At 43.8% G+C, this 288358-nt stretch overlaps 1 protein-coding gene across 5 annotated transcripts; it reads right to left on the bottom strand.

Moving 5' to 3' along the window:
• Positions 1 to 64166: 64166 nt before the first annotated feature.
• On the bottom strand, positions 64167 to 219979 carry SASH1 (SAM and SH3 domain containing 1). 5 transcript variants are annotated; one of them, XM_087817676.1, is made up of 20 exons: positions 219854 to 219979; positions 184712 to 184840; positions 147799 to 147849; positions 147625 to 147674; positions 129599 to 129639; positions 127837 to 127923; positions 125462 to 125574; positions 121110 to 121211; positions 99894 to 100026; positions 94666 to 95012; positions 88624 to 88698; positions 86616 to 86759; positions 83214 to 83349; positions 82250 to 82419; positions 81351 to 81560; positions 80419 to 80569; positions 75929 to 76042; positions 70916 to 72015; positions 69309 to 69440; positions 64167 to 67491 (listed from the first exon to the last, which is right to left on the bottom strand). In XM_087817676.1, exons 1-20 carry the CDS (start codon positions 219977 to 219979, stop codon positions 67228 to 67230), a joined length of 3675 nt encoding a protein of 1224 aa, XP_087673802.1. In that variant the 3' UTR covers positions 64167 to 67227. The 5 variants fall into 5 exon arrangements, with proteins under 5 accessions (XP_087673802.1, XP_087673803.1, XP_016079401.2 ...); XM_087817677.1 differs by lacking the exons at positions 147625 to 147674; positions 147799 to 147849 and having other exon boundaries at positions 219854 to 219936; XM_016223915.2 differs by lacking the exons at positions 121110 to 121211; positions 125462 to 125574; positions 127837 to 127923; ... (3 more) ...; positions 184712 to 184840; positions 219854 to 219979 and adding an exon at positions 104824 to 104850.
• Between the last annotated feature and the right edge of the window lie 68379 nt (positions 219980 to 288358).

Here is a 288358-nt window from a genome sequence, read left to right as displayed (position 1 = left end):
GGAACAGAAGTTAGCTTTTAACTTTTGGTGACGGAGGGAGGGTACAGAACCCCAGAAGAGCATGAGTGAGGGGCCACCTCTGGCAGCTGGCTCCTGGGCACTGAGTCCCTCGCCCTGCCATGGCACTAAAGCTGTGGAGGAACTTCCAAGGCCTATGAAGTCACAGACAACTGTAATATGAAGAGTGGCCAGGAAGGGCCACAGAGCAGCGGAATTTCCCAACTGTCCTTTGTTGTAAGACCTCAGAAGCCCTCAGAAGATCCTGGCTGTCAGTGTGGGAAGAGGGTGAGTAACAGAGAATTGAGTCCCAGTAGTGACTGCTAGTAACTTTCCTTCCAGAGTGAGATTGAATTTGATTTTTGGAAAAATAAAAGTTAATGATATATTTCATTTCCTAATACTTGGTACAGGAAGGTAGGCATCAATCACACAAAAAAGGAAATTCTCCAGGAATGGCACAAATAATTGAAGTGCATAAAACCAGTCCCAAATCTATTAACATTTTAAATTCAGCTCCTTGAGTTAGAATTGGAAACAAGGGTTGAAATGATGAATTCCGGTCTTAGTTCTATTCTCCTAATGGGTGTCCTAATGAGCCACGTGTTTAGGGAGGAAGGAAACCAAGGGTGAATGAAGCTTACAGGCAACAAGAAAGTCAGTTGGCCGACTGGCAAGCCCACATCTAAACTGCTGAGAGGAGGCTAATATTAAGATGTTGTAACGCCAGCTCTACTTATATTCAGACAGGGACTACTAGAGACAGTTTAGCCATAGCTCTACTATGAATGGGCTTTTAAAAAATCTTTGTTTTCTAAATAAAGATCCTTTTTTTAAAAAAAATTATCTTTATTGTTGAAAGTATTACAGATGTCTCCTTTTTTTCCCCATTGACCCCTTCTACCCCACCCCGAACCCCGCCACAGGCCTTCACCACACTATTGCCTGTGTCCATAGGTTTAACTGATGTTCTTTTAAATACTACTTGACACAAGACCTTTATAACTTTTCATTATCATAGAAGACAGAGTTTCTAACTATATGCAAAAGTAGCATGGTTTGTCATCAGGAAATAAACCATTCGTGTTCAGCAGAGACAAAGATTATAATTTTTGTAATAACGTTTTAGGAAAAGAGCTATGGACATATAGGTCACATGTCACTTTAGCAGCCAAGAAGGAAGAAAAAAAAAATCGATTAAGAAACAGGCTGCTCTTCCATGCCCACACAAAAGACTTCTACTTTGATGTTAGTGTGCTAAATATCGAAATAAAAATTTCTCCTTTTTAAAAAGAGATATTTGCTCAGTTTCAATAGGATTTCCCCCAAGTAAGAAATTATCCAAAATGAGGGTTCTCACTTTTGTTATGCTTCATCATTAACTAAGATTATTGTGCAGAAAATAATGATTGCAAAATTAAGTGGAAGGTTTAGTTCTTGAGAGAGATGCAGAGTTCTTAGTAGCTGGATGTGTTTGTAAATCATTTCTGAGAGATATTTTTTAAATAACCACTTGTTATTAAGTTATTTGCAAGAATGTAACACCATAATGCAGCCAAAAGTAATTAAAATATCTGGCTTGTGCCAGAGGGCCATTTCACCCACATTTTCAGTAATATCCATAATACGTAAGAACATAATAGGATGTCTACGGCCATACCACCCTGAATGCGCCCAATCTCGTCCGATCTCGGAAGCTAAGAAGGGTCGGGCCTGGTTAGTACTTGGATGGGAGAAAATAATAGGAGTATTGCTGGGGCTAAAAATGAGGCTTTTCCAAGCATTAGCTTAATGAATACTTTCTGTATCTGGCAGTGGGAACTATTTAGTTGGAAGAGTTTTCTGAGGAGGACTTTCACTGAGGATCCCTGACTCTGGCCAGGGCCACTCCTGAGAGCTGGCCTCTCCTGAGGCTCCTCTAAACCTGGGGCTGTTTCCACAGGGCTGCAGGGCTCCCTTCAGCGCTGGGCACGAGGAGGGGAGCCTGGGGCATGAAGCAGGGTGAGGGCCATTCAGTGGGCTGCGCTCTGCACCCTGCGGGGCCTTAGCGGAGGTTTATGTGGAAGTTGAAGATGAGCAGTCCAGCTTTGCTGACCCCATTTAGCTTCTGCCCTGTCAGCATAAAGCACAGTCCTCATTATCTAAGAATAATTGGTACCAGAAAAGAGCCACTTCAAAGTGAATCTGCACAAAATGAGAACCAACATTTAAGAGGAAATGGAAAATGTAAAAGTTTGACTAGGATCTTATCTTGGGGGGGGGGGGAGATCGATGGGGGGGAGGGGAACATCTGTAATACTTTGAATAATAAAGATAAAATATTTTTTAAATGAAGCTAAAATCATGAAAATTAGTTTTATATTACATTTAAAATTGTAGGCCATAATTACATCTATGTGATCATTCTTAGGATAAAGGAGGAATCGAGTATTGCTTGCTTGGGGTCAGAGGGGAGTGGGGGGTTGTAATTTTTTCCAACAGTTATCTGTTAGCACAAGGTGGCATGCAACCTAGAAAAGGGTCATTATTTTCTGCTAATATAGTCAAGCATTTCCTCATATTTTACAAGACCTGTTCTGAATCCTTTCATATTCCAGTCACTCTTTTTCAAAGTATCGTCATCCTTGTAAAATTCCTCTTCTTCAGTCGTCAAATCTTCTCACTCTGCCAGGTCTTTATTTGCCAGTGACTTTGTGAGAGAGTGGAGTGGTTCTTTAGCATTCTTTTCTTTATTTCTTTTTTTTCAAATTAAATTTATTGGGTGACACTGGTTAATAAAATTATATGGGTTTCAGGAGTACAATTCTATAATACATCATCTGTATATTGTATGGTATGTTTGCCACCCAAAGCCAAGTTTCTTTCCACCACCATTTATCCCCCCCTTTACCTTCTCCTACCTGCCTGAGCATTCTTTTCAATGACTTTATCAAATTCCACATATTTTGCAAGGTTAACTATTTTCTTTTGCATTCATTTGCCTTGTATTGTAGAATATTGATAAAATGAAACCATCATCAATATGGAGACAACCAAAGATTTTGAAACATGTTTAAAACTGAGTAGAAATTTTTTTATAAATGTGGTCAGTTTATTGATAAAAAATTTCAGGTGGTGACATTTTTTTGCAACCTCATTAGGGATTTAATAATAAGTATTTAGATCATGAGAATACCTCTGTGCAACGCAGAAGTTGAGATCAGTGAGGGTGAGTGGGAAAGGACCCAGAGCCATTGCTAACAGTTTCAAAAAACAAAACATATTTGCCCCTCTATTAAAAAGTAATTTATGAGTTTGGCTCTTTCAGGTTCTGCATAAATGAGAACACACAGTGTTTGTTTTCTTTATCTGACTTATTTCACTTAGCACAATGCCCTCAAGTTCCATCCGTGTTGTCAAAAACTGTGCCTCACTTTTTCCTCTACAAACAGGTAGTAATAGTGACTATTAATTAGAGTTGTTATAAAGATTAACTGAATTAATATTTGTAAAGCAACTTAAATAATGATGACATGTAGTAAGTGCACAAATAGTTTTTAAATAAATCCACAAATACACATAGAATACAGTCCTTTAACTGCTGAAGGAACTGCAGCCTCAAAACAACACAGAGGAAGGGATTTCTCACAGGGACTCCTGGCAGCTTCATATTAAACTGCATGAAATCCCTGGCAATTTCACTGAATTAGACCAAGTACCCAAGAAGTACTCAAATTTCACTTCAAAAATTAATAGAGTATTGTATGGGTTTTTTTTGTTATTGTTGTTTTGTTTTGATTTTTAGTGAAACAAATAAGCCACTTTCTAATCTATTTTGCAAGTGGGCTGTCTTACTCACTGAGGACAGAAGACAAATCAGGAGCTTCAGGCTTCTGATGGTCACCACAGATCACACCTGCCCTTGGAATCCAGTGTGTGTGGGGTGGGGAGGAGAGCGGGGGGAGTGGTGCACCAGCTCTTCCCATGTATGTTTCCACCAAAGAGCCACCTCTAGTTTTCAGCACCTGAGGACAGTGGCTGGTGGCAGGATCCTTTTTGCCCTGTGCATCCCCCGCATCTGGCACCCAACTCAGTCACTCCACAAGGTCCAGTGACAACCACTCAGAGAGAATTGGAAGCCAGTTGTCACAGGCAGTGGATGGATAGTGGTTCATCGTCATGAGTAATGCTGCAACAGCATCAAATGAGTGGTATTAGCGACCTGTAGAGAAGACAAGATCTATGTTGTTTTAGTCAGAAGCACCATAGCATTGTGAGTAATAACAGTCTTGCTCCTTTCTTCTCATGGTGCGAGACAGGAAACCAGCCTGGATGGAAAATTTGACAAGAAAGTATGAAAAGATTGTCCCTGGTCTGCACAGGAAGAGATGGTGTCTGGACACTACAAAGAATCTTCTGCTTGTACAGATTGGACCATAAACACTAGGTAAGTACTTCCACTCTACCCATGATTCTAAAGCTTCATTGATGATCTTTACTCGCTATGCCTTACATGGGACAATGAATTGTGAAACACATTTCTAATAAAATTGTTTACTTAGGCAGAGGGCCCATCAAAATATTTGCCCAGGACTCGCACACCTTGGGGACTGTCCTGGTTGAGGGTGCTGGGTTTGTAATTAGACTTCTGTTGTTCAAATCCCAGCTCCTTGACTCTGACCTGTGTGCTCCTGAGCAAATTACTTAATGTTTCTGTTTTTTAGTTTCCTCATGAGCAAAACAGGGGTGATATATCAAAGGTTGCTATAAGGATTAAATGACTTATTCTGTGTAAAGCCAGTACCTGGCCCATGATATGAACTCAATAAATACTATTTTTTTAATCACCTCTGATTATTTCCTGAAAATAAATTTCTAGAGGCAGAACTGCCAAGTCAAAGGCTGAATATTCATGAGGCTTTTGATGGTATCATGAAATAACTTTCCTGAAAGCTGGGTCATATCACTTTTAAAGCCTGTGATTTCAGCTCATCTTAAAGTGGCTTATTTAGAGCAGCTAAAATAAGAATGAAAAAGAAATTAAAAAGAGAGAAAAGAACCAAAGTTGAAAGGGACAAGGGAGGACAGAAGAAGAGATGTTTTTTTAAAAAAGAAAATACAAATAAAAATGAGAACCACCCTAGCATTTTAAGTGGTTTGTAACTACTAGTTCGTGTATACTGGCCCCTGTCGACTGGCGTCTGATGCTTAAGGGGGAGTTGACTTTGCTGCCCTCCTGTCTCCCTCAGCCCCCCAGGAACGAGCCTTTGAGAGTCGAGATATCACAACCAGATTCCGTAATATCTCCCTGGGAAGCACCACTGCCTCTCTAATAACTAAGAAGGAAAAGTATTTACTCAAAGTAACCCCAAGAGTAAAATCTTAGCCTGATGACAGTAAATTACATTCTACACCTTCAAGCTTTAAGTAAAATTCCAGGAAAAAAATTTTATTAAGAAGATTTCTTTTTCATTGCATATGCTAGTTACAGAATTTGTTGAGGCAATGAGTTTACCCTTTCTGTTCACAAAAGATCTCCAGGTTTCCTGTAACGCAAGAACTAAGGAGGGAGGGATGGTCACTGTAGCAAGAATCAGAGATAAAGGTGACTAAGTTTACAGGGCCTTAAACCACTTTCTGCAGCAGTAATGGGACTTGATTTATATAGTGCTTCATGCAATTCGTGCTAAGGGACAGCTGGAGTTTTTATATGTTGTTTTTTTATTTCTGGAAGAAAAACAGAACCAGAGCAAAGGACAACTCCTTTTAATGCTGCAGTTCCCACTCTCAGTCTATTCCAACCACACTCTTCTCATCTAAGATGCACCATTAGGATGAATTCAAGGTGTCCTAGAGAAATAGGGTACCTTCAGAGGGGATGCGACAATGAACAGCAATCTCTTTCAATCTCCTGCCCTCCTCTGCCCAACCTGCAAAATCATGGTGAGCAAGACACTCTAAATCACATAAATGGGCAGATATATACTGCCAGACTCTGTAACAGGAGGTGTTTTGAGCTTGCAAACATAACTTAATCCTTGACAATTGCTCTCTCTCTCTCTCTCTCATATCCACTTTTTTTAGGTAGTACGGATGTTCCTGTCTTCAAGTTGTGCAGTTTCTGGTGTAATTCTTGCTTTAGTGAGACAAGTGTCCACCTGCTAATGTGGATGCCCAGCCTCCACCAAGCCTCACTGGGCAGATTCCCCACACGAGTGCCACGTGTGCCTAGAATCATGTTAGGTCAGCTTGCAGATTATCACCTCTCTATCCACACTGAGGTCTGGGTCAGTAAAGAGGGCTAAAGTCACCCTATTACATTTCTTTAATTCTGAGTGTTTCCTGTTTCACTTCTCTCTCTATCCTGTCTGGACCTCTGGCAGTTAGGCCACAGCCCTGTCACAGGTGAGACCCCTCTTTCTTTGAAAAGAACAGACTCCATTTGGGATATGGAGAGAGAGAGAGAGGGAGAGAGGGAGAGAGAGAGAGACTTATTATAAAGAGTTATAGAGGCTGAGAAGTCCCATGCTCTGCAGTCTGCAAGCTGGAGACCCAGGAAAGCCAGAGGTATCATTCAACCTGAATTCGAAGGTCTGAGAACCTGGGAGCCAATGGTGTACATTCCAGTCTGGATCTGAAGGCCTGAGATCCTGGATCATAGAGGGCAAGAGAAGGCTGATGCTCCAGCCTAAGCGATTAGGCAAGAAAGACCAAATTCTCCCTTCCTCTGCCTTTTTGTTCTCTTCAGGCCTTCAATGGATTGGGTGGCGCCCACTCACACTGGAGAAAGCAAACTGTTTTCCTGAATCTGCTGTTTCAAATGGTAACTTCATCCGGGAACACCCTCACAGACACACCCAGAAATGATGTAAGCCAAATATCTGGGCACTCCGGGATCCAGTCAAGTTGGCACATAAAATTACTCTCGTAGAATGGGATAGCATGTCCCTGGACAGCTCTGTACAGGGAGCACCTCATGGCGTTTAGAGACACAGACATGAGGAAGGCAGAGGGAGGGAGTGAGCTAAGGCTCATTGAGTCAAGCCAACCCCTCGACTAAAAAGCAACTCAACTAACTGGAAGGCAACTAAATTTGCTCTGTTGCTCTCATCTAAGTGAGCATGGGTTGGTGGTTTCAGAGTATATCTGAATGGCTCTTTACTGAACTTATATTTTGCTAAATTTTATACTAAAGTTATAGGTTCGCTTTAACGTAACTGCTCATTTGTTTTCTGAGCTATTATAGGAAGCTTAATTATGGAGCCTAAAGGAATTCGAAACATCTCTCTGCAATTTACAAAAATCAACTTGTAATTCAAATTCTGAGAAATAATGTACACTTACATACACACACACACACACCCTACATAGGTGTGCATTATAAAATATAGAGTTATTCTATAGGGATCAACATTGGGATTTGGGATGCTGACTAATCCTGCACTTTCCCCCATCTGGGTTCTAACCACTGTGCTACATATGTAGGCGACAGACAGGAGGGCCCAGAGTGCCACAGAGCCAGGAGGGGAGCGTGGCTGCCTTCCCCTCCCCAGCAGGCTCTGGCTCACCTGGCCAGCCACAGGCACTGCAACTGAGAACCTCAGAAAGGAGCGGCCCCCCCGCTGCACTCACCACAAGGGAAGATGGAACAGGGTGGAAATAGAGACGTGGGCCTGCTTTCTTTTTTAATTAACTTTATTGGGGTGACATAAGATTGTTTAATGAGATTATATAGGGTTCAAGTACACATTTCTATGATACATGATCTGAATACTGCGCTGTGTGCTCGCCACCCACAGTGAAATCGTCTTCCAGCACCATATATTTGACCCCTCTACTACCCCCCACGCCTTCCCTCTGGTAACCACGTATCGTTGTCTGTGTCTATGAGTTTCAGTTTTACATCCCACATACGATGAAATCCTATGGGCCTTGGCTCCTCTGACTGATCTGCTTCGCTTAGCATGCTAGTCTCAAGGTCCACCCACGTTGTCCCACATGGTAGCATTTCATCTTCTGTTATGAGTCTGGTTCTGCTTCTGCACTGGTCACTTCACAGCTGGGCTTTCCCATGGCTCCCGGCGGGAAAGTCACTGCTTCCGAAGAGGAGCTGGGGCGAGGGTGCCGAGCTCCGCGGCTTCCTCATGCAGGGGCCGGGAGGCGGGGGACGCGTCAGCGCAGAGGGAGGAAGCCCCGATTGCACGCACTAAAGGCAGTCAAGGGAAGAAAGCGCCCTCCTTCAGGACAGATCATTGAGGCCAAGAGGCAAATTTTGTTTTTGATATTTTATGTAAACTACTGGAGAGTTGGCATAAGCTGTAGAGAGGTGTCCTTATAGCAATCATGGTACAATAAAACCATATATTTTTACATCTAGACTGAACCATTCACACACACACACACAAATAGGCAAAGTAATAGAAGAAAATGCACAAAAGCATCTCTGGGTGAATAAATTAAGTGTGGTTTTTATTATTGTTATTATTAATTATTTGCTTTACATACTTTTTCCTAAGGTTTCCAAAACATTACTTTTGTAATAAGAGAAAAAAAAATGTGTGTGTTTAAAGAGTGTACTCTGGAACTTCTGAACATAATCTGACCTAATACTTAAAAACGGGGGGAAAACCTATCACTGTCAACACATCACTGTCCTGGAAAAACCTTGGAGGCAGATGAGGAACTAGAAAGGGCGGGAAGGTTAATGCTAACAAGATTAAGCAAGAAGAGCCCTTGCTACCCAGAAATGAGGACTGAGCGTGGTCACATGTCCCCAAAGGACACATGCAAGTACATTCAAAGGCTGTGAGAGAAATGAAATGTGATGACAGCTGAATTAACGCTGATGGTTGACATTTGAGGATATTTACATGTTGGGCTTTGACAGCCAGTGGACTTTCCCAAAATATTCTTGTATTGTGATTGTTTACTTAACCTTTATTCTTTCTTGATAGACATTTTTAATTAAAAATTAGAAATATACATTTACGGTCTTATTTTTTTAAGGTATATTTTTATTATAAAATTAGAAAGAGAGAGAAAGAATAAGCTCACCCTAGTCCAAACACAACCACTGTTAATATTTGGGGGTAACTGCTTCGGTCAAGGGCATTGCCTTTCTGCACCAGCCCAAGGTCACGGCCACAGGCCTTATGTGGTGATGGCCAGAGAAAAGGCGAGAGCACAGGAGTTTAGAGATGAAAAACAGATTTTCTTCTGCAACTGCTGAAGAGTTTTCTGCCTTCAATTTAATATAACATTTGTGGCCAAGGGATAGTTGCTTGGTTAATTTTTCTGTGGCTGTTCCCATGGACAGGAACACAGCGTAGTGGGAAGACAGCGAGCTCGAGCTCAAGTCTCCGCCTGACCCTTAGTGACTCTGTGACCTTGAGAAGGTTACTTATACACTCTTAGCCTTGATTTGCTTCTGTGTAAGATGGAATTAATAATGCCTATTTTATGTGGCAATTGGGAGACTACTATAACACAGTAAAATGCCAGGCACATAGTACACCCACCTGTTTTTTAAGATTCTAAAAGAAATTTATTATCTCTGTACAATTTTCCCCATTTGTCTTTCCACTTTTACATTTTATGTTTCATTATGGCATTTTAAAGAAGTATGTTTCTGTATTTGGTACCTAGAGAAAGAATTGCTGTTCTTAACATGGTGTAGCTGCTCTTCACTAAGTTATTTGTTTTTGGTCATGGAAATCCCCTCTCTAAATTTCAGATCTGTGCAAATACAACCCCAAACATGTGGATTAGTAACTCTAGGTGTCAGAAAACAGGGGCCATTAAGCCAAGTTTCAGCTGCTCCTTCATTTCAAGAAAAGGAAGAGCATTACTAAATTACAATTTGAATATGACTTTTTCCCTAGATGTTAGCAAAATGGAGCTCCTCTTAGTAGTTGCTGGTAGAAAGAATATCACCTATGCTCTAATTTATATTTGTCTCTCCCTTTTAAATATGTCCTCAAAACTGAGTGATGAGTAAAGAGTATCAATAAACTATTGAGAAAATAAGGCCAGTAAATGAAATTTTATTTTCACCTGAGAGAGTTCATGTTATCAACTCATTCCAAATGTAAACCTCATATATGATGAGATCAGATGTCAGTTGTGAAGTCAATTATTTAGGTGTGGTAGAGCAATAAATGAAGTATCTGAACTTCGAAGAGCTATGGTAGCATGATTATTCAGAACCATTAGAAGACTCACTATTTGCCATTATTATCTTTATTCCTTAATTTTTAATTTTAATTTCTGAATTAAATGTGATACACACACAAACAGAATATTATTTGAATTTCTGAATTGCCTGTCACCAAGTCAAGTCCCAGGGGTCCTCAAAAACCAACCAAGATAGGATGCTTTTCTTAAGACCTAGGAGTGAGCAGTGGTCACTGAACACAAATGCTTAGTGCAGTAAAAGTTGCTTTGACCAAATTAAAATTGTGATGAAACTTTAGAGAAGTTAACCGTCATGACCTGTAATATATATACCCAGGCTTAAACCTGAACTATTCACAAATCCCAATGGTCACATACTTTCCTAGTATTTATTCAAAAGAGAGAAAATGTTAAAGTTCTTCTTTCCAGGAAGCATCACACGCCCTGCATGAGTTGATGGGAAGGGATGTTCGGCAATGTTACTGAAAAGGCAAGACCCCTGCAAGGCCGAGTCAGCAGCAGCGTGACGGCCACACTGGATGCTGACACGGGGCAGGCGGGTCTCATGTCTGGACCCAGCCATTGGCTGTAACGTTTCCACACAGATGCCTGTCCTCGGTAAGTAAAGTTTCTTGGTGTCCACGGTTTGCTTCTATAATTTTGAGGACTTCTTTTTTTAAAATTGATCATTATACTTTAATTTTATTAGAATGAAAAAGAACATTCCAATGCTATATGAAAATGATTCACCTTTAGAAGATCATTTCTACCATAATATGTCACACCAAATGACTTTTTCCAGTTTTATTGCGATATTATCAACATGTAACATATGTAAGTTTAAGGTGTACAAAGTGAGAATTTAATACAGGTATATATTGCAAATTGATTGTCACAATAAACTTAGTTATTAATCTTTCCATCAACTCATCTAATTACCAGTTTTTTGTGTGTGTGTGGCGATAACATTTAAGATCTACACTCTCAGTAATTTTCAAGTATATAATATAGTATTGTTAATTTTAGTCACCATGCTGTACATTAGCTCCCCAGAACTAACTCACCTGATAGCTAGGAGTTTCTACCCTTTGGTCAACATCTCCCCATTTCCCCTACCTCCCACCTCCTGGCAACTGCCATTCTACTCTTAGTTCCTATGACTTCGGCTTTTTTAGTTTGTACCTACAAGTGAGAACATAAGTATTTTTCTGACTTATCTCACTTAGCCTAATGCTCTTAAGACCCATTCATGTTGTCACACATAGCAGACTTCCTTCCTTTTGCTGGTTGAATAATATTCCATTTGTATGTGCATGTCACATTTTCTTAATCCATTCATCCATCAATGGACACTTAGATTGCTTCTGTGTCTTGGCTACTGTGAGTAAAGCTGCAGTGAGCATGGGACGCAGGCATCTCTTCAATGTTGTGTCTGGGCCTCTGACTGTTTGGATCCCTAAGGGAAGGAAAGACTGTCTTCCTCCTCCTAGGGTTCTTTGGGAGCTGAAGTGGTGGACTCCACAAAAGAGGCCCCAGTGCTGTTAGGAACTTAATCTTCGAGTTTAGAACATTATTGTTAATTGTCTCTCCAGGAACATCCTAGGTCTCTCTGGAGTTGGCAAAGCTTACCTAAATGATCGAGGGCCCTGCAGGGCCCTGCGATGACACTAAGTATCCCAACTGTCCATGACCCTTGAGGCTTTTCTCCAGAGATTCTCATCTGGAATATCTTCTCCCATAAGGCTAACTCATGAAGTAGGATGTGAATTCATTAATGACTTATGATGAACACGTCCTAAGGGATATGGTATAGGACAAAGAAGGGGAGGTCTGGAAATGTCTGGAACACAGCTGTTGTGGGCGGAGAAGACCCTGTATCAGCGAAAGGAAAGGGTGGTCTCCCCAGTGAAAAATTCCCTGTTTGTCAGGAGCATCTCTACCACCCCTATAATCGGTCTCACTCACAGATCATTCACTCCACACAGCCTTTCGGGATTCCTCCCTTTCCACACCTGAGCTAAGTTCCTTTAAGCCAGTGACAGTCTCCCGAGTGGCTGCCTTTTCCTCGTATCCTATAACTCTCTCCTATAAAGATGAATATGAGTTGAAATTTTATAAAGCTGCTGTAACATTTCTCTCTCACTCTCCTACTCCACATTTGCAGTGACACTTGGGTCATTTTTGTCTCAGCGTAATGCATGGTCTTGCCATCCATAATGCAGAGGCAACTATGAATGAGATGAGCATTAAGCACATTAATTTTCAATGCTATTAAGGCCATTGAGAATACTGGCAGGCCTGTTACTTCATTTTTCTACAGATGTCTTAGTAACAGTGCCCATGGTGATCTCCGGTCATGAAGACAATGTGAAGTCTTCCCAGGCAGAAGCTGCGATGGATGTGGACAGGAGGTGACGTTCACAGAGGCTGAATTGGATCATTAAAGTTAAATTATGCAGGCTCCAGTCTGCCAGATGGCATGGGTAAGCATGAGATGCTGCACAATGAAAGAGGACACTTTGCTGCCCACCTAGTTGTATACAGGTCATTAATTTGAAAATCAAAAAGAAAGAGAAATTGGGAATTTCTGTCTCGATCTATTTCTCTTCTTCCCTTTAGTGGGAGTGGTAGGAGCAAAATAACCTGAAGCTCTAGAAAATTGTAAACGCATCTTAAGTGTAAAGAAATGACTAGAAAGGTTTAAAGAAGCCAAAAGTAAAGAGCCTCTAATTAAAGGAGTCATTTCAGAGCAAGCCTTGGAAACACTTAGCATATTCTTTTAATTATTTATCCCAAGGATGGTATGAAAATAAACCTATCTACCTAATGGCAGAAGGCCAGGAGCTGGGCTGTGCATCATGTTTTCTTTAGTTCTTGGTGCTAGTGCTTCAGTTTCCTCCAATACCCTTGTTTGTTTCTCCCCATTGCTGCCTTTGGGATTCCCTAAGAGCTCCTTCTTAAATAGAGTCTGTGCCTTATAGCTCTCTTAGTTGTAATCCACCATGATTCTAATGGATCCCTGTTGATATTAAGATGTTGGGGAGGGGAAGCATTCCATCATCTCATGATTAAATCTCAGTCTTCTAGTGGGCCAAAGTCCCTGGGCTTTGACATTCGGAAGTGGTTTTTGGCCATTTTTTTTTCTTCCGTTATGTGATACAAGAAGGCTGGAGGGTCCTAGAGTTGTCAAACTGTCCTTTCTGGTAAAGTAGTTTGCCCTGGGTGATGGATCTTTGTCACGGATAACACTTTGTGTGTATTTCAAAATGCTTACTTTTCCTCTGGGCATAATTCAAAGGGTTACTTTTCTCCTCCGTCTTCCTGAAACAGGAACAGATTTTCCTCTGATCTTTATCAGGAGAAACTGGTAGGACCCCTGGAGGCAAACCCCACAAAAGCATAACCCACCACCACCACCACCAGTAAGACTAAACCTCCCCCCAGGAGTTTTTAATTCTCAAGCCAGTCCACACTCAGTCTCCAGCAATATGTCAAAATTATTATTTAAGGGTTCCTACTAGTTACTGACTCCAGCAGCTTCTACTCCCAGTAACTCGATCTTGGCTGTAATTTTCTTTATTTACCTATCTCTCGAGTCTTGTGGAAGCAGTTTGTCTTATAACTTCAATTCTCTGATGGGTCTAACAAAGGTCACTTATTTTCCATTTGTTTACCTTTTTTCTTGTTGTGAGAATGGGAGTGATGATATCATCTTAACTTAATTACCTCTGTAGAGACCCTATCTCCAAATATAGTCACATTCTGAAGTGCTAGGGGTTAGGACTTCAATATTTTGGGGGGCAAAGTAGCAGTGCTAGAAGCAGGGAGAGAAAGATCATTTTTTTAAATGCTCACAATATTTGAGGCGCTTTACATACATTATGTCATCCTCACTAAGTCTTATGAAGTAGGGGCTACTATTTCTGATTTATAGACAAGGAGAGTGTAAAGTTAAGTCATGCAGTTCGGAAGTGGTAGGGCCAAGATGAACATCTGGCTCTGTCTAGCTCCAGGTCCATGTTCAGTCCACCATATCACATTACTGATCTTTGCTTTATGTCCCAAACTCTTCACTCCTCTGTGTCCTGCCCCTTTTAGTCCTTCTACTGAGTGACTTGTCCTTTTGGTACCATTGCCCACTCCCCAGGCCAAATAATCAATCAATAGAAATAAAGGTGGCTTGTCATTAGAATGTATAACAGGCTCTTGTCCTAGAGTAACCCAAAGCCTAGGCCCTTCCTAACAGCCTCTAGATTAGGATACCTCAGTAACTAGAGCAGGGCATTTTCCAGGGCAGTTTCCTTGGATATATTGTCTCAGCTTGAGATGCTCCAGGCATCACTGAAAGCAATCCAGTGCTCAGGGGCCTGGAGCCATGGTCTGAGGCAGTCACTGTAGGAATGCTTGCTATCCCTAGGCCCTGTGGCCTAGAAATACCTCTTCTGAGTTGAACACATTCCTGGCAACTAGGACTCATGGCAAAATAATCCTGGACTACAGGCCTATCATAAGCCAAACACATTGTGAAACATTTGCATTGCTTCTTTTGAAACCCACAAATAGGAGGAGCCTGAATGTAGGCAGAGGAGACAGCTGTCTCAGGGATGATTTCAGGACACCCAGGAAAATGTACTTGGTTAGAGTACCAGATACTGCTTTTGTGTTTTGTGGGGCTCTTTTTCTTTTTAATGCCTAATTTTCCCACTCTATTATTGTGACATAAAATATTTTTATATTATTGGGCGATTAAATCATAGTCTATTTACAGTTCTCAGACTAAATGCAAGCAATTGCTCCCTTAGAATTCCCCCATTTGCAAATGAGTTGTGTTGATCTGCAAAGGGTCAGAGCTGTTTCCACCACCTGATTAGCACTGATGCTGACACAAAGCAAACAGGAGTCATTGGACTTCAGTCTTCAGCTCCATCACACACAAACACGTGCATTATTTCATATCTGTTTACACAGGCAGTCCTCCCAGTGGATCTGCTTCAACTTAAGGAGACATTCTCAGTGTTTCCACTAATGAGTAAATAATAGTCAATAAAACTTGGGTATTGGCCTCTGCACAGAATAAATTATAAATATAGACAGAAATCATTAGAACTGGAAGGGGACTTAAAGATCATTTATTTCAATCCCCTGATTTTGTTGCTGAGAAAACCCAAGCTTAGTAAAATTAAGAGGTTCATCCAAGGCTCTGCAATAAGTTAATGACAGAACTAGACATTAACTTCAAGTCCTGGCCTCTCCCTACAACACTGCTTTCTACTAAACCTAGAATATATGAAAGCTCATACATGTGCTGACTATAAATTATCTCCGCTTGCCTCCAAAATTGAATTTTTTTTAACCAATGCACTGTTTTTTAAGACGAAAAATAAGTCAGGAAAAACCTGTGTCTTAGTTTTTAGAGGCATTCAAGTAACTTCTGCTAGCTTCAAAAAGAGGAAATGTGATATTTAAAATAGCATACTAAAATATCACCAATTTCCTAAGTTTTGTTCCAACTTAGAGTAAATATTTTTAAACGTCTATGTGTAGTTCCTGTACATCTATGGTGTAGCTCTGCCTCTAAGTTGTCAGCTGAAAGAGAAAATACTGGGCAGTAAATGCAGTGCCAAAGTCAGGGTCATTTAGGGAAATGCCCTAAAATGTTCTGAAGGGACACTGTCAAGTATTACAGACCTAGAGTTAGATCTGCTTTGGTTCATGGGCTCACACTGACACAAATTGTGTTGCTGCTCTTCGACAAGAGTAATCTAACCTTCAGGGAGGCAGCATCATTCTTGGGAGCAGGTGCATATTAGGATGCAAAGGACTTTTCTCAAATCCTGCCATCTGGGGCCTTCCTCATGGCACCTGAAAATGAGGACTTAGCCCCTTGTACTTTAGCAATTAGTTTGGCTCCCCTACCCTACTGATCACACATACTGGCTAGTACCATCCTTCCCTATGTTCCTGTCCTCGCTCCCTTATTAAGATCGTAAAATGACCATTTTCAGGTACTTGTGCCCATTACAGGACCCAAGGCAGTGCTCTGCATGTGGTCCAGAAATATTTGTTGAATAAATAAATAAGTGCATGCTGCCTGAGATGAGAAATCATATCTGTTACAAACTAGTTGCAAAAGAAAATGCAACATATTTAATGTATTAAAGAATTTAAAAGATTAGTATGAAAGAAAATGATATAATAAGTGTGTATAAATAGCCATTATTCTTATTAATCATGCTTTTCTGCCCAACTGGTCAACATTTCTATTGTTTTTGTATCTTGGCTTATGTTAGTGAATATCATTGACACTGTAGATGTCTATAGCAATGCCTAAAGCTATCATGCTTCTAATGTGGCAAGAGAAACTGAAATAGTCCAAGTTTCTTAATTTACAGGTAGGGCAATCTAGGCCTTGTAATTGTATTTGATCAAGGTCAAAAAGCATTTATCGAAGACATCTACATCTGTGATAAATGTCAAATAGGGACTTAAAAACATACTTGTGAGCTATAAAAATGGAGGCAGCTGCCCACACCTCTGATTTTTTGTTTTGTTTTTTGGCCTCTATGCTAAATTAACTTTCAGAAAACAATACAAAATGCAACTGGAGAGGTTAAAGATCCTACATATATGTACCATTAGCCTAACTTTGTGAAGAATGTTCTAGTTTAGACTAAAAGGGCTTAAATATTGACACAGATTATCAAGCTTGGGGAAGAAGGAAACAGAAAGGGCTGGTCCTGGTATTTAATTCCTCATAATGTTGTCGATTTTTTTAAAACTAAAAAAATAAAAGAATGAACAGGCCATTGCAGGCAATGTTGATTATAAAAAGCTTATCACTTGGAAAAAATGAGTCTTAAAGAATTAAAATATACAAATTTTGAATGACTGAATAGTGAATGGATAAAAGACTTTTCTACATGCATATAAAACAGACTTTAATTTAATTATTTTAGTCACACTTTAAATGAAAAACACAGACATTCATATCTATTTTGTTAGGCGATAAAACACAATTAAGCTTTTGGTTTTAAAAACCTCGAACCCTGATTTCTTCATTAGTGCAGTTTTCATCACAGCTCACTAGCTTTCTATTCTCTCTCCCCACAGTGGGCCGCAGCTTCTCTATTTCTAGTAAATCTATTCATTTTCAGGCCCCTACTCTTCTCCGGGATGCCCGATAAAGCCTATTAATCCTTCAAGTCCAGCTCAAACGTCCTCTCCCCTGGGGAACCTCCCCTAATCCCCATGTAAACGTTACTCTTCCTTCATTGCACTGCCACAGATTTCTTACCCTCCTGGCTGGCTTTTACCTAGAGCCCAAGTCCCCTCCCTTATAAATTCCTCACCGGCTCCCATCGCTCTAAGCTCGGTCGTTACCCCAGATGTAAGTCCGGACTCTGGGCTTCCTCTCTCACCACCATCGCCCTCAACTGCTTTTTACCTTCTCTGTCCCTCTTTCTCAGATCCTTGTACTGTGCACTCCGGAAGCCACAGTGATGTAGCTTTGATGATATTTTGATTATGAATCAACAAAAGAAATCTTTTTCTTTTCAGAAAACACATGAAATATATGTTTTACAGAACAGTGTGCAATGCATTCTGTGTCTTCCATTCCTGTTTTAAAAACTGGTTGTGTGACAATTACATATCCACATACAAAAAATAAAGCTATACCCCTATCTTATACCATGCACAACATTTCATTCAGAATGAATCATAGACTTAAATATAACAGCGAAAACTATAACGCTTCTTGAAGAAAGCAGGCAAAAATCTTTGTGACCTTGGGTTGGGCAAAGAGTTGTTAGATAAACTACCAAAAGCAAAATCCATAAAGGAAAAATTGATAAATTGGATTCCATTAAAAACTTCTGTGCTTCTAAAGACACCATTAAGAAAATGAAAAGACAAGCCACAGACTGGAAAAAATATTTACTAATCTTATATCTGAAAAAGGAATATATCACAGACTCTCATAACTCAAGAATGAGAAGATAAACAGCCCAATTAAGGATGCACAGAAGAGTTGAAGATATATAAATGGTCAATAAGCAAATGAAAATATGCTCAACGACATTAGTCATTAGGGAAATTAGAAACCACAGTGAGATACTGCTACACACCCACGAGAAAAGTTATAATTAGAAAGACACACCACCAGCTGGAGAGTGTGGAGCAGCCGAAACACTCAGACATTGCTGCTGGGAGTGTAAAATGGTACAGCCATTTTGAAAAACAATTTAGCAGTTTCTAAAAGTAAAACCTAAGCTTTTCATATGACATAGCCAGTCTACTCCTAGAGATACATCCAAGAGAAATGAAGGCATGTCCACCCAAAAACTAACACACAAATGTTTATAGTAGCATTATTTATATTAGCCCCAAAATGGAAACAATCCAAATGTCCATCAACTGGTGAAGGGACCATTCAGCAACAAAAAAGGAACAAACTATTGCTACCTGCTCGGCATGATGACCCTCAAAAACACTATGCTAAGTGAAAGAAGCCAGACCCAAAAAACTATGTATTATGATTCCATTATGTGACGTTTCCAAGGCTGGCAAATAAAAGGAGACAAAGCAGATCAGTGGTTGCCTAGGGCTGGGGATGGAAACAGAGATGAACAACAAATGGCACAAGGAAACTTGCTATGATGTTGGAAATGTTCTAACTGGGCTGTGATGATGGCTTTATAACTATAAATTTACTAAAATTCATTGGATTATACACTTATAATAGGTGCATTTTATAGTATGTAAATTATACTTTATTAAAGCTGCTTTAAAATTTTTATTTTATTTTATATATATCTTTATTGATTTCAGAGAGAGGAAAGGAGAGGGAGAGAGAGACAGACAGAAACATCAATGATGAGAGTCACTGGGGATGGAGCCCGCAGCCCGGGCATGTGCCCTAACCGGGAATTGAACCCCGATCTCCTTGATCCTAGGTTGATGCTCAACCGCTGAGCCACGCCCAGCCGGGCAAAGCTGCTTTAACATTTTTAAATGATGCTGGTTAAAACTCACTAAGTTGATTACTTGGCCCATTACTGCGTCCCGATTGTAGAAAACATTGCCCTACTGTATGGTAAACCAACTCCTCTAGGTCCTCGAACTTCTCCACTTCTTTCCTTAACTGGAACCAGGGCATCCGGTTTATTGCCCAATGTCATGTCCAGATCTCCCCCAAAGAGGGACTTACACCCTGACAAGGGTTTTCCCCTCCTCTATTGCTTTAGATCGTCAGTGGCCAAGTTCTCTAATGATACTTCCTCAAACTGTTCCCTTCTCTCTGCTTCTACTTCTTTGTCTTAGTTCCGGCCACTATCACCTCTAGCCTTGATTATTAAAACATCCTCTGTTGAGTCCTTTGACTCGAATCTTGCCACTTTGCAACAGACAGGCCTTTCTCAAGCACAATCTTGTCATGCTAGCCCTTGTTTAAACATTTTAATGGCTTCTAGTGCCCACAGGATGAAGTAGTAAGTCCTAAACAAGGCAAGCAGAGTGCCTCGCTGACAACAAATGATCAGTAAAATTTGTTGAAAGAATGAATACGCCTCATGGCAGTGATTTTTTCTTTAATTGAATTATGTTTATTTGTATGTATGCCTGTCTCCCCTAGAAAATGAGCAGTCCTCTAGCACAGAGCTTTATGTGTTTATATTCATTTGTCGTCCCCAACACAGTGTACCCTACACTGTAGGAATCTGCGATGCATTTGTGAGTAAACAAATGGAGGGGGGCTTTTCAAAGAACTGTAGTAGGGACCCAAGTGTTTCTGGCTCCCCAGGAAGTCTTGGCTTTGGTTTAACCAGCAAAGCAAACAAGAGTCTCTTGGTACAATATGCAAACTCACCAAATGTTCTCTCTGCCTCCCTGGAATCTGCCTGAGGGCTCATCAGCCAGAGCTTTGACTTAGGAGCTGGGTTAGCTGGGTTCTGGACCCCAGTCAGCAGCCTCCCCCTGCCAGGCGCTCTTCCAGAGAAGGGGAAGGACACATCTGACATTTACATCAGAGACTGGAAGGATTCAATTCACGAGTGAGGCAACAGTTTTGATCTCCAATGCCTCTAGAAAGGCTTAGCACCTTTCATTATCAAGGCTGGCGAAGCGACAGATTTGTCCCGTGGACACAGCACAGGGAAGCTTCTCACTGTCCTGTCCTTTCCGCCGACTGGAGAATCGACTGGCAAAGTGCATCTCATGGCTCGGTGCCAGGACAGAGCTGGGCACCTTCCTGAACTGCTCGGCTGCCTGTGTCTAAAAGATCATATTAATGTGATTCTGAAAGCGCTGTTTCATTTTCCAGGAGAGTTGGCATGTTTCAGAAGAATGGATAACTTCCTTTTTTTACTAAAGCTCTTACTGGGGGGAAAAAAAATCACCAAGTTTGCATTCAGCCAAATTAAGTATATCCTCTGTTAGGGAAGGATAGGATTCTTATAAAGGACTCGACACGTGGGCCATCTTGACACTTAGCTTGGCCTTCAAAACTGGACTAAAGTAGATCGTGTTCTTCAGAAAGATAAAGCATACAGCAAAATAAGCCAGAACAAAAATCTTCATTAAACCGACTTTTCAGAAGGAACCAGTTTTAAGTATTAAATTACCATTTGGGTTATGTTTTTAAATATTTTAAGATATGTTCGTGGTTAAATTTCTCTGCACACCCTGTTCTACCTTCTCCTTGGTTTTGCTTCATTCTGGAAACTGTTCTCTCCCTGCTCTCCTCCTGGCCCACGGCTCTCTCCCTTCTGTGTGCTGTTTCCTCCAGGAGACCTGTCCCTAAAACTTGAACCATCACGTAATACTTTTCTGGAGAACTATTTATTGCATTTTAAGCAAAGGTTGTCAACTGAGGCAAGAGTTAGGGGGGAAGGAAGCACGGAAGAATCTTAAGTGTCATTTTAAAAGAAAGTTACAGTATATTTTGAAATAAAAGAAAAAACTATTAATACTAGTGTAAGGATATGAAAAAGAAATAATCATATTTTGGATATTATAAATAACATTTCAAGAAACAAAGGGGTGCATGTGTCTTCAAAAAAAAAAAAAAAAGAAGAAGAAACAATCTTCTCGAGAGAGCAGGAGCTACCTTTCTCGGGCCCGCCCTCTGTGTCAGAATCTCTAGGTGCAAGGCTTTTTTTTTTAATTGAGAAAACCTAACATGGAGTCTACGCCACAAAGTGTACCTAATAGGTAATACTTAACATGTGTAAAGTTCTTACAAGTTTACAAAGGGCTCATGCTCCATTTTTATTTGGTCCCTATTTTAGCTTCATAGGGGGATCAGAATTATCTCCATCTTAGGCAAAGAGAGCTGAGCGTCAGAGAAGTTAAACAACATCTGTAACGACACTTTAGTGGTAAGGGGGGACCCAGGCTGGGATCTGTATTTACTTTGCTTTCCTTTGTACTATGCCATTGAAGGGGATCAGAATATTCCACCCCCAAATATGCCACTTTGGGATGGCGATTATTCTAAGGTGAAGGCAACTGAGGAACAGCAGACAGGAGGAACTCTGCTCTCCTCCTTTCTGCCTAAAAACAAAGCATAAATTTCCCTTTGCAAAGGTGTCCTCCCGCCTTTCCCCCATGCTAGGAAGAGGAGATGACCCTTGTCACTGGAGAAAGCACTGACTTGAGTCTGTGTAACATCCTTGCAAACAACCTTCATCATTTGCACCTCCCGTAGTCTTACCTTCCCACAACTTACTGCCCTGGAAGCCCAAACCCCTTTACCTTGTTACTTCTCCACCATTTATCACCTTTCGTTAACATGGCACATAAGCTCCCAGGGCCAAGCCCTCTGGGGGGCTTTACTTCTTCTCTGTGAGGCCCCCCACGTGCATATGAAATAAACCCGCTCCTTTGTTAACCTGCCTTTTGTGAGTTTAACTCACAGCGCCCAGCTATACGGTTCGCCCAGGAGGGCACAGGGAAAGCGTTTCCTCCCTTAAACATGGCCTCTCACTTTCCATGGCTTGTGCCTCAAATGTCTTGAGATCTTTTCCTCCAGCCTTCCCATTGTGTCTAGTAGATGGATGGATGGATGGATTTATTACAAGAGGAATTTAAGTTTAACATCCAGCCATTGCAGGATTGAAACTAGAGGAATACATATTTTTGCTTCCCTCATACCTTGTTAATATTTGTTAAAGTAAGAAATACATAGAAACCCCGTATTCATGATTTGATACAGTTTGAAAGATTCAGGAGATGGATTTTCATCAAATCTGTTGGACATTATTGTTTAATTGTTCAATTATTGCCACTGAACATTATTGTTCATGATTTTCCATGAACACTCACTGTTCCTTGGAAATTATTTTTCTTCTCAATACACATTCGAGTATGCTTATTTGTACTTTAAATATACTTCTCGAATGAAAACTAACATGGTCTTGGATAAAGACATGAAAACAACTAGCCATCAGTTATTATTTTTTCACTTAAATATAGATTTCCTTTCTCTGTATGAAAGGGACAAGATGGGGCAAAGACTCTGGGCTAAGAATTATCTGACCCTTTGTGGGAAAGTGGGCTCCTGGGCAGTCCAGGGGCCTTCGAGGGGCTGTAGAAACAGCTGATTCACGCGGGGCCTTTGCCTCCAGATCACTATTTCACTGAATCTGGAGTATTCCAAGCTAATCTAAGTTCTTTGCTGAGGCCAAGCAAAGCGGGTCTCATCAGCTCTTGCTAATGAGGACAAAGTAAACAACGCTCGCCGTTAATCTTTGCCACGTTCCCGCATCGCCCTGGGAAACAGCACGTGCATAGCACACGATACGTGTTTGTTGACAGTTGGGAGCCAAGTACATTTTAAGATTTTTGAAAGTAAAATTTTTAAGTAAATAGTTTTTTCCATAAATTTCCAGCCCCATGAAGAATTTAAATACTTGATTATTGAGAGTCTGCTGTTTAACAGGAGCTTTCAAGTGCATTATTTTATCTTTGCTCAATTATTACAATAACTTTAGGCTGTTGCCACAACACCACACTATTTTTAACTACCACTGATTGACACAAAAAGGGCAGGCATATTTTTTTCAATGAAAAACATTTAAAAGAGCACCATAAGTTTTTTTATTGACTTATTTGACAAGAGTGCCACCAAGGAAAAAAATCAGAACCTCATGATTTTTTAAATATGAAAATTATCTTTATTAGAGCCATTAGTGCAAATAAAAATTGTCAAATTAAATCCTTTGTCCCTAAAGGGGATCTTCTATTTCAAATGTCCTACATTTATCGCATACCAGTTATTTTATCTCAGAGCTGGATGAATTGTAGGAATTGCACGCTAATTATTTTGAGCTTTGACAGATAAACTTATGCAAGTTCCCTAGTGCACAAGCCTCTAATTTTTCCTCTCTAAATATTTTAAAGACTTAACATTAATGTTTAGAAAGGTTTTTCAAATGTCATCTTTAAGTACTTTCTCCCCAAGGACTACTTTTTTTTTTTCTTTTTTTCACCAATTAACCAATCTAATGGCTTCTGGCCAAAATAAACTCTAGCAAAATTACACTTGTGTATTTACCATGATGCAGTTATTTAAACACTTGGATTCCAGGAAATGAAATTTTAAAACATGTTTAGGTAAATACTTTTTAACATTATCCAAGTGGGTCTGTTAACTTGATTTACAAAATTGTTAGCAATTTTTGATGTAAAACAAACTTTCATTTCAGCAGAAGGCTATTGCACCAGTGTCTTAAAAATAGCTCCTACAATTTTGCTTAGCCCTGGAGAAATTTTAAATTGGCCTTAATCATTAATATACAGCTATTTCGCAGGGCCATAGGCAGCATAACCGAACTCCAAACACTAAATTTGGGGTCAGGTCTCCTGAGTTTGAACAGGAACTTTAGTTGCAGCTGAGATTCTTTGGCATAACTGAGAAGTGATACCCATTTTACAGAACTGTTTCAAGCTTCAACTTGATAATCTACATGAAAACTCCTCATAAATAGACGTTCGAAAATTATTTGCTTTACTTAGGATGAGAGTATTCACAGTGGTGACTGAGCCAACGAAAGTCAGCTGTAGCAACTGGCAAAATAAGCCTGGAGCTCATTCTTTGCCTTTGCCCTTGTGTTGGGATTTCTGCTTTGCCTCAGAATAAATCAGAGCCTGTTTACCCCCGAGCAGCTGCTGCCCCCCCCTGCCAGCCGCTGGAGCCCCCCGTGTGCTGGCATAGCTGGGTGTTCAGTGGTCCTGCCTGTGGCTAACTCTTCTCACTCCCACTTCATTCTGGCTTTTTCTTACCTGCATTTTCAAATCACAGGTGAGCCTTGAATGAGAGCGTCAGAGGCACCAACCAATCCCATTAGTCGAAAATCTGCATCAATCACAGTCAAAATGATTTGTGACCCTACAGCGTGCCCTTCGCATCCATAAATTCAACCAACTGTGGATCAAATACAGTATTTTCCATGCAAGGTTGGGACTCTGCGACTGGGAATTCACAGTTGGGAATGCGAAAATACTGTTTTCCATCCTGGGTTGGTTGAATCACCTGATAAAAAACCCAGGGATGCAAAGGGCCAACTGTATTTATTGCGGGGGGGGGGGGGGGGGAATTCATGTAGAAATGTACAGTACAGCATAGGGAATGTAATTGATAATATTGTAATAACTATGCCTGGTATCAGATGGGTACTAGACGTATCGGGGTTATATAATGTTATAACTTATATGTTATATAATGTTTAATCACTACACTGTACACCTGAAACTAATATAATATTGCATGTCAACTGTAATTGAAACAATAAAAAAAATTTTTTTTAAAAATCCATGTATAAGTGGACCCACACAATTCACTCCCATGTTGTTCAAAGATCAACTGTAGTTCATTTATGTAAAAGTACTTCTTTTCCACGGCTTTTATAATTGATTCCCCTGGTAATATTTTTGTTGTGATTGCAAAAAAAAAAAAAAAATGGTACTGTAAGATAATCACTTATTAAATAATACACTTTAGTACCAAATCACATACCAAAAATAAAAAGGTGATACAATTATTTTTTCAACACCAAACACGTAGGCAGAAAGAAGGCAGCACACCACACCTGTGGCCATTTTCCCTCAGGCGCGTTTCTGAACTTCCTCTCTAGGCCTCTACGTCCCCTCTCCGTTTCAGGTGCTCTCAAACCTGCTGCAGAACTGACATTAAATTTGGAGCTGTGTGGGGAGTTCTGATTCTAAGCACCTCCAGAAACTAGGGCTGTCCCCAGCAACTTGCCCATCCTGAGTCCTGGGGAAGAGCTGGATGGTCCTAATTCTCCAAGGAATTCAGGTAGCTCTCAGCTGCCCTGGGGGGTGGTTCAAGGTTTCCTTCATCAGACTCCACAGGCAAATCAATAAGGTGGTCCCAAATCAATCGTATTGTTTTGATTCAGGTGGGCTGGGCACACTAGAATTACTATCAATAACCAAGACCCTAACTCAGATACAGGAGACAAGGCTCAGACCAGGCGGGGAGCCTAAGACCTGCCAATGGCAATTGTCCTGGGTGGGGTTTTTTTGCTGTTTGTTGGTTTTTGCTGGACAGCTGTGAGGTATTAGGAATTATGTGGCATGTGAGGGCTTATGAAGTAGAGAAAAGGGAAATGAGCTATGGAAATAAAGTGGTTAAAAATAAGATTGTGACACTTGATGGCAAAGGAAAGGGACAGCCATCTGCTCAGCAGATATGCAAGAAAGAAGATTCAATCCTCACTGTGAAAACCTCGTGAACAAGAGGAAAGCCCATGAATATAAGAAATGCGACAAGGTGCAAGCTGACAAGTGCAGAGTGGCCATAGCAGGGCCTCCAGGAGCAGAGCTGGCCTAAGGCCAGGCTTAACTCACTGGCAGGACCACGAGAGAAAGCTAAGGGTGCGCCTTCCCATCAAAGCTCACTGGGTGGCCCAGAAATAGAGCTACTGAAGCTAGCTCAGCTAGAGGAGACAGGAGGACACTGAGAAGTGTCCCAGAATTGAGGTTGCTAAACAAAATATAACCCTGCCTTCCAGGGCCTGAAAAGCCCCCTAAAATAGAATTGCCATTCGTCAGTGGTGGCGTGGCCCCATCTCACTTGTCTCTGCCTGCCTCTCCCATTCTCCTCCCTCATCAGGCTTCTTCCTCGGCTTTGACCTGGTCTCAGAAATGCTCACTCTAAGGCCCAGGTTTCTAGTACCTTCCTCCTTCAAAGCTCTCTTGGACAGAAATCTGTACAAAACAGTTCAAATTTTGAGGGGGGAAAAAATGGGAGAGCTCATTGTTCCAAACCAGGTAATACATGGCTGGCTCTCTGCTAGGGCTGCCTTTGGAGCTTTTTTCTGGCCAATGAGTGTGGTGTCGTATGGTACTTAGGGCTACCCCTAGAAGTTATGAATAGGACAGTCATCATGGAACAAGGCTCTAGAGAGTAAACCTAGGTGATGGTGAGATAAACGGCAGCACATAAACATGATAAGAGAAGGGCACATGCATTCATTCCATGAACACGTGTCAAGATCTTCATGTGCCAAGCGCCATGCCCATACTTCAAATTCAACCTCTAAAGAGCTTACCATCTTACTAAATTAATAAACTTACACACACCCATCTGCAAAAAAAAAATAGGATAGATGCTTTAATAGAGGTTTGAATCAATTGCCATGTGGAAACAGAAAAAGGGAATTAATTCTTCCCGGGAAGCTCAGAGAGATCTTCAAAGGGTTGATATTACTACTGGGTCTGGAAAAACTTACAAGATTTTTACAACAGATAAGTATAGAGGAGTCTTTTTTCAAAGCATTATGCTATTTGTTTCTCCTAAGAGTGCTGTGAGATATATTGAACAGATTATTTCTATTATATAAGTGAGAAAACAGAATCCTACAAAAGCTTAATTCATTGACCAGGACCACATACCCAATATGGGGTAAATCCCAGGCTAGGTCTGAAGTCTTCTGCTCCTAGTTCACTGCTTTTTCTATTTGTTAGGTTGTGTTATGTGGAGAGATGAAAGAATGGGCCTGTTCCATTGCCATTAGTAGCCCTTGTACTTTGATTTTTTTAAAATATGTTTCTATTGATTTTAGAGAGAGAGAGAAAAAAGCATCAGTTGACTGCCTCCCACACACAGCCTACTGGGAATCAAGCCCAAAACCTGGGCATTCCTGACTAGGAATTGAACTGGCGACCTTTTAGTGCACGGACGATGCTTAACCAACTGAGCCACACCAGCCAGGGCATGTACTATGATTTTAACCTGCCTTCCTAAGCTCAATCTCCATCACTTTCTTTGCAGAAACTCTTGTACTTAGAACATATATCTGTCCAAGTGTTGATGGGAAACTAATGACAACTCAAGTTGATTTAGGAAGAGTTTAATAAAGGGATTATTTACAGAGGTGTGAGTAGGATTTCAGGGAACCAACAGGGGACACTCTAGGATCCCAGAACTGGTAAGAGTAGGGATTCATCATCACCATTGTCACCACTAGGTGTGAAGGGCAAAATGGGAGTGGAGTTATCAGAACCAGAAAGGGTGGCATGGAAAAGCCACGTGGCAGGAACTGTGGCTTTCGCAGTAGGTCAGCCAACCCATCCAACCACAACTTCACTATCTTCCAGCCTTAGGACATCCACAGTGCCTTCCATTGGCCAAACCCCCTGGGAGTCAGAAGGCATGGAAACCCATAGATGAGATCCATACCAGGTCAGCTTGCCAGGGCAAGATCACGTCGGAGAAGGGCAGGCAGTGAGTCTGGGGAGGTGAACAAGAGCCACGCAGCACAGGGCATGAAGGGGGATATTCGGTGTGGGGGATGAGGCCTGGTTTTGGAGTTGTTTCACACTCCTTTCCCACTCACACACACCTCTGACATCACACACACCTCTGACGTCACACACACACCTGACATCACACACACACACACACACACACACACACACAGCATTTTCTTTTCTCCTTGCTTCTTGCTACTTCCTTTTGTATTTTGGAAACCTGACCACTCAAGTCACTGCCCTGGGTTTTCAGCCAGGAATTCGCTCCAGGCCAATGGAGCCAACTCTGTTTCATCTCAGTCTCTTGGTCACTGCAAGTCCTGAACTGAACTTGAGGATGTGTCCTGCCAAGGTAAAGGATGAGTTGCAAAGAAAGCGCTTCTATGACTCCGCGGTGTTCCAAACCCTGCTCTTTTCAAGGACCTTCTTGGTACAGTCAGGGCGACTGCTCTATGGGATCATTTTGAGGAAAAAGCTTGGAGATCCAGGCTGAAGGTTTTCCTAAACTCTGACCGGATGAGCCAGTGACTCTATTGTACCAGCTGCAGTCAGTCTGCTCTCTTGTGCACTCGGCAGAGGGCTAAGGTGGGCCAACCTGGATGTGACAGATGAGTGTGTCATCGCAGCCAAAAGAATGCTCTTGGAGGAGACTGGCTGGAACAATTCCTTTTTGTCTTTCTTTATGTAATCAGGGTGCCTGAAAGTTTATTTCTGTGCAGAAATAACTCCCTTTTTTTTTCACTAATGAATAAAGTTTGCCTGGATTTCCACTTTTGGAAAAGAAAAAAAAAATCACAGGCATGTAAATTCTAGTTTTAATCCTATCCAGTAACATTTTTCTTCTCAGGGCCTAGATAGGAAAGTCACTTTTACTGTAAGGTAGAAACGGGGCAGTTTAAAAGTGGTAAGAGGGTGGTAATATTTCTTTTATATCATGAAGATTAATTTTACAAAATCTGATGTTTTAACTCATAACTATGTGCTCATTATTAAAGTGAACAAAATCTTATACTCAGATGATACTAAAACTATGCATCTTAAATCAGAGCTCTCAGTTCATCAGTGAGCCCTCAGTTCTCAGTTCTCAGTTCATCAACAGGAAAGACGTTTCTAAGAATCGTTCGTTTGCAGTTTATTGTTGCGGGTCCCTGTCCTCCCCTGTTTGCTCATTGGGGCCCCGCAACGCCTCCAGCCAGTTTCTCAGTATCGGGAGGCTCCCCGCCCACATGGTCTCCATGACTTTGCCCAACCACTTCCATCTACTTTTTGTTTCCCTTTCACAAGCAGCCAGGAGTTCAGTTGTCCAGGGACTATTTTATCCTAAACCGATCACAAAGGAGTGCAGGGAGGGCTCCAGGTGGGTGCTGAGGTAGAAGGACAAACTTTCCACAACAGGACATTTTGCAGGAAGGGAGATTTTCAGGAGAAAGAAGGAAGTTAGTTTTTTGGAAATAAAATGTCTGTTCTTTTATCTTCCCCTATGCCTTGCCTTTTTAACTTCTTTTTTCTTGGATGAACTTTTGTAGAGCTGGGAAGAAATTTTTAGTAACTTTCTAATGTGTCAATTGGCAAAGCTAAAGGGCTTCATAAAATAATGGCTGTGCTCTAGTCCAGCAATTTTCAACCGGCGTGCCACAAGGATTTTTAAAACATGTGATATCTGGCTGTTTGGTCAGGGGCACTGACCTTTTTTCCCTTAGACTGTTAAATAAAAAAAAAATGACAACAGCCAACACAACAACAGCCGTCCAGTGTAAATGAATCAAAATTGTACCTTTTTTTATAGATTGGAAATCATTGTTTTCTGATATGCGGCAGAATTTGAGTGATTAGTTTATGTGTGCCATGAGATGAGAAAGGTTGACTATCGCTGCTCTAGTCTAATGATTTCTGGTATGTGAATGTATGAATGTCAGGTCAGATGTAGGCTAAGCCATGAACTGGGAAGTGTCTTCCTCTTCCATCTTCTCCCTAGGCTAGTATCTTGGGACATTTGTAATCCTGTCACTCCCAGCCAGCAGCATCCCATGGTCACAGCCTTTGCATTTTTGAACCCATCGAAACAACCAACGCACTTGACTTCAACTCCCTCAGTAGCCAGCCTGAGGAAGCTAACTAGCTCTTGTGGACGTGAGCAGAGAGCTAAGTGGTAGCATGTGACTAATTCCAGGTAATGCATTCACACTTAAACTGGGACGTCTTGGAGATACTGCTCAAATAGACAAAAATTATTCTAATAGTAAGAATTTGGAGACCTTTGGCACATGATTGGGCAATTGTGCCGTCAGTGGACAGTCCTTTGGGAAGCCTTCAACTCTTGCCATTTGGGCCTCAATGGTGCCCCTTTTGCATAGGGGTGAGCCGTCCAGTTTTACTGCAGGGCCACTGGATCTGGGGTCAGAAGCCTCCAGACTTCAGATTCAAATGCAGAAGTTTGTGGTGCTTCGGATTTGTTTGTTTGGTCCTTGGAACACACAGGCCAGACGGCACTCAGCAAGATCCGAGCTTAGTGGCACTGCTGCTTGATGACTAATGCAATTAGACGGCCCTGGTGCTGGCGCGGCCCCACAACAACAATCCCTAGTGTCAAATGCGCTGCCAGACGCATTGCTCAAACCCTTGGAAGTGCTCTCCAGTACACATACTTCATCGCTGTGGCCAGTTCGTGGAAAATGACATGGCACTTGTGTGGGCGGAAGGTTCCTGTCACTTTTTGGGGTCAATCGATCCCATTGTCACCTTTTAAAGTCCATAGTGTCCTGATTTCCTCTCTTGTGGGCTAGAGGTATCTAAGTATTAGAAATACGATGAATTTTGGAGATATAATAATTTTTTCCCAAATAGCTTAGATTTTTATAGAACGGGCCTGATTTCAAATATCCTGTCCCATTGCCTTTTAAAGTACATTCTGTACTCATTACATTGGGTGCCAATTTTTACTTTAAATGTAGGTTACAGCATTCCTTCTATTCAGTTTATTAAAGAACACAACTAATCTGCCCAAGAGGATCGTATGTATTGAGAAGGAAGTTAAGCCTTGTCACAAGCTAACTGAGCTCCAGCTCAGTTGAAGCCACATGTCCCAGGCAGGTCTCCAAGGGGCCACCAGGAGTTATTGGACCCTGAAGATCATCCCTGGATCCTAGGTTAACAATCTGCATTCTCACTGAACTGTGGGAAGAAGGGGTAGTTGGTCAGTTGTGGCCTTTTTACTTGAAAGGCATGATGTTTCCCAAACTAGCACATCTCCAGACCGTTGCTGTGCTTAGTCTGGCCAGGAGTTCACTGGCCAGTGGCTTCTGCTACAACTGTTGTGATTAAAACAACAGTTCAAGGCCCTCCATCATCTGATTACATTTTTGAATGGGAACCTAAACATGGTGCACACAGCTACCATCCTTTACCTGTAGGCCTGGAGAGAGGGAATGTTATTTACCTGTGGGGTGTGGAAGGCAGAAAATATTTTGACTTTCTGAATGCTTACAGTGCTATCAGCCAAGGGCACTGTCATCCAAAGATCGCAAATGCTCTGAAAAGTCAAGCAAACAAATGGACCTTCACATGTCGGGCTTTCTGTAATAATGTCCTTTGTGACTATGAAGAGTACCACAAAGTTATAAGGAGGCCTGAGACTAACTTGGTATAAATGGAAAGGGAAAGGAAGGAGAGATGGGAGCGATGTTGAAAAGGATCTATCACAGAGGAATAAAGGGGAAGACTGGATCACAGATTACTCCAAACCCAGCAGCGGTGTCCATGGTAATAAACCTAGTTCCATTGTTCCATTGAATTGAGGCAATATTCACGCCACTGACGGAGGGAAGACTTTAGAAGGGCCTCTGCTGGGAAAAGGAGATGAATTGGGTTTCGAATTCATGGATTGTGAAACTGTCTCTTAGATAATCAAAGTGGCACATGGATCTCAGTGGGAAGTCAGAAAAGAATTCCTGCAAGGATGTAATCCTGAAGCCAAGGTAGTTGCTGACGACTCCAAGGAAGTGAGCCTGCCCAGGGCAAAGCTTTACTGCTATTACTCCTTAAATCCGAGGACCAGTTATAGTCCACATGGGAGGTCTGCCCAGCACTGAGAGATGTTAGAATAACAGAGCTGTGTACATAGCCTATCATACTTGATCAAATGGCATTTTATTATCAAAACTCTGTGAGGGAGCCATTTTTAAAATGTATTAACTTCTGCTCAACTTAAAAAATAAGTTCTCAACATTAATGGGATATTTCCAACTCCCAGCCTGAAGCACTTTGTAAATCAACCATAAACATAAGTTATGTCTTTCACCATTTCTGTTTCTAATCTGATATAGATGATCACACTCAATTACCTTGCGAAGTTGCACAGTTGTTATTATCTTGATTCTTAAGTGAGAAAACCGAGGACCACAGAAACTTGGTAGCTTGATCCAGATCAAATGATGAGTGGCAGAAATAGAACTGTTAGCGAGGACGTTTGATGCCAGTGTGGCACTCTTTGAGCTAAGTGATGAGAGGTCATGTTCAACGGCAATGCAGAGAAGGTGGGACCTCTTCCAAAAAGCTGAATGAACAAATGCCTGCCCTGCTAGATCTCTGAAAATAATCCTCAAGGGAAGTGGACTGTTGACTTTCCTCCGCTTCCTACATCCCACTGTGTGTGTGCACATGCACACACATATACGCATGGCAAACCTCCCACAAAGGCCTGTCAAGGTCAGGAGGTGAATTATAGTCCATTATAGGTGCATAGGTGTGGGGTATATGTAAATTATGCTGCTAACATATTCATACTTAATAACCATAGGTGCCTCTCTATTTACAAACTTTGAACTCACAACTATCCATACAGATGAATGAAGTTACTTTTCAAAGCAAAAGCCCACCATCCCTGCTCTTCACCATGGTTGTGCCCAGACATTTTAGTCTCAACTAAAGTTTGTGAGTCTGTGGCCAATACATAAACTTAGGCAGGTAAAGGAAATGAATGAAGCGATACCAGGATAAAACAATAAAGAGTAATAACATTTGTGTTGGACCAGATAGTGTCTGACTCTGAAAACAGCCAAATCTCAGTTCTAGCTGATTGTTAGCATAAGAGTTTGGGGGCCCACTGTTGTAAGATTTTCAAGATGGTGTGAAAATTCACATGAAAATCTTGATTTTTATGTGAAATTTCCTGGCTTTTAAATTTTGCAGCGAATTCACATTTTATAAAAGTACTTTGCAGACCAGACACACCCACATCTGCAAGCCAGATTATTTTGTAATTTTTTAGTTAGTTTATTAATATTATTAACTCTGTCATGTCCAAAAAGTACAAAGCTTTTGGAAATTGATGAAAGTGATAAGAAGAGGGCCAAGAAAGTCTGAAATTGTGAACTAATATCATCAATATGCTCTCTGGAGAAATATAATTTTACACAGATATGAATACATTAACTGATTTAAAAGTATTGCTTTGGATTCATGAACAGATGGATCTACAAACAGCTTTTAAGGACCTTATGTGTTCATCAAGACAGAAGCATAAACAACAAATAGTTACCTTGTGAATCTTGTTTTAAAAAGGATTCTCCTAACATGATTATAACAGGAATACTGCTCTGTGACTCCAGGAAGGTTGAAAATCTCTGGGATTTTTAAAAAATTGCATTATACATGAGCTTTGAAGGCAAGGCTTGTTGAGAAACAACAGTTGACCACTGAACAAGAGAGGGGCTTCAGGAAAGACATTGTGGTGAAAAAACAACACGGGGTTTGGAACCAGAAGACTTGGACTTTAGCCTTAGCTCTGTTACTAACACTTACCTGAGCTTGGGCAAGTCTTAGGGCATTTATGTGGTTCCATTTCATTTTCTATAGAGTCAGAATTAATAATCACTTTGATCAAAAAAATCACTGTATTCATTATAATAATGTAATGTAGTTTATAAATTATAAAGCCTGAATAAAGGTTTAAAATACTACTATTAAAATGAGAATGCAGATGATGATGTGGGAGGGGAGATTAAATATATTAGATAAAGCACAGAAAGCAGGAACCATTTGTACTCTGTAAATGAATTTTCTCCGGGCTCTTTTGAGATTGAAAGAGAAACAGACTTGTCAGGGACCTTACTGTTAAAGGCTCTAATTCCAAAAAATGTGAGGACTGCTGCATCCCACTAAGGCAGTTCCAGCACAGCTCTCCGGAGCTGGGGCACTATGATCCTGGGTTGTGGTTTGTAGCCATTTGCCCTTACTTTTGTCATTACAATCATTTATGTCCCATTGAAAAGCTTGACTTGAGAATGGGATACATGGGGCTGCACACATGTGCATCATGACTTGAAATGCAGAAAGACACAAGAGGTAAGAGTAGAACAGCTCCTGTTCCCTTGAGAGAGGACCCAAAGCTCAGATGCATGTGGTAAGTGAGGGAATGGCAGGGAAGTAGATAAGATAGTGTCATCCTTCCACTGTTTTATATCAAATTGACATTTATATCAGTTTATACCATGTTATAACAAGCATCTGACAGCACATATGGCAAAATTTCCTTCCTTATTTATTTTTTTATTTAAAAAGATTTTAAGGAAGATTTCCACTCCAGCCATGACTGAATAGGTGGGACTAGACTTACGTTCCTACCATGAACAAGAAAACTAGACAAAATGTATAAAGGAACAGTTTGGAGATATTAGACAATAGGCAACACAGGACTATGGTCTCTGAGAGAATGACAGCAAATGAGGTGACTCCAGTGACCACCCTGGCTAACTGCTGGGGTGCTTGTCTGGACCAAGTATCATGAAGAGTATCCCAGGTAGAGTATGGCAATCCTACAGTATTTGAGGAGACAGAGGCGGAACTTTGACAGATTGAGTTGGCTGGAACTGCTGAGGCAGAGTGCTGCAGGGGGCTGGGGACAGTGCACAGAGAAAGAGTTTCGGCATACTTCAAAATGATAAAAATAAAACAAAACACACAGTAAATATAAATGGCCTAACTACCCCAAAATATATCATGCTAATATGACAAATAAATAAGAAAAAAACTTAAGCTAGATTTTGTATATTAATATTAGGCAAAATAGGTTTCACAGTAAAGAATATTACCAAAGATAAAGAGTTTTTTCCATAATGATAAAGGTTAACTAACCAACAGAACATGACAATTGTAAATGCTTATGCAGCTAAGATCTTCAAAATACATGGGACAAAACTGACAGAACTACAAGGAGATATAGACAACTACAATTATAATTGGACAGCTCAACACCCCTTTCTCAATAGCTGATTACACAAGTTGACATAAAATCGGTGAGGATATAGAGAGTTTAAACAACTCTATCAACCAAAGTGGCCTCATTGACATTTACAGAACACGCCACTGAACAGCAGCAGGACGAGAAGTCGGTCATTCTTCTCAGGTACACACGTAACATTTACCAAGACAGGCCACATTCTGGGTGCATAACACCCATCTCAAAAGGTACAACAGGGTCTAAGGCACACACAGTATGTTCTCTGACCAGAATTAAGTTAAAAATCCATAACAAAGTTATCTGAAAAAAATCTTCAAATATTTGAAAACTAACATACTTTTTAAAAAATATATCTTTATTGATTTCAGAGAGAAGAAGGGAGAGGGAGAGAGAGATAGAAACATCAATGATGAGAGAGTCATTAATCAGCTGCCTCCTGCACGCCCCTGACCAGGGATCAAGCCCGCAACCCGGGCATGTGCCCTGACCGGGAATTGAACCGTGATCTCCTGGTTCCTAGGTTGATGCTCAACCGCTGAGTCACACCTGGCTGGGCTCAGTAACACACTTTTAACTAACCCATGGGTCAAAGAAAAAGTCAAATGATAACTTAGAAAATATTTTGAACTGAGTGAAAGTGAAAACACAGCATTCCCATACTTGTGGGAGGCAACTAAAGCAGTACTAGGAACTATTAAAAAGAGATAATGGGAGATTATTATGAACTACTGTATACCAATAAATATATGCCAAAAAGTTATACAACTTAACAAATTTTTGAAATACAGAATTTACCACACAAAAAGAGATAGATAACCTGAATAGCCTTATATCTATTTTTAAATTTTAACTTGTACTTAAATACTTTTCCACGAAGAAAACTCCAGGCCCATATTCCCCAGGCCCAATGGGGAATTCTAGCAAACATTTATGAAAGAAAGAATATCAGTTCTACCCAACTCTTCCAAGAAATTGAAGAAGAGTGATTACTCCCCAATTCATTCTCTGAGGTCGACATTACTATGACAAAGACATTTCAAGAGAGAAAAAAATATCCACACACATGACCAACTCACTTTTGAAGGTGCTAAGGTAATTCAATGGAGAAAGACATAAACAAATAGTACTGAAAATCCAAGCGCCAAAAAAAAAAAAATCTGAAATCCAAGTGCAAAAACAAAACACAAAACAAGGAAGGAAAGAAAGAAGAAAGAGAGAGAGAGAGAGAGAGAGAGAGAGAGAGAGAGAGAGAGAGAGAGAGAGAGAGAGAGAGAGAGAGAGAGAGAAGAAAGAAAGAAAGAAAGAAAGAAAGAAAGAAAGAAAGAAAGAAAGAAAGAAAGAAAGAAAGAAAGAAAGAAAGAAAGAAAGAAAGAAAGGTCTCAACTCTTACTTCATACCACATACAAAAATATAAAAAGTAACTCAAATTGGGTCATAGTCCTAAGTGTGAAATGTAAAATTATATAACTTCCAGAGGAAAACAGGAGAAGATCCTTGTGACATTGGAATGGGCAAAGGTTTCTTATGACACGACAAGCATAAACCATAAAAGAGAAACAAAACTGGTGATTTTTACTATGTCAAAATTATAAACTTCTGCTCTTTGAAAGATACCTTAAAGAAAATGAAAAGAGAAGCAATAAACTAGGAGAAAATATTTGCAAACCATAACTCCCCAAAATGCCATTTTTGAGAGGTGTGCTTTGCAAATATCCAGAATATATAAAGAACCCTTACAACTCAGTAATAATAATACAAATAAAACAATTCCATAAAAAATGGGCAAAAGATTTAAACAGACAGTTCACTAAAGAGATAGTTAGAAAATAAGCACTTAAAAAGATACTCAATAATATTAGTCACTGGGGAAAGGCAAATTAAGACCACAGTGATACATCTATTGGAATGGCTAAAATTTTAGAATCTGACAGTACTAAGTGCTGATTAGGATGCAGAGCAAATGCAACTTCCATACATTACTGGTAAAAATAAAAAACTGTAGTCACCTTAGAGAATAGTTTTTTTAAAAGTCAGACATGTCATTTGACCCACCAATTCCATTCCGAGGTATTTACATAAGATAAATGAAAGTATATATCTACAGAAAGACATATATGCAACTATTTTTAGCAGCTTTAATTATAACTTCTCAAAACAGACGTTATTCAAACGTCCATCAGCAGATAAGGGGATCAACAAATTATGGTATATTTGTTCAATGAAATACTACTCAGCAATAAAAAGAAACAACTGATACCGCCAACATGGATAAATCTCAAAAACTTATCACTAAGTGAAAGAAACCAATCTGAAAAGGCTACATAATGTATGCATCCAATTATATGAGGAATTCTGGGAAAGATAGTCAGATCAATGATTGCCAGTAGCTGAAGGTGGAGGAGGGGATTGACTACAGAGGCACAAGGGAACTTTTTGGAATGATAGAAATAATATATATATAAAACACACACACATATATAACAGTTTATTTATTAAGGCAATAGTTCCTATAATCTCTCAGTGCAAAACCCCCTTTCCTATCATATTTATTGTGTTCAGCCTCTAGTATATGAATTTGAGAAGTGGGCTACTTAAAATTGGATTTAGAAAAAATGGTGGCAACAAACTGAGCTTTCAGGTGGGCATTCATTTCTTTCAGCATTAAGTTTTGATTTAACATACGTTACAAAGTGTTCCTCCCAATATTTCCTGTCCCCACCTGGCACCAAATATCATTATTGCAGTATTAGTGACTATATTCCCTGCGCTGTACTTTACAACTCTGACTATTTTGTAACTACCAAATTGTAGGGGTTTTTTTTTGTTTTTTTTAAATATGTCTTCATTGATTTCAGAGGGAGGGAGAGGGGGAGAGAGAGATAGAAACATCAGTGATGTAGCCCCCCACTGGGGATTGAGCCAGCAACCGGGGTATGTGCCCCGACCAGGAATCGAACCACATAGGTCGATGCTCAACCCCTGAGCCACACCGGCTGGGCTGTTGTTCTTAATCCCTTCACCTTTTCCACCCAGCCCCGGAGCCCCGCTTCCTTCTAACAACAGTCAGTCTGTTCTCAGTATCTGTGAGTCTGTTTCAATTTTGTTTGTTCATTTACTTTCTTCTTTAGATTCCAAAAATAAGTGAAATCATATGGTATTTATCAGAAATGGTCTATATTTTGATTGTGGTGATGATTATATACATTCGCCAAAACTTACTGACCTGTAGCACACCTTAAAAGGATACATTTTTCTGTCTATAAATCATATCTCAATAAGCCTAACTTTAACAAAAAGAAAATTAGAGAAGGACAACGCTTAATACCCGAAGTGACAGGTGCAATACAGGGAGCGGTGCAGGCTCATAAAGGTTCACAAGGTCGTTATCGTGGGACCTACGCTTTAATTCCCTCTCGTCTCACATTTGAACAAATCCAGAAGCTCCTACTAAAAACAAGGCTTCCGTTTAAACCCGATCATGGTAACTTAACCCATACGTAGCAATCCCACGCCCACAAATACCGCCCTGAAATGTCCGATCTGCCGATACCTTGCCTTCTCTCCCATCCCAGGGAATGAAATAGTTGAAAGGCTATACGAGAGAGAAAACCTTGAAAACAGACGCATGTTCTCTGCACCTAAAACAAAACACAACCATGCCACAGAGAGATGCCTCTGCGCACTCCCTGGCTGGGTTAAAACGTATTAGCCCGACAAGGCTTGTTGGGGCCAATGTGAAGCAACTGGTGCTCCCATGTATTGCTGGTGAGGCTGTAAACTGGCACAACAATGGTACTTCATGGCTCCCTTTATATGAAACCCTTCCTGGGAAATCCAACCTACAGTGACAGAAAGCACAGCAGTGGCTGCCCGGGGCTGGGTGTACGGAAGGGCGTCTGATTGCAACAGGGCACAAGGGAATTTTTGGTGCTGCTGAAATGCTCTTGATTGTAGTGGGTGAGCCACGGGTGAATACACTTGTCAAAACTTTAATTAAACTCTATACTTAAATGGATGTATTTTATTATATACAAATCATATCACAATAATGCTGTGTTTTTTGAAAAAGATTTTAGTGGTTTCTGTCTCCTGCAGTACAAAGGACTAGATATATATTTTTAACCCAGCCAATGAAAACAAAAATATGCGTTAATATTTAATGCTTTAATTATTTTAATTGTGAAATTGCTACTCTCAGCTAAGTCGCATAGTAATTATTGCTTCTTGTTTCCTAAGCATTTAAGAAATGCTTTTTTTTTTTTTGGCTTGAGTTTGTGGAAATAAACAAAGACCAAGCAAATAGGGAAAAGCAAAGGCTATTTATTCAGAGTTTGCTATAGCAAGAGAGTCCGCCGCCATCACTTGTGTTTTGGCAGAAGCTCAAAGGCAGGCAAAGGAATGGGAAAGCTTTGTGGTGAAAACAAAGGGAAGGCTTTAGGTGTGGTCTCCTGATTGGCTGAAGAAGCTACGGTGGGCTAAATGGAAGAGGGGGTGCATGTGATTGGTTGTGGAGTATATATTTGGCTTTCTTTGGTTGGTCCTAAATTAGAAGTGGGAACAAAAATTAGGGAAGCTTTTAGTTATTAAACAACTCCTGGTTGTTTGGGCTGATTGTCATAAGGGTGATTGGCTTCCTGGACCAGTTGCTGGAGACAGTGGGCTGACCCCCTACAAGTCTGGCCTATACATTAGCTGGCTGGTGCTATAGCTAACGGGTTGGTTTCCTGGGCTGATTGCTGCAGGTTATGGGGCAGAGTTCCATTTTTATATATGGTCTGTCCATTGTCCATTTGTATATTCAGTTTCTATAACCTTATCTTTAAGCCTCAAATCATCATCGAATAGCTAACTCTCTTCTCAGGTATTCTGTTCTTTAATCTTTATAACAAAAAACTACTGAGAAGATTTTAGTCTGTCTTCTTTAAATTGAGATATAATTTGTCATATACCACTGTGAAAGTTTAAGGTGTACAGTGTGTTAATTTGGTACATTTATATATTGCAAAATGATTGCCACCATAGCATCAGCTAACACCTCTATTCTATCACATAATTATTTTTTTGTGTGTGGTGAGACCAATTAAAATCTAGTCTCTTAGCAACTTTGAAGTTTATAATACAGCACTGTTGACTACAATCACTATGCTGTGCATTAGACCTCCAGATTTATTTATCTACTGGTTGCAAGTTTGTATCCTTAAACAACATCTCCCCAGCCCCTGGAAACCACCATTTTACTGAAGTGGTTCAGAACAGGCCTCCCCAAGATGTGCCACTTTGGTATGTGAATTATTTTAACTGAAGGCAATCAAGACCTAGCAGGCTCAAGAGAAACTTATACTTCTCCCTTAAAGAATTTGGATTAGGGGCCTTGCCCATAATAAGAGCTATTACCAGAAATAACTTTTTATGACCTATCTAAAGGGCAGGGTAAACTTCTAATTACTGAACATCTGCTCTTCTGGCTGCCCTGTGAATGACCTTCCTCTCCTCTGAAGCCTCAGATACCCTGCTTCACCCTTAGCTCAAAGCATCATCTGTTCCTCATTTTACCTTTCTGTCTCTGAACTTCTCTGATCCTCCTGTGTATGTGGAGTTCCCGTATGTACTGTACATAAGCAATTATATTTGGTAATTTTCTCTTGTTAACCTGTCTCATGTCAATTTAATTATTAGTCCAGCAGAAAGAACCTTGAAAGGTGGAGAAAATTTTCTTCCTCCCCCACACTGCTCTCTGTGTGTGCAAGTCTGGCTTTTTTATATTCCACATATAAGTGATAGCATACAGTATTTGTAGTCTAAGCTTGCGATCTAAGCTGGACACACCTGTGGTCCTCCCACCAACCTTCCCTGCTCTCCTGGAGATCCTCGCTTTCCCATGTTGCATCTCTCTCCTCCAGCTTCCATCCGCTTCTCTCTAGCTTCACTCTCCTGCTTGGGTGTTGCATGTTAACTTCTTGAGATAAGTCACATGGGAAATAAAATTTTGGAGATGTGGAAAACCAAAAACTCTCTTTAGCCTAACCTGACAAGTAAATTATAGATAGCTGAGATAGAGGCAGTAATTCTCTATTGGAAATTATTTTTCTTCAGAAAATTTTCCTTCTGAACTGCAAGGCACTGCTCCATCACCTTTTCACTTTCAATGTTGCTGTCATTCTGATTTCTAGCTCTTTTTTTCCCCAATACATATATATATTATTACAGATTTTATTTATTTATTATTTATTATAGATGTCCCCCAATCTCCTCCTTTAACCCCCTTTCCAGCCCCTGCCCCCCCCCCCAGGCCTTCACCACACGATTGTCTGTGTCCATTGGTTATGCATATAGGTATATAAGTTCTTTGGTTAATCTCTTCCCATCTATCCCCCACCAAGACTCTTCATTCTTTATATATCACTTGTTTTGTTTCTATCTGGAAACTTATGGGATCTTCTTTTTGTACCTAATATTCTAAAATTTCATAATGATGCGTCTTAGCATAGAAGCCTTCTGATTGATGGTGCTGGGCACTAAGTGGTCCCATTTAATCTGGTAGTTGTTGGAAATTTTTCTATAATTATTTGGTTGTTTCTTTCCTCCCTTCTATATTCTTTGTTCTATTTTTAGAAATCCTTTAATATTTGACTTCCAGGATTAGTTCTTTAATTTTCTTATATTTCTCTCTCTCTCTTTTTTGTTCATCTCTTGGTCTTTCTGTTCTATTTTCCATTAGATTTCTTCAAGTTTATCTTCCAACTATTTGGTTGAATTTTTCACTTCTGCTACTCAAACAATCAATGTTTTTAACCCTGTCTTCGCATCTAGATATTTGTGATATTGCCAATTCCTAAACATTTTGGGGGGTTTTACAACATAAATTTCGTTGCATATTGGTTTTCCTATAGCCGGGTTAAGAGATTAAACTTCTAGCCTACCAAGAGTCAGTTTCTGTTATTTTATCTGCTCTCCAGTTTCCAAAAGTTTATTATTGTCTTCACCCCTGTTCTCTGTCCTTGTGGTTTTAAGCGTTAACAAAAATATTTTTGCTAGCATTTTACTGGGGTTTTGGGACATAGTGAAAGTAAATATATGTGTTTACTCTTCATTCTTTATCAAAAGGTACTGACCAAAACAACCTTAATGTTTCCCTCAGCTCAATTAACCTTTACACAGGCTTCCTCCTGAATTCAGACCCTTGATCTCCCTTTGCTTAGAGCATTTACTCCAGAAAACTTGCCATCACAAACTTTTCCCCTGTCCTTTTATTAGTAAATCTCCTTGTAGACTCTCACCTCAACCAGGAATGTCTTTCTGGAGGACCTGGGAGTCATTTCTTTGAAATATAATCATTAAGAAAGACAGTGCCCCATATCCCAGTCTTTGTGGGAAGGAGGAGCCTCGTAGCAGACACAGATGTCCTAGTCTCATTGACCAACCTCCTCACTAATGGTTTCTAGTATTCGCTCACTAATTCACCCCAGTGTTTAAAAATTCTCCCCACCTTTTGTTTCAGCAGATTGAGTTCAGTGTCTCCCCCCTATTGCAATAGTCTTCAACAAAGTCTTCCTTGACTGTCTAACTCTGTTTGGTATGATTTTTCTTTTACACTATGTATGCATTTTAATTTTAAAAAATTATTTGGATCAGTAACTAATAAAAGTAGATATTTTATCTGAGAATATATCATAGTTTTAACACATCTACCAACTCGGTAAACATTTCTTGAGCACTGTGTCTTGTGCTAGTGTTATGCCAAGCACTAAAGATACCAAAAAAGAAAAAAGCAATAAATTCAGGAAAAGGGCACCACATCCAAAAACATCTATTATAATCATTGAGTTTGATTTGTTTACTTATAAATGAGACAAAGACTAGCTTTGTGACCTCAGGCAAATTCACTCTCTTCTCTGTGGCTCTGTCTTATTCTGAAAATAACAGTATTGGACTACATGGTTTATAAATTTCCTGTTTGACTCTCAAATTCTGAGAAGAGTTTGAAGTAATTCAACAACTTCTTTTGGCAATAAAATTACTAAAATGATTTCAAATTTTTTACTTTAGTCAGAATTTATTTAAATACGGTAACAGCTTATTTAAAATAGTGGTAGAATTGGAAAGGAATAATCCAGGAGTCAACTAAGCGCAGCTGAGTTCTCTGAGAGGTACTTACAAATCAATATTTGAGCCTTATCTGAAATCTTAACGATGTTTTTTTCTTTGCAGGACATAGTTTCAAGGTCCAAAAAGTATCTCTGGAGAGTATTACATTTTGGAGCTTGCTAAAAGTTCTATAAATACTCCAGCAAAGGAAAGAAAACAAGCCATCAGCAATCACAGTGACAGGGATTATTGAGCAGCTGAGCGCGCTGGACTCCTGTCAGGGTTATAAAGGCATCGGAGCATCGTTCAAAGGGACTTAAGTGCCCACTGTGTGCAGAGACCTGCGTCACCTCTCCGGGCTAACAAGTTCAAAAATGGATAATGGGAGACTCAGCTTTAGGGGTAGCTTGGCACAAGAAAATTCAAACACAGTGAAGATAACTGCCCTCCAACTCTTGGCTCGTTTAGCCCGCTAGTAGCAGTGGGCTGTGGCGAGCTAGAGGTAATCGTCAGTGGCGCGGAGCTGAGTGCGAGTCCTGCTTAGTCCCATTTCCCAGCTGTGTGACGTGGCCAGGTTTACTCAAAGCTCTGAGCCTCACAGACTTGAAGGAATTGGATGAAATGGATTATGTGACACACTCAGCACATTCACTGGCATATATAGAGTGTGCTCAGTATTAGCTGAATGTATTAATAGTAAGAGCTAATATTAGAGGTGGAGTTTAGTCTACCTTAGATGCATTATAAGGGATCAGAATATGACACCCCAAAAATGCCACATTGTCATAAGGGTTATTATGCACTGAAGACGCTTGAGAGGAACAGCAGATGCAGAAAGGGCTCTGTGACTCCCTCCTTTCTATATAAAACTTCCCCTGAAAAAGGTGCCCCTCCTGTAGCAGGAAGGGCAGAACGCTCTTAGCTACCAGCGGTTCTTAGCAGAGAGGTGGGGTCCATATGGCAAATCTTACTAAAACGGCCTTTATCTCCCATTAGTTTCCCCCATGTGTTTACCTCCCCACGGCTGGCCACTTCTGAAGCCTAAGTTCCTTTCCTTTGTCTTGTCACTTCTCCACAAATTCCTTATTCTTCAAGGTGCTACAAAGACTCCAGGTAGCAATCACCTCTTTGAGTTGCTTGTCACTGAGCAAAAATTAACAAATTGTTTTTCCCTTGTTGGTCTGACTTTCGTCAGTTTAATTTCCAGAGCCCCGTTCACAGAACCTAAGAGGGTGGAGGTTTTTCCTCCCCTGCAGTATACGCTATGTGTGCACATATGTGGTAACGGTGTCTATCCACAGGGGCATTGATCTCATCTAGTGATTCTGGAAGGCTTCAAAGAGGAGGTAAAAAGTCACAGAATTGCGCTGGCCAGTATGGCTCAGTTGGCTGGGCTTCATTCCATGCACTGAAGAGTCACTGGTTCGATTCCCGGATGGGGCACACGCCCAGGCTGCGGACTTGATCCCCAGTGCAGAGCATGCAGGAGGCAGCCGACCGATGTTACACCCTCACATCCATGTTTCTCTCTTCTCCCTCCTCTCTCTAAAAATCAATAAACTATTCTTTAAAAGAAAGTCACAGAATTGACTGCTTATTAGAATAGGGGGAACTGAGAAAGTTGAGGGGATTCTCAGGCAAGAGACGATGAATGTCCAAAGTTGTGTCTGAGACCTGGTCTTTCTCAAGTAGATTACCCGCCTGGGCCACAGACACAGAGAATTAGCTGAGTGACCATTTTCTCATTTCTTCCAAGGATGTTATTTATATACTATCACAGTAGATGCTTAGGAAGGAGGTTAATCCATTCGTTACACACGATGGATGCCTTAGGGCATTAGGGCCTAACTCAGGACGTAGACTTGATGTAGTCAGGTAGAAAGTGGTCCAGTGGCCTTTAGGGGTCATTTCCAAAAGAAGCACACCACAACATTCTATGCAGCTGTTTAAAAAAAACAAAAAAATATAAAAATAAAGAAAACGGGCTTGCGTATAACATGGAAATATATCCATGATTTATTGATGAATTCAAAAGGCAACATCTTAAATAGTAAACACAGAACACCCCATTTGTATCTTTTCAGAGTCCTATGTGCAAATACTCAAAAAGGAAGATTCTGGACGAATCTACAACAGAGAAGAGGTTGCCCTTAAAGAATGAGCTTTGAGCCCTGGCCGGGGTGGCTCGGTGGCTGGAGCATGTCCCACACACCATAAGGTGGCGGGTTCGATTCCCGGTCAGGGCACATACCCAGAGGAGCTGGTTCCGCCCCAGTCCAGGCAGGTGCAGCAGCCGGCCCATCGATGTTTCTCTTACATTGACGTTTCTCTCTCCCTCCCTCCCTCGCGCTCTCTCTGAAATCAATGGGGGAAAAACATCCTGGGCCGAGGGCAGAAATTAATAAACAAACAGGCGGCGAGGCGCGGCGAGGCTGCGGGTGGAGAGCGCCCTCTGCCGGCCGCGCGGGGAGTTAGGAAGAGGCCCGGCGGCCCCCGGCCCGCGGCTGAGCGCGGGGAGCGCGGCCAGGCCTCTTAGGCACCCGGGACTGCTCGGGGCCCCGTGGGTGGCCCCGGATGGCCTCATCCCGCAGCGTGAGGCCTTCTCCCGGAGCCGTTCACGGCCGAGCCGGAAGCTGTCCTGAAACTCACAGAGATGCGCCTAAATGCCGTCACCTAGGAACGAAGGCAGGTCCCCGCCGTGGAGGGCGGCGCGCTCCCACGCGTCGCGGGCGGGGAGAAAGGAGACCAGCAGGACTAAGCGCTTGTTGGAAAGCCGGCGCTGCAGGTGAATGAGACGCTGCGCAGGGCGGACTCACCCCGGGCGAGGGCCTGCCACCTGCAGGGACTGTCGAGTCGGGAGCCCGCAGCAACCACGCCCTGCGCTTTGCCCCCCGTTTGCTGACCCCCTTTATCTGTGAGTTGGCGGCACTGATGCCCTGGGACTCCGCAAACAACAGGAAGGGTGAAGGCAGCGTGGCGATGGTTTACCACGCGGATACTTTTCACCAGGAGAGTCACCCTCCTTTCCAGAGGCCCTGCCCCCTGCGCCCCCTGCAGCAATGGGCTCCCCCGGGCGGCGGGGCTCATCGGCCCGCACTCAGCTGCTCCCACAGCCCAGAGACTCAAGGGATTTTTTTTTTCTCGGTTGAATTTATGGCAGTTGGATTGAATTTAAAATACACTTGGAAAGATTACTGTTTCTATCCCTGCAGTAGGACAGCGATTGTAAGCCGCAGAATCCCCTGGGAAATGGGTGCCGCGCGCCTCCGCTCAGCTCCCCGACGGCTGTACGCGGTCCGAGCCGGGAAGCCCCGTTTCCCAAACCTCGGCCCCTGAACCTCAGGCGGACCGCCTGGGCCCCGCTTCAGGAGTGCCCATTGCTCCTGGCCAGTAACCCCGGGACTCGCGGGGGGGGGGGGGGGAGAAAGTTGAGAACCATGCACAAGTAAAACGGATGAGCTTTTTACGAAAAAAATAGTTTCACTTTTTAAATTATTCAGTATATTACCATATGATTTCACTTCTATATGGAATCTTAAAAAAACAAAACACACAAATGAACAAACGAAACAGAAACGAACTCAGATACAGAGAGCAAACTGATGGTTGCTGGGGGGGGGGAAGGAAAGGGGGCTTAAGCAGCACAGGCCTTCAGCTATGAAACATCACCAGATGTGGCCTAGGGCGCAGGGAACAGTCCCCATCATAGCAACTATGTACAGGGACAGACGGTTGCTAGACTCATGGTGGTGACGAATTTGTAAGGTATATAAATGCTAAATGTTGTACACCTGAAACTAATATAATATTGTATGTTACCTATAATTAAAAACATTTTTTTAAAGTGCATGATTGCAATCTGGCAAAGACATTAGTTTGTTGTATAAAAATATCTTGTGTCTGTTTCTGCAATATATGTTCATTTTTAAAACATTGATTTGGTAGTGGAGTTCCTGTTAGGAGAAGTAAAATGTTCTTGATGAAATGTGTTGGCTTCTATTAAAGGATGTCTTTCCTTCCAACAACAAATAAATAAATAACAAGACTATTCATTTATTTTAAATTATTATATATAATTATTTAAAATCATTAAATTTTATATAATTATTGAAATTAAATTGCAATTGTGTTATATTTTAATTTATATTTAACTTAAATTAACTTAAATTAACAATAAACTCTCATTAAACATATCAGTTTTATAATTATTTAAATTATTTAAATTATTTAAAATTATTAACAACAGAAGACACTTTAAAAGTATAAAAAGCAATAGATTTCTGTTATAAGAATATAGATATCATGTTGAGAAAGAAGGGCAACAAAGAATTAGAAGTGAGCTGGGAAAGAAAGACAAGGAGTCATGGGAGAGTTAAAAATATTGTTCACAGTCCTGGCCAGCGTGGCTCAGTTGGTTGGGTGTTGTCCGGTGCATGGAAAGGTTGGCGGTTCGATTCCCCAGTCAGGGCACTTGTCCGGGTTGCAGGCTCAATCCCCCCAGTCAGGGCACTTGCCCCGGTTGCAGGCTCAATCCCCCCAGTCAGGGCACTTGCCTGGGTTGCAGGCTCAATCCCCAGTAGAAGGCGTGCAGGAGGCAGCCAATAGGTGTTTTGCTCTCACATTGATGTTTTTCTTTCCTCTCCCTTTTTCTCTCTAAAAATCAATTTTAAAATCTTAAAAATTTTCTAACTGTTGACAGTTAGAAAACTTGACTCTTTTAAGCTCTTGAGGCTGCTGACCCTCTACGAAACTCTCAGCAAGCCCTCAAACCTCTCTCAGTCCCAGCTTCTGTGCCTATAAAACCGGAATCACACCACCAGCCCTATTTACCTTTATTTTACATGCTGTCAAAAGGCTTAATAGGATTTTTGTAACAACATTGGAAAGTACTATAAGATAGTAAGAAATGTATGATAATATCATTTTAATGATATAAATGAAAAGCAAAACAAGAGGAGAAAAGTAAGCGAGGGTGTCTAAAGAATGGGGGTCCTGGGTGGCCTGTTGGTCTGCCTGCCACAATGTGGCCAGCAGAGCAAATTTTCCCCTACTCTCTCTGCCTTTGGAAAGTCAAATTGTCTTTGCAAGCTCTTGAATGGTCCTGATTGGCCTTATTTCCAACTTCAAAGTTTGCATTGTAAATAAATGCTTGTTCTGACATGAATTTTGGAAAGTGTTAATTGTATAAAGAAATTCACTTGAGATTTACATTGGCCTGAACTATGAGTTTCTGCAACATTGAAAAATTGTTAATTTTTATCAGAGGTTGTTTTTCTCCCATTGTAAGTGCCTCAAAGTTAGGTTTGGGACCAGCATTTGTTAAATTATTCCAAGTCATTGTTTTTATAGCCTAAGTTTTGAGTTGAACTTCAGGATAGACAGTCTCCTTGACCCTGGGTTGCCCTGGTGCAATGACCCTCTCAAACAGATTTCATCTTGTCTCTTCAGTACCAATGCAATTCAACTCCTCATTGCAGCAAAGCAGCCCCTGACAATCTTGCCCCAGCCCCTTTTCCATCCAGTCCCCGGCCTCGCCCAGGATAGCCCAGGATGGCACAGCGCAGCAGGTCTAGAAAGCAAACAGTCCGGGTGTGTTGAGGATGGAGAGCACGGTGGGGCGGGGGTCTCCAGGAAGAAGCAATGAGAATAAAATGACACCCCATCTGGTAGGCTTGGGCTTTTTTTTTTTAATTCTCACCTAGGATATTTTTTCCATTGCTTTTCAGAGAGAGAGAGAGAAACCCAGATGTGAGAGAGACACATCGATTGGTTGCCTCCCGCACGAGCCCCGACCAGGGCCGGGATTGAGCCTGCAACTGAGCTACGTGCCCTTGGCAGGAAGTGAGCCCGGGACCCTTCAGTCCACGGGCTGGTGCTCTAACCACTGAGCCAAACCGGCCAGGGCAGGCTTGGGCATTTCTTTAAAAAGTCAATTGGTCTCTAAATAATCTGATGGAAAATGTTGTCTCAGTATACAGAAAGCAAAATAGTTATAGCTCCAGGAAAATAAAGCCTTTTGCAAGAATGAAAACATGGTAATAGTGGATTACTTGGGTTTTACAATGACTGTTATTTACAGGAACATACTAATGTAAGTACCTTTATTGACTTAGCTAACAATGGGACATAACTATTGGGAGGATGGCAAGAGAGGAAGTGGGGGAAGACCAAATCTTCATCTAGCCTAACAGAAAATCAATAAATAATATCCAATTTTTTAAAAAAATAACAATTCAGTAAATATACTATTTAGAACTCTAGAAGTAAATCCTTCCCCTCAGTATACCAATTACAGAGGTCTGTCTTCATGTTCCAGATGCTCAGCTTGGAAATTTCTACTTACCCTTCCAGGAAACTTTGTTTAACTAACAACCAATATCCCAAGACACAATATACACTTAGGTTAAGGTTGATTATTACAGATAATGGATGTGAATCTCTTTTGAGTCTTTCTTAAAATTTTTTAAATTTTTGGATCAATTTCTAATAAGATAGAATTAGATGATCCTTTTTACCTTATATTATAGAGTCAACAAAGAAATCACCCTGAGACCACATACTCCCTCTCTCCCTTACTGGTCATCCATAGTATTTGCCTTGTCAGTGCTCACTTGTCTATTCTGTGAGGATCATTTCAGTTAAATTGGGCGGTATAGCTTGAAAACTACTTCCACAGTCACATAGAAACAACAAGACCTTGGAAATTTTTCAGAGAACAAATAAATAAAGGGCATTGTCACACATTCACACACACTCACACACACCATTGCCATCTGGTGAACTCCTTGGGGTTCCAGATGACATGAAGCATCTGACATATGGACTTGATGATGTCAGTGATGGCTTACATATAACATTAGTCGCGGGTAATTATGTTGAATATAAAAGTTAAATAAAATAGAAGTTTTAACATTTTTACCTTTTATTCAAGTGAATTGCCTTTGATGCCTCACCTGAGGGTCCCAGGCAATGTCTTTAAAGGACTCACCTCAAGGCACTCACTTCTCAGCTCTCCTAAAATGTCCCTGAGGCAGGAGGGGGGAATGTGGGCCATGAGAGTCGCTAAAGGAAAGGGGAGCTTTGACCAGTGCAGTGCACACAAAACATTTCCCTGAGCGCTTTTGTTTCAGCCTAACATTTTATGCATATTTGGTCGTCTATTTAAGAGCATCCTACCCCCGCATGTTTTTGTCAAGCGTATTTGTGTCAGAGTCAGGTAAATCTGACTCAAAGTCCTAATCCAGGCAGAGGCCTGTGTTTGTCCTGTTGTTCAAGTACCTTATTTCTGAAGCACATTAGTTGGATAAAGGAGTAATGTTGACCTTGAATTTATCATTGAAGAAAGCCAGCTATTGACCAAAGTGTTCACTGAAATTCCCCCAGGAGGCTCTAACTTCCCAGAAATAATAATAAGAACTTCAAGCTTCCAGGTAATAACTTTGCAAAGCCACCCTTTTCATTACACAATAACCACGGGTCACCTTAAGCTTTGATGAGGGCAGCTGGCTGCTTATAATAACTCAGCAATTTTAAAAATGGGTAAAAAATATATAGTAAAGAGGGTGTGAATGAGACACACAGTGCCAGGTGTCAGTCTGTGGGGAGCAGCAAAGACGCTACTCAGATAATTTTTCATTTTAATTTTGCGCTGAGTTGGTATTATGTCGTTGCAGAAGCCACTATTTCAGAAGTATGTTGTTTATAGGATAAAGGTGCTAATGGGAATACAGACCTTGTCCTCAAGACATGGACATAAGTAATACAAGGCAGACGCTCAATACGTGTCATAAATGAAGCGTGGATCCAGGGCTAAGGGAGCTGAGCAGAAGGAGAGATTTCTTCTAACTTAGAGAAATGGGAGAGAAGATAGGTGTTGAAATCCTGAGGGACAAAGCATTGAAGCGGGTCCTGGGGGAGGAGACTGAGAAATCCAGAAATGGGCAGAAACATGCAACGAAGGGGTTAAAGCAATTGTTTTGAAAAGGATAGGCTATATTTGTTTTTTTTAATGGATAATTTAAATAGTCATTTATTTGTATACTTATAATCCATTTTAGTTCCTATAATTGACTACATGTGGTATGGTAGAAACATTTTTATATTCATCACAGTGGCAGTTTACTCTCCAAAGACATTTGTAGCCATAAATGTTGTAATTTTAAAGCATGATGTAGAAACTCAGAAATGCCGGTTGTTAGTTCATAAGAGTTCTACTTTGTACATATTGTTTGAATTAATCTTCTCTGTTATGGGAGGAAAGAAAATTAAATAGTACTAAATGGTTTATAACAAAAAACAGTTGTCCTTGCCTCACCCCTGCACCTCCCCTACCCTGGGCTCTGACCCTCAGAGAGCACTTCGAATTCTTTGTCTTGTTTGATAGTTATTTCTAGATCTCTAAATAAGATGCTCAGGTGAGGTTCTAAAACTCGGACATTATCTATTGATTTTCCGTAATGCTAGAGGAAAACACTGTTTCTGTATCCCACTTCCACTCTTGCCATTTTCCCCAATACTTATGCGGAATTTTTAGCGAGGTCAGTATGTTCGTGTAAATAACAGTCCTTGCAAAACCTAAGCAGTCTGTTATGCTCTTGTCTTTCTTGCAAAGTGTTCGATTTTCCTGGGCTTATAATTGCCTTGCCTGTTTTCCCCTTTTATAGTTTTCTACTTTTTGAAGGCTTAATTTTTCCCTGTATTTTTTTATTATGAAATTGATTAAGCAAGGAGGCTGAGGTGGCTCTAATGCCGCGGTAGCCTCTGTTAGCAAACCAAAATGTAAGCCTGTAAATGCCTCCACGTTGGGAAATCAAAATGCTAAGGCCAACCAGCCACAGACAGCCAACCGGGCTGCCAGCTCCGGCCAAGCGATGGCCCTGCTCTGCTTGTCGCTTTCTCTGCTTGTCTTTCCCTTGCCCGCGGGCAGAGCCTGCCTAACCGCCTCCGGTCTGGGCTGCCCCACTGGAATTCATTTTTGCTCAAATAAACTCCTAAAATGTTTAGTACACCTCGGGTTATCTTTTAACAGTATCGATAACTTTTTCAGCGTATCAGATGGCCTATCTTTTTATTATTTTCACTTTTTCCTGGAGACCTCCACCCACCTCCCACCTCGCACGGTCTGACCTGGTTGCCTTCTATGTCTGCCTGCGATGGTGAAGGTGGCGTAGAGGTTAATTTGTCCCCAGTGTCAGCCCTGGGAGAGCAACAAAGACCCAGTTAGAGAATCTTTCATTTCGATTTTGCACTGAGTTAATACCCTTAGATTGGTTGAACACTGAACACATGAATGCACCCTAGTTTTATACGTATTTATGCATTTCTGGGCAAGCCTGGGGAAATGGGGCGTCATCATATTTCCCTCGGGCACCATTAGGCCTCGGTAAGCCACTGACGATCATAATTTAGTGAGCTCAGCCAGTGATGCTCTTGTTCCTTTTGTGACACATTCCACTGTACACATCTTTGTAAGGGACCTATTTCAGTTGTAATGCCATTGAAACCAAGCTTATAAATAAACCTTCAAATCACTGTGCCACCAAGTGTAAATCCAGAGTTTCAGAAACGAAGTATACACAACCAGAGTGCTCTAGGAAAGCGGGCCTCAGCACACAGAACATACGCTAGTAGATACACCCAGTGAGTGTTTGTTGCATGACTAAGTGAGCAATGAAGGAATGAAGCCAGCATGTCCATTGATAAAGACCGTGGCCATCGTGGTTGGGCCGAGCACGGCCTTCCGGAGACCCCCGCAGGCATTTTCAGTGCGCAAGCAAATTGCTCAGCCTTCAGAATAAAAGAGCCACAACAACAAACACAACTGACTTTGAGTCTCAACACTGTCACTCGCCAACTGTGGTAACTCCCACCTCATAAGGCTGAGCAAACATTAAGGGTAAGGTGTGTGGGCAGTGCCCACTTGGGGGTCCCCAATGTGCCTCCTGCTCCAACAGGGTTTGGGCGGAACGGACCCGGGCCGCCCCTTCCTCCAGCCTCCCACCACCTCCAACCTCCTTTCCAGTCACCACCTTCGGAACCACCTCAGCCATCCTCGGCCTCCGAGACCAGCCAGCGCTGTTTTTCCACCTTAACTCCTCATTGCTGACCAACCACGAGCTCCCAGATTCATCAGAATCACGCCACCGAGGTGGAGGCTGCGGTCAACCGCCTGCCACCTGCATCTGCGGGGCCCCACACCTACCTCCGTCTGGGCTTCTGTTTCCACGAGCATGTCTTAAGGACTCAAACCCAGGCGATGGCCGCCTTCTCCTCCAGGACAGGCTGGGCTGGAGACTCCCCAGGATGAGTGGGGTAAGCTCAGGACTCCATGGAGGCCGCCGTGGCCTTGGAGAGGAGCCTGCGCCCGGCCTGTGGATCCGCAGGCCCCAGGTTCTGCCTGCGCAGCCCCTCAGCTCTGTGGTTTCCTGTGGAACCGCTTCCTGGCTGAGCAGGTGACATGCATCAAGAAGATGGGCGACACCTGGCCACCTCCGCAGCTGGCCGCCCTCAGGCTGGGCTGGGTGAGTGTCTCTTTGAAAGGCTCCCTTTCCAGCAGGACCAGGAGCCCTTGGAGCCCAGAGGCCTTCGAGGGGCCCCTCTGCATCCCCCTGGTGTCTGGCTTTCACCTGAGCCTCTTCCCAAAACCCCTAGCCAGCCTTTTAACCACCCTGGAGCCCTCTCCCATGCATTGGACAGAGTGGAAACAATACAGCTTTTTGCAACAAAAAAATAAAAATTAAAAAACGGTTAAAGCATCTGGCACACGTTCTGTTAGTTCCCTTTCCTCTCGCTCAGTTAGGTTCAGTGCGGAGAGAGTTGAAGAGAGAGAGTGGTTGAGAGAGCAAGGAGCAAGCTTCCAACAGGTCGAACTGTCCCACCAAATCCTCACTGTGAAGTCCTAACCCCCAGTCCCTCAGAATGTGACCTCACTTGGAAATAAAATCATCGTGGATATAATTAGTTGTTCTACATGTCTAGTGTCACATGAAAGAGGAAATTTGGACACCAGCATGAACACAGTGAGAAGGCCGTGTGCAGATGAAGTTAGAGACTGGGGGGATTCTTCCACGAGACAAGGAATAACAGTGGCTGCCAGTAAACCACCAGGAACGGGGAAGAGTCTCCCAGCCCTCAGCAGGAACCAACCCCTGTTGACGCTTTACTCTCAGACTTCCAGCCTCCAGGACTGCGAGACAATGCATTCTAAGGTCCTCGGTTTATGATGTGCACTTAGTTATGGCAGCCCCAGCAAACCCACGCAGGAGGCCCCCTCTCCGGGACTGGAATTCAGGCCTCACTGAGGAAGGTGTGGCCGCAGCCCAGAGGGTGAGAGACTGAGTCGTGTGCAGAACTGCCCCAGGTCAGAAGTGGTCTAAGTAACAGAAATGAGCCCCAGCCTCCCCCAGTCGGCAGCTGGGAGCCTTCTGCAGGTGCCAGTGGGCTGTGACTTGTGGGCAGGAAAGGGCAATCTGGAACTCACTAAGAATTGTGAGGTGCCGCTGAAGCTTGATGGGGGTGAGGACCAGTGGATGCCCCCATCCCCATGTCGCTGGTGTCCAGGCAGTAGGAGCAGCAAGAAAAGAATGGAAGCTTGCTGCCTGCTAGGAGCAGAAGCCCTTCCTCCTGCAGTGCTCCCTCTAGCGCCCTCTACTGGCATGTTTAGCATCATGCTGCTGCCAAGGAGAAAAGCTTGCAGTGCGCCCAGTTCCCTGGCAGAAAAAGCCACGAAAGGGAAAATTTAGAGTTAAGGGGCAATACATTGATAATTGGCACACACACACACCCTCAGTTAAATGTATTGAAACACTATAGAAAGGAGTATATTATTTTGAGAAGAAGAATCTGCTTCCTCCAAGGAAATGGTCAGAGGCTGATGGCTACATGGCAGAGCTGATCTCACAGGGATTCCTGATATTTTGGTGTCATGTGATATTTTGGCTGTCTAGTGATGCCTGGGTATTCTCCTCAAAATAATGTTTTGGAATGCATGATCTAAAATACATAAAAAACAAGGAAGCCAATTACATTGAAATACAGCAATAAAATTATCTCTTTAGAAACCAAGTTCATGCATGATATAGTGTGCTGGGTAATTTTGCGTGCCAATTTGACTAGGCCATGGGGTGCTCAGATATTTGGCTAAATATTATTTCTGAGTGTGTCATGAGGGTGTTTCCAGACAATATTAACACTTGAATCTACATTGTAAGGTGGATTGCCCTCCCTGATGGGCATCACTTGATCCCTTAAAGGCTTGACTAGAACAAAAGGGTAGAGGTAGGAAGCGTTCTCTCTGCCCCTGGCTTGAGCTGGTCAGTCTTCTCCTGACCTCCCTGGAACTTATATATTAGCCCCCCATTTCTGAGAACTACCCCACTAGCTCCAGCTTTCTTGGGTCTCCAGCTTGCAGATGGCAGGTCATGTGACTTCTCAGCCTCCAAAACCATGTGAACCCATTCCTCATAATAAAATACATATATATCACAGATACATCCTTATCAATGCATTAAAAAACAAGATCTACCAGTGAGTCTAATAGCTCCCTAATTTCTAAGTAGCAACGACTGGGAAAGACATGTGGGATATTTGTAACCGCTGTGAAGTGATGTGAACATACCAGTAGTTTGCGTCGGTGACAACGTTACCGATGGTCCTATTTATTACTAATGGTGCTGCCTACATTCATAATTAGAGAAAATGCTAAGTTTCAGTTGAGGCTACTGGGAGACTAAAAGGACCTGGTTCCTCCACTCGAGTTTGCGTTAGAACCCCTGGCAAGAGGTGAGGGCGGCGGCTGGGCTGACCTAGGCCTCTCTGTGCACAGGGAGGCGGTTTTGCAGCTCAGGCCAGGAAGACGAATCATGTCAACAGCAGCACCAGCCTACCCGACGCCCAAACAACAGGGGCTGTGCAGCTGGGGGCGCCCAGCCCCCCCGGAGGCCTCCACTGCCCCTCGCTTTGCCCCATCACAGTTGTCGCCTCCTGCACAGGGCAGCCTGCAAAACCCAGACCCACGTGGCCTTGTGAGCGAGGAAAGGGAAGTTCCCGGCCTCACAAGGCTCACTCACACGGGAACATAACGACACACTTCATAGTTTGGGGGGGGGGGGGGGGGTCACGTGGCTGTGCCTACGCCTCGGCCCAGTGAGTCAGAGAGGAAAGGCTCGTGTGTTCGCAGGGGTGGAGCCGGACCCACCGACCGCTGGCTGGTGGGGATCCAGACGGGGCGCCCCGCCCTCGAGGGGCCCGCAGCGCGCAGGCCCGAGATGCCTGGTCAGCACCCTGCTCCCCGGGCGTCTGGCGGGCGCTGCGGGGAGGCCTCCAGGTGACCCCTGCTGGTGTTTCCAGGAACGCTGGTGGGGGCCAGCCTCTGAGGTCTCGTCCTGTTTTCCTGCGTGGAAAAAAGGGAGAGGGAAGCTCCGGCTGGTAACCTGGGCACTGGCACGACTCGCCGCCTCCGTAGCGCTCAAGCGTCACCCGGGCCGGGCGCGGCCGTGGCAACGCAGGGGGCCCTGCCACGTCTCCTTTCCTCCCCTGCCCGGACTAAAAGGGAATTAACCGCCCGATTTGTACATTTCGGGAGCACTGTGGGCAAAGCCGGCCTTCCCGCAGGCTGCGCGAACCACGAGCCTAGGGGAAAACGGGGGCTTCCTGATTCGGGAGCATCATTCTTTCGCGCACCTTCTGAAGAGCCCCCCAAACGAACACTACACGTTTTCTCCACGTTTGGAGGGGAAAGTATCTGCAAGGACCATTCGAGTATGTGTAACCCCCTCCGCGCCGCAGCCCCACGAGCCCCCACCAGACGCTGCCCCGCGCGCAGCTCCCTCCAGCCGCACAGCCCTGGGGAGGAATTCAGAGGGCGCGACACCCGGAGGGGGCCCCCCGGCTCGGGGAGTCGGTCTCCACCCGCCCTGACAGCGCGGAGGGGCAGCTGGTGCCGCCCCGGGCAGCGCGGCTCCATGCATCCCGAGCCCGGGGCCAGCCAGGAAGAGCGCAAGTGCCAAAGTAAACGAGGCTCCTCCCCGGCGCGGTGCCAAAGCCCCGCGTTTACACCGCGGCTGCCAGGCCCTCGGAAGGCTCCTGGAAAGCTCCGCTGGGCGGGCGCAGGGAGCCCCACGCGTCCCTGCGCCCCGGGGGCGCGCACTCAGCCGTCCCCAGGAGGCCCGACGGACGCTGGGCTGTTCTGGACGGACCGCGCCATTCGGAGGCGGGGAGCGCCATCCGGACAGAGGGGGGCCCTCTTGTCAAAGGCCCCGGTCCCAGGTCTAGGACAACTTCTAATGTCTCGCCCTTTAGCTCCCTTCCTCCCAACACTACGAACCCCCACTGTCCCAGAAGCGGCCCTGGGAAGACTGCGCCTTGGCCCCAGGAGGGCTTCCTCGGAGCTCGCTGAGGACGGCGCTGGCCGCTGGGGAAAGGACTGACATTAACCGCAGAAGAGCTACGCCCAGGGACGGTGGGCGGTGCGGGCCTATCTTCTGACACGCGGTGATGGCCCAGGGGTGGCATCCCCAAGCGCTGTCCTACCCCCCCACCCCCCCACCCCCCCGCGCGTGAAAGCGGATTTGGTTAAGTTTTACTGGTCACCCAGCAATCAGTGTTGTCCGACGGTGGTGTGGCCGCAGGGCTCTGGGTCTGGCTGATTCCTTGGAGAGCCAGGGCGGCGCTGCTCTCCCTCCCGCCGCCGCGTTTCCTTTGGGGCCGGCGGCACCCACTGCGCTCCCTGGCCGTGCTGGGTGGCCGCTTTCCTACCTGGGGAATTCCTCCTCTGGCCTCCCGCCCTGCAGGCGGCAGGTTCGGCCTTCACTCCGGCACATCAGTGCTCTCTGGTGGCCACACGATGCAGCAGCTGCTCCCTCGGCAGACTGCTTCTGCGGGAAGCAGCCCTGGGAGACGCTGGCCTGCTCTGATTTCTTCTGAGCCAGGGATGCTGACGCGCTCCAGGGCAGCCTCGGCAGAGAGGGTCTGCCTCTTTAATCGTTTACTCTATCATTAGCCATCCCATTATGACCTCAGCAGCTCCGGTTACTTCTCTGGGTCTCTGTTCCTCACCTATAAACTGAGAGGATTAAAACAGATCATCTCTGGCTTTAACCTTCAGGATTCAAGGTCTTGTGTCATTCATTCAACAGGTACTAGGTGTCAGTCAAGTGTAGAGGTTCAGGCTCATCAGAGAGTGAACCTGTGCATTCCTGGACTTTAAATTGCAGCAGGAGACAGCTAATAAGCAGTAAACATAATAAAGAAAGTACATAGTATGTTAGAAGGTGATCGGTGGCATGGGAAAAACAGCTGGTATGGGAATGGGGAGTGGTGGCCAAGGGAAAGGGCGGGTGTGGTAGAGACAGGATAGGACTCTGAGTGGTCACCTTTGAGCAGAGACCTGTGAGAGGAGGGTGGGAGGGAGTTAGTCCTGCAGGTTTTCCAGGGAAGAGCACTCCAGGTAGGGGAAAACCAGTACAAAGACGGGACATGAGAGTCTGGCTCTATGTGAGGACCAATAAGAAAGCCGTGTGGCTGAATTAGAGCGATGGAAGGTTAGAAGGGGGAGGAGACCATATCAGAAATGGGGGACAATTACATAGAAGCTTGTAGACCATTGCAAAGATTTTGTCATTGACTCTGCAAGAAAGAAGCCATTGGAGGTGTTGTAGGGGGCGACAACGACATCTGGTGTTAGACCAGGGAGGTCAGACCGGACCTGAGTTCAGCAACCTTGGTACCTGAGTTCTGACTAGGAAAGAATTCAGAGCCAAGACTCAAACTATAAGTACATTTATCTAGAAAATCACAGAGGTAGAAGAAGTAATTCATAGAAGAAGTGGGCTGAGGAAACAAGTTGTAGAGGCAAAGGAAGGGCCCTTGGAGCTTGGGAGTGAGGAAGGTAATAGTAATGCTCCTGTGGGAGGGACAAGGGAAAGAGGAAGGCGCAGACGTGCTTCTGGGAAGGAGAGCACTCTGGGGCCTCCTTCCTATGGGTTTTAAGGGTGGAGATTTTAGGGGAAGTCCCAGGGGAAGATCTCTAGAGAATATTCAGCAGCTTTCCTGGTGTGTCCTTTCAGGGTCTAGGTCTCACCCATTGATTGGCCGGCCCAGGGCAGGGGGTCATTAGTCAATGCAGCTGGTCCTGAGGTCAGCCTTGCTGTTGCTGGTCTGCTTTTGCTGCTTTTCTGGGCCTGGAGCTGAAATACAACTGAGGCTTAGGTGTTATCTCTAGGGAGGAAAGACCAGGGGGTCCAAACCGCATGAGCAGCCATATGCTAGGGGAGGGAAGGTCATGCTGGGGACGAGGTCCCATGACACAACTGTCCTTTGCTAGACACCTGGGGCTTTCTGCCCTGGTGACCTTCTGTACCTGGCCCATCGTCCTTGCTCTGCTCATGTCTGTCTATCTGCCTACCACAGAGGGTTCTGAGCAGAGGAGCAGCACAATCTGCCTTATATTTTTACAGGGTCGTTGTTAGTCTGCTGGGATTGCCTTAATACAATACCATTGACAGAGTGGCTTAAAACAACACAAATTTATCTCCTCACAGTTCTGGAGACTGGAAAGTCCGAGATGATGGTCTGGCTGGGTTGGGTTTCTGGTGAGAACCCTCTTCCTGGCTTGCAGAGGACAGATTTCTCACTGTGTCCTCATATCAGGGAGAGAGAGGAAGCTCTGGTGTCTTTTCTTCTTCGAAAGGGCAGTAATCCCACCATGGGGGCTCCACCCTCATGACCTCATCTAATCCTAGTTACCTCCCAAAGTCCCACCTCCAAATATCATCATTACATTGGGAATTAACACCTTGACCTATGAGGGACACATCCAGCCCACATCAGAGTCACTCAGGCTGCTGTGTGAACCGGACAGCAAGGGGAGGGCACATGTCCCGGGGAGCACCGGGAGCAGGCGGCTTACAGGATAATCCAGGCGAGGGCTGGTGGCTGCGGCTTGGACCAGCGTGGGAGCGGTGGAGCGACTGACCAGCCTCTGGGTGTTGAGAGGAGAGACAACAGGATTTCTTGACAGATTGAATGTGGGCAAAGAACTCAAGGATGAGTAAGGGTTTTATTTGTGTTGCTTTGGTTTTGGTTAATCCTCACTCTAGGATATTTTTTCCATTGGTTTTTAGAGAGTGGAAGGGAGGGAAGGGAGGAGAGGGGGAGAGAGAGAGAAACATCAATGATCAAACCTGCAATTCAGGCAGAACCTGCAACCCAGGTACATGCCCAGGAATCAGCCCTTTGGTGCGCCAGCTGGCGCTCTAACCACTGAGCACACCAGCCAGGGTATGACTAAGGGTTTTGAACTGAGCAACTGGAAGTTGCCATTAATTGAGATGGGAGAGTGAGGTGGGTGGAGCCGGGGTTTAAGATCGAACATTCTGTTTGGGACGTGTTACCTTTAAGACGCCTGTTTGTGAAGAATTAGATGTGCAAAGCTCAGGGGTTTCAGGGGAGGGTTGTTGCAGATCATTATATACTATAGAGTGTGGGTTTTAGAGTCAGACAGACTTGTGTTCAAATCTCAGTCCTCTTACTTACTGGCTGTGTCTGCCTGGAAAAGTGCCTTCACACCCACTGGCCTTGCTGTTTAGCACATGCTTGTTCAGCAGCCCCATGCGTCAGGCACTGTTCTGGGAGCTGGGATCGCAGCAATAAGCAAAACAAAGTCCCTGTTCTCTCGGAGTTTTGATTTCAATAAAAGGCGGGTAAAATAAATGACTGCTGGGGTTGGCTGAATGGATGGAGCCATACATCGCCTCAAGCACGCAGCGTGGGGTCTTGTCCAGTAAACAGCTGATTCCACCACCCTCCCCTTGCTTTCTACCCATCGGAAGACAAAGAGTGTCACATGCTTGGAGGGCCGAGGGGCTGGAGGGCATTTTGAGTGGCAGCCTTCCATCTCCACAGCAACTACAGAACTGACTCCCTAGGAATAGAGTGCAGAATATTCTTACAGAAATCCCGGAATGATATGTTGCCTCCACAGCAAGCTGAGCCTCTGATTTGTGTTCTTTGGCTCTACTCCGGAGCTCAGATCCTGAACCCAGCACAGACACTAAATGAGATGATGCCGGAGGCGGCAAGGTTAGTTTAACGAGCAAGCACCGGGGACGGTATCTTAACATAGTTTGTCCTTGTAATAAGTGTATTCGTAGTTTTAAAAAAAATTACCTTCCTTCTTAAATGATAGATGTTTGAGATCCCTTCGTTACGCCAGGCGGGCTCCTCAAGGTGGGAAGGAAAGCCCAGGGAGGAGCTCGTCATGGGCGAGCAGAGGCCTGGATGGCAGCCTGAGGTTCCTGAGCATTCACAGGTGGCAGGGGCACATTCACCGATGGCAGGGGCACGGTGCCAGGCAGCAGCTGTAGAGGCAGGAGGGCAAGAGTGGGCGAGGGGGAAGCTCAGGAAGGGGAGCGAGGTAGGGATGGGCATGAGGAGGCCAAAAGTGGGGATGTGGGCCCTGGGTGTAGTGATCAAAATGCTGCTTCCATCGGGTGCATTCCGGGAGCAGTGGCCTGGGAGATGTACGGAGGAGGGAGTCGATGAGGGCAGGAAAAACGTTAAAGATGTTTGTCTGTGGCTCTTCCCATGAGCGGCCAGCAGAGACCTCTGAAAATGCTTCCCTATTCACTTGACCCAGAAAACCCCACCAAACCATGGAAATCAAGAGGTTCAAATCTTCCTGTTCACTTTAAGAACACTCGTGAAACTGCCCAGGCCATTGAGGGCGTGCATATCAGAAAAGCCACCAAGTAGTTGAAGGGTGTCACTTTACAGAAGCAGTGCGTGCCATTCCCTCCTTGCGGTGGTGGAGTCGGTAGGTGTGCCCAGGCCAAACAGTGGGGAGGGACGCAGGGTCAGTGGCCCAACAACAGTGCTGAATTTTTGCTGCACATAACTACCACCTCTGGCCTCTCCTCCCTTTAGATCAGGGATGGGGAACCTTTTTTCTGCCGAGGGCCATTTGGATATTTATAACATCATTCGCGGGCCATACAGAATTATCAACTTAAAAATTAGCCTACTAGCCCAGCCTGGCGTGGCTCAGCGGTTGAGCATCGACCTAGGATCCAGGAGATCAGGGTTTGATTCCTGGTCAGGGCACATGCCCGGGTTGCAGGATCGATCAATGACTCTCTCATCAGATGTTTCTCTCTCTCCCCTCCTCTCTCTGAAATCAATAAAGATATATTTTAATAAAAAAATTAGCCTGCTATATTTGGTCAAACATTTCATTGAATTTATTGAATTTTGAGTCCCCCCTGCTCCCCACCCCTGCTCTAATCAGCTTCTCCTCTGGTTTCTGAAGCCCTTTGCATTCGTCGCTCATACGGCTCCGACCACATCCATTACCTGAGTGTTGAGGAGGGATGGGATGGCGGTAAATTCTAGTCAGATTAGTCTTAGCTGCGGTGGCTCCCACGTTCTTACCCTGGCGTCCTTCCTTCCATACTGGACTCGAACATGGTTTGATAGGACTTCTCAGGAGCTTTACTGAAGTGAACCAGACAGAGGTGGTGCTCAATTCCTGTTCAGAGTGTCCTGGACAGCGCCAGAGAGGTGCTGTGTGAGGAACGGGAATGCTTCCAAATAGTGCTGCCCATGGTCCCGATGAGGTGTCCAGGCCTGCACCTGAGCATCCCTCCTCTCCTTTCACTCTCCCTCTCCCTCAGAAAGCGCTGTGTTTGCTCTGCGTGGGTCTTCACGGCTAAGAGTAAAGAAAGTCATTATTCCAAGGCTCCCAAATGAGTGTGTGGTTGGAATAAATGCAAGAATCCAGGCACACCTTCTTAGGAATCATATGAAGAAAGTAATTTGAGTTGAGCTATTGATTCTTAGGAGTCATCGAGATAAATCACGAGCTGATGTGAATAGTTAGTTCTGTAAAACAATGCAGCACTTCAGATAAATGCCTACTCTAAGAGCACATGAAATATCCCCACTGACAAAACAAATTGCGGGGGGGGGGGGGGGGAGTAAGACAATGATTTATAAATAAACCCTATACTGTAACGGTAACACTTCCTTTAATGAAATCCACCAATGGATTTAAATTATTCTATCAAAATTTAAAACATGCATAATTTTAACACAGCCATCCCACATGCTAAGTTTAAGGATATTCCTAAGAGCGTTCTTATAACAGCAGAAGCTTGTCCTTTCACAGGTACTGGTTAAGTGAGTTATCTGCATAATGGAATACTACACAGCCATTAAGAGAATGGAGGGGTATGGCAGGCAAGACCTCCAAGGCATACTGGATTTAAAAGCAGTGTGTAGTACTGTGCATAGGCCATCATTCCTGCAAAGAAAGACACATGCAGTTCTATTGCAAATACATGGAGCATTTCTAAGATAAGCAAACACTGGTAATAACTTACTTGTACTGAGACAAGTGGGTGACTAGGGAGGAGGCGGTGATTTTTTTTCTGTCTCAAGTGCGTGCAGTACCTACTGTTTTCTATTAAACACACTCCATCCTAATACAAAACATGTTTTTATGTCAATTGTGGTACATCCACGTTGAAAAGGATTTTTGTCAAGTCAATTAATTTCTAGACTATCCCAACCTAGATTTTATGTCAATGGAAAACTGGGGTTTTGTTAACTGTGTGATATTAAGCAAGTCAACCACCTGTGTGGCCTCAGAACTCATCCGAAAATGATGGGCTTAGACTACCAGTGACTTCCACCAATCTCTTTGTGGTTTAAGATGCTGTGATTATATGACTCGATTTTGCAATATTTGAAAAAGTTCCCAATAAACTGGCAAAGAGAATCAGTGCCTATCAGACAGTGAGCGGTACTGTGGCAAAAGTAACTGTATGCAGCTACTACTACTTTTACATTTTATTCTTAAACCACACTTTACAGGTTCCTTTCCATTTCTCTTCCATGTGTATCTGAAAGATCCAAGGAAGAAGAGGCATATGTTCAACTGAAGAAATTTATTTACTTTTTTTTTTCTAGGTACATAGATGACAATTATAGACAAGTTTTGATACATAGGAAAACCCTTCTGTCCTTTCTCTTTGCTAAATGAATCATCACAATAATTTTTACAATTTTTTAAAAACAATACACAGCTTTCTTGGGCTGAAGCAATCGCGAGTACATATTGGTACTGGTATATTACAGCTACTTACAATGTTTAAAAACAGCAATGGAGAAAAATAAGTTATTTAAATACTGATTTCATATACAGAAAGTGCAATGTTGTTAGTTGTTATATAACTTGCTTGACAGCTCCTTGCTTCATCAATTTAAAATCAAGGGAACTTGGACTCAGACTGCTAGGTTTATTTTTCTGAAAATAATACAGTACACACAGGCAGCGGTGACTTGGTGAGCTGACTCCCTTTGCTGAGTTATGAAAGCAAACTTTGCTATGTCAGGAACTGATTACCAATACACCAGTAATTTCCAACGTCGCCCACCCCCAGGTTTAGGACAGAGAAAAGGGCCCCAGGGTAAGGCAGCCATAAAAATCTATCTCCTACTCAGTTATTTGGGAATGTCAGTAGTGGTTGGGGCCGGCTGCATTTCCTCCTCGACAGCTTCAAAGTGAAAATTTACACAACGGATGTGTAGCTACCTGAGCCTAACTGCCTTTCCAGGTTTCTTTTGTGCTTTCCCAAGATGACAATTGCCACCATTTCCTCAACATCCTGTACCAAGTGCAACTGTTTAAACCTGGATATTGCTGACCTGACCACCTGTCTTCCAACACCCACAGGCGACCCCAAGCCACCTCAGTTAAGTGTAACACACAAACACCGAGGCTTTTCTAGGATCAAATTAAAAGTGTAAAGCAAAAGAAGACCCAACAAATACTAACGATAAAAAACAAAGGATTTTTAAAAGTACAATAAAATAAAAACCACCTCAGACCTTTCAAATCAGGAAGGCCTTCCCACCCACAATTACCCGTGGTCCCTGAATTTGACTTCTCTATGCAAAGGCAATGATTTCCAAAGACGAGTGACAAGAGTACGGTTTGGCATTCTCAAAAGCTCAAGCTCAGAAAATTCCCTTTTCTGGTGCCACGTTTACTTCAATAAATGTTACAGTGAGAGTGAAAACTTGGAAATTCACGCAAGATTTCTCCTCCCCCTTCGTTACCTGTTATGCATGACTTATGCGTGGTCTTTTTGCTTAAACTCCGAGCAGGGTCTCTCAAATGTCACGCTGAGGTTACTGCAAACACAGAAGAGAAGCCCACCTGACAGCCCTGTGTCGGCCACAGCACTGGACACGTTTCAGCAACGTGGTTATAGGAGAGTCCAGCAGCCGTGTTACTTCCCAAATGGGCTATGCTAACGGGACGTCACAACCTGAGGTGACAAAAATGGGCCATTTTTAAGTGTGCCATCGAAATTTGGCAGCTTTAGGTTTTTATTCTAGATTTCCACAACTTCTTCCCATGGCATCTTACAGAAAGTCTTACTGAAGAAATATATATTATTTTTTTAAATGCATACCAAAGAAAGACTACATATATCACCTGAGAACATCTTTTCCTCAGAAACACAGATCTAAGTATATAAAGCAAATGCTGAAATGGCTTTGTAATTAATGAAATCACTTTCCCCCCTGAGGGAAGTCATTTGTTTTAGTGAGTAGATGAAATATTACAGAACTTTTGATCAAAGCTTTGTGTTGACAGGGTTTCTATTGTAAATGATCACAGTCAACGCTTAGCATAGTGCTTGTGAAAGAACAAAAAAACAAAGTCATTTTGGAAAAATGGAAATCTTATTAGTTGTCTAAACTGCTTGCTGGGAAATCAGACACAAGACTAAAAGGGCAGAGTGTGCTGAAATCAGTTGGAAACAATTGAAAATATGCAAATACCTAATATATGGAGAATGTAGTTTGGCTCCAAAGTGAAGCTTTATTTGAATTAAAAGAATTATATAAATAAGAAAAGAAGGAAAACAGTATCTTAATGGTAAGACAGAAAAAAACTTTTAAACATCTCATCAACTACTTCCCTTTTTCAAAACATGTCTGAAATCTTCAGCCTTACAATGACTCTTTGCAGAGGTGTTCTGTTAGCTGACGGCTGAGTTTTGGGATGGACGTGGCCAGGAGTCCAAGCCAACACCATGGCACAGTGATCAACATGGTAACAACACTACACTGATTAAAATGAAAGGTAGTTATGTAAACACACACCCACACCCACTCACATATACACACATGGTATCTTTGTGAATTACAGATAGTTTACTAGATTTGTAGTTAGATACACACTCCTGCGAAATAAGCCATGTAGCATGAGATCATCAGAGAAGCCCATTTTTGCTGGAAACATCCCAGATATGTCAGATGGCAGTCTAAGCTGAAAGACTTGGAACTATGGTTACATGGTAGTGAATGCTAGTTAGATAACTGCTTAAAAGCTTATATTAAGGCAAATAAAAGCTGACTGCTAGAAAGCAATTATTAAAATGTCTCGTTTACCTAAAGGAGAAGAGGACTTTTTTTTTCTAGTGCAGACAGATTTTCTTACTTTTGAACCAATGAGGGTGTCAACCGTGTACAATCACTCCCGAGTCTGTTACTTTGGCCTAGCTAAGCCTGTCTGGTCCTCGGGGATCCTGCAGGGTGACAGACGGAAGGTCAAGGGCCCCATGAGAAATGGAACAGGCTGCCCCTCCCTCTACCCCCTCCCGGCACACCCAGACCGACCGGAGGCACAGCTTTTGTGGCAAGTTGGCATCTTGGTTCTACCATGTTCTGGAAATAAAAATAAGTGCTTGTCTTTTCTTTGGGGGTCAAAGAGAACCACCCCGATTTCCTCAAAGGGGCTTTTCTGGAGAAGAGAGGGTCATCGGGCCTGTGCCAAGGTTTCGAGCTCTGTCTGGCCACACACTGGGCCTTTCTTCTGGATCTGGTCTGCATGTCAGGGGAAAGAGAAATTGCATCAGCATCATAAGCACAGTGAAAGGGTGGCTCTTGTCCAGGGAGGTCCATCCCAGGCCTGGCTACACGGCCTCAGGGCCTGGTGGCAGTTTGAAGAGTCTGGCTGCAGACACGAGCTTGCTTATGTGTCTCTCCTCTGTGATGCCAGCGTCCTGAAGGCAAGTGTGGGACAGAGAAGGCACTTGGCCCAGTGTGCTGAAGCCTGCCTCTGTGAGGGCGCTGGTGTACATGGGCAAACCAATGGAAATCAGCCAATCCGACACAGATGAAACGCATCCGGGAGAGAGGGGCTTTCTGCAGATTTCTGTGAGTCCGCCGCTTGGAATCTGGATAAAGAAAGAAAACCATTTAGAGAGACTCTACACATGCCACTGGAAGGCTACTTCTTATAAGCCTAAAAGGAACACTACTATCACATTACGCCGCTGTACTAGCAGAAAGTGAAGATGCTATATGTCAAAAACCAAGTAGCATAAAGAATCCTTTCTCGATTTTTCAGTGGTGAGTCAAATTTTCGAGAAAGTGTCTGAGGTTCTAGAAGGTACGTGGAATTAGACCTAACCCAAATTATGTGTCCAACTTTCCACACTGTGAGCATTTATATTTCTGGCTATTTTGTCTCGTGGTGACATGCTCTTCAAGGAGAGATCCCAAAGATGACTGAAGAGGCAGGCCGTCCTGTGCGACAAGGTGAGAAGTAAAACACTCAATGGTTGCATGCTTATAAAGTAGATTTTCCACCATATTTTGAATCTACATTAAAACTAGAAGATTAAACATTTCATCACTATAAAGACCCTAAAATACAATAATAACAAGTATTGGCTAGGGCAGGGAAATGGTCATTTCTATTTGACTTTGGGAAGATCAAGTGCTATACCTTTCAAAAGGTAACTGACTACCACATGGGCACATCTCTGACAGGTGGTGCGGTCTCGATGAAGCAAATCCTTTCAAGTAACGTATCCTTAGAAATTAACCTCAGATGTCTACATAGGATTTATTAAGAGTGTTTTTCACTACATTACTGAAAATAAGAAAATTGGAAAAAACCTAAATGTTTCACCAATACAGATGGCTAACCTAGAACACATTCACCAACAAGAACACTTTGGAGTGTTGATAACACAAAAGAACTTTTAGTAAGAAGACTGGGTTCACGCTCTGACAACAGAAAACAATCAGGTTTCGAAACTGTGCATTTAAGTTCTTTGTATCAACAACACTCCAAAGTGTTCTCGCAGGTGAATGTGTTCTAGGTTAGCCATCTGTATTGGTGAAACATTCAGGACTTTTTTTCAATTTTTGAAATTTTCAATAATGTAGTGAAAAACTCTCTTAAAGCTCTGTAGACATCTGAGGTTAATTTCTGAGGATACATCACTTGAAAGGATTTGCTGCATGGAGACTGCACAAAGTCTCAGGGATGCACTTGCTAAGTGGAATAAGCCAGTCAGAGAAAGACAAGTATCACATGATCTTACTCATATGTGGAATCTAATGAACAAAAATGGCTGATGAACAAAATAGATCCAGAAACATGGAAGCATGGAACAGACTGATGAATCTCAGAGGGAAGGTGGGGGTAGGTGGGTGGGTGGGGGGAAGAGATTAATTAAAGAATTTATATGCACATATACATAACCCATGGACACAGACAATAGCATGGTGAAGGCCAGAGGGGACAGGGCTAGAATGGAGGGTGGTCAATGGGGGGAAAAAAGGGGACATCTGTGATACTTTGAACAATAAAGATAAATTTTAAAAACAAAACTGTGCATTTACTATTATTATATATAGAGAAATGACTGGATGGAGTTAACTTCTTTGCAGTGCTGGGAGTGTGGATAATTTCATTTTTTTCTTTGCAGGAGGCAGACAATCAATGACTCTCATCATTGATGTTTCTATCTCTCCTCCCGCCCTTCCTCTCTCTGAAATCAATAAAGATATATATTTTAAAAAAATAAATAAAATGACATTTTAAAACTCTGTAGGCTGAATATGCATTGCTTCCCTCCCAGGGGTCTTCTTTTGATAGTTATAATGAACCCCGGGCTACTTCGTGGATGCCAGTGTGCTCAGCATTAAGCTCTGTAACTAAATGGATTCAAAAAGCAGGGTGAGAGTAACGGCTGCTCACCGCCATGCGGTGCTGCTTGCGAAGCAGCTTCACCCGGATCTGGTCCATGTGGGCGGCCACATCCCTCTCGGGCTGATCGAGGTCTTCTGCGTATCTTTGCACCAGGGCTTCGGGAATCCCGCAGCGGCCGTGCTGCGAGGGGAAACAGAAATGTGTCAGATGTTGTGGCAAGGATCCCTCTTTCTCCAAGAACAGTGAACATAAAGCAGGTTAAGACATTTAGCTGCTGGAACATAGCACCAAAACTTTTCATTGGAAGTGAGTATGTATTCTCTATGGTCAGGATGTTTCAGAGGGAATACTTTTACATCTTTACATTTCAGGCAGTAATAAGCTCTATGAAAATGTTTTCAAACATAAAGCAGAATACTACCATCCTACATTGTGGGGGTGAATGCCCTCACCTCACTCTACCTGATCACTTTGCAAAATATTACTGAAGACTGTCTCCTGAACTGCAGGGGAGAAGGGCAAACTTCTGCTCTGCCGTGGTCTACTGCTGTGCCTCATCTATCAGGACGTATACCACAGGCCCCGGCCAGGTAGCTCAGTTGGTTAGAGCGTCGTCCTGATACACCAAGGTTGTGGGTTCAATCTCCAGTCAGGGCACATAGAAGAAGCAACCAATGAATTCATAAATAAGTGAAACAATAAATCAATGTTTCTCTCCACCCTCCCTTCCTCTCTCTCTAGAAAATCAATTAAAAAAAAGAAGAGAAAAAAAAGGCTTATAGTGCCCATATCACTAGGCCAGCATTTACTGCAGAGTCGAATTCTCACTACTTTCTTTTCAAAGGGGTTCATTCACTAGACATTAGGGAGAGGAGGATACTATTGTAAGGCATGATCACAACAATTTTATAACAAGGACTCCCAGGACTGCGTTATAACAGAGCTGGCATTTCCCTGAGCAAAGTCCAGTTACATCTATTCTCGTTTGTCTTCAGTCATTGTGGAATTGGTAGATCAAATCTTGATTTTTCTCAAATGAGAAATGAGTTTTCATTATAGATCTCAATGTTTTGGGTAAAATGGGATTTTCACATAATCCTTTCCCCGTTACGCATACAAGATAACGGTACAATACAATTATTACATCCAAATAGGGTTCTATAATTCTCAAAGTATGTTCACATTTATTTGCTCTTAATAATATCTATAAGAGGTAGCTATATAGGTTATTATTAATTCCACTTTACATATAGGAAAATGAAATGAGGATTTGTTAATATCTAAAAACATACATGTTAAGACAGGAAAACTGGAATTCAGGCCTATCCTGTCACCTAAACCAAGCCTTTCAGGAACCAGTTCTAGTACTGATTTACAGTTTTAACTGCAATGTACAGCTGCCAAAAATTAAAAACAAATAGGCAAAAGAAAAAAGGAAAAGAAAATCCAAGGCTGTATTTGCATTTCATCTGGACACTGTGCCCCCATTCATGCCATCACCAAGCAGCAGAGGCACCTGCTGTCAGCCACCCTGTACTTTGTCAGAATGGCCCCCACCTCCAGGCTGGCCTCCTGGGTCAGCTGGTGTTCCTTTCACCGGGCTGCCTGACTTATAAAAACAGAGGCCTGTGAAGTGCGGTCTGGGACTTTGATACCTTATCGGAATATGGCTCCTCAGTGAGATCAATGCCTTCAGCCCGTAACTTGTCTTCAGTGAGCATTTCCAGATCGACTCCCCGAGGGCAGGAGATCTTCCTGGTCAGAGGTCCACCCAGCCTCACCCCATGCTCCTGGAGGCTTGCACTCTCCCGCAGCTCTGAGAGCCAGGGTGGTGGCCTGGAGCTTGGTGGGCTGCCAGGCTCCTGCCTGGAGGGAGGCCCAGAAGCCAGAGGTGAGTGACAGTCACTAGGGCCACCGGAGCCACCCTTTTTCAGGGGCAGGCTCGGTGCGCTGGGACCAGGAGGACCGGGGTGGAGGCCATTGGCCAGGCGTTCTTTGCTCTTCTTAGCAGGAACAGGTGGAGGCTGCGTAGGATGTCTGGCTGGCGTTTGGGCCTCAGAGCCCCTCTGCTCACCTTCTTTGGTGCCTGGGGGCTGACATGTTCCTTCAAAATCGAGTCCTTTTCTGTGACCCTCAAGAGGAGTCCTTGTGAAACTGTGTCTAGGAGGTTGAGCATCATAGTTTTGGGGCAAACACAGAGGAGGTGACATGCCCTGGGAAGAGGCTGCGACTGAGCCACCCAGTTTCTTAGTAGTCGTTTTCTGAGGGTCAGAAAAGCTCTTGCTTTGGGTCAGTAGCAATGCATTGTCAGCGGCAGAATCTTGCTGGGGGCTGTGAACCTTGGTGACAGAGGAGGCTGTCTTTTGTGGCACTTCCGGTATCTGAGGGCAGGGCTCTGTTGCCGCGCTAGGCACATCCTTTTCATCATCAGGCTCTCCTTGAAGGTCATCCAGGGAATGGGATCGGGGCCACGTTTTCACAGGCTGGGGGCCCTCCAGGGTCTCACAGCTCCGGCAGATGGACACGGGGAGGCTTCTCCGGTTTTTATTCAAACCAGTCACACACGGCTGATCACAGCGCTTGAAGGTGTGAGGGGTCAGACCGCTGCCCAGCCTGCTCTCCTCCAGCTTCAGGGCGTCCACCGACTTCAGCAAAGGCAGGGTGGGGAAGTTGCCCAGCTGATTCCTGTTGAAAGACTTCAAGCTGGACTCGGTGGATGACTTGGCAGAGAGAAGGGCAGATTTCCGAGTCTTGCCTGTGAGACAAGGAAATGTGTTACAATCCCATCTTCAAAGGCAAATCAATCAAACTGATGTATAAAGGTGTGCTAACATAATTGAAATCTCCGACTCCTATATCCCATTGCTGAATTACATATACTAGGGGCAGAAAATCACCATTCATGACGTTGATTGATAATGGGATTACTGTGGTCTCATTTTTATTTTTAGGAAAAATTCTTAGTCTTACTAAATGTCTCATGGAGATCGAAATTAATGGAGTTATGTGCTAAGGAAATATGCTGTGTCAGGCAATAAAGCAAGTCTGGGCCTGAAGTCTGTTCCTAAGCTGCAATCAGTGTGGAAGGTTGATCGTCCACAGCCCATTCAGAAAACACACGGATGGGATTTCTGTCCAGTGAGCATAATTTCCTCAGGTCACAGTTGCAGAGGGGAGGTGGACTGAATTCTGGGGCAGGTTCTATAAACGTTGCGGCCCCATAAGGTTCACTACTACCTTTAAAATCACACCTTCCTCCAAGCCCTTCCCTCTTCGTGTTTTGTGTATAAAATAAATCAATCCTAGAAGCAGTTGGCCAACCTTGGGATAGATAAGTAAACAAGCTTAAGTGAGTATGTTGCTTGAGACAATCTATAAAATACTGACATGGTTCTAATTCCCTACAAAATAGCCCTGATTAAAATAAACTGTCAGACTAATAACTGAACCATCAACCAGACATAACCTATTCATCTGACAAGTGTTGACTGATATTAACCAATACTACTACTTGATACGACTCACTGAGAATTTACTAGCTATGGGTCAGGCACTGTGCTAAATGCTTAGTTTTTTTCCATCAATCTCTCGCTCTGTTACATTTTTTATTAATACCATGTTTGTTGTGTGCTTTGATCCTGGGCTGAGGGGAAGACCCCAGATGATAAAACATAGTCCAAGAGATCCTAGTACTTTAGGCCCACCAAAAAAAAGAAAAGAAAAATATTAAACCCACATTAGATCTGGAAGATACAAAGAAATGGCTGGCTCTCATCTCTGAAAAGCCACTATCTTGTAACTAAAGGTTTTCAGGGAACCCTTTACTACTGTTTTTAATCTTGCTGTAAGTGGGAGCTTGGGGGGCACAACAGGAAACCACAAAGCTACCCACGGAAGTACTGAGTTCACCTGAGCTCATTCCACTTAAGACTTCTATCGGAGACAAGTAATCTTCCTGAAATTTCTTATCAACTGCTTCCAAATGTTAGGACAGGGAAACAACAAACAAGCCATGCAACCCTCAAATTGCCCTCTCCCCCAGTAACTGCTATGGACTCAGGCACAGCGGAGACACTGAAGGTGCCACTGCACTGTAACCCTGATGGATGGGCCACGTGGTAAATTGTTTCCCTCATGGACCTAATAGTTCCCAACACTCAATGTTGGTTTTTATTGTGTAAAGAAAAGGACATCGGAGACACACAATTTAGGTTTTACAGCTGCAAATACCTTAGACGGAATTTATTCACCTCACACAGCAGTCAGGAGGAACGGGTACTGGAGGCTAACTATTAACTATAGACAAGGAAGGTGGAGAGGTCAGAAAGGGAAAGATCAGCACCGAGTTCGTGATGGTAACAGCATCATTCTTTTCCAGAAAATTGGAAATCAGTACTTTTCAAAGAAGGAGTATCTTTTTAAATGAAGCTTCATTTATAAAATAGATCAAAGCTGCCAGGGCAGCTCCAGGCAAAGCCCAGGCATGACTGAGCCCCTCTGTGGCTACCATCTCTCACATCACCCATGGTCCCCTGCCCCCACCCATGGTCCCCAAGGAATGCAGAACCCCATCATGAGTCACACTTAAAAACCAGGGCTCTGGGTGCATGTGCTCCCAAGCCAGAAGTTATTGCACAAGAAGCCCTGGCTCCTTTAAACACACTGTGTGTTTATTTCTCCCTTCACTGAAAATACTTTCCTAGTGAGAGCCAGAATAGAACTGTGCAGCCTGGTTTAATATTTGAATAAACAAAGGTGGGGAAGGTACCATGTTCTTAACTGTGAAGTGGACAAAGACAAAAATATGGGGGGGGGGGGGGGGGGAGTCAAATGCTTTTAGTTTGTTTGAACTGCAAACTTCTGGAAATTTTAGACCCTGTTGTATACCGTTATGTTGCTTTCCAAAATTAAATGCATGGTTGATCCTGTTGTCCCAAAATCTGTTTATTGATTGTCTTCCATGTGCATATAACTATGGAGGACATGTTATAAGTCACTGATTCTAAGAGGCCATCATTTGCAGTGGGTATGGGACTCAATGCTCCAACTAATGGCAAAAAAACACGTTCTCTGGTGACTCCCAGTAACTAGACCGTGGGCAGGGCTGGCCCAACGATGTAGTGTGGGGACCACAACTCTGAGCCCATAGTCATGCTCTCTGAAGGAGAAGGAAGGAAGCACCGTATGAGATGTGGGCAGTTGTGTTCTGTATGGCTGGTCAGAAATTTTGAGATTTTTGAAAAACAAAGTATAATATTTTAGGATGTAATCATATGCCCTTTATTTTCAGAGATCTAGCTTCCACAAAAAATGAAGCAATGAATGCTTGGATAAAGTCTGTCTTTTCACTTTATTTTGGTATTAGATATCTTCATACTGTAATCTTTGATAGACCACAGCCAGAATCTCTTTTCACTGAAGGAGCCACTCTAACTGTGCCCCCCAAGCTAACATGATTGCCTGCTTCACTGGCACGGTCTGAACACCGAGGGCTGCCCCCGCCTGGGCTATGTGTGAAAGAGAAACACTGAGGAGAGGGATGATGCTGCTGGAGGAACCAAACCTTCAGGCCCTGGCTTCCCATCATGTTCTCAGAGAGGCTCCTCAAAATCTTCATATTGAAATGAGAGGCCCATACATGACAGTCCCAAGCACTGAGATCTTCTTGCTCCAGAGTAAATAAGCAAACAAGTATGCAGAGGTCCTCCATGGTATGTACTTTCTCCTTACTTAAAAATAGGTCCTCTTATTTAATCTACCCTTGGTTTCTGAAAGTACTTATTATAACAATACAAACTACATCTCTTCTGGCTTAAAGTTCAATGAAGCCCAGACACCACTGGTTGACATATGATGACACCAAGGAGAGTATGGACTTGAAGATGCTTATGGTATTGGAAAGTAAGGTCTAAAATACTGAGGGCCTGTTACGAGCCAGGGTGGTGCCAGGTGAGATGGTCTAAAGGGAAAGAAAAACAGCTTCAGCTATTACATAACCTCTGAGCTTTGAAGTCTTTCTCTAAAAAATATGCCTTGAGTGATCATGGGCAATACATACGTTAAGCACCGAGTCCACTGCCCAATTCATATCCAATGTTGAATAAATACTAGATATTAACATATTATTGTTTTGTTTAAGTCTTACAACAATCTCAGAGAGAAACTCATCTTGCTATTTCAGAGCTAAGGGAGCTCAAAGACATGAAGTTAACTTGACCAAAGTCTTCAGCTCATAAATGTTCTATTCAGGGTTCAAACCCCAGGTCTCCTCACTTGAAATCCCACGGCTCTTTTCATGATCTACACTGGGTGTTAAGACTCTGAGAGCTTCAGGACAATGGAAAGTTGAGGGTCCCTTTCTCTGACACACAAGTTTAGTCTTGAACTCTCCATTTATATCCGAAGAGGTACGAAAGGATAACTGATGAGAGGACGGCTGTAGTCATTTCTCAAGAACATCAGTTGCCTAGGTTCTTGGGGGATATTCACTCTTCCTAAGGATCTTAATTAAGCACCAATAATCATGGAAAAATTCCTCCCTCTATTGCCAGTATTTCCCAAAGTCTCAGGCAGAGGAAGAAAGTCATTAGCCAAAGCACAGATGTCAAGAAATGACCCAAGCGGCTTGCACACAAAGATGCCTCCATGATTATCTGTAACGACATTACCATTTTCCAGGTTCTCACTGCTTTCGTAGCATCCTGAGTCTCGTGGGGAGCATCCGCTCAGGCCCTGGCTGTCAACAAGCAGCTTCTCCTGAGATCCTGACTGGTCACTGTTACCTGGAGAAGGTGAGCATAAAGCATGGAATCTTAAGTCAACCAAATCCCAGGTTTACCATCAGTTATCACCATGCATACCATACATGTTTAAGCCTTGGGCTTTTGGAAGAACATTTTTCTTTTCAAATAAAGTATCACAGGAAGATAAATTTGGAGACTGAGAGTGATAGTTGGAGTATGTCAATGCCCTTTAAGTTACCCAGAGGGTGACTCTGGCTTCAGACCATTCATGGAGAGAAAGCACTCAGAGCCTTGTGTCAATAGTGGGGGAAGAGAAACCACAGTCCTTTCTTAGGGATGGTCCCATGAAACAGAAGCAAAGAGTGAGCATGTCACTTTCACAAGGAGCTGTTGTTGTGTTTCAAGTTATTTGTCACATGCTTTCCAAATTTAAGAGCTACTATAAAAGTGTCAAATGAAGTATCGAATTTTATTACAATTTACAAACATTCTTTGGCCTTGGTGACACGGGCTGGCCATTGCATTATCTCAATGAAACAAGGCTGGCAGAAGGGAACAAAAACCCCTACACCCAGGAGGAGCCAGGGACAAATCCTTTTGTGTCTGTTGTTTGGATTCAGCTATAGGGCATTCTTTCCCTTTGCCTTCTCCCTTTGGGTTGGGTCAGCATTCCTGTTCAAAGGATAAGGCAGGGAAAGCTCAGGAAGCCCTCTAACAGGGACTCTGGGTAAATACTCTGCAGGCGGATGACTGAAAGCTGAAAGTCTGCATCCTAAAGAGAAGCAGATGTTTTGGGTGAGTGAAAGTCTGCCTGGAGCGGGTCCTGTGGGAAGTCCCGTGGGCCATCATCAGCCAGCAGTGTCACTCTGCACGCTGCACAATGAGGGCACGCGTGGCAGGACTTGGGATCGAGGTTACACAAAGAACATCTTTGTACTGTTATGCAGACTAAGTGCTTGGTCACATAACACAGAAACTAAGGAAACATTTCCTACATAAAATAACTAGTTGCATGATGAACAACTTTATTTTCCTTTTCACTTACCCTCCCCCCACCACATACACAAAGAAAAAAGAACTCAATAAACCTGAAATCTGATGCCTTTTCTCAGGTCATTAAGAAAATAAATCGTGGGAAGGCAGAGGGCTGCCATCCCACACATGGGTCAGCTGCTTCTATACCCACTCACCACTTCCTGTTTGTATTTCTCACATGGAAAGCATTTTATAACAGAAATCATAGCAGAAATCATGGCAGGGTAGGCCCTTAAATTAAGCCCCTAAATTGAGAAGTGCTATTTTTTAAATGATTAATGAAAAACTAATTGGAAGTACAAGACCAAACTCTACCCTCTCCCCCACACAAAAAAGTGGAACATTCTAGAGTGATGTTCTCATTGTGTAGCAGTGTCTGTGGATTTGGAGTGGCCTTTGTCCTATCCCAGCATGTTATTTAGGAAAATGATACTTACAAAATGAGGGCTTTGAGCTATCAGTTACAACCCAGGAAGAGGAATCAACATAGTTTGTCCTTGGCAAGACAGTTCAGTTACTGCTTCAGCTAAAACAATCCCCAAAGTGCTGACCAATGGGAATAAAACAGAACACTTGTCCCCTGCCACTGCATGAAGATGCAAACTATGTCTGCATCTCTGGGTACGCCAGCCTCATCAGACACAGCACGGCACCTGAAGTTATCACGGGGAGGGAAGGAGTCACTCGCACTGCCCAAAAACCAGTTCTATTTATAAAATCACAAGGCATATGTCAAAGGGCTGCTGTCACTTTCTTCCTAAGGGATTCAATCAGCAGCTACTTAGCAGAAACCTAACTATCAAGTTTAACAAAATTCCCGAAAACTAAAAGCCAGAGTTTCCCAGCAACTTGACCTCCTTCACCACAGAGAAAGAAGAGGTGGGGTACCCCTTACATGTGTAGTAGAATCAAGGTCATATCCTCTCCCTTACTATAATTAATATCAAGGTACAAAGAGGAAAGGTGAGCTAGAACCAGGAAAATTCTCACAGTCAAAGCAAGAGCGAGGACTGGGTTGTGGGGCTGAAACCCCATTGGGGCATGACCCGAACTTGGTCCTGAAGGGACTATGCTTAGGCTAGAGCTCTCTCCCATCCCCACCTCAACACACACACACACGTACACACACACAGGAGGAGGAAGAATATGCTAAGACATTGACAAGATAGTCAAATGTCAGATGGTTCTTGTGCACAAGGATATGCGCCATTTTCTGGAGAGTAGTTACCTCGGAAAGAAGAAAAAAGGAATGGAATTCTTGGATAGCAGGCCTTTCAATGGGCTTGTAACATTTATTTCTTTAAAAGAAAAGAATGGAAGCAAAAATGTTCACTTTAGTTCGATTTAGAAGGTATATATATGGATGTTTTATTTTTCTCTGTACTTTTCTGCATATTTGAAATAACTGCTCATTAAAATTCTTATAAAAAGTATTATCTCAGAGAAGTTTTCAACTAGGCAGACATAGGACAGTGGGTTTGGGATCAGTGTAAGCAACTGCTATCAGACAATGAGAGTCTTTTCCAAATGGAGCCCTGTAGGAAGGCCGTGGGTGCAACAAGACAGGCTGGTAGATGTGCTTCTTGCTCTTGTGGGAAGCAGAGCTAGAAAACTTGCAAGATCTCTAAGACCTCAGTAGATCGCAGAACCTGTCCAGTGTACAGGAATTTAGTTTGACATATATCTACTATATTCCTCTAAATGATTACTTAGAACACTTCTTAAACACAGAATTTAACTGCACTGAATGTAAAATCTTATCATCTGGACCCAAATCTTTGTCATAATAAGCACTGCTGAGACTTGAAAGCCTTTGTCTTAGAGCCAATAAAAGGAAGGGCTGCTTTACACACTAGGAATGCTGTGAACAATGGCACAGCATACATCTGAAATAGAATTTGAGAAGCAAAGGTCTCTCCTTGGACTTCTGAGTGAGCATCATGATGGGCAAAGATTCCCCCTTACAAAATACCTCCTGGTGCAAATCTCAGGATGGGATTCCAGGAAGGACACTGAGTCTGAGCCAATGAGATATAACACAGGCTCAGCAAAGACCCTGCCTTCTACTCCATCTTTAGCATTGCTCCACCTATGTTCTCACAGGAAACGTAATGGATGGGGTTTACAAACCAGCTGTCTCAGTGACTAAGGAAGAGCAAATGAGCTATTTTATAGAGCAGATGTAGTCCAGGAGACTCAACCTGAATTGTTATTAATATAGCTGGTTGGCCACACTAGGCACTGGGCCAGGCTCTTGAACACACAACCTGGCCACAGACCCCCAACACCAAGACACACTTCCAATACTGAAGAGACGTGGTTATAAACTACAAAACACTATTCCGTTCAAACCTACCCAAAGGCAGTGTGTTTGTCTAGGGTTCAGACATCTACTTGATGGAGTGTGGTCCCCTCTATCAGTTAATTTAGAGGGAGCACCTACTGAGCAGAACTGAGAGGAGACACGTGCTTCCCTGTCTCTGGGCCTGGTACCTTCAGTAATGTATAATTTTTCCACCCACCATTAACCATGGTTGGGTGTGTCTTAACAACAAAAATGCTACTAGCTGCTGACACCCCGAAGCAGAGAACTTGAAAGAAAATGCATTTGAATTCAGTAACTGGAAAGGATGCTCCCTTTGTGATGAACAACTTCAAAAATATTTTTGATGTCAGACTGAAGAATAAAGAGCAAGATAAGACTAGGTTAATGGAGCAAAGGACACAGTGTATTCAAACAGGCCCCATAAAAGCTGAGAGCCCACTGAATGCTGTTCACGGGCTGTAAAAATGAGCTATCATTTCCACCCAGCCTTTGGGACATGGAATTCTCTGCTCTACGTCTTCACTGCAGCCATTTCCTGCTTCTTTCATGGAAGCTAATGAATTTCATTTATTCATTAGCCAATCTATTCAGTAAGAAAATAACTCCTCATGTGCTTTGAGAAGTAATTAACCCTTGGCTGGGCAACATACTCCCCATGTGCCAGTCACTTTTGTGCCCAGGTATCCTAATGACCTGCTGAAGCCACATAGTTCCTAAAGTGACACCTACTGTGTTTCTTAAGAAAACTGTAACTCAATTCCCAGTCACTTACAGCAGCATTTTCCTCAATATTACCTAGAAACACACCAGAAAATACACCAGCAGTAAGGCTGTCTCTCACTCCCATGTGACCAGGAAGTTCTGCACTTGGAAACATATCTTGGTGCTATTTGATATAATATAAAACTGACCCTGGCTTTGGAAGGAGTAGGACCAAATGAGTGACTCCAGGGAACTATGCATGTGCTGGCTGCTCACAGGAGGCCGCTGGTGACTAATAATGTGGTGATCTGACAATGAACACTTCTGGGGGTGTGGGGACAGGAAAACTTACTGTCATACTCCTGCAGCAGCTCCACTGCTGTCAGGAGAACGGCTCTGTGTTCTGGGTCCCTGATATTTAACTCATCCAAGTCTTCCTCCTCCAGAAGCTTAAAGGTGTCCAGATCTTCATAGCCATTGAACAGGAAGGTGGGCATGTGTTCCTGTGAGGGAAAGAACACGAAGTGGGTCAGCAGGTCCAGCCATGTGATCCATGACCGACAACTAGCCTCAAACCCCTAAACTTCTTCTGCAGTCGTTTTTATGCTAATTGAAAGATTAGTATCACTTGTAAGCTCCCAGTCCTATGGCTTAGTAGGCAAGCGGGGCATTTCATTGATCACGGGTTAAGGAGATGTGCACCGCAGGCTGAAACACACTCCACTGGCTTGCATTTTAATTGTGCCCTTGCTCTGAGCTGATGCCTTTACCACCTCACAGTGCACAGTGGACAAAGCCATTTCATTTACAGAGCTACTGAAATTCAACTTGGAAAGGCCTGTGACTTCCCCAGAAACAAAACAGTTTTGCAAGGAGGAATAGAACCTACTACTGTAGTCCCATCCCACTGGATTTTGGGAGTGATATGGGACATGTGGGAAGAGTGAATCCTCAGGGCCTCTGTGGAGCCAAGGGAGCAGGCAGCCAGGGGTTTGTGCTTACTGCCCTTCCTGGTAGTAGCTCAAGACTCAGAGCTCTTTGAAAGCTGTTCTTGGGCGGCTAATTACAAATTTTGACCTGGGGCTTAACTAATACCCACAGTGGAGATCATGGGCAGTGTCAGAATACTGTTAACTATTTCTGTAGAATAATGGCTACTCATCCTAGTAATAGACCACCCTTGTTGGATGACATAAGACTACCCCCTACCCTTCCCTGGAAGTGTCCTCGCTTGCTTAGTTTAGAAGGAGAGGCAATGCGTAACCAGAACAGGATGGAACTGACTTTCAGGTTAATCCGATCCAGGAGATCCTCCACGGACTTGGGCTGGGGTGGTCTTCCTTTTCTCTTCCTTCTGGCAGGGCGCTTGGGCTTCTCCTCTTCCTCATTTAGCACATCCACGTAGATGAACTTGAAGGTGCCCACCTTGTTGTTCAACAGGCCCATCCAGGTGCCCATGGGTGGTTTGCTGATTATATCAATGATGTCTCCTTTCTGTGGCCCAGGGAACAAAGATCTTTCCATTAGGCACATTTCTAAGCATGAATCAGGAATCGATGAGATGTATTCATCATGCAGATGTGAAAACACTAAGAAGGCCAGAATCAAGGTTCCTTAGGAATGGAAGCTTGGGAGAGGGCCAGAGAGAACACTCCTGACTCCGCCAGTTCCAACAGGATGACGGGTCTCCTAGCGCTCATGGCTAGGTGGGAGGCACCTGGCTCTCTGAATGCCTTGCCATCATCCAGAGCTCCTACTGCTTAGAGAAACAATTTCTCCCGATCAAATGCCAGTGGCAATCCTCTCTCCGTAACTGCTTCCTACATTTTGTGGAGCTCCATCTGTCCCACATAAATACCACTGACCATACAGAGAAGGCAGTAAGGTTCCTTTAGCAGGAGAAAGCACAGAAACTGGAGGCTGGAAGGCAACAGGAATTCTAGAGGGAAGCTGAGGTCAGAGCTCAGGGCCAGGAGGATAAGGTGGTGAGGACTGGGGACTAACATAAGACATGCCTCTGTGCCAAATGCTGGCTGGTTCTGTTCTGTTTTTCACCACAGAGGCCAGCTTATTACGAAAGCCAAGACATCGGCCAGTATGCACCACTGGAGCCCAGCATTCAGCAGGAAAGGACACCTCTTAAAGAACCAAGAGCCCAGATCTAAGGCCAGGCAGAGACACACCTTGAGCTTGAGCGAGTCCGTGTCATAGGGACTGGGTGTGAAGTCGGTGTGCACCCTGGCGCGCCCACAGAAGGGGCCCCGGTAGGGGGGCTCCTCATCATCACCGTCTTCCGACTTCACGCTTTCCCTGTTGCTGGTGGAGGAATCGGTGGTGCTCACTGTCTGCCCACCTGCACAGGAAACACAGGAAGGAGGAGAAATACAGACGCCCTGCAGAGCAAAGCTGAAAGACACTGAAGGAACTGCAGACGGAGACACTAAGGGCAAAATTGTGAGCCTCAGCCATGTCAGGGCCAGCAGGACCCAGCTTTGAGTTGAGGAGGATCTGGTTTTCTGATTGTTACTCCTAACCAAGCCCCTAATTGCACAGGCAGGACTCCAGCAAGTTATCTTTATGATCTAGGAATGGAGGTGACATCACAAGTCTGGAATATTCATGACCTCTCATTGGTCAGGCATACCATTTTATCCCATTTTACTGATGAGGAAACAAACTCAGAAAGGTCACATAACTTGCCCAAGGCCAAATGCTTTTCAAGTGGTGGATTTAAACATGATCCCTTCCCCCATATCATTCTACCGCCCCCACCACTGGTCAGAGTGGTTGAACAGCAGATTATCAGTGACATTCAGAATTCTCCTCCGTTCCCCCATCTCTTACTTTGCTGGTCATCTTCATGACCTTGAAGAGTTGACTTATCTTCCCCCACTCTCCAGATCCTTCCTTTGAGATGCTTTCCATATCTCCTCAATCCAAATTCACCACCCCCTCCCCGCAAGCCACTGCTATACATCTACTAGACAAATAGGACTCTAGGTCCAGATATCTGCAGGTCTATCTGTCTAACAGCACTCTAAGGGTAGGAATGTGGGCTTCTTTATCTTTAAGTTGCCTGAAACTGATACCCAGTAGGTCTGATTTTGATCCCAAAGGAAATCATCTACAGTTACAAAGCAGACATACTCATTGAGCTCTGTCCGCTCAGAGAACTCCGCAGACTCTCTACAGAACCTCCGGCTTTGAGCTTGGGCTTGTCCATGTGTTCACTGTCAGGCTGGGAAGACGGAGGGGAGCCCGGCATTCCATCGAGGCCCATGTCCTGCAACAGATTTCAACAAAATTACGTTTCATCAGAGAGGACGACTGTTGTTTTGAATTCAAAGCAATTTAGCCCTCAACTAAGTCAATCCTATCAATCTTTGTACCCATATTTGATGCCATAGCGAATATTCTCCTCCTTTTTCATCTATATCCATGCTCTGTTTTAAAGTTGTAGCCTGAGTGACTATTAAGCAATTAAAAATCATTTTTCATGCTCAAATAGAAGTTCTTGAAATCCCTGAGAAACACCTATCTACCTCCTAGACAAAAATCCTTCGTTAAAGACTTAGAGACCCTTAGCATACTCAACAGTCCAGGAATGAAGCCAGACCTCAAATGCAGATCAAGCAGAGTCCACTAGCAATGTAGTATCTGAGAGCACTGACAGGGAGTATTTCATCTATTTGAAGGAAAACATTTATATTTAAAAAATGCATACTCCTTGTTTTTTAAAAAAGACCAGATTCTTATGCTTCTAGTTAGACAAATTAATGAAACTGGCTAATGAAATACCAGCTTAGGACCTAGATATATAGCAAAAATACCATTTTTGATGAAAATACCATTATGATGAAATTTCCATACATTTTAGTTATCAGTTGTTCCCAGGTTTTAGTATCTATCACTTCTTTCTGTGTTGTTAGTAAACAGCTTTGGTGACCCTTTGAGATCACTTTTGGGGGGCTATGTCATCAGCTAGGTAGCCCCTCGTTTACTCATGTAAGTATAGCATGCTCACTTGATTAGTGGTGCATCAATGTCTCTCTTCAAAAGTTTGCAGTGAGAACGGTTTACTTGCCACAACAGAAAGCTCTCTGGCATATTACACAGTCATGTGAGCACCAAACCATCTAAACGAAACCTGTTATTTGCATGGTGCCGAATCATCAGAAGGGCTTTTAACAAGATTCCACGGGTTCTGCAAACATTTAAAGTCAACAACCATGGCAGCTTCTCATCCAACACACATGATGCTTTACATTTAAGGAAAGAGAGCAGATGGCCTCAAAAACAAAAACTATAAACAGAGCTGCCATTATTTGAAAGTTATTGGAGCCACAAAGTATGAATTCCTAAACATATTTTCTTTTTTTAAAAAACATGTTTTTATTGATTTTAAAAAGGAGGGGGCGGGGGGAAGAGAGAGAAACACTGATCAGCTGCCTACTACAAGCCCCCACCGGGGACTGAGCAGAAACTGGGCATGTGACCTGACAGGGAATCGAACCGGTGACCTTTCTGTGCACAGGATGATGCTCAACCATTTGAGTCACACCAGCCAGGGCCTAAATATATTTTCATCCCTAAATCATAAAATAAGACATCTATCCAATTAAATTTTTTAAAATGCTTCTGCTAAAAGCACATTTAAAAAAAAAAAAGTGATATTAATTGTACCTCTCTGATACTGTATATTCTTAAATGCTTTTAAAAATTATTAGTTTACTAATCACATATTTATTGACTCCCTACAAGAACAGGTAGTACTTCAGGTAATGGGAATGTAGCAGGAATGGAGCAGACAAAAATCCTCACCAGATCAGTTAACGTAATTACTAAAAAATTTTAAAAAAACAAAAACAAAACCCTGAAAACAAAACCCACCTTGCAACATTCATCTTCTCTCCCTAAAAAGCATTATAATGATCACTTATTTCTTCTCTTTTTCCCCCACATATGTGAAATGACTGCTTTTAAAAAAAAACAGAGGACAATACAGGCAGGTATATAGTAGTAAAATTATAGGAAAATGCTCAGATTACATTAAAGTTCTATGCTCATGATCCATAAAGCAGAAAACCCCTAGGAATAGTAAGTTTACATGAGCGTTTAGGGGAAAAGCCAACTACACAAAATGCTTTAAATTAGAGGTGCGGCTTTCAGTGGCATGACTGCTTCCTAGGAGAGTGCAGTTTGCTTTGTTTGGTCATAAATACAGAATCACCGGCACTCCCACCCCCATAGGGACAAGATATGCAAGGGATACAGAACACAATCCTAGGGCAGGCACACTGGAGGCAGCCGGACCTCCCCTGTAGGTCTGATAAGCCAGGGCTTCTCAACCTGAGCCCTGTCGGCACTGTGGAGGAATGATTCCTGCAGTTGGGTGCCGCCCTGTGCATTCTAAGATGCCTCCCCAGGCTCTATCCACTAGATGTCAGTAGCATACAGCCGGCCCCGGCCCAGTTGTGATTGTCCAAATGCCCTGGGGTTGGTGGGGGAGCAAAATCGCCCCACCCCCTGGGAGAACCACTGCAGTCAACTGAAGCTATTGCGCAGGCTGGTTCTCTGAATCACTGTGGGTGGCTGACTGCCTGGCTGTGGGTGTTCAGCGATGCAAACAAGGTGCTGCTTGGAGTTTAGCTTACTCTGCCCACCAGAGGGCAGCAGCTAAGCCCACATGTCTGCTTTCCCCGTTTTTATTTAGTAGATAAAGCAGTATTACCTATGTATTTCAAGTAGACAACCGGGTATGCAAGTGCTTCAACAGACTACAAAGTGAATTCTATAGAGGTGCCTGAGGCAAGGACTCTGAAAATCTAACGGTCAGAATTACCTAAAGGCCCAGCCTTCATGGCTTTATTCCCCGCACCCACACAATTGAGACAGAAACTGTCTTTCTAGTGGTGGGATTACAGAATCAGAGGGGATCAATTCCATGATATCTTAATGGCTGCAGACAGAGCCCATTAGTGAAAATATCCCCGTGGAAACATGATTTCTATCCAAGTCCTGTAGCCAGGAAGCGTTTTCCGAGTTTGCTTCTCAGACTTGCTGTGGGTTTCTAGAATAACTCATGCTACATTGGGAAAGTCTGCTGCCTAAGAAATCTTGAGAGTGAGTGTGTGTGTGTGTGTGTGTGTGTGTGTGTGTGTGTGTGTGTTTTAGGTTTGAATCTGGTGACATCCATTTTGTAGCAAGGGATTTTAGAAAATAAAATCCTTCCTTTGTGTTGAAATTTTAGTGCTCACTGCACTAAGGAGTAATCAATCGTCTACATGTCTGTCTCTCCTCCCGTCTGCATATAGAAGGTGAGGCCTGCATTGTGTATCCCCCAGCACCAAGCATGGTGCTAGGTTGACCCTAGTGCTTAGTAAATGTTTGCTGTACCAAATGTTCGTCTACATACGCTAAATATGGTCCCTGGGCCAGGTTAATACCAATCAATGTCTGCATTCAGCACCATTTAAAACCTCAGGCTGGCTGTCCTTGGCCTTCCCTGCGTCGGGGGAAGCGCGGGGCCCTGGCTGGGCAGCTGCGTACCTGCTCAGGGACGGAGCTGCTGTATTTCTTAGACATTCTCTTCCTCATTGTCTCTTTTACTGATTTGACCTTTTTTCCGAGAGAGATGCGGGAGGCAGTGGGTGATTTGATGACTTCCTTGTAGACAAAATCTCCTTCTTTACCCTGCAAAACAAAGTTAAGTGCCTTTAATCACAGGAAATAAAGCCCCCAAACAGGTGTTGTTATCCAAGCCATGAATGTTCTATGTCTCAGAAAAACAAGGGCATCCCCCAGGATTCTGAAATATTTCCTATGTTAACTCAGTGCTATGTTATTAATCATGTTTTAACCTTTTTGTTTGTTTTTTCATTTTTTTTTTTATTAGTTGACATTCAATATTATTTTATATTAGTTTCAGGTGCATGTTATTTATCTTTTTGATTAAAAATTAAAAGCTACTCACTAAGGGCTTTTGTTTGTTTGTTTAAAGTGAGATGTGAGGTATTTTTTATTTAATCTTAGTACATTCCTTCTATTATACTTTTCCCCACCATTTTAAATACCCAAGGGGACTGCATTTCATCAATGAAGAGTGACTGAGATGAACCGAGGTTCCCATAACCCCAGCAGTGGGGGAGAAGAGAAAGGCAATACAATTGCATCACCTAGGAAAGTGGCGAGAACAAAATGGGAAATCTCAGTCATTCCAAGTCAACATCTGGTTGGATTTGCATCAGGGTGGCCCTTGGTGTGGTCAATTCCTAAGTGTGTAAATTTCCTTTTCTGAAAAAAAATCAGACTGTGGTCACCTCTTGTCTTACTTTTCACTGAAATAAAAAAATAGCCTTCCCTGGAGAGTGGGAGGGAAAAACTCATACTTTCTCTCTCTTTTTTTAAAAAGACTGACTACATAAAATTATTGGTTTACAAATCAATAAAACTTGATATCCAAATAAAATAGTTTTATTCTTCCAGGAAATTCTCAAACACTTCAAAAATCACAGATGGGTGTTTTTAGCTGACACTTGATCATAGCAATATAAAGCAGTTTCCTGACAAAGAGCACAAAGGAAAACAAAACTATATGTAGAACTCACCTACATCTGCGGGTACCTTCGAAAGGAAACATGGAGAGCAGAACTTGTACAGCACAGTGGGGACCTATCCCCAGACTGTGATCCAGGGGAGGCAGGTCAGAGGAGCCAGTATGCTCAGCCCTCAGAAGTCTGGTTTGCTTTGGCCCCAAGAAGACTGGGTTCATTCCAGGACACCCCAGATCACAAAGACCTAGGCTTAATATGGAGCTAAGTACTTGGCCTATGATAAAATTGGTTTTTAGAAATTCTGGCAAATGCTCTTGAACGCAAATCACAGGGCTCCATCCTGTGGCGCTGCTTCTGTGTAGTGGTCATATGCACTTAAAACCAGTGTGAACGAAGACTAGCGTGAGACCAAGAGGCCATACGCATCTGGATCTGTGACTTGGAGAAAACTGGAAACACAGACACTGAAGGAATGGTGCTACTATAAGGAGAGAGATGGAGGCCAAAGGTGGTCATGGCTCATTTCCGTGCAAGAGTAAAGTGTCTCTAAGGGAAGTGGGTTGGGGGGCTGGGTGGAAAAGGCGAAGGGATTAACAAACAAAGAAAAAACAACAACAAACTCATAGATACAGACAATAGTCTGGTGATTACCAGAAGGAAAGGAGTGTGGGGAGATGTAGACTAGGGTAAAGGGAGGGATAAATGGTGATGGAAGAACACTTGACTTGGGGAGGTGAGCACACATACAACATACAGATGATGTATTATAGAACTGTACTTGAAACCTATATAATTTTATGAACCAATGTCACCCCAATAAATTCAATAAAAATTAATTACAAATTTTTTTAAAAAGATGGCTGAAATAGGGCTTCTTTTCTAATATGATTTAGGATCACCAAGGAAAAGATTACCCAATATCAATTCTCAGAGCCTAGATGAGAAGCTATGTCGACCACTTCCCTTGAATCAAACCTTTGGCTTTTCCGCTGGTGTATACTCACCGTTGGGTCAGAGTTGTTACTGCTAACGTGCAGAGAACGATTTGTCAAGTCAAATCCTCCAAAACTGCAGGTTCTCTGCGGAGAGGAGAGAGCAGGACAGTTAGGCAGGAGCCAGCCAGCAGTGCCCCAACCCAGCGCATTTCCCATCTGCAGGACGTCACTGAATCACAAATACATTACAGGATGAACACGGGACGAGAAATGATGGGGAAAAAAAATACATGATTCATGTTATAAGGGAATTTGTCACTGGAACTGTGCCTACACCAGGGGTCCAGAATCCCCTAAACATGCAAAATCCAACTGCTTAAGAAAAATACAACAAAAAACTATCCGTGTGTTAACTGCTCCAAGTTTCCCTGTCTCCTAGCAACAGACTTCCCCTCCCAGCCCCCTTCACAGCAGCTGAATACAGTGGTGATGAGGAGGGAATCCCTGTGCTCAGAGGGGTCTGGAAACCCAGGTCTGAAATCCTATGGCTCTGCCCGACAGTGGGCTTTTCTAACGGACTCTTTTGTTTAGTTTTAAATTGCTAAGAAGGGGGAAACTAGGTTATGTTTACAGTAGTCCAATCAGGCCAAGAGGATTACTCACTCACTGCTTTCCTGATCTAGCCAAAAACGTCCCCATCTAACTGCCCAACTTCATTAATTATGACCCCTTTGCTCAGAGTGTATGAAATGAAGATGCCACATTTGCCAGAAAGAAAAGAGTTGATTCAGTGACTGTCTTTGACCACACTCTAATTTAATATGAAAAACACAGATGTTATGAAGAATAAAAACTTTCATGTTCTTTTAGTTGGTTTCAAACTTTATGGAGCTACATATATTTCCATGATTTTTGTATTTCCAAAACTTGGTTTGAATTCCCTTTTGTTTTTCTAGCAAAAGCTACTCAGGTACCATCTCTCTCCATGACCCTCCCCACACCAAAAAAAAAAAAATCTGTAAGAAAAAAAGAGAAACTTAAAAGCACACTAATTTTTGTTATAACTGATTTTTTTTTTTTTAAGCAACTGTTAATAAAAGTTGAATAGCAGATTTGGGTTCCATAATTTGTATCATCTTTCTCAGAGAACTCTACTTAACAGCTAGGAAATAGAGGAAGTGAACACACAGCACAATGTATACTATAAACACTGCTTATTTAAAATAAATGTACTTTAGATATATATTAGGTGAATTGACGAAGAAACATCCAGAAGAAAAATGCCTAGGTTTTTGGAATCCCATAGGTGTGGATCCAAATCCTGGTTCTGCCACTTACTGCTGTGTGACCATAGGTAAAATACTTCAACTCTCTGAGCTCTGGTTTCTTCCTCTGTAAAATACTACTTTAGCACCTATTTGCGTACTTTTAGCACACTACCTGGCACAAAGCAGACACTCTACACGTGTTAGTTTCTTCTACTACTTCTTAGTAGGGCCACACTGAAAACTATTGCTTGTACCAAAAATTATTACACTGAAGTTTAGGCTCAACCTTTTAAATAGGCAAATGAAGGACTAGAGCTTCGTTCTGGGACTTACATTCTAGGAGCTTCAACTGTAAAACCAGAGCATTCCAGGAATGGGTCAAAAAGTGAGAGACACCAATTGTGGCAGGAGGGAGGCCCAGGAGATGCAGGGTGTCACCGGAGACATTTCAGGATCTCCAACACACAGGACATAACCAATGTCCTTCACCACAGCCGTTGTTGCTGTTTTAGATCATCTACCACAGACATGACATCCAGCAAACATCATTCTGATTTTATATGAAACATCAATGGACAATCTGACTTCCCTTATAATCAACTTAACTAGACCTGTATCTATTCTATAAAAACAGAAAGACCCCTTTATGCAAAAACACTCACCAAATCCCCTCACCTGGAGAGCAATGTTCCGAATACCTCTTTCAGGCTAATTTTTAACATTCATTTCCCTTTCCAGTTTATAATGCCAAATAGATTTTCTCATTTTTGCAAAGGCAATCATTTTATTGGAGCTCTTTTCCTGTGGCTCAAGGCTGCACAGGCACAGTATGGCACCCAGATGCCTCATCATTTTATGGCTTCTGCACTTCCCTGCTTTAAATTCCAGCTTCAACTGCAACGCTGGAGCCCAGCATGTTATTTCTGATGCATATGAAATAACTGACAAGGAATTTATGGGGCAACTATAACTGTAATAAATCAGAAGCTCATTTATATCTTCGTATGCCTGGGTATGCTTTTATTCCTAAAATAAAAAGCTTCAAGAGTGGTTTTTTGAACCACCAACTAAAGCCTCTCCCAGTGATACACTAAGATATCTGATTCTTCTTTATCACTGTAGAACAGAGAATGGAACAATGAACACTGTTTGAATTAATATCTGCCTTTTCAGTGATATCTAGTAGTTCTCAAAGCACCACCCCTCCAACAGAGAAAAGATTTCAGAAGGGATAGTGAAATCTTCTACTTGGGTGGTCTCCATAAATGAAGCCTAAATGGGGGTTTTCAAGTCCACACTTCTCATGTACAGATAACTGCAAGAACATTTCAGATAGATGCTTGTGGATGAGGAGAGCCGGGCGATGGAATGGCCATGCAGCTGAAAACATATTTTTTTGAGAGGTAGGATTGAATTTTAAAACTGGACAAACTTCCAAAATGTCATGCATGTCTGTTTTACCGAACAAAAACCGAATGACCAAATAAAAAGCAAGACGAGTGACCACTTTCAGTGAATACAAAGCGTTATCATTTCCCTGAGGTTTCATCAAGCAAATACGGCATTTTTTGAAAGATAAAAAGATCAAGGTTGAAGATTAAAGGAAACTGTGCACTTTGGGATAAAATGGAGATACATGACAGAAAGAAAAGAAAAAAGTTTTCAAGTAAACCAAGCAAAGAAATTGTCTCAATCCCTTAAAAAAAAAAAAAAAAAAAGAGCTCTTTCTGATGGTTAACACTATTTTTCCTTATATTCTCTGAATAATTAGAAATTTTGTGTTCCTGATTGTAGAACTATACTCAAAGGTATGTGCAAATTTCTAATTTAGCATCAAACACATATTTCAGCAAGTATTAATACTGTCCAGTACTTCCTCAAGCTCGTAGCACCTTAAAAATGTGCGGCCTCAGGCTGACACCTGGCATAGAGATTACACAGTGCCACCTTTACAGGGGAAAAAAAATTGCTCAGATGTCCACACTCAATGTCAATGAAGAATCAATCACTGTCCCACAATGTTAATTAGCACCAATCTTAGAAATACAACTTATGGACAAAAAGGTTTTGATAAAGTTATACCATCAATCTGGTAATAAACAGTATGAGGTCTAGCTGGGGGTGGGTTAGCAGGTGAGCATTGATCTAGGATCCAGGAGATCTCGGTTTGATTCCCAGTTAGGGCACATGGCCGGGTTGTGGGCTCAATCCCCAGTCGGGGGCATGCAGGAGGCAGTTGATCAATGACGACTCTCTCATCATTGATGTTTCTCTCTCTCTCTCTCTCTCTCTCTCTCTCCCTTTCTCTCTCTGAAATCAATAAAGATATATTAATAAAACAAACAAAAAAAAACAATATGAGGGGCACATGAACAAATCAAAGTGCTAGCCCTGGCCAGTTTGGCTCAGTGGTTAGAGGGTCGGCTCGCAGACTAAGGGGTCATGGGTTCGATTCCGGTCAAGGACACGTAACTTGGTCTCAGGCTCAATCCCCGGCCATGGTCAGGGCATGTGTGGGAGGCAATCGATGTGTCTCTTTCACATCAATGTTTCTCTCTCTGTCTCTCCCCATCCCTTCCACTCTCTCTAAAATAAAAAATCAATGGAAAAAATATCCTCGAGTGAGGATTAACAATAACAAAAAAATCAAAGTGCTCAATGTGGAAAAACTCTCAGTATTACATGAGTAAAACTCATGAAGCTGAGTCATCAATTAACAGAGGAGAGGTGAATCTGTTCTATCAAGGTCCTGTCCAACGGCAGAGAGGCACATAAACTGGGCAGAACACTTCTAAAGGTAAAAAGTAAATGATATCAAGATTGGTTAGCCACAAGTATTTTACAAAAGATCTGTGGGTCAGAACTGAATGAGAAAAAGGATTCTGTTCTTTTACAACAAAACAGAACCACCACCAACTGCTGCCGTGATTTTTTGAAATAACCCGAAGAAAAGTTGCTACTAATAGTATTAAAAGTGTTGCAAGAGTGATAGGAAAGTGAAAAGATGGAAAAATCGGACTTAGCAAGAAAGTCAGCACATGTGAGAATATTTGGAAAACATAAGGGCTAAGGATGGACCTAAGGATCTTTTTAGAACAGAGGTCACCTTAGGGATGGCACTGGCCAATCAGTCTCCATGTCCAGAAAAGCAAAACTTTACTGAATGAGTTTAAATCAGGGTAATCACCTGGGAAGAACGTCTTACTTATGAATTTAAAGGAACCTTGGAGAAAGCCCCCAGGAGAGGCTGCAAGATAGTCTATTCCTTCAGACCTTCAAAAGGGGCCGCAGCCAGCAGTCCCGAGGGAATCAAGCAGGGCACCAGGGACAGCGGGGCCAGGGGGCCCACAGCTCCTCCTCTCTGTGCCACTCTACACGGGCTCCTGCGCAAACTAGAAGTTGGGTGGGAATTTCAGGGGCGAAAAAAAATCTATATTCGCAAGTTCAAAATAAGTCATGCCCTGAAAATAAATTTTACGAAGTCTAGCAATTCAGCAAATGAAACTGAAAAAAATGTTTTATTATTTGAAAATTTTTATCCCTTTGCTACGTAGAGAAGAACGCAGCAGTGGAGAGGACATCTGAAAATGTGTGTTCCTCTGATTAAAAAGATAGTGGCACTTGCCCAGCGGGGCGTGGCTCAGCAGTTGAGCTCCGACCTGGGATCCAGGCGATCGGGGTTCGATTCCCAGTCAGGGCATGTGCCCATCATCACTGATGCTTCTATCTCTCTCTCTCCCTCTCCTTTCCTTTCTCTGAAATCAATAAAGATATATTTAAAAAACAAACAAAAAAACCAACGAGACTTAACTAAAAAGAAAAGAGCTCCAATTTTTTTCCCCTTTCGATTTAAGGATTTTCCATTTGTTTCTACCAATAAAAAAGAAATCACACTTGAAACGACGTTTCCAAATCACCCAGCTGGCGATTGGGATGATGGCAATCTTTCCATGAGCTGGCTCCTATTGTTTTCATTAACTGAAACAATAAGCCTCTCTTTCAAGGGCAAAATACCCTCTGTTTAGAACGAGCTGCGTCGGGGTCCAGCGCCGCGCCGGCTGGGAGCGGAGACGGCGCCCCCGGGAGGCGGCCGAGCCCGCCCGCGCCGGGCCCCGAAGGCCCTTCTCGGGACCAGCGCCCCAGCGTCCACGGCTGGCGCTCGGGGAAAAGGAACCGCGTGCACCCCAGAGAGGACACCCGGGAAAGGGGGCGCGCGCGGGGGCCCTGAGCTCGGGCAGGCCGCCGGCTCCACGGGGGGGAGAGAGGGGGAGAGGCCATAATGCTTGACGACACCTCACGGAAAGGACAAGGCCGCCCTGCTGGCCCTCGGGAGACTCACGGACTTCTGGTGGATTCTCAAGAGAACCCGCTTAGTACAGCGGTCGAGCGTGGCGGCCCACTTCCTCTTGGCCGCCTCCTCCTCCTCCAGCAGGCAGCGCCGCAGGTCCTGCCTCTCGGCCTTGCTCAGGCTCCGGTCGGCCGCCGGGCGCACCAGCTGCGTCAGGCTCAGGTGGCTGTACAGGCTGCGCTCCACCACGTACGTGACGCTGAGCTCGCCGAGCGCCGCGCGCCCGCGCCCGCGCCGGCCGGGCGCGCCCCCGCCGCCGCCGCCGCCGGCCCCGCCCCCCTTGGGCCGCGGCCGCAGCAGCTGCAGGTCGCAGGTGGCGCTGTGGACGCCCTTCCGCGAGGGGCGCGGGCAGAGGCCGGCTCGCGAGCAGGAGTGATGCGGGTCCGTCTTCTTGAGGCGGATCTGCCTCCGCACGCTCTGCACCTCCTCCAGCGACACGAGCAGGTGGTGCCTGCGGCGGTGGCTGTCATAGAAGCAAACGCCATCCGTACTTACCCCGTGGCTCGCGGACCCCAGGCTCTTCTTCATCTCGCCCTCCGTCAGCGAGCGGGACACCTTCTGGGCCTTGTCTTCCTCCGGGTAGGAGAAGAACGTCCCCATCTTCTTGGGGGGCTTGATGAGGCCCCGGCTCTCTCCTTTGCTGAAGGTTTTGACCAACTTCCGGCCGGCCCCCCAGGCTTCCGGGGTGCTGGGGGACGGCGACGGGGTGAACGAGTCCGAGTCATCTTCCGGAGGCTTCTCCGGGGAGCCGTCGAACAGAAAGGGCTTCTTGTGCACGCCCGAGTACAGGGCGGACCGCTCGTCCAGGCCGGGCGGGCTCTCGAACACGGGCTCCTCCGCGCCTGCGGGCGACCAACACACTCGTCAGGGCGGCACCCGACACCCTCGCCTCTGCCCGGGCCCTTCTCCGCCCCCGCGGGAAACGCGCCGGTCCACGCGGGAGCCACAGCGCCCCCTCCCCGTGTCGCTCACCCTCTCCATAAGCCCGGCTCCCGCTTAAATAAAGGCGCGCGAAAAAGGAAAGAAACCGTGCAAACGTATGGTTCACGCCGGCTCGGCGCTGGAAGGCGTCGGATGCGCCTTCTCCTTCTTTAAAGACCTTTGTAGAGCAGACACCTGAGCAGCCCCATTAACAAGGTCATTCGGGAAACCTACGCTGGTCGCGGACAAGGCGACACTTAGCCTCAGGAGACAAGGGGCCGCCCCCGCCGGTGAAGTGCGACAACGCTCAGGAGCTGGGAGTCAGCATCTTTCCCCTTCTGAAGGGCCCTCCTGGTGAGCCTGGCTGCCTTCTGTACCCCGAGTGTGATGAATGCCACGTGGCTGGCAGAGATTTTTTTTGGGGGGGTGTTTTTTTTTTTTTTTTTTACTGGTCCACGTGCTGTTTAAGGGAGTCAGTCACCAAGGGGGTCTGGACGTGGAAACACCACGAAGGGGTGAGCTTTGCAAATGCAACTGACGGGCAAACACAAGCTGGGGAAGTGGGTGCTCCCAGCGAGATTTTCCCATCAGCTCAGGCCCTGCAGGCGGCAGCAGGGGCATTAAAGGGTCTGGGCACACGAGCAGCCCCCGTCTGCCTCTCAAGGATCCCAGCTCCCCAAGCCCTGGCCAGGGCCAGGTACTGCGCCAAGCCCTCCGGGGCCCAGCCGAAGGTCTGGGCTCGCTGGCAGGGAAACCGAGTTCTTTTCTGCGTGTGTGATGTGAACAGATGTGAGGAAAGAAGTAGGTCAAGCTGTGGGTGTAGTGACCCTATCTGGCTGTGTCCCTTTAATTATAAGGAAACTTTTGAGCACGGCAGCTTTCCACCAGCTGAACTGTGAAGAGGGAAAAAACACAAAGTTTCCTGGAAGAGAGGGATGGCACTAAATATACCAGCTGGAACGAGGGTGCCCGTGTGCGGTTAAAAGTCAGAGATAAAGGGAAAGGACTGCTCACTGCAGAGAGGGGAAAAGATGGGTAGACTGGTGGCAGTCCTTTAAAATTCCAGAAGTTTCTTACTTTTCCAACTGATGGGAATTAGTTACAAATATAAAGAAAAAAGCACAACCCTAGACTGACTTTGATGTCAAGGAGGTGGTGGTGGGAAGGGAGGGTCAAAACCAAGTCCAGCCAAAAGTTCTCCATAATCAAGATTTTTCCCCGGGTCTTTCCAGAGGGTTCAAAATTAGGGTCTAGGTTTCTGACGGGAACTCAACATCCTCAGATATCCTGAGGATGTTGCAGGAACATCTGACTAATAAGGTATGGAGACCAAGGGTCCCCTGTGTTGCCGGGAGTAAAATGGCAACCTCTTCTAGACAGTCTACTCTCCAGGGCCAAGAGAGGCACAGCCTGAAGGCTGAGGCAGCCAACAGCAGACTTCTCTGAAGAAGCAGTCCAGCCACAGACCATGGCTTTACCTGAAGCCCAGGTGTCCATGGAGGCGTGCAAAGCCCTTATTTACCCACAGTCCTCAGGGGCTTGGGAAAATCAGGTGGGTTGAATAACTGTTTGAAGGACCTGGCACTTGGTAGTGGCTGGAAATTTTCTGGGCTCTGTCTTTAGGGTTGTCATCGGGGATTCCAATACTTCAATGTCACACTGGAGCTGGAACCAGCTGGGGCACACATATCCACGACATATGTAGCTCTGTTCCCTGGTTTGGGAAGTCAGCATCTGGTGGGGAGCCTGGAGGGACTGTGGCAAATGTTTCCACAGTGGCCGCACAGCCTGTGCCGAGGGCAGGCCTGGCATAGCACGAGCTCTCTGTCTGCAGCACCCAGACCCTGAGATCCCAGTCAGGACTGGGCTACTGGGGTTCAGAGTACTGCCTGCTCCCCTGTTCTCCTCGGACCTCAAAGTACAACCATCCTACTGGGAGAAAGACAATCAAGAGCGCTCCCTCCATCATCACTTGGCGTGATATGCTTTATATACTGACCTTTACCTATTTTATTCAGCTGAGATCAGAATACAGAAGGAAGGTGACTCTGACAGGATAGGGTACGGGATGACTTAGTGCCGAGAACACAGATTTATGCCCTGGATTCCAGCCCTGGATCCGCCACTCAATATCTCCATGACCTTGAGTCTCGGAGTCTGTTTCCTCACTGGAAATAATACCTATCTTTGTAATACCTACTGCAAGGGTAATTGAGAGGATAGCATTAAACAGAAAGAGATAGGTGAAGGTACTCTATACGCTGAAAAGCACTGCACAAGAGCGAGTGATTCATTATCAGGCTGCAGATGAGCTGGAGCAATGAGGGAAGGGGGCTCCAGGGTCTCAGCTCTAGGAGAAAGACACAGAAATGGGCAGACGAAGGGCACTGACCTGGCTTACAATTTAATACTGACTTTGGTCATCCGTGCCCCAGGTAAGGACTTGAAACTTGAGTTACAAGGGTGAACCTGGGTGAAGGACTATAACTCTCCAGGCTTTTCCAAGCCTCCCGAGCTGGGGTAAGGGAAGACACGGGGGCAGATGGACATCCAGGATGTAGCAGAGTCAGGCTGCCTGGATTTAATTCTGGGTCTTCTGCTGGCTGCTCTGTGGGGTGACCTTGAGTAAGTTACTTCGCCTCTTGGTGTCTTAGTTTCCTCACTTGTGAAGTGAGCATGGTATATCAGCCCTGCCTCTGGGGTCTATTCTGAGGATGATATACTACAAGGAACATAAAATCTAAAATGTTTAGGAAAGTGCCTGGCATACAGAACGCCCTCAGTAAATATTCAGACAACTCAGTATTGGCCCAGGCTGCAGGAAGAATCCCAGTTTGAAGGTCCGGGGCAGCGGGCAGGGGTTACTGGGAGTGTGAATCATAACTGCTGGCAGAAGCAGGGGACAAAGTAACAAGTACCACTTCGTTTGCCAATGAGGAACCGCTGAGAGTTCTATTACACAGGGGTTGGAGGGAGTTCTTGCTTAGCAGGGTATTGGGGGACAGCCTGATGCAGATGCCCTGAGCTGCACACACACACACCTGGGGCCTCTCTTGGTGATACCAACAATCCCAGCTCCCCAACTCACTTGGGTCTCAGCTCACTGAATCCATCATCCGAGACACCTACTCATACCCCGATGAATTCAAGTTCAGAGAGAGAAGTCCACTGGGTCATTACATTACTTTTTATCCCAGAGCTATCTCTTTTGGTATGTTTTTCCTCTTTTTCATCTATGTCTCTCAGAGTTGACTGAATTATTTATTCTAAGATAAATATGGAAGTCAGACTATTTCTGTGTGTTTACAAAAGCTATTCCAGTGGGAAGGCTGCCTCAACACACATGACTATCATGTATGAAGGGGCCAATACTAACTACTCCTCTCATTTTACCTCACTTATGAACAAGATCCACCAATCTAGTGATGTCTGATGTTTCATTTGGTCAAGTGTACATGAAGTTTTAAAATGTGATGCTCCCCAGGGTCAATGATAGCAACTCCGTGTGGTTCTAGTTAATATCACTGATGGACACCGTGCATGTGAGTTCAGTAAGAGCTGCCACAACGAGAGGAAACCAGGCTGCTTTCTATACCGTGAGAACCATGACTAGCAGACAGGTATTAACACATCCAAATATAACAGCAGCATTGCATCCAAAAGTAAACAGAATCACCATGCAAAAAAGACATCCAAATGAAATCCAGGAATTAAATACAACTCAAGTTTATGAAACTGGCCCTAAAGCAGATCTCTCTCCCTCTCCCCTCCTTTCTTTTCCTGTTTAACCTCCTCTCTCCCACAGTAACCCTTTTACCTTCCATATTCTTCTAGGGGATTTAAACTGATAATCACAGCCAATTAAAATGAAAAAACAGCTTGATTATTTATGTATAAAAAAAACCCCTCTCTACAATGATACTTTCTAAATCTACATGTTAAAAATTTGAAATTCTGTACAATATAGGTGTGACATTTTAACAAGCAATGTGCTTTAAAAACAAAACAAAACAAAAACATTCTTTCCAATGTACTTTTCAATTCACTTATCTCCCAAACAGGAAATTTTATTCTTTTATCTTTTTGGAAGAATTTTATAAGATGCAGCAAATGCACATTACTAACAAAAAGAGAGACAGATCGGGTTGTGATTTAAACTGTCATAATTACACTTCAAAGGTTAACTATTCCTTCCAATAAATCCAGGCTCATACCCCTTTTGACATTATTGCTTCATCTGACAAGCGGCTTAGCCAGCAGTGGAGCTCTCAAAGATCCACTTAGCACGAAGGTCCTTAGAGCCCCATTTGAACTGAGACTCGAGACAGTTTACAGGAAGAGCAAAGTCATCCCTCAGAGATCCGAAAGGATATGAAGTGCCTTAATTGTCAGATGTTTGTTTGAGACGAATGCATATCAAATTTCGACTAACGCCACTGGGCAAGAACCGCTGTCCTTTTGGAGCAGAGACTTATTCTAAGAGAAAGTTATAAAATAAAGTTTATATAAAATAGTATAAACTCAAAATTAAAGCTAAGCCACGCCTTGAGAAGATTTCATTCTCACATATGAGCCAGTTCCATCTTTGCACTAGTAGTTAAAATACCAAACCCCCCAAATTCTGGACACCAGATCCTACATCCCATAACGTGCTGAGTGCTGCCCTGTAACATGCAGACCCAATTCTCTCTCTGCCAGAATTCAATCCATTTTCCACCTGAAATCCTACTCCTTTTCAACTGAAAAACGGCCCCCACATGATTTGCTTTGGGATAAACAGGGTGGAGTTTGCTTTTTTTTACCTTCAGTGCTGGGCTTTTTCATTTCTTCCACCCTGATTAGTTTCTTTCTCACTCTGCGAGTGGAGTTAACCAGCTTGTGTAACCTCTTAAACTTCACCGACTCCTCAGTCTCATCATCGGATTGTTCTCTTGACTGGCAAAGAAACAAAAGAAAAGTTAATCAGATAATTGCTCCAGAGCTTTACTCCTGCAGCCGGGTGCAGCCCGGTCTCACGGCCAGTATGCACTTTGGCAGTGCTGCAGCTGAACCTGGGGCACCACCCAATGTGCCCAACAGGTTCCTGAGGCTCCACCTACCATCTTAAGGTCTAACGAGTGGAGACTCAGGTCCTAAGCAGCACGACACACACCCTTGCCCTTGACCGGCATGTGGTGCATTTTGTCTCGGCTACTTCCCGGTCCCCTTTTAGGAGAACTCCGCAGGACTCTGTCTCCAAGGCTGGCCCTGTAATTCCAGTTTCACTGCTGTGGTTTGGGCCAGGCTCTCATCTGTCTGGCCCATCAGGACTTGCTGTTTAAACGTGGTCACCAACTACTTCTCCAAACCAAAATTCTGTTGACTTGTTCCAGTCCTCCCCGAAAATCAAAAGCAGCAGGGCAGGAAAAAGGCAGAGATGCAAAAAGCCGCCTTCTATCTCACCCGGGAGGACCGCCTGCCACATCTCAGCCATCCCTTCGGCCTCTCCCAGCTCTTTCCAAGAGCTCACCAGGCGAGCGTGAGGACAGACCCTGCATTCCTCTGAGAGGGACAAGGGAAAAAGCTGACCTTTTCAGCCATACACTACAGTCCATATTCCCCAGCATCCCATTCCACTTTGCAGCGATTCAAGTATGCTCAGCCCAGCTGTTTTCCCTCAAGTATCCAACATTACAGAGAGGAAAAAAAACCTCTCCGCAGCAGTGGCCCGGGCAAAAAACAATCCTTTCCTTGTGAACAAAATGAGGGTTTCGCTTCCAAGTCAGCTCCAACATTCAATCCGCAGCTTCCTCTGTTTTATCTGTTCAAAATGTAAAAAAGGCAAAAGAAGTCTCCCAACGAAATGGGCTGCTGCTGGGCCGGGCTCGGGCATTCCCGGGAGCGCAGGGCCGGCGGCAGTGCGCAGGCGCGGCACACCCTAGGCAGCTGGTGCAACTCCAGCTAAGACTGCACATCCTGGCAACAGCTTTCTCTTCATTTCCTGCAACCTACTTCACTGAAGGAGCCGGGAGAGAAATGCCTCCACTGAAAACACGGGACACAAACAAACCACATCTCTGAGCACGAGTCTAACAGGGAGACCTCCCCCCAAAAATGCGCTCATTAATCGCAACTTTATGGACAATAAAATAGGTATCCAAGAGTGAGCACAGACCGGTTCAAGAGGAAACGGGGTAGAGATTACGTGAATTACTTAGGTATAAAAATGGTGCATGTCGTGAGTCTACAAATATTTCTGCAGCACTCTGGCTCAATGGAAGGGATAGATACAACCCAGATTCTGGCCTCTTTCCTGCAGCTCCCGGCGTGGAGCCACTGTACTTTCTCCCTGCACGACTCTAAGCAAATCGTCCACCACTAAATGGTTACAGCACATAAAGGACAAGTCACTGGACACGTATTTCTCAGGCTTCCCTTTTGTGAAGAGTATCATATCAATGTTTAATTTCTCTAAAATTCCTAGAACAAATGTGGCATACACACCTCAAAATTAAGGTTAACTACAGGTTACCTGGTGATCAAGAATAGAAATTGCACCCCCAGGTTATGGGGGGAGGAGGCTACATTGCATGTTGGCAATTAGGCTTACTGCATTTGGCCTAAAACTCAAAATGTAAAACAATTACAGTGAAATAAATATAACTCCTACTCTATAATGATATTGTCTGGTTTGAATTTCATTTTTACTTGACTGAATTGTTATGTGCGATGAAACGGTTGCAGTGGTCAACCAGAGGAATGAGAACTTGGTTAACCCTCCTTCTGGGTAATCGGCACCTGAGCAAAACCACAATGCATGGAATTACACATAAACACTGAAAAATATTCTGCCTTCTTGACGTATCTCAAAAGCCCGGCAAGTCTAATAGAAGAATAAACAACATCAGATTAGAGAAAGTCTCTACATAGCAATGGACAAACCAAAGTACATTTAGAATACGTTTGTGTGTCTATAACGCCCGCATTAAAATATTCTGAAGTGAACATGAAATAAGCATAGGTTGTTTATAATCAAGATTTAGGAAGCTACATTAGACGATAAAAACCACTGATGCACTATGTATACCTCATACCTCGCTTGGGGATTGCTGCTGGTGGTGTGATGTGGTGGTGGGGGGGGGGAGGGGGCAGGTAAAAAGAGAAATGGAATTTAGAAAGAAGCAATACAAAAATCTTCAGTCCACAAAGACACAAATCATATATCCAAATGGGCCATCAGAAGGAATTTTCAGGGAGAAATCAAGAAAGTTAAACCAGGACACGAGATTTAAAGGGAATAACCCTCCCCACCTCCCTCCTCCAGGCCTAGTTTCCTCTGCCCAGATTCACTGTGCTAAAAAAGAACATATTCCAGGTACTTATTTAATTGCTTTCACATGGTCCATCTACTTTTGAGAAACAGAAGCTCTTTAGAATGTCAAACTAATGGTTATTCTTATTTTTCTTAAAAAAAAAAATGAAGATTTTGGAAGTGTTTGCCTCTGACAAATCACAAGTCATAGCAACCAATAACTTTCTTTGCATTACCATGTTTTGAACACTAGACAAGATAGGTGCAGCACAATTTATATAAAGAAAAATGGGGAAACACACACACACACACACACACTTCTTTTTTTTTAAACAAAAAATCTCTTAAGTAGCCTAGAAGTTACTGGAGTTGAACAATGTATCCCAAGATGTTTTTTATTGAGGTGTTGACTTCTCACTTCCTCCTGAGTCCAGAGGAAAAACAGTTGTGAAATATGTGCCTTTAAAAAATTCTCTCCAGCTGTTTTAACATAAAGACTGTAAAAGGCATGCATTTCTTTTAATCTTCAATTTCTTTTAAGCTTAAATTCCTCATTTCATGTCTCTTAAAGAAGCATGTGCCACTTCCCAAATGTTGGCAATAACATACTGTGTCTTTTTATTCAGAAAATATACCCCCCCCAGATATGGGGGGGAGGGTGAGAATTTAATTTGTTGGGGTTTTTTAATTAAGAAATCCCCCCACCTGGAGAAACTCAGTAGAAGATGAAGGAAACATGCACTGTATACAAAATGAATGATTGAATCCAAGAAATAAATTCAGAACTATTACAAGACAGGTTTTAAATAAACTACATTTAAAAAAATGTAGATATTTATATACATTCAAACACAAGATAGTCTCTCCTCCCCTCCCCTGTCCCACCCCAGGACAGAGTACTAAAATAAACTTTAATTTGATCACCGTCTAAATGAGAAGGTGAAAATTCAATTATCTGCATAAAAACCCCCCACGTCTAAACCTTTCGTAGAGAAAGGCAATTAATTTACCCCACCAAAGGATGTGGAAAAGTGGAATTACAATATTGTAAATAGAAACATTTGATTTCCAGCCTCTCTACTGCAGATTTTTCCACCAGAAAGCCCATATGGCTCAACTTTTAATTACTTTGGCTAATGCTATATGTAGTAATTCTGTGGTGAATGCTCAAGTGTTTCATTTCTGGTTTCCATGGCAACATTACATCAGATTGCAGACAGCTGGCTCCACAGTTTTAAACCATAACAAAGTGACCAAGCCAAAGCACAAAACTATAGCTGCTTTAAAGAGATAGTACACCCCTGCCTGCCAGGGCGCTGAATGAGGAACCTAGGGGGCCGTTTGGCTTGCGAGGGAGGGTGGAGCCTCCTTCCTTCTCAGCTTCTTTTGGAACATGTGCATCTTGACACATCTGCAATGTTCTAATAGGAAAGACATGGAGCCAGCGTGGAGGACTTTTTATAACGCAGCTACATTAAAAGTGATCGGGGGGGGGAAAAAGGAATGCAATTAACAGCATCTGTTGATACAAACATTTCTGTACTGGCGCAAACGCAGTGTCCCCTCACTGTTTGACTTAAGCCTGTCATTGCAGGTCGGCAACAGATACTTCACTGGACCCTGAAACAACAATTCTTGCGACTCCGACGGGACAAATGCTTTCCAAAAGCCGCATGACACAGTGGTGCGGGCACAGGACAACGGGCTGTCATGTAGGTTAAACTGAACTTGCAAGGAGCAACTCGAACCCTCTGGGGATAGCTTGAGACCACGCTGAGCACAGAATTACAACTGAGCCTTCCGAAGAAACACACTCAGCTGGCTTCTCCAGCTCCAAACACCCCTCGCGGAGTCTCAATTAACAGCCACACTAAGTCGACTTATCTCCCCCCGGAGCCAGCACATAACACTGTAAGATACGTAGGCATTTCTGAAAAGCATTCTGCAACAGGAAATGTATTCGCCTGTAACATTCACACGGCCATTCCCGGTTAACCCAGCGCGGAAGCAGACACAGCCGCTTCAACTCCTAGGTCGGCTTTATCAATGGCATTAACCTTCCAGTTAAGAGAGGGCAGCGGATGGGTGGCGGCTTTATGAAAAGTGATGTGCAACGCCGTCTGAAGTCCAGTCCTCCCCAACGGGCGACTGGGCTCCAACCCCGGTGCACTCAACCCCTCGCATTCTCACTGCAGTCTCAACATAATATTCACTTTTCTCCTCCAAAAGAGATGCCTTATTTTGGGGTGAGCAGGCTAGGAAAGAATGCTCGAAGTTAGGAGGCAGGGAAGTAAACAAGGAAAGAACAAATCTAGAGAAATTTGAAAGGAAAAGAGAAAAGCATCATAGCCGGGTACAATCCGGGAGCCATCCAGGACTTTCCCCTGAAGTGACAGAAAGCGCATTCTCCCGTGTGCACGAACCATACCCAGCGAACTTACCGGCTTCGGCATTGAGCAGGCCTAAGGGGCAATTCTGAGCACGTCCGGCACCCCCACCCCCTCCTCCCCACTCTGAGAGCCGCTTCACTCTTGTTCCGTCAACTCTGATCTCAAAGCGAGGATTAGGCAACTCTGGAACACGCTCCTTTGGAGTGACATGATCAGACAGGCTCCACCGGCACAGTTAAGGATCCGAAGGGGAAGAAAAAAAAAGCGAGGACACTGGATTCAATTAGCCGCTTTTTGCTTGCCGAGTCCCCAGTTCCTTGCTAACTGCATAACTTGTAAGAAAGGCATAAGTCATCGGCTCTAAGCAAATCTTCTATTCACCACAAGGGAAAAAGGGAGTGTTGTACGTGGCAAACAATCCCTGTTTTCACTGACGAAGGCGCCCTGACCTCCCGCTGGCCTCCGGTTCCTTAATTACTGTCTATGGAATTCCAGAGCAAGAAAAAAGCATGCGAGAATCTGAGCAAATCCGGACACGGACCAACCCGGACAAGTGACTGGACTCAAAAAGATCTCTTTTGCAGATATTCTCAACAGCCCCCAAGGGGAGTAGTCGCGATTGAAAATAGACACCTTCCAACGGCTATTTTTGAAATTACGGAATTAAAACTTATGATTTTGGTTTTTCTCCTAGAGTTGTCACTTTCTTGCTGCCTCTTTCCCGACCCCTTTTTCTATTTTAACCACGTGTCCATGTAAGACGGTTTCCCCATTCACTGGCGCTTCTAAAAACCGATCTTCCCCAATTGTTTCAGCGATCCTTTCGGAGCAGCTGAGTTCTCTTGTATTCTAGAAATGTGAGCACGGGGACCGTGTCACGAGATGATCATTCAGTTTTCCCAGGGGTGTCTGCGGAGCAACACACGCATATGCTGTTACTTAAACAGAACATCATCTAAGCAAGACGGGGCTGAAAACCCCTATGATGTTTCCATGTCATGGGCTCGCCAGCCATGTCTGTATTTTCAGGGCCAAATTCATTCAGGTGGGAAAGCCATAGATTCCCACTGCCAATGCACAGTAGGAGGTGCCTCTCTCACTGTGAGGGTCTTTCCTTAGGTGTTTTGCAAGGTCCCTTCTCTTGGAAGGACAACACGCAACACAGACACTCCTGCTTACCATGAGGAGGTGCCAGGCTGTGCCATGGCCCGCCAGAGCTCTTGTCCTTTACCTGGGCACCTGTCCTGCTCTTTCCTTGGGGGTCCCTGTGGCATCTCTCTCTTCAGCAAGAATCCCCCACTTCCCCCAACTTTCTGCCCCAGAAATGTCTCCTCCTACCCCCTGTGGGATTTCCTGTGATTTCTCCCCGCAAGGGTTCGCCACACCTTCCCTGTTCTGCCCTAGTTCCCCATTTCACAAATCGGTTCACTGACATCTTCTGATTTCACATACGCTACTGTCCCCCACTGCCATCTGAGGGCCGACATGTGCCGTGAAATATGTCCGGTGCTGCCTCGATGTGTACTTCCAACACCCATCTATACCAAACGCTCCCAATTCCCGGGCGCCGTGCTAAGTATTTGGATGTACAGACGGCAAATGGGAGAGGCAGAACCCGAGTCTTCGTGGTTTTGCTCCTGCACCGCCCACCTCCACGTGGGCTTTCTTCACCCAAACTGGTAACCACACTGCATGCAACATTATGCTTAAAATTCCTTAGAACTGTCTGTAGAAGTCCTTAGTTGAATTGGCTACTTGGAAAAAAATGAAGAAAATGCAGAGGTGCCATGAGAGTGGGGGTAAAGGGAAGATGGAAGCCCCAAATCTTTGGAGCAGGAACAACCTGGGATTAACTTCTAGGTCCTCCAACCAATCACTTCACTGCTATGGGTCATAATATTCCTCCACGTAAATGTGGTTGAATAACACTTATCTTTGTTTGTTGTTTCAAAAACTGTCTATGTATAATCGACAACTCGAGCTCAGTACCTGCTTACTACATACTGTTACCAACAGGAACTCAAACAAGACCAGTTTCACTGCCTACAAATTGCTGTTTTAGGCGCTGTGTAAACAGCAAAGGCAAGGGAAACATGTGAAGCTAGTGATATGGCCAACACCTGAGGCGGGGTCTGAACAGTTTGATTAGATGCAAAGAAGATTCTGGACAGAATTAGGAACGCTGGAATCGGGCCCCTTAAGTCACTTGTGAACAGCGTGTGCCTTGGACATGTTTCTACCTTCTCTCATTTTTCAAACAGGCAGAGATAAGCTTCCTATGTTCCTGAGAAGATGAAAGATGACCTTGAATGTAAGTTCCAGAGCCTGGTAGGTAGCAAAGCCTCTATCAGTGTGAGATCCGTGGGAAGCTCAGCAGTAACTGTGGGGAGGGTGGAGGGAAGGACACACCTCTCGTCCCCCAGAGGCCAACTCCTCCTGTACACTCCTTTTTAACTGTCACATGGGCACACAACACAGGCTTGTCTTTCAGAAGGCAGGAAGGTCCACAGGGACAGGGACCATGTCTGTCCCCACTCCTGGTATTGCCAATGCCAGCGAAGGACCCACATACAGTGGCCCTCACTACATATGTGCGTCATCAATGTGGAATGAAGGAGTTTGACCTCTCCAGCCCCGTAGCTCCAGGCCCTTGCTGTGCATCAGAATAAACTGTGATATTTGAAGGACTAGGCTCGGCCAGGCCACCCTGGAAAGCTGCTTCATGGAGAGAAGGTGCAATCAGTGGGGACAAATTTCATGAGGACAGGGTATTGCTGGTCTTGTGTATTGGATAGCGGCCTTGAACTTACCCAGCACATAGTAGGTGTGCAAATTTGCTGAGGACGGATTTGACTCCCACTTTAAGGATTGCTCATGAGCTCCTCAGGACAAAGTCCGAAGGCCTTATCATGAAACATGACTTTGCACGGCCAGAGCCCTACCCTTATTTCCAGTATCTCCACTATGTGAAAAGGGCCTCTCCTCAAGCCTGGTTCTTACCCTCTGAGCATCTCAAACACCTAGGCTCTCACATGCCTGTGTACCTTTGCACTTGCATGTTCCCTTTCTGGAAATATCTCTGCCCATTCCCCCACCCCCTCCCTATCTTCTTTCATCCTTCAAGATTTAGTCCCACATGCCACCTCCTCTAGAAAGCCTTCCTGATTTTCCTTAGGCTGTGTGGTTGTACAACAACCTAAACAGACTTTACCACAGGACTTAGCACAAAATACATTGTAATCACTGTTACTTAGCCTCTTACTAAACTTCATGAGGACAATTCATTTCTGTACCTGTATTTTAGTAATATTTATTGTTTGTTTGATTATACATGATATATATTTAATTACAGACAATTTGGGAAATGCAAAAACATGAAACAGAGACCGAGAAATCACTGATCCCCCTACTTGAATAGAAAAATTAGTTAATATTTTGGTTTATGTCCACCCACTTGTGACACACTATACACTCTTGTGTTTCTGTTTTTTGTTTTGTTTTTACAAAAACAATGACCTCGAGTTGTTTAGCTGCTCTCCCACCCAAGGTCACCATCAGGGTCTTCAAAGCCTCCTTCACATAAAAACACAGTGTAAACAGAAATAGAGTGCTCACTTATAACTGTGACCCTCTTTGAGCATGGTTCAAAAGGTTTTCTTTAGAGAAACCCTGAAGTCCTAAATAAATATTATAACCTGCATTTTAAAATTTTGAACATTTTCCTATGTCAAGAAATATTCAACGAAACACATTAATAATTCAATAGTAGTCAGTCATAAAATATACCCTAATTTATTTAAACAATATCCCCATCATCGGATATTTGCATGTTTCCGATTTTTCAATATTATATACAATGCTCTGATGAACACTTTACTGTAGAATTTCTAAGACATCTTTCTTTTTGTAGAATAGATGATTAGATTATATGGGTAAGCGAATGGGCATATTGTTAAGTGTTTTCATACACATTAACAATTTGTTCAGACAAAGCACTGTATTGTTTTTAAATCTCAGAGTAATATAAAAAGAGTGCCCATTTCCCATACAGTTGCCCACAATGAACACTACAATATTCCTTTTCCACTTAGGTAAGTAAAATAGCACCTATGTTTGTGCTGAGTAGATGTTTCCTAATAGAAATGAATGAATGAATGCAGTGAATCGAGAACGAGGTATAGAAATATGAGTAAGCTGGCTTTACAGGAACTTGCAAAGTTCTTACTCTAGAATGAGAGCCCAAGAGAAATTCAGAAATGTGATTCATGTAAGTCAACTGTGTTAAATGCAAAAGAGGAACAAAGATAGAGGAATGGACACGAGGAAGAGCTCACCTTCGGCTGGGAGATGGAGGTGCTTCGGTGAAGGCAAGGGCACTGGCCATGGGTTCCCTTGTTTCTATACGAGCCCAGATGTCCAGTGTTTAGGTGGCCTCGTGGCCCCACTCCTTTCTCCCCCTGACCTCACATGCCTATCTATCTGGACAGTCGAAGGAGAGTTCAGCTGGCTGTGCGGCCTTTATAAACAGCATGTGACAGCAATCAACAGCTTTAGGCCCTTCTCCTCCAAGCTGGATTTCATAATCTCTCCAACATTCCTGACCTCCTTCCACTCGGCCAAGACGTGATGCATTCAAGGTCACTCCCTACCTTGGGGGCAGCAGACTGGCTCCGGGTAGGTAAGTATGTTCAAGTTCAGCGAGGATGCGTCTAAGGTCTTCAGTGTCTGGCTGTGGCAGGGGCCTTCAGGTGTCACGTCCAGCAGGTTGTTATTCTTTTTGTTTATAAAATAATTTGTCTCCCTCTTTAAAGCCAGAATTACTTTAAAAAGTGTGTATGAGTTGTCAGAGTAATAAAATATGAAACACATTGCAGGGTGGTTTTTTTTAAAAAAAATTTATTTCACAAAGGATTAAGGGAAGGACTCATCTGTTTAGTAAGAAATATTTTGCTCATTAGCTGGCTACATCATTGCCCTCTGAAATCAGATTTCTGTCAGCAGATGGGGGAAACGATGAGATTCCACCCATTTCCCAGAGGTGCAGAGTAACAGTGAAATTATTTCTCTGCAGTTTCAAAATTAACGAGTTGTCGCCAGGTCTGAAGGAAAGGGGGGGCGGGCGGGAAGAGGGGAAAATCCCAGGATACTTTTACTTGTAAAAAGTATGAGAGAATTTGGGGCGATCTTACCCCCCCCCCAGGGGCAAAGGCTTTTCAGCACTTAATTCACTTAAGAAACTGTTTAAAAACTATAAAACCAAAGGAGCAGCAAATGAAATCTACCTTCCACAATAACCTCTACTCTATTTCTTCAACTCACGAACCTGGAATTGCTTTTCATCGCCCCCAAAGAATGTTGTAACTTCCCCCACAAGGAAGAGAAAGAATGTATACACCTAAGGAGTCCTACCGCCAGGCAAACATAGAGAAGCTGAGAATGCAGGTAAGCGCCCCCCCTCCCCCCCCCATCCTGTAGGTTGCCTTGGGGCAGAGCAAATGTCTCTCTTCCGGAAAGGGGTGTGGGGAGGGGGAGGGAGGTGTAGGAAAGAAGACTGACTCTCTCTTCACTCTGTAAAACTTTGGAAGATGTTTCTGCTTGAGATTATGCCACCCTGCCCACAGGCTGGAGAACGCTGCTGTTCATATAAAAGGGGAGTTAAGGTAAGAAAGAAGGTGGGAAGGCAGTCAACAGCTCTGGAGGTCCCTCTGGTAAGAGAGGGGTAAGTGTTACCTAAAGCAAGTCTATGGTGTCAGGCACACTGGAGGCTCCAGCAAAACACCAAACCCACTCATTCCCGAGGGCACTGGATTCTCACGCAGTCCATGGAAAAAGGATGATTCTGAACGGGGCTGCCAACTGGGGCAATTACACATGCGTTTGAGACTCCAGTTGCTGGAGCTGATGGAAGGTTTCATCCCAGAAGTGGTAAGTCTCCTGTGGGACGGGGTGGTGTTCGTAAGGTCACATTACTTTCACAGCATCTTGGACTGATTGATGGGTCAGGCATGATGACTTCTTGGACAGAGCTGCCAAACAACCTTGCCTAGGCGCACGGCGGTGTAGAAATTGAACGGAAGGAGCCACATGGCAAGGGAGGGAGGGTGCAGATCCCAGTTCTTTTCCTCAGATCAGAATGTAGTTACCAGATCGACGCGGTCACCTGCTAAAGCTGGAGGCAGGTGGGCCGATGACATTTCCTGGAGTCTACAGCCTTAACGTAATTCTCCTTGTTTGTAGAATCAATAATAAGCAAGTTTACTTCAACTGGATTGCTTCAATAAGCTAACTTACTTTCAAATAATAGAAATCTAGGCTGAATCCTTAGAAAAGGAATCAGAATGAGAGAGGTTGTTTGTGGTTACCTAACTGCAAAACTATCAGGTCTGTGATGACTGCTGAAAACTGAACCACAAAATATCCTTCACAATGCACAAAATGAGCAACAGCCCCCCCAAATACATATACTGTATATAAATGAAAACTAGTGAAAGTAGTCTACCAAGAGCCACCAAACAAGGAAAGAAACATAAGCGAAAACATTAAACTTTAAAACTCCATGATCAAGGTAAGAAACAAAGTCCTGAAGAACAGTGGAAAAGGGCCTCACTTCTCTAATAGCCAGATGGGTGGGGATCTTGAGAATTATTTCATATACCCTCAAATCTGGAAGGAAGCAAACTGTGCGGCCTTTTTTAAAAAAAAATCTTTTCTGATCTAGGAACAGTGAGAATTACTTCAAGAGAGTAATGAGTGAAAAGGAGGAAAGGCTGATCCTGATTGAAATAAAGTCTCTAGAAATTCACCAGGAACTGCAGAAATGAATTAAGGCAGGCTGGCTATGTCCTGCCCATCCCCCTAGCCCTAAACTAAGCAGCTTGAATCATGAAACAGTTCGTTTAACAAAATCTCAGGTGAGAGAAAGCAGAGCCCAGGTGTCCCAGTGAGCTTTCCTCCTTCCCTGGCCATTACTCCATGCTATAGCAGTAACAAACATAAATGGACCACAAAATAAAGCCCTCCACTGGAGCTTGGAAGAAAGAAAAACAATCTATTGTCAGATAACATGGCAAAAAGGTCAGAAAAGCAGTCCTCAGTATATCAGCACAGATAGAAAATCTGATCCAAGTCACGCAGGCATGAAAGGCATGACAACTATTCAAGCGAACTAGAGCAAGGAGGAAAGAAAAACAGAAAAACTCGAAGACCTTATCTTTTGATCCCACCCCTCTATCACAAAAAATATAATTTGAGGAATGGAAAGAAATTCCTAACAGTTGTTTCACTATAAAATAATTTAATGAGAACGTAAATTCAATGAAATGAGACCTCAAAGGCAAGATGACTATATATTTAAAAATTGCAGTCATGAGAAAATAGAGAACCAAAAGAACCAATTACAGCCAATTTCACTTAAATTTGTAAATAAGAGTGAGCAAAAAATAGTATCTAGAAGTCAAAATACAGATACAGAAGAAAGCTGGATTATTTAAATCCGCTTTCTCCTATGACCCAAGTTTGAAGATGTACCCAGCTCTTTACCTAGGCTTTGGCCTGCTGCTCCCTCTGTCTGACACACGTTCCTCCCACGTCTCCTGGTGAGCTCTTACAGGTTTCAGCCACCTTCTCCGGGAAGGCTTCCACCCTTCCTTGCCCCCCTCCCAGGGGCGTAATGGGCTTTCCCTGTGTACTTACTGCACTACATAGAAATATCCCAGTTAACACCCCACTCACACTATCCATGTGTGTATCTCTTCTTAAACACAAGCTCCCTGTGTATAGGGACCGGCATGTCGTAGGTACTGAATCAATGTACAAATAAAAGAATGTTTAAGATGACATTCTTTCACCTACACTCTGGATCAGAAGTGCAAGGTAAGAAGTGTCCTGTTAGGAGCTAAACATGCAATGCTGTTAGCATTATACTAGTAATAGTACAGTCAACATTAGGACATCAGAGGGTGCGGGCTGGTACAAAGAGGGAAAGGAACAGGGATAGAGAAGAGACCAAGGGGATGCTTCTACAGAAATTATTTTGCGAATAATTTGAATGTGGTTGCTAAAATACTGCTTTTCAAATGAATGTCACTGTCTGATGACTGACTATAGTGCTAAGTTTTGATATAACGGGTAACTGTGGTGACTTAAAATTCAAATGGACCCGAAAGGGACGGGCAGGCTCTGATTTCAATAAGTTACCTTAGGTCGGGGAGGCCCTTAGTCAGGATCCTACTCATGAACCACAATAGGGCTTGGGTATCTCTCCAACCCATCCATTATCTAAGATTTGTCATTAGGGCAAATGATTTAAGGACGAATTAACATGTGATGAATCAACAGCATTAAACAAGTGATCAGAATCCTCTCCTACTGCCAACCTCCCTGAGGTAGACTCCCAAGAGCAAAGTAAGAAATTGGCATTGCAAATCTACATGCCAAACCTTAATCCAGATTCTGTTACAAACATGTGCACTTAGATACAATCAGCTAGCAGGGGAAATGCGGTATATCCCGTTTGCTATTCGGGTACTAGGTTGAACAAATGAAATTGCCGTTTTTATAGTTCAAAAGCTAGTATCTCCAGTTTCACATGGCCCAACCTACTATGAGAAACAACAGACCAGAGTATATCAAAAGCTACCTAAAATTAAAAATTTTTCAAAAATAGGTTCCCTCAGCCCTGGCCAGTGTGGCTCAGTGGTTAGAGTGTGCCACACACTGAAGAGTCTCAGGTTCGATTCCCCATCAAGGGCATGTACCTGGGTTTTGGGTTCACTCCCTGCCCCTAGCCGGGGCAAGGGTGAGAGGCAACCAGTTGATGTGTCTCTCTCATGGACGTTTCCCTCCCTCTGTCCCTCTCCCCCTCCACTATCTCTGAAAGGCAATGGGAAGAATATCCTCATGTGAGGATTAAAAAAAGAAAAGCTGCCCTCAGATTACGTAGTGCCTGAGTATTTTGTCATTACTTATTTTTGTTCGTGTGGCCTTTGGTATGTGGAGGAGGGACTGCAGGCAGCACTCTCAACTCCCTTTAACTGTACAAACCAGGGGAGACACAGATGTACCTGGTTTGCCAGGTGCAAAGAGCCAAATTTCCAGTTATTTCCAGGGCTGCCCTGAGAGTGCCCTGCAACATACCAGGTATGGAAGCCCAGACCCACCCTCAATGAGACCGACCGCATTATTAGCACTAGATGACCCTAGATTATTTCAGTACAATTAACAGCAGATTCTTTCCAAACAGCACTCCTGAGGACAAATGTGCTTCCTGAAGTCGTACCAGCCCCATCCCTAAACCTGCTTACACAACACCACCTTCTGAAACGAAATAAACTGATTATGTGATCGGTGAAAGCATAACCAAGTAACATGCACCATTCGCATTAAGCTTCTGACAACTCTAGCCTATCTGCTGTTAAGTATGAGCTTTGCTACCATGCTAATGCCATGTACAAAGCAGCACTTTTACGGAATAACAGTTACGGGAAAGGTAGAATATCTTCACGTGGCCTAACAGAAGCCAGTACTCATTGGGTCCTTTGTGCCATTTTATCGCATCCTTGCAACAGCCATATGGCATAAATACACTTGTTGCTGTTTTCCAGATGGGGAAACAGAGGCACAAAGAGATGACACATTTTGCCCACAGATGCAGAGTTAACAGACGGCAGAGCAGGGATCTGAACCCGACCTCTGACTCAAGTCCGTGAGCTTAACCAGCCCCTCGCCTGCCCTTACTGGACAAACGCCTGGCTCTCCCGAGGCCAGAGCCGCCTTCTCGTCGAACTCTGCTTAAATATGATGATCCTAAAGACTCACCACAAACACAGGCCCCAAACTTTGGCCCTTGTCCCAGGGCGAAGGCTGGGAATGGGAGGGTGGTATGGAATACATGACAAGTCAGCTAAGCAGTGCTTCTCAGCCAGCTTATAGCCAGTTAGAACAAATTCATTTTTCTCAGAAGGCTTGGCTGTGTATATTGTTCTGGTGGAATGATTCTGCCTCGCACTCTCACCATAAGCTGCAGGTCAAAAGACTCATTACTTTTACTCTTCTAAAGAGAACTTTAATACCCCCTTATTTCACTATCATTTTAGTATCAAAATCACTTTTATTAAAATTAAGAGTAGTATTTCCTCCTGTACATTCCTACCCAGCCGATTTTTTTTTTTTTTAATTATAGAAAGTATCCGTTGAAGTCTGAGTAATCCCCTGAAGGCTTCAAGTATGCATTAAAAACCAGAATCAATAAAAGTTACTTTTAACATAGCTGCATTTAGAAAGATTGAGAAAAGTCATTATTAGAGCCCAATGTAGCAAAGCGTAGTATAAAGAACTGCTGACCTCTGTCCCACAGACACAGGATAGAAGTGCCCTCTGACAAATTATTGCTAGGTCATATTTCTCTCTTTCTCCTGGTCATGTTACAAGTCAAATGAGTAAAGCTTTTTCTCTGTTCAAGAAATAAAGAGGCAGCTCTGGTCTGTATGGCTCAGTTGGATGAGTGTCATGCTGTGCACCAAGAGGTCAGCAGTTCAATTCCTGGTTAGGGCACATGCCTGGGTTGCAGGCTCAATCCCCAGGAGGGGGCGTACAGAAGGCGACCCATGATGTTTCTCTCTCTCCCTCTCCCTTCCCCCTCTAAAATCAATAAAAACATATTTTAAAAGTTATTTTTTTAAAAAAGAAAGAGCCCAGCCGGGCGTGGCTCAGAGGTTGAGCATCGACCTAGGATCCAGGCAATCAGGGTTCGATTCCCGGTCAGGGCACATGCCCGGGTTGCAGGCTCGATCAATGACTCTCTCATCATTGATGTTTCTATCTCTCTCTCTCCCTCTCCCTTCCCTCTCTGAAATCAATAAAGATACATTTAAAAAAAAATTAAAATAAAAGAAGAGCCAGAGCATACCTCTAACCACCCTGAGTTTAATCCTAGCTAATGTAACCATCACAGCTTCAACAAGCAGAACCATTTTCTAGCCCCAAACAAAACTGACCTCCCCTATTGGAATCCCTTGAAGCTGAAACCCATAACATAAGAGCTATGGAAAATATATTCTCTAGCAAAAGAGATATTTTTTAAAAACCATTAAAAAGTTTATTCAGAAATGTAAGCAATTTTTATGTAAATTTACCCTCTTCAATTTTCTTACAAAACACGATTAATGTAAGAGCCTAAAAGTAGAAAGAAGGTCAACCGTTTTCGTGGAGATACCTTTGCTGAACCTGTAATGCCAACTCTAACACTGTGGTGCATACGTGAATCTTCCCATAAGTTATACAACCAGTAAATATTCACTCAAAGTCAGCAAGAATATGAATACCACATATTTTTTCATTTGCTGAGAATATCTACGGTGGAAGAAAATTTTGTATATTCATCATGTGTTGTCATTTTTAAAAAGTCTTCATTAGGGATCAGATGTCCCTGAATGGAGAAAGCTAATGTTTTTTGGTTTGTATTTTCTTTTGATACCTTTGAAATATAAAAATAAAACTTCTGATAAGTTTTATTTTATGGACATTGTCTAGAAGTTCACCCTAGTAAAAGACACATAATCAAAATAAACACATTAAGAATAGCCAATCTTTTCAAAATCCAGTTCAGCCCAGAACATCTAACAAGCGCACTGTGGACACAGGGACAACCCGCAGAGAAGCAGAAGGACACACCACTCTGCTCCCCAAGGGGCACCCTGTGAGCACCAGTTCTGTTCTCCACAGTCTCTAGTAAGTGACTGAACCGCTAGCTTTTTCTTTGGCCGTAACAGAAACTGAGACATTCACTATAAAAACCACCAAAAAAGTAATTTTGTGGCAGGCTCTCCTGGCTTTCAGCTAGTTATCTCTTAGGAAGTTCTAGGTTAGATTAGGCTATGGTTAGGTTAGGTTAGATTAGGCTATGGCAAGCTTTCCTACCAAAACACTGAGCTGAAACCTCTCGCTTATAGACAACGGCTGCTATCGAGGCAGGTGAAACGACTCCCTAAGCCTAAGTAAAATCTGTCAGCCAGCAAGACACAAGTTTATGGTTTATAATTTTAGAAAGCCCCCAAAGGTTTAACAATCCTGCATTATGCCACCCAAAACACCTCATATATGGGGATATTTTAGTTGAGACTTTGAAAATCCTCAATCAAGGAAACCCTTAAAATAGTACTTTGTAAAAAGTGGGAGAAGTGGCTGCCTGGTGTTCTCTCTGTTACCCAAAACTTTAAACATAGTTCATTCAATCCCATGGCTCCCCTGTATCTCAAACCAGGTTAGTGGCAAAGATGTATTTAGAGCTGGAATGAAAGGCTATAAAGAGATGCACACATGGACTAAGGTATTATTATAACACTGCAGTTATGATACTATTATAGCATCCTTCCCATAGGTCTTTTCCAACGCTGAATTTCCCCAAATGCAAAAGTGATCAGTTATGAAAGGGCTCGCTTTACAAAATAACTCAGTCACAAAATATTTCACCACGGTTGCTTCCTCTTACCGAAGAGGTCCAGCTACACACACACAATTCCAATTTTTTCTGGAGCATATTTCAGATAAAGTGAAACAACTGAACGGGACCAAAATAGATGTTTGCTGTTGGCCTCTCACAGTTTTAGTGCTTTACTGGCCTTACTGATGCTTCAGTCTTTTTCTTTAGAAGTTTTATGTTTTAAAAGATAATTTAAATAGCATCATGATAAAATAATTTACAATTTGACATTTTTTGGAAAGCTAGTTTCCCACTGCACGTATTTTCATTAGTATTTAAGCACCAGGTACAGATCACCAACTCTTAAGTACCAATTCTGTAGAAACACAAAAACTATGATTTACTAAAACTTATGCCTTGAGAAAAACAAAAGTATAAACCCCAAAGATGGAGAGCACAATTTCTTCAAGCATTTTCTTAACCAGAAGGTAAACTGAACCTCAAGCAAGGCACAACGCTGAAAGCTTAAAATGAGAACTCTTATAACCTTCTCCCTGCGGGGTGCAAATGAAAACAAAATCTACCAAAATAAAATGAAAAAAATATTAAAATAACCTTTCAGATATTTAACAAGGAATCAAGTGAAGTGCTCGACCAGAGATTCTTTTTTTAACAACTCGAACACTCACAACAGAAGTTTATTATTAATGAAAAGCAGCAGAGAACCGATTCTCTTCTGGCAAAGAGAAAGCTATTTTTCATTTCCCTTGGTAACTATCTTTAGTACTTTACCCTCTTGGAAACCAGGAATGTGAACATGGATTTATTGTGAAGCAACACGCAATTATCTCATGCCAGTTATGGGGGTGGGGGAGCCTATGAAATCCATGCAAATAAAATCCTAAAGCGGGACGGACATCAATATAGGCATTGAGGTCTGGTGACAAAGGCCTTATGATCCCCGAAACTTCATGGCCTGGGCATTCCCAACTACGGCCAGTGGGCTATTTACATCTCAGTGCAGAAAAGAATTGATAGAAAACTGAAAAAACTCTGACTCTCCCACAAAAGATAATCACAGCGCCTAACCCATGACGGCCGCAGTAGGACACAGGGGGAATTATCCGAAATTAATTACTCTGCTATCAGGCAAATCTCGAATAATTGAGAAGGAATACTTTGGATGGAGTTTCTTGCTGAGTTTCCACAAAAACACAGGACAGACTAAGATCAGGGTAAGTGGGGTGAGTGTCATGTGCACCAGGATTATAATCAAGTTCAAGCAAACTTCAGTGCCAATGGTAGATGGCTGTAGTAAAGAACAGCGTGACTGGAAGTGGCCAGAGGTGTCTGCAGAAAGTCAGCCAGCAAAATACACGAGGTAAATCATATGGCTTCAGAAAACTCTCCCCATTGCTGAGTAGCCTGTCTCTACAGTAGCCTGTCTATTTAACAAGGAATCAAAAGTCTTCCAAATTAATCATCTTTTGGGGAGTTTTTCCCTACATCCCTCAGCATAAAGGGAAATCACCCTTTAGAGCGTCTGGAAGATGGTGCTGAGCTGGAGGGAGCACATGGTATTCCCGGCCCTCTGTCCCACTAGGACCTGCTGGCTTTATTTCTGAGCCATCAATGAAGAAACAGTTCCCTAAAAAGCTAATAGTGGAAGTGTGCACATGGCATCTTGAGTCCATGTGGGGGCATTTCAACCTCTGCCCTGAGGTGTGTGTACGCCACGTCAGGGCAGGCCTGTCCCTTTTGCCTTCATTTCACCTTTGGGCCCCGAATGTCTAGCACTATGCCTGGTACCCAGCAAGCACTTTGTAGCTGTCCCCTAAAGGAGCCAAGAACTGCACAAGGAATGAAACGTGCACCCTTTAACAAGAACCCATTTCATTCTGACAGTTTGTATCAGGTGATGGTTCTGATTCACCCCCTGAAAGGAATCAATAAACCAATACTTAATAATGCTCTTGTAGCAGCTCGTTCAAAATACTCAATTTATAGTAACTTCTTCCTAAAGGAGACCAGCCTCTCTCCTGGCCATCTCAGTGTGGGGTTTTCCAAGAGTCCTGGTTCTCTGAATGGACAGTCTTATCACCCCTCCCTTGACTCAGATGCTGTTAACCAGGACAGTGCGCAGTGAGTCTCATGCTAAAGGACCCACTGCGGCCAGTCCAGTCTTTGTGTTCTTCCCGAGCTCAGTCTGACTCACATCGGTCCTGAGTTACTGTACTTTTTCTTCACAATTCCTTAGGTTCATGATTTATATTTATACTGTTAGTCTTTGTGAGTTGGGGATAAGGGACCCCAAAAGGCACACTGAAAACCACGGGAGTGGTTCTTTTGATGACCTCGTAGTCCCAGGACACGCTGCAGGCTAGCGTCTAACACATTTATTATCATAAATGGCAACGTCTCGGTCTCTTTCACCCAAGAGCCACCCAGGCAAGGCTTCCAAATTAATCATCTTTTAGGGAGTTTTCTTAGCTGCCATGGAAATCTGGTGCTTGATTCCAGAAATCATGGAACAGAAGGTAGCAGGAGAGTTCTATTTATTTCCGATAAGCCCTCATCTGTTGCTTAGATGCAAACAAAGGCAAAGGCCGAGCCTGTAGTTGCAAAACGTAAAACAGGTTCTAAAGCAGCCAGGAAGGATGAACATTCAACTATAACTCTGTTCACTGAACATTTTCACACATGCTGCATGCGCTGCACACTGAGCTAGGCACTCAATGGAGACTCAGTAACACAGCACGCCGTGCTCGCTCGGGGAGCTCAGTGTCCTAGGAGGTGGAAATGCATAGTAAGTCCCGGGAAGCTAGGGTAACTTTCAGCTTCATGTGTAAAGCTAGTTTTGCAAAAAGCACAGAACAGGAGGCAATCAGCTATAGGTGAGGAAGTTTAAGGAAGTTTCAGAGGAGGTGGGAGGGGGCTTCACCTTGCAGGATGCATAGATTTTTCACCCAGAACAAATGGAAGGAATGCATTTTAGGCAGAGGGAATTGCATGAATGAAATCAGAGAGTGTGGAAATACATGCAGGGTCCAATGTGGCTGGAGTGGAGACTATTGGGGGAGGAGGTGACAGATGAGAGCGGAGGAATTGATTAAAGCAAGATCACATCCCGTCTTGAGTGTGCCAAAAATTTTGGAATGTGTCTGACAGAACCGGAAAACAGTCAGGCTTTTTTCAAAACACAGGATTGCAAGAAAAGAGGTATGTTTTAGAAATATGACTGGCTGTATAGAGCCCAGATAGAAGACAAGAGGCTGAAGACAAGAAGGTACAGTTGCTTCCAGATTTTAAGGAGCAGATGACCTAACAAACTAAACTACTCCATAACAGAAGACTTCATGGTTTGATGACGACACATGAAACGTAGGCTTGAAACTCTGGAATTTTACTTCCTAGTTTAGGAAGCAATATTTTGGTCACATTAAAATAGCATGAAAAAGAGACATCCAAAATAGAAAATAAAAAGTAAAAATCTCTGTTCACAGATGACATAATCTTATTTGTAGAAAGCCCTAAAGATTCAACAACCCCCCCGACATACACAAAAATTGTTAAATAAACAAATTTAGCAAAGTTGCAGGATACAAAGTCAACATGCAAAAATCAGTTCCATTTTTATACAGTAGCACTGAACAATTCACAAAGGAAGTAAGAAAAAAATTTCACTTATAACAGCATCAGTGGTTGAGCATCAACCCATGAACCAGGAGGTGACAGTTCAATTCCCAGTCAAGGCACAAGCCTATGTTTTAGGCTAGATCGCCAGTAAGGGGCGCGCAGGAGGCAGCCGATCAATGACTCTCTCATCACTGATGTTTCTCTCTCTCTCTCTCCTTCTCCCTGAAATCAATAAAAACATATTTAAAAGAAAAAAAAATGCTCCAAGAGAAAGCAAACTTACATTGCAGTTTGATGAGCCATCAAATGTGGGGTAAGAACCTTCTGGCCAGTCGGCAGAGTCCAAGGCAGCTGACTGCCGGTGCTGGGCCTCATACTCCTTGAGCTGCCACGAGAGGAAATAGAAGATTGAGATGGAAATAATGGCCAGTGCTGTCTACCAAGCAGCAGAGAGGACACTGGCACCTTCTTGGTGCCACTGTTGGTGACAAAGTGCCAGCCAAAGACAAGCTTCTCAAAACCAGAAGACCTGTGGGTTTTCATCTAAATTAAACCAACAGACACACCGACTCTTTGAACTGTCTTCTGTATCCCAAAAAGAACCTTGATGTCCCCCCTCCAACATCAACACTCATCTTTCACAGTTCAACTTAAGTTCTCAAACAAGACTTGTCTGTAGTCCGGCCTCTGAATTACCTCTCTTTGTAGAAGACACAGTGCGGTGGTAGACTATGAACATTTGAGCAAAACCAAGATGGAAGCCTGAAATTGATTTTTAAAAATCACTCGCTTTTCTTGTTCTAAATGGTTTCCAGTTGCCATTTCAATGTTATTACCCACTAAATACACTGGGATTTATTGGAGACCCTTGTGGATGAGAGGACAAGAAAGGGATCCAGAACATGTGCAGAGACATTTAAAGCCAGCGTTCAGAAACTAGGTTTCTACTTTTTTGAAAAACACAGAAAGACAAGTGAAACAGTATAGAAAATTAGCAAATTTAACATGGTAGAATTAGATGAAGGATCTTTCAACATGGCAAATGTAAGTTCCACATGTGTTTTCATAAAATGCGTAGAAGTTTAACTCTGTATATAATAGAATGAAGTCACTGTATTAAAATTCTACTATGAAGCAGTTTTTATATATGATTTTAAGACACTGACCAACTCATGTTCCATGAATAAAGCCACCATCAACCAGAAACATTGGGCCTGACAGCGCAGGAGATGGTGTCACACTGCCCTCAATCACTGGGACTGTGGATACGGCAATGCCACTGAACTGACAATGTCCTTCCAGCACCTTTCCAAAGCATTACTCTACTATGAAATTCTTTTCTGTGCACATGTGACAGGAGATGGACCAGAAGGAGGCAGACAGTGTTTATTAATGGGCAAGAGCTTAGCTACGGAACCAAACACTGGCGGAGGGCCCTTGGACAAATTATTAACCCCTCCGAGCCTCAGCTCCTCCATCAGAAAAATGGGGATGACACTAAGTCCATCTCACAAGATTGTACCTGAATTAAGATATTACAGCAAAGCTCTTAGCACACTGCACCTAATGCTATTATTATAGCATTATTATCACTCTGTGGTTTCAGAGAAATGAGAGCTCGAAGCTTGCTTGCATCCACTCTGGGTATTTGCACTTCTGCTATTAGGGGTACTAATCTCATTTTAATCTTTCTAGTACTTTAGGGCATTAGTATTGTTCTAATCTTTGTAGTACGTTTACATTATATACTAGAATGCTCTTTCCTTCCAGACATACTGGTGTCTGTGTTGCTACATTCTCACTGTGTTATTGGAACAGCAGCCCGCTGAGCAATGGGGTCATCACTTGTTTCCTCCAGGTCTATGCTCTGCTTTTATACTCAACCTTAGCTCTGACTCCTAGGAGCCACTAAATAAGCTTCCCCTTCAAAAACAAGTCAAATTCCTAATTAATCAATCATAAACAGGATTCATGTTTTTCTTCTGCTATCTGTCCATTCCATCATTTACTTTGGGGCCCAAGAGCACCTGTATTTCTTCTGACACAGATTTAAATCTGTGCTGTATCCAAATTTGCCACTTATTTTTATAATTAACCTAAGTGTAACAGGCTATGTGTTTTATTAGAGGTCCTATTACAAAACTCAATCTCTAAAATTTATAAAGTACATTTTACCACCTGGTTTTATTTATATAATTATATTCTGACATTCCATTCTGCTCCAGAAGAAGTTTTGATTTAAATATAATTTTATAAAGGAAAGGCAACAGATAATTTCTTTTTTTAAAAAAATGTCTTTACTGATTCGAGAGAGAAGGGAGAGGGAGAGAGAAACATCAATGATGAGAGAGTCATTGATCGGCTGCCTCCTGCACGCCTCCGGCTGGGGACCGAGCCCACAACCCGGGCATGTGCCCTGACCGGGAATCAAACCTTGATCTCCTGGATCCTAGGTTGATGCTCAACCGCTGAGCTACACCAGCCGGGCGCCAACTAATAATTTCATTTGAGAATATAAGTACTTTAAAGCACATTTATAGAGTTTTAGTTGAATTCCCAAGTTTTTAGAATAATGACATTTTAATGTGTGCATGACAGTGTCTCCGTCTGAGGAGGAAATATTCCCTCACATCCTATTTTTCCTAGTCTCATAGTTTTCTTATACTTGAAGTCTATGACATAATTCTTGGAGAGAATGGCCATCTTTAGTAGAGTAATGCTTATTCTATCTTAAAGACCTTTAGGGAGAGATATTCTAAAATGTTCCCATTTCTAAGAGTGCTTATTGTAAAGAACATTTGTGTTATATCGCCTCTAAATCCCCTCCAGCTGCAATTTTAACTCATTTCCTTTTATTCTGCCCTCAGTTGAGATTAAAACAAAATAAAACACTCTTCAGTACCTCCTGAAGATGTACTGTTTAATAATCCCTCATATACTTGAGAAAAGTGATTAAACTCTTTTCTGCTGCTCTGAGATAAATCCTTTCCGATTTTACCCCATGGGACCTATTAAAAGAGAACCTCAATCACTTTGTGGCTCTCCATGAGCCTCCTAATTGTCCACATCACGTGACTGATGTTCAGTAGCTGCTACAAGGAAACAGTTCAAAACCGTCTTCAGGTTCCCAGTTTACAGTGTTATACCAGATGCCCGCATTCCCTTTATGAAACTGTTCACCTATCCCGTGCTCTGGAGAGCTATCCATGCGTGGCTGACAAGGAGCCGTCTCCCCAGAGATGCCCAGAAGACTGCTCCCTGCTCCCCATCAGTCTGCAGCCTCTTTTTCTCTGGCAGGACAAGTTCTATAATGTAATTCACCTTCCAGGGTTCCCTACTCCAAGGAAATCAGGCTGAGGCCAGGCTTCTCCTGAAATCCCATCTCTGTCCAGCTTCTCTACCTCTCCGGCTTCCCTCTCTCACTTAGAAGTTTCTCCTGAAAGCTTTCCTTCGATAAATCATGTGTATAAGAATCGTCTCAGCTCGGGTTCTAGGAACCTGATGTAAACGCCGGCATTAAGACAAGTTCCCAATGCCAAACGTCATTGGGTCAGTGACAAACATCAAGGACTTAACTATTTCCTATAGACAGTTCCCCCAGTTAAAATGTCAATGGACATATGTCTCTACGATACAGCTCCATCACTGCTGACATCTTCACACCAAAACAACAGTGTTCCCTTTCATCCAAAGCTTTCAAGTGAGTTTATTTCATACTCTCCCATCCTCACTCACACACCATAAAAACTACCCAGATAAATGAATAACCTGTGGTTTCCAACTGTTTCATGGGCTTTCTAAACTCTCCAGAACTAATCCAAGATTTGACCCTACACTTACCTGCCAAGAGCTATGCATGCTCTTAAAATGAGCACCTGGAAGTTGTGTTATTTAGAATACACCAATTATCTAGATCCCCCTAAACAATTTTTTTTTTTTTTTTTTACTAATGAGCTTGATTTCCTTAAAGCACATATATTGAGTACCTATCAAAAACTATTAGAAAACATTTGAAATTCCACTAGATTTGATGAAACTATCCAGTTATTCAGTTAATAAAATATAAAAAAACATAAGTGAAGCTGCTCTTTTTAAATTACACACTCAAAAAAATATACCCACTGTGAGTTGTTTCATAAACTTCATTCTGTTCAAACGCTAGTGCAGCTTACAGCGGTGTTTCTGATGCTGGCTCCTTGCAGCCCTTCCACTTTGATCTTGGTTTCTTTTGCTAACTGGGTTTTCAGGGATATGAATCATGGCCACAGTGCGAACATATCCATCACTGAGATGGAATTCATATAAACAAAGCATCGTGGACCAACCTGTCTCATTGGAACATAGCCGAAATTTTCCCCAATACAAAAGTGTACTGGGGGATACACCCAGCTCCAAACGGCACACGGACAAACGTCTCTCCTGATGCTGGGTGATTCTATCAGGATCAAAGTCTACGCATGGTCTTCATGCAGCAGGAGAAACACCCCCCTGATGTGCTGGAGGTCTAGGTATTTTTTAAAATTGATTTTAGAGAGAGCAAGGGGGAGGGGTGCAGACCAAACATCGGTTTACAGGGGCCCGACCCTCTGGGAGTGGGAGGAGGCCCTCAGGCAGTGAACCGAGCAGCGCGCTCACCCTCGCCAGCGCTTCCTCGATGGTGATCATCTTCTCTTTCACCATCATCATCAGCTGGATCCTCTCCTCGTCGCTCATCGTTATCTCGCTCGCAACGTAGCCCACGTCTTCTCCTAAGGATTAAAGACAGACGTCACCAGGAACGAACACACGAAAAGACCCACGCCACAACGCCCACCGTGAAAGCCCCCCACCGGGCCCGAGGCTGAATGCGGGCGCGGTGGGCAGGGGACGGCACGGGCCACGCTGCAGGAAGCCAGGGAGCCCTTGTCATCGGGAAACTGGCACCAAGAACGCGTGGGCGGTGCCACGAAATGACGCCTCCAAAAGGATCGGGGCGTCTGTGACGGAGGATCTGGTGGAGGAGTTTGGGAAGAAATCCCACGGACCACAAGTAGGAGGTGGGCAGAGACCTAATTAGAAAACCCAGAAAGAGCAGACGGGCATCCGAGGCTCCTTCGCCTGAGGGTTCCCTATGCCCTTCCATCGTGACTATGAATGAGAGGAAAATACTTTGGGAAAGAGTGGGAGGGATGCCTCTGCTGTGACAGAGAGAGGCCACAGAGCCAGCTGCCGTGCGGCCTGGGAAGCCCCGGATTCCTGCTGGGCTATCTGACTGTCGTTCCTCGGGGGATGGGTGCAAATACCTAAAACCATGCACATGAGCTGAAGCACTGGGTCCCTGGGAGGAAGGTGCTGCCTACGGATCTATCCGAAAGTGTCACCGGCATAAACGTTTCCAAACTGCGAGAGGAACTCAACTTCCAGCTCGAAACCAAAGGCAGCCAGGACCGCGGAGGGAAGCAGAATCCCGTTAGGTTTCCTTGAAAGAGTTTTCCCGGGAAGTGAAGAGCCTGCCGGCGCCGCCACCATCTGTGAGCCACGCTGGCCTGCGCGCCTCTGCTCAGCGCCCGGGAAAGCGGCTGTCATGGGCACACTGGGAACGAGCCCTCGTCTAGCCCCTCATCTTTCTCCCTCTGCCCTGTCTTCCCCCCACATACCTCACCAGCTTCGGGGTCATTAGGATGCTCGGCTACGGCTTAATTCGCCCTTGGTGTCCAGGGACGGAGGAAGAGAGGCGGGCTGCGCACTTGCAGGAGCCCCTCAGCCCGGACCTACCTCGCAATTTCAGTTCCCCTGTGCTTCCCTAACCTCATTTCCATCCCGTAATCCATCAGTCCAGAACCACCACTCAGGTTCCCTCCGCCGCTCGCCTCCTTGCCCGGGAAGAGTAACAGTGTGCCGGGCGAGGGGGGAGCCTGCTGGGGTGATTCATTTTCCCATCTGTGTCACCTCCAGGGGGTGGAGGGGGTGGCGGCGAGTTGGCTGGGTTTTAAAATAAATCCACTAGAGCTGGTTAACTGCCCGCTCCCTCCCTCCATCCCTGTCTCTCTTGCTCTTTTCTCTTCCTTTCTAAATGAGACGCTGTTAGGATCCAAGGTCTACTTTGAATCGCAAGTGACTCTGGGCGTGCACCAGAGGAAAAGCTGAGAATGTTTAAGAATAACTCTCTTTACGCAGGACGGATCTAAAAAATAACGCCTGAAGTTGCCAGAGAAGCCAGGTGGCTGCTGGCGTGCACGGTGCCTGCGTCCGCTTTTCTCCTTTCCGTGTGTAGGAAGAAGTGGAAAAGCCTTTGGAACAGGGCGGGACACTGAGACGCTATCAAAGGAATCAAGCAATGTCGCCGGTGAGCAACTAAAAATGTGCGTCCAATGCTAACCTTAGTCAGCAGGGCTGGAGGCTGGAAGTGGCTCCTTTCCAGTCGCCCTCTGGATGCCAGGGGGGAAGCATAAATTATGTAAGCGGGCCTCAAAGGGATGGCATATTTACCTCCTACATAAACAACAACAAAGACACAGCCAGGAGGGCAGAGCTCCCTTCACAAAGCAGCCCGGGCAAATTCCCATGATGTCAGACCATTAGATAGGGTTTCCAGGGCAACCACCTAGTAACTGTCCCTCCGCCGACCAGCATCAAAAGTTCAGGAGGTGGCTAAGGCCCCAAGTGATGGGGCGGGAGGAAGGTCCCAAACTAACAAATGCTAGGCCCTTTGAGGATAGGCCTTCCTGAGGTTGGTGTGTGGAGAAAACCAAAACTTGCTCTTTGCTGTCAGATCTACGGGGGCGGGGAAGGGGCTGTGGGGATAGCCTGCCAACTCTTGCTGTTCTGTTTCCTTTGATTTAAAAAAAAAAAAAAATCCCCACTGGGACAAAGTAATGACAGGAATGTCAGAGAGCTGAACATTTCGGGGGGGGGGGGGGGGCACATGCGATGAGTTAGTCTAACTTGCAGCAACCGTTTAGATTAGAGACCCAGGCTTCTTAACACTCCAGCGCGAAAAGGCCCTACTGTGGGAGGCTGGGTTTCCGTACCTTTTGAAGTCTGTCTCATTATGGCTTTCTGGCTCTTTCGGAAGTTCTGCCAGAAATACTTATTTCTCTTCTTCCAATCTCCTTTTCCTTGAAAGAAAGACACAAGCAATAAATTCATTAATAACAAAAGTAGCCTCGTCCTCATAATTCAAAGCTTGTAAGAATACTTTGATTAAGCAGTTTTTCTCTTTCAGCTTGTGGAAAGAGACTTGGAAATGCCTATAAAGTTGCTGAAAAGAAATGCAAATCTCCTGGTAGCGAGCGATGCGGCAGAAGGGATGAGACAGGAGCAAACATCAAACAGGCAGGCAGAGCACACATCCTTACAGTCGCTTTGATGTCTGTTTAACGAGTGTGTCTAATTCTGCCTCGTCCTGTGGGACAGCCCCCACCCCCTCCGGTCTCAGCTACAACTTCTCAACCAAACCACAAACAGGATACTTTACGAGGTTTACTTTGTGGTTATTCTTGTTGCTGATCTACCCTCGATTTATCTCTGTGAGCCCAGATTTCATGGAGAGCACAGCTGGCACGTCCTGCGAACGCGGATCCGCAGGGCAGGGTCCCCGGGCCGGGGGCTGCCCCACGCCGTTTCCCGAAGGCACGGAGCTCGCGTGCGCCTAGCGATGCTTGGGGCAGGGTTCTCAGCTCTCTGGCATCAGGTACCTGGTGACCTTCCTACAGCTCGGCCAGGGCACAATGGCAAGAAAAGCGGACAGCTCCCAGCGGGTCCCCCTCCCTCCGCTCCTTCCCAGACCAACACGAGTGACTTTCGAGTGAGAACAAATTGTCATAGCTACACATTTTTAGTATCTGGGAAGGTGCTGGTCATCAATAATATGTAATAACTTTTAAAAAACAAAGAGAAACGAGGGCAATCTGGAATGTAAAGTAATTCTTTGACTGTAAACTATACACCCATTTTAATGTTTCTGAAATGAAGGTATGGCTTAAAAAATAAATGGTGACAGCTAACGTTTACGTAGCACTCACTATACCCAGGCACGTTGCCATCTCACTTAATACTCACAATGAACATATGATGTATCATTGTTCCCATTTAGTAGGTGAGAAAACTGAGACGCAGAGAGGCAAGGGGTCTGCCCAAAAGTCATTATTTAGTTGGCAGAGTCAAGATTCAAATCCAAATCAAAGCCTGATTTGCGCATTCATGCTCTTAATCACAATTACTTTGCCAGGCTCCCTCTGACCCAAACAGAAAAGATGTTACTGAATCAAGAGTAGATTTTATAATCAAGGAAATATAAAATCTGTAAAACCTTCATTGTGCATACTCTTTGATTCAAAAGTCCCAAATCAAAGGATTTATCATGATCAAGGATGGGCTCAAAGATTTTTAGAGTAGCACCATTTCTCTGTGATAGAGGAAAAATCCTGGAAACTAAATGTTCAGCAAAGAAGCGACTGGTCGATTAAATTATGGCACATCCACTACGGCAGATTCTCATGCAGACGTAAGAATTTTACTGTAAGGAATACCCAGTCATGTGGGGAAATGCTCAGGACAAAGTCAATTGAAAAAAGTTGTAAAATAATCTAGAATACAATTGCAACTATGTGGTGTTTTTTAACCCATACAAATACAGTATAAAAAAAACAGAGGAAAGTTGTGTATCAATATCTTAACAGTGCTTATTTCAGGGTGGAAGGTGTCTGTGGTTTTTGTGTTTTCGGGTATTTATGTATTCTACAAAGTATTAAAAGTATTTTAAATAGATAAACCTAGAAAAGTGGTACTGACCTACAGCGCTGTCTTCCGAGTTGGACTTGTGAAGAGAGTTCCTAGAAAAGAAAAACAAGCCTGATTACAGGGGGCCCTGCCTTCGTAGGAGAACTGACAACCCCCTCAATAGGTTGAGCCGCCTCAATACTACTTAGCTGAGCCAGCAACGTTTTTATATGGTATTTACCAATGGCCTTTTCTAGCCAGGGACTGCCTTTCTAGAAACACACTCACGGACCATTTGTCAACATTTATTAAAGACTCACTCCAGGGTAAGACCTCTATTAAATGAAGGGGACGGACTTCCCTAGGTGAGAGCTGAAGTACCTTCCATTTCTGTGAACTATTAACTACCCATTAGATTACCGCCATTGAGAAGTCTCTTGTGTAAACGGGGAAAAGGCGGCAAATAATAAGGAAAATATAGACCTAGGATCACAAATGCCACTCAGACCAGGAGGTAAGTAAGCTGTAGGAGAAACAGTCGGGGGAGTAGGGACCCCCCCAAGCAACAGGAGGCTGGGTGCCCCAAAGAGAGAAGGCAGCCAGCATGTAGGTCCTCCAGCCGGTAGCTGCCAATTGGCAAGTGCACTGTGCATCTCGCTAGATCTTCCAATGTTCAAATTAAAGCCAGAAATCTGCATTTTTTTAAAAATGAGAGCTCCACATTTTTAAGTGATGGCAAATAACGCAATGTTTTAAAAGATGTGGGCATCAGATTTGGCCCACGCCCTGCCCCGGCCTGGCTGCCAGTTTGCTGATAGAGATGAACCCAAACAACCTGAAATGTGAACACAGACACAAACCAGGCAGTTAAGCATTTCTCCAGCAAACTCACAGACTTACAATCCTTTCATTGTTTACATCCACTTTCTTCCAATTATCACACATTTTGAATAATTTATCCTCAGGTTTGCACTTTGGATTGTGTTTGTTTTGCAAGAGATGCTTCTGCTAGACTTCCCTAGGGTGCCAGCAGATGGCACTGGAGACCCTTTATTCAGCTTGCCGTGGCCAGCTGGGACCTTATTTATGAAATTTCACAAGTTCACAATCTAAATACTGGCCAAAGAATAGCAAGCACTGTTTCATAAGCATGAGGCTACCCAACTCATCAATTTGCAAAGGGGGGAAAAATGGCACCACATGAAGTTTAATTTGGACGCAGTGAACTGTCCCTGCAAACAGAAGCTGGCAGAGCAGCGACACGAAATGCCATCTCCTTTCTCCTTGAGACTGATTATAAAACTCATCCAGCAGGAGCAAAAATCAGTGATGTAACCAAATTCCAAATTTGGATGGCAGCAGGTGGAAGGGGTCATTTACTGATGTCCTGGTGGAAGAAATTAATGCTCAGAAGTCAGTTCCAAAGGCCTCCTAGTAATTCATCCTTCCAGCCAGACGCCAAGGCCTGGAAACGGCAGCTCTGGAAGCAGGTCGTCAGGCCTTTTCGGCCCATCACTTTCACTGCCAAAGGGGTAAAAAAGGGTGGGAACTTCAGCATGGAGCCCGATGGCTAGGAAGCAATGGTAATATTCTGCTGCTCTTTGAAAACCTATTTAAGCATTTATCATCGAGTTCAGCTACAACTATGAGGCTCCAAAACAGCAGTGTTTACATTTCCCCTTCAGATCCTAAACTACTTTAGCCCTCAATGAAGGCCTAAAGAAAATTCCTAAGGAACTTATCAATTAGGTTTTTTAAAAAACTTAAGAAAAAGAACCCCCCGAAGTGAACCAATTCCTTGTCCCACTCAGTGTTTAGCAAATTCGAGGTTAATCTGCTTCCTCCCTTTGTTTTCTTTCCTTCATCCATTTATTCCCTCCTTCAATAAATATTTACCCGGCCCCCATTAAGGTCTGGCATCCTCTGGGGCACTGAGAACAGTGGTAAACAAGACTGGTAAGATCCCAATTCTCTTGGCACTGGGATGGGGGAGAGAAGCAAGGGGGGTGCAGATTCAGAAGTGGGGAGAATTCTGGATGGGACAGATAGAGAAGGGCTCTCGGGAGAGGTGGCAGCTGAGCAGAGACCTCAATGGTGTGCTGACATGCCATGCAGTCCCGCGCGAAGGGAGGACGCGGTCGGGGAGAGCAGAGGAGGGCAGCGAGGGGAGAGCAGTCTGGCTGCGTGAGCTTGAGGAGCTCATGGAACATCTCTGGGGACGCGGGGGAGACCGTGGGCTGTATGACACTGGAGTTCCAGGGAGTTGCTGAGGGCTGGAGACAGGGATTTGGAAGGCGCTTGCACCTTGAGAGCTAGGAGACCGACTGAACACAAGGGAGAGAAGCTGTCGGAGGGCGGAGCTCAGGGCCCTCCGATTTTTGGGGCCAGGAGGAGATGGAGCAGGCAGTGGACGGAGGGGGAGCGGTCAGTGGGGAGCAGGGAGAGCAGGGGAGCGCCTTTTACCTTTCCCAAGCAGGACAGCATTAAAATCAATTCCACACAAATTGTATCACTGCCTCAAACGTCACACAGGGTACATTTCGGCTGCTCTATGTTCTTTCCTACTGAGGCTATCGCTCCACGGTGGAGAGGCTCCTAAGACCACAGGGAAGGGGAAACCAGCACAGGTCAAGATGAAACTCTTGTCATTTGTATAGAATTCCGCCTCTTAAGGAGAAGGCTCTCACCGACCCTCCTGTCACAGAGCAGGATCCTCCCGGAGCTGGGGAGGGGTGAGCTGCCCAAGACACAGCCGGGCAAGCGCGGGGCTGGGTGCAGAAGGCCTGGCTCCGACTCCCCCGGTCAACGCCCTGCCCACGTCACCGCACCGCTCCTTCGCGTGACAGAAATTCATGTATTACACACAGGCCCTGTCCTTGGGTAAATTACTGCAGTGACACCCAGAAGAACGTGCGGAGACAGCGCACGAATGCGAACACGGCCCACGGGTTTATTAGGACGACGTGTTCCGACGACACGTCTCAGGATTTGGTCGAGTTGCAATGGCGGGATCCTCTGTGTGACTGTTGAAGGAAAGGGGGCCAATTTGGCTCCAACTCATTTTTCTTTCTCTATTTATATACAAACAGCCTAAGGGGCCTCCGGGCAAAGACGACTCTCGCCCGGCTGCACACTCAGCCTGGCACACCAGGAGAGCGGAGCGAACGCCACGTGCAAAGGAATTCCTCAAATAGATTCACGTCTTATTTTGATGGACTGTCCAGAAACTTCATTATAACCAAACAAAAACAATAAGAAAAACTGTCATAACTCAATTTCTAAGAAAGGAACATATGTTATGTGTTACTGGAAAACCTATACTTAGGGGATTTTTAAGGTTCTTTATCTTGAGTCTCGGGAAACACGCTTCTCCATTACTTCTTTCCTGCTGAAATCTCAATCAGGGCTTTTGCGGTGTCTGGGTCTTTTCCTGCATCGTCCCAGGCCTGCCAAGGAGGTCCCCAAAGCCAGCAGCATTTGCCTCAGGACGTAGGAAAGGACTGAGACCCCTGTGCTACTAAATTGTATGTGTAGAGGGGGAGGAAGGTAAGAGAGTTGAGGGGATTTTTAGTAGTTAATAATTTCTTTTTCTCTATGACTTACTTAAACATAACTACTCACATTCATATTTTACACATTTAGTGACAAATCATTTTGTGTTAAATGGGTAACTCCTTAATTTGATATTTCTGATTATCCTTTGGGTATCAAAGATATTTTTCATCCTAGGAGCATCTCTCTTCTATTTAATAGAAATATGTATGAAACAAATTCCTGTTCTCTTATCTACTGTCTAAAAATTCAATGGTCAGTCCCTTTCTCAGGACCAGGACCAGGGTGAGGCAAGAGACACAGAGCGTCCACAGTGTGGGAGGTGCTCGCTCTCAGGGTCAAGTGCCACCTTAAATCCTGCGCCCCATGTGCCAGCTTCCCTCCCTCCCCCACCCCCATTCCCCCTAGGGATTGAGTCCTTCCCAACCAATAGCTGCTGGATTTCATAGGTAGGACAGAATTTAGCTTTGCAAATACAGTGGCTTGAATTGAAAGTAATTCTATTGCCAAAACCTGGCATATTGTTAGAACTCCCTGGTGTTTAGTATCAATGACAACATTGGTGACATTCTGTCTCTGGTGAAAACAACCCCACAGAGGCCTTTTCTTTCATTTCACAGTCTATTCCCAGCCTGTACTTTCTGGCTTTTGTTACAAGGTCACCTTCATAAATGATCAAGGCAGGTAGGTGTCTGAAGCACCAAGTCCAAGGCAACAGTCTGACACAGCACAGGCTCGGTGCTCACACACTCAGGTGCCAGGCACACGAATCTAAGCCATGCTTCTTTTTATGTGAAGTAATGGTGATAAAAACAGAACCTACCTTAATAACCCAATAACCTGCTAGACTATTTATTAGGAGCATCACATGAGACAATGAATGTAAAGAGCTGAGCACAGTGCCTGGCACTTGCTACATTCCCCATAAATGTGACCTCATCTAACCAATCTCTAGAGACTGCCGCTATGCATCTCCTAGGCCCCAGCAGTTTCTGAGTCACCAAGGTTCCTCCCCCCCCCCTTTTTTTTTAACATTAACTTCCCTCAAATAATTTGGGTGGATATAATAATTCCTCTTCTCAGTCGTCCTTATACAAGTAATTCATGTTTTTCTTAGAATTAAAAAAGCCACACACACCAATGACTGACCATGAGGTCAACAGAGAGTTGGTATCTACACATGAATAACATCATCTCAGATGTTTCCTAAAGCCCATTATCCTGGAAGCTGCCCCGCACAACGGCTCCAAATGTGGGTTCTGGAATCCAACCACCCGGCTTCAAAGCCCAGCTCTACCCTTTACTAACCGGTAACTTCTGACAAGTGACTCAGACCCGCTGAATCCCAGTTTCCTGCTACGCAAAAGAGAGAGGTTTTCTAGAGGTTTCGGTCAAGTACGACTTGTAGAGTATCTAGAACAAGCCTGTACAGGCTGAGCCACAACAAAAAGCCAGGGATTATAATCGCTGACCTTGCCTTTCAGCTTCCCCTATGGAGTCAAGTCTCCCAAGTCCTTCTCAAAATGCACTTCAGTTTCTCAACATGGACGGGGCTGGTTCTCCGGCACCTGGGGATGGCAGACAAGCCCTCGGGGTCGAGCACAGGCTCTGCCCCCGTTGAATCTGAAACTCCTTCCCAGAGGTGCACTGAAAGGGATTTGTGTCCTTTCGCTCACCATCCCGTAACTGGTACCGCAAGTTAATGATGCAGGACACTGGCGGTTTAAGAGTTTCAGGCCTGAAAAGCATCCAAGAGCTACCTCTCCACACCGGAGGCCCACGGCCTGGTTGTGTCCACGCCTCAACTTCCATCAGGCGAGGACCATACGAAGTGCAGAAGAGCAGAGCTGAGCATGCCCACGGGCGTGGGCTCGGGCAGGAGAATCAAAGCTGGGACAAGAACACATTCATCCCCCAAGGTTTCCAAAAACCTCTTTTCCATCTGGGCCATATTCATCTTCATTTGTGGACTCGTGGGTCTGAACTGCATATGAAGTTGACAAACACCTGCTGTGTGGATGCCAGCTTTGATGCTGATGGCACTAGCGAAAGCACTGGAAAGTTCTAAATGCCCTCCCAATTCTTCAGAATATCCCCATGGCACACTAGAAGGCATATAATATTATTTTGCCTGCAAGAGCATATAAAAAGGCATCAGCCACTCATCAGTTTCTTATAAAAACAACCAATGACGATTTCCTGTTCGGTGTTTATTGCTTTGGCGTAGGTAATGCAGTCCTGGGAAGCTTGCTGGGGGACAAGTACACATGGCCCATACCTTCCAGGCATTTACAATATCATTAGGTAGATTGTATCGACAAGCTGCAAGATAGGAGAATGGTTGAGCAAGTGGTTACAGCCGGAGGCAAGGCCAGCTGCCTTCCATTTTAATATCCATGCTTATCTTCTTTCTTACTAAGAACCCTGGTTCTGTTTGGGTGCCAGTGTGCCCTGTTAAAATACTCCCCTCACCTCCCCACATTCCCCTGTAGCTAGCAGAGGCCAACTGCCAATATCTGCCCAAGATGTAACTGGGACTTTACAGCTGGGTGTTTCTGGGAAAGCTAGTGTTTTCATAATGAAAAAGACTGACTCAATTTTCACATGTTTTTTGCCCTCTGGCCTTCCCCTTGGTACTGACCAAAACATGGGCACAACGCCCAAGCAGTGGTCATTTTCTCATAAGGAAGAGAGTCGCATAGTACCGATGGTGGAGGAGAGAAAGTAATTCCTTGAGCAGCTGTATCAGCCTTGGAGCACCTACCTCCAGGCTCCTTGCTAATATGAAAAAATATGCCCCCATTTGCCTCAACACTGCAGCCAGGTTTCGGTTACATATCAGTGAATATAATTATAATCCTAACTGGTTCAGGGTTTAAGGAGTAAAAAGGGCGAACTTCTATAAAGCATTGGGTCTGGGTTTACCAAGTACATTCATGTAAGTCGCATCCTATTTCAGGTTCACAGAGACCGGGAAAAAAACTAGGCCCATCATACAGATGAAGAGACTGAGGCCTGGAGTGTTCATGTGACGTCTCCCATTGTAAGTCACAGAGCTGGGGCTTAAACTCAGCTTGTCTGACACCCAGACTCATGTTCTCCCCACTAAAAGACCAGATTCATGAAGGGAAGGGCCTCTCCTGTCTTACTCCTTGCTGCACTCACAGTGCCAGGCACAGTGTGAGCCTAAAGCCAGGTCAGTGTACACTTCCTCTAACTATGGGCACTGAGAGTGCAGTGGAAGTTTGTCACTTGGCCACTGGAGTCCGCAGCTCAGGAGAAGCTCTGACATGTAAATGAAGGAGTTCAAAATAGGAAAAGGCCTTGAACTCCACCTCCTGTTTGTTCGTTCTGGGTTTGGGGTAATGAGTAAACATGAAATGCCTTCCTTTTACGGCCTGGATGTGAACTTTTGAATTTTATATAGGTCTTTATATCTTAAGAATTACTGTACTGTCAAAAGCAAAAATAAAATATAACAGGGTTTTAGCACATTGTTTTTACCACAAAAGCTAGTTTTTATAACATGAAGGGGGGGGACTATAAGCAGCTTTGTTGACATTTTTTTTTATGGCTGCTACTTTTTCTGTAAACGGAGAGAAATTATTCCTTCCCTCTATTTCCCCTTAAAAATGTACTACATATGTGTAATAAATGCATGGTCCAAGAATGGCTTTTCTGCAAGGAAACATGGCTGAGATTTGAAGCCGCTGATGGCTGGAGAGCGTCTGCCATTTCTCTGCAAGGCCATTTGGTTACTGGGATGCGTGATGCAGGGTCCAGCTCAAGACTGTGTGTGAAGGTGGACAACCACCCTGACAGGTAGAGGTAACTTATTCCATGGGGTAACTTATCCCAGTGGAGGTTGGTACAGTAGGAAAACCGGCCTTTGATCTTCTTAACAAATTTGCATGGACCTGCAGGGAGAGGCTGGCCTGTACCAGCCTCAGCCTCAGCCTCAGGGTGGGGACAGGGAGAGGGACCGTGGGAGGAAGAGAGGCTCCATTCAATTATCTCCTCGGTCTGTTTCCATGGAGACAGCACAGGAAGCTGGTCAGAACTTTCTCAGTGGAAACAGCAGCTCCCATTCACCACCGCCCGAGCCCTGCTGGCCATGCCGGCTGCTGTGCTGTCTGGATGCTGAGGAGCCCTGGGGGACATGGGGGCCAGGGCTGCCGGCCTGTCTTCTGTCAGCTGCTCTGAGGGAGCAGAGGAGTCTGTGGAGGCCAAAGTTGGAGGACCTGCGGGCCTCACTGATGACATGCTGGAGGTGCAGTGACAGGCCACTCCAGGGCCTGGCTGTGGGAGCCGCCTGCCTGCCCCAGCACTTCTGGAGGCAGCACAGAGGATTGGGTCCCTTCCACGAGACCAGTGACATAGCCAATTTAACCTTCTTTGCATTTTTTTTTCCCACTTTTTACTCCTTCAGAAACAGTGGGTGGAAATGTTCTATGTTATCAATACTATGAAAATGCGAACTCACACTAACCTGTCTCCTCAGATCTCTTTTGTTATTGAGGTATAGCTGACACATAATATTGTTAGTTCCAGGCATGCAACATAATGATTTCCTCTCCGTATACACTGGGAAATCATCACCACAATAGGTCTAGTTAACATCCGTCACCATTCCGATCTCGTTTTTAAATTCCTATATATCTCCGGTGCCACATCCCTGTGCCCTCCACCTTTGCACCCACAGAGCGGCTCCCTGGGCGTGGTAATCCCGAGCTGGTCTCACGTTGCTCTCTGATTGCTTCATGTCCTCCCCCGTCAGATCCTCTGGCTTATCTGAAGAGACACACCAGCATGTGCTGGAGGTGATCCCATACCAGGCAGTGCTACCAAGGTCACCATGATGACTGTCCCTCCTCTGGCAGTTCCTCTGCACTGAAATCACACAATGTTGTATCCTCTGGTCATGTCAAGAGGACAGCTACCTTTCCTCTCCTACCCACCTTTCCAGGGCCTACCTGACTCATCCGCACAGCAGAAACTGGGAAAGGTTTACTCAATTAAACTTCACTGGCTGCCGAGCCCATCATGGGTCCCTCCTCAGCACCTCGGTCCTTGTGTGGCCCCTGTGGCGGAGTCTACGGCAGAAGGCTTGACCCTGGCAGGTAAACAGGTCTGGATCGGGAGTAGCCCAAGGCTTCATGATCTTGGAAAGGCACAGAGTCTTTCTAACCTCTGTAAACTACCATCTACATCACAATTTTGTTAGAAGGACTGACACATGGAAATTGTAGGTATGGGTCTTGCCTTACCTGCCGGGAAAGGAATGTACTTATTTACTGACAGCCTCGCTCCCACCCACCCTCCTCCCTGGCCCCATATTCTGATGACCTCACCTGCAGAAGAGAGCATGACCAGCAGCCACCCTCCACACTGAACGCTTCCTGGCCATCACGTCTATCGCCTGCAGTTGCACAGGAGGGATGCAGCCCAGGCGTGCGGATGAGAGCCAGGGCTGGGTCAGCTGGAGGCTCATCCACCAGACAGAGTTAAAGGCAACAGAGTTCTCAGAGGCAACAGCTGAGGTGGAGAAGTCTGGCACAGCTGGCCCTGCCCCGGGCCCTGCACTCTGGAATGTTGAGACCTTCAAATATGCCGTGCGACACAGCAGCCACGTGAGCAGGCACCGATCTGCCCGCACAGGCACATACCTCAGGGTTCACCAGACCGCATGGGCTCTGGAAACAGTGGCTGTTTCCCAGCCACCCCACCCCCCTCCTTTGGGGCATGGAAAGGAAAGCTTGGGCTGGAGTGGCATATTCTAAATGGCCGTGGCCATCAACGAGCCCTGTGTATGGCTCCATGTGCTGAGACTGAGGATGGAAACCAGTCACACTGCCACTGTCCTGGGCAGCGCCCCACGTTACAGAGGAGCTGGGGACGGGACAAGGGAAACGTGAGCATCTATCATATGCCAGGCACCGTGCTAGCCTCCTGCACAATGACCCTCAGGAAGAGCTTTTATTGTGCTCGTTTCATCGGCTGGGAACCTGAGCTTAGAGGAGTTAAATCCACAATTAGCACAGCTTAAATCTGGGCTCAGGTTCCGTTCACACCACAGCCGATGCCAGCGACAGCGAGCTGCCTATATGACAGTGTACGCAGAGCTGCCGGTGCAGGGAGTGCACTGGACTCGGGCAGAATATGACAGGGCTCCGGCCAAAAGGAACCCTGGAGACCACTGACTCACACTCATCACTGGGTAACTGAGCTGAAGCGGGGGTGTGTGTGTGGGGGGTGTGTGTGTGACTCAGATGATCAATCACAGACAGGAAGCGAGCTGAAAGTACCAGCCCCCTGGACAGCGACCTTACCCTCATGCCCACCGCCTTGGCAGGTGGCTATCGATAAAGTGAGTAAAGCAAAAGAATACATAATATACATGCCAATGCCTGGTTCTTGGTGCAGCCCATTTATCTTGTGAAATCTAAGCTTGCTGTTCTGCCTGTCCTTCCCACCCTGGTGAGCTCAAAGGACCAGACAATGGAGGACAGTGGGCATGCAGCGAGGATACATCCCCCTGAACCAGGACGAACCGACACGTGAACGAATCTGAAGCACATGCCACCACTTGGCTTCCTCACGCCAGGGCCCACGTGCACGCTCCTCACGGGAAAACCTGGTGTTCCCCTCCCCACCCACAGCCCTGCCACAACAGGATGTGGAAACAGGATGCATTCGTCTCGGCTCCAGAGATGAGGCTTGACCTGGATTTCCTAGCAAACCCACAGACCTCATCAGCAGTTCTCACTGAATCTGGTCTGAGCCTGAGGACCTCTGATGACCCCATGCCTGCGGGTCTCCAGTGCACTTCTGTGAACGAGCAGGAGTGTATAGAGCCACACCCAGTTGGTCACAGGAGGAGAAGCCCACAGGACCACAGACAGAAGACCCAGCCCTCCGGGGCTTCCACCAGGAAATGAAGCCTGAGCCCCTCCCCACCCCAGCCCAGTTTCTAGGAACAAGCTCCTCAGAAAGAGTGAGGAGGACCACGTGGGAAGGAAGTCACTGAAGGATTTCTTACATATCTCAGGGATGCTGAGGTTACCGAAAACTAGATTCAAAGTTCCATTCCTAAAGGAGCTGTAACAAACAAATATTCTTCCAAAAACGCACTTAACCTTGTGTGTAAGTGTACATCATATGAAATGTACAGAATAGGTGAATCTATGTAGAGGAGAGTAGGTCAGTGGTTGCTTAGGGCTGGGGGTCATCAGGAGACAGGAGTGATTGCTAACAGGTAATGGGGATTCATTTGAAGGTGAGGAAAATGTTCCAGGTTGACTGTGGTGATGGTGACACATAGCTGTGAATGCACTAAACACCTCTGGGTTGTACACTTTAAATGGGTGACTTGTATGGTATGTGCATATAAGTTGAATTTTTTTTTAAACTAGAAAACAGATGACCACACAGAAACTTGTATTCAGATGTTCATGGCAGCATTATTCATAATAGCCCAAAAGTCAAAATAACCCTAAATCTACACCCATTAATAAACAAAATGTAGTATTTATATAATAAAAAGGAACGAACTGTGGCGAAATGAGAACACTATGCTAAATGAAATAAGCTAGTCACTTAAAACACATATGACTCCATCTCCATGAAATGTCCAGAATAGGCAAATCTATAGAGACAGAAAGTTAATTAGTGTTGTTCAGGGATGAGGAAAAGGGGGGATTTTAATGAAGGAAGGTAAAGAGGGGGTGATGAGTTCTGCTATAAAAATGCAAAGCTTGGGGTGACAGCAATAATGATGGGCAGGCATCCGGCAAGAGGCTGCAGCAGGCAGGGCACCGGACTGGGAAATGGGACACGCAGAGATGGAGATTTGGGGTGGGCGACTAGACAGCAGTTCAGAGCCGTGAGCGTGGTAAACATGTTGGGAGAGCTTGCAGGCCGGATAAAAAGCCCTGGGAGAACACCCAAGTAAAGGTGGGCAGACAAAAGGGAACTGCAAAAAGTGGGCCTAATGTAAGGGGGAAGCCACAATGTCACAGACACCAAAAGGAAAGTCACCAGCGCCAAATGCAAGAGGGTCTGCAGGAGGGGCAGGGCTCTGGGACAGTTACTGTTTCGTCACTGACCTCGGTAACTGGGGGAGGGGAGAAACAGGATTATGGTTTGTGAGCATGGAAAGATTTTCATGGGGTGAACAGAAGGAACTATGCACGTTCATGCACACCTACCCACTCACTCATCTATTCGTTATTGAAAGTCATTTACGTAAAAGATCCAGAGTTCTGAGTGGGAGGTGACTACACACATGCCTTGTTTACTGCAGTCCACTGCACAAGTGACAGGAAAGCCCAACAGCAGGACCCTTCACCTCCACTCTGCAGATTAGGGGAGGCTCCGGGAGCAGCCAAGACCAGAGCTGAATTTTAAAGGCTGAATGGAGCCTGCCAGGTAAGGTGGGAGGACAGTGACAGTGGGGGACAGACACCGCACCAGAAGGAACATTGATTCCAGAGACCCAGCATGCAGGGGGGGGGGGTACGGCCCCCTGAGAAGACGCAGCAGCTTCACCCTGCCTGGAGAGCAGGTAAGGACGAGACAGGGGCACAGGTAGGCAAAGGGCGGACTATGGGGGGAGGGGAGGGGGGAGGCAGGATCAGAGGCGCAAGCCATCCAGGGGGTCCCCGATGATTGAGAGGGGCTGGGTCACGTGAGAGGCGCAGCGGCTTCTTTCTTGAGGTCTAAAGGAAAAGAGAGGGCGAAGACGGAGGTCTTCCAGGGGAAGAAAAGGAAGCTGACACTGTCAGAAGACGAATCAGCTGCCAGAGGAGACAAATCCGAGCGCGCAACCATGTCCACCTGGAGCGCGCCTGCACGGAGCCCTCCCGCTGCGGCCCATCCCTTTTATTTCTCTCCAGAGCCCGCTCTCCTGGCTTTCCCTCCTTGTATTTATCTCCCGCTTCCATCATGCTACATATAGTTTTGGACTTTTTCACCATAAAATAGTTCAAGTGTAGTCACAGGTAATGAAAAAAAGTGAAACTTTAAATCAGTGAATGTTCAACTCTGGTGAAAGACTGAGTAGAAAGGGGCCTATAAATACTGGCGAAGGCGAAGCCTGGAGATTTACTTTGGACCTTCCTGTCTCTGTAAATAAATAACTGAGACCCAGCTTATATCTGAATGAGGGTAAAACTTGCTCCTACTACCCAGAGAACCACTGGAGTGTAGGTTTTAACTGCTGTTCTTTATATAATGCTAACAAACTCAATTTGCCTCTAACCTCCCATTTGCACAAGCAATACAATGGTAAGTACTTTGAACTGTACTGGAGAGGTTAGGAGCCTGGGTTCCCAACAGGGATCAAATCTGGGCTCTGCCGCTTACTAGCTGTGTAGCGTTGGGCAACTTACTGACCTCTCTGGGCCTCAGTTTCTGCATTTGTAAATGGGAATGATATAAAACCGAACCTCATAGGGTTGTTGTATTAAATGAGTCAACGTTAAGTGCTTAGACCAGTTCCTGGCCCATAATGAACACTCAATAAACATTATCCACTATTTCCTGCTTTTTCTTATCCAATTTTCCATCTGTAAGAACCAAGCCACTAAGACTACTTGCACGTAGGTACACAGCTAGAAAAAGCCATGGGCTCCCCCACAGTGGCTTCCTCAAAAGTAACGAATCAAAATAATCCTGACGCAGGGTTTATGTGTCAGACACCGAGCTTATTTTCAGACTACCTTGGTTTGATATGTATACACACACAAACAAAAGATGAAATCACTGTGGAAAATACTGCTAGTTTCCCACACACTGTCTCCTCTCCCTCCTTCCTTAAGCAGCCCACTTTGTCCTGGGCAGCAATGTGTTCAGCTAAATACTCCCTTCTCCAAACTCCCCGATGGCTAAGATGGCCAAGTACCCAGATTCTGGGTCCCCTTTCTTGGCTTTACTTTTCTCCACAGCACGATTTTAAATATGTAATTTTCCCCAGTCTATCTCCCCACATGTAGGCCATGTCTGTGCTTCATCACAGTATCCTGGACCCCAGCAGTGTCCCGTGCACAGAGCCGGTGCTCGCTGAACAGGGGCTGCAGGGAGAAGCGAGTGGGATACAGCAGGTGCGCTGCACAGGGTTTCTAGGGAAGCTTTCTCGAAGAGTACCTGTCGCCTTTTACCCTCTTATCTATTTCCCTTCACCCTGTTTCTCTCCTTTCTCCTTCCCACAAAGATGCAGCAGATGCTTTAAAACAGGAGGACACACACACACACACACACACACACACACAGAGAGTCTGGTTCCTGAAGGCTTACCTGAGCCTCAGTGCCAACCACGGGATGCAGATTACCTAAGGAATCTTGGATTTGTTTATGTCACTACTTGTCACGTTTTCTGTTATTCGTAGCTAACCTCGTTCCTAACAGACACAGTTATAAAGATATTTCCAAATAAGGAAAAACAAGCCTTGTTTTCTAGATATTCTTGAGATTTACTGGTAACAAGAAATCTGACCAACGTTCACCTTTCAGCCGGTTGACATGAACCCCAGGTTGGCGTGATGAAGTAGGCAGCCTCATCAGCAGCCGACAGAAACAGGTATCAATAGAAGAGGTTCGAATGAGAGCTCCCTTGGTCTTCTTTATATATTTCAGTGAAAGCATATGGAGGGACCAGACAGACTGGAAGACAATAAGGATGAATGGGCCCTTTGTCGAGCCAGCGGGGGTGGGGGTGGGAGGTGTCTGTTCTCTGTCTCTCTTCTTTCTATCTCTCATCCATCTAGCTATCATATATTGTGCAGGTCCACCCACATCTCCAGGCCCACCTGGCAGGGGATCAGGCGCAGTGACATTGGGTACGTGATTGTCACTGCCTGTCTCCCTTACAAAAGACCCACCTCTTTTCGTCAGACCTATATTACTATAATTTAGAGAGTTTAAATCTGTTAAATGCTAAATACCCATGGAAGAGATGTCGTATTTTTTTAGAAACCAGACATTTGCATTGTAATTAATGCCTGATACCTTCCTGAGGTAGGTTTTAACTCAGGAGAAGGGAAGAAACAAGATATGTCCAGACCCCTGAGACAACTGGGGTGGGGAGGGGTGGGGTGGGGGACTGTGGGTCTGGAAGGCAGGAGCCACAAGGCCAATGGCTCGACTCCCATGTTGTCTAATGCAATCTACTCCTCTGCTTCCAAGGGCTGACTGCTGGAGGACTCGTCCACTTTTGTTTACTGAGTTCTCTTGCCTTTCAAATAAAAAGCAGAAAAAAACTGCTGCCCATCAAACAAAACTGCTCACTCAGGAGCATATTTTGGACGGCAGGCTCTAACCAGACACAACCATCTGGCTGGCCAGGTCACCCTCTGGGGCTGGCAAAGCTACCAGCAAGCACTTTGATCTGAAGAAGGGCAGGCCTTGCATTTCAAAGTATTTGCTTTTTCAAGTACACAAATACAAATAATGCAACATAAACGCTGTACTAAACCTACTCTGATGATAATCTGACCTTGAGTGTCCAAAGTGATGCTTCGATCTTTCTAGAAAAACCTTTTTGGGAGATTTAATCCAAAATAATTATTAATTTAAGAGTAAGTATCACCATTCTGCAAGTCACAGTAAAAATTGATTCAGGCAAGAATCATTAAAGGAATCTAAAACCAGCCCTTGTCCCTATAGCTCAGCTTGGAATGTCGTCCTGTGCACCCAAGGGTCACAGTTTCGATACCAGGTCAGGGCACATACCCAGGTTTCAGGTTTGATCCCTCATCAAGGGCGTGTATGGAAGGAACTGGTCTCTCTCTCTCTCTCTCTCTCTCTCTCCTTCTTTTTAGTATCAATAAAAAAGAAAAAATAAGGAACCTAAAGCCGCTAGGTAAAAGTTTGGTGAGAAACACGATGTACAGATAGTCTCAGATGATCTCCCACAGAGTATTTTTTAATGCAAACGGAAAACTGTAACTTCTCAGAAGAAACTCAGGAGATGCCACCTTAATCAAATGATGGAAATTAGTATCACCACTAATGAGACAAACTGATAGGATGCACTGAGGGGACAACAACATCAAAACTGCATTCCCTGAACCTTAAAGAGAAACCCAGACTGAGGAGTATTTCACAAAACCATCAGTCTGCGCTCTTTAAAAATATCAGTACCATAAAGAACAAAGAAAAGCCAAGAAATCCTTTCAGATTAAATGTGACAAAAGATAGGACATGTAAATGCAATGAGTTATTTTTTTAAAAGTGCTGGATTATTGTTGTTTCCCCCCCTTTGACCCCCTCCACCCCACTATAAGAAACATTGCTGGGACAATGAAAGGAACGTGAATATAAACTGTACATTAGCAAAGTCAGTATTAAAATTCCTCTACTTGATACTTCTATTGTGGTTTGGTAAGAGAATGTCCTTGTCCTTAGGAGACAGAAGTGAAGTGTTTCGGGGTGCACGCCATGACCTCTGCAATTCACTCTCAGATAGCTCAGCAATAACAATGATTAGCGAGATTACGTGAGCGAGAGCAAGAATACGAAAACTGGTGCGTCTAAGTAAAAGTTACATGGACGTTCATCGCACAATTGCAAATTTTCTGTTAAGGTAAACAGTTTTTCGAAAGTTCTTTAATGTAAAAAAAAAAGAGAATTTCACAATTTTTAAAAACTATTAAGAAAATGAAGAACAAAATGTACTGAACTTTCCATTTATTTAGAAACACCGAAGTTGAAGGAAACCATTTAAAAGAACAGAAACAAAGTGGCGGCATTACAGAGCAAGAGGCTGGGGCTGTCAACAGCTTTTCTGAGCGTATGCTTTCCATTTTTGTTGTTAACCTCAGAGGAGGCCATCAGTCTCGCTCTCGGCCACAGAGCCCTGCCACATCTCACTAAGTGAGGGGTGCAAACGCGGAAAGAATGACTACCCACAGGCGAGGGGAAGGAGAGATGCCCGGCCTAACATTAGGACAAATACGGTGAGTCACTTCCCCTCAGGAGGAAAGACAGACATCCCTGGTTTCCTGAAGGATCCAGAGGCTCGGAGGGGACACCTGAGTGCTCAGCTTGAATCATGCCCTACAGGTGGCAGAGCAGGGCGGGTGAGCCGCCAGCCCCTCGCTCAGCGCTGTGCCCACGCTCAGCCCGACAGCACCATCGTGCCCGTTTCAAAACCAGTGTCAAGTCAGATCTCTTGGCTATTTCAGCCTCCACATGACTAAGTTGCTGGGAGAATATATATATGCAACGAAAACAAAGGAGATTCATGTTCACTGTACATCCACCCATCCTCTGACCTTGAGAGGGCAACAGCCTTGGTTTTCTTTTGCTCGTGACCCCCAACGTTCCTCAGTCCTGAACCGAATCTGCTTGGGCCTCTTCAACCGAGAACAGAAGCTTTGGCAAAGCAGTACCTCCCCCCCCCCAACGCCACCGCCACCCCCAAAGCTGCTCGGGCCAGCAGCACACACACGTGGACGGATTAGGCAGAGCTGGGCTGTAAAGCGCACACACGCTCTCCCAACGTGTGCTTCTCATTCCAGAAATACTTGATTCCTAAGCCACTTCTATGTCTCTGTTGGCATGAAATGGTACAAGTGGCCCTGTGCCAAAGGAAGTGTCTGTTTAAATATGTGGGCTTTCTTAAAATTTCTTTACCTCGGAAGATCATAAATAGAACATTCTAGCATAATTAGAATGGAATAAGGTAGGAAAGGGAAAGGTCATGGAAAAAAAGGCATTTGTTTTGTTTTATACAGTTGCCTGAAAGAAATACTGGAAACACGAGATGTAACATAGAATTATCTTCCCAGAGAGTAAAAATTACAGGGTCCAAGTTAGGACAAGTAAGCAAAAATATTACCTTTTAGGTCAGTGAGCATTTGCCACCTTCTGTCACAAGCATTTATTTTAAGGTCACCCCTACCCCCATCAAAATGCAGAGGGCGTTTCAATCGTTGCTTTATTCTGGCATGTATTTTAATTTTGTACCTTGCTCCTTTATAACTTTCACTGTATATCCGAAACAAAGGTAAAAGAAGAAAACCCATTTTGGTTGACTTAACTGGCCTTGCCCTTTCTGCACGCTCACTTCCAGGTGTTTATTTAGGGTTGACTCCCAGTGAGCTGTGTGAAATCAGTAACTCTTCACAGAGTCGATAGACATCGCCAGTTAAATTACAATTGAAAACACAGTCTTACTACCTATCTAGACGGGAGGGCAAATGTACGTTTACAGCTGTGAGTATACAAATGTTTATTCTTATGGTATTTTATTATATTATTATATCATTTACTTGTATTATTTGTCTTATTGTTATTGTTGTTATTTCATATCCTTACTTATGACTTTTTTTTTAGGTAATGATGGCTGGTAATTTAACTACCGACCAACGAAAGTAGATACTTAAACAAAAACCTCCTTTTGCCATCCTCCCCCCATATATGTACTCAGACACACAACATATAAGGAAACTGACATCAATCTCCATAGAACATACACAAGAAGATCACCCATCAACACGGACCTAAAAGACACCTTAGAATTTCTGATCCTGGGCAGGGAAACTTACTTTCTTTCCACTTCTGGTGTTGACACGGCGCTACAGAAACCAAGTGACTCCTAGGAGAGAGAATTCACAGCATCAGTACAGGCTGAGCAGCAGGCTTCGTCAGATTCGTACAGAATATCACTTAAAAAATAAAAAGCAGAAGCAAAAACAGATGATTAAAGCCACTGTACTTACTTCGATCTGGGACCGCAGCTGAAGTGACGTGGGGCTGGCATCGGCTTTCTCCTAAAACAGAACAGATGCTGGTTTAATGAGACTTCCAAACGTGGCACACACCAGAAAGACAAGTACATGTGTAACAGGAGATGGGGGAATTTGGGAAACGCTCGGGTACAGTGGGAGGAGACGGCGGAGATAAACAGATTTTCTGGGAAAACTAAAGTGTTCTTAAAATGAGAGCTCTAGCCTCTTAAAACTGAACTGTTTTCCAAATGTTACCGCCTGACACTACTGACAATTTTATAAGCAGAGAAAAAGGCACAATCTAACTGAAGAATACTGACAGTTAATAGCGACATAATTCTCGAGGTGTGACCAGACCCTCTCTTGGACACAGAGTTTACAGCCACTCATTTGTGTTCAGTTTCTTTTTCAACAACAGGGTTCCGATCTGATTTTAAAGTTCTGAATGGATTCGGGGCATTCAGCGCTGCAGGGCTAGTTGTGTCTTTAGGAAAGTTGGAAGTTAACGTGGTATTACCTCGCAGCCCGAAAAATCACCAGGCTCTTCTAGTACAAATGAGTTGGCCTAGATGAAAATTTAAAAACAAAAAACTCTCAGCATCCAGTTATTAGAGGAAATAAATGCAAGGTGTTACAAGTACACTGAAAAACTGTTATGTCATAAAGCAGCAGCAGAGGAAGCAAAGAATTACAGAGAGTACAACACTCTCAGTTTACAGGTGAAAAAAACGGTATCCCCTTTGAAAGAAAAAGAAATAAGCCAGTTACCTGCGATGAAACTATTCAGTGACATCAGCTTTGGCAGCAGCAGGGAAATGCAGTTACAGGCGTCAGACTGAGCCCTGGGAAAGTGAGTGATACCGGGGCACAGGGCGCCGGGCACCACACCCATCTTCCCCAAGGAGACAAGCTAACGGTAAGTGGGTGCTGACGCGGGGTCCTCGCCACCCAGGCAGCCCCCGCCTGACTGACAAGGCGTAACAGCAGGACAGTGGGCAGGTTTAGACGGTTAAGTGCTATCACGAACAGTACACAAGTCTGAAACACCACATTACTGTGAGTTCTCCTGTAACCCCACCGTGCCATAGCTGCTCCGCTCCGCAGGACTGCACGCGCCCCCCTGCGGACTGTTCTGCGAGTCGCGGCCGACAGGGGACAGGAGCAGGTCATCTCAAATACGAATTCTCACTTGCCATCGAATTGCTCACTTTTCCCGAGTTGCCTATTTCGTCATTAGTATCATTATAAAACTAGATCGGTATGTTTATTTGTATTTATTTATTCTTGTTAATCCTCACTGGAAGGTATTTTTTCCATTGATTTTTAGAGAGAGTGGAAGGGGGGGAGGGAGGGACACACACACACACACTCGGCTGGTTGCCTCCTGCACGAACCTGAATGGGATTGGGAATCAAACCTGTGACCCTTCTATGCTTGGGCTGATGCTTCAACCATGGAGCCACACCAGCAGGGCTAGACAGATATTTTTAAAACTTAGCAATAAAATATTATAACTTGGAGTAAAATCATAAATGTAAATAGGTAACAGGAATCCAGTACAAACACAGACTACAAAGTGAATGTGCTGGAGTGAGTCAATCTGAGAACAGGATGATATTGGACAAGACGAATGAAAGAGAAAAGTGTTTTAATGGGCTGGCAACCCACTCACCCCTAGTCCCGGGGCCTTATTTATTATGAAAACAGGGAGTGGCGTGAAGCTCCACAGAACTTCTCTGGTGAACATCCTGGTTTTTATTGCCATCCGTTGCTCATTAGGGACAAATTTATATTTCTGTCCCAAACTTGATACACCATTTTTACAAAACAACGCCTGGAAACGTTTGACTTACATTCAAGTCCAATTGGCATGATATCAGACTCGGCTGTAATCAACAAAAGGGATACAAATTTCTGAGGTTCCTGGAGTTCAGTGCAATCGTGATTCCTTGACAGCTAACCATGTAGCATAGTGTAAGATATTTACGAACTTAAACAGCAGGAGGTAAGCAAAGGTATATTTTTGCTTTTTTTTTCATTCTAAGTTGTCCTCTTCAGGAGTCAGTATGGAAACCTCAGAGTGATGATAAAACTCTATTAGTTCCTCTGAAATTGCCCCTTTAATACCCAACTCTAGTAGACATCCTTCCAAAACCATAAAATATATATATATATATATATATATATATATATAAAGCCCGATTCAACTCTTGCCTCAGTTCTTAACTTTTCTTCAAACTCTAAGTCTCTACCTCACTAGGTAACAGTCCATGATAGGACATTTTCTGCTAGCATTATATACTTTTACCTGTGTTTTTCTAATACATTTTATTTACTGAGTGCCTCTTTGACACTCAATATCGTAAACATAACATTTTTGGAATGTTGTGAAAAATGTACCTGAAAATGTACCTGTTTCTGCATCAGAAGCAGGTGCTAGTTCACAACCACACTAAATGTTTGATGATCAGGAGCTAACACTCTAAACAATTCATCTTCATGTGTCAGTTTGTTACTTATAATAGGCATTTGAGTGTGTTTTAGCTGCTTTTTAGAAAATTGGTGGTAGGGGACATAGTTTGACATATAATGTATTAAAACTCATCCCTTTAAAATAGTAGACCCAGTGAATGTTTCCAAGCAGAACATCTGTTTTATCAGGAACAGGGGAGGTTAAACAGGAGCGTTTATACAGTGATGTTTCCAGTGGTGTGTTTTTTCCCCAGAACATCCTACAAAATAATGTTTTTCAGAGCAAATATTAATTTCAGCTCTTAAGGAAAGACTACCATCATTGTTAAGAAGCATTTCTTAGAGTAAACACATCCTACAGTAAAAAATACTACACAAATAAGAAGAAGCTTGGAAACCTGTCCACTAAGTAAGGACCTATATGCTGTTTGGAGAGAAAACATAATGGACTACGGGAAAATTCCATTACTATGACACTGATGGATGTCACATGATATTAATGACCAATGTGCAGAGCAATTAATAATTGCGATCATGCATATGTGAATAGTATGGAATATTTAAGACATAAAAATACATAATAAAAAATACAGCAAACCCTTGTGGACCCACCATTGAGCCTAAGAAATGGACCACCACGGAGTTAAGGGTAGCAGGTGTTCTGATATACGCTGCGACAGACCACCTGTGCGCAGAGTATGAAACACATCTTAACAGAACTGTCATACATATATACGATGGAAGTGCTGGGCAACTTTTTATTCTGTTTATCACAAGAGAAAAATAGATTTGTTTTTCATGGTGCAATGTAGAGTGGAAAGCCATGATGGAATCAGAGGGAGCACCAGCTATGTGAAGAGCAATAAAGGATGGTGCCTACATCATAAAGAAGCAGGAATTCAGGTCAGATGGACAGAGGAGGGCTCCTTGACACCCCCCTTCCACGTCCAGTCTATAGATGAGGCTGCCCCCTTCTGAGCTTCCAATTCAACTGCTTCTAGTTTAAGGGGAGGGGACATGAAGCCATGGTTCTTGAGTTCCAGCAGCAGAAGAAAGTCCTGATGAAGGGGAAAGGTGGAGCAAGAAGAATTATAAAGAAGCACCTGATAGCCTAGCCCCAAACTACTTTACATGGGGAAATAGTGATGGTTCATAATACAGCTTCTGATCTGAAGTCATGTTGATGGAAATAGTAAAAACTGTGAATAGCACATCACTGAATTATATGTATCTTCGGGGCAAGTTATGAAAAGAGATGATCATTGAGAAACGAGATTCTTCTCTCCCCTCTCAACAAATTCTGACTGTTCTCTCCCTCAATAGCATATGCGGCAGTTACTACCACTGTATAACAAATCACCCCAAACTTAGCTGCAAAAATAACAAGCATTTTATTACGCTCACATATTCTGTGGGTGAGAATTCAGAAAGAAGATGCCGGGAAAGGCTTGTGTGTACTCCAAGGTGCCTGGGGCCTCAGCTGGGTGGGAGTGGCTTGATGACTGGGGTCATGACCACCAGAAAGCTTGCTAGCTTACACATCTGGAGGCCGATGCTGGCTGACAGCTGGGGCCTCAGCAGGGGCCATCAGCTAGACCACCATACAGGGGTGCTCCATGTAGCTGCTTGGACTTTCCTCCCAGCAGGATGTTGGGTTTCAAGAGCAAACATACCCAGAGGGCCAGGCAGAAGCTGTATTACCTTTTCTAACAGAGCCTCAGATGGTGTCCCTTCTGCTGGAGTTGAAAACTCTCCTAGAGGCAAGAGGGTGCACGGCCCCCATCTCTCAGTGGGAGGAGAGTCAAAGTCCCTTGGTAGGAAGAGCACTGGGGTGGGAAATATCCTTATGACCTGCTTTAGAAATTAGTCTGCCATCCTGAATGCCAAGGGTATGGGGCCTTACTAAGTTCTCGAGATGAAGAATGAGATGAGACCATGTACTCACGGACAATGTCCATAAGGAGTCTTCTATGTTTTCTGTAGTTTACTCAGGTATCATATCTTGGCAATATATTTCAACCTTAACCTATCACTTAAAGGTTGAAATATCATAATGTTTTAGGTTAAAATTCCTCTCTCATTTCAAACTTATTATTATAAAAAGACTCAAACATACCAAAGCAAAGAAAACTGTATAATGAACTTTCAAATTCCTGTTACCCAGCTCTTGCTTGACTCTGTTTTATCTATGCCTTCACCCATGCTCAGTCCCACCGCACTGTACTTGGAAGAAAATCCCAGACACCATATCATGAAATATCACAATTTTTTAGGTTAATAAGGTTTAGCTATCAGTTTCTTAAATCCTAACTGTGGCTCAATCTTGAGCAAATGTCTCAATTGTCAAGAATTTGACTCTTTCCTAGCACTGGAGGACTTTCTTTGGTTGTTTCAAGGGAAAAAAAACCATATTTAACAAATTTAGATACATCATCTAAATGTCGTAAAAGACCAAGAAATGCAAAATTGAACACAGCCAAAGAGTTCTATAGAAAAGTATTCATTAGTTCCCAAAGTACAAATACTTTTTTAGTGTGATATGCTCATTGACTTTGCAGAGTACGCATAGCAATATGTAGTGAGAAATAACTCTAAATCTGGTATATGTTCAATACCCAGAGAGCCACACAACACTAGTGGCTGAACCTGAACCTATAATTTTAAGTAAGGATATTATGGCTTAGTTTAAATTTTTTAAGTAAACTTAAAATGAAAGTGGATGCCTAAAATTTGAACTATGGATTTAACGATTCATCATTAAGCCACATCTGGACACCTTAGTTAAGAATGACAAATATCATTAACATTACAAATTCTTGGTGAGTTTGTAGATTATAAATGCTAAATGAACATCCCTACCTTAATGAAGTTTAATGGTGGAAACCAACCCAAATATAAATATGGGCCGTGTGAGTGTATGTATGTGCGCATACCTAGGAAAAGGCTGGAGAACACGTGCCAAATGTTAACAACAGCTACTTATGCTACTAATCTCTTTGTACTTTTAAACAAGCATAAAGTCTTGCATTACCTTCATTATTTTTTTTCTGACAATGAAAGACCACCTTAAAAATACAATCTCCAAATCCTATATATGGTTTTCAGTTATCTACATGTATATGCTTACAAATGAATGAGAAAATATCTGAAAGAACTCTTACACACCCATGCTTACTCCTGCAAAGGTCAATGTATTTCTCCATTGTTAACATATTTTTCACGTATTACTTTCATATTTTTTTAAAGATTTTTTAACTGATTTTTTTTTTTTTTTTTTCAGAGAGAGAGAGAGGAAGGGAAAGGGAGACAGACCCCCTACCGAGGATCCAGCCCTCATCCCAGGCATGAGCCCTACTGGAAATCAAACCAGTGCACAGGACAACACCCAACTAACTGGGCAACACATTAACCAGGGTTAATTTTGTATTTTCTAAAAACATAACAAAAATCCCCAAAATTAAATTTAATAAGGTTAGTTGTACCCAACAGTTAAACTAAAACGTTAATAAATATTAAAAACAATTTCCCAAATTAGGTCATGCCCTGTATTAAAATACTTTGAGGTATTAGAATTTTAATAACTATTATCAGAAAAAAAAAACTATGAGTGAATTTTATGATTAATAGTGAAGGTCCGTAATGATTTTAGAAATCACCTCTTATTTCTATCCTGACTGGAGTCTAAACCATAGTACTGCGTGGTTTTTTGGTTTTTTTAAGGAATCAGGTGACAAAAAAATTACTGGGGGGGGGGGCTCAAATCCATCTCCTGTCACCTTGGACAACCTCTGGAAACAGTAATTCCCTAAATGTTTATTATGTCTAACATAGAAGCAAAAAAAAAGAACAAATGTTTCTAGATGAAATCAGTGGTTTGCCCAAACCCGAACCAAAGCACATGAGCACGTGTCCTTGCCCACCTGCCAGTGCACGTGCGCGCACATCTACCGTCACACCAACAGGACGCGGTCAGGCACAAAACGGAGGCTCTGGCCCTAAATGACCACATTTTCACTCTAGGGTGATACAACCCACTGCGCATACACCTGAGTCAAACCCCCCGGGGCCCCACAAGGTGCTGGAAACCCAGTGTCATGCCCTCCTCCCCGCTCCAGCTTGGCTTCCGCCCTCTCGTGGGAATCCGCACCTCTCCCTCCTTGAATGCTGCCAGCGCTCGAAGCCAAATGAGCTTCACAGCTGGAAGAGCAGGAGGGAGAACCCCCATCCGGTCCAAAAGCAGGGAGGAAGAGGGGGCGCCCACGGCGCAGCTCCAGGCCAAGCGCTCCCCCACGGGCGCAGGAAGCGGCGGGAACTCTGCAGCTCAGTAGGTCGGCCCGTGCACAAAGCACCGCAAAGCACAGTGACTGCTGACTCCGTGCACGGAGGGAGCCAAGCTGGAAGTGGCTGGGAAACTGCTGCTGCTGCTGGTGGATTAAAAAACTCATGTGGGCCCCGGCCGGTGTGGTTCAGTGGTTAGATCATCAGCCCAGACCAAAGGGTCCCGGGCTCGATTCCGGCCAAGGGCGCGGACCTTGGTTTCAGGCTCGCTCCCCAGCCCAGGTCGGGGTGCATGTGGGAGGCAACCAACCGAGGTGTCTCTCTCACATCGATGTCTCTCTTTCTCTCTCCCTCTCTCTTCCCTTCCACTCTCTGAAAAGCAATGGAAAAAATATCCTCGGGTGAGGATTACAAAACCAACCAACCAAAAACCTTATGCGGCACCCACCACTTCACAAGAAGACTCTACCGTTGCGCGCGGTTCCCCCCAGTGGGCCAAGTGTGCTCCCCTTGTGTCTGAGCCTCCATTCCTGCCAGTCAACGGGCATGGGCTCATTGTACCAGGGTCTACACCTCACCGTCTTCTTGGAAGTTCTCTCACTCCCCCCATTGAATCAGCTCCCAGGAGCTACTGCTTCTCCCTTCACAAGGTTTCCTGCATCCAGCCAACCCATTCCATTCCCAGCACCAGCTTCCTTGGGGTCCTTCACCTCGCAGGTACCTGGCACACCACTGGGGGGAAGGGAGGCGCTGGCTGCCAGCTAGGAGCACAGAGTTCCAGTCCTGCCCTACAGTGAGATGCAGACCTCAGTTTTGTTTTGTTTGGTGTTTTCAATGGCAATGAAAGAAAAATGGGTCACTTGATTGTCTTTAGGTTCCTTGACTCTCAAGCCCTATGACGAAGCAGTTGTCGTGCCCATCCAATCACTACTGTCAAAGAAATCTTGAAATGGTACTCTGTGTCCACTCTTTAAAGTGTGGGTCCTGCACCGTGAGCACTGGAATCCCCTGAAGGCTAGTTATAAAGACAGCCTTGGGCCCCACCCCGGACCTAAATTAAAATCTGCATTTTACCAAGACCCCCAGGTGATCTGTATGCTCATTTCGGTTTGAGAAGCACACTGCTCTGTGCTCGAAGCATTTCTCTGTTCCAGAGTCTTCCCAAAACTGTGGAAACACAACACTGACATTTCTGAAGGGGAAGCCTTCAGAAATGTCAGTATTGTGGGCTGGTCATACTTGGTCTTCTTAGAAAATGGGTCCTGGGTCCACTGTCCCCTGGGTGCACGCTGTCCTGCTGTTTCACTTCCACTCGCGCTACCTGAAATGTCTTCTTTTTCTGCCCATCCAAACCCTACTCATCCTTCAGATCCAACTCCACACCACCTCCTGTTCAATCTTCCCTGCCCACTTGTGCCTTAAATGACATACCTGAGTTTGGGCACAACAGTAACTCGCTACACTGTTTGTTAACTGCACCTGTGAACAGCAACTCTTCTACTCTCGTATTTGTTGATACCCTCAGGCAGACTGTAAACGCTCTCTTACCAGAGGCTCACTATACCCACAGAAACACACACACAATCCAACAAAAACTTCTAGCACTTAGTATGTCCCAGGACTCACTGGAAGTGCTGAGAAACGGTGCACAGGACATGGGACCCTCCCGGCAGGAACGTTTCCTTCTAAAGACTCACACTGGCCCAGCTGGTATCGCTCAGTTGGCTGAGCTCAGCCCATGCACCAGGGGGTCACTGGGTCCATTCCCAGTCAGGGCACATGCCCGGGTTGTGGGCTCAGTCCCCAGTAGGGGGCGTGCAGGAGGCAGCCAATTGATGTTTCTCTCTCATCAATGTTTCTATCTCCCTCTCTCTGAAAACATACTGAAAAAAAAAGACTCGCATTGGCTCTTTTTGCACAAAGGGGTGCTTGCTCGGTATCTATTTGTTTGATTTGTTTAAAGTGGGTTGCTTTGCCAGTAATTCTGACTCCTCCATAATATTTGTTTGCAGTTTCTCTGACTGGGACATGTATTTCCATGTTTTGATTTCAGATTTACTGTTGGGTTGTAGAGTTACATCAGTAAGTAAAAGTAACTCAGCAAATATTTTCCAAAAGCTCTACAACTCAGATCCGTAAGAGCCTAAAAGAAAACGCGGTAGCGTCTAGTCACCGTCACGGTAAAATCAGCAGCGGCCCATGGGGTCTAACGCCAACCCTAATCCTTTCCACCTTTTCGTGTCTTGTTGCACCCAGATCCCTCATAGGTGAGAGCAAGAAATGCTGGTCCTTTTTCTGGCTCCCATGAGCTCGTGGTCTGGCACACAAAATTTCTTCCTAATGAGTGAAAATGAATGGAAAAGTAGAAGGAAAAAATTTTTCCCAGGTGAGTGCTATTCCAGTAACTGCAACATTAAAACCTACCCATAATCAACAGAGGAGTAAATACCCAACAGCATTGATAAGATACCAAAAGTGGTTAATTTCCACCTTGCCATTAATGCTCTGTGGTACAATAATTGTGTCCTCTTGCTGCATTGGTCTATGTTCTGCAAATATTCATTACATACAGATTTAGACCTCCTCATGTTCCAAAAAATGATTTCAGATGGCTTGCAAAACTTATGTTCAATGTTACATGATAAAGTTCAAAAAATAAAATAAAGTTCAAAAAATAATGTACACAACGGAATACTAGTCAATCATAAGAAAATGAAATGCTGCCATTTGCCACAACACGGATGGATCCTGAGAATACCATGCTACGTGAAATAAGTCAGGCAGAAAAAGTTATGAACCATATGTGGGATATAAACTGAAAACAATAAATGAAAAACAAAAACTCAAAGACACAGACAACAGTATGGTTGTGTTGCCAGAGGGAAGGGAGCTGGAGGGTAGTAACAGGTAAAGGGGGTCAAATATATGGTAATGGAAGATCTGACTTTGGGTGGTGGGCGCACAATGAAATATACAGATGATATACCATAGAAATGTGCACTTGAAACCTATAAAATCTTATTTACCATTGTCACCCCAATACATTTTTAAAAACTAATATAGCCTGGCCGGGCGTGGCTCAGCGGTTGAGCATCGACCTAGCATCCAGGAGATCGGGGTTCGATTCCCAGTCAGGGCGCATGCCTGGGTTGCGGGCTCGATCAGTGACTCTCTCATCATTGATGTTTCTATCTCCCTCTCTCCCCCTCCTTTCCTCTCTCTGAAATCAATAAAAATGTTTTTTTTTTAAAAAAAAAACTAATATAAATGATACAAAAGGGAGGGAATCAAGACTGTACAGTAAAATTGGTCTACGAATTAGGTTGGTTAACAAAACATGGACCACGGGATCCAACCCTAGAGATGGACCACACGTTTTGGGCTAAGCTTTCTAATGTTTAAAGCAAAGAAGGAAACATAATCAGTTACAAGACTGACTTTCTCCGTACTTTTATATTTAAAGGTATTCGCACGTTATAGGACTGTTTCTCCTCTGGCTTCTGCAGAAAGGACACTGTGTCACACTGACGGACAGCATGAGCAACGCGCCTGCAGAACTCCTTCTGCCTGGTAAGCACTTTAATGCTTAGGAAAACTAGTAAAAACCAAGACAGCTCCCACCAGGGGATGCCTCGAGTACCCAGGGCAGGGGCAGGATTCAGTCCGAGGAGACAGCAGGGTGAGTTCTCCCTCCCATTGTGAGACATGGCTGTGGCAAACACATGGGACTGAGCAAAAGTTAGATGAACTGTTCAAATTCAGGGACAATTTGAATCTGACAGTATCAAGCTTAGTGCTCTCATGCTTCATTTCATTTTTTATAAAGTATTTTTACTGATTTTTAAAGAGAGAGGAAAGGAGAGCAAGAGAGAAACTCTATGTAACGGCAATATATTGATGGGCTGGCTGCCTCCTGCATGCCCCCTACTGGGGATCGAGCCAGTAACACGGGCATGTGCCCTGACCAGGAACCCAACTGGCAAACTTTTGGTGCACAGGAAGATGCCCAACCAGCTGAGCCACACGGCCAGGGCTCCCTCATGACTTATTTCAAACAAGGTAGTTGGATCTTCAATTTCTAAACTGTCCTGGGAAACAAGATCTCTGAGGCTATAACTTCAACAACGCTGAGAACATACCAGGTACCAAGCACCTTGCATAGAAACAGAAATAAATGAGGCCTAGACCATGACGAGCCAACAGACCATTTCAGAAAGTTGAGTCATGTTAGAAGAACACTAGGAACAAAACTAACCCAAGAGTGTCATGACATATAAATTTAAATCTTAAAAGAAACAGTGTCAGTAAAGACATTTTAATTATCCTTAAAAATGAATCTAGCAGGCTGTATAATTAAATTTTTCATTTTACTAGCAGGACTTGGCTTATCAACAGCATACAAATGGTCCTGGCATTTCCCAGTGGTGGACACGACATCCGGCCTCTCTAGACAGTGTCATCGTCTACCATGTCCATCCAACCTCCCTGCTGTGATCTTCTGAGTACATCTGGATGCTGATTGGAATTGTTAACATGAGACAAAAGTGGCAGGAAGCAGCTACATGGGCCCACTTAACTCTCGCTTTCCTTCTGTTTCTCCCCACCCCCTCTTTCATCTAATCAACCCTTAATTTTAAAATTACCTACTGAGCACATTCCATATGCTAAGCACCGTTCTAGTCAACAGGGATAAAACAGTGAAAACCAGCCAGTGCCTTCAGGGGGCTTGCACTCTAGCGATTTCTGTGCACGGTCACGCACAGGGATCATTTCACTTATGTCTAAGCACAGGCCCTTCTGTTCTGGCACGAGGCAGAAGCCATCTGGACAGCTGTGCTCGGCTCTGGATGCCACATTTTCCAGAGCATAATGCAAACCGGGAGAACCTTCGCTAGCATGGTGTCTGGAAATGGGATCATACAAACAGGACCAATTGGAGGAACTGGGCTGTTTACTCAGAGAAGGAAAGGAAAATATAAACATGTGAAAGGCTTCCAGGGAGCGGAGTCCAGACAGCTGCCAAGAGCAGGTTCCCAGGGCGCCCACGACACTGACAAGCAGCACCTTGAGCTGGGGACACTGAGGCGGATGAGAGGTGGAAAAACATTCAGTGCATTTTAAAATAACGTATGATTACAAAGAAAATAAAATCCGAGTCAGTGAAAATACTGACTACTGAATTGCTCTAAAACTTCCAAATAAAATATTTTTAATTTTTTAAAAAGGATCTTGAGCATACTGACTTGAAAATAAGCTTTAAAAATATTAGGCTACAGGCTTGAAATGACTATAAGCCATTCGAGATCAAGACTTTTAATGATGAGCTCAATGCTCATATTGGTCACTGTCCACAAGGAATTTTACTCCCACAACTAACTGATAAAAATTGTATTGGCCATTTTTACAATCATTGAAATACTTATGGCAATTTATATTTCGAGGATCTAACAGCACTTTATTAACGTCACGGTGAAACTTCTTATGAAAATGTAAGATTTCAAATCCAGTTGAAATGTTTCATATTAGATAATAGAAAATAGTGAGAATGTTCTACTGTGCATCCAATATCCATCGTGAGGCTGGCTTGGCCACACCACACCACCGTCTCTGTGCCCTTCCACCTGTCCACTGCACCTTGGACTCCATGCCTGAACCTTGACCCAAACTCTTCCAACAGCTCCACGGCCCCCTGACCATGATGAACAGCAGAGGTGTGCTGGGCAGCTGGCTGCTCAAGGGCATGCCACCACGTGCCCACTGCCCAGAGGAATCCCATACGAAGATCCTGCCCTGGGACAGCACTCCAATAAGGCCTAGAACAGCGGTTCTCAAACTTAGTACACTGTAATCACCTGCAGGGTTTAGTCCACGGAGTCTGGGTCATCCCCCGTCCGTCCCCCCGTGAGTTTCACCTTAGGTCCATCTGGGGTGGGCCCTGCTAATTCACATTTACACCAAGCTCCTAGGAGAGGCTGCGGCCGCTGGCTGGGAACCATGCTTTGAGAGCTGCTGCCCCAGACAAGGCTGCTCAGAGCTGCCTCTACGCTGGGATTCAGTGATCTGTAAATGAAGGGATTAATATGCCCTGAGCCACACCTGAACCCTGGCCTGGTCTTCGGTGTTCTGGAAGGAGATCGTCAAGATTAGTGATTTTAAAGTAAAAGGAAAGAGCTGGGCTCAATATTATTATTATTATTTTAAAAAGGGAGGAAGAAAAGAAAGTAAATCCAGGTGAACAAAATACAGTAAATTACTTACATTATGTGAAATCCTTAATCACGGTATGACTACTGTGATTATCTATTACTAGAAATCAAATATGATTCTGTGGAGTCATTTACCTTTTACCTTATATATAAACAGCAAAATGAACTACACGGTCTAACCCAATGACTCAAACACTTTAGGATGGATAACCTTCAGAAGCTGGTGACAGCCCATAACTGAACCAATATTCATGTACTCATTTGTTCAACCAATATTTCTTACGTGTGGACTCTATGCTTAATTGACATGCTGGGTACTGGGATGATAAAACAGTCAGGGATCTTCAGGAGCTCTTGATCAAGTAAGAGAAACAAATAACTGAGAATATAAAAGAACAAAAGCTTCCATATTACCATATAAATAACATCTGAACTGATTAGTAAGCAGACTGGGCATTGGAATGTGGGTTTTTATAAAATTATGGAGCCTGGCCAAACTGGAGATGCTAAATTTTAATGAATCCTCTAATAAACTGGCTCACATTTTGTCATAATTTGGTACAACATTATACTCTTTGTAGCTGTAAAATCAAATGGTGCTATCATGGCATTCAGCTCTCTTCTTTCTCACTCTTTCAATCATATTTTCAAATCATCGTTAAAACCTCAGTAACTACCTTAGAAAGTTTCAGCATCAACAACAGTCCAGTGCATAATGAAATCATCAGTCACAAACTTCTAAAATAATCCCCTTTTGAATTAACAATGTTATTTAATGATGTAAAACATTTTAAAACACATGTAAGATGCCACGGTACTTAAGAAAAGAATAAACTAAAAATTAGAATCTCAGAAGGCTGAGACAAATGCCAAATTTTAGCTAAAGGCACACTTTTTATTGCTGTACTACAAATGCCGGAAAACTCAGGTTTATAATGGAAACTACAGGCAGACTAAACCCCAGTGTACTATACATAAATAATATGTTTCTGTTCTTGTATAGTGATTTTCCTCCCCTCTGAGCATTAATCTTTAAATGACTCCTCTATAAATTATTGAACTTAGTTCAAAAGCAAATGAAATTTAAAATACCCATTTATTGAATGGCTAAAGTGACATGTTGAAATTACTGTGATTTATCTGCTTCTTTAACGGTTACTATAGTAAAAGTACTTCATTGCTCAAAATTATTACCTGGTTGCATAGTTTACTCTGGTTTAAACATAAATCTACCTCCCTGTTCAGAACAGCAGCTGTTTGTCAGGATCTCATTCATTGTTCATTTACCCACAACCGTGAGGCCCAACTTTTTCTTTGTACAACCTGAAGGTATTATCTATAACACTGAGGTACACGCAGACAGCACTCAATTCAATCCGCGTGCACCATGATTACTACAGGGAAGGGGCACCATTTAACCAGCACTGAACTCACTCCCATGTGCACACGCCTATTGGTACCCTCCGCGGCTCTGGCAGCTCCGACACTAAAGGCAGCCCTGTCTGGAGAACTGATGTATTTCTTGGGCACTACCTCCTGCAGATACTGCAATCACAGCAACTGAGCCATTGCTGCTGCGGTGAGGAAGAGAGATTCTGGTTTAAAGTCCAACTTTTCATCCACCCCAAGAAGAAAGCCTCCTCATTTCCCGTCTTATTATGATTTGGTTGGTAGAGAAGTCTGGAAAAATACATATTCTCCACCTAGGGAAAAACTTGTCACATATATGATAATGGACTGAATGGCTCAATATATAAAGAGTGATGACAAATAAGAAAAACACGACTTTAGATAGAAAAATGGGCAACTGACTTAAGACATAAAAATGTATGTTCTTAGAAATAATCAAAGAAATGCAATTCAAAACACTATGAGACTACTTTTCATCAAACTGGTAAGGTTTTCTTTTTCCTAATAATATTAAAAACTAGGAAGTATGAAGTTTTAAAAGCAGCACAGATATGCTGCTAGTGCAAGTGCAATTTGTACAATATTTCCAGGTGGTGATTTAACAGTGCTTCTGGAGTGTTTTAAAATGTTCCTGCCCTGGCCGGTGTAGCTCAGTTGGCTGGGTGTCCTCCCACGCACCCAAAGGTTGTGGGCTCAGTCCCCAGCAGGGGGCGTGCAGGAGGCAGTCAATCAATGTTTCACTCTCATATCAAAGTTTCTCTCTCTCTCTCTCTCTCTCTCCCTTCCTCTCTCTCTAAAAATCAATGAAAATATTTTGGGGGGGGAAGTTCCTAATTTTTAATCTGCTAAACTCATGTCCAATTATCTACCCTAAGAAGATAAGTTAGGAAGGTGAAGATATATATTTAAAGATAGTGATGTTTATTTATTTTTATAATAACACAGACTGGAAAATACCTAAATGGCTCAAGTTGGGGGATACATAAATTAATTATAGTATAGTCACAAGGTAAAATGATATATAATCATTAAAAATCACAATATAGAAGAATATTTAATAAGGAAAAAGTATAGGTTAAGGAATACAAGCAAGAGCACCATACATACAGCTTGCTCCCAGTGTGTGTGTGGGTGCGTGGGTGTTTGGATGTTTGGGTGTACATATATAGAGTGTAAACTCTACTGGGGCAGAAACTTTTGTATGCTTTGTTCACTGGTGTATTCCCAGAACCCGGCAGAGTGTCTGACACTTAGTAGGTCCTCAATATTTGATGAACAAATATATGTACAGACCAAAACCCAGGAGAAAAATAAGTGTTTATATGTAGTTATATCTGAGGTGGGAGTGGTGGTGGGGGCTTCAGCATAATTATTTCCTATTTTATTTTTTTTCTGTATTTTATTTTTCTACAATGTGTATGAACTACTATTACAATCAGAAAGCAAAACAAAAGTGTTTCTATTTAAACTGCATTTTTCCCAGTGCTATTCCTTCTATAGCCCTAGAGTCAGGTTTGGTTCAATATTTACACATGTACACAGCACATTACCAAGACTCCAAACCATAACTGGGGCGGACAATGCCCATGGCATAGAAGACCGATGGGGATTCTTTTAATCTCACATGATGACCAATTTCTCTTCTACAGATAGATCTTTGTGGAACATTTGTCATTTAAAGATACATTATTCAGCACATACATCCCAGTGCTTTATTTTTTAATTGCATTATATTAAATTCTGAAAATCAATAATTTAGGACGTTCCTCCTGGAAATTTTGCTTTACTTTCTCTCTTTCTTAAACTGCTCCCTCTAGCCTTCCTTTACTATGGCATGAAAGGAAGGAATCGGAAGTATTGTCTTATCTCTTAATTAGCCTCAATTTACCAAAATATCTCCAGTGTTAATTAGAAAATGGTTATTTCCTATAAGAGTATGCGTATTATATGCAAAGAAAATTGGCATGTACACAAACAGTCAGGCAGTGTCCCCCCCTCGGGAAAAGCCAACAAACAAAAACTTCAGAAGAGTACAAAGGGCAGAAAACAGATGCTAGCCCTTTCTTAGCATCTGCAGCAGGGCAGAGAGATAAAAGCAGTGAGTCCAGATAGGATGACCAATGCGCCTGGGACACTGGATAGGAGAGCTGGCTGGGTCCTGAACACTAGATGTCCCTTCAAAAAGGCTGATATGAACCTAGAGGCATGACTGTTTCTTAGCGAATCAACAGAATAAAAAGTCTTGCCTGGTATCTTCAGATCCATTAAAAAAAAAGATGTAATCCCTATAGATAGGGTCTCACTGTTAAGCTACCCACCTTTTCCCTGTCTAGCCCTAAAACAATGTATGCAAATTCAAAGCACTCACACTTGAGAATTTTTCATTCAGTCTATAAAATTCAACATAAAGAGAACCCCAGGATCAGAGTGCTCACCTTTGCACACAAAAAATGTTATACATTTGAAAGTTGCTATAAAGAGTCTCTTGGAATAGTCCAAATTTTAATCACCAGACACATGACCTTAACTCAAGAAAATGCCAATTATACTAAAGAGAAAATGCCCTTTGGAAATGAGGATTCTTCAGTTCTTTGCCATAAAGTATTCACAGAGCCGTGCGTAAATCCCCCACATTTCACCAAAAGTATTTTAATGCTGGGATGAGCGATGTGAATGATGGAACAGGTAAGAGACGTGAAGGGAACAATTTTCGGGCAAGATTTGATGTGGCTCCAAAACTGCAGAGGGTTTCAAAAGTCAAGATTTGGAGTCTGGGAGTTTTAGTGAATATTTTTGACAGAACTTTAGAAAATTAGAAATGTCACCTTCTCCATGGGCCTTCCCTGGCCCCCTAAGACTATCAGGTGTCCCCACTGTAGCAGGTAACCACACTGCACTGTAAGGGTCTGGATCTGTCTACAAAGTCTTCTCTACGGGTCTCTGGGCAGAGGTTGCTCACCATTAACATCTCAAGCCCTAGTAAAATACCTAAGTAGAGATTAAGTATCTAAATAATAAACATTTGAATACATGAAGGAAACGTAGAGGAGACTGGTAGTGGAGGGACCATGGCACAGGAAGCCAGGTGCCTTGCACATAGTAGAAAATCAATAAATATTTATCAATAAATTAAAATTTCTATTTTATATATATACTTAAAGGCTTTTACATTTTATTTTGTTGTTTATTTTTTAATCCTCACTCAAGGACATACTTAAAGAGAGAGAGAAACATCAATCGGTTGCCTTCCATAGGTGCCCCAACAGGGGATCAAACCTGCAACCCAAGTGCGTGCTCTACCCGGGAATTGAACTGGCAACCTTTCAGTGCACAGGACCACACAACCAACTAAGCCACTCCAGCCAGGCAAAATTTCTATTATATTTTTAATCCCAAGGTATTGACACTGTATAATTTAACCCATAAAGCATGAGACAGGCAGTGTGTTGAGTAGTAAAGCAAAACAATGACAGAAACATGTTCAAGGAAGGACAGAAGCCGGATTAAGCAAGCTCCATATATATCTTCCACCACATGTATCAGGGTTTTGTTGAGGCTCACACAGGCTGCCATCTGTCCTTGCCTGTCCTAAGCAAGCAACCAAGAGAAAAAACTGAACAGTGGTTTAGGAATACTACATAAAACCAAACGATTATTTTCTTAAAAATCCTCTCTTAAATAATTACATTCTAATGGTACACATTTAAAAAACTGAACTGATGAACTGACTCAGTTACCCACCCAAGGTGTTATCAAATAACTACGGAAAGAGCAGCAACAAACCGGTCAGGATACCCCATGAACACACCAAGGCGAGGCCTCACCCTGAATTCCACTTCTCTACCTGCTGGCAATCACTGGACTCCACCTATAAATCAGTGTATGACCCAGGATATGCTCTGTCTTGAGGTGCAAGCACTTCTGCAGTGCTTGCTCATTACCTTCATCACCGTGATTATCACCATCATCATCACCTTCTTCACTTCGCCAGCTGCAATTAGTGACAACATTTACCAAGTGCAACTTAGTGCCACGTAACATTCCTGGCCCTTGACATATATTACGTCATTTAATCTTCTCAAAAACCTTAGAAGGAGGTGGGCAATTTTACTGTTTCCATTTTACCAACAAGAACACTGCAGCTGCCAAGACCACGTGCTAGAAGGCGCAGTCTATTTGATTTGGGTGCACACACTCTTAATTGTCATGCTAACATCTACTGGCCCGGCTCCTCAGGGCCCATGTGCTGACCACTAAGTCACCTATAGCTTCCCAAGTCCCTGTCCTCCTTCCCTACCCCTTAGCCTGCACCCAAGTGTTTTGTTTTGTCATTTTCTTCCTTCTAAGGCTTTGTTCTCTGATAACTGCACAATAACCCTGGTGGTCTTCTCCCATGACAGGAGCCCTGCCCCATTCATGGTCAGCCTAGTGACGGAGTCCCTTCCTCCTGCTCACAGATCTAACAAAGGACAGACATCCAAATACAGGCTGCTCTCATTTTCCAAGCGCTGCCTTACCCCACTACTCTGTCTTGAGCACCCCCATCACCTGTTGCTTGCCCAGACTTGAACTTCCTACTGAAGACCTGAGCCTCTCCAATCAATCCCTGCCATGAGGCCACCCCAGTGGGTGGGTATACATCTAAGTACCAGTCTCTCCTGCACATTTCTAATCCTGCTAGCAATCGCTGGTCTTGTCTGGCAAAAATCTGAAGTTGCCAAGGGTGATAATGAATCTAGCTTAATACTTACCCATGTCCCAAGGAAGATCTTGGGTTATCTAACTATTTCAATTGCAATCCAATGAAGACTCATTTCCTCTTGAGGAGCACAACTCCAAAACACAAAGACGCTGTTCTGAGCTGGGGGTGAACACACAGTGGCTCCCTCTTCCTAGGAGCCACTGTGGAGCCTGCCACCTGTCAGATACTGTGCCGTTTAATTCGTTAACACTTGTGACAGGCTTTGCGACATGTAGCACACATGTGTTGTCCGGGAGCTCACACATGGCATTCCACTTGCAAAATTCAAGAGCTATTTTTAAAATCTATGTACCAGTTGAGCAAAACCTAGAGTGTTTCCTTTTGTGGACTGTTGTAAACGCATGATTCCTTCATGGAGAGCACCTCAAAAGGAACCCACAACTGGTGGGGATTACTGAGTAGGATACAAAGGACATTCAGAGCAGAACTAGCTGCAATCAATGCCAAGTTTCCAGGTAAATGCAAAGAGCTTGCTTTGTGTGGATTCTTTTGAAAATAAGTAATTCGGGGGGGAGGGGGAGGTCTGATGGCATCTTGTCTGTCCGGATGTCACTTCCAGGTAGGAGAGTGAGTCACAGTGCTGGTGGCACAGCCGAGGGCACACTGAAGAGACTTCTGGGACGTCCTGAAACCTGTAAATACCAATGCCAGTGTCCCTGAGGCCCTGACTAGACTTGCTTGGTCAGTTAGGCCAAGTGCCTTGAAGGGTGTGTGATCACCTTTACCTCTCTTGACTATAAATTACACAAAGCTTTTCTGGCAGCAGGGAAAACAAAAGGTTTATTTTATTTTATATTTTATTATTTTATTTTATATTTTATTATTTTATTTTATATTTTATTTTATTATTTTATTTTATATTTTTTGTTCAAAATATTACAGATGTCCCTTTTTCTCCCCAGTGACCCATTCCACCCCGTCCCACCCCCCTCCCCACAAAAGGTTTATTTTTAAGAATGCTTCCCACTGTCAAAGGGGACCCTATAATGGAGTAGGTAAGGTTAATGGGTTGCGTTTCGCTAGGAGGTTTGTGGGCATTTCCCCAAATCGTTGTATTCCTCCAAGGACAGAGCCACTGGAGTTTGCCTCCTTTCCACTTGGGCTTCCCTTCCATAATTAATATACCGTCATGGTGGCTCTGTGGTGACCTGTGTCCTGCCGACTCCCAGGCGATCGTCATCAATTTTCAAGTTCTTGATGTTTTAAGGGGCAAATGTTGGCACGTTCTCAAATCCATTTATATTATTGTCTAGCATCTAACCTATACTGAGAAAACAATGCTGATGGTACCAGATGACTTAGTCAAACCAAACAGTGACTCTCCTTTGATATAAATCATTCTTATTTTTAAAAGAAAACTGCCCAGTACTATACTTCCTACAAAATTAATACTTTTCTTCAAGTATTGCTTTTTCAATCCTGTATTCTTTCCCAGTCAACTGGCCTAACAAGGGGGACCCTTTAGAGAAAAACCTGGGTCAAAGCTATCAAATGTCAGAAAAGTAATCTTCTTCCCCGGGCTTACTATTTAATAGGCAGAAGGAACACAATATCTGAAAATCAGGACGCAGGCCCCTTTAGAGTAATCAGCATTTCCTAGATACACATGATTATCATTGACTAATATCAGCATGTAAATTGTCCAGTTGGCACGCACATAACAATAGCACTAAGTGACTTACTCTCCCAAACTAAAAACACCCAACACCAAATTCTAAATCCATTTCCAATGGAAGCCCTTCCCATCTGTCATCATAAAAATAAGGAAACATTCTTCTCTGAGATGTTGGTGATGCTGGCTCACATTAAGCACAGCCAGGCATGACTGATGCTTTACCAATCCTACGTCTTGAGAAACATGAATTCTTCCTGAACCCTGTAGGATGTAAGCTCCATGAGGGCAAACACTTGCCCTGTTTTCTTCTCTGCTGCAGCCCCAGTGCCTGGCACATAGTAGGTGCTCAACAAATATTGGTTGAACAAATTTTTAAATTACTTGTCATAGTTCTCACTACATCCTTCAAAGGTAGAGATTACATATACAGATGACCCTTGGATTTTTTCCATTGATCTTCACAGTTCCACACCTGAGTTGTTCAAGAGCCAATGGGTGGTTCGGAATCTGCCTATATAGAGAGCTGGAAATTATACACGGATTTTTGACTGCACTGGCAGTCAACGCCTCTTATCCCTGGGTTGTTCAAGGGCCAACTGTATCTCCTTTTTACAGAAGGAGAAACTGAGGCTCGGAGAGATTAAGTAACGTGCTCCCAGTCACATAGCTAGTTGGTGGCAACACCAGTATTTCTACTCCCGTCTGCCTGCCTCAACTCAGTCTGCACCACTCTGCCTATTGCTGCAGAGTCTCCTACATTCAATTACCACCTAAAACCATCTGCATTCGACAAAGGCCCACGTGAATATACAGTCAGGAACACTCTGGAAATTATTCCACTACATTCTTGATGACTGTGACTTAAACCTGATATTGAGCATGTCTGGCATCTCAAACCTAACTATTTGGCTTTCTAGTTGGCATTGTATCTGATATTATCTGGTACTCTATTTCCCCACATAATTACATCTCTTTTGAGCAAATATTATACTGACAAAAGTACAAAAGCAAACCTCGAGGGATGACTTTGGCCTGCTGTAAATACTGGTGATGTGGCAGAGCATGAGGGTGAGAAAAGCCACCCGGGCTTTGTGTACTTGTCACTCTCCACAGACGGGAGGTCACTCCTTCCAACTGTTTTTACACAGACTTCAAAAGAAGGGGGAGTAACTCACTATATATTTATTTTTTATTCATCATCATCATCATTCTCTTCTTCTCTTCCTTCTGGTGTATTAACATGTTCAACTCCCCCACAGAAAGGAAAAAGGGGGAGAGAGGAGAAAAGGGAAGGAGACCCGGCAAGTGTAGCTCAGCGGTTGAGCGTCGACCTAGGATCCAGGAGATCGGGGTTCGATTCCCGGTCAGGGCACATGCCCAGGTTGTGGGCTCGGTCCCCAGTCGGAGGCAGCAGATCAATGACTCTCTCATCATTGATGTTTCTATCTCTCTCTCTCTCTCTTTCTCTCTCTCTCCCTTCCTCTCTCTGAAATCAATAAAATCATATTAAAAAAAAAAAAAGGAAGGAGAGAGGAGGGGAGGGAAGAAGAAAAGGGAGGAAGGGAGGAAAGGAGGGAAGAGGCTGGTTAATTTTCTGCTCTTTCATTGCATCCATTCCTTCAGAGCCAAAGATCAAACGTCTTAAATGAATCCCCTATACCCACTGCTTCCATCGCCTCCTACTCACCCGTTCATTTAAGGCCTTACACATCAAGGTAGGTGCTGAGAAGACATGACGACTAAGTCTCGAGGCAGCTCTCTCACTCCATTTGCTTTTTTAAAAATTTATTTATAGATATTTTGAGAGGGAGAGAAAGAAACATCAATTTGTTGCTCCACTTACTTACGCATTCATTGGCTGCTTCCTGCATGCGCCCTGACCGGGTATCGAACCCACAACCTCGGCGTATCAGGACCATGCTCTAATCAACTAAGCCACCCGACCAGAACCTCCACCTGCTTTTCTAAATCAGAGGCCACCATTCTCAAGGCCCCGGCCAGGCAGTTCCACAAGACTGTCCGAGAGGACCGCAGTCCCTACACAGTATAAAGGGAGCTCCTGACCTTCCCCCCCCCCCAGCCTCCCCTCTCTGCTTCGAACAGCCACCCGGCCTGCCAGCACCTTCACTTGTCGTGTCCCTTCCACAGGTTCAGTCACGTTCTAAACTCCTCCACCACGTTTCTCGCATCTGTTTTCTCATTTCCATCTCCACGCCTATCTTTGCTCAGGCTTTTTTTTTTTTTACCTTCCATCTGGACGGCAGCAACAGCCTCCTAACTGCTCTTCCTCCTCCCAAAACATCAAATGCACTTTTAATAAATCAGACTTCCCAACAACATAATTCTCCTGTCATCCTCCTAATCAGAAACTTCCATAAGTTTCCTTTTAGCCGCAGAACAATGGCAAACTATTAAACCGGCATTCGAAACTCCGACAACCGACTCTGGGAGCTACTTAATCTCACTGATTCAACTGAAACTGAACTGTACTAAGCTCCCTTGAACATCCAAACAAGATCAATACTCAAGAAGCTCAAATTACTAAGAAGATCACAGTTACGTTTGTGGATTTGATAGGAAATCAATACATGCGCCAGGCTCACACAGCTTCCAAAATGATAAATACTTCTCTTTAGAGTCTCATTATTAAAACCTGAGTATTATCCAGAATCACTGAGTTGCTTTAAGAAATGCCTTTTTCCCCACCCCCAACAATAATAATTTTCCTATAATTGTTTCCCTCTCTATAATATTCTAGCCTTTGAGGCTCCTTGCACACTGAAATAACTATGGCACAAATTATAAGTTTAAAAACCAAATGATAAATATTTTATTGCATCATTTTACATCATTTTTAAGCACCTTTTTTTCTTTCATTCATGAATGCTTTAGGTGTAACTGTAACATATTAAAGAAACTTATCTCAAAGTGCCAGCACCCAAGTTGATACCTGCTACTATTGCCAGGAGAGAGTGAGGTATAAATTGAAATTCATGTGAGAAATACGCACTGGATGCTTGTTCAGCATTTCTTAAGTGAACTATGATTTTTCTCAATCCCTAAGGCACAATCTAGCCAAAATGATCCCCCTTATTTGCAAAAAAAGCAACCCTCTTAAACACCTTGAAATATGGTGAGTCAGGCATATATGCACTTCTCTAATACCTGAACAAGTCATAACGAGTCACAGTATCAACATACAGTCTAGCTGCAGGCCATGAAGGAGTTAGGTAAGGTAAATTATACCAAAATGGAGATTAAGAATTTTAAAAACCACTGAAAAACCTACCAAGAACATAGCTTGTGTAGATATTCCTATTATGGTGGATAAATTTCAAACAACAGAGAATTTTAAGGGGCTTTCAAGCTCCATACTAATCTCATTATTTTTACATAGAAAAATCACTAAACCTCCAGGTGACATTTTTTTATTCCACAGTTTGTATCCCATACAGTTTTAGATACAGCCTTGCACATGGTCAGGCACCAATAAATGTTGAATGACCGTACCTGCATAATGCTGAATTACAGAAAATCTTGTCCTCTAGTATTTTGTGAGTGCTTATTTTGTGGGAAGAAATTTTATATGACACACCTCTTGGACCCCAGCACACCTAGTAACACGCTCAACCAATACCTGGTGACTGCCTGAATCACAGGATGTTAATATGACTAAAATTCATGAAACTGCTTCAGTAAAAATACAGACCTAGGAGGCAATTTCTATGTCTGTATCAGGAATGCGTGGGCAAAGCTTTGTCTGATACCACTGGGTGGCTTGTGACACTGCAGTAGACAGAGCACTTAATCACCTCCAATGCAATGTGGCTGTTTATTACCTCATGAGGTTTCTGTTTACTGCGCAATGTGACTTTATGTGCAACTTATAACTAATACTGTCCTGGAGAGAAAACGTAATACTGGGAACATGGTTGACTGGTTTATGGAAAGGCATGGCTCTTGTCTCAAGAAACCGATTGAGAACTTTCTAAAATAAAAATCAAGTCTGGATTATAAGTAATTTGTGATTTGGATATGCAACCATTAAAAAGATAACCATGAGCACTGCTATCCACAACACTGCCTTTTTCTTATAAATATTTAGCAGTTTCTAAGTATTTAGGAAGATTTGGAAACTCAATATTTCGCAGTTTCTTATAGTGAGTACTCATCAGGATCCCTCTACAAACTCTCCCGAACTCGCTGAGACTTTCCCATAGGTGCGCTCACTCCAACGGCCACACGCCAGGGGTTTCCCACGGCAACGTCTCCATGGGGGAGCGTGAGTACTCGCGGGAAGCCAGGCGTGTGTTCCGTTACGGTCTGTGCGGAAAGCCACCAGACTTGGCCATTTGATCCATGTCTCGTGACTGCCTCCAACAGTTCTTCATTAAAAGGCACAAGAAATCGCCTGTTGCGCAGCCGGTGTGGCTCAGCGGTTGAGCGTCGACCTAGGATCCAGAGATCGTGGTTCGATTCCCGGTCAGGGTACATGCCCGGGTTGCGGGCTCCATCCCCAGTCAAGGGCGTGCAGGAGGCAGCCGGTCAATGACTCTCATCATTGATGTTTCTCCCTCTCCCTTCCTCTCTCTGAAATCAATAAAAATATACTTAAAAAAAAGAAAGAAGGAAGGAAATCACCTGTTGTTTGGCTTTAAACATAGATTGCAGTTTTTAAGGACAACTCTGAAATCACTTAGATATTAAATTTCTTATATAACCCACGGGAGAAATTGATATATAAATTCCTCCCTTCTCTCATTGTCTTGTTCTTCTCTAATTCTCTTAATATAATGTCAACAGCAGTTTTCATGGCGTTTTGGACACTTTAGAGATAACAAAAGTGAACCTGAGAATTCATTTAAGCTAAAATTGAAACATGAGAATGTTAAAATTCAATACTGCTGTTTGCTTACTATCTACTTACAACTCTTCATCATTCAGTGAATAACCAGTGGACACTTAAAATGCTTAAGATAGCAAATTTGTGTTATGTATTTTTACTACAATCTTTTTTAAAAAATCATTTTTAAAAACTAAAAACATATAAATAAAAGCTAAACTATAAAAAAGTTCAGCCCTCTTCAAGACCCTCTGTTCTGAACAATGCTTTCTAGACCCCAGAGGGCCTGACCTCCTGGCCCCTGGTTCTCCCTCCGCCTTCAGTGACATTTCCGAACAGGGCCGTGCCTTGGCCACTCCCCTGGGGGACCTGTGCTGCCTTGACCGCCTGGATGCCTGGGCCCCACCTCAGCACTCAAGCTCAATAATCTCCCACAGGTTGTCCTACAGGCGACACACAGATGTTGGCGGCCTCTCTGGTTCTCTCTAAGCTAGAGCACTGGACTGAGAAATCTGTATACAAACAGTAGCATTAACATAACATAATAAATTAAAATAACATATGCCAACTGTGTTTATGAACTTCTTTTTTATCTCTTGCAGTTCAGAAACAGGTTTCCCTCATAGCAGCAATATCCACACTGGGCCTCCTAATGAAATCTTTCAGAGGATTCTTTGAGGTTCATGTGGTGACAATTCCAGTCCAAAGAAAGAAGCAAACAAACAGGATCACCGAAAAAAATTCACACCTTACTGAAACATGGGCTTAGGTTCGAAATGTGCAGCTCTACAGGTCAGGCCAGGTGACCGCCACCCAGCAGTGAGAAGCATGCACCTCTGGCCGGTTCTATAGCCTGTCTCACCCTTTGTCCTGTCCTCAAGTCAGGGTGACATGGGCACAAACACATCTCCACCTGGAGAAAATATCTCCAAGTTCTCCAGTAACTTGGTGTCCACTGCTCTGCATAAGTAGGGTTTGTTTCCAAAGGTGACCTTGTCAATCTCTGTTTTTTTATTTTTTTTAGGTAACGAACTGAACCTTAATGTTGGCAAAAGTGGACACATCTTCGGGCCAACCTACACAGTCCAGATTTCTCATGATGTGCTGGGATACAGAAGGCAGAGCCAACCTGCCTACCATGTGCTTTCAATAAATGTTTAATGAAGCACACAATTAGCTGTGGTATTTAATTAAAAGACAATATCTACTTGGAAAAAATACATAATCTTGGTTATTACTATAGTTGGCATTATCATTCTCATTATAAATGCCCTGCAGAAGTCCAGCCCTGTCAAATGCATCTAAACCTTAGCTGTTTACTTCTGTTGGTCAAGTGTGTGGCACTGGAGAGCTAAGCAATTGTACAAGTTCTTGTCCCAATTACTTACAAACCAGCCTTGCACTTGATCTTACGTTGTAGAGTCCTGGCCCTAACCCAAGGGACGTGCTCTCCCAGACCAGTTCAGCTAAGCTCTCCAACCACACATGTCCCCACCTGTTACCTTTTCCATTGTCCTAATGCTTCGTGTATGTCCACGTGAACTGATGGCGGGCTAGAATTTGCTGTGGGCAGAGCTGTGTCACCCACTTACGAATGTAACTAATAAAATCTTATCCTCGGCTGTCTTGTTCTATTGCAACATACACTTCCTGAAAGGAGCCTCATGTTTTCTGTTGCTGATAACTTCTCCATGACACCAAGTTACTGAAATACACCAAGAAAAACAGTAAATGCTGTTTATACTCTGCTGATTGTATCAGTTCCCTGCATTGACTTTCAGGAAGAATATGCCACAAGCCATCATTAAGCAGTTTCTAAAATAGCTTTTACATAATGCATACACTAAAACTGTAGTAACCCTCTAATATTGGGTTATTCTGTTAAAGAAACTTGAGTTTTCAAGAAAAGAATGCAGGTAAAACAGTAAGATGTTTTTCTTTCTTTATTTTACTTTATGTACTTTCCTTTTTGTTTTATTTTGCCTTCTTGAGTGGAATTCCTCTAAAGCCTATTGTACCGTCTTCTACAACAATGTGGGGGATATGACGTAACAGATTCTCTTAAATCCAAGATCACCCACAGAATCTATAGAGTCGCTTGCCCCAATTCTAAATAATCCAGGCTGGCTGTCAAACTTTCCAGTTCCTCTATTTACTTTTAAAACTTTCTGTCTCTTCATTTGCTAATATTTCTTACCACTATCAGGTGACTACCTCTAGCAACCAGTCAACTCTCTTTTAATTTACTGCTTCTAACCTGCCAGAAAAGTAAGACAACACATATGTCCTTATGTGAGTGCAGATGCAAAGAAAGAAGAGATGAAGTCATATAGAGAGAATGGACAAAAAAATGTGAAATTCCAGAAAGCTTTTTAAAACCCAACTGCTTAGAACTGTTATCCTTCCTAAGTGGGTATTAGGAGACTTTAAACATCTACTTTAAGAAGTTCTGTGGGGTATTTTTCTCAATTTTTTATAATGAGTGTATCATTGCAATTTATATAATAAAAATTATTTTATACTATACTATGCTTTATATTGCTACACTTTTATATTATATTACCCAAACATATAAACTAATCTGTGAAGTCAGACTTATTGGGCTAGGGGGAAGAGGGGAATCCCGAGGAATCTCCTTAGAGTACAATGCAAGGTTAGTGGGTGGTCTGGGGGGATTCAGAGATTTGGTAACCACCTACTTGTTTCAAATCCTCTTTCTGATATCAGCTATTTATTTGACTTTTAACAAGTCCTATTTTTTTGTTTATTACTCTTCTCAATACTCAGTACTTCCATTATAAATAACAATAATATTTATTGCAAATACTCATTGAGCTCCAACACGTACCCAGGAGCTGTGCAGAGTGATCTATAAACCTAATCTCACTTAGCCTTTACAATGACCCGGTGAAGAAGCCACTGTCATCCACGGGCCGAGTGAGCCTCCCCGCAGGGGCGATGCAGCCAGGTCTCCCCCCCGGTTATACGGCCTCCCCGGGAGAGCACTGGTTCCTGCCTCTATCCAACTGAAATCGTAAGCTCACTCATGTCCATCCGGCAGGGTTATTACAAGAACTAAAAAGGTAGGTGTGGATGCCTCATAAACCCCAATGCACTTTTAAAATGTCATTATTGATCATTATAGGCAGAGTTAATTATGGCCTCCTTTTTAGTTATTGACAGTCCTGCGGTAGTGAGACTGTCACTACTAACGTACCGAGTTTTACGGAGGTGAAGTTATACCGGCGGTCAGTGATGCGGGCAGCTTAACTGATAATTATCATATTGTCACTGGCATTTAGAGATTCATCAAAAATGCTAAATAGTAAATGTTTCCTCAAGTTACACTCTGCTTTAGACAGAAAGGTTTAATCTTCACGAGTTAAGGGACTGGCTGTGATGAGGAATTCAGACAGGACCAAACCAGGTTCCCAGGGATGAGGGCAATCCAAGGGCCACCTTGCAGAAGCGAAACCCACACTCCGAGGAGGAGGCGCATTCCCACACAAACAGAAATATCCTTTGAAATCACAGCTGGAAATCTGTCTTCCTCTTGGCATCTCTGTTAAAAAGCACGTCTCCGCCGTCGCACGCGTTCAAGAAATAACATCCAGTCCCACAAACCCATCCAGATGTTCTCGAATATTCATGACGTGCTTCCAAGCTGGTCTGGACTTGCCTGTGATTTAGTCTTCATTAAATTCCACCGGCTTCTGCTGGGGCCCGGGAGAGGGACAACATTGATGGGGCACAGATTTCAAAATCTTCATATTCTAAAGGATCGCAGAAAGTCTCTCACAGATTTATATGCAAGCTTCGGAATAACCAGAGATAGCTAAGCTGGTTTAGGCCTGACCTGAACTTGACAATCACTGCTAGACTTGATCACTGCTAGAGCTGATAAATTGAGCCTCCATTTCTCACACACAGGTTGACATGTCGGAAAGGGGGCAGGGGCTGGGGGGAGGGGGGGCTGGATCCTAATGAGTAATACAGTGAAACATTCCAGGGAAGCCAATGGCTATGCTCCGAGGTTACTGAGATATCTTTTCCTGTCACTAAATAAGTTAGTTAATTTGTGTCTCCAGATACAGAATGGTAGAAAAGCCAACGGAACCAACTATATTGAACAAATTTACCATCATGTTTTCTTCTATTTAAAATAAAATTCTCAAAACTCCCAAACTAAATGAAAAGGCAGCTAAATTAAAAAACAAAACAACAAAAAATTTCTGAAAATGAGTACAATCATCTTTTAACAAAGAGTGGCCAGAGAAAGTGGCAATCAATATATCTGTTGTTCAGGAGATCCATTCTTTCTGTCCCGGGTTGTTTCAGTGCACAGGAACTGTGCTGAGGGGTAGTCTAAATATGGACCTCTAGGTCAGGAGCATCTAAAATATGGGCCTATATATAGGTCAGGGGGCCAATGTCAGCTGTGAACACCAGCACCAGCAAGGACTTACAGCACTGCTCCAGGTGACTTCCTGTCTGGACCCTGCATGCACCTGCCTAATCCCATTCCAGATGCCTAACCCTCACCGTCCCCAAGCCAGGCCTTCCTTGGAGGACAGGTCGACCACCTGGCCTGGGCCATTCAGTCCTCATCAAGAGCCTCAAGTTTAGACCTTTGACATTACCATCAAATGACATTATAGGGACAGCTACAGAAACCCACTCTTAGGGCCTGAAAACAGGCAACCATTCATCCCACTCCTTTCCATTCTGTCTCATGTCAAGACCATACAGGCCTCTAGTCTACTACAAATTGACATGTTTAGATAGCCTATAATTAGTTCCTGATTAGTACAAATAAATCACACTGTAATCTTCCGTGTTAAGAATGTTTAGTAATTGTTAAATTGTAAACATTTAGAGGGCATTACGTTTTGGTAATGTGGTTTTACTATTCCACGTCTCCAAAACAGCACCTGGCCTGGGCCTCCTTCAACTCTGAAAGGTGCCGATTCTAAAAACAGAGCCACTCCTTTCCCCAGCCAAGCCCTGGCCAAGCCCTGAATCTGCCATCCAAGAGGCCTCTTGTACTTTAATTCCTTGGCTTTTCTCCCCAGTTCCTGTCAAGTTGATTAACATTTAGGAATTCTCTCTGTTGTATGTAAATGAAAACCACTACAAAGTTCAGACGTTTTCCCCCTTTCTGGCAAGCATTCTAATCTTAAGCAGGATGCTATTTTGGTTTTTAATCCCCCAGGCATACTGTGTTTTATAAGCACAAACAAACACAAATCCCATCATTTCTAAATGCTCAGGAGCAAACACAGAAAAAGAAGATGATGTTGTTGAACTACATTTGAAAAATCTGATGAAGAACTCGCAACTCACAGACAATTATGTCACACATAACACATCTAATCTGTTGTCTCCATCACTGTACAGTCTACAAAGGTCTCTAAGTTTAAGAAGATAGACATACGCCTAAGCTGACAGTAAGGACAATAAAAACCTTAATTATGAGAAGCCTAGGATGATGCCAAGGTCAAACCTGGCAGCCAAGGGATCTGTTTATGTCCATGTTAACGTGGCGCAATGTACAAAAAATGCTGACAAAATTGGGACTGGCCATTTGACTACAAACAGGACTTTGTGTGAGAGGAGCCAGAGCAGAGGACTGTATTACCATCTGGCTGAAGACATAATGCCTCAGTGTATTTTGACATCGAGTGTGTGAATCCCACAGCAGAATGTAGCTCAGATTCCCCATCTAATGCCCACTGTTTCTGATTGCAATCTGCACATCAACAGTAGCCCGAAGCTAGAGAATGATGTCAGTTTAGGCAAAATGAAATGAAACAAAAACAAATTCCCTCCGAAGCAACAATTGGGCTTTAGAGGTTGAATATTTAAACACAGGGCAATCTGCAACACAGATCACACTCTTATCCTGTGGCTAATGAGAATAAGAATTTGGGGAGTTTGCCTCCTGAGCGCCTAATGCGCCTGGAACACGCCAATACTTCCTGGGAACACCTTTCACCAGGGCACCAAGTTGGGGCAACCTTGCTTTCCTTCTTGTCTTGAATATTCAGGGGGCTCCAAGATCCAGGAAACCTGTTTCCCACGTGGGTTGCTTACTGTAGCAATTAACAAAAGAGCAGTCAGTAAACAAAACAAAAACCCCAGAGAGAGACTGGACTATGCATGCATGTCTATGTGAAACCACCGGTTCACCTTGGCCCAACCGGTCAACTATTGCGAAATAGTAATATTTTTTGTTTTGTGTTGGAAATGGCGATGAATCAGAACATCCTATTTTTTCATATCGATAACAACCCAAGGACCTGTGAAAGAACAGCATGTACCTTTTTTCGGCACCTCATTTATACCTTAGATTCCAGCCATGGTAAACCTCTCAAATGGGCCCTAAAAGCTGTATTTTCTCTCTCAATTTTGACCTTTGCACAAACTGTGACCTCTGCCTTAAATTATTCGACACTGTCCTCACCCCCCCCCCCAGGTTAATCTCCTGTGTTCTGTGTGAACTGACCTGGGTATTGCCTCCTTCAGGAAGCCTTCTTTGATTTTCCTAAACTGCTCAGGGGCTCTCTTCTGTATTCCTGCACAGCATTTTAATAGTCTGTCTACCTCCCTACATTGTAACCTCTCTGTGCCTAGAGCACACATCTTTATCTGTGTTTCTGGAAGGGCGGTGGTAGACTCAGACTCAATAGTCATTAAATATTTTTAAATAATCACATGCATGAATGAATTCAACATATACTGATAGAGCACCTATTATGTGTCATGCATTGTTCTCTATGCTAGATTAACATTAGTGACAAAAGACACCGACTAAAACCGCTGCCCTCAAGCCAGGCCTTCCTGAGAAAGGACATAGAGAACTCTGCACGGCGATGGATGGCTGTGTTCCCCATGGTGCCGAGGTGTGGATGACACAGACAGATCCACCTGACACTGTATAGCTAAGACTTGCGCATTTCAATATGCAAAATGTACCTCACAAAAGAAGGACTTTTTAAAAATAACAAGAGAATAAAGATGAAACGACAGAATACTGGTAACCGCTGGGCCTGGTACAAGGTACAGGAAGCTGGTATATTTTGCTCTTTATAGATGTTTGAAACTTCCCAAAATAAAGGCTAAAAAAAGTTCTGCATTTATGTGAATATTAATGATTCTTATAAATATTAACAAATTAATATTAATAACTATTAACGAATAACAGACCCCCTTTGGCATTACTACAGGTTTTGAACTCGGAACAGAAGGCAAAGAAGAGAAATGAACAGTTATAGGTCACTTCCGATGACGCACCAGATACTTTATAGCAGTTTTCTCATTTAAGCCTCATAATCACTTTGAGACATTTTTACCCCCATTTATAGATAAGGAAACTGAGGCTTGGAAAGGTTACACAATTTGCCAGCTAAGTAAAACAGCCAGGATTTGAACCTCAGTCTGTCGGACCCCCAGCCTCTTCCCAGCCGTGGTTCCCACACCCTTTGTCACTGCAACAAGCCCAGAGGCCAGGACTCCAGCTTGGGCCTGAGGTGGGAGTGGAAACATCTGAAGAAGCCCAGGAATCACCACCAGTCACAACAGGCACCACTCTGATGCCTCTTGGCCTAGGATTGTATCTGCAACAATTAAATTATGAAAACTTCAAGATACAATAATTAAACCCCAGAATCGTTCCCATACCATTGGCAATAGCTCTGGTATCACATTTCTCTGTGATAATCGGCAATATTTTCATTCTCAGTCCTAAGAGGCCTGGGTGGGTCTCCGCCCACGCTCCCGTCTCCTGGTGCCCACACGGATGTGGTAACAGTTTGGTACAGAGTCCAAGTTGGGCTTCGGCGGAAGTCGTCAATGGGGTCCCGCTATAAGTGGGGATCTCTCCATTAGGGCTGTGCGACACAGTCAACCTCAGAGATGCCAAGGATGCCGATGAGTCCAGGAATCGAGGCCACCTTGTGCATGTCCCTTTCCTGGCCATGGTGTCCCTCTGACAGATGTCAGACTGTCATCACTAGAGATGGGCCCATTATGGACTTGAAACGCTGCTGTCATTTCCAAATGCAGCTTCTCCCAGCCAGAAACACACGGTGCTCAGGCACGTGCCAAATGTGTGGAAATATGGGCAGATTCCCTGCTGTTCACAGCACTAATGATCTAATCCCCAGCACAGGCCACGGCTGCCGTCCAAACGCACCTTCCTGTAGGGCCCATTCGGTGCTAAATAAAAACTCTCACCACAGTTATCAATTTATATTATAATTCCTGTTTATACTGTTGAATTTTCACCCATCTGTACTCTGCTGCCTTCATCTAAACTAAATGGTCCTAAAAACACTCTATCAAGTAAGTGCTTTATGCCAGTCAGGAGCGGGGAGATGAGGTACTGGAAAAGTAGCTTGCTATCCAGTCCAGAAAGTTAATTACTAACATAATCATCAAAACCTTTTCTTTTTCAGGGTTAAGTCAAGCATCTCTGTGGGAAGGCTGTCTTTTTGGTTTGTTTGTTCTCCAGCTGACATGCACTTAGCTCTTAAGGACAATGCATTTTTGGACTTTTCAAAGCCAAAACACAAATATTTAAGTATCTAGTCTGTCTACTAAATATTCCCTCATCCACAGGATCTAAAAATAAAACAAAGTCATAAAAACCAACTTACCCCATCACCCCAGACTCTCTGTACTCATGGCTGCCTCTACATAACTTCTTCTACAGCAGGTAAAACAAAGTTAATGCTACTTTTTTCCCTATAAAATGTTTCAGGCTCCTGATATGTTACTATTTCCTCTTAGGGCTTTGGATGGATCATTTCTTCTCCAAGAAATCTCACATTCAGCTTTGATGGGGCTGTTCACTAGCACAGAAAGAAAGAATTAAGCTGCAGATCCTCAGACCTGAAGCTGCTCCAATTGCCGAACAGGAAAGAAGTTTGTCTATACTGTCCGAAGGCAGAACTCAGGGTCTAGAAATACAGGTAAAATCTGATGCAATAAAAGGGAGCATTATAGACTGAAAGTTACAGCTTTTCAAGAAAACCGAGTTCCCATCAGGACTTAGTCTGTAATGACCTCATGACCTCGAGAGGGAACTTTACTACGTTGCCAGTGTTAGGTTCATGCCTGAATGGAATGATAATCTTGAAACCATCTAATATGGACATCTAGACTATGGGGCCTTGTGAATGACTTGTGAGACACAGGGAACCCACCCTAGTCCCCTCCAGTTAGAGACTTACCCTTGGCCGCTGCAACTTGCCTGGAATCTCATAGAGAACTGGAATATGTCTATTGGAAATCTTATTTTCTCACTAACTACAGTTTAAAAAATGAACAGTTTCCAGCCTGGCTCGAATGAGCTCCCATCAATTTTACCCACCACCACATTCTAGCACCTTTGATAACTAATTAAGCTCATGTGGTGTTTTCCCTCCCCAGACCGCCTTTTGCAGCTCTGGAACGGAGAGCACCAAATTAGGCCCATCTGTCTAAATGGGGAGGAGTTCATTACCCCAACACCAGGCAAGCTTCCTTTCCCACCTAGAAGCTGCCTTCTGAGGTTCCCAAACACCGTGGGATGATGACGGTAACCCTAACTCTTAACCAGGTAGAATTCCGGGGAGAGCAGTTCAGTGTCGTATCAAGGATCATCTACCAATTCTGGCCTTCATTTCCTTGTACTGTGAAATATCCGAGGCCACAAAGTATGCTACCAGACTGTAAGTCAAGGTCAAACTTGCAACATTCAAGAATTCAGTGCAGTATTTAAGTTCTGCTACAATCTTGCCTAAAGGAAAGTCTTTTTTCATTAACTATGCCCCAACAGGAGAGCCTAATTAATTTTAACGAAGCAGAGGAGTCTTTTTGCCACACGGCATTACTTTCTTTAAAGGAAAGAAATAAAGTAACCCTGCAGTTCACACAAGCCAGGAGGAAGGAAAGTTATAGGAAAGAAGCCGTTGGCAACAAAGACGCCCACGTGTCTGCCTGGGCCACGGTGTCAGGCTCCCAGCTGCCCCCAACTGATGCTTCTCAAGCTTCAATTGGCTCTATTATACCAACTCCCACCCCTGCCAACTTCTAAGTCAGTGAGCGAAAAAGAATCAATAATTATTTGACAGTCATGATATGTTACTCCTGACCCAAGTTAAGAAAAGAAATTAAAGCGCATAAGAAGGCCAACCTCTTACTCGGGTGGAAGTGGATCATGTCTGCTTATAGGATACACAGCAGGGAAGCCTAAACCACTTGTTGGGTCCCTTATGTAACAGGTCCTTTATAACATAAAATGAATTAATAAAAGAATGATCTGTTCCTAGTTTCTTACTGGTTTTTTTTTATCCCAACTCTAAGTAGATTTATCAAAAACATTTTTTTTTAAAGGATTCCACTGAATTAGCAGTTTTCAAGCTTTTTTTCTTTAAGATTCACATTTCAAAGATCTGTTTTAAAATAGATCCACATAGTCCCCCAATATACATAAAAAGATGGTGAAAATGGAGGTGGTCCACATGAGAAGGCCATGGATGGTTTAGCCTCTTTGTCTGTCTCCTGTTCCTGAAGTGGTCTTAAGGTCACCACAGCGAAACGAAACAATTTGAAAAGCACTGAACCAGATGAATTCAAGTACAACATATACGGCAAATTTCAACTGGTAATGCAGAAGTTTCAGTAAGATACTTCATAATAAATGCACAGCATGGACACACTAGCACACACAGAGATTATCTACCTAGGGAGGACCTAAGCTGTTCGGTTACCATTCATCACATACAAGTTCAAATGCTCCACTAATCACACACATAAAAAATCTTCGCAAACCAGCCAAACGGATTACACACACCTGAGTGAGAGACGAGACCGTAGTCATGAAAAATGGTGATTATAGAGGTCTTAATGACATGGAGGAACTATAATAAAATGTTATGGAAAAAAGCAAGAATTACATTGCTGATATGAAAATGCCCAGACAACCTCCGAGCAGATATCTGCTGAAGCACCAACGTGGTTATTGCTAGGAGGGAGATGAAGGTGGTTTCTTGATTCTTTAAATCTTATTTTGTTTCTAGAAGAACAGGCAGAGGAAGAGAAGGAAGGAAGGAAGGAAGGAAGGAAGGAAGGAAGGAAGGAAGGAAGGAAGGAAGGAAGGAAGGAAGGAAGGAAGGAAGGGAGGGAGGGAGGGAGGGAGGGAGGGAGGGAGGGAGGGGGGGGGGGGAGGGAGGGAGGGAGGGAGGGAGGGAGGGAGGGACAAGACCAGCAGAAGGCCCACAGCGGGGTGCTGGGCGGGAGCAGGGCAGGAGCACCTCCCAGCGCCGCGCACTCACCGCGTCCAGGTCCTGGGAAACCCGCCGTTTGCGCAGCTCCTCCATCCTTTCGCACACGTCGGAGAAGTAGGTATTGTAGTAATCTGCATACTGTTGCGCCAGGTCATCGATGTTGCCCAGGGAGCCGTCCTGAGGGTGAGGAGGGTGGGAGGAAGAGACAGGAAAATAACAAAGGCGGTCAGTCCACCTGCAAAAGCCCGGCGCCATGTCGCCTCCCCCTCCACAGTGTTTTCAGTAATAGCTGATGTTTACTAGCTGGTGAACATGTGTTTGGTAAAGCTTCACATGTGACATCTCCTAACGTCAGGACAGCCCCTGGGTACAGGACCCATTTCCTCACTTATAGAGGGACAAACGGTAGCTCAAAGAAGTTGAGCGACAGCCCCAGGACGGCAGGACTGAAGAGAAAAGAGGCCAGGCCTCCAGCCTGGGGCCGTGCGAGACCAAGGCCACAGTGAACCCACACCCCTGCCTGCTCAGCATGGCTAAGAAACCCCCAGGGAAGCCCCTTCAGCAGAGGCCCTGTGTCAGTAGGAGGCTCCCTAAAGCCCAATCGGGCCCATGGCTGCATCAGAACCTCCTGGGCAACTTCTGTGAAATCCGATACCAGGACACCACTCCCCAAAATGCTGACTGGAACCCGAGAGAACGCTGCACCTGGGACAAACCTGAACCATCCTCTCCCTCCCTTGAGACCCTCAGAAAAGTGGAGTCATTCCCAAGTCCAGATGCAAAAGTACGCATTACAGTTTCACCTAATAAATGAGAAATCACATGTCTCTTTACTGAGGAAAGTGCCCAGAAGCTGCCCTGGAGCCCACACTGCTGAGTTCATGCCCAGCTCGCTGCCACTTGTGGGTCAGTGACCTTAGGCAGGTTCCTAAGCTCTGGCAACAGTAACTCTCTCACAGTGAGGAGCAATGCAGTAACATGAAACAGTTCTGGAGCAAAGGAAGTGCTCACAATCTATTCAGCTAACAACAGTCACTACAGGATAATGTTTCGGACTACAGTCTTCCTTCAGGGGAGCTGAATCCTAAATACAGTCTGAACACAAACATATAAGATGACAGAAATGCTGCATCCATTTCTAAGTTATGCCATTTTTTCTAGCCACTCATTCATTCAGGGAAAGGTCTCCCGTCCCCCTTTTGACTTCCCAACGCGTCCTTTCTTTGGTATGAGTAAACGACTCTACCGAGACAACCAAAGAAAACAATTTTACCAAGACAACCAAGAAAATACAACTTTTGGGCAACCTGAAAGACACGCACTCCCTTACTATCTTACAGCCCTCTGGCCAGTCCCCTCGCATAATTATCGTTGGCACAACATGCACAGCGAAACGTGTCCGTTGCTGAGAAGCACGCTTAGATGCGATCGAGGTTTGGGGATTAAGAGCTCTCCAAAGGCCTCTGTGCAGAAGACCTTGAGGGCCGGGTCGGGAGGCCTGAGTCAGGGCAAGTTACCATCTCTGCCCCACTTCTGCATTCGCCAATTTTACAGAACTAAGCAGAGAAGCAGAAATTGAAAGCAATGAATTTTTAGAAAATATTCTTCCTTTCCCACCAGTAAAATGTTCTACGTTTGCAGGAATTGCCTCCAAGTCCCCAGGACAGAGCTAGGAATGAGAAGGGCTCTTAAAAAACCAGTGAGATATTTGGACAGGTCTGGGAAAAAGTCACTCCTTAACCGTCTGAGGGGAAGGCTGATGATGGACAGCATAGAGGTGGGAGCCCACCCTGCTCTTCACACGTTTACCGTCGAGTAAATTGGGAAATAACATCAGTCAGGGTGGAATCTGCGCGGAGCCTCTGAGGAAATCCACAGAGGAGACCAGCCTACCCTATCAGCCTTTGCTGTACTGTCTTCAGTCAAGGAAAATGCCCGAAAACAGAGTCACTCTTGGGAAAGAGGGAGCCAGGCCAGAAAATATGAACGTGAGGTTCCTGAAATATAGCATGATAAATCATGATCCTAAGGTTTGCCCTGACGCGCCTCAATTCAACAGCAGGCGCCACACGGGCCACCCCACGATAATCTACAACCTCCCGACTGGCTTTCCTGTCTCCAGCACTCTGCCTAAATGCCACTGACCCGTCAAAGTGGCCTTACAAAAGGGATCTGATAGGGTCTCTCTCCCCTGAGAATTGCCCAGGCCACCCCCATCCCCCATCCTACAAAATAAGCCTCAAGCTTACCAGCCTGGCCTCAGCTCCCTCCCCAACTCCGGCAGGTCCAGGGAGGAGCTGAGGTCTGCAGACTGGGGGGACCTGGGAGGACAGAAGGAGCCAGACAGCAACAAGCAGCCTCAAGGTGGCAGGTTCTCCCCCCACCCCCCCAGGGTCCTCTCCCAGCTCACGCACCTCAGCTAACACCAGGAGAAGATCCTGGAAGAATCTTGAGCAAAGAGGGAAATTAACATCCATCCATCCATCCATCCATCCATCCATCCATCCATCCATCCATCTATCTCTCATTTACAGGGGCACTAAGAGTTGTGTCCAAGCCAAGGCACTCAATCTGGAATTGTGGCTTCTCTCAAAAATAACCAGACTTTCTATGAACTGTACAACTTATCACAACCCACCGTTTTCTTGGACTAAATTGAGGCCACTCCAAAAAAATGTTAAACATTTATGTAGCTTTGTTCCACTTATTCCCCCCCACCACCCTTTTTCTCTCCTCTCTCAGATATCCTAGCAACACCTTCCAAAACAACTGTTCACTTAATTCCAAAGTTTCCAAGCTGTTGATCAAACTTTTTTCCCCACTAGTGAAAAAGTTTAATTCCTCAGCCCTCACTCCCAATCACGTGAAACTGCCTGGTAATTTGGGGGCCTCAAAAATGTAACTGTTAGGGGAGTGGGTGAGGGGTGGAAGGGGTCAATGGGGAAAAAAAGGAGGCATCTGTACTATTTTGAATACAAAAGTTTTTTAAATATATATATATGTTGCTCATGAGGAAGAAAGCAGCTGTTCAACTAACTCAGGCCAAAGACAGCAAACATCTTACACCTGCCTTCTGCTGCAATACTCCACACTTGGCGCTCAGCAAATGATAATTTAGAACAGGGTGGCTCAGCTGCCTCTATGTTTTCCCAAATTGCTCTCCAGATGTGCACTAAGTCCCTATAATTAGCACTTCCATCAGTCTTGATGATTTGAATGCCAAGAAAGGCAAAATAATTAATTTAAGTATGTTTTTTAAAAAGTAGGTCTTGTCTGCCACCCCCATTCCATCCACACTCTTTCGGGACTATCTGAAAACCTCTGCATCATTTATTTCTATCTTACATGTTCTTACTTGAGGTAGTACAGGCCTGTTTAGTAAAAATATTTACTTCTACAAAAAATGTTTGCAACATTAACCTGTAGGGAATTTAAATAATGCAGCTGTATTTCAATGGCACCACACCTAGTACACATCTTTTTGGATTGTAAAGTTCATGTCTGACTCAACACCCTACAAACGCTAATGTCTGGAGGCACTGGTGTTACAAAATAAACTTCTAACTATAGCAACTTTAAATCACCTCTAATTCCTTATAATAGATACAGTTCTTAAAACACTGTAATGGTCTCCTTTTGAACCTTTTTTTCCTTTCAGATTTCCTGCTCCAGGGTTTATTACTTGCCTAATCTGTTTCACTTCTTCTTTGGGTCTCGTGCATTAGAGGCTGAAGCAATATTTGTCCAAGTTCAGGAACAGGGGGAAAACTTTATTTCCTCAAAGTAATTTTCTTAAAGTAAATTGTGAAATTTTGTGCTACATTATTGTTTTGCAAGCGTTTCCCCACCCCTGTGTCCGTGTGTGTCACAGAGAGAGAGAGAGAGAGAGAGAGAGAGAGAGAGAGAGAGAGAGAGAGAGAGAGAGATGAAAATTCAAGTTCTCCTTTCTTCTTATAGAGCCAGGTCGCAGCATCCTTCCATATGACCCTCCAGTTCCCCAGTACAGACTTGAACTAAATTCTATGGTCCCACGAAGCCACAGCGCACGTTTATACCAAACACCCATCTTTTATACACCAGCACAGGATCAGAGATAAGGGGCGCTGTACCAAACAGTTCAGACTGGGGGGCTGCTGTTCCAATGAAGTAGAAAAGAGGCAAAGCACTGTTCCCTCAACAACCGACTGAACGGCATTTCTCACACTTCCAGCCCAGTGTACTTCGGTCTCTGAAAAATGTGAAAACTAAAAGCACTGTGAGAACAGAGGCCTCATCTGTATCATGACTTCTGTGGTTTTTGTTTCTTCTTTCCCCAGATGTCATTTTTGGTTTAGAGCATCTTCACAGGCTTGGGGGAGGGGGGTGCGCTTCTCTGACACCGGGAGACACAATGTAATCTGTACTGTTGTATGCAGATTACATGCAAATAAATGCAAATGAGCCTGTGGTCCTGCTACCTTAAGTGCTATGTATAAAGACACAACCTCAAGGGAAAACTCAGTGTGTTGCTCTAAATGCCCAAAGTTGAGACTCTTGGCTTACTTAGTGTGTCTCCACCCTTTCTGCCCATAATAGTAAGTACATATAGGACATATTTGATGTAATATAAATTATATGTGATGTTTACACTGCTCAGCGTTGTTTGCGAGAGGGAGAGAGATAAATATTTAAGTCCTCTACAAGTTAAATCCACTAAAAGAGATCACTACAAGACAGTGAAACCTAATTGATTTCTTGACCGACTTCACGTTTTCATTCTTACTTAGCTTGTTTAAACATTCTGAGGTGATGAACACTTTTAGCAACCTTTTGAGTGACACTGCTACAGCCGTAAATAAGACTTCAGTTCTGGTCTCCTTGTTCAACCTCTTTGAATTCATGAGATGTCACTGTCTGCACCAGCTCTATCATCTTATGCTGCCCCATCGTTCGGAGGAATCCACTGAATACATAATAATTGACCTCAAATAGTTTTCTCTGAAGTATCATTCCCACCATTTCTGCACATGGCTAAGCGGGAATACAGTTTGTCTCAGGAAAAAGTTTCTCACATGTAACAACCAAAAACATATTCTAAAGGGACAAATTAGGTCATGCTGGTGGGGAGAGGACCCTAGGGGCACACCCACAGGGCAGGTGGCTGGAGGGCGTCTGATTTCACATCTTCCACTACTTCTCTCCAAAACACCCAGAACTTGCCAAAGCCTATGTCTAATTATTGCTTTGGCAAATATGATCTTGGTGCCCATGAGGCCCGCTTTTATGCATCAGTGGTCTCCAGTTAACAATCCACTCCTGATAAAGGAAGGGCCTCCCAGCAGGCAATACTGACCACTCCCTCCTTCCCAGCACCCTCAGCAACTGCTTCTCAGGCAGTGGTCTTCAGAGGTCTGGGAAAAAATACCAGAAAAAAACTAGGGTAGGGAATCTCTTAATACAGGATAATTATTTATGAATCTATTATATCTACTTACAACCATAAGCATTTATTAATATAAACTATGCCCATTTATAACTAGTACTACTAACTACATTAAAAACACATGCAAACATGGACATTTTAAAAACAAGTATAAATTTAAAGTTCTAAGTTCTTTCCTATTCCCAAATAGATAAGCAACTGCAGCGGTCTTCACCCTGCAGATCATAACTCATTAGGGTCATATGGGTCAAGGTCAGATCGGAGAAGCCCAACTGCTGTGGGTGACTGGCAGTTGGTGAAACAGTCCTACAGGCTGCTGCCTCTGTGTCCATTATTGAGCATAAAGTCACGATAGGTTGGCCAGGCTGGCAGTTATGAAGGAAGCTGGACGTGAAAGAGCAAGAACAAAACAGAGCCCATGAGAACACTGGGACCATGAGGACAGCTGGAACCCACATCTATCTCTCATCACCTCCTACCCTGAACCATGAGTGACCTACAAGAGGAGCTTGAGCTCCTCACCCTAGACCTGTGCACACACTCAGAAGATGAAGGTGAGCTGGCAGGGCCTGGCCTTGCTGTGGGTCTGGGCGCTGCCTCAAGCCAACCAGGTAAGCCGGCAGATCAGTGACACCATGTAGGAGCCGCCACAATGCCTAGCACCCTCCAACAACCTTCTGTCTAAAATATAGGGCTGCTGCTGATTCCTTTCTGGCTTCTCAGTGGACATGAGACTAAGCCATCGGGGTCTTAAGATAAATTTAGACATTTGAGAACAGCATTTGTTTAAACAACATTGCACAGCATAGAACAGCACAAACAATGCAGGTAATGTTGGTGGTTTATATCCCAAGAAGAAAGGATACAGATGCTCCTCTATTTACAATGGGGTTCCCTCCCAATAAACCCATCCTCAGTTGGAAATACTATAAGCATTGAATACATCTAACCTACCAACATCATAGCTTAGCCTGGCCCACCTTAAACATGCTCAGAACACTGACATTAGCCTACAGTGGGCAATTATCTTGAGATTCATTTTAGGGTAACTGCCTGCTTCTTCTCAACAGAAGCAGGAGACATAGGGCAAGTGATCAAGGCTATAAAATTATGCTCTTAAATCATCAACACCTAATGGAATATTACATTAATTCAGATAACATAAACTCAACACCCATAACATTTCAAATACTGTGCTAGGTGCTAAGTATACAATATAAAAATCAAGAAACATGAATGCTTATTATTACTGGACAGAAAAGCAAAGTATGGTCTGTAGTTTATTTTAATGTAGTCATGGGGTTAAGTCATGGAAACTTGTTGAAGGGATTTACTAAACTGTGTGCTTAGCATACACAGAAGGGATTTACTAAACTGTGCATTTAGAGGTCTTTTTTGAATTAAAGGCTCTGAAAGATCCAATTTGCTGGGCTATCAATGTCTCAAAAAGACATTTCACAGGAACCCTAAAGAATCTTGAAAATCCAGGGTGAAAGAATGGAACATTGACAATTGGTTCTAAAAAGTTCAAGTCCAGATTCCCACTCAAAACGCACATATGGATTTAGCAGATGGCCATTAGAGACTGAACTCACTTCTCACTTCCAAACTGCCCAGAGCTTAACAGAACCACAGATCTGCAAGGAACAGCAGAACAAGCTAGTTGGGTGGGGATGAAGTTACAATTTCAGACCAAATTCAGAGATTTTGATGAGTATGAATCACACTTGTACTTTCTCTGGCTGCTTTGGGCATGTAGTCCTGGGTGTACAGACATTCTCAAGCATTTGACCAATAAAGATCTGACTGGGGGGGGGTAAAGTGATCTATAATATTCTTTGGCATTTGGAAATGAATATATTGATCTCAGAACAATCCTGAAATCCCTGGGTATAGTGTTAAAGCTTGTACAATATATGAGTTGGTGTGTTAAGGAAATTCTACTCTACCACAGCTGAGCAGGGGGTTAGGAGGTGCGAAAGATAACACTAGGTGTCAGGACTGTAATGACCAGCGGATTTCCTCAGGCCATCCCAAGGGCAGTACAACTGTTGCGTGAGACAAGGAAGTCCTGATGTCCTGATCAAAACTGACAAGATTCATGCCTATGACCATTCACTGTTATAGAACTAGTGCTGATTAAATTCTTTCTTGGGGATGTTGCCAAAATGCCACATTTTTAAGAACTGGCAGGTAATACCTAAACAGTGTTACCAATAAAAATTCACATGACTGCCCTAGCCAGTCTTGCTCAGTGGTTAGAGCGTCGGCCTGCAGACTGAAGGGTCCAGGGTTTGATTTCTACCAGGGCAGGTACTTCGGTTGCATGCTCGATCCCAGGCCCTAGTCAGGGAGTGTGCAGGAGGCAATCAATCAAAGTGTCTTTCTCACATCAATGTTTCTCTCTCCCTCTCTCCCTCTCTCTCTCTCTCTCTCTCTCTGAAAAGCAATAAAAAATATCTTCGGGTGAGGATTTAAAAATAAAAATTAAAAATAAAATTCACATGATGTACACACCTGAGGATACTGATCACATGGCCCAGTACTGAAAAAGTTGGATACCCCCGAAATTATACTTTGATAACTCTCAGAACTTTCTGCACCTCCTTAGCTGCATACAAATGCCTATGTCTACTCTTCCTAGACAGTCAGTCTGAACTCTCCATCCCCACCAAACTTTTATGCTGGATCCCAGTACTCCAGAGATCACCATCAACCAGTTTCAATCATGCCAGACTCTCGGAGTCATTTCCTTATCCCCAAAGAGGTCACCAAGCCTAATATGGCTTATTATAATGTGTCATAAATCTACGATTATAACATTCTTCTCCAGTATCTCCCTGTCTCAGGTCTGTCCATCCTAATCCTAGCAGTGTTTCCAGCTACTGACAAAGCTTCCCAGCTCTTCACCCTCTCTCCAATCCCATCTCATTTACAACCCACTCTATAGCCCATGCCCACTGTAACTTGTAAAATATAAATCTTGAAAACTGTAAATGTCTCCAAGTGAAGATTTGACAAAGTTGGTCTGTTGCCTGCAATACTAGAGCCCTTTTATCTGAACTGTTTGCCTTTCTGACTCTCTCCCATGGCTCCACCTCCCCAGCCACGCACTAGTTCTGGGGAGATCAAACCACCACATGCAGTACTATAGTATCCCCATGACCCATGCTGTTTCTTCTGATACCAACACCCTTCTTTCACCCTACTGACTCACAGATCTTCCCAGGATATCAGTCTAAATCGTACATTCCCCATACAAATGGTATGACCTAAGGTCTTCATTGCTTCAAGGTGATGGGCGCAGGGAAGAAAAGTGGGTGCAGGACAGATGATACAAAATCAACCATGATTGAGAATTGTAGTGCTGGGACACGGATTCTTTAAAGTATTCTCTCTACGTTTGTACTATTTGAAATTTTCTAATTTAAGACATTTTTAAGAAGTGACTTTTGCTTATTTATATCGTTGTTGTCCCCAGGAAACTTTAAAGTTGGAGCTGGGTCTTACTCATTTTTGCCAGCTCAGCACCTGACACCATCCTGAAATTCCTGACACTTAGCAATTACCTGAGAAATATCTATCAATGCGTTAACGAAGGAATAATGAAATATAGTTATAAGTGGAAGTCGTAGAGCTGATCTCTCCCCTTCCTGAGGGAGCCACAGCATTAATTCGGTCATGATGCAGTGACATACACCCACCAACCAGCTTTCTCACATCTAACAGTGAGCTTTACAGCCTCGGTCTGTCTCCACCAACCTTAGAACAGTAATTCAGACCACTGGGTGAGACACCCAGGCACAAAATACATCATTAGGAACAACACATGAAGAGCTGGGTTAGAGGGTGGGGAATAGGTGTCCGGGGAAAAGGGCCAACAAATGTAGTTCCTCTGAGTCAGGAGACAGCCCAGCCTGTTTCCAGAGGAGTAGCTGCTGGAGGTGGCTGAAAGGTCAGTGCAGAGGTGCAGCAGGTAGGACGGGGGCGGGGGAAGAGAAGGGAACCAGGGCTGAGGTTTCTTCTGTACAGAACTTACTGATTTTTAACTGTTTCCACTTAATGCTGATAATTCTTAACATGTGGTGGGTCACAGATCTTGTTGGGATCCGATGTAAGTTTCTTGCACCAAAAAAATTAAAGGGAAAGCTCCTTGGTGCAATGGGCTTAAGGTAGCTAAAGTCTCACATTCTCCTCGCATCCTGAGGGAAAAAGCAATTAAGCGTTTTGAAACAAAGGCAGACTCATATAAAAAGTCACAGAGTACACCAGGAACTCACCTGGTTGAATCCTGTGTTCAACTGCCATGGGGGAGACGATTAGGAAACCACACCCGGGCACAACTGGTTTGGGTGTTGTCAGAGAGCAAACACTGGAGCAATGCTGTGGCCACAGAAACATGCATATTCCCTTTACGGGAATGAGCGACAATGAGCTGCAGGGAAACCTGTTTGTCCCTATTTACTGGACACTGTGTAAGGTCCTTCATTCATGTGACACCACCTGGGCGGTTTCTTTCCAAAGTCAGGAAGAAACCAGTTCACCCAGTGCCCTGGAAAAACACTAAGCGATTCCAAAACATCTCTTTGTTACATACCTAACCCTCCTTGAACGTATTTCATGACTTAGCTTCTGACATTTGGTCTTGTGACCGACTCCTGGGTCTCTAGGTCACTCACACAATAGCCATCAGCGCACTAAGCACTGCCTGGAGGGGCCCAGAGGCCACTTGCACATGTGGGGTGAACTGGGAAAACCCGTTGGCTCCATCCTGTACCACACTCAGAGCTACAGTGTCAGATTTAGGAAAATCAGATCTAGAGAATGCCCGTCCCACAAAATTGCTCTTCTTGTTCCAGGTACAAACGTTGAGTCTTCTCTGTTTCTGTATCTACATATCTGTCCACCTACGGATGTAACCATATAGAATATTATACAGGACACGATGGCCATACTTTTATTCCAATTTCTTTGGGAAGAAAAGTTCTTTCCTAACTACATCATTTCCCCTCAAGATGATCTCAATTTTCATCATAAAAGCCTTTCACGTTTGCCAAGAATATAATGTGAAAGTGCTCGGAAGAAGACCCTAAGCACATGGCTCTGCTCTTACTCATCGATTAAAAACATCTTGGAAGTGGAGAGTGGAGACTGTCTGCTGTGTACCACATTCTATACAGGGTCACAGTCATCTTACATCTAAGGAAACAACAGCAACAATCTAAGAAGAATTCCTGTCATTCTACTGAGCCAATTATCACTGAGACAATCAGGATAAAAATACTCATTTTTCCAATGTGCTCAGGAGCTTAGAATTCAGTAACATCACCACTGGCTTTTTCACAACATCTAATGTTTCACTATCTAATATATACTTTTTGGAAGAGCAATTCACTTCATCGAATAATTAACATTTTTATCTATTCATCAGCCAAATCTCGGTTCTTTTAACAGTTTTACAGGACAGTGTTTGCTTGGACATAATCCCCTTCTTCCTACCCATGGACTTGGATCTCCAATGAAACAATCTCATTAAAGGAAATGAATTAAAAACATGTCTACCACCCACCCAGGCTTTCTTATGTTTCTCAATTGCTCTGAATAAAAGGGCAATTTCACTTTTTTCTCTGTGATGTGACTAGAACAAAGTTTTATTTTAATTGCTTGCCACATTGTGGGGTGAGAGCCTACAAATAAAATTAAATGGACTATCAAGCCTCTTAAAGGGCCACCTAGGGTGTTGGTTTTGTTTTGGTTTATTTTTAATGCTGATTCTGTCAGGATGGGCCCTGTTTTTCCATTCGCGAAGCACTGCAATTCAACAACTCTACTTGATACGAGAAAATCAAATACTGAGCTGCCTCCTGTGCAGTCTCTAAATACAGCAGTCCTCTTAGGAACTAAGGCAAACCCTGTCCCTCTGCTCAGGAGCCTTCCTCAGGCTCCGCTCTCAGAGTGCAGGCCACAGTCCCCGCACGACCTGAAAGGCCCATCGCATCCCTGCACACACACTGGCTGCCTTGTTGCTCCCCTAACACTCCAAACCCACCAGCCTCGCCTGGCCTTTGAACTTGCTCCTTCCCTGCCCAAATGCCCCCCCCCCCCATCAGCCCATCTCCTGCAGAGGTTACTCAAACACACTCTTCTCAAGGGACGTCCTAGCTAACACCACACCCTCCCTCTCCAGCACACACAATCTCCAAACCCACCCTCCGCCTTCTCTTTCTCCTTACCACTTCGCACCATTTAAACGAGTTTGCATATTACTCGTGTCTTTTTCAGTCTCCCTCTTCCAACTGAAACATACGGTCCATAAGGACAGAGATATTTTTAAGTTTTGTCCACTTCTGAGTGCTTAGGACAGTGCCTACAAGGCTCAATATAAGTTTATGAATGAATGAATGAAAGAAATAAAACATTCAATCAACAAGCACTGTGCCAGGCACTATGTTCAGGCTGTTTGGGAGCTGAATATAAACTCTTTATATACTGCTTATGTTTGGATTTATTTTCCTCTAAGTAACAGATCTACTCCTCAGTCCTCAGACTTAAAAGTAACCGGCAAGTTTTAACTTCTAAAACACCCATGACTTCATCATACTTTGAAAAGCCAGTGTTAACTATGCTGGTGCCTTTTGTATGTGTATCATCCTGTTCTCTGTATGATTTCAAAAGGAACAAATGGAACATATAGTTCAAGGTGTTAATTACATAAGCTTATTAAAAACAAACTCCTAAGAGGTGTCGGTTCTAACACTTAGCACTTTTATGTTTACCTAGTTTATTAGTTTTATAAATGTGAGAAAGTCAAAGGTAGTAAGCATCATGTTGCAAAACAGCCACTACCAAAAGAAAATGATTTCACTCCATAGACAAGCCTTTATAAAGAACTGGCTCTAGTCTGCATGTCTGAGAGGGAAAGAACATGGCAGTGGAAACAGGTTTTTACATGACAGTGTTTCTGAATTCACAGTAGGATGATGTTGTGCTTCCTTAAGTAACTTGCAGTTACGTAATTTGCAATTTAAACATTTTCACATAATAGGAAAAGAAGTATTTGCAGTGTTGGCATTTGTAAAAATGCGTGCAGGCTATGTCAAGGCATTCTGCATATCCACATCATAAATGATCTAGCTTGATAACTGCAAGTAATCTGTCTGTATTGCATTTAGAAAGAGCTATGAACGGGGACTAGTGGGGAAAACTGGTTCTGTTAATGAATATCCCAGACTAAGGCCTGACCTCCAAAGGCAAACCAGGCCATAAATACAGGAAATAAAGACTCTCAAAAGGCCATTCAAAGTAACAGTTCTCCACCTGCAGGTGCTTCACCCCCAGCCTGGATCCCAGAAGGCAGGTGTGCTGGGAAGCAAGGTAAGTAGAAGGCTCTGCGCCCACTCGCCGTCCCTTACTTTGCCAGCACCATGAACTCACACGCGTCCCGGCTCTGTGCCTGGACTGAGACTAGGTCTTGTCTCCACCTCTCTACAGACAAGCGTGGCCACAGAAGCTTTACATGACTTATAGACAAAAATGCAGAAAATTTAATTTTCCATAGATGTAATTAAGAAAATGTCTAAAAAGTTAAGGCAATTAATTCCAACCTCACTTTTTTTTCCCCTAAACATTAGCTCACTGACCTTAGGCTCATCTCTCCCATCCCTATCTGTGGCATCAAAACCATTAATAGGTATAAGAAAATGGAGAAAGGGAATTAGCCATTCCTAAAAAATCTAGTTCCATGAAGCAGCTATTCTGACAGCAGCACTCAAGGAGATAACCAAGGCAAAGATACTAAACACAAGGCAGCTGGCAATATGCTTCTTGCCGACTATCTTTAAATATCCAGTGACAGTTAATCACCTACTTGTTCCTCAGAATTGGACTGGATTTGGTCTATATTCCACAGTTTGTTAATAAAAGATGTCCAGATACACTGAAAAGACCACAGAATACTTGTCTAGAAGGGGACATTTGAGAGGTCGCTTGATCTGTCCTTACACCCCCTTCCTCACCTCCACCTTCCATCTACAAAAGAGCAAGCTGTTATTTGTTATTAAATTATTTTACCTAATTTTGGTAAAGGTTTTTCTTTTGGTTTTGTTTGAGTGTATTTCCCATTTTTGCCAAGGATGAAGGGGAACCAGTAAGGTGCAACGTTTAAGATTCCAGGCTCACCCAGCCAGTGTGGCTCAGCAGTTGAGCATCAAACCATAAACCAGGAGATGGCGGTTCGATTCCCAGTCAAGGCACATGCCTTGGTTATGGGCTCCATCCCCAGTAGGGGGTGTGCAGGAGGCAGCTGATCAATGACTCTCTTTTCACAGATGGTTCTCTCTCTCTCTCCCTCTCCCTCTCCCTTCCTCTCTCTGAAATCAATAAAAACATATTTAAAAAAAAAAGATTCCAGGCTCTCACTTCAAAACAGCAAGTTATTAAATTTTTTTGTGCCTCAGAGAGAAAGGTGTCTGCCCATAGGACTATGCTGCCAAATAAATGAGATAATCCGTGTAGTGCACTCAAAACAGCAACTCAATAAATAAATACTCTTATCAGTAACAACCTCCACTGCTGCTACCAAGCCCAGAGGGCCCAGCTTTAAGTATTTTACTGCATCATAATGAAATCACCTTTGCCCAGGTAGAAACAGTTTCAAAGTGTGAAGTAGAACGACTACAGATAAAAAACAGTATGTGGAAGCCACAATAAAACCAGCTTCGAAAACAGCCTTTTCCTCTTTGTAGCAGAGAGGTGTATCTAAGGGCAGCTTCCTCCTAGGCTCTCTACTCCCCCAACCATCACGCAATTGCTCTACCTTGAATGGGTTTATTCCTGGTTGTCTCACACGTGCACGTCCAGGTTGTCTTCCCAACACGTATTAGCTATGCCAGGCCATCATCACCTTTATCTTCTTACGATGCCCTGCAGCTGTAACTCTGCAGTGCCCATCAAAAGACAGCACAGGAAGGCATTTACTAAAAACTCAATGACTGAATGAATCCTTACCCCCAGGCTAGGAGACTACATGCTGCTTCTTACATCACATGGGTACCTTTAAAAGGATTGGCTTTTGTTCCATTTGATTAAGTTTGTAAAATAAGCTAAAATTAGAAATTGGGGTGTGTGTGTGTGTCTTGGAGAGGTTGTTAGAATTAGAGTTAGGGGAGAAATTAACATGTATTGAGCATCTATATACCTGTATTATATGTCAAATATTCTCATATGTTATTTCACTTGAAACTTACAATACTTAAAAAACTAGGTATTACTAACTGTAGAATACCAATGAGGGCATAAACACTCAGGGAGGTGACAAACATGTCCGCTGTCACACAGCTAATAAAAAGCAGACCCAGGCATCAAATCCACGCCTGTCTACTCCAAAACCTAACTTTATCACCTCAGAAACAAAGGCTTACATCAGCTGGGTATAAAACAAAACTTATCTGATTTTACTACTTATTTAAATTATAAAGCCATCTACTTCGGCCTTCCACAGAAAGTAGCGCCCCCCCCCCCCCTTATATTTTTTATTTATTTTTAAATAAAAGTGCATGTTAGGTAAGAGTGCTCCCAAGCTGCATGGGTATACAGTTAAATAATTCACTCAACTGCGTAAGAGGAAACATATGTCTGGGTGCTTGGCCAAGCCAAACAACTGGCACATCATCTGATTGATCCATCTCTCTTCCTGATGCCAGGCTCACAGCTGACCCAGCTGTGGCCCTGTGGGAAAAGCTGGAACTTAGAAATGCTGACACAGGTGCTCTGGGGGTCCCTGAGGGGCGCACTTCCCTTGAGCTTAACCCAGTCTTGCATGAGAGAGCATGAAATGGGAAACAGGGGCCAGGTACAAGGGAGCAGAAACCCATCTATCCCAATCCCACCCCTCCAATGTGGGGCAGAACTGGCCTTGAAACTTACAGACTAGAAAGGGTAGGCCCAGAATCATATCCAAGCTTGATCTCAGTGCAGCTCCCAGAAGGAAAAGGGGGCTGTGTGTCATCACATCCTGCTTAACCCTGGCCCACCCTCCACGGGACAGCTTCCTGAGGAAATCCTGCCAGCTCCAGAGAAACGGGTTGCTCAGCTGAGGATATAATCAGAAGCAGCGTCCTTTGCTCTGTTCCCTGCACACCTGAGCGGGTGTATGCTGAACAATTTTTTGGCAGCAGCAGAACTCAAAGGCTGGGCTGGGTGAGAGCCCAGATGCCTAGCATTTAAGAGTCAAGAATGTGCATGATTAGACTCAACTGCGAATTGCTGTAGGACTGAAGTGTGCTTGGCTAAGCGTTCAGCTTAAGAAAGTCTAACGGCAATAAACAGCAGGAAGACACACAGAGCTCTTCGGGCGTGTTCCCTAGACAAGATCAAAGTGCTTTACAGCCCAGAACTAGTCTACTCAGGGCGAACCCACTGGCTAGAGATGAAATTCCACAGTCAGACCATGTTCCCTGGGGCCGCCTCTGGATTTATCAGGTTGCCTGGCATGTGGCAGACACTCAATAAATGTTTATCGAATGAAGAATTTTTCTCTCTGAAGTTAAACACACACACACACACACACACACACCCATTGGCTACAAACCCACACCAGCATATACATGCACAACCAGAGCACTGCTCTAAAAACTGGGAAAGGAAAATAGAAAGAGTAGGAAGGATGCTGTCCCACCCCACCCCCACGGCTCACAACAACCCTATCCGTCCTCTCTCATACGTTTGTGCACGTTCTCAGATACTCTCCTTAGGGTCAGGGAGTCCCGTGGCCACTGGGGACCCATCCTCTTCTCAAGGGGCTTCTCAATGCAGCCCTTCTTTAACCCAAAACGTCAAACACAGGACCTTGATATACATTTTCTCCTATGGAATGTTAATAAACTCAGGCTCCTGGGAGTCTGATGGAATCCTGTTCATTATACTTGTGTAGAAAACCATCTCCCCTTTCTCGACCCTGCCCATTCTCCTGTCCAAGCATCTCAACAGGCAGTCACACAAAAGGAAGGGTGTCGCCAGATCCTGATGCTACCAGGCTGGACTGCATCCAGGACCTCAGGACCTGGCCAACGCAGACATTGCCACATCCCCAGGGGAGCAATGGCTCATCGGTCTCTTAGGAAAGTGGAATACGAGTAATGTAAGAAAGATTTATGTACACAATGGAGTGCAGTGGCAACCAGTATGGGCTGTGACAATTGAGTTCCTGGGTTTATGTCTCACTCACAGCACCGTGTGGCCGTGGACAAACACTGAGCCTCGTTCAGCCTAATCTGTAAAATGATGACAGGTCCTAATCCCACTGCACAGGACTTCGTGATGAAAAGAAATAACCTGTGGATGGATTCAGCACAGTGCCTGTCACACAGTAAGCGCTCAATAAATCTTGGCCAGTATTACTAAGCACCAAAATTTGAGAATTGTCTAAACAAAGCCCTAGGATGCCTGTTTTCTGTATAGTACTTTATTTTTAGGAACTTTGAAGTATTTGAGATTTGGAGGCATTTAATTAAGTCTGACACTGTTATCCCCCCAGTGGGCTTTTTAAACACAAAGCTTTGTTTAAACTTTTAGAATCACACTTTGAAGTACCAGAAGCTGCATGTGTGTTACTGTTTATACCAACTAGAGACATCAGCGCAGGGAAGAGGCCCTTCCCTCTGTCATCAGCAGTCACGCGGCCTGCAGGGTTTGCTGCCTTCATCTCTGCAGTGAGGCCACCGTCACCACAGGGTCAGAGTTAGGGCCCGGTTTCCTCACAGGGCTCAGAACAGTCCTGTCTGCCCACTGGGGTCAGGGAGCGCTGGGGACGCCAGCCCAGTGCCTGCATCTTACAGAGTTGACTGCTCAGCTTTCAGTCACTACCTTTCTTGAGGGGAGCAATGAAGTTAACAAGAAATACATCTTATTCTAGAAGACAATACATTGTCATGCTACACAAAAGGGGTAGAGGGAACCCTGAAGGTCTTTCCTAATTGATCAAATGCCCTGGGAAATTTCAAGAAAACTGAGCAGACTGACTTGGGCTGCAAGTTAGCCGAAGAGGGTGCCCACGTGAAGGCCGCTCATCTTTTCCACATCCCCCTACCACGTTCCCATCACCCTCTCACCAGGGAGCCTCAGGCTCACTGAGATGCAAGCACAAAGCCATTTGTCTGCCTCCCTTCCTCCCTCCCTCCTCTCTCATATCATCCCACCATGAATTAGTTGTCAAATCCTACAATCTCTCAAATCCATTCCCTTCATTACCTTGGCACCCTCCCAGTCATCTTACTAGGAAACCTGCATCGCTGTAACTGAGGTGGCTCTGAGCCCACTACCTCTGCTCTACAGTACAGGCCACACTGACTCTTGCTTAAAATAAAGAGCTAACTGAGCCTCGGGCGCATTCCAGGAGAGGCGAGCATTCTGGTCCACTCAAGAGGCCTAGCTGCAAGCAGACGGGGGACATGGGCTGCATGATTAAAACTGCCCTGCTCTGCCCAACTCTGTGCCCTTCTGGACCTAATTAAATTTCCCAAGTGGACTTTCTTACAGGAAAGAGAATGCCGCAGTAGTCCAGTATGCTTGGCAGTTTTAAATTCTCACTATAAATTAGTTTAATGTCATTGGGATTATCTTGGCTTCCCACCCTACACTCCTAACCCGAAACAGTCTACCTAGATGACCAGGCAAAACAGTGTCATCCTCAGTTCTTTTCTGCTCTGCTAATAACCAGCGCAAATTCACAGGCTCTACCTCCGGAACCTACTCTGCATCTGTCCACTTCTCTCCAACTCCAGGACTACGACCTGGTCCAACCCACTACCACCTCACTGTGATTCCTACTTCACAGCACTGCCAGTGATCCTCGAAAAATATGTTAACTGAAATACTCAATGACTACCAATCATGCCTAAAATAAAACCCTGACTATGGCTGGTCATCTAGCCTGACCATCTCTGAGACACTCACTAGGCTATAACCATTTTGGCCTTGTTTCTGTCCCTAGAATTTACCCAGTTCATCCCCTTTGAGACTGACATTTTCTCTGCTTCAAAAGTACTCTCCACCATGATACTCACTTGCTTGGCTCACTGTCAGCTCCTTCCTTGACCAGCCCATTCGAATCTAGCCTCTCAGGGAAATGGACCATACTAACTCAGTCCTCAAGGACTTGACAGTTTTGTAACAAAGAGACTCAGAAATATAAATTATACAGGACAACCAACAGCATCTTTGTAGGGAGCTCTGTGCCCCCAGTAAAAAAATAAAACTATAGTCAGAGTTCAATCCAACAACAAAAATAATGGCAAGCAGGCCTCCTACAAGTGAATGATAGAAATAGTAAGTGCTAAAGATATACAGAGGAGAGAAACACTGATCTGCAAAGTCAAGAGACCTACTTAAAAACAAACAAAAAACCAGTCCAAAATTATAAACCACAAGACAGCCAGGAACTTGCCTGGTCAAAATGGGACAAAACACTTGGAGAAAATGATTCTGCTAATCACAGAACGTTCTTAATTTTGTAAAATTGGTATCCTTGACTTCATGTTTCATTTTTATTTTGCAATGGTTCTTGCTGTTAGAACTCTTGGGAACGGTGCTCACTCTATCCTTGCATTCATTCCCCAAGCTCCCCTGTCAGCGAGCCTGTCTATCTTAGGCAGAGCCACCAGCTGGAAATCACTCTCACCTTGACCTTCCATGGACAGAAATCTTTTTGCCCTAACTATAGCAATTTCTGGTTTTCTGTTCTTCTTGTACATATATCATAAACTCTAAATACTCTCAGGACAGCCAACTTTTGCATTTTTACCTCCCACTCTACAACCTTTTTTACCCACTGCCCGGCTGGATCCCAAGTGACTGATTCCTCTGTCCTTTAAAGGGACTGCACTCCAGTCAACACATTCCCTGAACTTTTTGTGGCCACCTGGTATGTTTCCAAAGCAAGAGGTGGCAGCTGGGGGGCGTTTCTCAGAACTTTCAGGGCCCTTTTCCTTTGGGACAATGAATCACCTTCCTTTTCCATCTCAACTTTAAAACTTTCCTTTGCCTCTGAAAACCAGAAGTTTCTTAATAAAGATGTCTGCTGGGCTGTGTAATAGTCTCCAAAAGGAAGTGATGAAGGTTTTGGCTTGAATCACGGCCTAGAGTAACCCTCAGCACTCCAGTAAGAGGTGATTTCTGCCTGCCCCAATCTTACATCACAGGGAAGATGCCTGTGGCATCTATACAACCTCAAAGACCAGGGGAGTCAAGTGGTACCAGGAGGGATCTCAAGTAGAGATTAACAGTTTCATCCAGGACCTCTATCACTCCTAACATAGTCCTTACTGGATTTGAAGGCTGAGAATTCAAAAGGTAAGGCAGAACAGCCCTGGGATTAGGGTTATCACCAATAACATTCAGGAAGGGGGGAACATATAGCCCCAACCCCTAAATCCCTTTGCCAGAGTCACTAAGCCCTGGCCCCACCAGCTTATCTGCTTCGCCTTAGACATCAGTTCAAGCAATCCAGCACCAATGGGACTTTTCTCTCCACACCCCCTCCCACCAACTCTGTCCTGGGCAGTGACTGAGATTGGAATGGAAGGGGTGTTATTTTATTTTCACCTCCCAAAACTATAACAGTAATAATGGTGAGCAGAAGAAGGAAAAGCCATAGGCATTGGGCTGAGGCCTTATTTGGGTGGAAAGATGGGATACAATGCAATTTCTTCCCTTTCCCAAGTCTACTTCATTCCTCCTTGAATATACTCTAATAGATGTTGGACTTTCACCCCGGAAACTGACTGCCCTTCCCTCTACCTTTGTCTCCTGCTACTCTCTAAAGAGCACTTCTGAGAGGAACAGAGAATCTGCCTTGCTCATCGCTGTGGAACCCACCCATATCCAACAAAGGCTTGTTAACTACGTATCTGTGATGACATGGTCATGGCCAGGTTCTTACTGAGGCCCACTGCTCATCTCTTCAATTTTCCTTTGCTGCTGGTCAAGGTGTTGGCCCACGCAAAGTGCTAACACTGGAAAAAGTTCTGCTGTCTTTATTCTTCCCTCCTTTTCTCAACAGCTGCTCCCTTGTAGAAAGGAGATCACAAAATACCCACCTATATCAGTGTCCTAGAGTTACCATACAAAGTACTACCACCACCTGGGTGGCCTAAAACAGAAATTTATTGTCTCACAAGTTCTAGAGGCTAGAAGTTCAAAATCAAGGTGTTACCAGGGCCATGCTCCCTCTGAAACCTGTAGGAAAAATCCTTCCCTGCCCTACCTCTTCCTAGCTTGTGGTGGTTTGCCAGCAATCTTTGGTGTTCCTTGGCTTATAGATGCATCATTCCAAACCTTCCTCTTCATATGGTTTTCTCTGTGTCTTCACACTGTCTTCCACTGATGTATGTCTGTGTCTATGTCCAAATTTCCCTATATTGGATTAAGGCCCACCCTAACAACCTCATCTCAACTTGATTAAATCTACAAAGACCCTACTTCCAAATAAGGTCTCTTTCTGAGACACTGGGGATTAAGACTTCAACGTATCTTCTTTTGGGGGAAACAATTTAACCCATAACACCATGTCACAGAGTTACTGTGACAATGAAATGAGATAATGCATGGAAAGAACCCAGCACAGTGTTTGGCACATAGTACATGATAAATCAATAAATATCAGCTGCTATATTACTCTTCGTATTATTACTGAGTCATACAGGATTTCTGTCCCATAGCATGTTTGTTAAAAAGCCTTTATGGCAGTCAGGTTTCAAAGATGACTATTCCAACTATCACGCAAAAATATCCAAACTCCTTGGGAAAAGAAATAATTATGATGGTTGACTGGGTAGTAAATTGTAATGTTCTTTGTTCTATCCACTGAGCTCTGAAGCACCAAGAAAGAAGGAATGCAGAGCTGTGTAGGAATCAGTCAAGGAGGTCCTCCAAAGGATGTGCTGACAACTGAATTTCTAAGGTCCTTTGGTTTGCAGGCAATTATAGAGTCTGACCTGCACACTCTCCCTACATTACCACAAAAACATATATGCTTATACATTTTTTTAAATAAAAGTCCATAAAGGACAGTAGATACACATAACATTAGAAAACCAGGAGGCAAAGAACCAATTAACTGACTGCTAATGGTCTAAAGAGGAGTAACTTAAATTTCAACAACAAAAAAAGGTGCTCACCCTTAGTTTTAAAAGATATTTCAGAGTTTGGCTATCTCCCTTGCTGTTCAGCAGTGACCATCGGTCACATCCAAGGCAATGCTGCAAAACCCCAGCATGTTTTTCTCAGCACGAGCAAAGCTTGTTTTGATTTGGACCTCATGGACAGCAGAAGGTAGTGTTACTACCCCCAGCCCTCACTAATTTTACTGTCCTTTTCCTACACAAACAGCATTCCAAGCCCCATCAATCCTGGCTGCCAACTATATTGCATAACTTAGTACTTACTTATCTTGACCTAACTAGCCAATTCCGGGTGCATACCCATCTTGCTTTGGCTTGTTTGCTTGGTCTTTGGCTGATCTTCTGGAATCATCTGGAACCTACTGTCCTTGAGCAAGTCTTGCCCTAGATTTTCTTGTTTACACGTAGGGACTTGATACAGAACACCTCAAACGTGTCTGCGAGTCAGTCCACAGGTATGTAAACAATAGGTCTAGGCGTCCTTTAAAAAAAAAATCTTGATTAAAAATAAAAAGCCCAGCCTAGTATTATAAAGCCAAACTACTTTGCAGCTTGCAAACCTTTTTGACTGACAACAGGACAGTTTGCCTTTCCCAGCACTGGGGACATGGGCTTCCTGTTTTCCACAACAGAACAAACTGCAGGTCATGAGCACTAACGCTGTGCTGGTGTAGAATCTGTGACAAGCTGGCGACAGTGAGACACCAGATTATTTATGCTTTTCTCTGCCTCCTTGGAAGACGTGACCCTGCAAAGTCTTGAGTGTATGCCACAGTGACCCACACTATGGCATCCAAGGCCCTAGGGACCAGGCAGCCTGGGTGGAAAATGGGAAAACCCATACTGCAGGTCACTTTCTGGCTTTACCCCCAAACTCTGCTCAAAGTACATCAGAGCTCATATCCTTGTGAGTCTGGTCTACTTCGAAGGGCATTTGCAAACATCTGAAAAGACACAACTTCAGTGTTTCACCTATATTTCACATAAAATATGTCTTTAGAGGCCCCAAATTTGTCAAAAACACCCAGCAATTGTTGAATTACAGGGGTTGAAACATGGTCGATGAAGTGTGTGTGTTTGAAAAGAAAACCAGAAAACCCTAGCTCACTCACATGGCTAAAGAACAGTAGCTGCCAACCAGGCTGGCTTTCTGGTACCCTGAAGAGCATTAAACTGGTCAACATAGGTAAAGATGCTACTACGAAGCGCAAGGAATTACACCAATGTCAAGGTTACCTTCTCATCTCGAGAGCAGCACTTCTTAAGAGTAAGGGACGTGATCTGCTGAAAATCTCTTGATGTTTCAGGGGGGTGTTAGTTCTGTTTGTCTCCCTCTCAGTTTCTACGGAAGCCTTCTGAAGACACAGCTGGGAACACGCAGCCCTTCAGTGACGAGCTCAAGGGTCCTCCCACAGGGAATGCCAACGCGGGGTTAGAGCTGACATTCTGTTCTGTCGAAACGGCACACACAGGGTGGGGCAAAAGTAGCTTTACAGTTTGTATGGAAAATAATACAATAATTAATAAATAATAATACAAGAATAAACTTTTCCATACTCACGACTGCAAACCTACCTTTGCCCCACCCTGTGCTTCTATGCTGAAGTTACATCACATGCATTTCACTCTATCGATCATGTATCACTTATGACTCATTTGACACCTACTTACTTTAACGCTCATCATGTATCCTCAATTTTGCAAGATCCCCATCCAGACAGATCACTAGCGCGCATCGGCGCGGTGACGCGCCTTCGGGAAGGTGTCCCTGGGCGCCTCGCGGGGGGTAAGCCTGACCCACAGGCCCACGCAGGGGCAGCAACCAGCTCGGCCCAGGAGGCTGTCCTCACGCCACGCGTCATGGGGAGTTTTCAATAGAACGAATTCATGATAAAATATGCTTTAAAAATGAAACATTGTCTCTTTCCAGCAGAAAATATTCATGGTCTTGCCCTGGCCTGTTGGCTCAGTGGTTAGAGTGTCGGCCTGCGGACCAAAGGGTCCGGGGTTCGATTCCAGCCACGGGCACGCACCCTGGGCAGCAGCAGGCGGCAGCCACTTGATGTGTCTCTCACACGGATGTTTCCCTCCCCCCCCCCCCCCCCCCCCCCGCTTCCACTCTCTCTGAAAAGAGCAATGGAAAAAATATCCTTGGGCAAGGGTTAAAATATATATATATTTTTTCATGGTCTTTATAGACTTCCCCAAAGATTTCAAATTCCTTCAGGTTTTCTTTAAATGCATAATGAAGTTATTCAAAAAATGAGCCAAGGATGTGGCAAATTTTTTTATGACAAGCTTACAGTTAGTTCTTCCTGAGACCACAGCGAGTCCCATTTTCTACCACATTCATACTGAATGTGTTCGCAGGTTGCTTCGGGCTCTGGTAAAAACACCACCGTGCAAAGCCTTTATAAATTCTTGACCTGAGACTGAAGGCTCCTAATTAAGACGCAAAGATCCAGAAGGAATAATTTGCAACCCTGACAGCAACAGCGGTAAATTCAACGAGACTCTGGGAAAATATTGTACAAAAAAGATCAACATTCACGAGTCCAGCACTCAAAAACTAAAACCATTAGTTAAGTGGACTATATTTTCAATATTTTACATGTTTCTAATAAGTCATGTAAAAAGACTTCATAATATGGCGCTATTTAGTCACAAAAGAACTGAAAATAGCAATCTGGACACCATTAAAACAGAAAATATGTTTTCATTACGAACATCTTCTTGCCTCCAGAAAACACTGCCTATTCACAAGTTCTACACACTCCCTCTCTTTAGTGTAAAGGATATTCTTAATACCCCCTTCCCAACATGCAATCTGAAGGTTAACACTTTGGAGCAATTTATGCATTTATTTTTAAGTTGTGTATTTTTAAATGGGCATTTAACATATATTAAATCAATAGTATCAATCCTAAATTCAACATGTAGAACCAGATCATCCCTCCAATTAAAGATGAAAATGAAGGGAAATTAATTCACATTCTAATTTAAGGAGATTCAATTATTAATAATTAATAGTAACAAACATTTATGATCTGCTTACCATATGCCATGCAGTTCCAGTGATCCAATTAATCCCACCAGATCCAATAATGCGGGCGGCTATCACCCTCATTTTACAGATGAGGAAACCAGGCACAGAATGGTTAGGGAACGCACCCAGGTAACACATGTCCACTAAATGTGGAAGCCAGGTTTAAACTACCTCCTCTGCCCTTAACTACTCTAAAAGTGAGCTTTCAGTTTTCTAAGAGATGTTTATTCTTATCTTTCTTATGAAATTTACTGGGGTAACATTGTTTAATAAGATTACACAGGGTTCAAGTATATATTTCTAAGAAACATGATCTATATATTGCATTGTGTGCCCACCACCCAAAGTCAAATCATATATTTGGCCCCCTTTTCCCCTAACTACCTCCCCACCCCTCTTCCCTTTGGTAACCACCACACTGTTGTCTGTGTCTATGAGTTTCAGTTTTATGCCCCACATATGAGTGAAATCATATGGTTCTTAGCTTTTTCGGACTTATTTCACTTGGCATAATATTCTCTAGGTCCATCCACGTTGTTGCAAATGGCAGTATTTCATCTTTTCTTCTGGCTGAGATGTATTGCACTGTGTGTGTATCTCCCACATCTTCTTTATCCAATCATCTATCAAAGGACACTTCAGTTGTATCCATGTCTTGGCCACCATGAATAACACTCAGTGAACATAAGGGTGCATATATCTTTGCAAATGTTTTCAAATTTTGGGGGTAAATACCCAGAAGAGTGATTGCTGGGTCATGTGGTAACTTTTTTTTTTGAGGAACCGCCATACTGTTTTGCACAGTGGCTGTACCAGTTTACATTCCCACCAGCAGCAAATGCGGGTTCCTTTTCTCCACAACCTCTCCAACACTTGTTACTACCTGTCTTGTTGATAAAAGCCGCTCTAACAGGCGTGGGGTGGTATCTCATTGTAGTTTTAATTTGCATTTCCCAATAGCTAGTGAGGCTAAGCAGAGGACCTGAACAGACACTTCTCCCAAGAAGACATACCAATGACCAACAGACATGAAAAGGTGTTCAACTTCTCTAAGAGATGTTTAATTAATTTTTTTCTAATTCTTTACTTATTTATTAAGACTTCCTTTTTTAGAGCAGTTTACAGCAAAATTGAGGGGCAGGTACAGAGATTTCCCATATATCCCCCACTCCCACACATGCACAGCCTCCCCCATTCTCAATATCCCCCACTGTAACACTGATTTATAATAAGAAATATATCCTGGTCTTTTTTCCAGTCCTGACACAGGGCTCCTAAAACTCTTAGAATTTCTTGAGTGATAGGAGTATCTTTTTTGAACACACCTAAATTTGTGCTTTAAAGTGACATGGTGGGGCCCCTAGATAGGGATGGGATGTGGCTGGTCACCAGAAAGACCAAGGGATTAGAGCGTCTCAAACCCCCACCTCACCTCCAGGAAAGGGAGAAGGGCTGGAGACTGAGTTCAAACACCAAGGGCCAATAACTGAATCAACCATGCCTCCTTAAAACCCCAAGAGGCCAGTTCCGAGAGCTTCTGGGTTGTGGAGCACAGGGAGATGTGGGGAGAGCGGTGCCTCAGGTGACATGGACACTCTGCGCCCCTTCCCACATACCTCTCACCTTAATGCATCTCTTCCATCCGGCTGTTCCAGGGATATAATAAGTAAACTGGCCATGCTAATAACTAAATGGGTTTCCTGAGTTCCACAGGCCGCTGCAGCAAATTAATCGAACCCAAAGAGGGGGTTATGGTAACCCCCAACTTATAGCCAGTTGCTCAGGAGCATGCAGAACAACCTGGACTTGAGATTGGCACCTGAAGTGGGCGCAGACTTTGGGACTTAGCCCTTGGCCTGTGGGAAAGCTGGTCAATGTGTGCTGAGAACTGGAGGACCGCTTGGCAGTACTGAAAAGAAATCCATCATACCCGCCAGAGCGGTGCCTGTGTAAGAACTAATCGGCCTACACTGACATAGCATAATCACCAAAATCCAAAGTTTACACTACAGTACACTCTCGGTGGTGCATACTCCATGGGCTGGGGAAATTTATGATGACTTGTACTCACCATTATAAAAACAGTCTGTCCTGCACCTATTCCTCCCCCCCTCCCCTCTAACCCCAGGCAATCACGAATCTTTTCACTTATCTCCATAGTTTTGTCTTTTCTAAAATGTAGATAAAGAAAGAGATTCTATGATAAAGTAACCTCACAAGGTTCTCTGATCACAAATTCCTAAGCGGCAGGTCATGGTGGGCAGTCACGTCCCAGGCACACAACTTCTTTAACACAGGCTTATCTTTGCCCCAAGCAAGTCCCGTCCATAGTTTCTGTGCATCTAGGTTCACACACCTTTGAAATGCCCCTTTTCGGACCCCTCCTTCCAAAGCACAGAGATCACAGAACTGTGCTGTAATCCAACCCCGCCTTGCTTTCTCGCTCTGTCTTGTAATTCTGCTTGCATCCCCTCCTTCATTTCAAATGCATAAAAGAAACTGCAAATCTGTTGCAATCCAGAACATCTGAGATCTTGCTACCCGGTGTGTCATCACTTTGGGCTCAAAAAAGAAACTAATAAAATTCTCTACAGGTTTGGACGTTTCTTATATCAATAGGAAGAATCAGAAACCTCTGCAGATTGGCTTCCTCCACTTAGTTACAGGCATTCACGCTTCCTCCACATCTTCTGATGCCTTGATAGCTCGTTTCTTCTCAGCACTGAATAATTTTCCCTTGACTGGATGTACCACTATTTATTATCCACCCACCCACTTGAAGACATCTCGGTTGCTTTCAAGTTTTGGCAGTTACGAATAAAGCCGCTATAAACATCTGTGTGCAGGCTTTTTTGTGGAACTAAGTTTTCAACTCCTTTGGGTAAATACCAAGGAGCACGACCGTTAGGGTGAATGGTAGGCGTCTGTGTAGTTTTGTAATAAACCTCCAAGCTGTCAGGCGTACCATTTCTCACAGCCCCCAGCAATGAACAGTTCCTGCTGCTCCACATTCTCTTCAGCACTTGGTGCAGTCAGTAGATTTGGGCCAGTTATAGGTGTGTAGGGTTATCTTACTGTTGTTTTCATTTATAAAAAATATTTTTTAGCCCGGCCAGGCATGGCTCAGCAGTTGAGCATCGACCTAGGATCCAGGCGATCGGGGTTCGATTCCCGGTCAGGGCACATGCCTGGGTTGCGGGCTCGATCCCCAGTCGGGGGCAACCAGGAGGCAGCCAATCAATGATTCTCTCATCATTGATGTTTCTCTCTCTCTCTCTCTCTCCCTCTCCTTTCCTCTCTGAAATCAATAAACATATATTTAAAAAAGTAAAAATAAAAAATATTTTTTAAACCTGAGCATTTCCACACGTGTAAAATTGTTAACGGTTTGTTTTCAGTGGTCTTTAAAATCCTCCGAAAACGGATGTAAGCCTATAGCAAAGATACTTACTATTAAACTAGAATATTCATTTCTTCCACAATAACTTCATATTGAGACACTATTTTTAAAAGCACCCAAATAAACAAATAAACTTTTTTTTTTTTTTTAAGCTCTAGTAAAAACGACTCGTTGGTTGATAGCAAGTCTTAGGCAAAAGTGTTGAGTCCACAAAATTAACTAGGATGAATTTTAAAAGTAACTAGGACTCAGGTTGCATACCAAGATTTTTATCCTCAATGACACGTTTAGATAAAATGACAATTATATGCATTTATCTGTCTTTCACTTTTACTTCTGCCATTATCTGCATGCCAGGGGGGCGAATGGAGCTACAATCAGGCACAGGGAGATGGGCAGACCCAGTAGCCCTTCCTCACTCACTATTTGCTGTAAAACCAAACTGACAAAGATGAGGCACCAAAATCAACTACAAAGCAACCATGCATCGAGACACCAAGGAGAGTTGCAGCGTACCCCTATAGAACCTGGTACAATCTCCAAAGCAGGCACGACAAATACAAATGTATTCACGTTTTCACCAATCATCTTAGGAAGGGGAAAGACAGAAACAAGAGATCCCTTCAGAATAGGAAGAATACCGGTTACAGAGAGGAAAACCTATCTCATTACCAAGCTTTTGTCTTCTAAGTCACAGAGATACCATAATGCCTGGGTACCCAGGCTCCCGGCTGGAGTGGTCTCTATTACATGACTTGATAGCAAGAAAAAGTTTAAGATAGGTTATCTCAATGAAGCCGCCTCGCCTGAGTATGCTACCCAGTGAGATTTATTATTCAACAAAACAAGGGACACTAAACAGCTGGCTAGGAGCAAGGCTAATGAGAAACACACCCACCATTTTCAGGTCTTGTTTCCAAAAGTAAACTAATAAATAAAGGAACACAGTATCTGAAAAATGACAAATCCAAGTGGTCATACATACATATTTTATCTCAAAATTAGTCCGAAGACTTGGCTAGTTCTAACAGTCTTAGTCTTTACTCACCGGTATTAAATGGAAGAGTTAATTCTTAGAGCTTTAGCCTCTATCCATTTAAATCCACCATTTTGAGATCAATTTTATTTCTACTGTATGGTAAGAATGTGTGGAAACCATGGGTAGGCACCGTGGGCATATATTACAGTGGGATTATGATGGTTAAGTCTGAACTAGAAAGCACTTTTTTTTTTTTTTTTTTAAATATATCTTTATTGATTTCAGAGAGAGGAAGGGAGAGGGAGAGAGAGATAGAAACATCAATGATGAGAGAGTCATTGATCGAGCCCGCAACCCGGGCATGTGCCCTGACCGGGAATCGAACCTCGATTGCCCGGATCCCAGGTCGATGCTCAACCGTTGAGCCATGCCCGGCGAGGCGAAAGCACTCTTAAAAAGAGTACATTAAATAAACTACCAGTTACAGTTTTTCCTCTTCTGTTCTTCATAAAACTGAGCTACAGATGTGCTGATGAATAGATTTGCACAACTAGTACTTCCCTCTACTTCGCTGTCCTCCAGAATTAGCTTTGAAAAGATGGAATTAAAGATCATCTAGCTACAGTATTTTGTTCACATCATTATCAACAATAATTTCCTTCTTTAAGGAACTACATCATTCCCTCCAGTATAGAGAGACAGGTAAGTAGATATGTGAACATATCTATGTCTAGATAGATATTTCTTCCTCACAATGAAAAAAAATCATCTCTAAAACGCTCTTTCATTAACAACCCAGCCTACTCTTGCTTGGGCTTGAAAAAATTATCAAAAGAAAGTTACCACGGAGCAATCCTTGATTACTTACAGATATTTAGTAAAATACTGGACCTAATGGAAGCCAGATGATACATAACTTATACGTTTCATTAACATTTAGTCCAGGCCCCCCATCTTTTCTTGCCTGGATCACTAAAGTAGTCTCCTCCCAAATTCATCACTAACTCCTCACCCACAAACGTTACTTTTCTAAAACACACAAGTGATCGTGTCACGCGCCAGCTGAGAATTCTGCAATGGCTTCTCAGCGGAGCCTACGAATGATTCTAGCTACTTCACCCTCAGGACCTGGTCCCACGGTCCCACTTCAATGCCCTGAGCTCCCCCATCTTTATTCCCTTTGGCTCTGCCCAGAAGGCACTTCCTCCCTTCTTCCTCTTAGCCCTCATAGGAAAACCTCACGACCAGGGCCCAAATCAACTGGCATTTCTGGAAACTGGACTCCCTGGCACCACTCTGCCCCCCACATGCCCTCTGTGTTCCTGTCTCCCTGACCACACTGCTCCTGCAGCCTTAGGGGCACTGAGCCTTGGGGGGACTGGGAGGGATGGTGGGGCTGCTGCTTTTTACTACAAAGCTCTGTCTTTCTGGAAGCCAGGGGCACATGTTGCTTGTACTTAGGTCAAGAGCTGAAGCAAAAAGATGGGCAGTCAATGTCTCAATAGATATGCGATAGAATGAACTATAAAACCTCAATTGGGAATTAGTTGCCGGGAAATAACACACGATCCCACTCCTGGCTCCTCTGTTTCCTACCTGTGTGACTTAGCACAGGCATGTTTACCTCTCTACTGTGAAATGGGAACAGTAATGCTCATGGGCCACCGCGAAGGATCTAGCATGGGCAGGGCCTGCACAGCACAGGAACCCAGTCCCGGGAGCACCGCCTCCTCCCCTCCCTGAAGCCGCCCTCTGGCATCAGAGGTTGAAGTAAACAACGGAAAACAGGATGCCAGCATTGCCAGGTTGAAGAGGGAGGCGTTTCAAGGTAGAGAATGACAACTGAAGGCAGAGGGGGACACCAAGGGGGGCATGAAAAGTCACTCTGGTACATCGGGCTCTTTGGACAGCTGAACATTTAGCTGGGTCAGAATTATGAAAGGCTGGACTGCTCTGGTCCCTGCTCTGCTCCCGACTCTGCTCCTCCAGCCCTTCACTCCACTCCTGCTTCCTAAGAGGGAGTTGGAGGCTCACTTCCAAGGTCTCTGGGTCCCTCCCATACATCACCCAGCAACTTCCCCACTTACAAAATGCCAGAACGCTTTGGGCTGGCTAACAGGAACATCAAATTAAGATGAAGTCAGAATATTTGAAACTGGGGCTGACTCTCCAATTCCAAGACCTAAAATTAATTAAGTCGTTAACTGGCTTAGGGTAAGACGCCCTCCAAGGAGTATGTAAATTGCTGCTTTCAAAGGAGTTTGCATTTTAAAAGATCCCTAGGGATCTTACTAACATGTCCCCTCCCCCACACTTTTCCTAAAACTACAAAGCAAGGGAGGGTCTCTTAAAAAAAAAAAGAACTTCAACAAATAGCAAATCAGATCAGGATAAGCCTAACATTTGTGGACTGAAGCCTACTCCACACTTTTCTGCAGATTGCAAAGGATTCAGAGGAGGGAGAAGGTCCAGAGTGACTCTATACAAAGGATATTTTCTACGCGTGGCTAGGAAGTGGGTGTAAACTGTAGGAACAGAGCAGGGAACAGAGGAAATATAAGGTTGGGGGAGGAACCTCTTGCAGGATCTTGCAAACAATAGTCACCTACAAACACTCTTTCCCCTCCAGTCCCAGTAAACAAGGAGCTTTCAAGGCCCGGCTCAGCTTTAAGAGGACCTCAAATTCTGGAGGAAAAACTTCAGAACCAGAACGATTTACCAAATGGATCATCAGCTCTCAAAAACTGATCTACCATATCTAACCACATCTACTTACCTTAGCAATTCCTACTCTCAGAAACCTCTACCCTCCGGGCCTCCCCACAAGGAAAGGAATGTTGTGTCTGCAACACGGAGTAAAGATAAAGAGTAAAACCCCCAGGATTCTGGCCCGTTCTGCACGTCTCCAGCAGAAGCCTAAGCACGTCCCGGCGAAAGGTGACAGGCTCTGAAAACCCAGGCAGGCCACACGCTGCAGTTAAGGGAACAGAACAGCGCCCTTCACAAGAACGCCCTGGTTTAATGCTCACAACTGGCCCTTCCTTACCCGTTCCCAGTAAGCACCAGGCCTTTAGTCTGCATGATGAAACTGTGAGACGGTAGCTTCGGCATGAGCACAATTTGTTAACGTCCATACTGTACCCCGTTACAGCAGGTACGAGTCTTTACAGATGTGGCCTTTTTATGTGGCCTCTGCACGGCAGAGGAAGAAGCACATACTTTTTTTCTCTTTTATTCAACAAAACCATGTTCTCAGAGCCCAATCAGTCCCAGGCTCTGGAGATAGAAAATTTAGTAAAATACTGACCCTGCCCTCCAGGCAGACACAATTGATAGTTTTGTTAAATTCATTTTCTCCCAATTCTCTTTTTATTTACATATTCACTTATTAGCATTTATTCATTCAAGCAGGGATCAAACAAATTCATGCCATAAATTATACCATTACTTCCTTCTCTAAATAAGCATTTTGTTAACAATTATCTAAAAGCAACTACGTGCTGAGGAACTGTACAGGACTAGGTTAATTTAAATGCAAAACGTGTCCTGATAAACTCAACCATCCTTAGTTACAGAGTGAGATCTACGCCTCTGGGGCAACACCCTCCCCAGGGTTAGTACCGACAAAATCCTTGGGGACAGAAACTGCTCATTCACCTACAATAGTTTCAACCTCATAGGCCTCGAAGTTTGATTTTTACACCTTAGAAGAATCTAAATGAATAAAGTAGCAGCTGGGCCTGAAACCTTGTTAGTATGTTTGGATGTATATTTCCCCCACTAGCTCTACTCCCCTCAAGTTTAGTTTCAAAAAACAATCTTTCAAATAGCATTTTCCTAAAATACTGGACATAACTACATTTTTACCAAGTTGATCTGGGATAGTTCACAGTGGAGAATCTTGGCACCAGGTTCCTAATGGTGGGCATCAGAGAACTGCGGTGCAGTCTGACATTGTCAACTAACAAGGTATGCATGCCATTGGTTAAGTAACTTCACTCGTCTAGGCAGAAAGCCTGCAAAATCCCTTATTTTAAATGCAAAATGAAGAAAACTGTGTCTTCAAAAAAAATCTTAGTAAGAACAGAGAAAGGCAACTGTCAGTGTCTTGATATAGTCCCCCCAAAGATGCAGTTTTGTATAAACACCTGGATGACAGCTTTCTAATAGAAAAGAGATCCTTCCTTTTAACCTGGTGACTTTCTCCAGGCATGTACAAAGGAGAGGTAACCCACGTCTTCTGAATTTTACTAAGGCACAATTCTGATGTTCACATTTACCCTAAGGGAAAATAATACTGTCTAAAAAATGGATAAAAATAAGTGAGTATAACCTATTTGAGACTCTATGTTCTTTCCCAGTCTCACACTGAGCTAGTTCTGTAAGAAGTGCACAGTTTCTTTTCTCCTACATCTGTCCTTTGAGTAGAGCTCTGAGCTTCTCAAGCCCCACCCCACCTCTTAACTCAGCCAAAGAACACTCTGCAGCAATTGACCCAACAGAGCTGGAATCTTCCAGGGAAAGGAGAGTAAACTTTCTGACGGTGCCACCTGCCAACCCTCTCCTCCAAACAACGCTGGGCCCCCACTTTCATTTAAGTGAGCCCCTCCAAATCTCCCCTCCCCAACCTATGCCCTAGTATGGATGCAATGTGATATTATCAAACCCATTCTCTCAGGGACTGATAATTTAGTGAGATCTAATCAAGAAATAAGATAAGCTTCCTGCTTGGCAAACAGAAAAACAATCACAGAAAACAATCTTGCCACCACAACTTTCAAACGTTCCTTGGGTTTTCTGGAATTTCACTGAAGGACTATATTCATTAGCAATGTTCAGAAAATGCGAAGACAGAAGGTTTTAAATTTAAAAATATATATGGTGTTAAAAATGTTGGCGAGTAAGGAGAGCAGACAGAAATCTTTGACCAACCGTCCCTAGTTCTCTGTACAGTGACAATCATAAACACCAATGGACCCCTTAAAATGGAATAACTAGGACTCTGGCTAGCAAAAATGAGACATAAGACTATTTGCAAGGGGGGGAAAATAGAGAGCTATCATTTACTGAGCACCTACTATATGCCAGGCAGTAGACTGAGTACTACATACACATCAAGTTAGCTAAATCTCGGAAAACATAAGAAGCAAGGCTCTTCTGCCTCCCTTTTCAGGTGATGAAACTGAAGATCAGAGGCAGAGTTGGGATTTGACCCAGGCTAAAACTCATTCTAAAGCCTAAGAGCTTAATTACTAAGCTAAAAAACAACACATTGTTGGTCATTCCAAAAGGGGAGTTGCCTTCTCAAAACTGCACCTTCTACTTGAACAATTAAAGATCCCAAAGTAAATCCACAGCCTTTTCCGACGACCTACCCAGCTGCCAACTCCAAATCTGTAAGCAAAATTGACTTTTTACCTGTGGGTTAAGATGTCTGACTAATAATCCCCACCCAGCTGATCCCTCTACCTGCCTACCGCCAGCCCCGCCGAAGTAAATCCAATACCCCCAGGCAGGGAACCCTGGCGAGCAAAGCTCCATTCTCCACGCAGAACTGCTTTTCAGAAATCGTGCCAAGTCCATGCGCGGTTTGAAAACATTGCTGGACATTTCAAAATACATGACAAGGCACTTAGCAAAATAAGTCCCATTGTTTTTAGCCCCAAACATGTAGCAACAAATACCCTGTAATCCTCCCAGTTGAAAAACTGCAAACAGACTAAGTCGAGTTCTTGGTGGTGCTGAACAAGGCTATGGTTACTCTTCTCTCCTGGCCAGACAACAAATGGTGAAGAGATAAACATCAGTTAACCTCAGCCTCTTCCCAGCTCCCACTGTGACGGTACAGCAGCCAAATACTAATTATTTAGATCGACTCTTTGAAGGGTTTCTTTCCAGCTTTCTCCACACCAACTTCTCAGCAAGTGTCCCAGATTAAACTGTGGACGACCACCCGATTGTTTAAAAAATATATCTTTGATGTGATCTGTGGCTGGTTATTTTTTAATTAGGGTTTGAAATCCTATACCGTGTGCACTTAACCCCCGAAGAACTGGAGCCGGAGAAGTCCGACTCCGGGAGCGGGCTGGAGGAGCCGGCGCGCGCCCGGGCGCCCCGGGGCGCAGCGGGGCCGCCCCTCCCCGCGTCCCCCCGCTCCAGGGAACTCACCAGGATGCCCATCACGTCGGTCCAGAGCCGGGAGAACGTCTTAGACATGCCGGCGCCCGTCTCGGGCTCCGGCTCGGGCTCGGGCTCTGCCTCCGGCCCCGGGGCGGCTGCTCCCGCATCCTCCATGGCCGCGTCCCGCACGCGGGCCGTGCGTCCGGGTCCCTGGGGCACACACGTCCCTCACCAGCGCGGGGCCGAGCCCGGCGCCAGGTCCCCGCCCGCGGCGTCACGGAGCCGCGCGCCCCCGCCGCATCCCCCGGCGACCCCGCGGGGGCCCCTCGCAGGCGCCCGCACCTCGGCTCTAGGTGGCGACGGGCTGCGCGCCTGACAACTCCAGAAACTTTCCCAGCCCGGCTGCGCGCGGGCGCAGGGTAGCAGGAGGCAAAGTTCGCACCACCGAGCGTGACGGCGGGGACCTGGGGCGGCCCGGGAGCAATTAAACCCGCGGCGAAGGCGTTTCTTCCTGTGACGAGCGCCGACGCGCTACGGCCCGCGACGCGTTCCCGCCGGCGCGTCCGGGGCAGGGCCCCGCGGGGCTGAGCCGGCGCCTCGGGAGCGCGGGAGCGGCGCCCGGGACCCCTCTCTTCAAAATGAGCTCTTCCAGCTCCACATGACTCCCCCCGCCGCGCTAAGAAAGCGTTTAGCAACAAAAGGTGCTCTGATGTCAGGCTCTTTGCATGGAAATGAGCCCTGGACGGGGGAACAGATCGCCTGTTGAAAGAGCAGCCGCGCCGCAGCCTCCCGCCCGCCCCAGTTTCCAATCGGGCGAGTTCACCGCAGCCCCGTGGCCGCGAAAGTCCAGAAAGTTCACCCCGAAGCCGCGCCTGCGGCAGGAGCGCACGAGCTCGCCCCGCGGGAAGTGGGGCGACCTCGGGAGCCACCACCCCGCCTCTGCCGGCGAGGCTGGGCTGGAAAGCGCGTGCGAACGCTGGGGCACGAGCCCTGGTTTGTGTCGTTTTCCTTGGGGGTGGGGACATGGTGGCTCCCGGGCGCCCGACGCCGGGCACTGCTGGGGGGGTCAGCTAATTAGAGGAGATGCCCTGTGGGTTTAATGGTGCCTTTCCTGCCAGGGAAGGGCCACTCTCAAAGCCAAAGGGATGCCTGCAGCCACTTAGGCGGCCCACACTGGGGGCCCTGCGCGTGTTTTTCCAAGGACAAGATCCATGACAGATTTATTTTCTGGGGGAAATGGCCCTGTAGAGGGATGTCCCCTTTTTGCGATTATTTTTTAAAAACCACTCCCAGCCCAGCCGGGCAGGGCTCGGCGGTTGAGCATCGACCTAGGATCCAGGAGATGGGGGTTCGATTCCCGGTCAGGGCACAGGCCTGGGTTGCGGGCTGCAGGCGATCAATGACTCTCATCACTGATGTTTCTGCCTCTCTCTCTCTCCCTCGCCCTTCCTCTCTCTGAAATCAATAAAGATATATTTTTTAAAAAAAATAAACACTCCGAGAATTTTCCCTGCGATGTGACAATGCGAGTCACCTTTGATTTGGTGATTGATCACTTTGGTAAACAGTTAAGAAACCACCAGGAACCTGCTCTTATGTGAAAGGGCTGAGTGGGTACAAAAAAGCAGGTGAGGTGCCCCAGGGAGAGAGAGCCCCTGCCTGTTTCTGAGGCTTCCCCGGTGTTGCTTTTTTCTTCTGAGCCCATGAAAGAGGAAGGGAATCAGAGCACGTCCTTGAAATCCCCTTACTAAAGCATTAATTACCCGGCTAACTATCAATGCCAATGGATGGAGAGCACTTACAGAAGACTTCGAATAAAGTAATCATGTTTATAAACATAATCCTCGATGACAATATTCTTGAAAAGAAAGAGAAGGAATGAGAGTTTTCCCTTGATGATAAGGAGGTGTGGTGTTGAAGTAGAAAGAGCCATGGGAGCTGAGTCGACACGACCAGGCCCGGTATTTCTTGTGCTGATGCTGGAGATGCTCAGAATCCAAATAAATTCAGTTAAAGCAGTGGTAGGTTTATTATTATTATTATTATATCTATAAAGACATGAAAATAAGTAAATGATGGGAACAGGTAAAATACCCCTTAGAGTTGATTTTACTGGTATATTTAAGAATTTCAATGTACAATATTAGCCATTGGTACTTCATTAAATTCAAAAAAATACAAAGAACTGTGCTGCTTCTACCAGTGAGCAGCTTGTGCTCTGCATAAATACTTTCTCCCAAGTGACTGAGCACAGAGTGAAGCAAACAGGGATGGGGGCTGGGTTAAGGGCACCAATCACAGTCTTTCTCTTAACTCAGATGACCCTTAGGGGGCAAAGCACTTAACCTTTGGGGAGCAGGGAGTGGGGCAGTTTCCCAATCCTAGATGAGGCAAGACCACACTCATTGCCACCTCCCTCCTCAGAGGTGATATTACATTACAGGGTCATCTCAAGATGGGCACCTTTTAGCGACAACACATACACACACATCGATATAGTTAAACCTTAGCCAGCATTTTGGCACTTACAGAAATCAAGCTACTCTAGATATTTAAGCTCCTTTGCCTGGTTCTCCCTAATAAATGGGTAGAAAAATGATATAAGTAATGTTGGGAGGAGGGGTGAGAGGAAATGTTGATAACAATAATTTTTTTTCTTTTAATTTTGTCAACATTTACTTTATGTTGAATTTACTCCCAGGACATAAGTTTTTGTTTCTTCAGTTTCTTCTGGCATATCTTTTTCTACTGTGCAACCTCCTCTTGTAGTTTGGGACCAATCTGCTCTTTTTCAGGAAGGAGCATCCCCATGTGGCAGAGAGAGCGCGTGTGTGGGTTAACTGGCCCATGAGCTCAGAAAGTGCTGCACTGCATCTTGGGAGCTTTGTTCACCAGGATGTGCTCAATGACCAGAGAATCTACATCTAAACCCTTAAGGGCAGCATTAGTCTCGGCATTTTTAAGCATGTGCAGCAAAAATTCAGCACTCTTCTTGGGCCACTGACCCTGCGTCCCTCCCCACTGTTTGGCCTGGGCACACCTACCGACTCCACCACTGCAATGAGGGAATGGCACGCACTGCTTCTGTAAAGTGACACCCTTCAGCTACTTGGTGGCTTTTCTGATATGCACGCCCTCGATGGCCTGGGCAGTCTCACGAGTGTTCTTAAAGTGAACAGGAAGATTTGAACCTCTTGATTTGCATGATTTGGTGGGGTTTTCTGGGTCAAGTGAATAGGGAACCATTTTCAGAGGTCTCCACTGGCCACTTTTGGGAAGAGCTTGATAACAGTAATTTTGCTTCCTGTAAATCAACATGAAATTTTGAGTAGTCACTTTTTTACTTCTAGAACATGAGTAGTTTTGTTGGCCACATAAAAAATGAAGCTGAACCTCTTTACTCATCAACTTCATGATGCGACCCCTCAAAATAAGCTGATTAGTCTCCCCAATTTCAGTCTTTTCTCCTTCAGTTAATGCCAATCTTTATTTCCAAAAATTCCTTCAAAACTTTTTAACAAAATATGAAAGAATAATCATTAACATCACAATCATCATCATGCTGTTTCAGAGTTCCATAGGGTACCATTTACAAAAAGCTTTACCAGAGGATGGGAAAGGGCCCAGGAGGTGATCTAGATCAAATTCCTTATTTTTCAGATAAAGAAATGGGTTCCAGAGAACTTGAATGATCAGTCCAAGTGGACACAGACATATGGAGCAAAATTAAAGATGGACAACTTGATTACTTTTAAAAGTGCTTTCATCTAGATTGCAATGTACTTGATTCTCACAAAGCTCTGGAAGGTGGGCAAGTATAAATGCTCCATTAAAGATGTGTGAACAGAACATATACAGGAGTCCTGCTCTCCTCTCTTCTCTGTCCATGGGATTCTCACCCAGCTCATTGGCATTGTTGTGATGTTGGCGGGCGGGAGAAATTCCAAAGGATCCTTTTCGGGAAAATCCTCTTCTAGGAAAGGATCTAGAGAGGGAATTTCCAGACGTTTACTAGAGACTCAAATTTGACTGTGAAATCAATTCTGTGGGTCCCAATAAACATTTGTTACAATGAGTGAGAAGAAAACTACCAGAATGCATTCATTGAGAGAAAATATTGATAATGCACTTTCCTAAACAAATATTATTTCTTGAAAATTAGTCTGTCGTATTGTTCCTATAAGGCTTGAGTGAAAGAAGTGATTTGTTGGGCAAGTTATTTATCTCATCTGTATGATGAGATCATTCCACCTATTTAATATGGTTGTTGTGAGGTTGTCTGTGATAATGCAGACAATAATTCTCTATGAATTAGAACATTTTTCCCTTCACTTTGCTCTTCCTTTACCTACTCATACCATAAGGTGATATCTATAAAATGTCCTTGGTCATACCTAAATCTCTTAAGTTACACAATGGAGTAATTCTTAGCTCTGGAATATGGCTGCTGAGTAATGAATTTAGGTTATCTCTGGTAGAGTGGGATCATTAGGACTATTCAGTTTTAATAGTAAAAGCAGTAATAACAGCAATATCAATATCCATCATTTATTAAAAACCTATACAATGTCAGAGACTGAGTGACAGTTTAAAGTTATTTTAAATTATTTGGAACTTATGACTTTTCACTATGATCCAACCCTCCTACCCTGCTCACTTCCCATCTCAGCAGTACTCAGTTGCATCCATGTATTTGTTCAGACTACCAACCTCAGAGATATGCTTGATTCCTTCTCTTCCCGCACCGCCGCTCCCATCAAAACCGTGGATAAGCCCCATTGACTCTACTTCCTAAATATACATTCAGTTCATCAGCTTCTCTCCATCTCCACTGCCAATGCCTTAGTCCATACCACCATCTTTTACAATATTTCATCTAGAGCAGTGCCTCTCAAGGGTGGACTCAAGAACAGAAGCATTACCATCACTTATGAACTTGTTAAAAATGCAAATTCACACACACACACCACACACACACAAAAGCCTACTGAGTCAGACACTCCGAGCATGTCACCTAGCCCCTTGGGTAACTGTGATATCTGCTTAAATTTGAGAGCTACTTGGAAATACGAGAATGTCAAAATAAGAAAAAAGGAACACTGCTGAAGCAATGTTAAGTTTTAAAATATAATATATTGAAAAACTATAGTAGTAGATTGCTTTTTAAGATTAATTAATAAAAGAAACTGCCGCGAGGTAAGTGAATGAAGATTGCAAAATCAGATGTTCAGAGATACTTGATTTTAAAGGGCACACAATTAAATAGTCACATGCCATATAGTGACTTTTCAGTCAACGGTGGGCCACATATACGACCGCTGTCCTATAAGATTATCATGGAGATGAAAAACTCCTATTGCCCAGTGACATCATAACATCGATATTAGGTGTGCATTACCCACGTGTCTGTGTTTGTGGTGATGCTGGTGGAAATAAACCCACTGCACTGCCACTCATGGAAAAGTATAGAGCTTACAATTATGTATAGTACATAATATCTGATAATTATTATAAATGATTATGTTACTGGTTTATGTTTTTACTATAGTATACTTTTTATCATTATTTTATTCTACTTAGAAAAACATAGTTTGCCATGTTATGCGGGCAGCAGCCTTGTACAGCTCATGTTGGCTGCTTCTCTTGATTGTGTCATTTTCTCCTGTGCTTAATTTAGTTTTGTATTGTTTTGTACAGTAACGTGCTGTACAGATTGTAAATCTAGGAGCAATGAGCTACATGAAGCCCGGGTGTGTAGCAGGCTAGACCTAGACCGTCTAGGTTTGTGTAAGCGCACTCTGTGATGTTTGCTGACAAAACCACCTAATGGCACATTTCTCAGAGTGTTTCCCCATGGTTAATACATTGGAATTGAAATGTATTATCCATCAGAATAGCTCATGTTTTAAGAAAACAGCTTCAGTTTAATACTTGTTACTTTTTAAAGACAACACATTTTCTGCAGAGAAAATGTGAGATTGAGAAGATTAAATCTGAACAATTATAAATGATCCATTTATTTTCTTCTATTTTTTTACCACACTGTCTTCTGAAATTGAGCAACAGACACAGATCAGCTCATTTACTTTTTGCCAACCGTCAGCAACCGTCTCTGGTGCTGCGACGCAGGGCATTCCCCAGGGCAGGCCTCCGGGAACCACTCTCAAGGAGAGACGCAAAGCCTGAAATAGTTTTTCCCTAGACAATCCCAAAGAGATTTTTTTCACAAAGGCCCTGAAGGTGAGCCAAGCCCACGCTAAGGCATTACCTGTTTAAAAGCCTCTTTATCACGGAGTATTTGATAAGAGATTAGAAAAGAGCTAAGAGCGATTAAAACAAAGTGATGACATCAGGAACAGGCTGGGGAGAGAAGCAAAATGAGGATTCAGGGTTATAAACACTCTTCCTCCACTCTGATAAGAATCCTACTAGCCTAGCCGGCCAGGCTTTCATCTGGGTTGTTGCAGTGTAGACACCGAGGTTCTGCCTGGGAATTACTCCATCAGGCAGGACCCTACCTTGAGTGATACGTCATTTTACAAAGCAGGATCAGACTAGATCATGTCTAAAGCCACTTGTAACCCTGAAATATGAAGATTCTGAACTATTCAGTAATCCACGTTATAGACAAGAAGCACAAAAATCTGGGTGGGCTGCCAACACTGAACTCACGACACTTAAGGCAAAGAACCAAAAGCCTTGCCCTCGCCACAGAATGACTTGAGCATTAAGATGAGAGCAGCGTCTCCCGTGGAGGGCCGGGAGGTTGTGCGAGCGACCTGACACTTAGAGGGAGACAAAAGCACACCAGGAGAGGGGACCATCTTTGGCATCTTGTTCCCTGCTATTACCTTTGCAGCTTAAGAGAGTGTAAGAAAAAAAATAAAAGAGAATGTGCTAATGAGAGCTCAGAGATTATGTTAAATGTTTCCAAATTATGCAAAAAAGGCTTAAACGCACAGCCGGGAGGTATCATCCGCCAACCAAACTGCTTCATCAATCTTGTCTAGTTTATGCATTTTACCCTGTGAGAATGCTACTTGGCTGTTTCTGTTGCTTAAACATACTTGTGAAAGATATCTTTTCCATTAAATTGAAAAGCTTGGGTTAAAACTGTTGCTCTGTTTGTTTGGGGGGCATAATATTATGCACATAGAACAACAAGAGTGTCGCTGACATCGATCCTGGTAGCCACAGAAGATTATCACAGTCTTATCCAGAGCTGGAGTACCATTCAGAATACTTTAAACAACAAGCCCCCAAATAATTTATGATATTTGCATATAATTATTTAAAAAGCAGAGTACTGAGCTGATGGCAACATTCTGGGGAAAGTATAAGTTGACTCATTAAAACAAAGGAGAATGTGATATCCCCCTTCTGGTCACTTTTTTTAAAGAATCCCATATTTACTATACAAATCACCTGGGGGAGAGCCATGAGCCTGAGATGTACGGCCCAGCCCCATGTTAACTCTGCGTGCGGCTCTGCTTCATTCTGTTCTATGTCTTTCATGGAGGAAGGAGCCAACATTTTGGATCACAACGAACAAGATTTTTATACTAGTAAAATTTCTGCCGGCTCATAAAAAGAGACACTTTCATTCACGCTCCTGGGGGAGAGGGGGACCCTCACTTTCCCTTCACCTATAAAATTCTATCATTTAAGAATCTCCGAAACATTTGTTTTTCTTCTCACGCAATCTAACTCCCCTTCTTTCCATGTATAGTAAGTGTTACAGTCTCCTCCCAGTCATTCAAGGCCATTTTCCTCTCTTGGGTACTTTCTTTCAAAGTGCATTTCCTGTGACACACACAGAGGCATGGGAGTGTGCACGCACACGCACACACACACACACACTCTCACACAAAGGCTCGGTTATCTGTTTCTCTGTGCTGCCTCGTACAATTGAAGATATAAATAAATGAACTTGGTGAAGAGCTCATCAAAGGAGGTGGCGCCATGGGAATGTCTCAATGAGCGTCTCACACATGGAGCTAAAAGTTGAAGTGACAGGACGTTGGGGTCATGGCTGCTTCTTTAAATAGTGCCTTGATCAAGCTTACTGAAACAATTCCCTGTTTAGGGAAGCACAGAACATGCTCCTCTGGTTAGTGCTGACCTGAATGAAGTTTGAAATAGATCTAAAAGAAATATTAATACGGGAAAGCAGACACCAGATTTTCTGCACCATTTCCCTCTCAATGAACACAAATATTTTTAAAAGGACAAGAAATGGGTTGTCTGGGCATAATTTTTTCCTGTGCCTTATACATGAAACAACTGGGTGCTAGCTACTTTTTATCTAATGAATGTTCTCAAAAATCAGATGATGTTGATTTCAATAGCAAAGACGCACTTCACAAAGGATCCTTGTTCTAGAAATGAGGTCATTTGGACAGTCTCTCCATTAAGAAAAAGCCTATTTTGCTTGCAGAGGTCACCTATTGGGGCAGGAAATCCATCTTTCAGCCAGTGGACTAACATCTGGCCTAAGTCTTCTAGGCTGAAATGTCAATTTCCTGGTCTAAATAGAACACACATGAAAGAAAAAAGGATGAAAAATACCAGTCTTGACATGCTAAAGAATCTTCAACAGTAGCATAGATAATAAGAATTCTCAAAAAAAAAAAAAAAAAAAAAAAAAAAAGAGCTACTCATTAGTGGTCAACACACAAAAATAGTAAAAAAAAGAAAATTTTATTGCTTTCTGTAAGAATTACTAAAAGATAAACTTAAGAAGCTGAAGCTAAATGGTAGCAAAGAGACAAATTAACCATTCACTGGAAAGCCTATAAATAAATGTACTTTATTCTGGACCAACTAACCACAATTCCTGTTGACTCATTCCAGGCTGGGCCAGATCTGCTACTGTACTGAGAGAGACAGGAAAAGAAGTTTACTAACTAAATTAACAGGATAAAACTTTCAAAAGACAAATGGGAAGCTGTTTAACCAACATAAGAAAAATAATCTTTTAAAGCTGGTTAAAAGTGCCACAAAACGTTCGGTGTAAATTCTTCTCAATAAGCCACTCCATTTATACTACTTTTTGTATTTCTTTGAGAATATGCTGTGATTTTATTTAGTCTTTCTCAACTGATTCAAGTCGAGAATTTTTTTTATCTCCCTCCTTCCCTCCCTCCCTCCTGCAACCAATATCGAGTGCGGGGCTGTGTCTGACATCACTAGGTACCGACAAAAGACAGCCTTGGTTTTCAGGAGCCCCTAACCTAGGGAGACAGCTAGAAACGTAGTTAGTTGTCATACAGACACAACCAAGAGGTGCTCAGAGGACAGAATGGCCAGCCCGGTGAGGAATGGGAAGGGTTCACAAGGGAGGGGATTCCCACGAAGGCTTTCAAGGCCGCACAGCTCCTCGGCCAGCCAGGGCCGTGAAGGAAAAGCAGTGAAGGCAGAAGGCAAAGCCTGGAGGCTTTACCCAGGCGGCTGAAATCGTCGAGTGGAGGGCGGGGCAGGGTGTCAGAGGCCAGAGCAGCAGCAGGCATGGGCGGGTGGCCCCGTGTGCCAAGCTAAGGGCAGGATTTCCTTCCAGGAGTCCCTCTCTGTGCAACGCTTCGCTGCAAGTCCACCCTTTCTCTTCCAATCCAGGGAGGAGGGTAGAAACGCAGGCGTGTGATAAATTTTGATTATGTCTCACCAGTTACGTGGCTGATCTAAAGCATACAGAACCACTGAAAGTTTGAAGCAGGGAAGGATTAAGCTGTCCGATTTAGGTTCATGTTATAATTGATGGCAATGTGGAACCCAGAAGAGGGTGGAATTTGAGACGAGGTGATTTTTAAGTCATGCTGTTCACCTAGGAGAATGGTTACAAAGATTAAGAACGGGGCACTTCGGTTCCTGCCGGATCCCACATTGCTTTTCCAGCTCGATCTTCTGTTGTGATCCAACACAGAATTACTCCGGGAGGCTCTTATCTGCTTTTCCCCGCAGTCCCTGTATTTCCTAGTTTCTGCTTCTCTGCTTTGTTGTTACTCATTTTTTCCTGAAATACTCCTGCTCTCCCCCAGCTTTATTGAGATATAATTGACATGTAACATTGGATAAGTTTAAGGTGTACAAGGTGCTGATTTGACACGTTGCAAAATGACTGCCACCAGAGTGTTAGCTAACACCTCCACCACATCACATAATGACAATTCCTCTCTTGTGGTGAGAACATTTAAGATCTACTCTCTTAGCAATTTTCAAGTATATAATATAGCACTGTTAACTGTAGTCACCATGCTGTACTATAATGAATCAGGTCCCCAGAAATAATTCATCTAATAACTGGAAGTTTTATCCTTTGACCAACATCTCCTATTTCCCCAACCCCAAGTCCTTGATAACCGCCATTCTTCTCTTTGTTTCTATGGGTTTGGCTTTTTTAGATTCCATGTATAAGTGATATCATGTAGTATTTGTCTTTCTCTGTCTGACTTATTACACTTAGTGTAATGTTCTCAAGGTCCATCCTTGTCTAAAATGGCAGGATTTCCTTCTTTCTCATGGCTGAGTAATATTCTTGATGAGCTTAGTCAAGTGACATAAACAAATATTCTCAACCCAGTGTGATAAGAAAATACACAGGTCCTTTATGAACAGAGAGACTGGAGAGTCATTGCAACCTAGAGGCATCATGGGAGACTTCCTGAAAGAGGCTTCATCTGAGTTAATAAGTCTTGAAGGAAGAGTTGAAATCAGCCCACCACATGGGGGCTAAGCTGGCTTCAGGTTATAAGAGTAACAGGAGCAAAGGCAAAAAGACAAAATAATAATATGTGTTGCAGAAACTTGAAGCTCTTTGTTTTAAGAAATGCTAGGTGGTTAGTCACACTGCATCGTGTATTCTATAAGCTAAGGAGGTCAGTCTTTTTTTTTTTTTAATATATCTTTATTGATTTCAGAGAGAGGAAGGAGAGGGAGAGAGAGATAGAAACATCAATGATGAGAGAGTCACTGATCGGCTGCCTCCTGCACGCCCCCAACTGGGGATCGAGCCCACAACCCGGGCATGTGCCCTGACTGGGAATCGAACCCCGATCGCCTGGATCCTAGGTCGACGCTCAACCGCTGAGCCACGCCCGGCCGGGCTAAGGAGGTCAGTCTTAATGCTCTGGGGAGCAGGAAAGAGCCTTTCCCACTTAGTGGAAACCACCTCTATAATGGGTGGGTTAAGCCATCTGGAAGACAACCCATGTAAGAAATGATTACGCAGGCATTCTTGAGGAGACTAGCGTGTTTCTCGATTCTCCAGCTGGAAATCAAGCAGCATCTTCAAGGAGGCAGCAATGGAATATGACAGATGTAAAGAAAATTATAATTGTAAATTGGGACAAGATTGAGAAATTTGGCAGGTTGTGTCAAAATCCATAAAAATGTTCATATCCTCTGACCCAGTATTTAGATTCCTGGCAATTTACCCTAGTAAATTATTGGAAAGAAATAAGAAGCTCTGTGCTCAAAGGTTTATTATATTTTTAACTTTATTTTTCGATTGCGGTTCACATTCAATATGATTTTGTATTAGTTTCAGGTGAACAGCATAGTGGTTAGACAATCATCTATTTTACCAAGTGTTCCCTCCACCTGGCACCATACATAGTTATTACAATATTATTGATTAATTCCCTATGCTGTGCTTTGCATCCCCAGGACTGTTCTATAACAAACAATTTGTACTTCTTGATCCTTTCACCTCAAAGGCTTATTACTGCATTTTTTATAATAATGAAAATGTGGAAAGAAGCTTCATATTCCACAAGAGAAAACCGGTCAAATAAACGGTGATATTGATGGAATAATATCTACTGATTAAAATGTTAACATAAAGACCATGTAACAGGATGGGAAAATATCCTCTGCATGTGAAACTTATCTCAGAAGTTAGGAGAGCACATGTGCAAAGGTGAGAAGAGAACCTGCAAATGTGCTCCGCCAGCATTTGCAACATATTAGAAGCTCAAGAAATAGGTTTTGAACAAATTAAGAAATGAATGTAAAATGAAAAACTGGTGCTGCATTAGGGGGTGGGGTTTTGAATTAAATGATCATTGAAAACCTTTCCATGCTGTTTACTGTTACTTAATGATAGACACAGTGAATGTTACTAGCTAACATTTATTAAATGTTTCTGTGTCTGGACACTATCCTATATATTACATATTTTGTAATTCACCTATTCATCGCCTTCCAGAGCATGTTTGCTACTTCTCTCCCTCCATATTCAAGTCTTCATGGAGCCAAGTTCAATGTCAGCCAGACACAGAAGTGCTCCAAGAGTTAGAATGGGTGAATGAATGAATGAATGAATGCACCGAAAAGTCGCAGGTTTGATTCCCCATCAGGGCACATACCCAGGTTTCGGGTTTGATCCCGGGTGGGGGTGAGTATAAGAGGCAACTAATAGATGTTTCTCTCTCCCTCTCCCTTCCTCTCTCCCTAAAAAAACAATAAAAACATATTTAAAAAAAAAGAATGAATACCTCAGTGAATGAGAGTGGCAGAGACTGAAGCCCACGGTACTAGTGCCTTAAATGACAAGGTGTCTGGTGTGAGGCATGGGCAGGAATTCTCAGTACTCACTCAAAGACCTAGATTCTCTATGTACGTAGCTGCAAGGATGGGAAAAACTGAGTTCCTGGAGCTGAGAGACAAAGAAAGAGTTCTTTCTTCTCAAAACCCTGCCTCCGAAAGAATAACCTTTCACATTACTTATGATAATCCTTGAATGCCTCGCTGTTAAACAATGGAATGCGCTGTGAAATGTTTATATATTGTAGTATTTCCAAAAAGGAACAGGAGTGCACTATGGCCAATTTTTAAGGAATGGAACCTGAATGGGTCCAACATCCAATAAAAGCAAGCAGGGGCCGTAGCGAGTCACATTTAAAAGACGTTTTCTAAATCCTTTCTCAAACCTCCTCAATAACAACAAATATTCAGGAACTACCTCTTTTGATCCACCCATAGTGTTTAACTTTCCTGGTTTTGCAGGTTTGATGATAAACTGGGTGTCACACATTAACAAGAGCTCTTTGCTGGACCGAATTTTTTCCTGGGCTTATGCAGGCCCAGTTCCGCGGAGACCCTTGGAATTGCTCATCTGCATCCAAGAGAAGTATTTAGCCTTTGCTCAGCAACGCAAGCAATTTCACCCTTGATTTTTCTTGGATACAGAATCTACCTTCTTTACTGTTCCTCTCAAGCTTTTGCACCGAGAGACGCTATTTTTGAAGCTGCTCTATGCCGTTGGCTATTTCTCCAGATCGCCCCCCTTCCTGGCTGACTCAGAGGGAGTTCAGTCAGCCGGGTGCCCTGTCGAATCACCATTATGTTCCTCCAGGCCCAAATGGTAGTATTTTTCAGCACAACAACCTTGGGGGCTTTATTTCAGTAACTCATATGACTTAAAGAGCCTCACTTGGATCTTTCACGCATACATATACTCAGGGTACACACCTCTGCCCATAACTCTGTAATCCCCGACGGTGCCAGAGCTCAGGCACCTCGGAAAAGCAACAGTAAATACTACCTGAATCAATCCACCATGCGGTGGCTTGTTTCTCCCAGAAATATTTATAACCTATGAAGGAACGCCAGCAAAACATTTCATAAAACCTGTGGTGTCAAACGCCACTCACTCTCTTATTCTACAAAATGTCTCACTTTCAGTGCCCGTGAGAAGAAAAATTGAGAGTCCACATGAGCGCTGCCCAGCATTTCCTGCAACTTTTTTCTCATCAGAGATGCATTCTGGGCAAGCCAATTAATCTGGGCACCATGCCCTGAGTGGGCCGAGTGCTGCTTGATGTTAGTAACAGAATGACATATATCTATGCCCTGTACCCACTTAATTTGTCCCTGGCTGGAATACATAAACTTTTACTTGTGCTATTATCATCATATCCTGTCTAGACTGAAAACTGCTATAGAGCAGCTTCCTTCATATTCAGGGAGTAAAAAATAAAGAGGCTGCCCTGCCCCACACAGCCTCCGCCCAGGGCTCTGGTGGGTTTCCACGCGGCCCCTCCCACCTGAAAAAGATGGAAGCAGAGGGAAGACTGTGGAAACTGCTTCCAACTGGAAAAACCTAGATAAGAGTAAAACTGGATGTTAAATAATAAACATGGTGATCGGACTCCAATAATATTATATTTTAAGTCAATCACTTGGAAAAATAATGAAAGTTTAAAGTCAAGTTAGGCAGATGTCATGCTAGGACTCTGTTTTGATTCTGGTTTGAAAATACTGGTGAGCCAGGAAATCTGAACAAAGGGATCGCTGTACCCTCAGATTGTGAAGGGGAAGAGGCAACTGGTCCACAAAAAGAGGATCCGGAAGGCAGAAATGCCCAGGGGCGTGGCAGGCTCTTCTGAGTGCTGAGACGCTGGCAGGCCAAGAAAGCTCTTACAGCCAAGGTAAGGAAATTCTTGCAACACAGAATAGTTTGATTTTATATAAAACTGACCAATCAATGGGGTTATTTGCATCAGAAAAACCACTGTCCTTTGAAGATTCATCAGAGGGTCTACAGTAGTGGTTGAGCACGTGGGCCTTGGCTTCAGATGTACCAAGTTAACTTTCAGCCTCACTTCCTTCAATTATAAAATGTGGCTAATGATCATGTCTGTGACACAGTGTTGATGAGAAGAATAAATGAGCTTGACACTTTGAGTGGCACATAGTAAATGATCAATAAAAATATCTTAGCTACATTTATTATTATTGTGTGGAAAAACACTTAATACCATATCCAACTGAGTAAATGATTGTAGTGGTTATTAAGATTTTCCTTTCAATTCTGTAACACTAATGATACATAGTAACCCATTTATGCCCTTACATGTCTGCAGATCTTTTTTTTTTTTTTTTAAATATAACTTTATTGATTTTAGAGAGAGGAAAGGAGAGGGAGAGAGATAGAAACATCAATGATGAGAGAGTCATTGATTGGCTGCAGCCCGCAACCCGGGCATGTGCCCTGACCGGGAATCGAACCCTGATCGCCTGGATCCTAGGTCGATGCTTAACCGCTGAGCCACGCCCGGCCAGGCTGTCTGCAGACCTTTAACTGCTTTTTAAAAAATTATCTATACTATTTTTTATGAATAGAATTGGGGCTGATAGAAGAATAAGGAATTCTAAATCCGACCTCTCTTTCTGTCCCTCCTCTTGAGCTAAGGACACTGTAATGATGTTGGGTGGAGAAGAGAGAAGACAGAAGAAAAAGAGAAGGAAATCTATTTCCAAAATTTGTTTGAGGTCCTAAAATGAAAACGCGTATGCCATCGATCAGAGGGAAATGGCCATGAACGTCTTAGAAATAACCCCAAGATTCAGGCACAAAATAACACACTCAGCAGGCCCAGTAAGTTCCTCATTACCATATAAATTGTTCTCACGTCTGATCTAATAGGATATGATTAATAATTGGGATTTGTTTTCTTCCAAGAAGCTGAATGATTGAAGGGAACCCAATACAGTTTAAAAGACCACTCCTAAACGGATCAAGAAAGTGTTTTCTGCTTTGTTGTGTATGAACAAAAGTATTCTAATTAGTGTGCAGGGTCCTCGTGGCTGCTGAGAGGAATGTGTGGCTGGAGTCTTGGCACCACGTGTGTTCACTATAGGAAGTGGGGCTGCATCTCCTCACCATATGGCTTATAAATGAGAACTGCAAACTACGGCCGTCCAGGGACAGGCCTTCCAACCCTGTGCTGTCTCTGCTCTGATCAGAGGACCTGGGAGGCTCCAAGGACGGCTTCAGCTACTTTCCAGTCCTTCTCACTTCCTCTCTGACCATTTCTGGGATGCGCCGAGCTCGTTTCTGGTGTAAATTTAATGCAACCTGAATTGCTTATGAAAACTTAGTCAGGAAAACACAGCTTATGCTAAAGGTAATTTCCAGAGGAACAAGGTTTCCTTGTTCAAGTTGCCCAAAATTCAGAGCTGTGCAAGGGGGAGGGAAGGGCTGGCCAGTGAAGGGAAATAAACCCAGCAAAATAAGGCCTTTGAGTAAGAGTTAACACAGTGTGCTCCAGCCAGCTGACACAATTTCAGCGCTCACTGTCCCGCCAGAAGAAGCAGGTAGCACTTTCTGATTGCACGGCCCACCCTCCATCAGGCGTGCGGCCCCACGTGCACAGCCCCCAACGCCCTTGCCAATGAGAAGCGGCGTTAAAATGACATCCCATCTGCTCTACAAATGTCAACGAGCTCGTGCCACCTGTTGAGGGGTTGTGGGGACAGCAGAAGGGCAAAGAGTCTCGACACAGGTTTGTATGTTGATACAAACAAAGAGCCGCTTCATTCAGTGCGTTCCTTTCGCGCCCCCCCCCCCCCCCCGGGGCCCCTTCTGTGCCAGGAATCTTTCGAATAGTTTTGCAGTAGTATTTTACACCCAGAAGAGTGTTAGTTGTAGTTAAATACCATGCCCCAAGAAGCACAGGGCATTGAAAAATATGTGCTATACCTCAAAGAGTAGACAAATGAACAGCCTGAAGTTATTTTTGACCCATCCCCCTTACGCACTCACAAATAAGCATGACTAGAAACTGCATTTGGGAGGTTTTAAATTTGAGCTAAAGACGAACTTTCGCAGGGTGAACCCAAGACACTGGAATGGGTGTAGAGGAGACTAGGAAAGCCTTTCCCAAAGACCTGGACACTGGGACAGGATGCCACGTGGGCTCACAGCTTCAGTCGCCTCCCCAGCCTCCCCGGCTAATGCAGTTTCCCCTCCGCAACAGCTGAGCCCAGCGTTGAGATTCGGGGCCGCTGGTGTTTCCTTCCTCTGCCACTAATTTCCAAAGACGGGTTGCTTTTCGGGGGGAAAGGGGTGTTTGTTTTCTCTGGTTATCATCGGGAGTGTTTCTCTCCACATTACTGGATCCCCGCCTGCTGACGCTGCTACTTGTCCCTCAAGACTTGATCGGAGCCACCTCCCCGGGAAGGTTTTCTGACGGTACCACCATCTCCCCCAGCAGGAGCCGCCTGCTCTCTGGCCTTCCCGGAGGATTTCCTGCCGACTGTCTGCTGGACTGTGAGCTGCCTGAGGGCAGGAACCCCACGGTTTCCCCCTGGTTATCCTTAGTGCCTGGACATCAAGATGCTCCATAAAGAGTAATAACATTCAACACTTTCAGGGCCCTTCCCATATTCCAGCATGTTCAAAACAGAACCTATCTCCTAAGGTTTTTAGAGTCGACTTAGATAATGAATATAAAGGTATATCCAGAGCCTGGGGGAGAGTAAATGGTCAATAAACCAGTGAATTTTATTTCATGTGCTCTGTCATTTAACTCTCAGAACATATTTTTTTTTATGTGGTGCTGCTACTATTTTTTTTCTCGTTTTAAAGATGAGGAAATGGATATTTATAAAAGTTAAGAAACTTGGCAAAGGGCACTCACTCAGCTGTAAGTACCAGAACGGAGTTTTGTTTTGTTTTTAGTGTTACCTTCATCGCTTTTGACAACTGTAGTGTGACTTTTTTCTTCTAACTCACATTTATAGAGTTATAATTTACACCCAGTAAATTTCATGCTTTTTACTGGACAGGGCTGTGGGTTTTACAGTCTTGTAACCACTACCACAAACAAGACAGAGACCGGTTTCATCACCCCAAGAATGCCCTGAAGTGGTCAACTCTTTCCCTCATTCCCGAAGGCTCTGGAATACTGCCATGTGATCTCCATGCTTACACTTTGCCTTTTCCAAAATGCCTTTTGCATCTGGATTAGTTCACCTAGCATTTTAAGTTTGTGAAGCATTTGAAAGCTATCCGTGTGGCTGTGGGTATCAGTGGTTTGTCTCTTTTCATTGCTGGACAGTCTTCCCTTGCATGGATGAGCTGCAGCTTACTCATTCATTGAGCACCTGAAGTATGCTTGGATATTTCCCAGTGCTCATGATGAACAGAACCACTTAAAAAATTCATGGACAGGTGTTGTTCGAACATCAGTTTTCATTTCATTTGGGTAAAGACCTAGGAGAGGGACTGATGTATCACAAGGTGTGTATTTAATTTTATAAGAAATTACCAGATTGTTTTTCTGACGGGGCTGTACATTTTGCATTCTGATAAGCGAAGTGTGAGAATTCCCTTTGCTCCACAGCGTTGGTAGCAGCTGTTACTGCCAGGTTTTTTGTTTGTTTGGTTGGTTTTTTTAAGTCATCCTAATAGGTATCTAGAGGTATCTCATTGTGATTTTCATTTGCATTTCTCTAATGATTAATGAATAATATTGAGTACCTTTTCAAGTACTCTGTTCCAACTTTTGCCCATTTAAAAAACTGGGCTGTTTTCTTACTATTAAATTTTGAGATATCTGAGTATGTATTCTGGATACAAGCCCTTCATCAGACACGTGCTTTGCAAATATTTTCTCTCAGTCTGTGGTTTTTTTATTTCCTGGTGTTTTTCAAGGAGAATTTTTACTTTTGGTTAGGTCCAATTTATCCATTTTTTCTTTTATGGATCTTATTTTGTTGTTTTTTTCTAAGGAATCTTTGCCAAGCAAAGTCACCATATTTTTCTGTTTTCCTCTAGAAAATGTTCTAGTTTCAGATTTTACATTTACAGTTATTATCTATTTTAAGTTCACCTTTGTGTAAGATAGGATGTATGACTTCAGGTTCTTTTTTTGTTTTGTTTTTCATTTAAGGATTTCCAATTGTTACAGCACCCTTTATTAAAGAGACAGAGCAGAAATTTGAACTCAGGTTTCTCTAATTCCAGAGGTAAGTTCTTACCATGCACGTCCCTGTACTAAGTTTATGTAGATTTTTAATCTGCTGCTGGATTAAACCCTTTGACAGACTTCTCCACACCCCCATGGCACAGTGCCTTGAATATGGTATGACCTTACAGAATACCCCCGACTGACCATTTAAATGGAAGGTGGAATGACAATCACTCAGCACTGGCCAATCCTTGCTTTCCCTTGCCCAAGAGAAAAAACAGCATTCTTGTAGACAGTGCCTACGTGTTTAGAGCTCTGACCCAGCAGCAAGCAGGCAAAAGCCACCTGTCCAATATTTACAATTGACCCCACACCCTAAGACTTTTAATACAAGGATAGAGGAGCTAGTTTTCTCTTTAGAACAACAGGAGTCTCGGGCTACCAATGGCACGAGGAGAATTGCATTTGTTGTGACAGCATTCCAGCGTGTTGTACAAGCTCTGGCCGTCCTGAGGAATGACCGTCTGTGGGCCTGTTCTGGCCGCTGGGCAGGGTCAGCTCAGAAGTAATTTGGAGCCAGAACTAGTGGGTGGAGGTGGGTGGAGGCGGGAAATGTGCAACACTAGTATAACTGGGACTGACTGAGGTCCCGCTTCAGATCCCAGAGTAAATAAGCTAGTGTGGGCAAGCCCTTCGCGTGACCTTCAGCTCCGTGGATTCATAAGCAAAGGCCTCTCTAAAGCTCCCAGAGGGCAAGGTCAGCAGGCCCATGCTTGGCCATTGCCACAGAAAAGGCGACAAGGTCTTGTAACCTCCACCTTAGAGGAGTTTGTATTTTTACCCTCATCACTAATTTCGATTATAATAAGCTTTACTTTTCATCCAATATTCCAGATTCTTTCTTTTCCATGTCAGCATAACTACAAGCGTGAAACCATTTCTGATGAGGCCACGTAGCTGAACAGAATCTCGGACTGAAAGGAACAAGTCCATCGTGTAGATGTGAGAAACAGGAGAGCAGGAAAGAAAAGCAGAGAATATTTTTAAAAGCTGTACCAATTTTTTAATGAACAACTGATATACTACAAATACCATGAGAAACGTGTTTTGTTTTTGTTTTTTTGTCCAGTGCCCATTATAGAATAAGTTTTCAGAAATGCCATATTGTTAGCCATTACTATTCATTTTTGCTTTTTTACAGTTTTTAAAAATTGTGGTAAAATGCCATTATTATATCTTATACAAGGTGCAACAAATGCACACATGTGCACGAATATGTACTTACACATAAACGCACATGAGACACCCAAGTGAGAGAGAAAGGACATAGAGCCCAGGAGCCCAGAGAAGAAGACAGATTCATATACATATAAATACGCTCCTGGGAACACTGGGTGGTTGCACATCTTGTTTATTACCATGCTAAGCCCCTGAGCCTTCAGGCTGTGTCTCTTCCATGTTTCTATTCTCATATTCACACCGAAATTCTGGGATCATGGTTGCTCTGCAGTGTTCTGCGCATCTTGGACATTCTGAGTCAGCTGGGTTATTTCAGGGAAAATTAAATAAAATCTAATTGTTGAATAAACATGAATGGAAATGTCATCAAACCCTGAGCCAAGTGACCAATTAAATAAAATGCTACTAGCCAAGTGATTTGCCTTCCACCAAAATAAAATAATTGGTCAAGTTAAATGGACTAAGAGCTGAGCAAAAATGTTTACAACCTAATTCAAAAAGCAGCTGCCCATGAGTAGCAAGCAGGAGATGACAGGTCATTCTGGTAGGGCTGGATTCTCAGGACAAATCATGCCCCATACTTTGAACCCTGAGATCACCCAAAGGTGAAAGAGCAGTAAACATGGGAGGGTGCGTGAGGCACTGGGGCGGCCACGACCTGGCTCACGAATGTCATCTTCCAGGAGGATGCCATTACTGAATGGGCTTGGCGGCTTGTTACACTGTCAGCTCTTGTGGGGCAGGGCTCCCAGCTTCCTCTCCAGCGGCCCATGAGGGTTGTGCTGAGGACATGATAAGCTCTCTGGGGTATTCAAGGACAACTAAGAGGCACTGTCACCATGTATGTTTAAAAATACCAAGGTGTGGCCATCTGGCCCACATCTACTTGAACACATTGCACACAGTGAGTCCCTGGAGGTAGCGACCAAGGCCTGTGGCCAGGATGAAGCTCTCCCAAGCCTTGGGTGCAGCTGGTTTCTGACATTTGGTGGGCTGACTGCTCATGACGCCATTGAATGAACTCAGACCAGCCCCATGCTGACCTTTTGGACAGTAAAACAAAAACAACAAAGCAGGGGCATCAATCACAATCCAAAGGCTACTTCCAATGGTGATGTCCATTATTTAGACTGTAGAGAGCTCACGCTAAAGCACATGCCTTGTCCCACCCTTGTATACTAAACCAGTGCTTTTTAAACTTTAGCCTCCGTTAGAACCTTCTGGATGGTCCCAGAGTGTCTGATGCAGTAGCTCTGGGCTGGACCTGAGAATCCACATTCCTTCCTTCCTTCCTTCCTTCCTTCCTTCCTTCCTTCCTTCCTTCCTTCCTTCCTTCCTTCCTTCCTTCCTTCCTTCCTCCCTCCCTCCCTCCCTCCCTCCCTCCCTCCCTCCCTCCCTTCCCCTCTTCCAAGAGGACAAATCCACTTTATTTATTTACTTTTCAGTAAGTTTAAATCCTTGATGGCTACAGCATTGCATGGATTCTGTGTCCATGGCCTTAGCAGGAAGGTTGCTTTGGAGTTTGGCACGGACCATCCACTGATTCCGTGAGCACGAGTTACCTTTCCCCAGATGACTCTGATTTTGTTCAGTTGACCACCAGAAGTCACAGTGTTGTCCTTTGCTTTGCACACATAAGCACATCTCTTGCCCAGATAGAATATATTCAGTTTCATCTCAAGCACAAACACATTCAATTTTAAGAGCCATGTGCTCCCTCTGGTTCCAGAGACCCCGCTTATAACCAGCAAAAATGGCCTTGGACCACAGCCTTCCAGACTTATCTGTTGTGACGGAAGTCCTGTTCCCAGCTGCCTCCACAGGCTCTGAGATGGTGGGAAGAGAAAACCGAGGCTCCAGGAATATGCATTTCTAACAAGGTCCCAGGTGCTGCTGATGCTGCAGGTTCAGAAACCACAGTTTGAGAACCTTTGTATCAGCATTTACTTGGGTGACACTTCCTACTTCTGTTCCTTTAAATTTGACACATGATGGAAACTTCAGAATTCAGTGACTACTGGTAATTCCAAAGTATAAGGAGACAGTGACAGGGGGGCCAGCAACCTTTCACTTTTACAGGGGCCAGGCATTTGACAACCATAAGGATTTGGAACATAGCTGCAAACTCAGAGGCAGGATAAGTAAGTCTTTAAATTGTTAAAACAGGGCTATGAAAAAGTTACAGTGCTCAGTCGGGGCACCCATGGAGACCCTTCTGGTGACTGAGTGTAAACTAAGCCAATACCCATGGAACAGCTAAGATGCATTAACTGCAAAATAACGTGAAAGACATCTGAAGGCACAAGCATCAGGCCACATATAATCTGTAGGAGCCAACTGTCTGATTTGACCTGAGGTCATCACTACATTAGAAGCAAAACACAATAATTGAGTTTCAAAATATTAAGGTTCTTCTTACAGCACCCCCCTCCCACTACTCCCAGTGTCAAATAAAGAAAATATAAAATGACTAATAAGGAAGTCTCCCTGGATGTGGGAGTGTACAAAGACTTATGGCTCAGCTGGAACACACGCTAACGGTCAGCTGGAAGAAGTGGGCTGAGTGGGCCGCCGGGCACTGAGGTCCACCGCCTCGTTCTCGGGGGGACGGAGGGATTGGGAAGCAAGCCCACTGAGCTAGCCCTGGGGGACTTGTCTGTGTTCCTAGGAAGAGCGAGCTGTGAAAACGGAAGGGAGAGACTACTTTTGTAAACCAAACAAGGGGTTGAAAATATTAGTGGGGAGGTCACTTCTTCTATCATAGCTGGATCAGAGAGTCCCTGGAGAAACCCAGCAGGAGTTGAAATAACAGCTGCTTTTTTTTTTTTTAATCGTCACCCTAGGATATTTTTTCCATTGGTTTTTAAAGAGAGTGAAAGGGAGAGAGAGGGAGAGAGAAACATCTATGTGAGAGAGACACACTGATTGGTTGCCTCCCGCACATGCCCTGACCAGGGCTGGGGATCGAGCTTGCAACCGAGGTACTTGCCTTTGGCTGGAATTGAACCCAGGGCCCTTCAGTCTGAGGGCTGATGCTCTACCCACTGATCCAAACCAGCTAGGGCAACAGTTGCTTTAAAAAAGGCCACAGAGTATCGAAAGTGAAGCAACACCGGTGACAAAAGAGTGGCAATGATGACTGATGTACACTGACAATCAAGGAGAGGCTTCCTGGGACTCAACTAGAAGCAGGAACCTTGGGGGACTCTAGTGGGTCAGGGCTGGTTCGTCTCCATCAGTCCCTCTAGACCCATCTTTGCCTTTTCTGACATCTGTTCCCTGAGAGGCCCATGTCTGTAGACAGTGGCCCGACTCCCTGGCTCTCTGGCTTCCGTTGGGTGGAGGATGGGAAGGTGAAGGAGAGAGAGGCGAGGTAGAGCACTCCCGTCTGTCCCTACCGTGCCTTCCTCCCACCAGGGTCTGGGCAGTTGCTACGTTCCTCTAAGTCTGGGGCCAGTAGAGACGAGCCCATTTCCAGGGCGATGGCCTCTTGCTTTAACAACTTTCTCCAATTTCCCTCGGGCTTACAGGCGGCAAAGGCTTCCTGCTATAGCTAGTGTCTGATGCTTCAGGGTCCCTTGTTTGTTCTTGAATCCTGTCTGCCCCTCTGCGGAAAACTACCCTCATTCAACTCTCATCAAACTCTTCGAGTTGGCCTGCTGTCTACGCCTGGACCCTGACTTAGACAGAGGTCAAGGTCAAAGCTTCCACCGATGGAGCATGAGCTTTGGTGAGCTCCAGACGATAAATGCCATCATCATCAATTTTCCTCGGGAACCATGCAGCAGTAGATAATGAAGGTGAAACAACTGAGGACATACACCTCAGCTCAGGAGTGTCACGGAGAAAATGACCAGAACGATTACCAAATGTATTTAAGCAGAGTTAAAAGCCAGACTACATTCTGAAGAAATGCCCATTCAGAAGTTGGTGGTATAGGACATGGGAGTTACTTTAAGAAAGTTTTCTAAAGCTGTCAATTTTTTTAGTGTGAGCTATAATAACATTATTGAAAAGATTTGAGGAATAGTATGAATACTTTAGATTTAGGAAGGAATAGAGGAAGATTCCATGTCCTTTAAGAAAAAAAAACCAAACAGCTTTTTTAGAGATATAATTCACATAAAATATAACTCACCCATTTAAAGTGTACAATTTAATGTATTTGAGCACATTCACAGGTTGTAAAACCACAGCCTAATTTTAGAACATTTTCCTGATTCTGAAAAGAAACCTTGTACCCACTGTCAGTCAATTCCCCTCCCTCCCTGCATACCTCACCCCGAGCCCAGCCCAAGCCCTACCATCACTATTTTATGTCTTTATAAATAAGCCTGTTGAGGATATTTTGTATAAATAGGATCACATAATATGTGGTGTTTTGTGACTGACTTAGCAAAATGTTTTCACTTAGGGTCGTCCCTTGATATGTGTTACAGCATGTATCAGTACTTAGTTTCTTTTTAATGCTAAATAATACGTTATCATACACACACACACACACGCACACACAGGATTTTTCTTTCTACAAAATCATGCCATCTGCAAAAAGAGGTAGCTTTCCTTTTCCTTTTCAATGTGGATGGTTTTTATTTTAGTCCATAATTACCCTGGCTGGAGGCTTCAGTAAAGTGTTAGTACCTTGTATCTTTCTAGAAATTTGTCATTTTATTTATCTAATTTTTGGTATACAGTTGTTCATAGTATTCCCTTATAATCCTTTTTACTTCTGTAAGGTCAGTAGCAATGTCCTTTATTTAATTCCTAATTTTAATTATTCAAGTCTTCTCCCCTCCCCCCCCCGCCCACCTTTGGTCAGACTAGCTTAAGGTTTTTCAATTTTGTTGATTTTATCAAAGAACCAACTTTTAGTTACATTGCTTTTCTCTATTGTTTTTCTATTCTTTACTTCATCTATTTCTGTTCTGGTCTTTATATCTCACCCCTTCTGATAACTTCGGGTTTAGTTTGCTCTTCTTTTTCTAGCTTCTTAAGGTTATCGATTTGAGATTTTTAAAAAAATGTAGGCTTTTACATCTATATATTGCCCTCTAAGTGCTACTTTAGCTGCATCCCATAAGTTTTGGTATGTTGTAGTCTTGTTTAATTTTATCTCATAACATTTTCTAATTTTCCTCGTGATTTCTTCTTTGATCCATTGGTTATTTAGAAGCGTAATGTCTAATTTTCCCATATTCATGAATTTCCCAAATTTCCTTCTGTTATTGATTTCAAATTTAATTCCATCATTTAATTCTATCAGAAAACAATCTGTATGACTTTACATCTTTTATATTGTGTCTTGTTTCATGGCTCAGCATATGGTCTATTCTAGGGAGCCATGGATACATCTGTGCCTAGTGAATGTTACATTCGCTCTTGAGATGAATGTGTATCCTGATGTTGTTGGTTGGAGCCATGTTTTTAGTTTTTAATCAAGTTTAAAGTACAAAGATGCCTTGAATAAAACATGTTTTCATCTCCTTCACCTTATCTACAGTCAAACTGGGAGAAAAAGAATAGTTGTAATCATTTGTTATTATATGTCTATATATAGATATATGTAGATATAGAATATTTCTGCAGCATGGAGACATGAGTTTGAGAAAAAGGAAGTATGAAGTAATTGAAACATCTTGGTTCTAAGATGTCAAACTCTGACTTTGTGACCCAAGTAACAAGGCAAAACCTAGAAAATTAGGAGTGGATTCTATGATCCCAAAGATCCCCTCTAATGTTAAAATAATATGCAAATTACTTAACTTCTCTGCCTCTCACTTTGATCATCTCTATTAACCAAGATCATAATAGCACTAGCTTTCAAGGGTCTTGTTTAAAATTAAATGACAAATTTTGAATTAAACAAGAAATGATATGAAAATGACCTAGCACAGTGTTTTGCACACAATAATCATTGTATTAGTTGTTTTTCTATACAAATGTTATTTAGATACAGAATGTTAGTAGGTTTTAGATACAGACTTGCCATTACTACCAATAAGGAAAGATTTCCCAGCTCTTTTTCTTCTCTCAAGTAAAAGAGACAGGGGATACTTCTTTAACCTGCTTTAGAGTTATTGAGACTCTGGCCTGGATTTGTTTCTTTGCTTTAAAGGAAAGAAAAAGAAATCTGATTTCTGGGAGACAAAGAGGTTTTGTGTGTGTTTTTTTCCTTTTTTAAAAATCAGACCCTCTGAAACTTTTTCTAGGACATTTAAAAATGTTGGACCAACTTGGTGAGCATGTTATAGAGGGAAATAAGCATCTGATGGGAGCAGGAAGGTTAGACTAGATAACCTTGAGCGTCCTTCCAACCTTGAGCGTCCTTCCAACCTTGAGTTTGCTGAGATAGACAATAGAGATTATGAAGATGAATATTAGCATAAAATCATCTTGCGACTCTGATCATACTAATGAAAATAGGACACATTAATCAATTTATTTCTGGGAACTACATTAATGTTTTTGGCCTTCCATGTTCAGTTTACTAAATCACTTCTGACAGTATGTTATGGTAATGGAGTCACAGGAAAGGGTTAATTCATTTCTACCCAAAAGCAATTTACTGCCTCTCAAGTGTAGAATAAGACGACAATGTGTGGCTAAACTCATGTCCATGCATCAGTGGAAATGGGCCCTCGGAACTTCAGTTTCATTTCCTCCCCAACATCATGCCAATGTTCTCTGTTCCTAGAAATCTCCGCCCAAATGCGGGGGGAAGAGAGGAAAGATTTAAGAGTTGAGGCTTTGGAATCAAAGATAACATCTGGGATTAATGTTTTGCTTCTTGTGCCCACTCTATTCAGTTTGACCTTTTACTCCAAAGGCTTCTTAAGTTTATACAGTTTTCAGGCATAAAACACCTGAGAAGTTCTAAACGAACTGAAATGAGATCAGGATGTATAATTCTTGCAGCACCTATAAATGCTGAAAAATAAGTATCTATCTCTAAAATCTAAGGGATAAAAAAGAAATCTTTATAACGTCAGCTTGCCCCACAAAATATCACTAAAAATTCTGGAGTTGGTTGTAGTTTAAAATTCATACATCCTCATAAAACCATTCTCTAGGATGTAAGGCCCAAGAGGACACTTTCTTTTTTAAAAAAATTATTTTTTAATCCTCACTTGAGAATATGTTTTTATTGATTTTTAGAGAGAGGAAGGGAGAGGGACAGAGAGAAAAACATCAGAGTTAGAGAGAAACGTTAGTTGGTTGCCTCCTGGAGGCGCTGCCACCAGGGATCGAACCCATAACCTGGCTATGCGCCCTGACCAGGAATCAAACCTGAGACCCTTCAGTGCACAGATGACGCTCCAACCACCTGAGCTACACCAGCCAGGGCAAGAAGTTCATTTTCTTCCCTAATGTTCCCCAAACACCGTCAACAGTATCTAGCATAGACTGAGTACTCAGTGGGTACCTTTCGAGTCCATTACTCAGCCCCACTGAGCCTACCTTCCTTTAACACATAAACATTTATATACAGTTACAAAGTATTTTAGATGCTTAAAAATTTTGTGCATTTTTAAATTTATGAATTACTTAGTATTTCAACCCAACATAAAATGTGATTATCTATTGCTTCTCTGTGAGCAATATTATAGATTTATTTAAAGTGGGAAACTGCCAATTAAAAAATTATGGAAAAATTTGTTCCAAGTCAACAATTCATGTATTTTCTTTTAATAAATGCTATTTCCCTTAAAACTTGTAAATTATAACCATGTATTAACTTTTACCAAAGGTAGTGATACAGTGTTACATTGATGCTTCAATAGGGTCCCTAGATCAAATATGAATAACTTTTAGTGTATACATTCCCAATATTGCATGGTACATACATATACCAAACAATCAGTCATTCTGTATCTGAAATTCAAATTTAACTGGACACCACATATTTTTTCTTCTAAATTTGACATTCCTGGCTTCAAAGTAAATATCATTGCTCTCATCTTAAGTGTTTCACAACAAAATAAAAGTAGCTTAATGAATAAACCCATAGCTGACTGTGTTCAAACACAATGCCTTTAGTCTAAGCTATTTTATCAGGAAAATAAACAAACTAAGGAAGAAAAGGGCTTCCAGAGTGAAGGCAGACTGTGACTCTCCACTGGCCCCTGCTTTGTAGTCCCTAAGGTCAGTGGCTCCGGGGCACTGACACTCCATGGCCCCGAGTCCTACCCTCGTGATGAATGAAGTCTGTTTCCCATTACAGGTTGTGATCAGTGTACCCTTCCAGAAGCTTCTTCCCACTTCTGGAGGAGCAGCCGCAAGCATGTGAAAACGCTAGACAGATTAAGAATGCAATACAGAGAAATTCTCTTTCCAGAAGACCCTTCCTCCCTCAGGTTAACCCCACACAGAGGTGAAAGCCTCGGCAGCTGTAGACCTTTGACCTTAGACTCTTGACCTTTGGTTCTTGACCATACTCTTGATAAGTACAGAAATGTGTGTCTTCAATATTTTGCTAAATCCCCCAAATCCTTTAAACAGGAGACAGAGTCAGAGCCTCCATGCAATGACTCCTGCTCTCCCCATGCTTCTGCCCCTTGCCCCGGTCCCCTTTCTCCAAACTGCCGCCAATCGCACTGAACACCACATGCGTAGAGCTCCGGACAAACAGGCGCAGGGAGGCTGTCGGTCCCACTGGGCTGCTTCAGAGCTCAGCAGAGTAGCATTCAAAGTGAATTGTCCTTGAGTCCATTTACTCAACCCCACTGAGCCTCAGCTGTCTCATCTATAAAATGGGGCCACAAACACCATGTAGCCCATAGGGTCGGTCACATGAAGTTAAGCAATGTAAAACACCCAGGAACATAGTTAAGTGCTAAGTAAATGTTACTATTATTAACAAAAAAAATGTTTTTCAGAATGTGCAAATATCCATAGAAATTTGCTTTTTAACAAGTATTCTCTCCTTTACAGTAACAAGGATTTTCACTAGGTTTTAATGGTTGCTAAGAAATGACTTAATAAAGTCAATACATATACTGAGTGGTATTAGAATACAATAGAACTTTGAATTTCATTGTTTTAGAAGAACTCTAAGCAGCTGGCTTTCTTATAAGGAGATGACAGAGCTGCACAGTGTCCTGGTCTCCCCTGCAGGAGTGCACAGGCTGGGACACACACTGTCCCAATGTCAGAGTGAGTCTTTTCACTATTGTCAAGCTATGGGCACCCACCAGGTGAAGCACTGCTGTCCGAGGCAGAAAGGCACCCTGGGGACAGCCTTGTACTGTTCAGGCGGCTGCCCTGGGGAGAGTGCGTGGCCCGGCCTCCACCGCTGTGCTGGCCTGAGCTTAGCCCACCTGCCACAGGCCACTGAGGAAACGCCTCTCCGCGCAGCTGGTGAGCACTCAAAAAGGAGCCTGAGGAGTTCTCCTGAGTAACATTGTGCATTTCAGTTTTTCCCCATTGCTCCTCTCCTAGGGGGAAGAAGCTGAGCTAAGAACAGAAATCAGAATCTGGAATCTGCTCACCCAAAGAATAATGGATCTATTCTGTTCAAAAAATGCCTTGATTGTTGATTTGTTTACTTCAGCTCCTTCTATGAAGGAGAGGATCAGAATTTTGGGGACAAAGCAAAATTGGGAGCAAGGAGAGAGAGAGAGAGGGAATGCGCATGTGTGCAAACAGAGAGCTCCTTTATTCTAAGGCTTCAAAATGCCTCTGTGATGAGCCTGCCCACGGCCCGAGGCATCAAAACTCAGGTTCCTTTCCCCCAAAGCATTACTTAAGCCCCTTTAAAGTGGGTAACCTTGACTTCTGAGATTCACTGATTTCATCATCCTGGCCCTTTGATTGCTGATCCATAAAATGAAGACATTGGATTAGACACAATCTCAGGCCTTTCCAAATCTAAAATGCTCTCTCTTATGTTACTGAAACAGGGACAGAGGACTAGAATTCACCGTAAGCAATGTAGAGCCGACACTCTGTGTGTGTGTATGTGTGTGTGCGTGTGTGTGTGTGTGAAAGTGTCTTATTAGCACAAAGGATTTGCTAAGCATTCATGAAATTTTTCTTTGCCCATTTCAAAAGCGGGAACCAGGTTCTATGCATTTTAGCAAAATGGCCACACTAGTGGGTTTTGACTCCCATTCTTTGGAAAAGGTGAATGTCAATGTGTAACACAGGGAATCAAGGCTCGGATACCATACAGTTGTTGAGTCACTTTAGAAAGAAAATTGGTGCTTTTTCCACCCAGTACAGTATAAGGGCAACTGAAATTTCCACGTATTTTTTTCCCCTCCGTCTCTTTCTCCACTACAAGTAAGGGTTTGGGATTTGATCAGAGAAGCTGAGGTTCACAGCTCTGTACTGCCACTCAAGTATTATTTAAACCATGGGACATTAGCAGTTGGGCATTAGCAACTCCATGCCTTATGCAGTCCTTCCTGTGTAAAAATAATAATAAAAGCAACAGCAGCAACCATGCATCCAGTGTTTAGTTATGTTCTAGGCAGGGTTATAAGTAAGTGTTTTACCAGCTGTTGCTTGACCTTCCTGTATCCTGGTGGAAAAGTACCGATCACCCACCCTATAAGAGAGGCTGGGTAGTTTGTCCAGGGTCTCAGAGCTAGGAAGGAAAGGATTCGGGTTTCTACAATTCCGACCCCGAAGTCCTGCTCGCAACCATCCCTGGATTCTGCCCCGATCTCCATCTAATTGTGAACCCAGTGACAGTGTCCTGGCTGTGTGGCCTCATTCGGTTCTCGTCTGCCTTCTCGCGTGGCCAACACCCCATCTGCAAATGAACCCATAGCCATTGAAACTGAATTTCTCGGTGTGAAATCTAAGCCACCATTTCAGGAATTCGGGAGAGACCAGCACCACCTGAGCACCTCTGTCTGACGGGGCCACCCAGGCGTGGCAGACAGACACACCGTGCTTTTCAGAAAACAGAGTCCCCTCGGTCTCCTCAGGGCCATGCCAAGGGCCCAACTGCAATTCACAGGGTTTTCCTTGGAACAGTCAGCCATCCAAATGAGGCCAAGGACTCTTCCTCAGGTTCCTCTTGCTCCCTGATGAATCTAATGGCCTCCAAGTATATAAGGAAAGCAAATATTTTCCAAGTTCTGATAAGGGACCAGAACCTTCCCTTTGCTCCTCCCGGGATAGCCGGGACAGCTGCGTTCAGGTATGAACAGCACAGTCGGCAGGAATCAGGAGCACAGTGTTTTGTGACAGTGGGAGGGCTGTAGCTGATGGCCTCCCCAAGGAGTCCAAGTCACTGGGCCCCTTGGATGGCCCACAGGGTGCGGGCATGCAGATTACAGAACATGTAGATCCTGGTGTCAGAGGCATAAAGGAGAATCTCAAATTCCCCTCCGCCTCCAGGCCTAGCTGCTCTGCGCTCCAGCGTCTGCCCAGGCCGCCCGGGGCAGAGCACCTGTGGAGAGGGGCAGGGGTGCCAGGCGCCGCTCACAGTGTCCCGGCCAAGCAAGTGGGATCCCAAGACTTCTCTGAAACCCTTGTAAGACAACCACTGTGCTTCTATTTTTTTTTTTTTTTTAAGATATCTTTATTGATTTCAGAGAGACGAAAGGAGAGGGGAGAGAGAGAAACATCAATGATGAGAGAGTCATTGATCGGCTGCCTCCTGCACGCCCCTTACTGAATATTGAGCCCACAACCCGGGCATGTGCCTTGACCGGGAATCAAACCCCGATCGCCTGGATCCTAGGTCAATGCTCAACCGCTGAGCCACGCCCGGCTGGGCTGCACTTCTATTTTGAAGGGAAGAAAAGCAAACAGCTGGACGACCCCTGCTCAGACGAGGCATCTATCTGACAGGATTATAAACCAATTGGTGCTGTTTCAGAGGCTGCTGATTGCTTGCATGCAAGGAGCACCTAAGGAGACAGAGGCGATTCTTTTGCTCACTTTTGGTCCAGGGGTGATCTGGTTCTGAGTCCCTCTGAAGGGTCATTGCCAGCACCACTGACCGCCTATAGGGGATCATTTCTCTAGGGACCCGTATCCAGGCTCAGTGAGCCCATGCAGATTATTATAGGTTCTGATAGATCTGATCCACCTCTCTGGACTGCTGCTGGTTTAAGAAGACCTTCTACAGCCGGGCACAAAGCCTAGGACTGATGGAATTCACATGTGGTTTGCCTTTGCCTCTCTGCCCTGATGCTAACTTGCCAGAGAGAAGCGAGCTGCCAAAACTCAGCCACATCCAGGTGACTGTGTTCCCTCCAGACTCAGAGTTTGAGCAGAACGTCCTTCCCAGTTCCCGTCCAGGTGCAGAGCCTTCTAGAGATGAGGTATGAGTTACAGAGCCCACAGGCCAATGCACTTGGAGGGACAAAAGGCCAAGGCTGCTAATATCTGTAATGGTGTCTATACAGAAGAGAAAAGCCATTTCTGTGGAAGTCTCTATTAGCCCGTATCTCTGAAGCAGGGTGCAGGCCCAGGGTACACGGGTGTCACCCTCTGCCCATGGTGGGTGACAGGCAAGCTCAGGACTCAGGGCAGAGCGTGGTTTAAAACCTTAAAAAGATGAACTGGATAATTATTCAAGTAGGATGGCTTAGTTATATAGCTCCTTGAGGCAGGAACTAAAACTAAACTCTCAGCTGCATGATTCTGTGAAGAGATCATCACGGAAGACAGTTCTGTGTGCCTTCTAATCTCAAGCAACACTTAAATACTTCATTAAGTACATTTACAAAGGCAGGTCCTTCCTGTCCCATATCCTGTATTCAGCTTTTTTCCTTTGCCTGATATCATTGCAAGTGTTAAAGATGCTAACTGCTCTTTTTCAGGGGGAACTTAAAACACCAAATTCTTGCAAATACCAGTGTCTATTTTTCTTGGTTCTGAACTTTTCTTCTTTATATCTGGATTTTTCAGTTTTTTTCCTTTGATTGAATCCCCAGTGGTTCCCTGGGAAGCTAGCAACAATGAAAACAATTACAATAAGGATTGTATGCTCCAAGCTGTGGCTTTCTTACTCTTAGCCCTTGTTTTTTTGGTTTTAATTAGATTTTTTTTAAAACCTCACCCGAGGATATGTTTTTATCACTGATTCTAGAGAGAGAGAAAGGGAGGAGAGAGAACCACTGAGGTGAGAAACACTGATCGGTTGCCTCCCACATGCCCCGGGACCAGCGATAGAACTCACAACCTGGGAATGTGCTTTGACTGGGAATCAAACCGGAGATTCTCTGGTGCACGGGACGATGCTCTAACCACTGAGCAACACCATCCAGGACTGGTTTTCATTTGATTTTAAAGAGTATTTCAATATGCAACAGATAAGTCACATCTTGCCTGTCTCTCCATCTCTTGTTCCCCCTGCCCCCCCCCAGCCTGGTTTGCTTAACCTTCTTGGGGAAGCTCAGTCTACCTCCTGGGGGGGGGGGGGGGAGGAGGGGCGAATGGCTCTCCCAATTTCCAAGCACTGAGGATGGACATATGTGAGGATATAACTTCTATTCCTCTTATTAGGTTGAAGCACATGAAGTTGACGATATTGGGCCATTTTTGACCTATAAAAATAACTTCATATGGCTTAGCCTAATACGTAGGGGTCTGAGGCTCATTTTCATACAGTGAACCTCAGTTCTTCTCAGCAGAGAGAATGAGACTTTCTTCCCCCTTTCACAGGCTGCCTTCAGGCTGAATTCCACACTTTTCTAAAGATGACAATAGCCAGCACTTGTTGCACAGTCCTGTACCTTATTTTCACTGGGTCTTAATTGCACAAGAAATGATAGTGATGCCTCCTTGTTGATAAGGAACAGTGTCCTTTATTTATCAAGCAGTGGTCCCTCCATTTCTCAAGTAGAAATGCTTCTACATTATGTTATTTTAAAATATGTTTTTATTGATTTCAGAGAGAGGAAGGAAGAGGGAGAGAGAGATAGAAACATCAATGATGAGAGTCATTAATTGGCTGCCTCCTGCAAGCCCCCTACTGGGGGTCGTGTCCGAAACCCAGGCATGTGCCCTGATCGGGAATTGAACCACAACCTCCTGGTTCATAGGTCGACGCTCAACCACTGAGCCACATCAGTCGGGCTACATTACATGTTTTTAAAAAGTTGTAGGCAGATAACTAATTAGTATGTGTTATGAACAAACTGGGAGGCCAGAGCACAAGTATACCATGTTTATATATGCCATCAAATACAATCTGAGAAATTAAATTAATCTGACACATACTTAATGAAGTACATAATCATTATTATGTCTCATGGTAATTAGGCATAAACGGGACACATTCCACAAAAATGACTGTAATTGGTTTGTACATGGTCAAGCCAAGTTTTTAGGTTTTTTTTTCCTGATTACATTTAGTTTTGTAAGACCTATAATGGGTATCAATATGGATAGCATTCCCTGCTTCTATGTGTCGTCATCACCACCACCATCATCATCGTCACCATCACCATCATCGTCACCATCACCATCATCACCATCACCATCACCACCATCACCATCATCACCATCGTCATCATCATTAACATCATCATCATCATCGTCACACTTAGTGACCAGAACCATGGTGGGTCTTACATCTTTTCTCTCAACAATTAATGTTTCCTTAACTTCTCCTTCTTTGAACCCTATCCTAGGACAGCTGCTTCTTGGGTTGTGGCCACGTCCCTGCACCTGCCTGCCTGCTGTCTTCACCCAAACTCGCGCTCTGAAGGGCCCCTTCAGCAGCTCCTGAAGCTGTGCTCTTCTTTCTCCCTGGATAGCCTGGATGCCGAAGACTTGCTGGGGCTAATCCGGGCTCTGCTGCTGTGAATGGGAGTGGTGCTGGGCTTAGTATGAAAGGATGAAACAGCTGTAGGAAGGGGAATTCTTTATACCACATTGGTACCCACTATAGGTCTCATAAAACTAAATGCAGCTGGAGCAAGGCTTAGGCCTGGGCTACTAGCTGAGTGTGGGATTTCCATGCTGCACAGGACTCTATTCACACTGGTTTAATCGAAGGGACTCTATGGGATCCCATAACTGAAATAGCGGGGATGGACCCAGGTGCTTGGGTTTGTCTTTGGGTATCTGTGTGTCTCTCTTCCCCTAAGCTCTGGTTTTATCTGTGCCTGATCTTCGGCAGGCATTTCTGCACAGTGAGCAGATGGCCATCAGCAGCTCCAGACTTAAATCAACCATCTCAGAAACCACAGGAGAAAGTACATCTTTTTCAGCACTTCCAGCAAAATTCCTGAGATGAATTCTGATTTGCCTGATCCCTACCTAAAATAAGTGGAGAGGCCATGGGAGTGTGATGCTTTCATGAATGGCCAGGCCTCCACCCCAGGGTGACCTTTAGAGCTAGAGGTGGAGTCCCACTAGACTATATAGACTGATAGCAGGTAACAGTGGGCTGCAAAGGAGACCTGGATCTTGTTACCAGAAAAGGGAGAAGAGAGCTGGGGAGCAGCAATGACAGATGTCCACTGTAGCTGGTGAAGCAGAGGTCAAATGCTCACAGGTCAAATGGCCGCAGAGCCCTCATATCTGGGAGAGATGGCTCAGAGAAGGGGAGGTGTTAGGCTTAAGATCAGTGGGAGAAATGGGAGCTGATATATCAGTGACACATTCGACCTACTAAGTGGGTCTTTTAAGACCTAAGCTGAGCATAAGTTTTACTTTTCTATCTCTTAAAACATTTCCCTCAGCTGCATGCTGTTATTTGAAAAGTTTTTAACCATGGAAAATCTTTCATTCTAGAAATGGAGAAAAAGGATTTAAGTTCAACTGCCCTGGGACAGGCAACACACAAAGCAAAGTAGAAATAAAAATATCATATTTCCTATTTTGATAAAGATGAGAATTAAAAAGAGGCAGGAAAGAAGATACTATTCAAAGAGAGAAGAAACTACATGATTAAGGACAGAAGACAGTCAAAGTTGACTTCTCAGCTTTGTCATTGTCAACCCAGTTGATTGAACACAGATACTGGCCACCAGGCTCACCTTGGTGGAAATTTGGATATGTGGCATGTCTTTACTCGGATCTCTTGCTTCTTAGTTTATTGAATGAGAGCCGAACTTTCCATGCTTAGCAGTTGCTCTTGGTTGAGAAGTCTCAGTAGCCTTGGCCTACTTAGGTCATAATTCAAGCTAGTGAGAAGAATGCAAGATAAAACCACAGGAGAGGCCCCAGGAGAAGCTCGCTGGCTCGCAGCCATATCAAGAGCCTCAATAAAGTGAAACATTTTTCCCCCTTTTCTGATGTAATCTGCATTTTGCTAGGAAGGGCTTAAACTAGCTTAAACTTCACTTTAGAGATGAAAAAAAATTTGTCCAAGCTTTGATATCCTTTTAAGGCTCTTAAATGGCAAAAATTCAGGTTTATTCAATATTTAAAAGACAAGGAAAAGTGACATATTGTGTGCCCCTCAGTGTGACACTATCTTTCTTAAAGTTTGGGAGGCTGATCCTCCTGGTGGTTTGGCTCCAGATCTCACCACATGGGTCAAGGCACTCACTCTATGACATTTTTGAGGATTTCCCAGTGGGGGCCAGTACTGTGAGGGCCAAAAAAGTGACCTCACAGTCACAAGGGTTTTTATGATATTCATTCTTCCACATGAGAAATATTTGAGAGAGCAAGAACATAGATTGAACAATATCCTAAAAACACCAATACAGTTAACACCACAGAAAGCCAATTACCCTGTACTTCGATAAGCAGCAGTGACATTAGGGTCATTTCTGGACTATTGGCCCTGACATCATGAGGAGAGTGAAAGGAAAAGTCAGGAACGGCGGGGGAGAGGGTAATGTAAAGAAAAAGGGAGTCTGGAAGACAAGATGCCTTTTCTTCTCTTATAAAAACATCCTAAGATCTGTAGCAATAGCTTTTAAATTAACTCCCAGTTCTTAACTAGGAGAGAGAAGGGAAATCCTTACTATATATCTGGGAATCAGAGACTGAAAACTAAGGGTATTGCTTGTAATCACAGATAAAAACCAAGCGTTGTGTTGAAACTTAGAAGTTCCTCACAGAATCCACGGCTTTCACTTCATTCAGAGCTGCTCACATAACAAGCGCCTGCCGGCAGGATAGAAACCGAATCAGTCTCTGGGTGGGGATCCTAGTTCCATTTCCCAACACGCAGTCCCCGTTGTGCTTGTTTTTGGGTTCCTATTTGTCGAATGTCCTCCAAATCCTATATAGCCTTATCAGTAACAAAGATTTACATCTCTGAAGGTACTCAAGTGTAAAAGGAAACCTGTGCCTAAAAGCCTCTCTTTAAGCCTATTCTGGACCATGGCCAAGGCTACCATTGGCCACTGTGACCTCCCTGGTGCCTCCACCCAGATGCGTCCACCAGACAGGCCCGGTGACTACCCACTTCACTGCCTTTTGCCCCCAAGTCAACAGGAAAGGAAAACACTGACAAAAATGAGGTGAGAGGCTGTGGTTTGAGACTGTGAGGCCTCTGAAACCGGGCAGGAGGGGCGGGCTCACACCCTCACCCGCAAACAGACCACAGACCGGTGGGCACGCTTGCTCGAGGGCAGCCATCCTTCCCCTCCTTGAGTCAACACCAGCGGTTCCTCCCTCCTCTCCTCTGCTCTTCACTCAGGGTGTAAAATGCTTCTGAAATTATGGATTACGTCAGGTGGCCTGGGCTGGGAATTAACCCAAACCACCCCTTAAAACTGACCTTGTACTGTTTTCTTCTCCCCACAGTAAAATAGAAAATTTGCCTAACGCGTGAGGTTCAGTGTCTCCAGGTAACTGCCTCCCTAGGAACCTGGAGGCTGGAGGGGCAACCTCCCTGGCCCCTGCTTCCTTTGGCAGCCGGGGCTTTGATGTCAATAATTTGGGCAACAGGCTGTGTTCACATTTTGCAGCACAGACTCTGGGCCAGCTGCTGAGAACCAGGTTAGGAATCTTTATCTAGTTGCTACCAGGCCATACTTCTGCTGGCCCCAAGCTGGGGGTGGGGGTGGGGGGGGGTGGTGGTGTGTGTGTGTGTGTGTGTGTGTGTGTGTGTATGTGTGTGTGTGTGTGTGTGTCAGTCAGGTCTAGGGCTGACGTGGGATTTGCTGAGAGGTAGGAAATTGTGGAACTAACATATCACCCCTGAATTCAGGGAGAGGTGAGTGAGAAGCATATGTGTGGTAGAAAAGAAATAAAGCCATGGGGGGATTTTTCTAAGCTGGAAGGTAAATATATACAGGGTGTCCCCCCAAAATGTATACACACTCTGAATAATTAATTCTAATGGGTGAAATCTGAAAACAAAGAAACATCAATTGAGCTATCAGCTGTTAAGGTATGTATATATTTTTTTGGGACACTGTATAATTCAATCCTTCCCTCAGGTTATTTCATATCGTTAATTGCACTCAGTTTTAAATAATTGATTTTGGAGACATCTGCGTGCAGTTTCTTTGTAAATCCATAATGTAGGAGACAGACTGCGTTTCTGCGACTGTGACAGGGTTCGGTGTGACTCCCGCGATCCTCTCCTGTAGGGAACAGGAATGAGGGCTCATCTCACAGGCAAATGCCAGGGCTGCTCTGCCACTTCTTCTGCTTCCTCTAAGTGATTGAAAAGTACACTTGACACACGCCCTCTTCAGAGACGGAGTTATAATTAAACCCAGGAAAACTCTGACAGCTGGAGCCCGCCGGCCTTGAGTTGAGTATTTGTTCTTGCAAAAGCCCACAGCGACAGCTTATGTCGCTGCCACATGCATGGCCAGTTAGGGTGATCATAAAATGTTTGTTCTCTCTGCAGCGTATTTTGCTCAGGGAAAATGAAAGCCCCCCAGCAAAGTGGAGTTGCTTTGAATACAGATTTAAGCATTTTCTTACCAGACTGAGTCCCACTTGTTCCCCGGCAGGACTAAAGGTTAGTTTGGTATTGTGCCAACAAACAAGAAGCCACAACCGAGTAGTTAAGAACAGGTAAACACAAATGCTCGGGAGAGGGCGGGCGTCCGGGATGCCAGCACGGAGCTCAGCTTTAACAGCTTCATCAAAGGGAATGTGTTAAATGCTCATTAACTAAATTTACAAATGATCCCCAACGGGGAGGTGTTGCAGACGACAGAGGAATGCACACGTGCGCATGCACACACACACACTAATTACATGCACACATGCACACAAAGCAGGAAATGAAGGAACGTTCCGCTTGAAAAACAGACCCAAGATAAAATAATTTTAAATACAGACATTCAGAGAAAGCATTAACACTGATTGAATACAGATTTAAGGCAACAACTCCAGAATAGCAAGCCATCTTTCTAATGACTGTTACGGGGCACTGCAGGGGGCAGGAGGAGAGACTGTCCTGATGGTGGCAGGGGGTGTGCACACCCCAAAGGATCCTGGCAAAGATCTGAAACACAACCAGAAAGAAAGGGGGTAGCGCTGGACACCAACAGAGATGAGAATAGTGATCAGAGAACACCTGATAGTAACAGGCTAGCAGATCCTAAATATTTGTTCTTAACCCCCGAATTTTTCAGGGCTTCAGAAGCCCTTGACCCAGACCACAAATGAAGATTTTAGTAGTAGAGGAAGGATCACACTGGACCACATTGGCACCTTACAATCGCCCCACTGGTTCTTAAGAAGCAAAGAGAGACAGACTTCTTAGGGTATTGTTTTGGGCATTGCACAGCCACTTTGAGGAGAAAGGAGTGTGTTCTGGAGCTTCGGCCCATCCTGTTGGCCTCAGGGACTGGAGGCAAGGACAGCACCTGCACTCATGTCTCAGCCCTGAAATCTGACCCTTGGAACCCCCTGTGGGCTCTCAGGACAGCATGCTGCCTTTCACAGCACATGGGAAGAAGGCAGGTGGCATAGCTGACTGGGCAAGAGGACACCTGGGTTGCAGTTCTGCCTCTACTGTTAATCATTGGTGGGACCATGGGCAAGTCCTTGGATCTCTGTGGGTCTCAGTCTCCTAATAAGGTATTTCTTTTTTTTTCAGGTTCTTTTTAAAAAAAAATTAGATTTATTGTTTAAAGTATTACAAATGTCCCCCTTTTTCCCCCTATTGATCCCCTCCACTCTGCACCCCTCCCCCCAAGGCCTTCACCACATTGTCTGTATCTATGGGTTATGCATATATGCATATAAGTTCTTAGGTTAATCTCTCCCCACAAACCCACCCACCCACCCGCCCCTGCCTTTCCTCTGAGATTCGTCAGTCTGTTCCATGCTTCTATATCTCTGGGTCTATTTTGTTCATTGGTTTATTTTGTTCATTAGATTCCACATATGAGTAAGATAATGTGACACTTGTCTTTCTCTGACTGGCTTATTTCACTTAGCGTAATACTCTCCAGGTCCCACCATGCTGTCTCAAAGGGTAAAGGATCCTTCGTTTCTACAGCTGCATAGTATTCCATTGTGTAAATGTCCATGAAGGTACTTGATATGATCTCAGTCTTCTTGAACTTGTAGAGCCTCGTTTTGTGTTCTCACATGTAGTCTGTCTTTGAGAATGTTCCATGTGCACTTGAGGAGAATGTATATTCTACAGCTTTGGGGTAAAATGTTCTGTAAATGTCGATTAAATCCATCTTATCTAGTGTGTCATTTAGAATCACTGTTTCCTTTTTGTCTGGAAGATCTACCCGGTAGTCAGAGGGGGGTTAAGATTGGTATTTTTTAATGAAGGATCCATGAACTGGCTTTGGGGAGGTCTCAAAGCCCTTGATGTTTGTGAACATTTTATGTGAATGTGCAAATGTGCACTTTTAGAAGAAGGACCTATTCTTTAGGAGAGAATCACATGTTTAAAAGATGTTCCTGATGCAAGAAAGTGAACCACCATTGACTAGCACTAGATTATTGCTAAGGTTTCTTCTAGAGCTAACCTTCAATCTCTCACCCATATAAGCACCCAGATGTTCAGGTAGAGAAAGAATCTGAGGCACCTGCTCCTCATGGGCCACCAAACCCGTAATCCGGAATCTGACCACCTTCATTAGGTGTGTTTGGACTGAAACCTGTTGGAGCCTCTTTGCTCAGTTGGTTAGAACATAAGAAAAGTAAGCTCAGGATTGTTGGTAAGACACATGCTTAGATCATTTCACTTTTCAGTTGAAAAGTAAAGAAATTGGGAAAAAAACTTCTGCTGGAATTACCTGTATGATACCCTACTCAAACATCTCGGAACCCAAGGGAAATGATGGAAAAGAGAGAAATACATAGTTCTCAACTGCTTTTGGAAAAATAACAAGTGTAATGTCAACACCACACCCTCAGCAAGACCTTGGGAGCTGGCTTTCCTCGGGACCCCAAATACCCAGACACCACACTATAAAGTAGTATCATATACCCAGTAGGGTCCTAGGTGCTCATCTCACTTAACCCACGCCACAGCTGTAGCAGGTGGATGCTATCAGCTTCATTTTCATTTTCCAGGGACTTTAGAAATGGTTAGGCAACTTTCTAAGGCCGCAGAGGGCAAGTGCTGGAGGCCGGATTCAAGTGCAGGCTGCCCTACCCAGGGCCTGGCTACCTGCTCAATGATTGTGTCTGATTCCTATGAGGGGACGGGGAGGCAGGAAGGCTGGTGGGGGTGGGAAGGAGGTAGCATCACGTATGCTCAGCATGAGCGAATGTCCTTTCTCCTATGGGAATCCCGTAAATACAATATAGATCAGATACAAAGCAGCTCGACTTTTATCTCCTATTTCCTCAGAAAATTATCTAGGACAGTATGGTTCAGGCCAAACAAGTCAATCTCTCTCTTCCCCTTTCCTCCCTCCCTCTCCCGCTCCCCTCTATCTCTCAATCTCCCCCTTCCCCATCTCCCTCTTCTTCTATCTCCCTCTGCTTCTCTCTTATTCTTTAACAAAAAGACCCTATATCCCTGAAGTTGTGCTCTTTAAAAAATGTGTGACAATACAAATTCAAAACAACAGGTAATTCTGAAGGTGAGGGAGGGAGATGTGATAGGAGAGAGGTAGAGAGTGGCTTTCGATGTAGAAATAATATGCTTTCTTAAGCTGGACTATGGACATGCACTTGTGGGTTTATACATTCTTATCTAGGAAATCTGAGTATTATTAAACACTGAACAAAAATTTTCACAATCTGTCCAAAAAAATATTTACTTAGCCTTAAAAATGCTCATACCACTTGCCTAAGCAGCTCCATTCCTGGGAATCTGTTCTGAGGAAATCATCTGAAATGAGGACAGATTTATATGCCAAGAGTTCATCACAACATTTATTTCTAATTCGAAAATCTTGAAATAATTTTAAAAGCCTAACAAAGAAGAATGATTGGGCAAATTATGCCACCTCGTGAGCTGGAGTATTACACAGTCTTCAAAAACCGATGCTTATAAAGAGTTTTAATAGTATGAGGAAATGCATTTGATGGCATTTTAAGTGGAAAAATAGGATATGAAATTGTGCACAAAATAAAATTTCAAAGCTCTGAAAAAGGCTGGAAAAAAAGACTGAAAGAAAACATGGCAAACAGTGGGCACCTCTGTGTTGTACAATCATAGACTTTTTGTAGCTGTTTCCCAGTTTTAATTTTATACAATTGAGCATATATTACTTTTATATAATGGGAAAATAATAAAAAATAGTCTGCCTATTCATTCTTGTCATCAAGAATCTGGTAGGTTCCTAGACTTGCAACCTGGATGACTCTTGTCCCTTGGCCTGAGTAGATACTGCTGTTGACAGACTCTGTAGCCAACCCAGAGGGTTACTGGGCATTTTGGAGTCTGTGGGTCAGGCCAGTACCCACTGTTTATTGCACTTTAAGGAAATGTGCAGAGAGGATAATGCCTGCTCCAAACAATTCAGTGTTTCCTGTGTTGTCTGATCTATTCCAAGACTAGATGCAGATGAGGAAGGCCCAGTATGAGACCCAGGTGGATACACGTGCTTCTGACCAGGTAGGGAAGAACTGTGATTGTGTGAGGCAACGATGTGAGTGTGTACAAATGTGCATGTGAGCACACACTCACCCCCCCGCCTCCCCACTGTGGCCCTGTCTACATTCCACCGGGCCTGAGCTCCACGGGAGGAAGGTATGTGGCAGGAGTCCAGGGGCCCTCTGTGGCAGCTGTCACTGGGCCCAGGGGCTGCAGGACAGCAGCCACAGCTGCCGGCGGGGTGGGAGCGAGGAGGAGGAAGATGCTGTTCTGCAATCATCTCTTTCTTCCAAATGTCCCCTCATGGTTATTCAGCCCAGTCAGCCCTGCAGGAGGAAAGTACTGGACTAGTCTAACCACTGCCGATGTCTCAGGCGGACAGGGAGCCTGGGCTTAGCTGCAAGCACATGGAGCCTTGCGGAGTGTGGGCCCGGGTGACGATGGGAAGCCGTTGGTCTGGATCTTTTTGGGTGTCCTTCTTGGGATACATGTGTGTCCTTCCCTGACTCCTGGTGTTCTCTCTCTGGATACACCCCTAGCTGTGTCCTCTCTGCAGAAAAACGAGCTGTGATTCGAAGCCGGGGCTGCACAATGTTCTAGGGACAGGGAGAGGTGAGCTGGGGAGAGGCCCGGGCTTGGGCTGCAGACTGCGGAGAGGGCACCCAGGGGAAAGGCCCACAGCCCACCCTCACCAGTCTTCACTAAACACCTTTAAGTATATATATTATATGTCTTCACGTGTGTATTTAAAGATACATACTTAAAGCATATAAAATATGTGTTTATATATTTAAAACATATTTAAAGGTATTTGTATATGTTTGATATATATCTTTATATATTTTAAAATATATATTTAAAGATGTTTGAATTGGGGTGGTGAATATAAAATATAACATACAGATAATATATTATAGAACTGTACACCTGAAACTTATATAATTTCATTAACCAATGTCACCCTGATAAGTTCAATAAAATTTAAAAAGAAAGACATTTGAAATATATGTATATCAAAGTTTGATATACCTATAGTTGATAAAAAGTGTATCTATAGCTCTATGCTTTTTTTCAATCCTTACCCAAGGACATGCCCACTGATTTTTTTTTTGAGAGGGAGAGAGAGACACTGATGTGAGAGAGAACATCAACTGGTTGCCTTCTGCACGTGCCCTGACCGAGAATCAAACCCGCAACCTTTCAGCTCCAGGACTTGCTCCCCTCCCTCCCCCACCGTGGCTTCCTCTTCAGCCTCCTCTGAGGGAACCCCTCTCAGCTCCTGCAGTGACCTGGCTTGTGTCCGGCACTGTCCTCATTTCTGAGCCATGTGCTTAGCCTGCTGTTCTTGTTTTCTTCCCCCCGTTACGGACACGCAGCCGGTGCTAGCTTTGTACCAGGCAAGACGCGGCCTCGCCGCTCCACCCCGCCCCTCCCCGCTTTTCCTCCTCTTACCCCTCAGTGCAGTGGTCATGTTAGCTCAGCCCCCCGAGAAGCAGGACCCAAGGCAGAATCAGAGATGCCCAGGATCTGCTGGGGCAGGTCCCCGGGAAGGACAAGGGGCAGCTCCAGGGCGGATAAGACATGAAGAAGGGGGGCCGGGAAGGAAGGTGGGGTCGGAAGAGCCTTAGGCTGCAGGACAGTTCTGAGAAGGTCAGGGCCAGGCTGGTGAAGGGACCCAGAGTAAAGACTGCCTGTGGGAGAAGTCCTGAAGGCCTGCTCTAGGCCCCTCGTGGAGCTCGGTCACTGGCTGGGAGTCTCAGAGTGCCACCCTTCCCCGTGAAGACAGTGGTGGTTCCCCAAGGGGGATACACTTGGAGAGGGCACTCAAGGCAAGTTGTTCTTTGAAGGGAGGGCTGAGTTGTGCATTTCCATGGCCACCATATTCATACTCTAATTTATGGTTCTATTAGTGCTCAGTGCTTCCACCGTTGGGACTAAGTACATCTTGCCCACAGCTGAGTCAGACTGTGGCCCTCAATCACATTTCTTTCTCATTAATTATTGGTCCTTCCTTAGAGTTTTCTTTTTCAATTTGCTTCCTTTTCTGTGTGCTTGCCCATTCTGCTCCAGACTTTCTGACAGGATGGGAAACACCCTGCAATACTGTAGAACCCACCCGCATATCGATCAATTTCATTTCTTTTTTTGCAGCTGTTCCATCTGGAGCCCCACTCCGGGTTGGCTGTGCCTTGCTTACCCCCTCATTTTGGTGGAGCACATCCTTCCAGAGCTTGCTGAGAAGGGGTGTAAGAGATGTACACGTTTTAATCCCTTACATACTTGTAGTCCACACTTGGTGTTTTCCAGGTCAGATATCATTTGCACCTCAGAATTTGGAAGTTATTGCTTCCTGGCTTCTAGTGTTCCCACTGAGAAGTCAGTGCACCCAGATTCCAGTTGCTTTATGTGACCTTTCTTTCATTCTGGCAGCTTTTAGGATATTCTATTCAGTTCAGCATCCTGAAGTTTCACAGCCATGTCCCTATTCTCTACGCTGGCGCTAGGTGGGTCTTTCTAATCAGGAAACTCATGTCTTTCACTTCTGGGAAATTTTTGTATTATTTCATTGATTTCTTCCATTTTGTTTTTTCAGCCTTTTCTTTCTAGAACTTTTATTATTTAGATATTTAACATACTGGATTGGTCATCTAATTTCCAGAGAGCACCCGACTCTGTCCTGTTTCCTATTTGGTTCTGACAGATTTCCTTAACTGTATTTTCTAAGCCTTCTATAGAGTGTTTTTATTATCAGGACATTCCTTTTTTACTGTATGCTTTTGGTTTTGTTTCCCTAGCTTTGCAAAGAATACTCATTGTTTATTTTGGATGTAATTCTGTCCCCCGAATTGTCTCTGTTACCTCCGCGTTTATTGTCCCCACTCTTCTGTTTCATGTCCACAGCCTTCTCCTACCGTCTGATGATCCTTTGTTCCTACTTAAGACAGAAGCACCAGCAATCAGATTGCAAGCCCTGTGTTGCAGGGCTTTTTGTAGGCCTCACTGTGATTGATCTGGTAGTGGGCTCACATTCTTGTAGGGGATCCTCACATGTCAGTATTTGCAGATCCTCACTGTCTGGCAGGTTTTTTTCAGCACAGAGGAATCCTCCCATCTCTTCTTTGTGATGGTGGCTGCATGGGGAGAGGCTCTGTAAAACCCTAACTGCCAGCATTTGGGGGCTTGAATTTGGGAAGGGAACTGGGAAGTCTTGCCTTTCACTATGCAGATTTTCACTTAGTTTCCCTGACTTCCGGGTAGCTCTGGAACCGCTTCCTCAGCTGTTTCCGAGACCAGAGCATTTCTGGTTCAGCTTCTCCAGCCTTCTGCAATGATGGGAAGCAACTAGCTCAGCTTCTTGGCTGCCCAGACAGGCCTGGGGGTGGAGAGTGAGGGGAAACCTGGAGATCTGATTACTCCTATATAGACTTTCAAACAATCCTGCTGTGTTCAGCCCTTCCCTGCCCCCTGGCCTTGTAGGGGGTGGAGTACCCTATCTCCTTTCCTGAAACTTTCCTAGGGTGAGTCACTCCAATGAGCTTGTTCTTATGGGTAGTCTCCAGACTCCACACCCCGTGTAATTAATTTTCACTTTTCCCCATTGTAGACTAATTCAGTTGTAACTGTTTCCCAACAATCTTCAAACTTCCCAACTTTTTTTGGCATTTCTCATTTCCGTTGCCCACTCATCCACTCATACATCCCCCACTCCAATCATTATTGCTCTTGCAGTTTTATTTTTGCTCTTGCAGTTCCATTTCACTGGGGGTTGAGCGGGGAGTGAGGAAAAAGAGCACATGTTCAATCTGCTACGTATAGTGAGACGTCACACGTCTATGCTCTACTCACTTTCAACACTCTACTGGTCAACACGCTACCTCCAAAATTGTTGAAAAAGTACCTCTTTTGTAGAACGGGCTCAGAGGAAGCAACTACTGCTCATCTCTTCTTATTCCAAGACATTCTTCTTCTCTGAACCTCTTTTGATCTATTTCTTCATTGAGGTAATAAAGGGTTACCATTTATTGAGGACCTACTAGGTGTCAGATACTGTGCTTTACACTCAATGAGGCTCATTTCACCTTCACAGAATTTCTGCAAGGTAGGGATTATTATACCCATTTTACAGACAAGGACTGTGGCTCAGAAAATTTTCCCAGGAAATTCAGCTGGCAAGACGTGGAGCCTGGACTCAAGTGGGCATCAGTTTGATTTCCAACTGGCTGTTCTTTCCAGGGCCTTTGCTGTCCACCCTGAGGAGGTGTTCAGTGCTAGGTGACTGTAGGGCTTGCACAGCCAGTGCCTTGTGGGAGAATGTAAATTCCATGAAGGCAGAGCCCTCATCTGTCCTGTTCACTTTCATCTCCTAAGCACAAGAACAATACTCACTGCACTGAAAATATACAATCAGTGGTTAGAGCGCTGATTGGACCTTTCAGACTGAAAGGTCCCGGGTTTGATTCCTGCCAAGGGCACGTACCTCAGTTGCAGGCTCGATCCCTAGCCTTGGTCAGGGCGCATGCGGGAGGCAACCAATTGATGTGTCTTTCTCACATCGATGTTTCTCTCTCTCTTCCTCTCCTACTCTCTCTGAAAAGCAATGTAACAAATAAATAAAATTTAAAAAAAGAATTAATGCCTGAATAAATAAACGTGATTTTATTTAATTCTTAGAGCAACTCAGTCACAACTCTGATATTACCTTTCTGCAAAAGGTTAGGAAACAAGTCTCAGAAACCAGGGACTTTAGTTTTCCAGGGGTTTCTTCTTTCCAGGAAGTGTTGTTTTCATGCAGTGTGTGAAATAACCTATGAGAAGGCACAACTAGGGCAAAAGGAGAGAGCGGAGTTGGCTCGGCTAAGTTAGCGCAGAATTATTTAGCATTCATTCAACAACATATTAGTGAGTGTCCACTATGTGCTACTGTTGGATGGGGAGATTTATATTCATTAAATCTCATCTCACAATAGCACAGCTAGGGAGCTAGTTGGACCAAAACCAGTTTTTTAAAAATATCCATTTGCCCAGTGAAGAGTTTGCTTAAAATTCAACCTCTGTTTAAGAATTTGGACTTCATTTTAGTGCCCTATATTTTGTTGGCATTTTGGAACAGTTTAATAATTAAAAAAAAAAACTTTCTTTAAGAGCACATCTAACTCAATTTTGTATTTCTATTAGGTATTTATTGAACTTGCGGGATTTTTTTTTTCTTTTAATGATGCGATTGTTTTGGATACTTGAAAAGGCCTTTTTCTATTTGACCTACTTTTGGATAGTTAAGCTCTTTTTAGTCAGTCTATGTAAAGCCTTTTATTCTGAGTTTAAATGAAATTAAAATTTAATTTAATTTAATGTTTGTTTCCAGGACACCTGAACAGATGCAAAAATGCTCCAAAGGGGACTGAATTTTACATGAACGGGTTTTTGGGTAAGATGTTCTCCAGCCAGGCTGTAATGAGAAAGAGGCGGAGGCAAAGACCTAGGCAACCCAATCACCACCCATCTCCCTCTTTTCTTTCCTCTCTCTCCACTGCCTCCAAGGAGGGAACTAGGGCCCCTCCTGGCTCCTCAATTTTATGACTCCTGGCGTCAAATGCTATTTTTCCTGTTCTCTAGGTGGGTCACTGAGTGGATGTACTGTAGGCAGACAAAACTTCTAGCAACCTCTCCAACAAGCCTACCTACTTCTTCATTCAAAAGCCATGCCCTTGAATATCAGTGGGCCGTGTGCATGGCTTAAAATAGTAATGACTAAAATAGCCAGAGAGTAAGATAACTGTAGCCCTTGCTGAGTGATTGTGTTAATCATAGAAGTGCTCATAATAATTCAAACAGGTAGAAAAGGGGAGAATTCACATTCTTTCTAGCAGCTTAGCACATCCTCAGATCAGAATTTGTGAAATGTGTTAAATGTGCCAACTATTTAAACAAGTCTCTCTTTTCTGATAGGAGAAAATGTAACTAATTACTTAGAGCAATTCAAGGGAGGGGTATAGCTCAGGGGTGGCGTAAGGGTAGCTATTTTAGAACACACAGACCTGTCAGATCCCATCTAGGAGCATATGAAGAGTGCTCAGCCTGTATAGTTTTTGCTTTTTTAAAAAAGGTAAATAATATGATTCTTTTAAAAAAAAACAAGTACAACTGCCTCTAGTTTCATATTTAGAAAATGATTGGAGTGTCAACATAATGTCTACAGACTTTCAGAAAGAACTTTCTTAGAATTCCATGGACTTTATCTGGAACCAAGAATGATGTTCTAATGTCCCCGCAGTGCTATGTGGGCAGCTAAGGTCTCTGGCCCCCGACCCGCGTCTGTCCCCAGAGACGCTGACTAGTGACCCTGAGGCTGACTTTCCCTGAACACTTCCAGCATGGGCAGCTGGCTGGTTTGGATATAATGACCCAATGTCCCTCCATGCCATTAAAGTCTACCATTCTAACTTCTTAGGTGTTAAAACTGTATTTTGTGAAGTAAATCCATAGGGATGGCCACCAACGTGGCCTTTACAGTGCTGTGGGGATATCCGCATCAGCAGCAAGGACATTCCTGTGTGACATGTGCAGACCCTGGGGCCAGACTGTGGGGTTCAAACCCTGGCTCCCACACATCCCAGCCATGTGACGAGTTGTGTGCCCTCTTTCCCTGTCAGTAAAATAAAGATTTTATGTATCTACTATACAGGACTGTTGTGAAAATAAAATGAGTTAGTATGTGGAAAGAGCTTAGAACAGTGCCCGGTACTTGGTAAGTGGGATATTAACTGTCAGTTAGAAATGTATTGCTATCATAATTACTTATATGAAGTGCTTGAAATTACATAAGGCACTTTTTGGGTTACAAATGCATAGAAATGCACTTGCAAATATATATACATATATGTGTAAGTTAATAGTTGCTTCTTTTATAATCTTGGAAATGCATTTCCCAACAATGTGGGTTCTCTTCTCTCCCTTCCCTTTGCCACTACCAGCCACCAAACAGCTTTCTCATTCCCGCGCCCCCCACCTTTTTTGCGTGTCCAGAGTTCCCTCTTCCTCTGTCACAGCTCGCTTAATTCTACGTTGGAAAATTTGTTTATTACATATACTAACAAATCTCTGGAATCCTCTTCTTTTCTTTTACACTTCCAAGTTTATTTTACTTTATTTTTCATCACTCACGCAATATTGGAAGTGGCCGATAAAAGATAATCCGTACATTGAATGAACAAACTGAACTACCAAGCAAAATAGAGTCAGACTCATAGATAGAGAGCAGGCAGACAGCTCTGGCGTGTGTGGTGGGTGTTGGGGTGTGTGGAGGGACTGAGAAAAAAAGAGAGAGAACTCATGGACACGGACAACATTGTGGTGACTGCAGGGGTGGGGGTGGGGTAAAAGAGGGCACAAGGGAATAAATGGTGATGCAAAAATGGTCAGCCCTGCTGTTGACGTGCTGCGTCAAAGTGAAGGCATCAGTTGCAACGGGAGAGAGTCCAAGGCTGGACAGAAGGGGCCCAGCTTCCTCTGGTCTCGAAGTTCTACGTCTGGCATTTCAGATTTAGATTCATATTTTACTATCACCTATTTTCCACGTTGTATGGATTAAGCACCAGGTTGGATCTTTACATGGATTATCATTTTGTCCTTACAATTCCTCAAATATGTGTAACTCCCATCTTACAGAAGGAGAAAAGCAAAATAGGGAGGTAAGTAACTTTCCCATGACCATATCACTAGAAAGTAGGGAGGCAGAGTTAAAACCCAGATGTTCTTACTCCAAACTCAATTCTCTTCCCACTACTCATAATCCTACCCTCACATAACAATAGAAGCAATAAAAATGGTCAAATTCCATCAATAGCATGCCCTTAAAACTCCCCTTCAGAATTCCATAGAAATTTCTACATAGCTCTTCACCATTCTGTAAATAAACCAACTCTTTTCCCAGCAATCACTCACTCGCTCACTCACTTACTCCATCCACCCACCCACCCAACCCACCCATCTATCCATCCATCCATTCATTGATCTAGCCATTCAATCACATATTCATCTATTCAAAGACATACATCTAATCACCTATCCAGCCATTCTTTTATTAATTATTTACTATGTTTCAGGCATTGTAATAAGTTCTGAGGAAATCCTTCTCTTTAAGGAGTTCTCAGTCTAGGAAAGGGGACAACATGTAAATAAGAAATTATAATATAATATGTTGAACAATATACATAGTGGTACTTATAAGATGTTGTAGACATGCAGGAGAGGTAGGGAGGAAAATTCTAATTTTCCTTAGGGAAAAATTTTAAACTAGGGCACCTGGCACTGTAGAAGGTCAGTGAGGAAACCACCTGAAGTTGTGTGCAAAATTTTCTTAGAGGGGTTTTTGTGGCCAAGGGAGAAGAGAGGTGGGAGTTTGAGGCATCACAGAGGAGTTTTAACTGTGTTCATGTTTGAACTGATGAAGAGCTCACCAGGAGTCAGAAGCAGAGGGAGACATTCTAGGCAGAAGAATCCACAAGGAGAAGAGCACATGTAAGTAATTTGCTAGGACGCCAACCTGGGTACCTTCTGAGAGAGAGGCAGGAGACAAAGCTCCTAGGATGGGTGGCTAGAGCTCAGATCCAGAAAGGAATGGTGTGCGAGGCCAAAAATAACTTCTCGAGGATACTGAAAACGCTCTTAAAGGCAGAATTACAGTTCACTGTCCAATTTATTCTCCAGTGAGTGCGGTTAAACAAAATGATAGCAGTTCTTCCTGTCCACTTCCAGAAACTTGCCACACATTCTCTATATTTGCAGATAAATTTGCATTCAGGAATTGAGCTGGGAGCCTAAGCTTGTTTCTGAGGGACAGTGTGTTCCGAATCCCAAACAATGGCTTACAAAGCCCTCGGAGAGCAATAGGCTCTGAATTGGCACCGGGGCAGAGCCCCTCGGGGACATGCCTCATGTTTGAAATGGGGCAGGGAAAGAGGGGATGTCCTAAATGAAGACTCGCTTATTTTATTACTGACATGTGCAGAGAGCTATTTGGAGGTGGATTTTATTTGGGGAAATAATAGTTAAATTTATGATATAGGTTTCCTCCTGGAAATCTCTGCAACACTGCTTTTATTTTCTTCCCACACCTCTGCGGTTGAGATTAAGAAGGTCAGTTAAATTAAGACATTTGCACACTCATCTCCCAGAGAGGAAGCTGGCTGGAACGGGAACTGTTTCCATAGATTTGCAGGCTCACTCGCCAGCCTCCTTAGTTAGGACAGAAGCGACGTTTCTAAGAGTGATAATTCCCCCTTCTGTCTGAGTTGATCAATACATCATTTTGCATCCTCCAGCACAAAACCCCAAATGTGCTTCCTTTTCTAAAAGGAAGCCTCTGTCTTGCTGGGATTAAGAGGGCACAGTCCCATGGCACAGTTTGCAGTCAATTTTTGGCATCTGAAAAACCTTCCTTCTTTCAAGAACTGTGGGCAACCAGTCAAGAGGGAACAGTGTTTTGGCTTTTGGACTGAGAATCTTACCTGCCAACTGGGCTGCCCTGAACGTATTGTTTCTGGAACCAGGGGGAGCACACGCAACAAGAACGCACAGTTTTGATGAGCGCAGCTGCTCCGAGCCGGAGGGGGGCGGCCAGCTGCCTTCGCTCCCTTTCTCGGGGACCCGTGTCCCTCTGCCCCCAGCACGGTCTGGAGACTGCGACCACTCAAGACTCCTCTTTCAGACTGATTTACCTCATTAACACCATAACCACGGAATCACGCGTTTCCACACAGTTGCCCCGACTGGCACTTTCCTCTCAATTACCCATCACTCTCCATTCTCACTCTGGGCGTGAACCTCAGCGAGAAAGTGAGTGGAAACTGACGCAACAGGCGCTCGCTCGCTCCACATGTTCAGACAGACGTTTCTTCTAGGATCCTGTCTCCTAATTCTATTTTCATTCAACAAGTATTTACTGGGTATCAACTGTCCTCAGCTTCTCAGAGAAGATGGTGAGCAGAACAGGCTTCTGGAAGTAACCCCGAAAGGCCTCCACTCACTAAAGCCAAGTCCAGAAGGGAACCAGGAGCCAGAAGGGCCGGGGAGCGAGGCTGTGGGCTCAGCATCCACGCCTCAAGCTGCTGGACCTCAGACCCTGGTTCATAACCGCTGTGCCCGTCTCTTTCATCTGATCATTTTAGATGAACGAATCTGATGTCCCTCCCAATAAAAAAGAAGGTAAGTTTTCACTCTAGAATGTAACTCCTTCAACGGAGGAGACAGAACAAAGTTGTTCAACAAGCAGAGAGGAAACCTTCAGTAGGCTATTAAATGCTAAATAGTTCATCAGAGGGTCCCGGTCCCCGGAGGCTTACAATATGAAGCCACAGTTATATCCTTCGTTCTCAGCATGTGCAGAAATATTTTCAAATAACTTCCCAGATAAGCAGAGATGGAAACGCTCTGGCTTCGTAACAGTAAAAACTTTTCTTGGCTTACAAATCGTTTCAGAGTTTTGGCGGGGGGGGGGGAACTTTTATATAAATATCTACACAATTATGTGACTATATCGTATATAAATGATAAGTCACGGAAACGGCAAAATCCGGCTGAGAAATTTTAAAGCAGCGGAGGCTCCCTAACCTCTCGGAATCTTGATCAATTCATTGGCAGCACCCGAAAGCCCTGAGGCTGGCAGTTACTCCTACCTGTTAACCACAATCGTTCTCTCCCGAATATTCCTGCCTGAAGGGCAGAAGGACATTTCCTTGCAGAAAAACAGTCTTAAAAACCCGAGAAGGAACAGCCTACATACCCCGCGGTCCTGATCCTCCATGAAGGGGCTGCCGCGCTGCTATCAGGCCATATGTTCGAATGTTCTCCGACTTCCTCTCTGACTCACATCGAATGAGTCCGCAGCGCTGATGTAAGGCTCTTAATGGGAATCTGTTTTCAATTCAGGGCAGATGTGGGACACTCTTGTAGCCCTAGGGATTATCAACTTTAAAACAAATCGCCTTCAGGATGATAAGTCCAGAGGCAGTAACTGCTTCCTGGGGCCTGCTTGGGGTTTCTTCCAAATGCTTAACATATAACACAGTAACTATGTCACAAAAGCAGACTTTGCTCTTGAGGTTCTCAGGCTCTCAAACGCAGCTTGCAAATCCTCCGCAGAAACAAAGCTTGTAAATCCATCTCAGAGTGTTTGCATAGAAATTCAGATGTTTTTAGTAACATACAAAAGTGGTCACAATGTCCCTGGCTCCTGCCCCCCACAGAACTCTCTTAGCGCTGTGTTTGGAGCATTGAATATAGTTTTTCCACAAATTGAAATTGAATTGTTCTGGTTCAGAGTTTTCTTGGCTCAAGGAAAGGAAGGGGAGGACTATTCCAAGACATCCGCAGAGAAACATCCAGAAATCAACTTAACACAATAAGTTTAATGTTCCAGAATTAGCATTCACTGGGCACAAACAGCCTGTATCTTGGAGTACCTGTGAGACCACTCTATAGGGCTGGCTCACTGGCCAGGATGTTAGACCCCCAAAAGCATAGCTGGGGTTTAATACAGTTTAACCCAATTTAATAACACCGAAAAGAGGTTTGAGAAGCCACTAACTTGTAAGAAATCTAAAGGAAAAAAATGTAAGATTTTTAAATAAAACTTTCCTTTTAATTAAAATTTCTTACATAGAACTTTAAAATATTAAAAGGTAGTGTGCATGGCATTTCCCTATAAAGCTCACACAGGTAAGTTTAGGTATAAGTAACCTTAGTAAAGAGTCATAGAATAGTCACATTAAATTATATATAGGGTGTCACCAAAATGTATACACACACTTTGAATAATTATAAAGTGTTTATTAAAATACATTTCATTTTAAAAATTGGGCTATCAGCTGTTAAAGTGTGTATACATTTTTTTGGGGACACCCTCCACTTAGAAAACACAGTCAATTCTTTAAAATTAATATTAGAATAAAAAAATAAAATTAATATTAGAAATGTGATGTAACAGTGCTACATGGCATGGGAAAGCATTAAGTCACCCACCAAAGAATGCTAGGGCTTCTGCTTCTTTTATCTTCATGCAGAAGCCAGATTAAACTTCAGTACTTACAACTGTGCTCTATAACCACCAGCAGCATTATTAAGAGCTGTGGATGGGACAAAAAGGGATCTCTCTATCCCCAGATCTCTTTAACTTAGTGGCTCTGGGTAAGCCACTGCCCAGGCCACAGTGTCTTTATATGTAGAGTAGCTGAATTTGGTAGGTGATTTCTAAAACCCAAACCTCAAATATCAGTTATGGTGCTTTGACCAAGACCTGGTAGAACAGAAGGTAAAGGCCCTTCCTCTCTTTTGTTTTCAGGAGTAATCAGTAACTGCCATTAGCTGGACATCTTAGACATTTCCCCCCCCACCTTAAAGCATATATTTTATAATTATGACTAATAAGCCAAGTTTTAGCTAAAACATTGGATCTGAAGGGTTAGAGTTAGGGAAACCTATTTTATACAAATTAGACATATATATTTGGTTTGATAGGCTTCTTGGGTAACAATCACCTAAGGCATACTCCATGTTTCTTATCCTGCTCAAAGGCATTAGTTAATGTATTTACTTAGCAAATTTATTAGGACTAGTTGAACTTTTTGAAAAAATTAAGTGGGGGTAAGGACAGTGAGATGCTGTCAGTGAGCAGTGGGCAATTTTGATAGATGGGGTCAGGTTGGGGATACTGGTGCAGAGGATAGTGGGGAAAGAGAATGGACTTAGGAGTGGGAAGGTCCAAATTCTGTTCCAGGGCTGCTAGCCTTGTTGTGGTCTTGGCCATCTCATTTCTCTTTTCTAGGCCTCTGTTTTCTCATCTATACCAGGAAGGTCTCTCTCCATCCTCTTACTTGCCCAACAATCAAAAGAGAAATTCTGCCCCATGGGATGTACTTTCTGTTTCAGAGTTGGACTCTCAGGAGCACTGAAGTCAAGACTCTACAATCAGCAGTTCAATGTATACCAGGTAACAGCCGTAGATCAGGCAAAGATCTACAGTTAACCTGTGATACGTTTTTTCAAATCTGTGGGAGATACCTACCAGCCTGCAGAAAAGAGCTCAGATAAACCAGTGAAGTACTATTACAAAGCCCACCATAATAACTAAGTTTTCCGCCACAAATCTATTTAAATTTCTCAGCTATGATTTGATAAAAATATAAACATTTAAAAAATGAATCGTGTGTAATACTGGTGCTGTGGGGTGAACTGTGTTCTCCTCTGAAATTCATATGTGGAAGTCCTAACCCCAGTGCCTCAGCATGTGATCTTATTTGGAGATAGATTTCTATAGAGGTAATTAAATTCAAATGAGGTCATTAGGGTGGGCACTAAACCAATATGACTGGTGTCTTTACAAAAATGGGAGCACCATGTGAATAGGAAGGCCGCCTCAAAGAGAGGCCTGGGACAGATCCTTCCTTTACAGCCCTCACAAGGAACTGACCCTGCCAACATCTTGTTTTTGGACTCCTAGACTCCGGAACTGTGAGGCAATGAATTTCTGTTATTGAAGCTGCCCTCTGGGTGTTTTGCTACAGCAGCCCTAGTGGACTAACCGAACTGGCATCCTCTGATCACTGACTGTGCATTACATCGTGCATCCTACTATGTGTCAAACACTCACATAAACAGGTCAAGGTGCGCTAGAGTTAAAGAACAGGAGAGCTGGCGGAAATGAGCATTGGAATGGGCTGACAATGGGGAAAAGCCACCAGGAGCAATAGTGTTCTGGTTTTAAAAAATTCCTACCATCTCTCTGTTCCCCCTGCTCCAACACACAATACAGAACACAAGTGATTCAACAAAACACAGGAAATCGAGAAAGAAAAACCTAAAGAAGCCAGGTGATGGGGAGGGCACACACCTGGGAATGCCCACTGCTCTCATTCAAGGTATCGTGTGTGTTCACCCACCATGAGAGTCGGGTTCAGCTCTGCTACCTGCCAGCTCCTCCCCGGGCATCCTGCTCCAAGCATTTACAACACACACAGAAGGATTTCCCCCCAAAATAAAAACAAATACAGAAATAATGTGTTATTTCATACCACAGAAAGTTAGGCTATACTGACTCTCTATCAAAACACTTTATCAAAAGTAAAATGAGATGCTAAGGAACAGACTTGGTGAACGCACATTAAAACAAGCACTTACTACACTGAGCAACTGATAAGAGTTTCCATAGATAAAATTCAAACCAGATCCAGCATCATTATCTGGCAAAGTTCGAAACGGAGCATGATTTACAAAGCCACTATGAAGGAAAATAGAAATGTTCTGAACCTATATATGTATGTATGTATTTTTAAAAAATATTTTTATTGATTTTGAGAGAGAGAGGAAGGAAGAGGGAGAGTGAAACAGCCATGTGAGAGCGGAACACTATCAGTTGGCCCCCGCCCCCCCGCCCCCCCCCCCCCCCCCGGGGACCAACCCTGCAGCCTGGGCAGGTACCCTGACTGCAGCCGAACCGGCGACCCTTCGGTGCACGGGATGGTTCTCAACCAACGGAGCCACACTGGCCAGGGTCGAACCTATGTATTTATTAAAATCAATTTCTATTATCTTTCTTCTTTACAAGCTTAGAATTAAACATAGTTTCTCAATACTGACAGTATTTACGACTCAAAACGCTGTTGAAGCAAAGACTGGACTCAAATAGTTCAGGAAATAGGCAGGAGGAAAGCTTTTAGAGTTAACTGCCCAGGTTGGCCCAGTGGATGTGGCCCCACAGGAAATGGAATTCTGCAGGATTGAACTTTTCAAAGACAATGTTAGCATGTTCGGTGGGAACTAACAGACAGGTGGTTCTGGCAGTTTGATGCTTTCAGAACAGTGAGGAGGAGTGGAAATGGCTGTCTCCATGCTCAACCAGAGTTGAGTCCAGACTTGCATCTTGGATGTTAGCAGTTAATGAACCCTTTCTTCCCTTTCAGATTTGCCACAGTTCATAGTAGCTTCTCTGTATGTTATTTACATTAAACCTGATTCTGCCTAAGTTTCCCATGAGAGCTAATAGTAAAAATGTAGACTTTATAGAGCTACGCAATATATCCTTTTGGAGAGGAATAAGTAAAAATTTAGTTGTCTGTCCCATTGTGTGCACCAGAGCTGAGTTTATTATTTTATTTCTCAACATTCAAACATTTATTCTGAAATGAAAGGATTCTTTTTTCGATGCATTTCTTGGCATTCCAAATTGTTTGATCAAGGAAAGTTTCAAAACATTGAAAGCTTTTCCATCAGTCAAGATTTCCTGAACTAGAAGGGGGCTGGGGATGACTCCTGCCCAAAGAGAAATTTCTAACACTTCTATTACTTATTGTTCACATAGTTAACACACGCTCACCTCTGTTCATGGGATCATAGATTCACATGGTTGAGACGTGAGTCAAGTGTGAAGACTTGAAAGAATATCCCTTCCAACGCTCAGACCATGATTCAACACTGTGTTTCTCATAATCTCCTGCTGAGAAGGGGCAGCAGAAGTGCTTGTTGAAAATACAGACTCCCAGCCTCTTCTCTCAGAAAGCTGATTCTGTAGGTAGGGGGGCCTCCCTATCATCAGGCGGGTTTGGGAAAGACTTTAGTCCCTTGACTCTTAACCTTGGCTGGATATTGGAACCACTTGGGATTCTGACTTTTTAGTCTGGGGTATGGCCTGAGCATCTGGAATTTTTAGAAACTTCCAGGCGACTCTAATGTGCAGCCAGGGTTGAAAGTCACTGACTTGATTGAAACAACAGTCTGTTAAGTGGGACGTGTGTGAAAGCAGTACCTAACATTCCCATTGAGATATTGAAAGTGCTTTTACATACATGAGTCTCATTTGGGTCCTTGACAACCTGTTGAGGGGGGGAAAGAGTGGGTATTATCTTTCTTTTATAGATAAGCCAACCCCAAAACTCAGAGAGGTGAAGTGGCCCGAGGGAGGTTGGACTCTAACCAGAATTATGGAATTGGTGGGATTTGTTTTAGTTACTCTGCTACATTTACATATGTTCTTTTGCTCCTTACTAGGTCTCCAGCTTTCACAGTCTCCCTATAAAAACAAAAAAAAGCAAACCATAACTTTTGGTTGCCTAGAGCTTCTTTTACATTGAAATTGTTATTAATACCAATAATAATACTAATAACAACCACAGCTTACATTGGGCACTGCTCGCCCATTATGGTAAGTGCTCTGCATACATTATCTTAATTGTCTCAAGGTAGGTTATATCCCCATTTTACTGGAGAGGAAACTGAGACTTAGAAAGTAACTTGCCAAAGGTCACATTCCTATGCAACACTCCTCTTATTCCATCTAAATCTCTTATTTTTCCTGCAGCAACCACATTTCAGTAAGTGGCGAGAGAAAGTATCAGATAAAGTAATTCAGAGAAAGTTATTATAACAATTACAGCTTTCCTGAATTGTACTGACACTTCTAATATGGGGATCGGACCTTTTAAGAAACTTCTAGAGCCAGCCATTCAAAAATATGAGTATCTAGCACTTGAGGAGTTCAACTGGAGAATCACAGGTTAATTCATAACTACCTGGTTTGTGTGTGCCTAAGGTTAATCCTGCTTTCCCAGACATAGTCACAGTGGACTGATTTGGCATCAGAAGGCTTGGGCCTGGATCCCGAATGCTTTTTATTAGCTGTGGGGTCTTGAGCCAGTCACATCCGGATGTGGCTTAATGTTTTGAGAGAATCCAGCCCAGTTGGAACATTAATCAATATCCTCATATCTATTTTTCTAAGGTTTCCAGAGTACTGAGCTTTTTTTTTCTGGCTATGTCCATTGTTGCTGCTGTTGTTCTCATAACCATTATTACTGTTACTATATAAATAAAATATATAGATATTAGACAATAAACTATAATTGTATTTTGTTTATTTGTATATTATATTATATTTATAAATAAAATGCTTAGTACAGTGCCTGGTATAGAGTAATCAAATAACTCTAGACATCATCACTGCCACCATTATCATCATTAAACTTATTATTTGCTAGATCATAATTAATCACCAATAGTGCAGGAAAAACATAAAAACATTAACAAGTGACACTGCCTTCACACTTACTCCTTCCCATGTACGGAATTTATTTTTATTTTTTCAGTGTCCAGAGCTCAAAGTAAATTAAGTCAAGAATCTGGTTCTTAGAAGTATAAGATCTGTTTAGTTATCTTAACTCTTTACAGAAATTAGGTACTATTTTATGATGCTATGAAGAGGGAGAAAGCTATAAAATAACAGCATTTACTTGTCCCTCCAATTTTGAAGATTGTTATCTGGTGTGAGAATCCTTCCTGCAAAGTGTGAGGTTATGTAGAGATTGAGGAGGAATTATTCTTTTATTTACGCTACAAAGAGATTAAAGCTACTACTGGGTCAACCAACAGAAGATTAAACGATGCATCATCTTGTATATATAAGTCTTGATTTATTTAACAAATATTAACTAAGCACTTACTATGGGCTAGACACTGGGAATCCAATGATGACAAAGGTCTCTACCTTCACGAAGCATACTTTTTAGATGGCACACAGACGAAGTATGAGTAAATGAACAGACTAGTAAAACAACAATTGTGCTAAGTTTCTAAAAAAACCCAAAAACCCAAAAGGGGTCTGAGATGAAGACTGTTGGGAGAGGTACCCACTTCAGACAGAGTAGTCAGGAGAAGTGACATTTAAGCTAGAAGAATATGAAGAGGCCAAGATATTCTAAGTGGGGTTGAAGAAAAGCATTACAGACAGTCTCTGTTTCTGAGATGGGGACACAGGTTGGTGCAATTGAGAAGCTGGAAAAAGTCAGGTATAATTGGAGTGTTTAGAGCATGGGAGAGGGGCTATGATATGAGGCCACAGGTTCTTCAGGGCCAGATCACACAGCCCTCTTGGGTGATGGTAAAGAGCATGGATTTTAAGCCCAATAGGAAGCCACTGAAGAATTTTAAGCAGGGAAGTAGCACAATCAGGTTCATGCCTTAACATAATTCCTATTGCGCGTGAAGAAAGGATATTGAAGACAGTGATGACCTTTCTCTTTCCAAGCAATACTTGTGAGAAAAGCAGAAATTACAAAGTAATCTGTGTATATTTTTAAAGCAATCTTCCACAGACATAATCCTCCATAGTTTTGAAGAAAAGTAGTTCGTCTACATTCTAAATATATACCTACACTACAGATATATAGGTCGTCAAGCTTTAACCTGCCGAGCTGAGGACAGGAATGGATTTCTCAACACTTTTTGTCAAAGTAAAAGATAACGAAGTCCTTTTAAATCACTGTCTGTGAAGGCCACGTCTTCGAGTCTTTCTTTCATCAGAGAAAGGGGATGTGTTGAAAGTGAGCAAGATCCAGCCAATGTGTGATCTCATTGAGTCCCAGGTGGAGCTCTAGGAATCGTGAGCTTTTGTTTATTGGTACCTGTCCAATAAACCAATAAACAAAACGCATAGGTGCACACCTAGAATAAGCGATTGGCATACAAATGTCACTTCCCTGCCCAATAGAACTCTTAGCATCCCTGATATACATAAAAGTTAAGACACTCAAATTGTCCCTGGGCCAGCTCAGAAACAGAGCCACCATCCTCAGACAGTCTTCTATTTCCATTGTCCAGACAGGGGCAGGAAAACAGTCACGCTCAGTACAACACAGTGTTGAACACGTACAGATGTGAACGTGTAACTTACACACTTTTACAGCTCCACAAGTCAAACTCTCTTTACCCCAAGATAGTTTTCTTTTCAGGTTTGGGTTCAATGCAAAACATATTTCTATGGCTGAGTTATGAACTCCCAAAACAGAGGCTTGTCATGGCAATGCAGACAGACGCCTGGCTGCAGCCGTGCTCCTGGGCACGGCCACAGTCATCAGTTTTAATGAGAGCTGTTAATATCACCTCCATCAGAATGGTTGCCCTGAGCTGACTTTCTGGGCTGTGCACAGGTGCTCTCGGCCAAAAATGTAATGCAGGTTATTACATTATCAACGAGGCACAGATGCGCTTTCTGTCGGAGCTCAGGGTGGTGTTCCTGCCAAGTGCATAACTCTTTCGGCGGGCCCAGGTCTGCTTGTATCAGAATGCTGTTCTAGCTCAGTGAACCTGAGAACTGCCTTCTGCTTCCCCAGGACACAGGTTTAGAAAATGTGCTTAAGAATGCAGGAAGGCTGGGCTCCCCAAAAGCAGGAACAGGCTTTTTAGGAACATGAAACTCATCCCACAACCTTCTGGGTTTTTTTTTTTTTCCCAGCGAAAGCATCAGCCACTGCACAGTCACTCACTGACTCAAGGTTTTTCTGGGGCACCTGCCCTGTGCCAGGTACCCCGAAGGAGTCAATGATTCTGCCAAAGAGTTTGTCCCCCGGCACCCTGCAATGATTTCTACTGGTTCTGATCTTTTCTCCCAACTTCTTCAGCATTGTCTCCCCAAATTCTTGTCTCCATGGTCTCTCCCTAAGGCGTTAGTCCTAACATCACAGCATTTTTCTGCAGTTGGATGTTTACCTGTTTTATGTCCCTGGGATCTCCTTTTTCCTAAGCTCGAACCAGCCATTCATTGAGCTTTTTGCTATTCGTCTTGTCCCTGGGACTCTGTGACTTGAAGTCTGATATTCCTTAACGTTGCCGCTGTGGGTTCTGCAGTTGGCCTACAGCCTACATGGGCACTGCCAGGCCAGTGTGGGTGCCTGGGCGCTGGGACCCGGCCATGGAAGGCCCTGGCCCTGCCTCTCTCTCGATGTGATGTCAGCCATCAGGGGTAGAACGTGGCTCAAGGGGGAAAACTGGTTCTCCTCCCCAAGACGGAGTGGGCTTCGAATTGACCTTGACTTTGAGAAGGATACTGCCTGGCTGTCCCCGAAAACTGCTCTTGTAGAGGAGTTAAATCACCCGTGAGAAAGGAGGTCAGCGCGCTGGCCGCAACGCAGCCTCCCTGCTCTCACTTCTGTTTTAAGCACAGAGACAAACAGGCACAAGTAAAACACAGGGAAGTGTGTGTGTGTGAAAGTGTGTTAGTGTGTATATGTGTATGAGTGTGTATGTGTGTGTGTGTGTATATGTGTATGAGTGTCAGTGTGTATGCATGTGTGTGTATGTGAGGGTGTGTGTGTATGTGAGGGTGTGTATGTGTGTAATATGTGTATGAGTATGTGTGTGTGTATGTGTATGCATGTGTGTGCATGTGTGTGAGGGCGTGTATGTGTGTGAGTGCATGTGTGGGTGTGAGTGTGCATCAGTGTGTGTGTGTATGTGTGTGAGGGTGTGTACGCGTGTATGACTATGTGTGTTGTGTGTATGTGTATGTATATGTTTGTACATGTGTGTGAGGGTGTGTAATGCGTGTGAGTGCATGTGAGCGTGTGTGTGTGTCTGTGTATGTGTGTGCATGTGTGTGAGGGTGTGTAATGTGTGTGAGTGCATGTGAGCGTGTGTGAGCGTGCGTGTGTGTCTGTGCATGTATGTGTGCGTGCATGTGTGTGCCTGGGTAAGTGTGCGGCGTTTCGTGGGCATCCGAGGGCGCCCAGCCGAGGAAAATGCGGGGAAAGCACGGACGCGGCAGAGTCGCTCAGTCCCCTGCCCTCCGCCTGCCTGTGCCCGGCTGCCAGCGCGGGCGACGGCGCTGGAGACACGCGGGGCTCCGCTGCCCGCGCTCCCACCGGCCCCCCCCGCCCCCCGCAGCCCCCCCCGCCCCCCCACCCCCTTTCCTTTGACCGATGGGGTGGCGGTGGCAGCGTGAGGGCTGGCTGGTGGCATCCACCCTGGTGTCCGCGCCGCCGCCCCTGGGCTGTGGCTGTTGCCGGGGTGCAGGGCCTTCAGGGCCGTCACTCCCGCCGCCCGCCCCGCGCCCGCGGTCCCCCAGCGGCGGCTTCCCCGCGCGGCGGCGGTTCCACGCGACCGGCCCCCTAGGGGCCCAATCTCTTGACGGGCCATTTGCTGCCGCCGCGCCACCTGCATCAGAAACCCTGCGCCACGCCCGTGAAACGCACCCAGTGCCCTCTGCCCGGGCTTAGCTGTCCCGGCGCGTGCGCCTCCGCCGGCTGGGACGCCGGGCCGCGTTTCCCCTCCGCGCCCGAGCCGGCCCGACGCCGCCCTTCCCGCGGCCCGCAGCGCAGGGTGCGCGTGGGAGGCAGCAGGGCCCGACGGGCCGACCGACGCAGACAGACGGCAGGCGTCAGACATGCCCCTGCCTCGGCGGCGGGGCGCAGCACCTCCCCATCCCCGCGCGCGATCGGGGCTTGGATGAAACAGACGGAAGCGGCCTCTGCCTGGGGACTGGCGGCCGCCTGCCTTCCACCGGCCGTCAGCGAGAAGTCCCGAGGCCTGCTTACCTCAACGCTGGAGGCTTTGGACGACACAAAGTTACCAAGCCCTTTCAGGGGCGTTACTAGTATGCAGACTTCAAACAAGGCACATCATAAACTGATGAATGTCATTGTACTTACATATCAAATGTACAGACTATATTCTGAAATTTGGGGGAAAGAGGGAGGCAACTATAAGATGGTTAATGTGATAGATTACGTGATATTTAAAAATAATAGATTCAAATAGGAATCCTTTCCAATGAGTATTTCACAGTTGAAAATTAAATTTCTTCAAATTTCGTGAAAATTGAAACATTATGAAAATGGCATTGTCCAATCTCTGTTCTTTTAGTATTTTCAAAGCATTATATTACTGAAATAGATATTTATATTTAATAGTATATTTACTCCTGGACTAAAGAAAAATGTTGGTTCTTCAACATGCTATTTTGTTCAGAAATAAAAACCAGGGAAAGAACAACGGAAAGACCAGACTTTACAGTGCTTTTAAAGGGTTTAAAACGACAAAAAGTGCCTTCCTTAGCCTTTAAAAGATCTTATCATCCCAACAAAAGTCTTCCCCCCACCCGATCTAGTTTTGAGTCAGTCTTAGTGTAAGGAGCACCCTCTGTGAGATTGCAGATCTTCTCCATGACAGGGAGTCAATTCCCAGCCATATTTTTGCCAGGCATTTCTTCCCCATCGACTTTATAATTCATTTATGTAGTTAATAACCAGGTGGTAAGCCCCGTGGGTGCTGGATTCTGGAGGTACAGTGGTGAGGAAGACAGGCCTAGCCCTGCCACGCGGAATGGACAGTGACAGGTGGTGAGATACACAACAGCAACGGGGCCAGGGCCAGGATGGGAGAAGGGTGCGTTATTTATGGGGCCTCCAACAGCAGCTCACCTATCCATGGGTATTGGTGAGGACCGTAGGGGGTTGGGGGCGTTCAGCCTTTGCTCTGAAAGATGATGCCTGGACTTCCTCTCTCTCTGCTGATACAATTCATTTGAAATTTGAGGACAGTTGACACAACTGGCATTGGCAACCCTGTCCCTTCCTAGAATTTTGGCATGGTTCTAGACACAACGAACACCTTGAGCATGGGGGGTTAACTTGGGTTCCGTTTTAACTTTCCTAGTCACAGGTATTGGTCTTGAGTGACTCTGTTCTCCTGGAGCGTGAGTTGCCTCACTTTGGGCAGGACCAGCCCCCACGCCCTTGCAGACAACAATCCTTGAGTGCCGTCCAGTCATAACATATACACGGCCAGGGTAGCAGAGGTGAATAGGAAAAATCCCAGTCTGTTTGCACTGGGACATGGTAACCATGAGATGAGCAAACATTAAGTGCTGTTTATTGAGGTCAACGTGAAAGCTGTTGAGTCTCTTACAACGTCCACGACATTTGATGCATGCCTTTTGAAACACCTCAAGCTGAGCTTGTTCTGAAATGTCAGAATGTTCCAAGCTGGTAATTCAACTCGGGTTGAGTTCTCTCTTTGTGCAGGACTCTGTGAAGTGCAGCGAAAATGTATAAGGGGAAGGAAAGCGAATAAAATGGAAACTGGAAGCTGTGAGTCAGTACACAGTGAGAACAATCTGAAAGGGCTTTCTGGTTTTGGTTGATCTCAGGCTGAATTTATGATCAAGGCGGAGAGAGGCCCACCCTTATTTTCTATGCACGCCTTTTTTTATGGTGCCCTTCTCGGCACAAGGGGCTGCTTGGGCAGTGATTTTTGCCTATGGAGCATGGTAATCTCAGAATGAATTTGTGAACAAGGGATTCTGTAACCATTGAAGCCAGGAACCCTTCAAACAGGGTTTGAAAGCTACAAGAATAATCTCTGGCCACGACTCCTGCCTCCTTTTTCATTTACCTCTGACAAGGGTATGCTAGCCAAACAAAATATAAAGAAGTCGTAATTATGTAGAGGAAGGGTGCATGGGATTGGCAGTTCTGAGGTTTGAATCATGGCTCCTCTTTTAACTCCGTGACTTTGGGCAAGTCACTTAACCTCTATGAGCCTCAGTTTCCACATCTGTAATGTGGAGGTAATACTATCTACTCAGGGGCTTATCGTGAGGATCAAATGATATAATGAATATAAATTGCTTAGCATAGGGCCCAGTCCAGAAATGTTCAATAAATATTAAGCTATTATTATTGATAATCATGTCAACTCAATGGAAAAATATTCAATGCTTCAATGAGGTTTAGTTTTGCTAGTCCTGAAAATGGCTTAATCCAGCATAAGCAAAGAGTTGTGTGCATTCAAACAAGTTAGAAACGGGAAAGCCAGTAGGCACTTATTCATTCATTCAACAAGTCTTTGGAGCTATGTTCTTGGCAATGGGTAAGCATTGGGGTGCAGAGATAAACTAACATTTGCCCTCTTCCAGGAGCATGAAGTCCAGAGGAGCCGGTCAGTAAGTAAGCTGACAATGACAGTACAGCACATGTGCTTAATAAATGCAGTCTGGCAGACCTATGCTGTGCAAACACAGAGCAGAAGAGAGAAAGGATTACATGCTCACTAAAGGTGAACATTCTAATTCTACAGGAATGGAAGAGGAAAGTCAGGAACACAAGAGAGATGACTGCAGGCCCCGCCTCACAGCCTGCCCAGTACCCAGCATTAGGAACTCTCTTCTCCCCAGGCTGCGAGGTCTTCTTTGGTCTCTAAGATGAATGCTGCCTTGGATAGGAGCTTACAGAGCTCTAGGCTAACCCTTTGTGACAAAGGTTCAAGCCACATTTGCAGCCAGCGCAGCCTTGACCATATGCCCCAGATGTGATACCTGCTCTGCTGCCCGAATTCCTTGACTGTATAATGTTTAGGATCAGAACTGGGCTCTTTCTTCCTTGTATGTATTTAACGACTCTAGTACTGGCTCTGAACTCCATGCTTATGAGTGGACTCCTGGTCCCTCTTAAAAGCTGAGCTGATGACATTCCTGACTTAGGCTTTTTAAAAAAACCAGCTTCTTTGAGATATAATTCACACAGCATAGAATTCATTCATTTAAAATGTACAATTCAATGGCTTTTAGCATATTCACAGAGCTGTTCCACCATCAGCACAATCAACTTCAGAATAATTTCATCACCCCGAAATGAAACCCTTGCACCCCTGAGCTGTCACCCAGTCTTCTCATCCCCCCAACCTCTGGCAACCATTAAATGACTTTCTGTCTTTATAGATTTGTCTATTCTGGACATTTCATACAATGGATGATTTGGAGATAGGGCTTTGAAAGAGGTAATTAAGGCTGAATAAAATCGTAAGGGTGAGGTCCTGATCCAATAAGATTTTTGTCCATATAAGAGGAAGACATACAACAGACATGTGTGCATAGAGAAAAGGCCACGGAAGAGCACAGCAAGAAGACAGCCATCTGCAAGCCAAGAAGAGAGGCCTTAGGAAAAACCAAACCCGCTAGCACTATGATCTTGAACTTCCTGCTTCCAGAGCTGTTGTTTAAGCCACTCAGTTCTGAGGTATTCTGTTATGGCAGGCCCAGAGTATTGATATAGTAGATTTATACAATATGTGGACTTTGTCTTAGCTTCTTTCACTTAACAAAATGTTTTCAAGGTTGAATCCACGTTGTAACATGTATCAGTAATTCGTTCCTTTCTTGATGACAGTAATACGTCATTTATGTGAATGTACCACATTTTATTTTTCCATTTATCAGTTGGTGGACATTTGGATAGTATGAATGATGCTGCTATGAACATTCATTTAACAGTTTTTGTATATACATGTGTTTTCATTTCTCTTGGGTATGTATATCAAAGAACAGAACTTCTGGGTCATATGGGAACTGTATGTATAACCTTTGAGAAACTGCCAAACTCTTTTTTGAAGTAGCTAGACCACTTTACACTCTCACCAGCAAGGAATGAGAATTCCAATTTCTCTACATCCTGGTCAACACTTGATATTGTTTATCTTTTTTATAGCCATCCTAGTAGGTGTAAAGTGGCATTTCATTGCAGTTTTGATTTACATTTCCCTAAAAACTAATGATGTTGAGGATCTTTTCACATGTTTATTGCCATTTGTATATCTTCCTTGGAGAAATGTTTATTCAGATCATTTGCCCCTTTTGAAATTAGCAATTCATTTTTAATTTGACTTCTTATTATTGAGTTGCAATCATTTTTTATATATTCTAGGTACAAGTTCCTTATCAGACATATAATTTGCAAAAAATTTGCCCCATTCTGTGTGATGTCCTTTTGCTTTCTTGATAGTGTCCTTTAAAGTACAAAAGTTCTAATTTTGATGATATCCAATGTATCCATTTTTTTCTTTTGTTGCTTGTGTTTTTGGTGTCTTAGCTAAGAAAATATTGCCAAATTTAAGGTCAGGAAGATGTACTTATGTTTTCTTCTAATAGTTTTACAGTTTTAGTTCTTACATTTGGAT

This window comes from Miniopterus natalensis, chromosome 5 (assembly GCF_054644295.1).
Source record: "Miniopterus natalensis isolate mMinNat1 chromosome 5, mMinNat1.hap1, whole genome shotgun sequence".
Lineage (NCBI taxonomy): Eukaryota > Metazoa > Chordata > Mammalia > Chiroptera > Miniopteridae > Miniopterus > Miniopterus natalensis.
Note: the sequence above shows the minus strand (reverse complement) of the source record. Positions and strands in the feature narration are given on the sequence as shown.

Coding starts and splice junctions, on each gene's coding strand:
- SASH1 (XM_087817676.1), bottom strand. CDS start 219,979: ATGGAGGATGCGGGAGCAGCCGCCCCGGGGCCGGAGGCAGAGCCCGAG. Junction 129,640..147,624: donor ACACCAGAAGTGGAAAGAAA/GTAAGTTTCCCT, acceptor TTTCTTTTCTAG/GAACTCTCTTCACAAGTCCA. Junction 127,924..129,598: donor CTCGGAAGACAGCGCTGTAG/GTCAGTACCACT, acceptor CTTTCTTTCAAG/GAAAAGGAGATTGGAAGAAG.